The sequence below is a fragment of the Cheilinus undulatus genome, linkage group 10 (genome assembly GCF_018320785.1).
Source record: "Cheilinus undulatus linkage group 10, ASM1832078v1, whole genome shotgun sequence".
NCBI lineage: Eukaryota > Metazoa > Chordata > Actinopteri > Labriformes > Labridae > Cheilinus > Cheilinus undulatus.
Window position 1 is genome coordinate 47,376,163 of NC_054874.1, and position 242,517 is coordinate 47,618,679.

General features: G+C 41.0%; 15 protein-coding genes across 22 annotated transcripts; 7 read left to right on the top strand and 8 right to left on the bottom strand.

Moving 5' to 3' along the window:
* Positions 1–13,584: 13,584 nt before the first annotated feature.
* On the bottom strand, positions 13,585–21,869 carry thoc3 (THO complex 3). Of its 2 annotated transcripts, XM_041797023.1 has the most exons (7): positions 21,660–21,869; positions 18,971–19,127; positions 18,218–18,422; positions 15,728–15,757; positions 15,409–15,570; positions 15,186–15,286; positions 13,585–14,062 (listed from the first exon to the last, which is right to left on the bottom strand). In XM_041797023.1, the coding sequence occupies exons 1-7, from the start codon at positions 21,837–21,839 to the stop codon at positions 13,899–13,901; spliced, it is 999 nt and encodes a 332-aa protein (XP_041652957.1). In that variant the 5' UTR covers positions 21,840–21,869; the 3' UTR covers positions 13,585–13,898. The 2 variants fall into 2 exon arrangements, with proteins under 2 accessions (XP_041652957.1, XP_041652958.1); XM_041797024.1 differs by lacking the exon at positions 15,728–15,757 and having other exon boundaries at positions 21,660–21,867.
* Positions 21,870–23,800: 1,931 nt separating this feature from the next.
* LOC121516472 (probable pancreatic secretory proteinase inhibitor) lies at positions 23,801–31,428 on the top strand. Its single transcript, XM_041797772.1, has 4 exons — positions 23,801–26,932; positions 29,047–29,078; positions 29,199–29,311; positions 31,171–31,428. The coding sequence occupies exons 1-4, from the start codon at positions 26,857–26,859 to the stop codon at positions 31,214–31,216; spliced, it is 267 nt and encodes an 88-aa protein (XP_041653706.1). The 5' UTR covers positions 23,801–26,856; the 3' UTR covers positions 31,217–31,428.
* Positions 31,429–33,502: 2,074 nt separating this feature from the next.
* polr2b (RNA polymerase II subunit B) lies at positions 33,503–50,579 on the top strand. The gene is made up of 25 exons (XM_041797257.1): positions 33,503–33,627; positions 34,164–34,236; positions 36,261–36,411; positions 37,724–37,836; positions 37,964–38,183; positions 38,276–38,434; positions 39,098–39,262; positions 39,567–39,654; positions 42,034–42,154; positions 43,407–43,593; positions 44,085–44,228; positions 44,533–44,672; positions 45,334–45,445; positions 45,923–46,077; positions 46,483–46,681; positions 46,797–46,965; positions 47,446–47,542; positions 47,666–47,760; positions 47,859–48,109; positions 48,910–48,999; positions 49,088–49,195; positions 49,284–49,397; positions 49,510–49,670; positions 49,992–50,187; positions 50,362–50,579. The coding sequence occupies exons 1-25, from the start codon at positions 33,609–33,611 to the stop codon at positions 50,449–50,451; spliced, it is 3,417 nt and encodes a 1,138-aa protein (XP_041653191.1). The 5' UTR covers positions 33,503–33,608; the 3' UTR covers positions 50,452–50,579.
* A 1,972-nt stretch (positions 50,580–52,551) lies between these two features.
* On the bottom strand, positions 52,552–60,227 carry igfbp7 (insulin-like growth factor binding protein 7). The gene is made up of 5 exons (XM_041797486.1): positions 59,773–60,227; positions 55,243–55,352; positions 53,441–53,548; positions 53,237–53,363; positions 52,552–53,000 (listed from the first exon to the last, which is right to left on the bottom strand). The coding sequence occupies exons 1-5, from the start codon at positions 60,191–60,193 to the stop codon at positions 52,978–52,980; spliced, it is 789 nt and encodes a 262-aa protein (XP_041653420.1). The 5' UTR covers positions 60,194–60,227; the 3' UTR covers positions 52,552–52,977.
* An 869-nt stretch (positions 60,228–61,096) lies between these two features.
* Positions 61,097–71,016, bottom strand: LOC121516278 (cytochrome c oxidase assembly protein COX18, mitochondrial). The gene is made up of 7 exons (XM_041797485.1): positions 70,865–71,016; positions 67,388–67,846; positions 64,463–64,563; positions 64,063–64,217; positions 63,855–63,970; positions 63,670–63,777; positions 61,097–61,528 (listed from the first exon to the last, which is right to left on the bottom strand). The coding sequence occupies exons 2-7, from the start codon at positions 67,838–67,840 to the stop codon at positions 61,367–61,369; spliced, it is 1,095 nt and encodes a 364-aa protein (XP_041653419.1). The 5' UTR covers positions 67,841–67,846; positions 70,865–71,016; the 3' UTR covers positions 61,097–61,366.
* Positions 71,017–71,052: 36 nt separating this feature from the next.
* selenot2 (selenoprotein T, 2) lies at positions 71,053–74,409 on the top strand. Its single transcript, XM_041797487.1, has 6 exons — positions 71,053–71,326; positions 71,679–71,789; positions 72,858–72,984; positions 73,056–73,143; positions 73,329–73,461; positions 73,717–74,409. The coding sequence occupies exons 1-5, from the start codon at positions 71,112–71,114 to the stop codon at positions 73,448–73,450; spliced, it is 663 nt and encodes a 220-aa protein (XP_041653421.1). The 5' UTR covers positions 71,053–71,111; the 3' UTR covers positions 73,451–73,461; positions 73,717–74,409.
* A 5,751-nt stretch (positions 74,410–80,160) lies between these two features.
* Positions 80,161–86,723, top strand: rnf4 (ring finger protein 4). 2 transcript variants are annotated; one of them, XM_041796986.1, is made up of 8 exons: positions 80,161–80,364; positions 83,930–83,959; positions 84,346–84,559; positions 84,633–84,706; positions 85,300–85,312; positions 85,444–85,567; positions 86,258–86,309; positions 86,390–86,723. In XM_041796986.1, the coding sequence occupies exons 2-8, from the start codon at positions 83,948–83,950 to the stop codon at positions 86,537–86,539; spliced, it is 639 nt and encodes a 212-aa protein (XP_041652920.1). In that variant the 5' UTR covers positions 80,161–80,364; positions 83,930–83,947; the 3' UTR covers positions 86,540–86,723. The 2 variants fall into 2 exon arrangements, with proteins under 2 accessions (XP_041652920.1, XP_041652919.1); XM_041796985.1 differs by having other exon boundaries at positions 80,162–80,364; positions 84,633–84,712.
* A 2,984-nt stretch (positions 86,724–89,707) lies between these two features.
* sqstm1 (sequestosome 1) lies at positions 89,708–94,616 on the top strand. The gene is made up of 8 exons (XM_041797750.1): positions 89,708–90,055; positions 91,568–91,663; positions 92,252–92,538; positions 92,868–93,006; positions 93,105–93,173; positions 93,294–93,553; positions 93,768–93,927; positions 94,274–94,616. The coding sequence occupies exons 1-8, from the start codon at positions 89,887–89,889 to the stop codon at positions 94,435–94,437; spliced, it is 1,344 nt and encodes a 447-aa protein (XP_041653684.1). The 5' UTR covers positions 89,708–89,886; the 3' UTR covers positions 94,438–94,616.
* LOC121516455 (MRN complex interacting protein) lies at positions 94,547–98,889 on the bottom strand. Its single transcript, XM_041797751.1, has 7 exons — positions 98,707–98,889; positions 98,284–98,343; positions 97,387–97,493; positions 97,271–97,313; positions 96,811–96,935; positions 95,873–95,915; positions 94,547–95,398 (listed from the first exon to the last, which is right to left on the bottom strand). Exons 1-7 carry the CDS (start codon positions 98,764–98,766, stop codon positions 95,027–95,029), a joined length of 810 nt encoding a protein of 269 aa, XP_041653685.1. The 5' UTR covers positions 98,767–98,889; the 3' UTR covers positions 94,547–95,026.
* A 1,069-nt stretch (positions 98,890–99,958) lies between these two features.
* On the bottom strand, positions 99,959–121,198 carry LOC121516070 (TBC1 domain family member 9B). Of its 2 annotated transcripts, XM_041797134.1 has the most exons (23): positions 120,906–121,198; positions 119,100–119,210; positions 118,874–118,992; positions 118,570–118,801; positions 116,660–116,918; positions 116,311–116,518; positions 114,784–114,981; positions 114,557–114,679; positions 114,314–114,464; positions 113,956–114,170; positions 112,935–113,052; positions 111,754–111,956; positions 111,557–111,639; positions 110,619–110,748; positions 109,583–109,681; positions 109,413–109,481; positions 109,091–109,331; positions 107,694–107,759; positions 107,537–107,602; positions 107,027–107,080; positions 106,271–106,315; positions 106,086–106,189; positions 99,959–102,658 (listed from the first exon to the last, which is right to left on the bottom strand). In XM_041797134.1, the coding sequence occupies exons 1-23, from the start codon at positions 121,021–121,023 to the stop codon at positions 102,068–102,070; spliced, it is 3,603 nt and encodes a 1,200-aa protein (XP_041653068.1). In that variant the 5' UTR covers positions 121,024–121,198; the 3' UTR covers positions 99,959–102,067. The 2 variants fall into 2 exon arrangements, with proteins under 2 accessions (XP_041653068.1, XP_041653069.1); XM_041797135.1 differs by lacking the exon at positions 107,027–107,080.
* Positions 121,199–123,460: 2,262 nt separating this feature from the next.
* Positions 123,461–150,674, bottom strand: rnf130 (ring finger protein 130). The gene is made up of 9 exons (XM_041797334.1): positions 150,045–150,674; positions 147,759–148,044; positions 143,997–144,188; positions 141,982–142,232; positions 139,005–139,076; positions 138,710–138,792; positions 136,295–136,391; positions 136,028–136,214; positions 123,461–127,647 (listed from the first exon to the last, which is right to left on the bottom strand). The coding sequence occupies exons 2-9, from the start codon at positions 148,012–148,014 to the stop codon at positions 127,532–127,534; spliced, it is 1,254 nt and encodes a 417-aa protein (XP_041653268.1). The 5' UTR covers positions 148,015–148,044; positions 150,045–150,674; the 3' UTR covers positions 123,461–127,531.
* A 3,234-nt stretch (positions 150,675–153,908) lies between these two features.
* Positions 153,909–157,982, top strand: si:ch211-132p1.2 (proteinase-activated receptor 4). The gene is made up of 2 exons (XM_041797805.1): positions 153,909–154,258; positions 156,300–157,982. Exons 1-2 carry the CDS (start codon positions 154,153–154,155, stop codon positions 157,379–157,381), a joined length of 1,188 nt encoding a protein of 395 aa, XP_041653739.1. The 5' UTR covers positions 153,909–154,152; the 3' UTR covers positions 157,382–157,982.
* A 1,553-nt stretch (positions 157,983–159,535) lies between these two features.
* Positions 159,536–178,604, top strand: tbc1d2 (TBC1 domain family, member 2). 3 transcript variants are annotated; one of them, XM_041797746.1, is made up of 17 exons: positions 159,536–160,763; positions 161,331–163,632; positions 164,789–164,897; positions 164,975–165,095; positions 165,187–165,293; positions 167,706–167,926; positions 168,010–168,279; positions 170,014–170,133; positions 170,845–170,955; positions 171,037–171,209; positions 171,284–171,395; positions 171,717–171,917; positions 173,065–173,252; positions 173,414–173,534; positions 176,729–176,914; positions 177,088–177,209; positions 177,293–178,604. In XM_041797746.1, the coding sequence occupies exons 2-17, from the start codon at positions 161,335–161,337 to the stop codon at positions 177,489–177,491; spliced, it is 4,659 nt and encodes a 1,552-aa protein (XP_041653680.1). In that variant the 5' UTR covers positions 159,536–160,763; positions 161,331–161,334; the 3' UTR covers positions 177,492–178,604. The 3 variants fall into 3 exon arrangements, with proteins under 3 accessions (XP_041653680.1, XP_041653681.1, XP_041653682.1); XM_041797747.1 differs by having other exon boundaries at positions 159,536–163,632; XM_041797748.1 differs by lacking the exons at positions 159,536–160,763; positions 161,331–163,632 and having other exon boundaries at positions 164,803–164,897; positions 165,000–165,095.
* Positions 178,605–195,646: 17,042 nt separating this feature from the next.
* slc44a1b (solute carrier family 44 member 1b) lies at positions 195,647–230,817 on the bottom strand. 3 transcript variants are annotated; one of them, XM_041797491.1, is made up of 16 exons: positions 230,747–230,817; positions 224,366–224,455; positions 223,109–223,251; positions 220,292–220,428; positions 218,242–218,335; positions 217,991–218,160; positions 217,150–217,239; positions 216,913–217,070; positions 216,648–216,834; positions 209,135–209,303; positions 208,600–208,756; positions 208,226–208,309; positions 207,420–207,557; positions 204,666–204,902; positions 204,245–204,343; positions 195,647–196,034 (listed from the first exon to the last, which is right to left on the bottom strand). In XM_041797491.1, exons 1-16 carry the CDS (start codon positions 230,801–230,803, stop codon positions 196,011–196,013), a joined length of 2,034 nt encoding a protein of 677 aa, XP_041653425.1. In that variant the 5' UTR covers positions 230,804–230,817; the 3' UTR covers positions 195,647–196,010. The 3 variants fall into 3 exon arrangements, with proteins under 3 accessions (XP_041653425.1, XP_041653423.1, XP_041653424.1); XM_041797489.1 differs by lacking the exon at positions 195,647–196,034 and having other exon boundaries at positions 200,955–204,343; XM_041797490.1 differs by lacking the exons at positions 195,647–196,034; positions 230,747–230,817 and adding an exon at positions 227,094–228,218 and having other exon boundaries at positions 200,955–204,343.
* Positions 212,181–214,614, bottom strand: LOC121516282 (tripartite motif-containing protein 16-like). The gene has a single exon (XM_041797492.1). It carries the CDS (start codon positions 214,398–214,400, stop codon positions 212,730–212,732), a length of 1,671 nt encoding a protein of 556 aa, XP_041653426.1. The 5' UTR covers positions 214,401–214,614; the 3' UTR covers positions 212,181–212,729.
* Positions 230,818–242,517: the final 11,700 nt, after the last annotated feature.

Consider the following 242,517-nt stretch of genomic DNA (forward strand, 5'->3'; position numbering starts at 1 on the left):
TGGAGAGAGAGGGGGAAGAAAATCAGCAGCAGGGAAGGACAGAGACGGACGTATCTGTTGTGTTTAATTACTGTGTTACTAAATGGCTAAAAGGCCTTGTGGGGGCGGTCTGGGGGCGACCCAATCAGGAGATCCTGTTGTGATGACCTCATCAGTTTGCTCCATCAAAATCTCGTCTTGGGAAGATCTCGGAGAGATTCCCAACGAACCGTTTTGATCAGTTTACAGTCTAATTCCAAGATTACTGCCACGTGTGTTTATCTTGTGGTTCGAAAATTGGCATACATGAAGTATGGACACCCAACATTGTGACTTTGTATTTATGTTTTAAAAATCAGAAAAGTATAATACCCCCTCTTTAAAGTCAATGACAAAGAGCCAGATTGTTCCAGATTGTTGTATTTATTATCAATGGAAGCCCTGTGATTCCTCAACATTGAACAAAAGGAAGAAGATGTAGCTTTCCTGATGATTTATTATACCAACATTCATGTTTTTAAACTCAAGTGCAAATAGAAATAGTTTTCCATGAGATTTACACAGAACAAAATCAATTTCCAGCTGCTTTTTCAGTGCAGTGAGCATGATCCTTGCTTGGTATTTTACTCTCACATTTTCTACAAGTGCATTTAGTGATGCATGTAAAAGCTTTGACAGCAACAATGCACTGTATGCGCTAAGCTCTATGACGTATTTCCTTTTTTATATAATACCACCTATCCACTTCCGCTAGCTTCTTAGAGAGCCTGTGACATCATTTTTCGATCATCTGAAAATGAGTGTGAGAGAGAAATATATATATGTATATATATATATATATATATATATATATATGTATATATATGTATATATATGTTTATATGTATATATGTATATATATGTATATGTATATATATATATGTATATATATGTATGTGTATATATATGTGTATATATATGTATGTATATATATGTATATATGTATATATGTATATGTGTGTATGTATGTATGTATGTATATATATATATATGTCTATGTATATATGTGTAACAATTGTGCTCTTAGTTTTAAGCCCACTCAGAGCAATATGAATGTGCTTGTCAAATCATTTATCAGTGTATTCTGATCTGATTAATATTCTCTTATTCCAAACCAGCTCTGTAAAAAATAAATTGAGCACACTGTTATATTCAAATGATTTAATAAGACTGTCATTTCTTGAAGATTCAAGGTTTTGACTGTTAATTCACAGGAGTAAACAACAAATACATTACATTAAAAATCACAGCTCAAGATATAACCACAGAACTTGCAAATTTAACATGTCTCACATTTATTAAACAAAGTGCTACAATAACGTCTTAATACACATCTTTATTTTGAATATAAGGTAGCCAAAATATTAAATGCTTTGATACCCTGTGTTTCAAAGTGATACTTTTTAACTGATCACTAATCAAAACTTAAAAACGTCTAATTCATAAAGGAATGAGGGAGAGGAATGAGCCCATCAAAATCCTTAAGTTTTCAAAACGGGTATCAATTAACACAATTTTTCCATGCATCATATTATAGTTTAATATGGTGTTATGACTAACCCAGCTGTTGGTAGTTCCCACATGTTTCAAACATAGTGGCACATCTCCGGCTTTTAAATCTGAAATGACAAACTACATCATGCAACATTTACAACAAAGTCATAAAAACGTCTGAACAACTGCTGTACAGATAAAATCTCCTGTATCTTTTCTTAAATGTTTTTTTTTCACATGTAGATCACTTAATCACTTTCATAACCCACCCAAAACTTCCTTCCTGAATGCTTAGTAACACCATCTCTCCCCACAAACACAAATTAGCATAAATGCCCTTGATAACTTACATGACTTGATGTCAATGTGCAGTGTTGACCTGGAATAGTTTTGTGGCTAACAACATGAGCAGTTAATCCAAAACACCAACCATATATAAGACAACATTACACAAAAATGTTCACAGGTTATATCAGCAACCTTATACATCCAAAGGCTAGGCTGACAGTAGTACAATACTTGATGTTAGCTAGCTAGCATGAACTTTTTAGAAAACAAATGTTATCTTTCCTTCATAGTTGTATATGTAGGCATATAGTTTAAAACCTTTATCGAGTTTACTGCTGGGCCAAATCTGAGGAATATCCGTAATGTTCATCTTGGGGAGCGCTTGCAGACAGCGGGTGTAGAACGCAGCAGCCGTAACCCTAATATCCAGAAGTAATGAGTGCAAGTAGCGCACTGCAGCCAATAGAATCTTCATAAAAGCAAAAAGAATAAATAATGAAATCAATAAGATAACTGAAAAATAACTAAGGAATAAAATAAGAAAAATAATTGATTACGAAAAAATAAGAAATATAAATGAAAAGAAATATTGAAATAAAATACATTAAAATGTGAGGAATTTCAAATATTTAATGAAAAACAACTAAAAGTCAAACAAATAAAAACATTAAATGAATAAAAATTGAACAAATTTTTTCCTAGGGTTGATAATTTATTGGTTATTGATATTGACTTCAGGGCCGCATTGAATGAGGTGGAGGGCCGCCCGTGGCCCCCCGGCCACCAGTTGTCCAACCCTGCTTTAGAGTCAGATTTAGTTTTTGTGTGGAGTTGGAGCTAGAAGTCATCAGCATTACAGTGGTAAAGATATTGTGTGTGTGGATTATTGAAGTTGATGTGAAAATGTAAAGCTGAGAAGAGAACGGGGCTGAGCTTTGAGTTCTGAGGGACTCCACAACTTACTGTAGATTTGCTGGAGAAGAGGTGAAGTAGACCCCCTTTGTCTTTTCTCAACTATTTCCTTGTCTTTGGTCAGACCCTGATGATGTCCGGTTGGTGGGAGGATCCAGCACCTGCTCTGGTAGACTAGAGTGGAAACACCATGGAGAGTGGAGACCAGTGGATCCTTGGTACGTTCCCTTGAATCTAAGGGATGCAGCTGGGATTTGTAGAAGACTCGACTGTGGCTCTGCTGTTTCATATTGAGAGATAGAGGAATCCTCTGACAGACTTGTGTGGAAGATCCTCTCTAAATGTGTACCATTTAAATCTACATTAAAGGAATGTGTTATGCCATTCGATCTCCGGCCCAAATTTTCTGGGCTTGAAATCACCTGCTCAGGTATCAGTATTAACACATTTCTACCAAATCTTTTTGAATGTTTTTCATTCACATCACTATGTTAACAGAGTCTCATATGGACATGTCCTGCTTATTTTCTCTTCTACGTTCTGTTGTCCAGAAATTGACATTTGAATGAGTGGTAACTATTGTTGCCTTTAGACCTTGTGTCTGCCTCTGTAATGGTAAACTGTGAGTTAGAGTTGAAAAAGAGAAACATTATTCGAAGAGCTGTGCTCATTCAGAAACACTTTGATAACAGCAAATGTGAGAAAAAGACATTTGATCATCAAACAGGTGGTCTGGAGTCCATCATTGTGGAGCTGAAACAGCTTTTTTTAAGGAAATGAAACTAATTTAATGAAAATTGTTTTGAAATGATCTGCTCTGTTGTGATTCTTGTTCAGTGATGAACAGGATGCTTTTCCCAGCCTGTTACCATCCTCCTCCAGCTGAGCTTGGACAGGAGCCAGTGATCAGAAAGGACTGGGTTTAGATTATGATCAAGTTCTCTGTTCTCTCCTGAAATCTCCACAGACTCTGTCAGACTGGTGAATGGGACTGGTCTGTGTTCAGGCAGACTGGAGGTGAAGTCTGACCAGCGCTGGTCCCCAGTGTGTGAGGAGGACTTGGACCTGCAGGGTGCTCAGGTGGTCTGCAGGGAGCTGGGCTGTGGGGCTCCTTCAGTCTTTAAGGGGGGAATGTTTGGAGAGGTGGAGGCTCCGTTCTGGACCAGAGACTTCCAGTGTAAAGGTAACGAGTCTGCTCTCCTGGACTGTGGAGGATCTGGCTCAGGTAGAACCACCTGCTCACCTGGTAAAGCTGTTAAACTCTCCTGTGAAAGTAAGAGAGCAGACGTAGTTTTGATTTGACTCACTAGTTCACTTCCTTTAATAATTCTGTTCTTGTCTGTTTAGATCCACATATCAGGTTGGTAGGAGAGCCCAGCCGGTGTGCAGGAACACTGGAGATGAAACACATGGAAGAGTGGAAACCTTTGGATGATTGGGATTCTCTCTGGGACCAGAGGTCTGCAGCTGCAGCGTGTACAATTCTGAAATGTGGCTCGGCTGTTTCAACAAGAAGAGTGGAACATAAGAATAAAAGACCGGTGTGGGTGATCAGAGGTCCCTGTGTCCAGACAGCGTCTTCTCTGTTGGAGTGTGTACATTATGGATCTTATGGCAGCCACAGTGACATTGAGGTGATCTGCTCAGGTAATACACAACATCACATCTGAATTTAGTATCCTGAGTCCTATTATGAATGTAAATGATTAATAAATAATGATAAAATATTACTGAACCAGCAAAACACAGAAAAACTCTGAACACATAATCATGTAGATGTAATAATAAGGAGCAGACGTGCAGTAACAAAAACAATCAAAGCAGAATAACAAGAAGAAAAACCCTGAATGCATGAGGATTATGGGTACCTGTCTGTGGATGTTGCAGTGCGCAACATCAACCATTACATTACTACAAAATCCATCTAACATGGGGGGAATCACTTCAGAGCTCCAAGACATCAATGACCGCATCAGTTAAAGAACAGTAGGACAATTATAAATAGGCCTCTACTGTAACATTTACTGAGGAACACCTTTGTCAGGTAGACGTGAATATTCCAGAATTAGACTCCTGTAACATTTACAGAGGAACACCTTTGTCAGGTAGACGTGAATATTCCAGAATTAGACTCCTGTAACATTTACAGAGGAACACCTTTGTCAGGTAGACGTGAATATTCCAGAATTAGACTCCTGTAACATTTACAGAGGAACACCTTTGTCAGGTAGACGTGAATATTCCAGAATTAGACTCCTGTAACATTTACTGAGGAACACCTTTGTCAGGTAGACGTGAATATTCCAGAATTAGACTCCTGTAACATTTACAGAGGAACACCTTTGTCAGGTAGACGTGAATATTCCAGAATTAGACTCCTGTAACATTTACAGAGGAACACCTTTGTCAGGTAGACGTGAATATTCCAGAATTAGACTCCTGTAACATTTACAGAGGAACACCTTTGTCAGGTAGACGTGAATATTCCAGAATTAGACTCCTGTAACATTTACTGAGGAACACCTTTGTCAGGTAGACGTGAATATTCCAGAATTAGACTCCTGTAACATTTACAGAGGAACACCTTTGTCAGGTAGACGTGAATATTCCAGAATTAGACTCCTGTAGCATTTACAGAGGAACACCTTTGTCAGGTAGATGTGAATATTCCAGAATTAGGAGCCCATATATCACAATAAAACCTGACCTCAGCCTGTATCAAACATTGATGATCTGACGCCGACAGGCTAAGTGAGAATACACCTTTAAAATAATTCCTGAAGGATAATGGAATATTCTCTTCATTGAATGTATAATAAATAAAAAAACAGACTTGATAAATATTGATGTATGAAAGTGAAGAATCTGAGAGTGATGGGATGTTAGCATTAGCATTAGTGTGTTTGGAGGAGCAGAATTAAATCACGAGCCATGGGGTTAAAAACTATCTGATGTGAATCAATGAACGATGTTTACATCAGAGATCTGAGAGCATCGGCCTGTTGACTCTTGGAGCTGTAATAAAGTAACATGTCCTTTCATGTCCTCCCATTATGTCCGTTTGTTTCTCCAGATTTGCTTGAAAAGCCAAACATCACCTTCTCCTTCTCCACTGATGGGGCCTCCGAGGCCACGCCGTAGGGCTACCGGGCCCTCACTGGCACTAGCTTCAACATCACATGCTCCATCAAACCTCAGTATGAAGGAGGAGATTTCCAGCTCATCTACTCTGACTCCGTCACAACACAGAGCTACAGCCAGACAGCGGTCAACCATTCTGCCCATTTTCTGTTTCCTCCTTTAAACCAGAGCCACAGAGGGCAGTACAGCTGTGTTTATCACCTCCATGTTTTCTCCCATAACTTCTCCTCAGAGAGCCAGACTCTCTCTCTCGCTGTCGGAGGTAACTTCTCTGATTATCTGGTTCAAACAGACTATTTTAAAACGAGATCAGCACACCTTGGATTTCTGACTTAATCCAGCTTGATTTTAACACCAGCTGATCTTTTACTTTATTTTTAATGCGGCGAATTCTCACAGTACACTCTAAACTTTCTAAACTTTTTTAATTTACTGGTTTATTTGACAGGGACAGATGCAGTAAGCATAGAGAACTGAACAACAGTTTTCCATGTACTACACCACAGCATTTGTAGCTAATGTTTATCTTTGGTAGAGCTAGTGCTGCCTCAGATGTCACAACCTGATCCTTCTCTGTGTATGTCCTTTGTGGTATTCTATCCATAGAATATAAGAGTATCACTAAATATGTTGTTTCCATTACAGAGACCCCCAAGTCACCCCAGACAGCAGCTGACGGAGGTGGAGAGGATGTTTCTGGAGGCCCTGAGGACCAGTCTGACAGCAGCAGGAGGTGGAGAGGATGTCGCAGCTCCAGCTCCTCTCTCTGAGGATGAATTGTTCCTCGAAGGTCTGCTTCCTTCCCTGCAGAGATTGCCGCCTCAGATGAAATAATTTGTCTTCAAATTACATTGTCTTTTAATAACAATCATAGTTTGACTTTTTAAGGTACAGTCATGGACGAAAGTATTGGCACCCCTGGAATTTTTCCAGAAAATACACCATTTCTCCCAGAAATTGTTTCAACTACAAATGTTTTTGGTATACACATGTTTATTTCCTTCATGTGCAATGGAACAACACAAAAAATCCGAAGAAAAAAGACAAATTTGTCACAATTTTACACAAAACTCAAAAAATGGGCCGGACAAAATAATTGGCACCCTCAACTTAATATTTGGTTGCACACCCTTGGAAAAAAATAACTGAAACCAATCACTTCCTATAACCATCAACAAGCTTCTTACATCTCTCTACTGGAATTTTGGACCACTCTTCTTTTGCAAACTGCTCCAGGTCTCTCAGATTTGAAGGGTGCTTCTTGCAACAGCAATTTTGAGATCTCTCCATAGGTGTTCAATGGGATTTAGATCCGGACTCACTGCTGGCCACTTCAGAACTCTCCAGCTTCGTCTCCAACCATTTCTTGGTGCTTTTTCAGGTATGTTTGGGGTCATTGTCCTGCTGGAACACCTATGACCTCTGATGCAGACCCAGCTTTCTGACACTAGGCCCTACACTGTGGCCCATAATCTATTGATAGTCTCCATATTTCATGATTCCTTGCACACAGTCAAGGCACCCAGTGCCAGAGGCAGCAAAACAACCCCAAAACATCCTTGAACCTCCACCATGTTTTACTGTGTTCTTTTCGTTGTAGGCCTCATTCCGTTTTCTGTAAACAGTAGAATGACGTGCTTTTCCAAAAAGCTCTACCTTAGTCTCATCTGTCCACTAAATGTTCTTCCAGAAGGATTGAGGCTTACTCAGGAACATTTTTGCAAACTCCAGTCTGGCTTTTTTATGTCTCTTTGTCAGCAGTGAGGTTTTCCTAGGTCTCCTGCCATAGCGCTTCATCTCATTCAGATGACCACGTACGGTTCGAGCTGACACTTTTGCACCCTGAGTCTGCAGGACAGCCTGAATTTGTGTGGAAGTTGACTGAGGATGTTTATCCAGCATTCCAACTATCCTGCATTGCATTCTTTTGTCACTTTCTCTCTTCTGCCCATTTCCAGGGAGATTAGGGGGATTGTCAGACTGGTTAGCCACAGTTCCATGGGTTATAAACTTCTTGATTATATTACACACAGTGGACAAAGGAATTTAAAGATCTCTAGAGATGGTCTTGAAACCTTGAGAATGTTCATATTTTTCCAGAATTTTGCTTCTTAAGTCCTCAGACAATTCTGGGCTCTTCTTTCTCTTCTCCTTGCTTGGTGTGACACACACAGGCACACAACACAAAGGTTGAGTCAACTTTTAGACATTCTAACTGGCTTCAGGTGGGATTTCTCCCAGATATTGTTGCAATTACAAATGTTTTTGGTATACACGTTTATTTCCTTTATATGCATTGGAACAATACAAAAAAAAAGCCAAAAAGCGACATAATTTTACACAAAAATCAGAAATGGGCTGGACAGAAATGATTGGCTTCCCTTATAAACCGTGGGTAAATCATTTTATTTCATAACCTTGCAAGGCAGATGGATACAACTGTTTCCTTGTTTTTCATTGGCGAATCCATCTTGCAAAGCTCCCATATGAACCGTTTGGGCCCAATTAGAAAGTGACTAACCAATCAGCAGCAAGGGGCAGTACTTTCAGGCATGGCAGAGTTGTGACGTAAACAAGCAGCAGCGAGAGCTGGTGCAGTGATGGAGGAAGACATTAGCGTGGATGCTGCTAAAGCGCCAGTTTAATCAGAACTTGAAATTTCTTTGTTAAAAGAAGAACAAAGAACAGCAGTGAGTTGTTTTCAAAAACGACAAGTCGTGCACTGACCTGTCTATAGTCGCATGTTTCGCATTATTCCTCAGTAGATGCGCACGCACAGCTTGATAGCAGCTACGTCACGTTTTGTTGCTGTGACAGAACGTTCACCCAATCATACTCTGAGTTTTTTTTCAAAGTCTCTGCCTTTTCTCAAAAATTTTCTATTGAAGCTTTCGCAGATGGATGTGTGAAACAAATCAATCTGGCGTGTCAGGTTATTTATTTCAAGCATGTGATGCTCATTTAAACTCACCTGTGGCATTAAAGGCCCATTTATGCTCAACGTTGAATCCGGATCCAGATCCAGACGGAGCCTTCTGCCTGTGCTCTGCATTCATTTCGTCCATATTTCTGCATGCTTCCATTAAGCTTATGGATACAGGCCAAACGGCACAGTACCACTGGAAACCATGGGGCAGTGTTGCTGTCACTGCCCGATATGTAGCTCTAGTGAGACACGAAGAAGAAATAGCAATGGAAGAACTTTTTGAGGAAAAGTTGTGCGAGTTGGTTAGAAACTTTAAACAGCTCTATGTTACTTCGCAACGGGTACATTATCAATACCTCCTCCTCAGTCGTTATGTTTGTTTTTGAGTTTGTTGTTGTCATAAACTTTTGACTCTGGGTGGGCTGCCCCCCCGTGGATGTATTGGTTAACATCCATACCAACGTAAAGGACGCATGGAAGTATGTGAGCAGTGACAGTAACATCGTTTGAAAAGGGCGTATATATTTTCTTATGTAAAGGGAGTATAAATATGCCTAAACAGGTGCTGGCAATCTTTCATCCATGACTGTATAGCCTATATATATTTCTTTTCCCTCACTAGTGCTGCATATATTATCTTTTCCATATCCAAGCGTGCTCCAGTAAAGATATCTGGAGTTTACTGGTTGTAATAAAGAAAGAAAAGTTGACGGTTATGTAAAGGGATTTTTTTTTTTTTTATCTTGCAACTTCTAACAATATTCATAATACTAGAGAGGTTAATTACAATATTCTGCCTTTGCATCCACCATAGTGATGTTTAAAGAGGGGGTATTATACTTTTCCGATTTTCAAAAAACATAAATATAAAGTCACAATGTTGGGTGTCCGTACTTCACGTATGCAAATTTTTAAACTGCAAGGTAAACGTATGTGGCGGTAATCTTGGAATTAGAATGTAAACTGATGAAAAGCGGTTTGTTGGGAATCTCTCCTAGAGCTTCCTGAGACAAGATTTCAATGGAGCGAACTCATGAGGTCATCGCAATAAGATCTCCTGACTGGTTTGTCCATGCTGCTGGCAAAGCGGAACAGACCGCCCCCACAAGGCCGTTTAGCCATTTAGTAATACAGTAATTAAACACTTACCTAACAGATACGTCCTTCTCCGGGTCTAACATGTACAGATGTATATTAAAATTCGCCATATTTTACTCAGTCAGACCAGTTCATTCAAAGTTTTCAAGTACTAGCAGAGCAACATAGCCACATTGGAGGGGGCGGGCACAAAACATTGAGTCCTGCCGCCAGCCAGCCTCCGGAAAATCGGCCAATCGGAGGAAAGCAGGTCGGGGGGGGGGGGTTAAAGAGACAGCAGCAAAAACGAAGTGTTTCAGACAGACGTTAAACTGAGGGTCTTTCCGGATGCCAGTGTGAGAAACACGAGGAGTTTTCTGAACTGTAAATCATGTGAAGCTACTATGTGGGTATCAGAGAGATGGTGTAAAGCCTTGAAAAAAGGCATAATACCCCCTCTATAAAGACTCGCCTTCATTGGCTGAGATTAAGAGGGGCATCAAAATGCCAAACCTGCACTGATTTGTTGACCACTAGAGAGGTTCCTCCATGCAGAGCAGACCATTAACCGTGTTTACACAATGAGACAGGAGATCCCTTGGGCACCTGTGTTTGATTTATTGTCAGCTAATTACATTCATGGATACTGAACGGCCTCTTCACAATGTCTGGACTATGATGAATCATAGCTGGGATCAGCTCTGGGACAAATGGGATGATTCAGCTTCATCAGTGAGCAGCAATAACTTTAACAGAAGAGCTTTGACTCTAAGGTAAGTCATCTGAGAGAGGTTTGGCACGTTTGTTCTGCTCTCACGTGAAGATGAAGCAGATTAAAGCTAATTATGCAGGGACTGATGATAGCCTCTGAAAACTACAGGAAGCTGTGAGTTGAAACATCCTGCAGCCTGCTGGTCTCAGGCTCTAGACAAAGGGAGCGGCCACCTGTCACCAGGCCGGGCAGAGGGCCACGAGTGTCTGTTCACACTGTGCTGTCACGACAAAGAGATGAAGAGGTCCAGAGAAAACAGACGGGCAGACCCGCCTCCTGACAGGGAAGACTGTTTTAAGTTCATCTGTGACAGCAGGCCAGGCTCAATAGTTGCTATTGATTTACACACACTGCTCCACAAAGGAACAAAGACAACAAAATAACAGTGATGCTGTCCAGTGATAGTGTTAGGTTTAAATCTAACATGCATTTAGCATACAGACAGCTGTTAATGCTAGGGGGAGGCTCTCCCTTGACTGGGAGAGGTATAATAATCCTGCAGACAGAACAGACGAGAAAAAGACTGCAATGAGCCTCAAACGGGGCAGATCTTCCTCTCTGGATTGATAGGTTTGTAAGCATATTAAAACTATTAGAGCTATCAACATGACCATGCTAAATGCAATGAGACTGAGGCCCAAAAGTGATGCATTTATTTTTAAAATTGCTTTAACTGTGTTCAGTTTTATGCAGATGTGACTCACTGTAGCATCCTCCTGAGCTCTCAGTGATGAAAATCAAATCTCCTCTGAATTTCTCATTTGCATGAAAAAATCTTGTGGAGAAGTAATAAAGTAGCAAATAAGACAGTATAAATTAGTCATGCTCAATTATTTCAAAACTTATTTTACAAGATACTGATAGATGTACATCTTTGTTATAGTTAAAGATAACCTGACAGCAGATAGACTGTTTCATGTATCCATTGTAGGGATATTTCACATTCACTGCACCCTCAGGTACAGTGGGGGTCCCCAGTCTCTGGTACCTTTATTTTGGGGGTCATGGGCTGAAAAGGTTGAGAACCCCTGCTTTAGGGTGGCCCTTAAATTCCATTTGCTGCATGTAATTTTTATGCTGCAATTTACAAATCACAGAAGTTGCAATTTTTCCTTAACTTGAAATGTGTCAAAATAACTGTTTTATATATATATATATATTTTTTTTTTCAGTGGCAGATTTTATGCACATTTTGCAAAAATTCAAGTGTCATGTTTTTATAATGGTTGTCAAAAGTCCTCCTTTTTGTGTTTTTGTATGTTTTTCTTAATCAAAATGAGTGACATAAACCTCCTTTAACAAAGTAAATAACACCACATTTGCAATAGAAGCAAAAATAATTAGCTCATTCCATCTAAAACTAATGAAGTCTAGCAATCAGCTGGTAGCCGCCTCACTTCCTCCACCCCAGCCGCCTCCTTTATAGCTTAAAGCTTGTTGCACCCTCAAATTCAGATTCATGCAACAATAGATCAATTGCTTCTGAAATCATTTCATTGTTTTCAATATTCATGGTCTTATTTATGGAATTATTCATTGCTTGAATTTTGTCAGAAAAATACAGATCAACCCAAGAATAATCGCATATTAAATCGCAATTGCAATATTTGGAGGAAAAAAATCTCAATTTGATTATTTTTGCAAATCTTTCAGCCCTAATGTACATTATTTTAAAAATGACAGAGCAGACAGGGACCCATGTCCCCCTCTAAGAATGCCTTGACCCCAGGCTTGGAACCACTGGTCTGAGTCTTGGGCCCAACCCCCATGTCCACACTCACACACTCGCTGGCTTTGAGACCCGCTCCTGCCAAGTCTGTGAGGGTTTAGGGCTGTCCCACTGTCAAATCATAAAGTGCGTGAGGGATCTCCATGAGTGGGCATCTCTGCAGACTTAGCGTGAGGGAATTACCCATAGTTCATTGCATTGTGACATATGACAGGGATTCATGTGGAATGCTTCCCAGTAAACCCTATAAAAGTGAAGTGAAAAGAGCAAAATTGTAAACATAAAACATAGAAGGTGCAAAAAAGGGTGGACGTTGCAAAAAATAAGTATTTTTCCTGTAAGTTTATTATATAAAAAAGCCTTCATCCACTGAGAAAACAGGTCTGTAGGTGAGGCACGCTTGTTTTTAACTTTGTTTTAAGCTCTACAAGATGCTGTCAACCAAAAAAAACCAAAGGGCTGTCCCATTCCTGTGTCTACCACTTTGAGCCCTTGCAGTCTCACTCAGTCAATCACTTTCCAGGTGCAGTCAGTTAAGTCAATGAGGGCTCAGGGTTTAGGGAGGAGTTTGAGATTCAGCCACAGTCTCAGACCGCACTGGTGAAGCCCTCATTTAAATAATTCAGCCTCTTTGACTTTTACTCACAAATCTACAAACTGGGAAAGATTGCTTCGTCTTGTAAATATGGACTTAAATTTGTCTTAAAATGCCAGTTAATTGAATTTAAATGATAGTTTTATTTTCCAGCTCTGAACAGATGCATCTCTGCTTGGCCGTTATTTTGCAGAGGCTGTAAACACGTCTGTATGAAGGCTGTTTTTTCTCCTCCTATGTGTTCTGTATGTTAACCTCCCTTCACCGCTTCTTTTTATTACATGAAAACGCACTGAAAGCAGGCGGAGCGGGTTCAAGGTCCACAGTAATTAAATTCATGCTTTCCTTTTCTGGCTCTGCTGGGACCTCTGACATAAAACCAGCATGTGCTTTTAATACAGCTCTGCTTTAAACTCCACTAACGTAAATATAAGCATGCTATCTCTGTAACCATTTCATCATCTAGCATTAGAAACCAATGCACAGGTTTAACAGCTATAAATAAATGCTTTTTACAATAAAATTAGCCTGAATCTGAGTTTATTCTATTAACATAAATGTGCAGCATTTTAACCTTAATAGAAAATGTTTAAACAAAGATCAAGAGAAAGAGAGAGAAAATTAATAAACAGACCAATTTTAATATAAAAAACAATGCATATGTTACAAAAACAATATATTACAGCGATGGGGTTTTTTATGTGTGTATAAAAACGGGGAATGAAATCAGCTGTTGAAGGCAAAGTTAGAAGAACTGCGCCCTCTGCTGGTGGTTGAAGGTCACAGCTGCTTTACTGGCTGCAGCTTCAATGCAAAGATTCCTTGGGATGTTTTGGTTTCCTTACAATGCTTCCTTTATTTTATTTTTTTATTTAAGCACAACAAGACTGCATCAGAAGAATATACGCTCCCTAGCTACACCAGAGGCCCAAGATGATGATCCTTCTCAGGAGTCATTAGGGAGGCCGAACAGTTTGACGGTGCCCGCCTCACGGTTGTTGTCATATTTGCCCTCCTTGTCGTCGCAGGCGTAGGCGAGCAGCGGCCTCTTGGGGTGCCAGGCGACGGTGAAGGTCGGAGAATCACACTGGACCTCCCACAGCTTCTCTCCTGCATAAAACCACGGCAGAGGGAGCAAACACAGATCATTATTGTTCTTATTATCAGGGTTTTTTTTTCCTCTAGTAGTTTAGAGCAGTGGTTTTCTAACTTTTTTGACCAAGGCACACCACATTCATACTGATACAAAATAGACTCTTTTAATAATGTGACAGTCAAGGCTGCCCATAAGGGGGGATAATGGGTAGAGCTTTCTGGGGCCAAGGCAACTGAGGGATCATGGAGGACAGGAAAACCATGATCTTTTTGTAACATTTTTGGCTTGTGGTGTGCTCTAAATGAACTGTTGTGTTAAAGGGAATGATAGTATTTTTGTTTATATCATTTTGATGAAGACATCAACAAAAACATGAAAATATTATATTTTTGTAGATTATTTAAAACAAGACACCTCATCTCTGCTGCAAAAAAAAAAGTTTTAAACTGGTATTTTGTCCCACATTTCAGATTGAAGAAGTATTGCACCTTCTGCAGTTGAAAAAATTGCAGTTGCGATTCAATCTAAATATTGTTTATTTGCCCAGCCCTACTGAACAGAGATCCACACTGTTTCCTAGTCTGTGGATGCTGATATGTGGGCACAAATCAAGTTTCCTGATGTTTCTCTTCAGGCTGCAGCCTATTTTAAAACAAAATCAACACACCCAAGATTTCTGACAATCTAGTTTGATTTTAACACCAGCTGAACCTTTAGTTTATTTTCAGTGTGACGAATCCTCACAGTGTAGCTCTAAGCTATGACTCTAAACGTTTCTGTTCACCTATTCCATCAGCTGAAGATCTTTACTAACCGCAGTTAGCATAATTAAAATGTAGTTATGTTTTTCAAAAGCACTTAAAGCTGAAATAAAGCTGTTTACTCCTTATTTCCTACTGATTTCTGTCACTCATCCTTTCTATAATTCAGCGGCTGGACCAGCAGACTCATGCTGCATGTGACTTCACATTCATGCCTTTACAGCCTGCCCACCAAGTCGGTAAGGGTGTCTGTGGAAATGCAAGCTAGCGTTTAGCATAACGAACCAAACTAAATCAAACTGGACCACCTGGTGGAAACGCGGCGTAAAAGTCAGAGTTTGCTTTTATTCCTTTATGAAATGTCAGAGTTACTAACCCGTCTCCACCTCAGCGATGTCGATGAAGTGATCCTCAGAGGCTGAAGCTAACATCTTTCCATCATGGCTGAAACTCAGAGTCCTCACTGGCCAGTCCAACCTGAACATCAAAAATGGACAATTTAATAATGGAAAAGTAGCCGGGGTTGAGTCAGAGTGGCTGCATAAATTTAAGGTTTAATCTCATGAATAAGTCCTAAAATAAAATGTAGACAGGCCAACCTGGAGAAGCAGCGAACGCACACCAGTTCATCCACGTCCCACAGAGACACCAGAGCGTCTGCACTTCCTGTTGCGAAGTATTTCCCCGTGGGGTCGAACTTGATGCAGATGCAGTTAGACGGGTGAGCATTGATGGACTGGATGGGCTTCAGCTCTGGGTAACTGCAAACAAACACACAGTGTTTATTTCAGCTCAGATATGCACGTTTAGCTGTGGAGGCAGGGTGCCTAGCTATTTCTGACAACTTGCAGCGATAGTTTCACCCAGTGCAGAAGAAGTGTGGATTACCCATAACCTTGATAATGAAGCTCAGTTTACCTGGATGAGTTTTCCTTCGGAACCACGATGCTGTGTAACGAGTGACCAGAACATCCAGTAAAGCCCTAAAATCATGTTTCAGCTCATTTTTGTTCAACTTTATGATGCAAAATTTCCACATGGTAGAGGAGAGTCATAAATGTGTTTGTCTGCTCTTCTTTTTCATAAGAAATGTTGATCGGCTGAGGTAAAACTGCAGCTACAAGTGTAATAATAATAATAATAATAATAATAATAATGAAAATAATAATAGGTAATGGACATCTAGAATTATAAATCTGGATTTTTAAATTTTTTTTATCAATGAACCAAACCCGTGCTGAACCATACGGAAGAGGATTAGGGCCATTTTCGAAGGACAAAATATTTTTGGGCAAGTCGAGATTAAAGTCCAAACTTGCTATTACTAACATCAGATCTTAAACACTGTGTTTATGTGCTAATGAGAGGAGAGAGAATGTCTTTGTTGTTTAATCCAATAATGAGGTATAGCTTCACATATTCTCGTCTCGACTTGCCCAAAATTATTTCCTCCCTTGGCCCTAATCCTCTTCCATAGAACCGTGACCCCAAAACCAAGGTACAAACTGAACCGTGATCTCTGTGAGCCGTTACACCCCTAGTGTGTACAGATAACACAGAGGAGTTTTCCCCAGATGAAAAATCAGAGTAACCTCAGTATAAATCTGATTGGCATTACACCACATGATTATCCACAGAGAACCAGCTCACTTCTCTTTAATACCACACATCTTGGGATTTCAAAATACAACAAAACCAAAATTTTAACTTTAACATAGCAAGAATCAAGAATGTTTTGATGCAATGGGAAAAACAATGTCCTCAGAAATCAATATTGGATCATTTCTTAGTTTTACTGCACAAATATTGCATGCAAACTTGCACAAATAATGTGCCAGCATATTAGTGCAATTCTGACAGAGCTCTCACTTGTAGCAGCTTTGTGACCAAAGCTCTGTATTTCATTTAAATGCTAACTTTGCAAAGCAGATGGATACGCAAGCTTCTGTGTTTCTCGCTGGTAAATCCAACTTGCAAAGCTCCCATCTGAACCGTTTGGGCCCGGTTAGAAAGTGACGGGACCGATCATCGTTGAAGGGCAGTAATTTTGGGCATGGCGAAGTCGTGACGAAAAACAAACAGCAAGAAGAGGCCAGTGCAATAATGGCAGAAGAGATTAGCATGGATGCTGGCCAGTTTTATCAGAACTTGACGATATTTCTTGTTAAAAGAAGAACAAAGAACAGCAGTGAGGTGTTTTCTTTTCAAAAACGACAAAAGTCATGTACTGACATGTCTATAGTCGCCATGGTTCGCGTTATGTTCAGTAGGGGCGCAGGTGCAGCTCGTTAGCGGCTATATCACGGTTTTTGTTGCTCTGATTGGCCCGTAAAGATGTGACAGCCAGAATGTTCATCCAACAACCCTCCAAGTTTTTTTCAAAGCCACTTCCCTTTCCCAAACGCCGTCTATCGAAGGTTTTCCAGATGGATGTGTTTCACACATCCATCTGTCATGCCAGGCTACTGTGATGCTTCTGATAATTTAAATAACAGAGACTGTACCATTGTTAATTTTGTCAACTAAAACAGTTACTAAAAATGTGATAGCTATGACAGCCTTTTTTTCCATACAAAAACTAGACTAAGACTAACAAAAACAGATTTGTGATGACTAAAACTGACTAAGAGTAAGTTTAGTTTCCATCAAGATGACTAAAACTAGTCTAAAATGTAATTTAGTTTTTGTCGGACAAACAAATTCTGTGATATTTCTCCACTGTGGGTAATTCTGTCAAAAAAAAAAAAAAAAAAAATTAAGTAGCTCTTCTGTCCCTCAGCTGTAGAAAGCAGGGACCCTGGGGGATCACAGCTGAGACAGGATGCATAGAACACATTACTATGACTTGGCACCAGATTTAGGAAAGAGAATAAATGCTATTCTGCATCCTAATGCTTGGACTAAAAGTAAAGACTAAAATGTTTGTGACTTTTTATGGACTAAAACTAGAATATACTGTTTTTGAGTTTTCATCAACTAAAACTAGTCTAAAACTAAAAAGGGTAGAAATGACTCAAATGTGACTAAAAACTTAAAAACATTTATTGTAAAGACTAAAATCAAAAATAGCTGCCAAAATTAACACTGGATTGTACTCTTTAAACTAAAGTTGTATCTAAAAGGACCAAAAATCTTAATTTTAGTATCTGCTTGTGACATGATTCAGAAAAACCAAATTAAATGTTTCCTGCTGTAAAATAAAGTTCCAAAAAGTTCAAGTATTTAACACCACACCCTGGGATTGTGCTGGTTTCACACAGCAGCTGACGGGTGTTGAAGTGTGAGAAGTGACCGGGAGCACAGCACTCGCACAGCTTTTCATGAATAAATACAAGTCCAGAAAATAAATCAGAGTTCCTCTGCAGAGGCGACGAGTGCTAAATCAACTTTTCCCTGCTTGGTTCCTACCTCAGAATGTTGATGCAACCGTTGCCGTTTGTGAGGAAGAACATGTCGTTGTCGTTGTTCCAAGAGATCTCGTTCACTTCGAACTTGAACTGCTCCTCTGCTTTGGAGCGGTGCGTCTTTGCATCTATGAAGGTCACCACATCATCTTTGTTTCCTACAGCGATGGTTTGACCGTCCGGGCTCCAGCAGATGTTGATGTTTTCACCTTAAAACAGATTTGAGACATTAAAAAGCTCTTCTTAAAGTAGTTCACCACCCTTCATGCTGAAAAATATAGCAAAAAAAAGTCCCTTTCCATCATTTATTTACACTTTAATCACTATAAAATCACAAATTCAGCAATCCATAAATAACATCAGATACCAGCTAGAGGCCTTGTTTTCTATACATGAATTTATGAGAGAAACAAAGCAGCAGGGAGGACTCAGCATGTCTCCTCAGTTTGGTAAGTCGTAGGAGGTGTAATTCAAGATGTGTTACTGTGAAAACGAGCGTCTGGACTCCTGCTGTGAAGCCTCTGGCAAAAAGTTTGCACCCATGCTAACTTCCAAAGAAGTTCTCAGATATTTTACAGATTCTCTGACTGATTTCACGAAGTCAGGTGATCAATATTATATTTGTCCTTGAGAAGAACTTTAACAACTGTGGCATTTTCCTTTTGAATTAAGATTTAGAAAAACAACCTTATCTATATGCATTTTATAGTCCTTATTGACAAAATGAAAGCCAGCACATGAACTGTGAGGGTCTCACCTTTTGTGACGACGGTGGCGATGCATTTGGTGGTGCGGACGTCCCATATCCGAATGGTCTTGTCTCCAGAAGCTGTGACGAACAGATCTGGGTTTGTTGGATGCCAGCAGAGCTGATCAACACTGTCACTGTGACCTCTGTAGTTGTTCTCTTTCACCTGAGGAAACAGAAAAAGGTAACAGTGAATAACTTAAGTCTGCAAAGCCACAATCTTTAGCTGTTTGTATGAACTCAAAATGGCGTAATAAAAATCATGTGTTGATCAAATATATAAACATTAGAATGGTGTTTTTTCAGCATGATTTATCAAGGTGAATGGCAGCAACTACACATGGGAAATGCACACTGTGTGTGACTGCAGGGTGAAGTCCTCCACTCTGGACATGGACTTCACAGCATACTACGAGTTTCTTTACCTGTGCTGTTCACTGTTGTGCTGTCAGTATTAATACATTAACCATGATTTTAAAAATGTCCAAAAAGACACCATTAGTTAGTTTGTGGAAACAAGAACTGCACGAATAAAGAAGATGCATGGTACAATGGGTGATTTTTGTCTTTATTACCCCAAAAAAATAAAATTTTGTGGTTCAGATTAATCAATTAAACTTAAAACAAAAAGTAAGCCAATTTGTGTTTGGTGCATTATTTCTCTGTTGTAACAATGCTTCTTGGTAATAGATCTTATACTGCTGGAAAGCCTGTTTATTACCCTTTTCAATGATGCCACATTTGTAAGGATCATGCATTTGTGGGATGAGCAGCAGAGCTGAGTATGGGGGTTGCACCCATGAAAAATGTGCCAAATCTGCTCTGCCAATGCCAAACGGCTTACTTTGCTGTAGCTACTGACTCTTGTTTTGAGCTTCTGGTACCCACAGGTGCTGCCAATCAGGTGCCTGATTACAGTGGTCAGTAGATGTCTGCTTCAAGAATCGGCATGCCACGTTTGACTGATCTGGATAGGGCTCGTCGGTTGGGCAACTTCAAGCTGGTGTTCCGCAAAACCAAGTTACGATATTGTTTGGAGTGAACCCTAGTACCATCTCCACACTGAAGGCCAAGTTCCATATAACGGGGAACATCAGATACAGGCCACAAAGTGGGCGTCCCAAGAAGACAACTCCCCAAGAATACTGTTTTCTCACCCTGTCAGCAAGAACTCTATCCTCCAAGATGACAACACTCGCCCCCACAGAGCGGGCTTTATCAGAGACTACCTCCAGAATCTGGGAGTAGAGAGGACAGAATGTTCTGCCAGCAGTCCTGACCTTAACCCCATTGAACACTTGTGGGATCAGCTTGGGTGTGCTGTTCGTGCCAGAGTGACCAACACAACCACGGTGGCTGACTTGTGACAACTGCTGGTTGAAGAATGGGATGCCATCCCACAGCAGTGTGTGACCAGGCTGGTGACCAGCATTAGGAGGAGTAGCCAGGCTGTTGTGGCCGTGTATGGTTCTTCCACATGCTACTGAGGCTCCTGTTTGTTAAATGAATAAACTGTTAAATTGTCAAAATGTCTTGTTTCCTAAAACTTCAATCATCCAATCCATCAAAAACACCAAACAAGAGTCAATGGCAGAATCAGCTGTTTGGCACTGGCAGAGAAGATTTGGCACATTTTTCATGGGCGCAACCCACATACTCAGCTCTGCTGCTCATCCCACAGATGCATGATCCTTACAATTGTGGCATCATTTCAAAGGGAAATAAACAGGCTTTCCAACGGTATAAAATTTATTGCCAAGAAGCATTGTTACAACAAAGGAATAATGCACCAAACACAAATTGCCTTACATTTTGTTTGAAGTTTACTTTACTGAAAAAATGAAGTGTTCTTTGTGTAATGTATGATTTTTTTGTTAAACTTGAATTTTTTTGACTTATGGAAATATTTTTGTGGCTATAATGTGCCTAAAATTGATAGTTTACACATAGCTGTTTTTGTAAGAACCTATTACGTAAGTAGGCCTATTATAGTGGGATCTTTTAAAATGAAATTAAAATTATTTATTTCTTCTACAGTGGTTGGGGGGCTAAGCAAAAAAGTTGGGAACCACTGCCTTACATCTATAAAGGGAAAAAAGAAGGTGGATGTTTTAAATTCTAATGTCATAAATTTATATATATATATTTGTAATTGAGAACAGGTGAAAAAATAATTTAAATTTGGAGGAGTTAGTTATCTTTAGTTAACATATTGACCGTCTTTACATTAACTTTACTGGCACTTCTATTTTATTCCACTTTAATTTTTATTACTTTTTCATGATCCTAAACACTCACATGAATCTTTTTGATTTACTCATATTTATTTCCTGCTTTGTGCTTGATGTTAGGGTACTTTATGAGTAGAATAGGCTGTATTCAAAACCTTTAAAGACTAAAAATAGGAAATAAATAATGAATTAAATACTACTTTAATACGAGCTGAAGAAAAGTTTTCACACGTCTGTGCACTGTATTAATAGGATTGTTTTCAGCAGACAAAAAACGTCAGGAAATAGACATAAACACTAATATATATCTTAGACACGAACAGAACCCGCTGGTTAAAAACATGAGGCTACATGTTATCACAAAGACCGTGAATGTACCACGTTCAGCCGTTGACACATCCTCCGCATCCATTCATTCACTAAATGCTAACGTTAGCATGTTAGCCGAACACCACACATCGACTTACCAAACGGTCCTTTTCCAGAACAAAAACGCTGGCTGTTTTATCAAAAGAGCCCGAAGCGAGCCTCCTGCCATCACAGCTCCACGCCACCGAGTGAACTTTGGCTGTGTGAGCCGGGAATTCACGACTTTTGTTGTTATTCTTGAAGCTCTCCTGCATCTCTTGATAATACTGCGACGCCATCTTGGATTTCTACGTAATATCGACAGTCAATGGGACCGTTACCGCCATCTGCTGCTGTGGAGGGCGGAATAAACCTGACTTTTCTGATATTTTACTGGGTAAAAAATAATAAAATTACGTTTGAGCCATTCCGGTGTTGTCCTTCTCATGAACTGTAAAAGTAAAACCCTCATACATTTTTGTTTTATTCGCTAAATACCTTCCTAAGATGCTCGGTTGAAATTATTAAAGCTATTCACCAGACTGCTTCTGTGTCTCAGATGCTCAAAATTTTCAACAAATTTATTAGAGCACCTCTCATATTTGTCTCAGAGACCATCCAGCATCATGAAGTGCTTTAATGCAGACCCTTTATTTTCAGTGAGCTCTCCACGTTTTACCATTTTGGACAGGAATGAGGAATTTCAAACCAAATTCACCTTTTTATACCCAAATTTGAGCTGGCTCACTGGGCTTCCCTGAGAAGTCAGAAATGAATCAAGCATAATATTCAACCACTAAAACTAATTTTTCTCTTCAGGAATGCAAGTAAATAACTATAATTTGACATATTAATCAAGAAATATTAATGTGCTTTGCTATTTTTTCAGTTTTGTTGTTAATCAGTAAATTTGAAAATTCTTGGATAACAATAATAATTATATTTTAGCATTAAAAATATCATTTTGGTTAAAGAGCTTCTACATATTGGTGTATTACCATTGCAGAAACATAAAGAATGATTTTGGTAACTACCAATGCTGTTAATTTAGGACAGCTGTGGCATAAACCTTACTTTGGTTAGAGTTAGGGTGGTCTAATGCATTTGTTAAGCACTGTATATTTTTTAATTGTATCCCTTATTAATAAATCCCCTAAGACAAGAGCTTTTAAAAATACATTTTAGCTTAGGTCCTGATAAGTTCATCCTTGTCTTTCAAGGGTAACTAGTTTTGACGGTTGTCCTCCTGAAGGTCCTGTTTCTGGAAAATGCAGTGCTAGGTTTTTGGCTATTTGGGGATCTTCCATCTGTCTGGCATTGAAAAAGGTATGGTAGAGTCGTTTTTCATTATTTTGATGATGGACCACAAGGACTTGTTAAGGCCAAGCATGAACAGAATTTAAACTAAAATTCTAAAATGAATTTCTTGGATTTTTACAAAATCCCCACCAATTCCCTGAAAAATTCAAAGAAATTACGGTAAATTTCTGTGAAAATTCTTTAACATTTTCTTAAAGTATCCCATCAAAAGTACCCCAAAATTTCTTTGTAAAAATTCCCAAAATGTTTCAGTGAAACTTTATCATAAAGCCCAAACATTCCAGTCCACCTTATTCCCGGGGCTGCTACTGTAAATCTGAAAATGGGCGAATATTCAGGTGCTAGAGCAGAAGGACATTAAATACATCTATTCTAATACAGTAGCTAATGACAGATGCTAACAAAGAACGGCAGTTGCTTCGATAGGAATTCCCCTCAAATTTTTAAATATATAATATATTTTTTTAATCACATGTTCACATTGTTTGTATTGTAAGCTGTAAATAGGTAAACAAGGTGGATACCACATTATTCCTGGGGCGTCTTCTGTAGCTATGAATGTGGGTGGAACTTCCCGTACAGTAACAGTAATAGCAAAAACATGATTCTTCCAAAGGCTTACCAAAGTGATTTAGCCTCAACAGTGGTTGTTCTGAAATAAATAAATATTTGCTGCAATAAATACTGCTCCATTTTTGTTAAATCAGTTTGAGCTTGTAGCGCCACATTATGTAATAACGCCGCATTTTGTAAGCCACTAAGCGGTTAGGGTTAGGGCAAGGTAGTAGAGTATACCCTGGAGCCCACCTTAAGTCCTAGGGTTAAGGTTAGGTGTTTAGTCTAGAGCCCTGAAGGGGGGGGGGGGGTAGGTTTAGGCATAAGTCACTAAGCAGTTAGGGCACTAAGTCCTATGGTTAGGGTTATTACATAATGAGGCGTTATTACATAATGTGGCGCTACAGAGCTGAAAGTTTTAGATTATATTTTCTGTAATGCTCAGTACCTGTTGCTTTGTTCGTGATACTAATAACGTGACAAAGTTAAATATCTGGATTGTTTGGTTTTATGAATATATTCCCACATTTTAAGAGGTATTAGTTTGTGAAATGGACATTTCAGCAACCCCACAAACTAGAAATTTATCTGAAGGTGGTGTCCAAACTCCTTTTAACAAAACGTGATCGTCTCTTTCTGTAGTGATATGAAGCTCATAAAGTTAGCTAAATGTGCTTGTCTAGGTACTCTTTAGTAGAGGGTGGAGAAATAATAGCGTTATCCCGTTTGAGGTGAAGCAAATTTTACAGATTCTGGTATCAAAGTTGCTCTAATAATCACTTTCAGCATCTTGTTTCTATGTAAAGTCCCATTTAGATAGAACGGAGCGGAAGTTTCGCCCACATTTCATGCAGAGAATCATGGGGGATAGGAATAAGGTGGATAAAAATCCCTAAAATGTCAATGCACACTAATTCAAATTTTCAACAAATTCCCCAGGTTTTCTTGTCTTATTCCCAAACACCGAAAAAATACATTCCTCATTTGTCCATCAAACTGAAAAAAATCCCCCAAACATCCCAACAATTTCCAAAAGACCCCGTCCCAGAGTCCCCAAAAAAGTACAAATACATTACCCATAATTTGTTTTTTCATATACAGGAAGGATAGCTAACATTTTGACATCACAGACAATGAACTCCTAGGCCATGCAGTTGAGGAAGCACTTGGTGGAAATGGAGTTTAAAGCGCTGTAGCCTTTGGTGTGCAGGGTGGAGCACATCTCCCTGCCACAGCAGATGGCGACCAGTCATCGGAGCAAGGGAATTTGACACAGACCCCATGGTTGACCCTTCCTAGGACCGTCCAGGAGGGCAGTTGTGACATAGCCACAAAATTTAGGGTGGGGTTAGCTAATGTTTGATTTAGGGATTTATATGGGGAAAAAACCCTTGCAAGGTTAGATCCTTAGCTTTCCTACCTGAGTTTCTTTTTTTCTTTTTTGTTAAGCTTACAACAACCTACAGTATACAAAACAAAATTGACTTGGAGAATTTTTAAACCATCCATTCATCCGTTTTCTTCCGCTCGGGTCGGGTCGCGGTGGCAGCAGGTTAAGCAAGTCAACCCAGACATCTCTCTCCCCAGCAACATTTTCCAACTCATCCTGGGAGATTCCAAGGCATTCCCAGCCCAGATGAGATACACAATCCCTCCACCAAGTTCTGGGTCTACCCTGGGGTCTTCTTTCAGTTGAATGTGCCTGGAAGACCTCCACAGGGATGTGACCAGGGGGCATCCTGATCAGATCCTGAACCATCTCAACTGGGTCCTTTGAACGTGAAGGAGCAGCGGTTGTACTTCGAGATACTTCCGGATGTCTGAGCTCCTCACCCTACAGCTGAGCCCAGCCACCCTCCTGAGGAATCCCATTTCAATCCCTTGAACCTGCGATCTTGTTCTTTCCACCATTACCCAGAGTTCAAGACCACCGGTGAGGGTTGGAACAAAGATCGACCATTAAATTGAGAGTTTTGCCTGCTGGCTCAGCTCCCTCTTCACCACAACGGTGCGGTACTACGTCTGCAATACCACAGATGCTGCACCAATCGACTTTCAAACGAAGTGGACTTCAGTTTTGGTTCAGGGTGGATTAAGAGATTGGAATTGAAGATAGCTGCAACCCCACCACCTCATCTAGCGTCTCGTAGTATTTGAGTATCAGTATGACTGAGTTAATTCATTTAAAACTAGATCAAAATTACAATTTCAGCTGAAATTGCATGCGGATGCTGAGAGCTGAAGAGCTTGTGGAAGAACTGCTGAAAATAGCCAAAAGCACAAAATAGCTGAAAATAGCATAAAATAGCATAAAATGCCATAAAAGTAGCTGCAAATTGCATTCAGTAGATCAAAAAAGGATAAAATAGGTGAAAGTGCACTCAAAATAGCTTAAAATAGCATAAAAATAGCATAAAATAGAATAAAATGCCATAAAAATAGCTGAAAATAGCATAAAAATAGCTATATATTAAAAATGAGAAAAGTTAGAAATGAGAAAAGTCATAGCAGTCGAGTGATGAAGAAACTGAATTTTTTAAAGTTTAAATGGTGTTGATACGACAAAGTACGAGGGAGGAGATAGCCGGCACGGAAGAATAATAATAATCAAAATGGCTGACGCGAATATCAAAAATGTGGAGGCTCAGCATCAGCACTAATAACATTTCCATCCTGATGTTGCCACCATTTTCTGGTATCAGCTCATTTATTGTGACAGCCGGACCAGCCTCCACTTCCTGTTTGAAAGAAGTGGAGGCAGAAATGTAGACTGGAGACCAGTCTCTCATTCCTCTCCTGTTCCAGTTAAGTGTCCACTTTTCCATCTTTGCCATGTTGGAGTGTGATCCTTACAGCATCTCTCAGAAAAGGGCGAAAACAGGATGCAGAAGTTGAATGTGCGCATTTTCTACGAGGTTAAATTTGTTTTTTCTTTTGTTCAACCAAATTATGTAAGAGCTTGTTTTTCTGTTGGGGTGACTCGTCTTCCTGTTGGCTGAGTCAGCGATATTTCCGAGCTCTAGAATGTTGATCCCCGGATTAAAGAGCAGACAAAAGAGAGCGGCCCCCGTCACAGCAACAGCGGGTCGAATTGTTCCAGACAATAATACCACGTCCACCGTCTTTATCACTGGACAGAGCCATCAACACCGAGTCCATCAACACCGAGTCCATCTATTCCGAGCCCCTCCTCACTGTAATCACACCGAGACCATCAAAACAGAACCGTCAACATGGAGCCTGTCAAAACAGAGCCCCGCCCCTTGATGACAGCACAGTTTATCAACACTGGACCCCTCCTCTACGTGATGACAGAACTGAGCTCGTACTCTTAGCGATAACACAGCTCCACAACCATCAGAAGTTTAGCGGAGTCTCACATTAACCTACAGCTGACCAATCAGTGCTAAAGAACCGGACTTCCTGCGGTCTGTCGGTTTGATGGTCTTTGAGTTTCCTTCCACCATGATCCTGAAGACTCTCCTACTCTGCTTTGTCACCGTGCTCCTCTGTGCAGGTAAGACCAGGTCAGATCTGGAGTATCAACAAGATTCTGGAGTGTTTTTGTTGAAATTTTCATGAAGCTCCTGCTGCAGTTTTAGTGTTTACATTAATGCCTGCGGAAGTTCAGAACTATGGAATCAGCAGAAACCTGGAGACTTTTACCCATGAGCCTTAGCAGTCGTTGAGCCTGCTCTGTGATTTTATGTGGTCTTCTTCTTCATGGCTGAGTTGCTGTTGTTCCTAAACTCTTCCACTTTCTAATAATATCACTGACAGTTGTCTGTGGAATATCCAGCAGGGATGAAATTTCACCAACCGTCTTGTTCAAAGGTGTCATCATCACAGAACCACGCTGGAAGTGTCTGAGCTCTTCAGACACGTTTAGAATCACAGATGTTTGAGACATACACGCATTTAGTATTTATTATTAGTTATTTATTTATACTTTTTAATTTAATTTTATTGTTTTTATTATCAATCTCTAAAAACACAGAGAGAGCCTAATGTTTACCCTCAGTAATAACGAAATAGAAAGTCAACAGGATGGTGACACTGAGCTTCTTTATGGTTCAAGGTTCTCTTTACTATCACAATGAAGGGCAATTTATTTTGCAACCAAACAAACATCCAGAGCAGCAAAAAAAACAAACAAACAAACAAACAAAAAACACAGGGCTCAAAGACACAATAGGCAGTACAACAGTGAACATACATAGCAAGAAATAACACAGGAACACAGGGAATTATTCAAATCCAATGTCAGCAAGGACAAACATTTTTAACCTTTTTGTACTGCATGCTGAATCTGAGACCAGAGAGTAGCAGGTACTTAGTCTGCTCCTCTTTCTTCATACTGTTCTCTTTCCTCTTCTTCATCGTCCTCTTCGTCTTCTCCTCCCTTATCGTCTTCTAATTCTTTGTCTTCCTCTCCTTCTTCGTCGTCTTCTCCTTCTTTGTCTTCTTCTCTTTGTCTTCCTCTCCGCTGTCATCCTCTTCTCCTTCATGGTCTTCTTCTCCTCCATTCTTCTTCTATTCTGTAGTCGTCTCATCCTCTGTTATCGTCTTCTCCTTTTTCATTTTCTTCCCATTTGTTATCTTCTTTGTTCTCTTCTCTTTCTGCATTTACTTCATCTTTTCATTCCTAGCCCCTTCTCCTTGAACGTTTTCTTTTTTGGTCTTCTTCTCCTCCATTGTTTTTGTCTCCTTCGTCCTTTTTTTCTCCTCCATGGTCTTATTCTCCGTCGTCGTTTTCTCCTTCTTCTCTTTTGCCATCTTCTCCTCTGTCATCTTCTTCTCCACCGTTGTCGTTTTCTCCCTCTTTGTCTTCTTCTCTTTGTCGTCTTCTCCTTCATCGTCTTCTCCTCCGTTGACTTCTACTCCTTCTAAGCCTTCTTCGTCTTCCTCTCTTTCATTTTCTTCTCCTTCATCTTCTTCTCCTCCGTCGTCTTACTGGTAATGGTAAGACAACGGGAGTGTTACTGCCACTAGGACAGGACTGTTGATCCCACAGACAAACTAAACATAGACGCAGCATTAACAAACATATAACTAACATATTTCTGGTCTGCTCGTACTGGCAGACCAGTGATGATGATATCTAACCAGTAGATGTGGTGTCTATGTAAATTATTTCTATGGTGAATGCCCCCAAACTCAATTTGACACGTATGTGTAGAAACGTTTTGATTGAGTCTTGACAAGCTCAGGAAGCAGGAGTAATGATATTTCACAATAAAAGCCCCTGGGCAGAGATGGGCATTTTGGAAGGGCTGCTTAATAATTTCTCTAAAGCTCAAGAATCCATACGATCCATGATAACACGTTAGAGCAGTGATTGGACATCAGAGAATGATGACTCAGCTATATTTACAGTTAATGATGATTGGTCGGTACCTGGGTAAACATGCAGGTGTGACTTACATAAACTCAGGGACAAACTGGGAAGATTTGACAGTGTAAGCTCATTCTTTGTGGTGTAACATAATGTTACATTATTCTCTATCATTTTATTTTATTTTATATTGAATAACGTTACGTCATGTTCTATGATGTTCTCTAATGCAATGGAATTTTACTCTGTTCTGTTTATGATTGTCTAACCTGTCATATTTATTTATTTTTCATCAGATGCTGACGATCGATCCAGACTTTACAGGAAGGTAAGGCAGAAACATCAAAAATAATCTCTCAGAAATTAATCAGGATTAGTTCACTCTTTCTGATCAGATCAATTTTCTTAGACATTTTCTGATCAATAGCTGCCATCTCTGATTTTTCAGCCTTCCTGCGGGGGAGCGAGCGTGGCTGAGGCATGTCCTCTGAATTATTCCCCCGTGTGCGGCAGTGATGGCGTGACATATCCAAACGAGTGTTCTCTGTGTGTCCACAGACTGTGAGTACTTATTGATCAATAATCTGATTGATTTATTGATTTTTTTTTTTTAAGAAAGTGCCACAGTGACCCGCTGTGGACAGCCTCAGGGTTAGACAGAAGTCTTTCCTCTACAGGCTGGCTTTAGACTATGTGATTTTGACAATGCGTCACTCTACAAAACCGTTTGTCATTCCCGACACTCTAAATCAGGCCGAGTTTTGACGATGAGCCTAAATCTGGCTGAATTTGTGTAGTCTGAGCCGGCCTTTAGTGAGCTCCTTCCTGGGCTGGTAGAACAGGTACGTTGTGTCTTAAAGCTCAGGGTAGCCACAGACAGACTCCACAAGTTTTTCCAGTTACTGAGAATTTAAATCACTTGTTACCCATTGCTATTACAACCGACAACTCATTGATAAAGGTTAGAAAACCTCCATTTCAGCGGACGGCATGACGGGACTGAAAGCACAGCAGCATTCTTGGACGAAAAAGAACAGGGAAATAAACTTTTCCACCACCAAGGACAGTTATTCCAACCTCACAAAGTACCGAGTTAAACAACACGCTTCAGCTAAGCTAGTTTCCAGAGCGCCGGGCGCTACAAATACTGCTAACCTCGGTACAGCTCACGTTAGCACAGCAGACCAAGGAGGAGCCACTCCATGTAAACAACCAAGACTGGTTTTAAAATCCCCACCAGCTGACCAGTGTGTCACTAAGGAAGCACTGAACTGACTAATAGAGAGGTATGTTGTTAAAGACATACAGTACTTCTGATATAAGCTGTAGAGTTCGCTGCCTTCAGAGAAATAACGAGAATGAAACAGACGAGATTGGACCATCACAGAAAGACGTTTAGAGAGCAGCTGGGATTTAATACATGCACTGTTAACAGAGTACAGCTATTTCAGACTTCTTAAACAGTGTACAGATGCTTTAACAGGGCCAAAAGTTTAGAAACTTTTCTACTGTGTTCTATTGTTTCACCACTAATGATAATGACTACAATGTTATATAACATTAGAGTTATTTCCTCTCACACTGCCACAACAACACAGTTTAACGTGATGTGAGAAATAATGAAGATCCAAGCAAGAAAAATAAAAAAAGTAATGCCTGAGTTACTTTTCAAAGTAACTAGTTACTTCTGCCATGCACTAACTTAGCTACTAACTCAGTTACTAACTCAGTTACTAACATAGTAACTGAGTTAGTAACCCAGCCCCAGGGTAGTCCTTTAGAATCATCCCGTGGCATATATGAAAGATGTCATAGGTCAATTTCCATGCAGACTCGTGAGTAATTCGCTGGGGTCCGATTTTTCAACTCTCGCAAATAAGAGGCTGAAGTGAACAACACATTGAATGCATCGCAACTTCGCCTCTTTGAGCAGAATTGAACAGGTCATCGCAAAAAAGCAGGATCAGGCATGGTGCAGGTCTTAGATGGTGCAGGTCTTAGATGATGCAGGTAATGGAGCAGTGCAGGTCTTAGATGGTGCAAGTAACTAAGAACTAAACAGAGAAAAATATGATGACTGATATCAAACATGTTGTGGTCATTTTACCTCGTCATTGAACATGTTGGAGTTAAAGTTTTTATTCTGGTAGGAGAATATTCCAAACCTGTAGGAGGACTGGCCAAATATTTTTTTAACTTCGCTGGTTTCAGTCTCCTCTGCTTCTGTTGGTGGCTCCTGTACAGGAGTATTTTTTACTTCTCTGTTCAGCTGTGGAGAACAACCACTGGCACACCTGAAATTCAGTTTGATGAATTAGATGTTTATGAAGTTTTCAGTGAATTATACGACGTTGCCAGTTCAGTGTTTCTACAGCCGTGACTGTTTATCATTGACCATTGTTTGCTGATTCTCTGTACAGGGAGAAAAATGCTGACATCATGGTGGTGGCGGATGGACCCTGCTAAGGATGACATCATCAGCCCTTGTTTACCTGTGTACCTGTCAGCTCACCATAACTGCAGCCATGTTTGATAACGCTAACACAGTTATAAAGGAGCTTTATACAGAAATCTGATGGTTTAGAGACTTTTATATCCTAGGTGGGTTGTCGTTGTGGTTTCATTGTTGTTGCTGTGTTTTATATTTTGTAAAAACAAAACAAAAAAAAAAATAAATGTTGCAGAAATAAAGTTTTTTTGTCCAGTTTTTTAAAGTCAGTAAATCAGAGCAGTTCTCCCATCAGTTACCTGTTATGAGCATTTCAGTCACAGGATTTATTAGCTCCTTAGCTCCGAATGTTGAGATTAAACAGAGATGAGATTAGACTGAACAGCCCATCCTTTTAAAATAGGCCAAGGTCCTCTGACCAATTATAATTAAATGCAAAAAGACACTAAATATTGTAAGATACCCAAGGGGCAGAGATTAACTCATAGATTAGCTTTAAAAACTATCAAAACCATCAAAGACACTGCTTGGAGACAGTTCAGTATCAGGTTTTAAGACTGTGCTGTGGGGCCATGAAGTCCACTCCAATGCCAGCCTTACAGGTGGAATCAGGAGAAAAGCCTTTAGAAATGCAAAAGATAAGGCTTCAATTAACATACTGGGTAAAGGGGCAATCACCTGTGCCAGGTCACACCTGAACCATGTCAAGAAAAAACAAAAGGAGACACAAAGGTTTGGGTGGAAAACAGACAAAAGGGTCGGGAAGTTTGGGCTAACTAGGGTAAAGCAAGTCCACTGTCGTCCCACCATGGATCCTGGAGGAAACCAGTGCGGATATGTCAGTGTTAACTTTGACAGCACTTTTAATTTAGTTTTAGTTACAGTCTTTTGCCAAGAATATCTTTTAGTTTTAGTCATAATTTAGTCATCTAAATTGTTTTAGTTTTAGTCTAGATTTAGTTGACGAAACCTCCCAACATTTTAGTCGACGAAATTTACAGTAAATTTAGTCAACTGATTGGATTTCTCCCCAACTTACCCCGCCACCACGCTGCAAAAGCAGGTGTGATTTGACCTCCTCTGTATCTCATCCCACCTTTCCACACAGCCAAAGTAGCTGTGATTGGATATATGCCTAACTCTCCCCTACTTTCTATATGACGAAATTAAGTCTTATTGGATAAAGTCTCTGTCAAACATTTTTGTCTCGTTTTTATTTGTTGACTAAAGTGTCAGTTAATTTTGTTTTAGTTTTTGTCCGAGTGCACTTGTTTTTATTAGTTACTATCTCGTTTTCTTCAGGGGATAAAAGGCTATCAACGAAAACTATAACGAAAAAATAAGTCAACAAAATTAACACTGGGATACGTATCTGCCAGGGAAGGAAAGGGGGGAAACAGACAGGAAAGGTGAAGTTATTAGATTAAAAAAGCCATTTAGATGAGTTAAAATGTACACAAGTGCATCTAAAAAAGAGGAAAATAAAGTCAGAATGTCATTTGTAACTCCAGAAGGTAATGTTATGTTATGTGTTATGTTGCTCTAAGATGGATTGAAGATAAACAGCAGAGTTTTTATTGTTCTGACTCCAGCAGTGCACAGATAAACATACAAAATACACAACCAGACATAAGACAAGATTTTGGAAATAATGTAAATGATTAATAGAATAGAAAGAACAGGAGTAGAGGTCCAGTTTATATGGATTCCTGCACACTTTGGAGTGGAGGGAAATGATAAATTTGCAAAAAGAGCGACAAAAAAAGAGAAATATATAGAAATGATAGTGTGACGAAGCAAGGCTGAAATAAAATGTATAATCCAGTCAAAAAAGAAAAAAATGGCAGAAAACGTGGGGTGAAAGAGATAAGGGCAGGTACCACAGCATTCCAAGGAAAGTAGGTGAAATGAGGAAAATATACAGAAACAAAAAGGAAGTCATTCTTTTAAGAATTAGCTTGGTCAGACATGGCTACACAGTTCATTAAAACGTATACAGACAGGTAAACATGACACAGGAAACTGTAGAGCATGTCATTAAGGTGCACCATGGGAGAGAAACAGACACTGCGTAGCGTCAAATATAAAGGATTTGCTACACAGAAGGTTAGAAGTTAGAGGACTAAAGGACTTGTTTGGATTTTTTGAGCGAACATGTTTTAGTTTAATGTTAATATTCTGACCCACACTCCAGTCCAGAAGGTGGCGGTAGTGCACCTTCGAGTTATTTGCCAACCGCTATAAAGAAGGAGAGGGAAATTACCAGCAGGGGGCAGCAGCGCTTCAAGCCTCCGTCCATGAATCCGGAAGTGACATACATGTTCCGGGGCGCGCTGCCATCGCACCGTGGAGCCGGAGCTGTCTTTGTTTAACCTGATTAACCGATAAAATATCGATTTTTAAAGGAACATGTACGACCAGGACGAAGGTGAGGTGATCCCCGATTCACCTGTATGAACTTTATTAAGGCAGTTAGACTGAAAGTTTGATAACAGACGGTTTAATGACAACACGGAGCTAGCTGTTAGCTAAGGTTAGCTCCAGTCTTAGCTTAGATCAGCTAACACAAACAATTAATAATAATGATCAATAAATTGATCAGTAATCAACAATAATGATGATCAGTGGTATAAACTAACCTCTGTCAGCCTCAGATATCTGTGATAATAATTAGCAGTGAAAACATGCTAACTGAGGCTAATGCTAATAACAGTACTGTTAATGAGCTAATCAGAGAGCCAATGATTATTAAAATATTAATAATCAATAATACAGATGAGTGATAACATAAATAAACCTATCTGAACTTCAGATATATGTACTTACAGCTTTAGAAGTGATCACCAGCTAACTGAAGCTAATGCTAATAACAGTACTGTTTCAGTTAGCAGCTAATGAGCTAATCAGAAAGCTAATGATCAATAATGTTGATCAGTGATATAAATAAACCTCTTCTGTTGTCAGATAACCAGTACGATGAGGATGATGATGAAATCACTCCAGATCTGTGGCAGGAAGCGTGCTGGATCGTCATCAGGTAAACTCACCTGGATTATTTTATGACTGAAGGATTCAAAAAGCAGAAAATTAGAGAATAATTATTTATTCTCATGTGGGGGGGGGGGGGGGGGGTTTATTAACAGTAGTCTGAGTCAGTGGTTCTCAACCTTGGGGTCGGGACCCCATTGGGGGTCGCAAGACACTTAGAGGGGGTCTCCAGATGCCTTAAAAAAAACTAAGAATATTTTTTAAATTACACTGTTGCCACTTAACAATTTTACCAAATTTTAACCCTTTTTCACCACTTTTTAACTCCAGTTTTGCCAATTGCCACTTAAAACCCACTATTGTCCATTTTAAACCCTTTCCATAACTTTTTTCTGCCTGTTTTTGCCACATCTAAACCAATTTTGCCACTGTCTGCCTGTTTTTGCCTCTGTTGACCCATTATTGCCTCTATCAGGCCCTTTTTAAACCCCTTTTTGCCCATTCTAACCATAGTTAATGCATTTTCGCAAGTCTATATCCGCTTTTCATCCTGTTCCACTTTTTAATCCCATTTTTGCCACTTTATCCCATTTTTGGTTATTTTTTTTGCCACTTTAATTTTTGCAATTTTTTTTAAAGGTTTATTTTTGGGCATTTTGTGCCTTTATTTGATAGAGGAGAGGAGCGTGGATAGAGTCGGAAACAGGAAGAGAGCAGGGAGAGACATGTGGTATAGGGCCTCAGGCCGGATTCGAACCCGGGCCGCCCATGTACATGGGTTGCGTGCTTTATCCATTCTGCCACCTGCACCCCTTTGCCACTTTTAACCCATTTATGATCTTTACAGGTGACATATTTTACCCTTTTAAGACAAGTTTATATTGGTCTCAGAGGTCCCCAAAACATGCCTGTGAAGTTTATTGCTGAAAAAACACTCCAGTGTAGGATTTTTGTACATCTTAACCCTCTCTGTTTCAGCCCTTATCAGAATGAGCCGTTTCTGTGGCTTTAAATGGTAATTAGCTGTTTGACTCCGCCCCTGACCACACCCCTCTCAGGAGATGAATGCAGCACTCCTGGTGCTACAGACAAAGTTTAGGACCTGGCTGGGATTTTGAACCATCAACCTCCCAAACCATAGTCAGCAGGATAACCCACTGAGCTATCCAGCATCTCAGCTGCCATCTGAGAGGATCAGCAGAGGAGGGCAGAACTTTCCTCCAAGTGGGGGGAGCCAAACAAACTTGGGGGCGGATGCTTATGCTCCTGGTGAGGTCACCAGGTGTAAATCTGAGAACGGTTTGCTATAGCACACATTTTCTGTAAGGTGGCGAAAGAGAGGGAGAAAGGGAATTGATTTTTGTGGTATTTGAGGGGATTGTCAGACCAGGGGCACATATTTTTGTTAGAAAAGCCCGAAAAAGTGATTTTTGCATAATATGTCTCCTTTATAAATCCAATTTCACCAACATTTTATAATTTTTTTTGCCATTATTAACCAATTTTAGCCATTTTTAACCATTTTAATAATGTTTCTAACGAAAGATTTTTTTCATCTAAATTAATAAATAAAGATATTTGTTTCTTTCATAAGAGCGGTTATTATTCAGGTCAAACAATAAATATGGTTTTCATAGCTTAACTTCATAATGGACCGTGGTTTTGCTGACCTCCATGGGCCCCCAGTTTGGCTGGGTCCCAGAAACCCCCCCCTTTAACCCCCCTTATGGACAGCCTTGTCCCACATGACTGTTCTTGACTGTTCCTGGCTGTTCAACCATATTCAGATACAGAGGGGTCCCCAGTCTCTGGCACCTTTATTTTGGGGGCCACAGGCTGTAAAGGTTGAGAACCACTGGTCTAAGTAATTTGTTGCATTAAATTAAAGATGATGAATACAGAAAATAAAATTGTTTATAAATATGAATGATATTTAATTTATAGAAGATAATGTTGTTTTTAACATGAAAGACAGTAAATATAGAAATAAATCATGAATATGTAAAGGGGCCAGAGCAGAGCCTGAGACTGAGAAGGAGAGAAATTAATGGTCCGCTCTCTTTCCTGTTCCAGCTCTTATTTTGACGAGAAGGGTCTGGTCCGGCAGCAGCTGGACTCATTTGATGAGTTCATCCAGATGTCTGTCCAGAGGATCGTGGAGGACGCCCCACCCATAGACCTGCAGGCTGAAGCTCAGCACACGTCTGGAGAGGTGGAGGATCCGGTAAGAACCACATCTGGACCAGGACTGGATACCTGGGGCTGTGTGTAGGACCTATTAGTGATGCATAAGTATTTTTTGATAACCGATAATTTCCTACTCCTGATGGCCGATAACCGATAATAACCGATATATTTTTTTCAATTGTTGATTTAATAAAAGAAGCTTGTTTGATTTGTTTATGCACATCTGGGGGTAAGAAGGGGTTAATATGTAGTGAGCAAAGATATTTATGACTAATTTTAACTAATGTCACTCATGTTTTTCAAAAAACAAAGAAGTATTCTGACTTTATAACTGTTATTATAGTTAACTTTTTTAGTTAAACATTTGTGTACCAAGTACAACATACACAAATAACTGACATAGGTTTACCCCTATACAACCAAATGATAACAGGCTGTTATGCTTAACAAATGGAGATATTTGGGGGTCTGGGTGTTTTTTTTTTTGTTTTTTTTTTGTTTTTTGGGGGGGGTTGTTTTGTTTTGTTTTGTTTTTTTGCTTTTGCTTTTTCTTAAAGCGAGCTGATGTTTAACATAAAGATTAAAAATGTGTACTGACAGAAGTCATGTCAAAGATGGTTAAGAAGGTAAAGTCCACCGTGGTCTGTGGCTAAACTTCTGTTCCTAACGTCGATCAGACTGAATGAAACCACGTCAAACAGAGCAGGCAGGGATACGTCTATGAAAGCTGCAATGGATCAGGAGACTGTCAGACTGATTTTGTTATTATAACGTTGCGCCTTTTGGCTTTGGCAAATTTTCTGCAGTTTTCAGTGCCTGCTTACGATCAGCACTCTGCCTGGTATTAGCCTTTGACTCGGTCTTAATGCCCGTGGCTGAGGCTAGTGGTTGCTGCCGCTTTGTTTTAAAGTTGTTAGGAAGATGACTCTTAAGTGACTTCTAAGATCCATCGAGGACTTCTTTCTACTCTTTGCGACCTTTGCAGGGCAAATTCTACACACATGGTCGTGTTATCCTCCCCATAAACACTGAATAACGCCACCATGTTGTTAGCATTTTAGCACAGGGGCTGCTTCCTCTTCTTCTCTGGTGCTTAGGGTCGTGTACTGCCGTGCCACCTGCTGTTTCAGAATTTGTAGTCTCGTGAGAAAGGAAACAAACACCAGCACTGCCAAGCTGACAAAAATATATATGCTATCAGGGCTAGTTGTCATAATATCGGACTTATTGGAATGACGTAATAATTTCCTGTTATGGCCCGATAATTATCGGCCGATAGTTATTGACGCCATAGTTATCGTGCTTCCCTAGGATTTATAATGATGACATCACTCTGTCCTTGGTTTCAGCCTCGTTACCTCCTCAAGTTTGAGCAGATCTACCTGTCCAAGCCCACGCACTGGGAACGGGATGGAGCACCGTCCCCCATGATGCCCAATGAGGCCCGACTACGAAACCTCACGTAGGTCTCTCCTGGTCTGATCTGTCTCACTTGGCCTGGTCTATCTCTCCTGGTCTGATCTGTATCACCTGGCCCGGTCTTTCTCTCCTGGTCCAGTCTGTGTGACTTGGTCTGGTCTCTCCCATAGGTACTCAGCACCGTTGTATGTCGACATCACAAAGACGATCACAAAGGAGGGCGAGGACCAGCTCCAGACCCAGCATCAGAAGACTTTCATCGGGAAAATTCCCATCATGCTTCGCTCCACCTACTGTCTGCTGAGCGGGCTGACAGACAGAGACCTGTGTGAGCTGAACGAGTGTCCGCTGGACCCTGGAGGGTACTTCATTATCAATGGCTCAGAGAAGGTAGGCTGCAACACCTCTCTATGATGTCACCAGTGATGTCACAGTGACATCACAGATACCCAAGTCTTACCTGCCCCTCTCCTGGTCTCCAGGTCCTCATTGCTCAGGAAAAAATGGCCACTAACACAGTCTATGTGTTCGCCAAGAAGGACTCCAAGTACGCCTACACGGGAGAGTGCCGCTCCTGTTTGGAGAACTCTTCTCGTCCCACCAGCACCATCTGGGTCAGCATGATGGCCCGTGGAGGACAGGTGAGTCCACCTGGACCAGATCACATGACCTGTTTAGATCAATCAGAAGTCAGATCTAACATCGCCACATCCTTGGGTTAACTCCACCTTTACATATAAACTTTTAGCCAGTCAGATCCACACACACTTGTGATGTCATAGTTTAGACCCTGTTTAAACCTCAGGTTAACAGCTGGTATTCAGAGAACACATGGTAGTCCTAAATATGGACTCAAGTCAGCAAAAACGGTCTGGTATCTGATACAGAGGCAGTCTGGACCTCTTAATCCTGATTGGTCGGTAGACCTACCTGGTAGTAAACCAAAAGTAAAGTGGTTCTTTATTCTCTAACATCCTCATAGGAGACCAATACATTTTATGTTCCCTGCACCATTATTATTTATTAGCTGAAATGAGCTGAACCTGTTAGCCTCATTCAGGGTCACTATGTCTGCCACCCTGTGGTCACAAAATACATTACCATGATCACTGTCCATTCAAGTTCAAACGCTCCACAGCCGGACAGAGTTTCCTGATAATCAGCTCCTTCATTAAGGGTTAGAGGCCGGACAGAGAGTTCTCTCATTTAACCTTGTTAACACAACTCCTACCCTTCTTTATGGACCATTGAGGAGAAAGCAGTGGTAGATGACATCACTGATGATGTAAACATTTTGTCTCCAGGGCGTGAAGAAGAGTGCCATTGGTCAGAGGATCGTCTCAACGCTGCCATACATCAGACAGGAAGTTCCCATTATTATCGTGTTCAGAGCGCTGGGCTTCGTGTCTGACAGAGACATCCTGGAACACATCATCTACGACTTTGACGACCCTGAGATGATGGAGATGGTCATTATTGGTTATCTTTGTGTTTATATATCATCTCTGTTTTTAACAAAGTGATGAAGGTGGTCATTATTGAGTAGAATACTTGGCCTGTCAGCCCTTAATACTGCCACGTGAAGTCAGCACTTATGTCCCTGTTTACACAAACTTCATTCCAAAACAGAAGTGAAAGAGTACCTGTGAGACCAATGGCATACCAGTCAGTTATATACATGAGACTTCTCTGGTACACCATGTTCGTGATAGGAGCAGAACGTGAGAAACTTCATTGGCTCAGAGGAGCCAAACCAGTACATGTTATTGAATAAAATACGCCAAAGAAGTTTTACAGAAAGAAATGCTGCCTCACGTTGGAGTGAGCGACTTCTGTGAGACCAAGAAGGCATACTTCTCAGGTATGTATATGATAATAAGCGTTCATTAGGTGCACCAGGTACATTTGTGATTAGGATTAGAATAAAACAATAATGTGTTCTCAAATACATGTTAGTATAATAAGTTTGTTCGTGTTAGTGATGTTAATTGATACATAATGGTAATGGTGTGTTCTCAGGTACATGTTATTGATAATAATGGCGTGTTTGTTCTCAAATACATGTTAGTGATAATAATGGCATGTTCTCAGGTACATGTTATTGATGATGATGGCGGCGTGTTTGTTCTCAGGTACATGTTATTGAAAATAATGGCAGGTTTGTTCTCAGGTACATGTTATTGATAATAATGGCGTGTTTGTTCTCAGGTACATGTTATTGATAATAATGGCAGGTTTGTTCTCAGGTACATGTTATTGATAATAATGGCGTGTTTGTTCTCAGGTACATGTTATTGATAATAATGGCAGGTTTGTTCTCAGGTACATGTTATTGATAATAATGGCGTGTTTGTTCTCAGGTACATGTTATTGATAATAATGGCATGTTTGTTCTCAGGTACATGTGATTGATAATAATGGTGTGTTCTCAGGTACATGTTATTGAAAATAATGACGTGTTTGTTCTCAGGTACATGTTATTGATAATAATGGCGTGTTTGTTCTCAGGTACATGTTATTGATAATAATGGCGTGTTTGTTCTCAGGTACATGTTAGTGATAATAATGGCATGTTCTCAGGTACATGTTATTGATGATGATGGCGGCGTGTTTGTTCTAAGGTACATGTTATTGATAATAATGGTGTGTTCTCAGGTACATGTTATTGAAAATAATGACGTGTTTTTTTTTCAGGTACATGATATTGATAATAATGGCGTGTTTGTTCTCAGGTACATGTTATTGATAATAATGGCAGGTTTGTTCTCAGGTACATGTTATTGATAATAATGGCGTGTTTGTTCTCAGGTACATGTTATTGATAATAATGGTGTGTTCTCAGGTACATGTTATTGATAATAATGGCGTGTTTGTTCTCAGGTACATGTTATTGATAATAATGGTGTGTTCTCAGGTACATGTTATTGATAATAATGGCGTGTTTGTTCTCAGGTACATGTTATTGATAATAATGGCGTGTTTGTTCTCAGGTACATGTTATTGATAATAATGGTGTGTTCTCAGGTACATGTTATTGATAATAATGGCGTGTTTGTTCTCAGGTACATGTGATTGATAATAATGGTGTGTTCTCAGGTACATGTTATTGATAATAATGGCGTGTTTGTTCTCAAATACATGTTAGTGATAATAATGGCATGTTCTCAGGTACATGTTATTGATAATAATGGCGTGTTTGTTCTCAGGTACATGTTATTGATGATGATGGCGTGTTTTTTCTAAGGTACATGTTATTGATGATAATGGCGTGTTTTTTCTCAGGTACATGTTATTGATAATAATGGCGTGTTTGTTCTCAAATACATGTTAGTGATAATAATGGCGTGTTCTCAGGTACATGTTATTGATAATAATGGTGTGTTCTCAGGTACATGTTATTGATAATAATGGCGTGTTTGTTCTCAAATACATGTTAGTGATAATAATGGCATGTTCTCAGGTACATGTTATTGATAATAATGGCGGGTTTGTTCTCAGGTACATGTTATTGATAATAATGGCGGGTTCGTTCTCAGGTACATGTTATTGATAATAATGGCAGGTTTGTTCTCAGGTACATGTTATTGATAATAATGGCGGGTTCGTTCTCAGGTACATGCTATTGATGATAATGCAAGTTTGTTCTCAGGTACATGTTATTGATAATAATGGCGTGTTTTTGCTCAGGTACATGTTATTGATAATAATGGCGTATTTTTTCTCAGGTACATGTTATTGTTGATAATGGCGGGTTTGTTCTCAGGTACATGTTATTGATAATAATGGCGTATTTTTTCTCAGGTACATGTTATTGTTGATAATGGCGGGTTTGTTCTCAGGTACATGTTATTGATGATGATGGCGTGTTTTTTCTCAGGTACATGTTATTGATAATAATGGCGGGTTTGTTCTCAGGTACATGTTATTGATAATAATGGCGTGTTCTCAGGTACATGTTATTGATAATAATGGCGTGTTTGTTCTCAGGTACATGTTAGTGATAATAATGGCGTGTTCTCAGGTACATGTTATTGATAATAATGGCGTGTTTGTTCTCAGGTACATGTTAGTGATAATAATGGCGTGTTCTCAGGTACATGTTATTGATAATAATGGCGTGTTTGTTCTCAGGTACATGTTAGTGATAATAGTGGCGTGTTCTCAGGTACATGTTATTGATGATAATGGCATGTTCATTCTCAGCTACATGTTATTGATGATGATGGCGTGGTTGTTTTCAGGTACATGGTGCACAGGTTGCTGCTTGCCGCCCTCGGCAGACGGGAGCTCGACGACAGAGATCACTACGGCAACAAGAGACTTGACCTGGCAGGGCCACTGTTGGCCTTCCTGTTTAGGGGGTGTGTATTCTTTCTATTCTTTAAGAAACAGTCCACACACACTAAAAAAGTCACTTTAGGTACAAAATCTGCTTTAAAAATATGAGCTAAAAATCAATAAAATATGAACTCTATTATTCAAATGTTCTAAAAGTCTTAGTGTTAATACAGTTTCATTGTAGTTATTATACATGTGCAGGGATTCAGTGTTAATAGAGCGTTGATAAGGCAGTGATACTCAACGTGTGGCTCTTTTATGTCTTAACTTGAAACATTATTCCCATTCTTGCCACTTCTTTTTGACGCTTTTATCCTGCTTTGTGCATTTTTTTGCCTCTTTTAGCCCAATTAAGCTGCCTTTTACAATTAAATGCCACCTATTTCCAATTTTGCCACTGTGTAATGCGTTTTGCCTATTTTCTCACCTTTTTGCTGATTTTTGCCCATTTTAGTTACTTTTCACTCATTTTTGCCACAAGTTTGCTATGTTTGGACCATTTTTGCCACTTTCTACACTTTTTTTGCCATGGTTCTCCCAGTTTGCCGCTTTTATCCCAGTTTTTGCCACTTCTTTTTGTCACTTTTCACCTGTTTTTGACACTTTTATCCTGCTTTTTGCAATTTTTTTGCTCCCTTTTGCCTATTTTTGCCACCTCTCACCCATTAAGCTGGCTTTTGCAGTTAAATTCCACTTAATTCCTATTTTTCCACCTTTTTCTGATTTTTGCCCATTTTAGTCAGTTTTCACTAATTTTTTTGCGACGTTTTTGCCACTTTTGGACCATTTTTTCCACCTGTCACTCTTTTTTCCTTGCCATTTCTCCCCCATTTTTTCCACTTTCTGCTCTTTTTTGCCACATTACCCCCCAGTGTTTGCCCCTTTTTGCCTATTTAAGCTGCCTTTTGCAATTAAATGCCACTTTTTACCCATTTTCTCTCCTTTTTTTCAGATTTTTGCCACTTATTGACAATTTTTTGGCCTGCTTTAACTTATTTTTTGGCCAATTACCACCCATTTTTTCTACATTCTGTCCTTTTTTGCCAATTTTCTCTTAGTGGTTGATGCTTTTTGACCACTTTTGCCACCTTTAACTTATTTTAACTGCCACTTTTCACCACTTAGATTGTGGCTCTTGCAAATGTATTTTTCAACAATTTGGCTCTTTGGTTGAGCAGGATTGAGTAACACTGCGATAAGGTATGTAAGTATTTACAGGGTCTAAATGTTGATATATCTGAAAAGTGTAGAATAATGTGCTTTTCTCTGTTTTAGGATGTTCAAGAACCTTCTGAAGGAGATCAGGATTTACGCTCAGAAGTTCATTGACCGGGGGAAGGACTTCAACCTGGAGCTTGCCATCAAAACACGAATCATCTCCGATGGACTCAAATACTCACTCGCCACGGGGAACTGGGGCGACGTCAAAAAGGCCCACCAGGCCCGAGCAGGCGTGTCCCAGGTAAGAAAACTTTATTTTAGCCTGAAACTCTTTTATTTATTCATCTATTTGTTTATTTATGGTAACATTGTAGGTATATTATGTTTTACATAAAAGTATATTACACTTGTCTAATGGTTAGTTGTCCTCTCAAAGCCTTTGCCTCCTATTTTGGGAAATGATACTGAGACACTGCCAGTTATTGGAAACTTGGACTGAATGCAGGAACAGTCCGGGAAGAGTGTTTTGTTAGATACCAAGAAATGTGTGTGGTCAATATTGAGAAGTGTTTAGTTAGGCGCATGTAGACACAGATTACGTGCACACATGGACTGAGAGGTATAAAAGCGTATGATCAGAGAGGTTCGGGATCTCACTTGTGTACCATCGTTCTGCTTAAAATAAATTTAACATCAAGGCTGCATTCAACTCGTTCTTACCCCTGACTTGTCTTTTAATGTATTATTTCTTGCCACAACAACATCAAAGCGTCTGTCTCCTTCTGCTGTCAGGTGTTGAACCGTCTCACCTTTGCCTCCACGCTGTCTCACCTTCGTCGAGTCAACTCTCCTATCGGCAGAGATGGAAAACTGGCCAAGCCTCGGCAGCTACATAACACGCTGTGGGGGATGGTGTGCCCAGCCGAGACGCCTGAGGTGAAAACAGAACAAAACAAAATAAAACGTGTAGACATTTGATCCATTAAGGCATTAAAAATGTTGTACAGTGTCTATAAAAGTATTGCCCCCTTGGATGTTTTACCTTTTCATAGATTTTATAAGTCAATAGCGGTCAATAGAATTTGTCGTGCCCTCAAACGGTAGCTCAGTGGAAAAGTAAATCCCTGCCGCGCTGGGCTGCCATGCCAACTCAAACCAAGTAGAGCCATTCACTGTAAAGGAAAAGCCCCAATGATGTTGTTCTACATGGGAAATGTGGTATGTTGTTGACATGTTTCAGGGTCACGCTGTGGGTCTGGTGAAGAACCTGGCCCTCATGGCCTACATCTCTGTAGGCTCTCAGCCGTCCCCCATCCTGGAGTTTTTGGAAGAGTGGAGCATGGAGAACCTGGAGGAGATCTCACCGGCCGCCATCGCAGAGTCTGTCCACCATACATTTATTATTTTATCTGTTGAATAGAGTCACTTCCTTTATCCTCAAATTTAAATGTTTTTACCTTTAGGTCACATTTTTAATGAAAAAAGAAAGTACATTTCTTTAAAAGACCCCTTTATCTACCCCTTAGACCTACCTCTTTAATCAGAGTGGTAGGGGTAGGGATAAAAACATCCCCCTAAGAAACAAGACACCACTTGATTGTTGTTATGTCATCACATGTTGATAAATAGCTTCTACTTCAGAGGTGACACACATAAACATTATGCCCTTGTCAAATGTGGTACGGTCTATTTCCTGGGTCTTTGGCAAACCAAAGATCTACAATCTGATGCATTATCTTCCAAAACAAATAATTTACTTCAAAATAGATAGGTCGTCCATACATAGAGTATCCTGTAGCTCATTCCTCCTGTAGTAGCAGCACACCTGAAACTTCTTTTAACCTTTTCAAGACAGGCTTTAAGAACAGAGAGCAAACCTCAGTTTAGAGACAGAGTTTCAGAGTGAAGACTGCCACTTCCAGCATTTTATGACTGACGGACGTGTTTAATTGTCTGACTGATTGAATGTGTTTATTGATTTAGTGATTGATTGGACATGTTTATTTATTGATTAATGGGGCTGTGTGTATTTCCGTCTCAGTGCCACTAAGATTTTCGTGAATGGCTGCTGGGTGGGAATCCACAAAGATCCTGAGCAGCTCATGAACACTCTGAGGAAACTCCGCAGACAGATGGACATCATCGTGTCCGAGGTAACAAAACACTGATCAAACAGCGTAAAAATTAAAGAGGGGGTATTATGCTTTTCTGATTTTTAAAACATAAATATAAAGTCACAGTGTTGGGTGTCCATATGTCACGTATGCAAATTTTCAAACCACAAGATAAACGTATGTGGCAGAAATCTTGGAATTAGGGTGTAAACTGATAAAAACGGTTCGTTGGGAATCTCTCTGAGATCGGAGGAAAGCAGGTCCGTGGAGGCAGGGGGTGTTAAAGAGACAGCAGTGAAAATGAAGCGTTTCAGACAGACGTTAAAATAAGGGTTTTTCAGGATGCCAGTGTGAGAAACATGAGGAGTTTTTGAGCTGTAAACCATGTGAAGCTACTACGTGGGTATCAGAGAGATGGTGTAAAGCCTTGAAAAAAAAAGGCATAATACCCCCACTTTAAAGCTCTACCTAGACACACCTTGGCTCAGGTGGGCTGATGACCTATGTGCATTTCAGGTGTCAATGATCCGAGACATCAGAGAGCGAGAGATTAGAATCTACACGGACGCTGGCCGAATCTGTAGACCGCTGCTGATTGTGGAGAAACAAAAACTACTGCTGAAGAGGAGGCACATCGACCAGCTGAAGGAGCGCGAGTACAACAACTACAGGTGAGACACGCACAGGTGAGACAGGGTATGACTATAGGTGAGACAGGCACAGAGGTCACGCCACCAGAGGTTCCTCCAAAGAAGGGGGCTCTGAGAGCGTCCATGGAGGCATTTAATCTTGCGGCTTTATGGGCATTAGGGTGAAATGAGCAGCTCTTTGACCTCTGGTTGTAGACCTTTTACCTCAATCCTGGCCAATAACCAATGTGATACAAGTCATTTAGTGCCTTCTAGAGCGACAGGTATGTCTGTGAATCCTGCTAAACCACCTGTGCATGCAGCTTTGGTGTCATTGGTTACTAAAAACCCCACCTCTGGTCGCCATCCAGAAGAACCATGGTTACATAATGTGGTCAGTCAGGCGCCTTTTTTATGGCCCTATTTCTTGTTTTCTGTGGTGGTCAGCTGGCAGGACCTGGTGGCGAGTGGTGTGGTCGAGTACATTGACACTCTGGAGGAGGAAACAGTGATGCTCGCCATGACTCCTGATGACCTGCAGGAGAAGGGCGTCGCCTACTGCTCTACCTACACCCATTGTGAGATCCACCCATCAATGATCCTCGGAGTGTGTGCGTCAATCATCCCCTTCCCTGACCACAACCAGGTACGAACACAATATACCGGAATCATCTGGAAACTGATCAAACAAAATGATAACAACAATCAGTCAATTTTCTCTGTTTGCCTTTCCTTACCTGTACACACCTGGTGAATGTCAGTCTCCCAGGAACACGTACCAGTCTGCCATGGGCAAACAGGCCATGGGGGTCTACATCACAAACTTCCACGTTCGGATGGACACCCTGGCCCACGTGTTGTACTACCCTCAGAAACCGCTCGTCACCACCCGATCAATGGAGTACCTGCGCTTTAGAGAGCTGCCAGCAGGTAAGGCACACCCGTGCACACCATATACTATTTTTAGCCTCGTTTCCATCAGGTGGCCCTGTCTGAGTATGGTTCGGTAGGCTAAACCCCCGATAGGTAAGATTGGTACCCCTACAGAGGGATGCAAAAAAAGTAGGATGGTACTGGTCGGTTTCAAGAGACCCTTTCTAACTTTGATATATTGAAACGCAGTGCGTGCCGTGCCGAACTGAACCGGACTGCTTGGTGGAAACGACCTATTTTGATTCCATTTCCACGCATTAGGAATTTGGTTCTCTATGGTTTGGTATGGAAAGCCCTGGTGTGGCTTGTTTTTCTGCAGCCAACTGAAAACAAAGGTACATTGTGGTTAAAACTGAAGTGGTTCACATGTGCGGCACATGAAAACATCTTTTTTTCCAGTTCAGGTAGTCCCAGTTCATGAACATAAACAGACTTACCTGTTCCAGGTGTGCTCTCTAACTGAACTTTAAATTTCAGGTATCAACTCCATTGTCGCCATCGCCTCGTACACCGGCTACAACCAGGAGGACTCTGTGATTATGAACCGCTCAGCGGTGGATCGAGGATTCTTCAGGTAACAGGGCTCCTGGGGATTGACGCTGGGTGTAAACGATGAAACTGGTTAACGATGCGGCTCGTTAATCAATTATTTGATTAACAAGCTGCAGGTTACTGATTTGACCTCTGTTCTCTGCAGGTCCGTGTTTTATCGGTCATACAAAGAGCAAGAATCCAAGAAAGGATTCGATCAGGAGGAAATCTTTGAGAAGCCAACTCGGGAAACCTGTTCAGGTGAGAACTGATCTTCTTCTCAACTGAAGTCTTGTCAATCATCTGAGATAAAGAATTGTGTGGTGGTCAGACTGAGAACAAATTTAAATTTTACTCAGGTATGAGACATGCGATCTATGACAAGCTGGATGATGACGGGCTAATCGCACCTGGCGTAAGAGTCTCAGGTGAGGACGTGATCATCGGGAAGACGGTGACACTGCCCGAGAACGACGATGAGCTTGACAGCACCAACCGCCGTTACACCAAGAGAGACTGCAGCACCTTTCTTAGAACCAGCGAGACTGGAATCGTGGACCAGGTGATGGTGACTCTGAACCAGGAGGGCTACAAGTTCTGCAAGATCCGGGTAAGGACACGCCAAACCAGTGGCCATATGAGTACACGTACTACCCAAATAGAACCATTTAAAGTGATCGCCAGCACCTGGAGAATCTCTGCATTACCTGCAATTTCCACATACAGCTCCAGTCCGGCACCGGCGCATCCCTGAATTGCTGCGCTTTGTTGGGGATATGCTGCAGGTCTATTTTCGGCGCTGGCCGCTGCCAAACGGTGTCAGTTCCTGTCGATCAGAAAGCTCCAAACAGGAAGTGACAAGCGTAGAATATCTGGTTCTTTCAAAACACAGCAGAATGTACAGACTCCTGATTGTAAATCATCACTATATCAACATTACATCTCATCCTGTAGCGAGAGCAAAGGGTCACTGGGAAGTCAGCAGGTTCCAGAGCCACGACGGCACCACTGACGAGGAAAAGTTAACTTTTGAGGACATTTAGCCAAAAAATCTTACAAAAACCACAGATCCTTTAAGCAAATATGAACCTTCTATTTCCTAATATACTCAGGCAAGGTCGGTGCAAAACCATGGCACAGACATTTTGTGTGAAAATTGCAGGTCAGAAAACAAATTGCCAAATAGAGGACCACTACATAATCAGAGTTATTTTTAGAGCATGCCTAGATAACCAACCCCAGAGCACATTTAACGTAAAAAACAACATTTCAAGTTGACAGTACCAGGAGGAATAAGGAGATGCTCTTTAGTCCTGGAAAACCTCTTAAGAGAGTTCATCATGCCAGAATTATTGTCATCTGGTTTGTTTGTTTGTTTGTTTTGGTAATGAGATTTCTCTTGTTCTGCAGGTACGTTCTGTCCGGATCCCTCAGATTGGAGATAAATTTGCCAGCCGACACGGACAGAAAGGAACCTGTGGAATACAGTATAGACAGGAGGTAAACTGTTGTATTGATCAGAGATCAGAAACTATCAATAATATCAAAAACTATCAGTAGCGTTCTGATGGTCTTCTCTCTGCCGTAGGATATGCCGTTTACCTGTGAGGGAATCACACCTGACATTATCATCAACCCTCACGCCATCCCATCAAGAATGACGGTTGGCCATCTTATCGAGTGCCTGCAGGGCAAGGTCTTTCTTAATCTTTTTATTGATCTGTTTGTTTATTGATCGTTTATCTGGTGTTTATTTGAACTAAACTGGTTGTTGTGTGTTTCAGGTTTCGGCTAACAAAGGTGAGATCGGTGACGCCACACCGTTTAACGACGCCGTCAATGTGCAGAAAGTGTCGAACCTGCTGTCCGAGTACGGATACCACCTGAGAGGAAATGAGGTCACTAACCATTTCTGACTCTCATTACTCGCCATGAGCTTAAAATGTTTAGATTGTTGATTACTGATCATGTTATGAATTATAAACTTATTGGTTTTTGATTGTTCTTCAGGTGTTGTATAACGGCTTCACGGGGAGGAAACTGACGTCTCAGATCTTCATCGGACCAACATATTATCAGCGCCTGAAGCACATGGTGGATGACAAGATCCACTCCAGGGCCCGGGGCCCCGTCCAGATCCTCAACAGACAGCCTATGGAGGGCCGATCCCGGTGAGACACTGTCCTGATTTATCTCTACTGTCCTGGTTTAACTCTACTGTTGTGGTTTAACTCTACTGTCCTGGTGTAACTCTACTGTCCTGGTTTAACTCTACTGTCCTGGTTTAACTCTACTGTCCTGGTGTAACTCTACTGTCCTGGTGTAACTCTACTGTCCTGGATTAACTCTACTGTCCTGGATTAACTCTACTGTTCTGGTTTAACTCTACTGTCCTGGTGTAACTCTACTGTCCTGGTTTAACTCTACTGTCCTGGTTTAACTCTACTGTCTTGATGTCCTTCACCTTTCTGACCTGTCACCTGTCATTTCAGTGATGGCGGGCTGCGTTTTGGGGAGATGGAGCGTGATTGTCAGATTGCTCACGGAGCCGCTCAGTTCCTCAGAGAGCGTCTGTTTGAGGCGTCTGACCCCTACCAGGTTCACGTGTGCAACCTGTGCGGCCTCATGGCCATCGCCAACACACGGACCCACACCTACGAGTGTCGAGGCTGCCGCAACAAAACCCAGGTAACAACACCGGTAATCATTAATCAGTAGTATGTTAATCATTGTCATCAATTAGTATGGCATCATCATCATTAATAGACAACACCAGCAATCATTAATAAATCAATCGATCTCATCAATAGTCATTGGTCTGACACAAAGGTAACTCTCTCTCTCTCTCTCTCTCTCTCTCAGATCTCGCTCGTCAGGATGCCGTACGCCTGTAAGCTTCTTTTCCAGGAGTTGATGTCAATGAGCATTGCCCCTCGAATGATGACATCATAGTGTGTTTCAGCCAACCAGACGTCTCACACCTTCATAGTGACATCATCAACAGGAATTCAAAGAAGTTTGACGTTTTTAGTTTCATGTTTATTTTTTCTTACTGTCTAATAAAGTAGATTTCATTGTCACATGGTTCTTTTTCTGAACTCTTATTGGTTCTTAAACTAAAAGGTCACATGGTTCTTTCTCTGAGCTCTTGTTGGTTTAAAAACTAAAAGGTCACATGGTTCTTTCTCTGAGCTCTTATTGGTTCTTAAACTAAAAGGTCACATGGTTCTTTCTCTGAGATCTTATTGGTTCTTAAACTAAAAGGTCACATGGTTCTTTCTCTGAGAGCTTCCGTCCATCCATCCATCTTCTTCCACTTATCTGAGGTCAGGTCGCGGGGCAGCAGCCTAGGCAGGGAAGCCCAGACTTCCCTCTCCCCAGCCACTTTGTCCAGCTTTTCCTGAGGGATCCCAAGGCGTTTCCAGGCCAGCCAGGATACATAGTCTCTCCAGCGCGTCCTGGGTCTTCCCCGGGGCCTCCTCCCAGTGGGACCTGCCCTGGGACACCTTACCAGGGATGTCATCTGGCTCCTATCAACACGGAGGAGCAGCGGCTCTACTCCGAATCCCTCCCGGATGGCCAAGCTTCTCACCCTATCTCTAAGGGAGAGCCCAGACACCATGCAGAGGAAATTCATTTCAGCCGCCTGTATCCACGATCTCGATTTTTCGGTCACTACCTACAGCTTGTGACCACAGGTGAGGGTAAGAACGTAGATCGAGCGGTAAATCGAGAGCTTCAACTTTCGACTCAACTCTTTCTTCAGCACGATAGACCGATGCAGAGACCGCATCACTGCAGACGCCGTACTGATCCACCTTGTTGATCTCCCACTCCATTTTTCCCTCACTCAAGAACAAGACCCCAAGATACTTGAACACCTCCACTTGGGGCAGGATCTCATTCCCAACCTGGAGAAGGCATTCCAACCTTTTCTGACTGAGGCCCATGGCTTCAATTTTCGAGGTGCTGATTCATGATTGAAAAACTCATGTTTGTCTTGTATGTTTTATCCTTAACTTTAGAAGCCACTAAAGTTCCAGTGGAGCTAACAGCTACATCACGCTCATGCTGCAGGGAGAGCCTGCAGCCAGTTGGTGGGGCTGCTCTACCAAAGTTCACATCATAGTTCCATGGGCTATAGACTATTACTCATCAGCTCATGCACAGACAGACTGCAGACTTGGCACCACAGACCCAGGTCAGGAGGAGGAACTTGATTAAAGTGGCTTACTTTTAACAAAAAGCAGTCAAAGACACAACTTTATTATTTACATTGCTCTTCACAGAGTGTTAAGCCAGGGTCCGTCACTGACATAGTGGTTTGAATCAAAGAAGGGTGTTAAGTCTGGTGTGAAATCGACCTGAAATGCAGCACATACAAGTGATGATCCATAAATTAACACACTTATATGTGTGTGATGGCCACTGGGAAGAAAATAAGACATTCTGCCACATCTTCAGGTCCGCAAGATTCTCCATGGACCGGAAGAACTCTCAATGGTGGACTCAAAACTTGGTCCAGTACCTTTTGGTCCAGTGCTGTCCTATCAGTGCCCCCTAGAGGCTAATAGGAGTATTATACAACATTTAAATGCACAAGAATTCCCCCTGATGCCTGTTCAAGGCTACAGATTTTAAGCAGACTTTGATTTTACTCCTGATCACCAATGTTGCCTCCTTGAGAGTTAAAAGGTGTTTCACAAACTTTCTGAGGCTGAGAGTAGGGGACAGTCCAACAGTCATCGGTGGATCCAGGTTCAATAGTCAGGAGTGGCTGCCAGCGGGTTCAGGGAGGCTTACCATGTACGTGCTGAGCCTGCAGCTCAGTAAAGTTTTAGAAGCTGTCAAATGCATCAAACTTACCCCCTTATAAAAATTAGAACAAGCTCACAGTAAAAATGTGAATATTAATGAGGGTGGAGCTGCTGGGTTTAAAGGATTTGGGGGATATTTAGCTTGAAGGAAGCATCAGGATTAAAAAATAAAACCTTTAAACACTTAATTCATTTTTAAAGATTCAGTTTTGCATAAAAACACAGAGCCTCATTATTTATTTTATTAGTTAAGTTTATTTTTTATTAGGATGAAAAGAAGACATGTCAAACATTTAAAGTTAAAATTAATTCAGTGATTATTTTATTCTGAAATTTCTCAGAGGCCGCTCTTTTGCCTTCAGCTGTTTACCGCTGTTTTAGACTTAAACATATCAGAAGAGCTCATGAAGGCAGCACGATGTCTTCAGAGGGCACTGGCTTACAGCAGCCTGATTTAAACTACCAAAATACAAGCCAAAAGTATAAACACATAGAAATAGTAACGTTCAGTCATGAAGAAGAAAATCAAATGTTTCAATAAAAATAAAAATGTTCATTCAAGAAATGAACAATTTTAATAAAAATTTAAAAAAAAAACCTCAGCTGCTAAAATCAACTCCCCTTATCAGCTGATCACCTCCTCTGCTCTCTGATTGGCTGATCAGAGCTTATCTTCCTTTGTCACTGAAAAAAAAAGACATCATGAATTCAGAAAACTTCCTGTGATATAAACTAAATTTTCTTCCTTTTTATTAAAACTCATTTTACATGTTTGTAATTTAACTTCCTGTATTTTTCCTTCTATCAAAATTAAAGAGAGTAAACATTATACAACATTATTATTATTATTATATGATATTGCTGTTATTAATGTTCTGAATATTATCAATGTTATTAATTTCTTTTTTTTTCTTGATTACCCTTCTTAACAGTGATGTCATCAGTAGACTCGACCACATGAATGGTCCCGACAGCTGAAGCCTCTCCTTTAGCGTTGGTGGCGTGACACTCATAAGATCCTTCTTCTTCTTTGGTCAGAGGAGAGATCTAGAGAGAAAACAGAGAGCCTGTGTGCAATACCTGTCATCTCTATTCATTAATGTCCATATTTATATAAAACTAACCAGAACCCAGCCGGTCACTTCATGTTTCTCTGGTCCTCCTCTCGTCTGAATGGCCAGATTGTCTCGGTCTCCAGGAAGAAGAAGCATCCTCTTTCTCCCATTGAGGACCTGAGAGAAGACACCACCACAGTTATACTAAACGTTATGATGTTCAGATTCAACCATCTTTCTGTTAAAGGTCATTCAGTCAATCAATTTAAGTTTACATTATATTATATATTGATATATAACTTAAATATCAATAAGCTGATAATGAGATGTGATCTGTGATAAGACTGCTTTACTTCTGAACTTAAAAACTTAACTCCTCCCACTTCTTATTAACATACATGTTAACTGACTCCTCCCACTCCTCATTAACATACACATTAATGGACTCCTCCCACTCCTCATTAACATACATGTTAATTTACTCCTCCCACACCTCATTTACCTATTTATATCACTTATATTTACATACACAGTTTGGACCCCTCCCACTCCTAATTTACATACATATAAATGGACTCATCCCACTTCTTATTTATACATATACATTAATTGACTCCTCCCAATCCTCATTAACATACATGTTAATTGACCCCTCCCGCTCCTCATTTATATACAAATTAATGGACTCCTCCCACTCCTCATTAACACACACATTAATGGACCCTCCCACTCGTCATTAACATACATGTTAATTGGTTCCTCCCACTACTCATTTACGTACACATTATTGGACTCTTCCCCCTCCAATGACAGTGATGGGAATAACGTTGTGTCTTGTATGAGTCTTCCTTGTATGATAGAAGGATGGAACATTGGTTTCTTTATAAGCCTATTTTACATGAATTACCTTCTAATCTTTGTTCTCTGGCTCCTAAAGCTGCCAGTAGCTGTAATCTCCGTTCACATGGAGTGGTCACGCATGTGATTCCTGGAATTCTTTCTGTCTTTGGTCAAAGAACTTTTAATGTTTTTGCTCCGTCGTCCTGGTCAGAGTTACAGGGCAATCTTAAACTTGAGTGTTGTTTTAGTTTAGGAGATTTCAAAGCTAGAATTAAGGAACACTTGACCAGTCCAATGAGAGCAGAGGACAGGGGTCCAAAGAGTGTCCCGCTAACTCTGAATCCACCCTGAGGATGACCATGGTAACAGGATGGTCCAATGAGAGGACTTTTTCCTAACAAGGATCTTCAAGACATCTGGGTTCACAGAGTCCGTCTGTGGAAGGAGGTGGTTCAACCCCTCATTGTTTCTTCAAACACAGACAGGAAACAGGAAGTCAGACAGAGAGGAAGGAGCAGGGCTTGAGTCACTAGGACTCAGAAACCAGATCAGGATTTACAGTTTAACAACGACTCAAAAACTCCACCAGGCTCGACCAGGCTGATGTATTTATTCATTTATTTGGTCATGTAATTATTTGTGTCCTCATGTTCTGGGATTATGAGATCCACGACTTATCATCATACTGGTTCTGGTTCTGGTTTCTGCCTAATCCGCTTGTGGTCTTTCTCTAAATGTTTCCCTCTGCAGAGTTCATGTATGATCAGAGTCAGGTCTTTGTGGATCAGAGTCTAGTTTTAGTAGATCAGAGTCAGGTCTCTGTGGATCAGAGTCTAGTCTTTGTGGATCAGAGTCTAGTCTTTGTGGATCAGAGTCAGGTCTTTGTGGATCAGAGTCTAGTTTTTGTGGATCAGAGTCTAGTCTTTGTGGATCAGTCTAGTCTAGACCTAACCTCTTTGTCTGCAGATAACTTTAATGCTGGTTTTGACCCTAATCAATAACAACTGATTAATTATAATAAAAGGACCTACCTTCTTCCAGGTAAGCACAGGTGTGGGAACACCAACTGCTTCACAGCTCAGGTAAACCTGAGAACCGGTCACATTGTAGACCTCCCCTGGAGGAGTGACGATGACGGGAGCTGGAGAAAGAGAATCATGGATATTAAAATCACTGATAATTATTGATCTATATTAACCGAATAAATCAGAGATATTATTATCATCAATTATTCTATATTAGTTGAATAAATCAGAGATATTCATATCATCAATAATTCTATATTAACTGAATAAATCAGAGATCATAAAGCTGACGGGAGTTTCCACTCCGATGTGAGGCAGGATGGAACAGGACGCAGGAATCCATCAGAGGCAGAAAAACCTCGGTGACCTCAGTGGAATTTGGTCGAGTCTGAGCGCGCTCAGTCGAGGTTTTCATTTAGAAAGAATGGTGTGTTTTTTAGAGGGATTAAGGAGGATCATCATCAGTCAGAGAGAGTTAATGTCAGAGAAACGCACAGCTACATGCAGAAGTACAAATATATACACCAACACACTTTGTACACAGAATGCTGCTGAATGGGACCTATTTAAACTTGTTCTGCAGTTATTTTCTCTCATTTGTGCTTTCATTTCTAAGAAAACCTTATTAGAATGACTGAACAGTGTCTTTACCACTAAAATGATGAAATGTCAATAACAGAACAAAAAATAAGCCCTTTTCTTGCCCTGCTGTCAGAGAGGCACTTCAAAACATAGATTGCAGGAAAACAACTGGGCAAGATTAAATGGATCCTTTCATCTTAAAACAATAATTACGGAGCAAGTTGCACATTTGGTTAATCTTTCTGTTTCCACCGGGGTTTTCCCAAGGTCTGGAAGACTGCACATGTACTCCCACTGGGTGGGGATAAAACCGACCTTAATAACTATCGGCCCATTTCCAAACTATCCTGTCTAGCTAAAATCTTAGAATCATTAGTCAACAATCAAATCAAGTAATTCCTTTCCAGTAATCATGTATTAAATCCACATCAGTCAAGTTTTAAAAGAAATCGCAGTACAATCACTGCAGTCACATCAGTCAAAAATGATATAATTTCTCAGATAGACGAGAGGAAATACTTTACTGCATTATTTGTAGATTTAACAAAAGTCTTCGATACCGTTGACCATTTTCTGCTCCTTGAGAAGTTAAGAGAGATTGGTTTTGACTCTCTATCCTGTAAATGGTTCCAGGACTACCTTTCACAGAGAGATCAATGTGTGGTTCTAGGTCAGAGGTGTCAAACTTGAGGGAGGGGGGGTGGGCAAATCCAGCCTGAGGTACAGTTATACCAGGCCCGCAAGATCATAACATGTTCTTATTACAAGTGGCCCTAAAATATGAGGTCTGCAGATTTCCTCCAGAGTAAAAATGTTAACTTAATGTTGATGATATGAAATATCCTTAAGTCTTAAAATATGAGAAAAGTGAAAAGTAAAACAATGTGGGAAAACAAATTATTTTGTGTTTTCATTTCATATTTTCATTTTTGCATTTTACAATTATGACTTCAATCTATTATTTGGACTTTTATTTCATATTTTGACCATTTTGAATTGATTATTTTTTACTTTAGTATTATGGCGTTTTCAATTTAGAATTTTGACTTTTTATCTCACATTTTGACTTTGTCTATTTATTATTTTCACTTTTTATTTCTAATTTTGACCTTTTCAATTTATTATTTCCATCTATATATCATATTTTAATCTTTCAGGTGCACCAAATTCAATTTAATGCCATATTTTTGCCTCAAAAACAAGATTTTGACTTTCTTTTTTATATATTTGCCTATTAAAAGCATTTTTTTAACATCTAATTTTGTGTTTGACCTTTTGAACAAATAAGTTTGACTTTTTATCTCAGATTTTGAGCCTTAACTTATCATTTAGGCCTTTTAAATCTAAAAATCATTAATCGTAATTGCTCATTTTTTCCCCATAATGTATTACTGGCCAAAAAATGAAGTTGACGGTGTGGTTAAATGTGGACCCTGTTAGGCCCTCAGGTTAGACCTTAATTCAGAATCCGGCCCCTTCTAGGATTGAGTTTGACCCCCCTTTCCTAGGTAATTATTGTTCTGTGTTTGCCACTATCAAAAGGAGTACCGCAAGGTTCAATACTGGATCCTCTCTTATTTACAATATACATCAACAATACCACATCATCTATAATAGAATCTAACACACACCTTTATGCTGACAATACAGCTTTATATTGCTTTACCAAAACTGCCTATTCAGCAATTCAAACCCTTCAGTGAACTTTCAGTCTATTACAACATGCCCTCTTGAACACTGGCTCTCAATCCTAGCAAGACCAAATACATGGTATTCTCCAATGCCACTGACATCAACGACAGTAATTTTCACATCACCACTCAGACCACTCCACATCACTGAGTCTACATGACTGGTTCTACATCACTTAGTCTACATCACTGGTTCTACATCACTTAGTCTACATCACTGGTTCTACATCACTTAGTCTACATCACTGGTTCTACATCACTTAGTCTACATCACTGGTTCCACATCACTGAGTCTACATCACTGGTTCCACATCACTTAGTCTACATCACTGGTTCCACATCACTGGTTCTACATCGCTGGTCCTACAACACTGAGTCTACATTACTGGATCTATATCTCTGAGTCTTTATCACTGGTTCTGCATCACTTACTCTACATCACTTAGTCTACATCACTGGTTCCACATCAGTGGTTCCACATCAGTGGTTTCACATCACTGGTTTTACATCACTGGTTTTACATCACTGGTTCCACATAACTGGTTCTCCATCACTGGTTCTACATCACTGGTTTCACATCAATGGTTCTACATCACTGGTTTCACATCAATGGTTCTACATCACTTGTTCTCCGTCACTGGTTCCACATGACTGGTTCTCCATCACTGGTTCTCCATCACTGCTTCTACATCACTGGTATTCCATCACTGGTTCTCCATCACTGGATCCAGATCACTGGTTCTACACCACTGGATCCAGATCACTGGTTCTACACCACTGGTTCTACATCACTGAGTCTACATCACTGGTTCTGCATCACTTTCTCTACATCACTTAGTCTACATCACTGGTTCCGCATCAATGGTTCTCCATCACTGGATCCAGATCACTGGTTCTACACCACTGGATCCAGATCACTGGTTCTACACCACTGGTTCTACATCACTGAGTCTACATCACTGGTTCCACATTACTTAGTCTACATCACTGGTTCTACATCACTTACTCTACATCGCTGGTTCCACATCACTGATTCTACATCACTGGTTCTACATCACTTAGTCCACATCACTGGTTCCGCATCAATGGTTCTCCATCACTGGTTCTCCATCACTGGTTCTACATCACTGGTTCTACATCACTGGTTCTACATCACTGGTTCTCCATCACTGAGTCTACGTCACTGGTTCCACATTACTTAGTCTACATCACTGGTTCTACATCACTTACTCTACATCGCTGGTTCCACATCACTGATTCTACATCACTGGTTCTACATCACTTAGTCCACATCACTGAGTCTACATCACTGAGTCTACATTACTGGTTCTATATCTCTGTGTCTTTATCACTGGTTCTACATCACTTACTCTACATCACTTAGTCTACATCACTGGTTCCACATCAGTGGTTTCACATCACTGGTTCCACATCACTGGTTTCACATCAATGGTTCTACATCACTGGTTCTCCATCAATGGTTCCACATCACTGGTTCTCCATCACTGGTTCTCCATCACTGGTTCTGCATCACTGAGTCTACATCACTGGTTCCGCATCAATGGTTCTACATCACTGGTTCTCCATCACTGGTTCTCCATCACAGGGTCTACATCACTGCTGTTACTGAGCTGCACCTCTCAAGCTCAGTTTACTCTATCTAAAATGTCTATAATTGTCCTCATCATTAACATGTCTTATTAAAGCACACCTTGCTGCTGATGGAGAGCATTTTGGTAAGTCGCCAATTTCACAGGAAGTTTTCATAACCCTCATACAAAACATCAGATTTGCTTCAAATCTCACATGTATATTCAAATCTTTTTATAAATCAAAGTATTTAGAAATGCCAGTCCTGCTCAGATCAGTATCCTCCTTTGATATACTGCCTTCTTGTGTAGACAGCCAGTACTACCTCATATACAAAGTACAACATGTAATTATTTTTGATTAAATGCCAGTCCATTGAGGATGAGCATGACCTCTCTGACCAACATGACCTCCTTTGCCAACACCTAGCGGGGGCTTCAGACCCCGACATGCACTGTGGTCCGAGGGCCCTTCAGTGCTGTTATCAGCTCTATTTAATAATGTATTTTATTTATATAATTAAAACATAGATGTAGATGGACTATTCTGTGTTGTTCTGCACTCTCTAGGACTGATTTCAGATAAACACAGAGAAGCCCCATGTTTGTCTGTACCCAGGGCCCCCACATTTCTAAAACCGTCCCTGTCTCTGGGTTAGGTTCAGGGGTCTCACCTGTAGCACAGCGTCCTTTGTGCTGCACACTGATTGGTTGTTTGCCCTCTTTCTCTGCGGCCGCGCTGGCGCTCTTCAGTGCACAGCCGCTCTTGTAGGTCACGCCGTCGTTGCCACACACGTCATAGTTGCTCTTGCAGATGCAGACTCCCAGTTTGTTCTTCTTCTCATCCGGACTCTTCAAACACTCCAAACCGGCCCCACAGCGACGGGCTGCAGCACGCCGGCCACCGCACAGCTCACCCTCTGCGGCTGCACAGACAGAACAGCAGCCGCACGCATCCATCAGGGCGCCGGCGGGGCAGCCATCCACGGGGAGAGGAGCACACTGAGCCGGATCACATGGTCCACATCCCGGGGCCGCCGCCGAGAGGAGGGGGAGGAGAGGGAGGAGACAGATCAGCGTCTTCATCATCATCATGGTCTCTCTGATGGTCTCTCTGAGCTCTGGGTGCTCTGTGAGCTCTCTATATCTGACTCTGTTGTGCCGCCCCCAGCTCTCTGGCTCTGCCCCTCTGTTCCATCAGTCTGATGGGGGTTGGTCCATCTGAGCCAGTCTGTCTGCAGGGCAAGGAGACTTTAGAGATGCAGTATGACCCCGGAGGGATTGTTTTTGTAGGAGAGAGTTCAACAGACACAGAGTTAGGGGGCTGTAAGAGACTATTTTCTGTGTTGCATTCAGGATTTGTTAAAAAAATGTAAAAAATTATTAAAACAAGCTGAATATTTAATAATAATACATCTGATGATACTGTGATAAATATTCCTTCATTTCTTCATGATGGATTTAACTGAACTCTGGGGGATGTTCAGAGCCTTGGAAATTTTTTCATATCCATCCCCTGACTTAAGAGTTTTCCATAACCTTTTCTTTGTGTGTTCTTTTGTCTTTATAGTGCAATGGTAGCCAGGAACACTAATTAACTAGTGACTGGACCTTCCAGACACAGGTGTCTTTATCCTCCAATCACTGAGACACATTCACTGCACTCAGCTGATCCCCATTATACTAACTGTGAGACTACTAGCACCAATTGGCTGGACCTCTGTTGGATTAGGACAGTCCCTTTAAAGGGGGTGAGTATTTGTACAGTCACTTATTTTATATAACAGATTTCTATTTTACTTGGTAGAAATCTTTTTTCCCTTTGACATTAATGAAGTTTTTTTGTTCTAAAAGCCAAATTATATTGATCATGATTGATTTATAAAATCAAAGTGTAAAAAATCCAAGTGGGTCAATGCTTTTTTTAGGAGCTGTATGCGAATTGTATTTTTAGGAAGTTTGTTTTTCTCGGTGGGAAAAAAATGAAACAGGAAATACTTCACGTCAAAGGTCAAGTTTATTCTTCCTGTTTTTGTTCAAACAGCAGGAAGACACACATATACACACACACACACACACACTGAATGTTTTACATATTTACAGAAACTCAACATGACTTCAGTATCAACCAATCAGGTCAGATTTACAGGAAAACTGTCTACCCTGGCTAGAGGTTTGACAGCAGGTAGGTCAGGAAGGTGTGGGGCTGTGCAGACGGTGTGAGGTTGTGTAGAAGTTGTGTAGTTGTGTAGACGTTGTATTGTCATATTATTTGAAGTATTTGTTGACAAACGCCGTCAGCAGATCTCTGTATGGCGTGTCAGATCTCGCCGTTTTCAGTTGTAGGATTTTGTGGACGAACGGCGATCGGAGGACGAGATTGTGACTGAATCCAACAAGACTGGAGACAAACCAGTACAGCGCCATCGACTGGGAAAAGAAGGAAAAACAGGAGAGACGCCACTGATTGGATTAAACCAGCCCAGGGAAAAAAACATTTGCTAAACGTAAAACAACCTGGCTGATGATCCTAATGAGTGTAAAAATATCATTTGTTTGTTTAAAGGTATTATAATATGTTTATGTATGAGTTTCATTCTAAGGATTTCTGTATTTAAAAAAAGAAACACACTGCTGTACAGGTGAGGTTTGTGCACGTGGTAATGATTGGGGGTGGGGGGGGCAGGTAAACATGTCTGAATGTGTTTTATCTGATGAAAGAGCTCAGGAATGTCTGGCATACCTGAACATGTTACTGGAAATAAAATACACATGAACATGAACCAGATCTCCATCTGAACCACCTGGACCACAACAACTAGACCAGGAACAGGACCAACACCTGAGGAAAGGCCCCAGAAAGTCTTAAAATAAAGGGGTTTAAACACTGCTCTTATAGGGACCACCTGTGCAAAACTTGGGCTGTCAGACTGGCTGTTTCAAACGTTTTAATGCCTGCTTAACCAGCTGTTTAACCAGCTGTTTCCTGCCTGTTTTACTGGCCATTTACCAGCTGTTTTCTTTCTGAAAAATCAGCTGTGTTCTGCTGATTTACCACCTGTTTCATCCCTATTTTATTGACTGTTTTACCAGCTGTTTGCTGCCTGTTTAACCAGCTGTTTAAGACGTTTTAATGTATGTTTACCTGCTGTTTTACTAGCCGTTTCCTGCCTGTTTAACCAGCTGTTTAAGACTTTTTAATGTATGTTTACCTGCTGTTTTACCAGCCGTTTCCTGCCTGTTTAACCAGCTGTTTAAGACTTTTTAATGTATGTGTACCTGCTGTTTTACCAGCCGTTTCCTGCCTGTTTAACCAGCTGTTTAAGACTTTTTAATGTATGTTTACCTGCTGTTTTACCAGCCGTTTCCTGCCTGTTTAACCAGCTGTTTAAGACTTTTTAATGTATGTTTACCTGCTGTTTTACTAGCCGTTTCCTGCCTGTTTAACCAGCTGTTTAAGACTTTTTAATGTATGTTTACCTGCTGTTTTACCAGCCGTTTCCTGCCTGTTTAACCAGCTGTTTAAGCCTTTTTAATGTATGTTGACCTGCTGTTTTACCAGCTGTTTCCAGCCTGTTTTGGCAGCTGTTTAAGACTTTGTAAAGCATTTTTTTTCAGCTGTTTTACAAGCTGTTTGCTGCCTGTTTTACCAGCTGTTGAAGACTTTGAAGTGCATGTTACTTGCTGTTTGCTGCTTGTTGAACATGCTGTTTAAGACTTTTTAATGCATGTTTACCAGCTGTTTTACCAACTGTTTTATGCCTATTTATTGGCCATTTTACTAGCTGTTCTGATGATTATATCGGCTATTTCCAAGTGGATTGCTGCCTGTTTAACCAGCTGTTTAAGACTTTTTAATGCATGTTTACTAGCTGTTTTCTCCTTGTTAAACGTGCTAAATCTTTTTAATGCATCTTTACTGGCTGTTTGCTGCCGGTTTTACCAGCTGTTTAAGACTTTTTATTGCATGTTTACCAGCTGTTTGCTCCTTGTTAAACGCACTGTTTAAGACTTTTTAATGCATGTTACTGGCTGTTTTCTCCTTGTTAAACGCGCTAAATCTTTTTAATGCATCTCTACTGGCTGTTTGCTGCCGGTTTTACCAGCTGTTTAAGACTTTTTAATGCATGTTTACCAGCTGTTTGCTCCTTGTTAAACGCACTGTTTAAGACTTTTTAATGCATGTTACTGGCTGTTTTATGCCTATTTATTGGCTGTTTTACCAGCTGTTCTTCCAATTATATTGGCTATTTCCAAGCTGTTTGCTGCCTGTTTAACCAGCTGTTTAAGACTTTCTAATGCATGTTTACCGGCTGGTTGCTGTCTGTTCTACGAGCTATTTAATATTTTTTTATGCATATTTACCGGCTGTTTTACCAGCTGTTTACTGCCTGTTTAACACACTGTTTAAGACTTTTTAATGCATGTTTACTGGCTGTTTTATGCCTATTTATTGGCCGTTTTACCAGCTGTTCTGCCAGTTTTATTGGCTATTTACTAGCTGTTTTCTTCCTGTTTTACTGGCTGTTTGATGCCTGTTTAACCAGCTGTTTTTCCAGTTGTTGACTCACAGAGGGGACTGTGGCGGCGATCGGGATCATCAGGACAGAAAACATTCGGATGAAGTTTGTCACAGCCTTCTGGAACTTTGTGGACTGGAGTCTCTGCAGAGCAAACACCTGAAGAGGAAAGGGGGGCGGGGTCAGAGCAGGTAACATTATCACATGATGTTATGAGGTCATGTGATCAGACTGACCTCTACGATGAGTAGATTGATGAGTCCAAGGCAGACTGGGAGGATCCAGGTAGAGTCTGGTAACGTGAGGTCAGAAAACCAAAGAGCACCCCCTGTTGATAGGCTAGAACCAAGACCTGCAAGAAACAAAACTAAAGTTAGACCAGGACCAGGGTTAGATAAGGACCAGCTATGACCAGTATCAGGGTTACACAGGAGCCAGACTTACCGCTCTGGTCCAGACTAAGGTTCCTTATGGCCAGAGACAGACCTATCCAGAGGGGGATCTGGACCCAGATCAGCACACTGGCCTTGAACGGGTGACAGTTGTCCCTGATGTAGAGACCGGATACCAGCCGCGACAGATTCCTCTTGAACTGGATCCTGTACAGAGAAACACCTCAAAAAATCAGGACCAGGACTCCTCAGAGACCAAGAACATAAAGCTGACCTAATGTTAATTATTTAGATATTAACTTTGGGGTTCCTCAGAGATCGCTGCCCATTCCCGTCTTTTTAAAGTTAGCTTTTGTTGGGACATGGAAACATGGTTGTTACCATGGTGACTGAAACAGATCTAACAGGATCAAACCGAATCCTGACTGGTGTTTTGGTCCGAGTTTGTGTACCTGCACTGTTTCTCTGTCCAGCCTCTCTCTCTCGCTCGGACAGACACTTCATATCGGAGTCTTTTGGCGAGCTCTGAGATCTCCACCTGCAGCGCCTCCACCTGTAAACACCTGCAGGTTACCATGGTTACCAAAATGAAGACTACGGTTTTTGACAAAGTTTCAAAGAATCAAAGTTTGAAGAAGTAAAAACTGGAGAGAGGGATCAACATTAAAATGTTACCTTTAACAATGAATTATCATTAAAACAGGAGGTTTAACTTTAGGGTTCCTTAAGGGTCACTGCTGGATACCTGTTCAGACTAAGCCCCTCATTGTCTGTTACCATAGAGATAACAACCATCTGGTAGGTAGATTATGGAGCTATTATTGTTGCAAAAGTATTTGGAAATGCGTACAAAGATCTGCACAAAAATCCACAAATGTGTGCACAAATCCACAAATGTGTGTACAGATCTGCAAATCTGTGTAAAGATTTGCAAATGTGTGCAAAGTTTTGCAACTCTGTACAAAGATCCACAAATGTGTTCACTAATTTGCAAATATGTAGACCAATTTGTAATTGTGGACTTAGTTCATTTTGGTTCAGAATCTGCCTCTCAATTGGCTGTCATACACATGTGACTTTTGCAACACTTGTACCGTGCACGATTTGTACTCAGATCCATAAGCGTGTACTTAGATCTGTAAGCGTGAAGGCTGGGTCTGTTGCCCTCAGCGCAGGCTCACAGGCAAAGCTGCCTTTCTCATCACTTCGGCATCACACAGGAGGCAGCAGTTAAGACTTAGTAACGGCTCTATATAACGTCAATGTGGAAGGAGAAATGTTATCGTATTATACCGTTAATGTTATTATTCATATTTTGATTGAAAGAGTGAATAAAATAATGACTTCTTATCTCCAAAATCGTGTCAGAGTGGTGGTTGAATTGCCATCTCTACAAGACAGGATTTTATGTGTTGTATTTAACAGAAATCTCCATTATGACGGGGTATGAGCAATAAGATAGAGAGTGGTCTGTAATATTTCTATTTATATAAATAACAGGGGAAGAGAAAGATTGACGGCCATACACAGATCTGAACACCACCCACCAATGTTGAAATCTCCGTCAGCTGCCCTTAAAATAGAAAATCGCTCTGCAGTCCCGTGAGCAAAAGAATCCCAACATAAAAATGTAAAAGCTAAAGTTCTGCTGTGGCCACCTGAAAAACTCTGAAATTAGAGACCTCAGAGTCACCTAGCTCTGCCTAGTGTGGTGCTGCTGATCCTGCACCTGCAGCACAAACAGCGCCAGCGTGATGACTCTGTCCACGGCTGAAGACTTCCTCTACCTGTCATCTACTCATGCCCGCGCATGCGCGGATTATGGCCTGATGCTGATTCACTGAAAGCATCAAGCAAAACAAGCACTGCGTCTATTTCCGTGCCTGAGTGATTAAATTCATGATCGGTGTATAAAAGTTACCAGCAAAAAACAAACAGGTAATAAGAAATAAATGTATAGAATTTATATTGTAATATATTATATTGCAAAATTTGCCGTGATATTGCCACTCAGCCACTTATCAGCTGGATGACTACTGGACGGTTTCAGAGAATCAGCATCAGGCCAGAATCCGCGCATGCGCGGGCGGGAGTAGATGACAGGTAGAGGAAGTCTTCAGCCGTGGACAGAGTCATCACGCTGGAGCTGTTAGTGCTGCAGGTGCAGGATCAGCACCACATTGGGCAGAGCCAGGTGACTCTGAGGTCTCTAATTTCAGAGTTTTTCAGGTGGCCACAGCAGAACTTTAGCTTTTACATTTTTATGTTGGGATTCTTTTGCTCACGGGACTGCAGAGCGATTTTCTATTTTAAGGGCAGCTGACGGAACTATCGGTGTGATGTCAGAGCAAATGATCAAAATATTAAAATGACTGTGTAGTGCGAACTGTACTGGACTGAAATGAATATTTCGTCAGGCCGATCGTTTTCTCACACATTAAAGCAAATTATCAAGTCCTAGATGTTTCCTGGCCAGGTAATAAGAAATAAATATTTAGTATATTGCAAGATTCGAACCCACGACTGAGTAAATGAAAATCAGCGATGTTACCACTCAGCAGCCTGATCAACACGTTCTGTAACAGCAAAGTGAGTAAGATGTCAACATTAGTGGGTGGTGTTCAGCTCTGTGTATGGCCGTCAATCTTTCTCTTCCCCTGTTATTTATATAAATAGAAATATTACAGACCACTCTCGATCTTATTGCTCATACCCCGTCATAATGGGGATTTCTGTTAAATACAACACATAAAACCCTGTCTTGTAGAGATGGCAATTCAACCACCGCTCTGACACGATTTTGGAGATAAGAAGTCATTATTTTATTCACTCTTTCAATCAAAATATGAATAATAACATTAACGGTATAATACGATAACATTTGTCCCTCCATATTGACGTTACATAGAGACTAAGTCTTAACTGCTGCCTCCTGTGTGATGCCGATGTGATGAGAAAGGCAGCTTTGCCTGTGAGCCTGCGCTGAGGGCAACAGACCCAGCCTTCACGATTACAGATCTAAGTACACGCTTACGGATCTGAGTACAAATCGTGCGCGGTACAAGTGTTGCAAAAGTCACGTGAGTATGAACTAAGTCCACAATTACAAATTGGTCTACATATTTGCAAATTAGTGAACGCATTTGTGGATCTTTGTACAAAGTTGCAAAACTTTGCACAAATTTGCAAATCTTTACACGAATTTGCAGATCTGTACACACATTTGTGGATTTGTGCACACATTTCAGATCTGTACATGCATTTGTGGATTTGTGTGCAGATCTTTGTATGCATTTGCAAATACTTTTGCAACAATAATAGCTCCACAGTTGATGACCCTAGCCTGTCTGTTTCCATGGGGATAACCTGTCTGTTACCTTGGAGATGACAACCATCTGGTAAGCAGCCAGCGGGAGGGTGATGAGTGTTCTGACTGAAAATGTTGTCACGACGATGCTCAACCACCAGGGCAGTCCGCTGACCTGCTGCACGCCCACCAGCAGGTGTTCACAGAGGTGAACTGGAGCCGAGTCGGACAGGGTGCTGTACCAGCTGCTGCTGACATCATCACTGCCGCCACCAACCTCACCTGAGAAGTTCCTCACACCGGACAACGTCCACACACTGGATGGCGTCCACACCCCTGAGACCCCTCTGACCCTAGATAGTTTCCTGGCTATTGACTGGTTGAATGGTAAGTGTTGACAGCATAATGGCAGGGATCCAGCAGGGGGAGGTAGAGCAGTGGTGGGTCTAAGGGAAGGGGACACCCTGCTGAAGGCAGCAGAGCAGAGTCTTTGTGCTGACAGCTGGAGGACACGGGGCGGCATGGTAACCTGTCCAGAAACGAGAAAGAAAAACGAGACATTACATAAATGATGGCCATCCATTCAACTGTCATTTTAATTCTAATTATGATGAAGAATGGCACTAAAAAAAAGGGAGTATGACACCCCATTGACAGTTAATTATCACACATTACCATAGTAATGAGATTATCACACTTTACCAAGGTCATTTGATTATTACACATTACCCAAGTGAGTATATAATTACCCATTACTATAGTCACTGGATTATTACACATTACCATAGCCACTGAATTATTACACATTACCATAGCCAATGGATTATTACACATTACCATAGTCATTGAATTATTACACATTACCATAGGCACTGGATTATTACACATTACCATAGTGTTTGGATTATTACAAATTACCATAGCCACTGGATTATAACACATTACCATAGTCATTGGATTATTACACATTACCTTAGCCACTGGATTATTTCACATTACCATAGGCACTGAATTATTACACATTACCATAGGCACTGGATTATTACACATTACCATAGTGTTTGGATTATTACACATTACCATAGCCACTGGATTATAACACATTACCATAGTCATTGGATTATTACACATTACCTTAGCCACTGGATTATTTCACATTACCATAGGCACTGAATTATTACACATTACCATAGGCACTGAATTAATACACATTAACATAGCCACTGTATTATTTCACATTACCATAGTCATTGAATTATTTCACATTACCATAGTCATTGGATTATTACACATTACCATAGTCATTGAATTATTACACATTACCATAGCCACTGAATTATTACACATTAACATAGACACTGTATTATTTCACATTACCATAGGCACTGAATTATTACACATTAACATAGACACTGTATTATTTCACATTACCATAGTCATTGAATTATTACACATTACCATAGCCACTGGATTATTACACATTACCATAGTGTTTGGATTATTACACATTACCATAGCCACTGGATTATTACACATTACCATAGTGTTTGGATTATTACACATTACCAAAGCCACTGGATTATTACACATTACCATAACCACTGGATTATTTCACTTTACCATAGTCATCGGATTATTTCACATTACCATAGGCACTGAATTATTACACATTACCATAGCCACTGGATTATTTCACATTACCATAGGCACTGAATTATTACACATAACCATAGCCACTGTATTATTACACATTACCATAGCCACTGGAATATTACACATTACCATAGCCACTGGATTATTACACATTACCATAGTCATTGGATTATTTCACATTACCATAGGCACTGAATTTTTACACATTACCATAGCCACTGTATTATTTCACATTACCATAGGCACTGAATTATTACACATTACCATAGTCATTGGATTATTTCACATTACCATAGGCACTGAATTATTACACATTACCATAGCCACTGGATTATTTCACATTACCATAGGCACTGAATTATTACACATTACCATAGCCACTGGATTATTTCACATTACCATAGGCACTGAATTATTACACATTACCATAGGCACTGAATTATTACACATTACCATAGTCATTGGATTATTTCACATTACCATAGTCATTGGATTATTTCACATTACCATAGGCACTGGATTATTTCACATTACCATAGCCACTGGATTATTTCACATTACCATAGCCACTGGATTATTTCACATTACCATAGCCACTGGATTATTTCACATTACCATAGGCACTGAATTATTACACATAACCATAGCCACTGTATTATTACACATTACCATAGCCACTGGAATATTACACATTACCATAGCCACTGGATTATTACACATTACCATAGTCATTGGATTATTTCACATTACCATAGGCACTGAATTTTTACACATTACCATAGCCACTGTATTATTTCACATTACCATAGGCACTGAATTATTACACATTACCATAGTCATTGGAGTATTTCACATTACCATAGGCACTGAATTATTACACATTACCATAGCCACTGGATTATTTCACATTACCATAGGCACTGAATTATTACACATTACCATAGCCACTGGATTATTTCACATTACCATAGGCACTGAATTATTACACATTACCATAGGCACTGAATTATTACACATTACCATAGTCATTGGATTATTTCACATTACCATAGTCATTGGATTATTTCACATTACCATAGGCACTGGATTATTTCACATTACCATAGCCACTGGATTATTTCACATTACCATAGGCACTGAATTATTACACATTACCATAGTCATTGGATTATTTCACATTACCATAGGCACTGAATTATTTCACATTACCATAGGCACTGGATTATTTCACATTACCATAGCCACTGGATTATTTCACATTACCATAGCCACTGGATTATTTCACATTACCATAGCCACTGTATTATTACACATTAACATGGTCATTGGATCACAAACATATGTGGTACTGTTCAAAGCCTCATGAGGTGTGGCGTGCTGTGCCATTCGAAATATACATTACAAGCACATTCATGGCACAACCCTCTCCCGAATTCGTTTCCACTTTCCCTTTTGACCCTGCCATTATATCATAAAGACAGACGCCATATTATTAAGTTCATGATCATGTTTTGGCATCACAAACATCATTCAGCCAAATCTCCACACACCAAAGCCATGGTGTCATTATAATCACTCCGGCTGTTTTACAATAATTGTCCACTAGATGGATTAGCAGAGCAAATGAAGCTTCACTTGAAGTAAACTAGGGAGCCAATTCAATGGAAAGCTCCAATACCTCAAGAAAGCCTGATCTACCATGACTAAGAACAGGTGTTTGTACAGGTGTGCCTAGCATGATGAGTTCAGAGGGAACAGCATCCATTACTATAGCAGACTCTTTTAAATTTACCTGTAAACACCATTAGTATATAACAGCTTTGTGTAAAGGACAATCTTGTTTATGAATCATTTTTCATAACGTTAACCTGAGTGTAAGGGATTGTCAGCCTACCTGTGTGACGTCAGCCGTTCCCGTCGTTTCCCGGATGTGCTGTTAGAGGTTTAGAAAGCCTTAAAACAATCAGTGATCAGGGATCCATCAATCATCACTGATCAGTGAATTTACTCTTCATCCACCTCCAACCACGGGGAGCAAACAGTCCCACAATTGTGACGTCACATTGTGCGACGAGCCCGGCCGGAAATAGTGTAGTGGTTAATCTGGTCCCCAAACAGATTGGTGCTCCCGCTCAGCAGTCATGGCGGAGTACAGCCAGGCAGGGCTCCTGGCGGCTCTGCTCCTCTTCACGGCCCTCACGGTCCGGGATGTTTACCTGGGCAGGTCGAGCTCTGAGCCGGGACAGCAGCAGGACCACAGACCCGGACAATCCCCGGAACTGCTGTCCGACTCTGAGCCCGGGAAACCCGCCAAACACTCGATGTACACCGGGCCGGTGCTCCGCTTCCAGTACTGGTGAGTTAGCGAGGAGGCTAAAGGCTATCAGTTAGCATCATGGATAAACTGTACTGCACTGTGTAGGGAACCGTAGTTAGCAGTTAGCACAGAGGCTAATAGACTAGCAGTTAGCATGATGGCTAAAGGCTGACTACTTCTATTACAGAAAGGGGACAGTAGTATTTTATTATTTCAGAATATTATCATTAAATGAAACCTAGACGAACCGGGTAAAACGTGAACAAATGAACCACAGATCGAGGATTTGAGTAGTTGAAGTAAAATTAAAGAGGCTAAATAATGTCCAAAAATAGTCAAACATGTAAACAGATCCTCTAACTGACCCCGGTCCTGGTCTCTCCCTGTTTAGTATCTCCTGAGGATACAGCAAAGTGTTCCAGGAGTACTCCAGAGCCATCAGCCAGCTGTACCCGGACATCCGCATCGAGGGAGAAAACTACCCTCCAACCCCCCTCAACAGGTGAGCACTGACATCACTGAAACACCTTCAACAGGTGAGCACTGACATCACTGAAACACCTTCAACAGGTGAGCACTGACATCACTGAAACACCCTCAACAGGTGAGCACTGACATCACTGAAACACCTTCAACAGGTGAGCACTGACATCACTGAAACACCTTCAACAGGTGAGCACTGACATCACTGTAACACCTTCAACAGGTGAGCTCTGACATCACTGTAACACCTTCAACAGGTGAGCACTGACATCACTGAAACACCTTCAACAGGTGAGCTCTGACATCACTGTAACACCTTCAACAGGTGAGCTCTGACATCACTGAAACACCTTCAACAGGTGAGCTCTGACATCACTGTAACACCTTCAACAGGTGAGCTCTGACATCACTGTAACACCTTCAACAGGTGAGCTCTGACATCACTGAAACACCTTCAATAGGTGAGCTAAAGCTGCATTCCAGAAAAGTGGGAAGTCGGTGTTTTCCAACCTCCAACCAGGAAAAGTGCACTGGAATGCCACTCAAACTGGGAGGTCCTAGTCGAAGTTGGAGAAAAAATATCTACCCTGACTTCACAGAGTTGCTTCAATCTGACGTCACTGAATCTGACATTCAGCAAGAATGTAACTAAAGACAGCTGTTTACAGAGTGTTTATATACCTCATCCATCATTTTTCCTCCTCTATTTGACTGATCGCGAGAAGGCAGGTTTGCTGGAGGTCAAAATGTCTTTTGAGAAACAAAACAAAAAGCAGCTTATCGTGATCAGCTATCTTTGGTGTTTACATTCGTCTGGAATGCTTTGAGGTCGCAGCTGGTACAATCCGAGTGGGATAAGTCTGACTTCCCACTTTTCTGGAATGCAGCATTATATCACTGAAACACCTTCAACAGGGGAGCTCTGACATCACTGAAACCCCTTCAGTAGGTTAGCTAAGACACTTTCAACAGGTGAGCTCCAATATCACTGATACACCTTTAACAGGTGAGCTCCAACATCCCTGAACTGTGCTGTCAGAGCTTTTGTAAAACCAGTTTAACAAGCCCTGCCTTTTTCCATCTTCAGGTGTGTTGGGAACCTGTTCTCATATCTGAAGCTGCTCGCCATCCTGGTCATCGTTAGCGGTCAGAACCCCTTTGTGCTTCTGGGACTCGACACTCCGAGAGCCTGGGCCTGGACCCAGGACAACAAGGTATCTGTGACCAGTATAACTAGGTGAACCCAGACCTGGACCCAGGTTAACCCCGTTGTGGTCCTTTTCAGATCTTCTCTTGTCTGATGGCTTTCTTCCTCTGCAACATGATGGAGACACACTTCCTGTCTACGGGAGCCTTTGAGGTCACGCTTAATAGTAAGTTCTGTTTGGTCCATAGGTGACGTCACTGTGTGTGGTGGTTTCTCATTAAACCTCATTTCCTAAAAAGTTGGGACGTTGTTCAACTCAGAATGATGATTTTCTACAGCTGAAGCATGTTTCATTAAGAGGGAAAGATAGTAGAGTAGAGGTGTAACCGTGTGTTTGGTCTCTGTGCTCAGATGTGCCCCTCTGGTCCAAGCTTCAGTCTGGTTACGTTCCAAACATCCAGGAAATGTTCCAGATCCTCGACAACCAGCTGAAGATGAACCCGCTTGATCAGAGGAGCTTCACCACTGCCTAGAAGAACCCCAGGTAAACAAACAGGCAAACACAGGAATAAAAAACAAACTACACCAAGGTCTCTGTGCTGTATTGAAGCATATTCACGGAGGGTACGCTACAGAGGATGGTGAGCCATAATAACCAATAATGAAACAGAAAAGCCTTGAAATGTTCCCCTTTGTTTGATGAATCTGGAATTACTGGAGGTTTCAATTTTTGAATTAAATCACCTGTAAACTGTCAGCTGGTATTTTTAGTTACCACCTTTCTACTCTGTCTCTCCAGCCGTGCTGCATTCAGGTGACCCAGCTCAGTGGGACGTTCAGCCGCTGGCGTTCATGAAGGTTTGGCCCGAAAGCAGATTCTGCTGGGCCTGGCCGGATGTCCTCTGCCACGAAACGAGCACTCCCTCTGGGCCGGAACACATAGCAGCACTACACTACCCATGATGCACCTGTCGGCACTACAGTGAGCTGTAGTGGACTCTGGTGGACTGGACTCTCCTGGTCTCTTTTTTTAATTTATTGATTTAGTCTAGTTTGTTCATCAGAAACACCAAAAGTCTGTGTCCACTAAAGTCTGTCTACATTTGAGGCTTATTTAGAAGTCTGTGATAACAGTATCATCAGTAACTAAAACTAAAATTTTTAAATCATTGAAGTAAATCAATCTACATATCTAAAAAATAATCTAAATAACTAAAACTAAAATGTTAAAATCAGTTTTGTTAACTAAATCAACCTTAATAAGTAAAACTAACATGCTAAGAGGTTAGAGTAACCAATTTTGTGCTGAAAAAACTTTTAGTGGATACGGACCCTCAAAGTGCGGTACTGCTGTAGCTTAATTCTAGTTAGCTTGATGCTAGTTAGCATTTGTCTGTACAGGAAGTACCAGACAGGAAGCTGAAACAAAGTCATGTGAAAATGTTTTTTTGTGTGTGTTACATGTCTTAAGTAAAATAAAATTCAACAGTGACTGGAGTGACTTTAATTTTCACAAAAGGAAAAAAACATGAATTTGTCTTCAACAGAGCTCTTTACAATAAAATGTACTTCCTGTAACGACTACAGACGTCAATAACAGCCTTTCTTAAAGGTCACATGATGCAAAAAACACTTTCAGGCTTTTCTAGAAAAAATATGCACCCCTGGCTTGTCCACAATCCCCACAAGAATCAGAAAAATCCAGCCCCCCTCACTCTCCACGATTGAGAAAATCCTGAGAGGGACAGAGTCAGACAGCTCAGTAACATTTAAAGACACAGAAACAGCTCGTTCTTGGCAGTGCTGAGTTTTTTTTTTTTTTAAGATGATCTGGATGCAGACCTCTCAACTGGGGCGATGACGTATATTACCTAAGCCGAATTTGCAAGACTTGGTAGATTTTTTATATATATATATATATATATATATTTTTTTTTTTTTTTTTTTTTTTTTTTATAAAACTGTGCTGTTTTGTAAAACAGCCACTTACTGCTTTACTGCCCGAAACCACAGCTTATTCCCTACTTCTACTTCCTATCCACTATATAGTGAGCAGCATATAGTGGACTAAATAGTGGGCTCAACTGCAAAACACAAAAATGATTTTGGACACGACTCATCGCTGTCTCACAATGAAAACATCTAGCAACAATGGCTTGTAGATTTCCATGACAACGGCTGAGGATAGAAATTAACAGCAGAATTTCACTGAAAACTGATACTGAACGTATTTTCACAAAAAATAAAAATACCAGTAGATCAGTGATTCTCAACGTGTTGCTCTTATATGTCTTTCAAATATTCCCCTAGAACACCTTAAAAATGGAAACTTCTTTACCCCTTTTCACCATTTTTTGCCACTTTTCATCAATTTAAGCTACGTTTTGCCACTAAATACCACTATTTTCCTACTTTGTTGGCCACATTTCTTGCAAATTTTTACCTATTTTTTCCAATTTTTGCCACTCTTATCCAATTTTGCCTATTTCAGCTACATTTTGCCATTAAATACCACTTTTTCCTACTTTTTTGCCCCTTTTTGTCACATTTGTTGCAACTTTTTACCCATTTTTTGCTCCTTTTTTTCAATTTTTGCCACTTTTATCCCATTTTTGCCTGTTTAAGCTACCTTTTTGCCATTAATTACCACTTTTCCTACTTTATTGCCCATTTTTTACCCTTTTTTTGCAAATTTTTACCCCTTTTTTTTTTACCATTTTTATCCCATTTTTGCCCCTTTTCACCATTTTTATCCCCATTTTCACCCACTTATGCTACCTTTTTTCATAAAATACCAATTTTTCCTGGTTTTTGCCCATTTTAGCCACTTCTTTTTGCCACTTTTATTCAATTTTTGCCTTTTTTCACCAATTTTTTTCCCATCACCTTTTTAAGCTACCTTTTGCCATTAAATACCACTTGTTTCCTATTTTTTGCCACTCTTGACTGATTTTTGCCCATTTTCGCTCATATTTTTGCCACTTTATGACCATTTTTTGCTACCTGTCACTCACTTCTCACCCATTTTTGCTACTTTCTGAACCTTTTTCCATCTTTCCTCCCCAATTTTGCACATTTTCACCCATTTTTGTTGCTTTTAGACCATTTTTGCCACCTTTGACTTAATGTTATTGATACTTCAAGCTGTTTTTGCCACTTTTCACCACTTAGATTGTGGCTCTTGCAAAGGTATTTTTCAACAATTTGGGTCGTTGGTTGAGTTTGGTTGAGTAACACCACAATAGATAAAAGAAATTTGTGTCTTTAGTGGTAAAATAGTACACATTTTTGTGTGTATTATCACTTATTTTTGCAGAAAGATAATGGTCTCATGTCTTGTAATCCTCATAAGGGGAAAAAGTAACTCTGCTTTGAATCCCTAATATTTTCTTGCAGATTAAATACTTTGGTTAAAACCAACAAACAGAAAAGGTTTTTAAAAGTTTTTATATGTGTTCCTGTACTCCTCTCGTTCGTCCGTCATGTTTGAGAGCAGCAGCCGTCATCGCCCCAGTGTAGAGGTCTGCTGCCAGATGCCTCTCAGGATTTTTGGCTGCTGATTACAGAGGCATATAGAAACAGAGAGATCTCACAGTAGTCTCATGTTACTCCTCTAACCAATAGCTGTTTATGGTCATACAGACATTTGATCCAAATAGAATATTTCAAAAGTAGTATTTCTGCAAAAAGGTAACCAACTGCAGCTGTAAATACGTCACAAGCTGGAGGAAGCAGAAAAATGCAAACATCAGTCAGATAAATACTCAACGTTTCCCTCAGTAAAGAGACTTTATTCCTCACTGTCGTTTAACAATTTCAAATTATCAACCAATCAATAAACAAACAGATCAACAGCAAATGGCTCTAACATAAACTCACATTACATTAAATTATTTTCAAAATAAAAGCTGATTGATTCGTTTAAAAGGTAGCTATTAATAGAAAACCCTCAGTCTATATATTTGATTACTGATCATCAAAACAATGAATACTGATTAAAGACTCCAAGCCTATTACTGATTATTGATCAATACAATTAAGAATCATTGATTTAGACTTCAAGCCTATTGGTATTGATTACTGAGCATTAAAACTAAGAATCATTACTCCAAGTGATCGATGAATCAGTCCAGGTGATCATCTGATCGAGGTGAACACCTGTGGGGCAGGTAAGGTGTGGAGTCTCAGACTGACACATCAGAGGTGTAGATCGATGAACAGCGAGGGCAGAACACCTGTAACACAAACACAGGTGTCTGCTTTCATCCTGTTTAACTCTCATGTGAGAACACCTGGAATCACAAGAAAATACCTGAAACACAGAAACACCTGGAAGAACATCTGAAAACAGTTAAACCCAGAAACACGTGAAGAAATAAAAGGTGTGGTCCTCCTAAGACTGGGATGCAGGCTGATAGGAGTGTTTCAGGTGAAGTTTATAGTCTCACCTGATGGACAGGTGTGGTCCTCCATTGACTCAGACTGGGGTAAAGGCTGCAGCTCTGGCCCAGCTGTTGAGCTCCGTCTCTGGGTAAACTCAGCTGGAGGTGTCCTGTCTTCTGAGATGGCTGACTGTGATTGTCAGCGCTAGACGGAGACAAAGTTGGAAAATCTTCATCTGGAAAGAGTTCAGCCTCAAAGGGGGGAGCGCTGGGACACCTGGGACCAGGATAGAGAGAACGGATTGGTAATCTTCTTATCAATAAACCCAATCACCATCATAATTCTGAGCTTTTCTTACCTCAGACAGACACATGGAGTCAGGAAACAGTATCTCCACATGCTCAGATCCTCCCCCTCCTCCCCCTTTCCAAGTGTCCAGGCTGAGTTCTTGGGTCTGAAGATGACAGTCTCTGACAGCCTGATGCCAACCAAGCCTACAGAGTCCACCTGTTTATCTCCCTCCTCACCTCCATGACTCCATCCCTCCGTCTCCCCCCTTCTTCCTCTCTCTCCCCCCTCCTGTCTCATCAGGGTCTGTCCCTTTCTGAGGTTCTTGCTCCTCTGCAGAGCTTCCTCCACCCACATACGGGACAGGTTGGAGGAGGGGTAAGGGCTGCAGCGTCTCCCCCCGAGCAGAGGGGAGGAGGGCAGAGAGGAGGTGAGCCTGGCCCCCCCTCCTGGGTGAGGGGAGGAGGGGAGGGAGCAGGCGTCTTTCATCTTTGGTACAGGTCTCACAGGAAGTCCCCCAGATGATGCAGGACTGATGATGTCACAGCCTCCAACCCTGTTACCTGTCAGCGGCTTCACCTGGACAGGTGAGTCATGTGCTGCTGTGTCTACCAGCTGGTGGACTCCAGACACTTCCTGCACCTGTCGCCCACCTGCCTCAGAGATCTGCCTGGTAATAAAAGAGTTAAAAAAATAAATACAAGGAACACATACATAACTATATGAATAAATAAATAACTGCACAAATAAATGAATCTATAATTTAATTAATTCTATAATTGATTAATGTTGTGAATTCTCCCCATGCTGCCTAAATGGCGGCATCTGCTGGTCAGCAATGTACCTGCAGCTTCATCTCTGGAAGGTGTGATGATATATGGCCCTCTCCAATTGTGATTTAGCACCAATATTAGCTCATTTTTTGCACTTTTAACCCCTTTTTGATACTTTTTGCCCCTTTAACCAATTTATTGCCATTTTTAACCCCTTTTTAATCACTTTTCCTGCATGTTTAACCCCCTTTGTGTCACTCTTTATTCCATTTTTGACACTTTTCACCCATTTTACCACTATTCTACCCCTTTTTGCATCATTCCTGCCAGTTACTTCCACTCTTGAACACCTTTTCACTACTTATTTTAGCTTTTTTTTTGTTGTAACTTTTAACCAATTTTTGATACTTTTTCCCATTTTTGTTTCTTTAACCCAATTTTTGCTATTCATTAACCCCTTTTAAACCATTTTTCCTGCATGTTTTATCTCTTTTGTGGCAAGCTTTGATCATTTTCATCTTTTTGAACCCTTTTTTAATCACTTTTTGCATTTTTTTTTTGCCACTTTTAACCCATTTTTGTTACTCTTTTACCAATTTTTTGACACATTCCTGCACATTTTCCTGCAAAAGTAAGTCTGTTTATGTCTGAAAAATGAAAATTATCAGAATAAAACAAACAACAAATTAAAAGAAAAAAAAAAAAACAGTGGACCAAACCTTCAGACAAGACCACAAACCAAACAACAAAACCTTTGGGGGGTGGAGTATAGCGTCTCCATGACAACAGGTTCATTATCAGATGGTTGTGGCATCCTCTCACAGGTCAGAGGTTCAATCTTGAGCTTATTTTCTACTTCCTGTTTGAAGGAGAAATATTTTAATATTTCATTTTCAGTAATTTATCCATATTCTGCCATGTTTTTGAGCGGTAATAAAGAAGTACACTTTAATTGTTTATAATCATCAGACGGTCAGCTAGAGGGATTAATTTACAGGAAACAGACTTTATAACAGAACAGATGAGAGTACTGGACCACTCTAGTCCACTCCTAAAGAGAACGGTCTAGACAGCCCTCTCTTAGGGCAGTCTAAACCATCTACCTGTCTCTAACCTGATCTCTACTCTTAAAAAAAGTTTACATTTTTATCTACCAAACAAAAAAGAAAGAAAAGAAAACACCTGAAAACATTTTACCTTCTTTGGTTTGTTGAAGAATTTCCTGATTGTTTTCATCCCTGCTGAAATCTCTCCACATTTACCTGGACAGGTAAACAGGTGGTGGAGTCTCTGTGAGTGTACCTGGACAGGTAAACAGGTGGTGGAGTCTCTGTGAGTGTACCTGGACAGGTAAACAGGTGGTGGAGTCTCTGTGAGTGTACCTGGACAGGTAAACAGGTGGTGAAGTCTCTGTGAGTGTACCTAGAAAGTTAAACAGGTGGTCTCTGGAGAGGTAAAAAGTGATTTTCTCACCTTTGTGTCATCTGATTCCTGTAAGCTGATGCCTTCCTCTGGTTTATTGTTTGTGGCTGTGGCAGTGGCTGTGTTGTCCAGCAGAGGGCAGCAGAGACCAGACTGTGGCCTGTAACCATGGTAACATCTCTTGTTTAGAAGGATGAGACAGATTACTGACTAACCTAAAGAGCTAATGTTAAACTGGTTAAACCGGTTAAACTGGTTAACCGGTTGAACTGGTTCAATCATTGTCATATAAGATCAGGACTCTGCAATACTGCTGCTCTGAACGTTCGTCCAGTCCGGTAGGTGGCGGTAATGAGTCTAAAGGAGGTTTACTAACCTTCACAGAGATAACGAGGAAGAATTAGAGCTTTCCCATGAAATGATAGTGGAACTAACGTTGGTCAGAGCTATTGGCGGGAGTAAACCAGCTACTTAATTTACCGGGATAAACCGATTTAAGGTCTGAGGATAAACACAGATTTACGAAAGCCAACGGCTAATGCTAACGGCTAACAGCCAACGACACGACAAAACTACTGACGGTGAGTCAGCCCTGCTAACGGCTAATGCTAACTGTAGTCTCTGATTCTAATGCTGACGGCTAATGCTAACTGTAGTCTCTGATTCTAATGCTGACGGCTAATGCTAACTGTAGTCTCTGATTCTAATGCTGACGGCTAATGCTAACTGTAGTCTCTGATTCTAATGCTGACGGCTAATGCTAACTGTAGTCTCTGATTCTAATGCTGACGGCTAATGCTAACTGTAGTCTCTGATTCAGGCTGTTATCTAAGTCCTGGTCTGGTCCTAGCCCTGGTTTATTACAGAGAGAGGGGGGTTTAGAGGAGATGAGGGCTCAGGTTATCTTTTAATCATATTCATAATAGTAATGATAATCATACTATTATTGTAATTATTACTATCATGGTATTAGATGTTTCTGTTTTAAATCTGTCAGCTCTAACAGCCATTCAACAGGAAAAATAAAAATCTGTCTTTAATTAGGATTTATCTGTAATTTTAAGTATTAATCTGTACAGTAAAAAAAGTGTTACAATGGCGACTTAAATGCCAAGTACTAGAAACTCAAGCGAATAATCAAGAATTCAGGCAGATACCTGAACTTTGCTACAAGTAGAGTGACTCTGGTTTAAGTGAGCTGATCTACAAATCTCTTGTAAACATAGAGTGACTCTGGTTTCAGTGAACCGGCCTAGAAATATACTTCAGTTAAAGTGGAGTGACTCTGGTTTAAATGAACTGGTCTGTAAATCTACTCCATTTGAAGTAGAGTGACTCTGGTTTAAATAAACTGGTCTGTAAATCTACTCCAGTTAAAGTAGAGTGACTCTGGTTTAAATAAACTGGTCTGTAAATCTACTCCAGTTAAAGTAGAGTGACTCTGGTTTAAATGAACTGGTCTGGGAATCTACTCCAGTTAAAGTAGAGTGACTCTGGTTTAAATGAACTGGTCTGGGAATCTACTCCATTTGAAGTAGAGTGACTCTGGTTTAAATAAACTGGTCTATAAATCTACTCCATTTGAAGCAGAGTGACTCTAGTTTAAATAAACTGGTCTGTAAATCTACTCCAGTTAAAGTAGAGTGACTCTGGTTTAAATGAACTGGTCTGGGAATCTACTCCAGTTAAAGTAGAGTGACTCTGGTTTAAATGAACTTGTCTGGGAATCTACTCCAGTTAAAGTAGAGTGACTCTGGTTTAAATGAACTGGTCTGGGAATCTACTTCAGTTAAAGTAGAGTGACTCTGGTTTAAATGAACTGGTCTGGGAATCTACTTCAGTTAAAGTAGAGTGACTCTGGTTTAAATGAACTGGTCTGGGAATCTACTTCAGTTAAAGTAGAGTGACTCTGGTTTAAATTAACTGGTCTGGGAATCTACTCCAGTTAAAGTAGTGTGACTCTGGTTTAAATGAACTGGTCTGGGAATCTACTTCAGTTAAAGTAGAGTGACTCTGGTTTAAATTAACTGGTCTGGGAATCTACTCCAGTTAAAGTAGTGTGACTCTGGTTTAAAGTAACTGGTCTGGGAATCTACTCCAGTTAAAGTAGAGTGACTCTGGTTTAAATGAACTTGTCTGGGAATCTACTCCAGTAAAAGTAGAGTGACTCTGGTTTAAATGAAGTGGTCTGGGAATCTACTCCAGTTAAAGTAGTGTGACTCTGGTTTAAATGAACTGGTCTGGGAATCTACTCCAGTTAAAGTAGAGTGACTCTGGTTTAAATGAACTTGTCTGGGAATATACTCTAGTTCAAGCAGAGTGACTCCTGTTTTAAGTGAGCAGAGTTAGATCTGATTGTTAATAATAAAAACATGTTGTATTATATTAATCACCAGTGATCTGCTTGTAGCAGCTGACAATGGCCTCCTCAAGGTTCTTGTTCTCTTAGACCTCAGTGCTGCCTTTGACACAGTAGATCACAACATACTCATCCACCGCCTGCAGCACTGGGTTGGGGTTTCAGGACCCGCCCTAAACTGGTTTCAATCCTACCTCGCAAATAGAACTTTCTCCGTTTCACTCAACAACTCTTCCTCCACCTCCGCCCCTCTGTCATGTGGGGTTCCCCAAGGTTCGGTCCTAGGCCCCCTTCTGTTCTCCATCTACATACTTTCCTTAGGAAAAATCTTTCAGGAACACATTTCATTTCACTCCTATGCAGACGATACACAGTTATATCTCCCCCTTCAACCAAATGACCAAACCGGACCCACTTCCCTTACTGTCTGGAGGATATGAGGACATGGATGGCTGATAATTTCCTACAGTTAAAGGTGCAGTGTGTAATATTTAGCCTATTGCATATAATGCATTTAGCAAAACAAGCTTGGTTAAAATGAAACATAACATTTATAAGTAGATTGATCTAAATTAGTGTTGACATCTGATAACACATTTTTTTAAATTAACTCAGAACAAGCCTTTTATTCATACATAGGGAGGGTCCCCTCCAAGGACGCTGGCATCTTGGATTTTTGCATTTTGCCTGTTTCTATGGCACCATAGAAGGAACCAAATGACATTAAAGCATGTATTGATTTTTAAACTTCACTGGTTCCCACAGTTATCACCAAAGAAATGATCATCACACTCCAGAATTGACTGTTAGATGTTGATGGTCCTAAAAAACAAAACAGAGGTCATCATGTTCCATCCTTCCAGCTCCACTAAAATCACAGTACCGTCACTTGGTCAGCTATCAAATCACATCACATCCCACGCTAAAAACCTTGGAGTAATTTTTGACAGTCACCTGAAATTTGACATTATTTCGGCATCAATCAGTCCTCCATTCACCGTTTACAGCTTGTCCAAAATGCTGCTGCACGACTCCTCTGTAGATGTAAAAACGAGATCATATCACACCCATATTAGCATCCCTACATTGGTTACCAGTTCAGTACAGAATCCCATATAAAAGTCTGCTGTTTGTATATAAAGCCCTTCATGACCTCACCCCGAGCTACGTCAAAGAACTCTTAACACCCTACAGTACAGCTAGACCCCTCAGATCATCAGATCAAGGACTTTTAACCATCCCACGATCACACCGTAAACTTGGCGACAGGGCTTTTTGAGTAGCCGCTCCAACACTCTGGAATAACCTACCATCACATATACGATCAGCTGTTTCTGTGGACTGCTTCAACAAACACCTGAAGACTCACTTTTATTCTCTTGCTTTTTGTAATTGTAAATCCACCCTGGCTCTGTGTCCTTGTTTCTTCCTTGTTTTATGCTTGACCCATGTTGTGTGTGTGTGCGCATGTGTATGTGTGTTTTATCTGTCTAAGATCACTATTGTCCCCTGACCTATCACACCGTAAATGGGTGTGCAGGTGGTATACCAATATGTACTTGCATACTTATGGGTATGCCACTGTAATGTTGTCTATGTTTGTGTCTTAAATGTACTTGCAATGCCATGATCTGTTCTACTTGATGTTTTTAAATATACTCTTTTTAAATTTTCCTGTGGTACTGTGGTACAAACTTTGTTTTTTGAAAGTGCTCGATAAATAAAGTTGACCTTGACCTTGATAAATGTTAAAGTTGGCTAACCTGGCTGTGATTTCTGTGTTTTAGGTCATCAGGGTCTCTGATATGAGCAGCTCTGTAAGTTTTTTTTTTTCTTTCCAAAGTTTTCAGGAGGTTTATTGTTTACCACCATGTTTAACTCAGTAATAGAGCCGACAGGAAACAAGATCTTTTCATAAATTTAATAACCACAGTATAATAAAATATGGTTGTTTTTCAGGTCATGAATGGTAATTAGTCAAGTTATAATGAAATATGGTTATTTTTCTGTTTACAATAAAATGTTATAAAATACGGTTATTAGTCAGGTTGTAATAAAAAATGATTATTGAGGCTTAACTTTACCCCCCTGTTTAACCCTTGTTATGGATGGCCTTGGCGGTCATTTATCAACTTCACCTGCACAGGTATCTGAAGCCCCTCCCTCTGCTATGATTTCATCATGGTCTGTCATATCTCCTCAGGCTCCTAGGAAGAGGAGGGCAGCAGGAAGTCCTCTTGTGTCCCGACCTGGCGTTAAGACCTGCAGAGCGACTAGCACTAGGAGGAGGGCTAATGCTAACAGAGTAGCTAATGCTAACAGAATGGCTAACAGGATAGCTAATGCTAGCACAGCTCCTGATGGTGATTCGCCGCCCTCCACAGAGACCATTGATGTGATGGACAACACCGAGGACAGTGAGTACAATCAGTACTCAGGTATTGATGATCAACCTCAATCTGATCAATGACTCACTGTCTGTGCTCTCAGGTGTTGAGGAAGTGGTGGACCTGACCTGTGAGAGCTCAGAGACGACCGTGGTGGACCTGACCAACAACGACTCTGTACTGGTACCAGACACCATATTAGACCACAGAATACTCCTGTGGACCTGACCACCACAATAATACTGAACCAGGAGGGTCCAGTTGAGTTAGACCACCAAGGTGGACCTGACCACCACAATAATACTGAACCAGGAGGGTCCAGTTGAGTTAGACCACCAAGGTGGACCTGACCACCACAATAATACTGATTCAGGAGGGTCCAGTTGAGTTAGACCACCAAGGTGGACCTGACCACCACAATAATACTGAACCAGGAGAGTCCAGTAGAGTTAGACCACCAAGGTGGACCTGACCACCACTATGATACTGAACCAGGAGAGTCCAGTAGAGTGAAACCAGACCACTGTGGTCGACCTGACCATTTAATCCAGTCCCAGACAAACCATGACACCAGTGTGTTACATCAGCCAAATGAATGTTATAAAGGATACATAATTGATCTTGTAGATGTTTTAAGTTAATAATGAAGTTTAAAATCAAAGTTTCATCTATAATCAAAAACGCCCACTAATCCAGTCTTCTTCTGGCATTTCTCCTCCTCGGTGTCTCTGTTCCTGGGTTGTCTCTCCTCCTGTGCTGCCCTGGTCCAGCTGCTGGATGAAGGTGAAGTATTTTATATTTCCTTGTTTTATACTTTTCCTAGTTTTTCATTGTCAGATTTCTGGAGCTGTGTGTAGTGAACACTCAAAGAGCCCAGCAACCTCACATCTATGGCCCTGGCTGTTTTCATTCAGGTCCTCAGAACCAAAGAGTCTCCACAGGAGAAAGTTATGTAGTCAGCAGTGATGAAGATGAGGACACACCCCCTGTTCACAACGCCATGATTATGTCCTGTCTACACTCAAACAGCTCCTCCAGGTAATAGTCTGATCCCACCACACCAAATATTGTCCTTTCCTAGCCAGGTGATAGTCTGATCCCACCACAACGACATTTTATCTTGCTATCAGAGTAAGGTAATAGTCAGATCCCACCACACTGACATATTAAACTTCTGTCAGAGCCAGATAATAGTCCAATCCCACAGCACATACTTATTATACCTTCAGAGCCAAGCAAAAGTCTGATCCAACCACACCAAGATTTTATCCTTTCAGAGACAGAAAATAGTCAGATCCCAGATAAATGTTTGATACCAGTTAATAACTGATCCCAGGTTTTTGTCTTATCCCGGCTTATAGTCTGATCCTAGTAACAGCCTGATTTCTTGTAATAGTCTGATCCTGGGTTATAGTTTGATCCCAGGTAAAAGTCCCATCCGAGGTGAAAGTCTGATCCCTGGTAACAGCCAAATTCCTTGTTACAGTCTGCTCCCAGGTGAAAGTCTGATCCCATGTAAAAGTCCGAGCCCAGGTAATAGTCCCATCTGAGGTAATAGTCTGAAATCAGGTAATATCTGATCCTGGGTTATAGTCTGATACCTTGTTATAGTCTGCGCCAAGGTAATAGTCCCATCCCAGATAATAGTCTGGTCCCTGGTGATATCTGATTTCAGATAACAGTCTGAATTCAGGTCCCAGTCTAACCCCAGGTCTGTGTCTGTTCCAGGTCGACTCCAGGGACCATCAGCTGTCCTGTCTGTCTGGACTCGTACTCTGAGGTGAGCCCTACACACCTGATCCACAGGTGGCTGAGTCCATGTAGAATCCTGCGTTCTGAATGGCTTTTGTTTCTCCACAGATCGTCGAGAGCGGCCGATTGGTTGTTTCCACTAAATGTGGTCACGTGTTCTGTAGCCAGTGTCTCAGAGACTCTCTGACATCATCACACACCTGTCCTACCTGCAGAAAGAAACTAACCCACCGACAGTACCACCCCCTCTACATCTGATGACAGAGTAGTCCCTGCAGGAGCAGAGCTGTGTTAAAGTAATCCTTGATGGATTATTGGTGGATTATCGTTGGATTATTGATGATAAATTGATGTAAATAATGGATCTAGTTTTCTTGGTTCTGTGTTCTGTTTGTTTGTGTTTTCTATAAACTGACAAACCAATAAAAGTTCAGTAAATATATCTGAAATGTGGTCGTTTGTATGGGTTCCTAGAAGTTCATCAGAACCCACCATCAGGTGAGTTAGACCAGGTAATCCCAGACTTTTCAGACCACAACCCCCAAAATAACCGACCAGCCACACCATGGCTCATAAGTTCATCTCCCCTCTATGGCCCTGTTTTAGAATCTCCTTTAAGAAGGTTCCAGTTTACTAAATATACTAAAACCTTGACTTTAGGACCCTGCCAACCTCTGATTGGTCAGATTTCACTATCATCTCCATGTCCTCCAGGTCCATTATCACCTCCAAGTCCTCCAGGTCCATTCTCATCTCCAAGTCCTCCAGGTCCATTATCACCTCCAAGTCCTCCAGGTCCACTATCACCTCCAAGTCCTCCAGGTCCATTATCACCTCCAAGTCCTCCAGGTCCACTATCACCTCCAAGTCCTCCAGGTCCATTATCACCTTCAAGTCCTCCAGGTCCATTATCACCTCCAAGTCCTCAAGGTCCACTATCACCTCCAAGTCCTCCAGGTCCATTATCACCTTCAAGTCCTCCAGGTCCACTATCACCTCCAAGTCCTCCAGGTCCACTATCACCTCCAGGTCCTTCTAAGGTTAATCGTTATTTAACCTAATCATAATTCATTAATATCTACTGAGCAACTTCTGTGGGATGCAGATACCGCCTCATGCTAACACTAGTGGTGAGGGCACTGGAAAAAAATGCAAAAGTAACCAAAAAATTTTAAAAAATATTTTTCATTAATGTTTACTAATAATTCTTTCAGTAACAGGATAAATATCTGTTTTATTTTTCAGAAATATTTGTTGATAATTTTGATTATTAACAGGATAAATGTCTAGTTTATTTTCATTAATATTAACCAGTTATTTTAATTATTAACAGGACAAATTTCTGGTTTATTTTTCATTAATATTTGCTTATAATTCTGATAAACAGGATAAAAGTCTGATCTTTTTTGCATTAATATTTACAAAAAAAAAAATCATTATAAACAGGATAGATATCTGGTTTATTTTTCATTAATATTTACTAACAATTTGAATTATTAAAAGTAAAAATCAGGTTTATTTTTCATTCATATTTACTTATATTTCTGATTATTAACAGGATAAATATCTGGTCTTTTTCATTAATATTTACAAGAGGATTTCTTTATAAACAGGTTAGATATCTGGTTTATTTTTTCATTAATCTTTACCAACAATTTTTAATCATTAACAGGATAAATATCTGGTTTATTTTTCATCTATGTTTACTAATAATTTTAATTATAAACAGGATAAATATCCGTTTTAATTTTCTTGGGGTTTTTTAGGTCACCAGTTGTTGAAGGGTTAAACTAAAACCACGTTGGAGCTCCTGTTGTTTGTCTTCATATGATTCTGAGTCACCAAGCAGCAGGTCACAGGACTGATGAGTCACTGTCACATGACACCAGCTCTGCAGCTGATTGGTGGAGGTGCAGGACGATGACAGTGCTCAGCAACTTCTGGAAGAAAATAAGTAAATATTAAAAAAGTGATATAATAAGCATATTTCACAGATTTAAAGATGAAAATATGATAAATAATCTATGTCTATTCTATAAAAGATGTGTATCAATATGAAAATGTCTAATTTTGGCATCATATCTGTTGGGAGGAGATGAAATAATCAGAATATGAAGATAGAATTGACTACAGCTATAAGTGCTGGAAAAGCTTGAATTCAAAAAGGTTTTTAAACCCAGCTAACAAACAAACATCATTAAAAACAGCTCATAGGTAAAAATAATGGCATTTAATCAACTTTAGTCTGACATGGTTTTCACTAATTTAGCCTTAATTATTTTTTTTTTTTACTCTCATAAACAGACCATGGACTAGATAGATTGTTTATTTTTCAATTATATATTAAAAGGCAGAAACAATCTGCATCAATAAATAGCCATGCAAGGACAGAATCAGAGTTCATGGTTAGTGCTCTTGTTTAACACCCTAGAATTAGAAGAAAAAAAAAAACTTTTAGTATCATAATCTATTTTTCTTCTTTGCGTGGATAGGGTGTGGGTGGTACTGAATTGAACTGTACACATATTAAGGTTGTTTGTTTAAAAAAATATTATGAATTTACTATTTTGCTGTGTGTATCTAGTTCAATGAAGAAAATAAATGAAGAAAAAAATATATAAATTAAAAAAATGGGTATAAACTTTGATTTTATTCTATTAAATATGTATTTAAACTATAATTTTATTCTACTAAATATTTTAACTAATTTATTGTTAATAAATATCAAAACTGTTATTATATTAAATACTAAAACTGTAATTTTATTTTATTAGATATTAATACAAATTTTATTTGCCTTAAAATTTTAAACGTATTTAACGTTTAACTTACAAATATCAAAAACTTTAATTTGATAAAATTAAAAATTAAAACAACAAACATACCTTCAGAAAGGACACAAGCAACCTACAGGACAATCAATCATAAATAATCAGTTCAATATATAAAAGAAAAATTAACAAAAACATGTTTATGTTGCCCAGCTTACATTTCTGTGGTTTAAATTTTCGTATAATATTATTGAAATGATCAAACCGAAAATTTTACATGGTATATGTTTTATTAATACCATCAATAGTAATGAAAATGAAATGAATATTGATCAAAATAGTATGAATATAATAATGAAATAATATAATAGTAGAAAAATTGACTTTAATAAGTTTAATTGGAAAAAAATATTGATAACAATAACTTGTTTTTTGTCTGTCATGATGACGTCAGCATTCTTTGTACATCATGTGAACTTTATTCAGGTTGAACCTGATTGGTCAGGTCACTCCAGTGGGAAAATCCCTTCATTGGAAAGCGCTTAGTCATTCCTCGGCCTGTGATTGGTCTTTTTGGCGGGACCTCGTTTATCAGACCAATGGTGTGGCACGCCGATGTTTCACCCTGGTGGCGTCAGTGACGTTTGTGGCGGAAGTAAACATAAGAATAGCTGCAGGATTTAAAGCTGCGTCACAAAGTTTTAGAGGCAGAAAAGTTTGGGTCTGTTTTCGGCTGAGTTCGGTTCTCCCCGGTTTTCTTACGGAAATCCCTGAATACCTTGGTCTATTTTCATCTTCAGTCCGGCTTAGACAGGTCATTTTCCCGCTTTCAGCATGTCCGTGACGGTGAAAGCTTACCTGTTGGGTAAAGACGAGGCCGTGAAGGAAGTCCGGAGGTTCACCGTGGATCCAGGTGTGTCCACGAGCTTCGAATACCTGAGCAGGAAGACGGCAGGTGTGTTTACCTGTCTGAAGAACGATGGCTTCAATATGTTCTATAGAGGTAAATGTTTATTATTATTTTATTTTATTACAGAGGAAAGTATTTGATATTATTATAAATAAAAACTGTAATAAATCCGGTTGAACTACAGCCTCATCATGTTCTTTAGAGGTAAATATTGCTAAACTACAGAGGTAATGGGTTTTTTTCCTATTACCAAAAAGGGATTTCTTTTTCTTGTCCCACCCTCTAATTGGCCAGCTTAGAAATGCAACAGTTCGGATAGGTTTTAAAATCCACTTTTTTCACATTCTGTTAATATTTGTTTATTATTTAAAACAGCCTGCGTCCACTGAGAAAATAGGTCCATAGTGAGGCATGCTCGTTTTTATCATTGTTTTAATCCCTGCAAGATGCCAACTATCAACAAAAAAACAAAGGGCTGTCCCATTCCTGTTTCCACCACTTGCAGCCCTTGCAGCCTCACTCAGTCACATTCCAGGGGCAGTCAGTTAAGTCCAGAAGGGTTCAGGGTTTAGGGAGGAGATTGAGATTCAGCCCATCCTATCTGAACAGATTGAGCCCTGTAAGAAAGTGACAGGACCAATCAGGACTAAGAGGCTGTACTTTTGGGTGCAGCGAAGTCATGAGTAAGCAAGCAGCATGGCGGAAGAGATTAGCCTGGATGCTGCTAAAGCACCAGTTTTATCAGAACTTGACATTTCTTCCTTAAAAGAAGAACAAAGATCAGCATTGAGCATTCTTTGGTGGTTCTTTGGTGGTGATGGTTCATGTTATGCAAACTCTGAGTTTACTCTCGGTAGCAGCTACTTGGTCACATGCTTTGTTGCTCTGATTGCCCTGTAAAGATGTGACAGACAGAACGTCCATCCAATCACCCTCTAAGTTTTTTTTCAAAGGCTCTGCCCTTTTCCAAAAATTGTCTATGGGAAGTTTTCCAGATGGATGTGTGAACCAAATCCATCTGGCATGTCAGGTTCTGATTGCAACCCTGTAGCTCTGATTTCAGCTCCTTAACCCTGATTTCATCCCCTTAGCCCTGATTTCAGTCTGGTTACACTGATTTCAGCCCGTTTACTCTGATCGCATTCCCTTTTACCCTGATTTCAGTCCGGTTACACTGATTTAAGCCTGTTTACCCTGATTTCAGTCCCAGTAATCTGATTTCAGCTCCTTAACCCTGATTTCATCCCCTTAGCCCTGATTTCAGTCTGGTTACACTGATTTCAGCCCATTTACTCTGATTTCAGCCCATTTACTCTGATTTCATTCCCTTTTACCCTGATTTCAGTCCGGTAACACTGATTTAAGCCTGTTTACTCTTATTGAAGCCCTTAACCCTGATTTCAGCCCCTTATTTTATTTCAGCCCTTTTACCCTGATTTCAGCCTCACTAATCTGATTTCAGCACCCTAACCCATAGCAATATGATCATCATCAAAGTAATCATAGTTGTGATCATATTAATGATGATCATATTGATAGTTATATTGTTAATGGTCATGATGATGATGATGATGATATTAATGATGACGGTTTGGTGTCTTTCAGATGAAGATGGCGACCTGGTGGCGTTCTCCTCTGATGACGAGCTGATGATGGGTCTGGCCTGTATGAAGGACGCTACGTTCCGTATCTTCATCAAAGGTAAGAACTCCCATCCCCCATGACACTCACTTGTATCAGACCCCATTTACACCGCCATGACTGCAGCTGAAGATGCCGCCATGTTGTTTTGTTCATTTCCATGACAACAGCAACTTTTGAAAACAACACCATCACAATCATTTAGACCATAAACACAGACTAAAAAAAAACATGCCATCCTAGCTGTTGGAGATGTCTTTAAGGACATGTTTATCTATACTTATTTTATTTTTTTAAATATGACTTATTTACACCTTTATTTTGTTTTCTAAAAATCCTATGTACTTTTATTTTTTATAATAAACGTAGACATTTGTTTTTTTTAATAACTTTATTTAGATATTTAATGTTTACATTCATATAATTTAGACTTTTATTTCACTGTTTCTTTAAATAACCCGTATTTACACTTTTAATAGACTTTTTTGAAATAAACCCTATTTAGACTTTACTATTTTCTAATACAATTTCTTAAGACTTGTTTTTTGTTTAAATAAACTTTAGACTTGTTTTACTGTTTTTTAAAATAAACTTTAAGTCTTTTAAGGTCCTTTTTTTGTTTATAACCATTATTTTGAAATCTTCCAGAGAGGAAGGAGCACCGCAGAGACTTCCCTCTCCACGCCTTCCCACCTTTTGCCTTTGGTCACCCCCCTCCTCCTCTTCACCCCCTTGGACCCCATCAGGGGCCCCCCCCTCACATGACCCCACCCCCGGCCCTCCACCCCAACGTGACCTGTGATGGTTGTGAGGGCTCTGTGATCGGGACCCGCTTCAAGTGCACCGTGTGTCCCGACTACGACCTGTGCTCCACCTGCCAGGCTCAAGGGAAGCACACTGAGCATGCTCTGCTGCCCATTTGGCACCCACTGCAGGTGAGGGGACGTCTGACCACGCCCACCAGTAATGTCACAGTGTTGTCTGTGTGCTGCAGAGGGCGATCTTGACTTTAGAGGAGAAAATAACTAAAGGAATGTAGAAACGCAACAAACTGAGAACTGAAACTGAGACCTGACGACCAACAGTTTACAATTTATCAATGAAGAGATGATCAATGATATCAAATAGAATCAGTATTTATATCTGATATTGATAATCAATAATATTGATAATTGTCAGTCATAGATGAATCAGAACCTCTCTAACATCACCAATGTCTGATATTGATAATCAATAACCCTATCGGGTCTTGTTGCCATGGCAGTGGTTCCCTCGTGGCCGCTGGATGAAGAAGATGAGACACTGCATGTGGAACCAGAACCTGAACCAAAACCAGAACCGTCCTCAGGACCAGGACCAGGCTGGACCCAGCAAACCAGCCTCTGAAGCTGATGCCCCCTCAGGTCAGTTTGATTGATAGATCAGTAATCAATGAGAAAAACCTGACAGGTGTTACATGATCGATGACATCACTCATGACATCATCACTATCTGTCTTCAGCGTCTCAGGCAGGTGTGGACTTCCTGAAGAACATCGGAGAGGGCGTGGCCGCCATGTTGAGCCCACTGGGTGAGTGATGTCACCTAATGTCAGAGCTGCTCTCTGATTGGCTGTCTAGATCAGGAAGTGACCATGCCTTTTCATAGGAAAGCTGCAAATGTAACAAGAAGTGATATCATCTGTTTGCAGGTATTGACGTGGACATCGACGTGGAGCATGAAGGCCAGAGGACCAAAGTGACCCCGCCTACTCAGAGCGGTGCTGAGAGAGATGTGGAGATGACCGAGGCGAGCAGTGAGGGCGGGGCCAGCAAGGATGGCGGAACCAATGGCGAGGACAGGGCTAGCAAAGAGAGCAGGACCAACAGTGAGGGCGGAGCTACCTGCGAAGACGGGGCTAATCAGCAAGATGAATTGGGCGATGGTGATGGAGCCAGCGACAAGTCAAAGGTCAGTTTAACTGTGACTGTTGATTAGTAGTAAGAGTGGATGCTGGTATTGTGAGCAGGGCCAGCTTTTGGTGGAGGATTCTAGGGATGATGAAGTCAATAACTGGATCCAGGCCTAGTTCCCTGGCCCCCAGTGCTGTTCTTGTCCAGTGAAACCCTGATATGTGGATGTCTACAGTCTCAGTGTTGTTCCTGATCACCTGTCCTGTTTCCAGGGGAGCAAAGACTCTGATGAGGAGTGGACTCATCTGAGCCCCCGTGAGGTCGACCCGTCCACTGGAGAGCTGCAAGACCAGGGCCTCCCAGGGCCCCCACCAGGACCACCAGGACCAACAGGCCTGAGAGAGGCGGCTCTATACCCTCACCTGCCTCAAGGTAAGCCCCGCCCCCCAGTCTGTATGATCGAAACAGCTGATACTAAAAAGACAGGATCAGAAAACTGAGAAAAAGGCAGAGGAACTACACATCCCGTAATCCCATGTAGTTGCAGTATTTTGTTGTCAATAACCAATGATGGTTTAACTTGGTTTAAACACATACTCAGGTGTTCACTGGTCAGAGATAGTCTTTATAGTCCATTCCAATGAGGTTTCAGATGAACTCTGTCTCCTAAACCTAACCATCATTTACACTGGGGTCACTCATAGTCAGTCTACCGTGGATGGTTATGATGTCACGGAGTATAATGACCTGTGCTAACCCCTCCACTCTCCCCCCACAGAGGCCGACCCCCGTCTGGTGGAGTCTCTCTCTTCCATGCTGTCCATGGGTTTCACCGATGAGGGCGGCTGGCTCACTCGTCTCCTTCAGGCCAAAAACTTCGACATCGGCGCCGCCCTGGATGCCATCCAGTACGCCAAACAGCCCCGCCCACATCAACCGTGATGATGTCAGCGCTGATGTTCTCCTTCTTCACCATGATTCCTTTATCTGATATTTACCGACTTAATAATCAATCACCTGATTACTGTTATCAATCAATACGTCTCATTGATCACTGTTTCTACGTCTTTATTATCTCTGTCATGATGTTTATCTGATCAATAAAAGCATCAACAAACAAACAAGTTTTGACTCATCTGTAAAGCTCAACAGATCAATAAAATAACAGGTAACAAACTGATCAATAAATGAACAGATCAGTAAATGAACAGTAGGGCTGACAGGATGCAAGAGCAGATTAGGTCCAATTCAGGTGAAAGTCACTGAAGATTTCAGCTCCATAACAACAGCCCTAACTCTGAATATCACTGCAGACTCTTAGCTCAGCTTTAGCCTCACCAAATCTCATGGTATTTTGATCTCATCACACCCCTAAAAATAGCCGAAGACAGGATATGACTAATGATGATCAGGTTTCAGTAAACTGTACATCTAAATAAAATTAAACCATAAATATTTAAAACTAGAGGATTTAATAACCTGAGCTGATTGGTCTTTGGCCCATCAGTGGGCAGAGCTTAGCGGGTTAATTCTACAGGAAGTCATCAATCATAAAGTCCTCCCCACTATCAAATAGGGGGGAGAATGGACTTAGGAGACGGGGTCTGTGGACAGGTAGGGTCTGACCAATGACATCAGAGTCAGGCGAAACAGAAGCTCCGCCCACAGAAGGATCCAAGCCAATGCCCTGAGAATCCTCCCCCTCCCTCTGTTCAGAGCCAATGAAACGAGCCCACCTGGAGACGCACCCACTACCTGCAGAGGGAGGAGTCAGCCGTTTAGAGGGAGGGGGCAGGTGATCGGCGGGAGGGACCACCTGTCTGGTGGGAGGAGCCTTCTCTGTGTAGAGGCAGGACTGGTTCTGGCTGGCTATGCTGGTCCTGGTAGGAGGGGGCGTGTCCTCCTGTAGATAGAGGAATACTGGTCAGTGATTGGTCCAAAAAGGCCAGCTGAGAGGTTTCAGGGAATAAAGAGGAAATCTGAGAGGATGTAGATCTCAGTGAAACCATAGATGACAGTAGGTATTTATTTAAAGTAATCTTAGAGTAGTTTGATAATACCCCTGGACTCCATCATAACTGTGTGGAAAAACACCTCACCTCATATGCATGTCTCTACCAGTTAATCTATTAACCTACATACAACCAACCTACATCTAACCTACCAAACAACCTCCATCCTGACCAATCTACCAACCTATCCTATCTAAAACCAACCCACCTACCTACCTACCACCAGTATGCAAACTAACCTGTCTACCAACCAACGTACCTACCTACCTACAACCATCCTACCTGCCTTCCTTCCTTCCTCCCTACCCTGGACCTAAGGAAAGGTCCAACATCTTCAGAATAGCAGCAAAGTTTAACAGTCTTACCTGTTCAGGTGAGCAGCTGGGAGCCCCTCCTCTCTTCCTCTTCCTATCAGAGCACAGAATGATTAAAATGATTCACCTACAGTCAGCTTTAATGGCACACTAAAGAGCTCTAAAAGGACACTAAAGAGACCTACTGGGACACTAAAGAGCTCTAACTGGACACTAAGGATCCTTTAATGGCACACTAAAGAGCTCTAAAAGGACACTAAAGAGAACTACTGGGACACTAAAGAGCTCTAACTGGACACTAAGGATCCTTTAATGGCACACTAAAGAGCTCTAAAAGGACACTAAAAAGACTTAATGGGAGCCTAAAGAGCTCTAATGAGACTTTAAAGAGCCTTTAATGGGACCCTAAAAAGCCCCAATAGGACACTAAAGAGCTCTGAAAGGAGCCTAAAGAGCTCTAATAGGACACTAAAGAGCTCTAATAGGACCCTAAAGAGCTCTAATAGGATCCTAAAGAGCTCTAAAAGGACACTAAAGAGCTCTAATAGGACATTAAAGAGCTCTAATAGGACATTAAAGAGCTCTAATAGGACACTATAGAGATCTTGTAGGACACTAAAGAGCTCTAATAGGACACTAAAAAGCTCTAAAAGGACACTAAAGAGACTTAGTGGGACACTAAAGAGCTCTAAAAGGACATTAAAGGACATTTAATGGGATGCTAAAGAGCTCTAATAGGACACTAAAGAGATCTAGTAGGACACTAAAGAGCTCTAAAAGGACACTAAAGAGACCTAATGGGCCACTAAAGAGTTCTAATGGAACAATAAAGTGCTTTATTAGGACACTTAAGAGCTCTAATAGAACACTAATAAGCTCTGACAGAACATTTAGGAGCTTTAATGGGAAACGTTAGTGTAGCTCTTATAGGAGACTTTTTAAAATCAGGGTCAGGTGGGTGTGGCCTCTTTCAGAAGAAATATTCATACCTTTCATTCATGCCGTTGCCATGGAGCTGCTTCCTGTCAAACAAACCATCCTCATCTTCCTCAGCCTCCGCCTCCTCGGGGTTGGCAAGGTATTTACTCCAGCGGCTCACCTGAGTGTGACTCACCTGTAGAGGTAGGAAAAAGGGGCCAGAGAATAAAAGAACCCATTTTGGTTACATGTACCCTGGTCCTGCAGAAGGAATCAGCTGGGGCAGTCTATAATGATCTGGTCTGTATCTGCTACAGGAGACCATGAGGATCAGGTCTGGATCCTCTGTAAATTGGTAAAGGTAGACTGGTTTAAGAGGAAGACTTGTCAGGTTGATTGATCACCAATATTACTGATTGATCCTGATGAGTGGAGTTTCTTCAAAGCTACAGTTCAAACTGACCCGATGTCAGCAGGTGAGAGGAACAGAACTCCTGAGTGAGTGACTGGGTGGGTGGGTGAGTCGGTTACCTGCTGCTCCTCCTCAGGCTCCGCCTCCTCCTCTGCTTGCTCCCTGTAGGTAGAATGATTGGCAGGTGATTTTATGATTACTGAGGCATGAATAAATAGTGGGTATAGGCAGTTACCATAGTGACCAGGCTGCATGCTCCTGCTCCTCCAACACAGCTCCTCTCATGGCATTCAGCTTCTGAACATGGCGCCTGCAGTCAGCCCCAGAGCCCCGCCCAAACTCCTGCCAACCAATCAGCACCAATCAAATGGCACAGCAAAGAAACAGTTTGGCCCCAAACAGCTCTTTGTTTGGTACCACTGAAAAGTGTAGTGTAAAATTGTAGTTTATTGTCATATTGTAATACAGTGTAATATTGAAGTGCTGTATTGTAATGTTGTATTGCATTGTGGTGTAATGTTGTAGTGTAATATTGTGTTGAAACACAAGATTATGTAATGTGGATCTGGCTTTGCTTGGCTGATGAATGTGTGCTGCAGGAGATGTGTTTCGGTCGCTCTCTGCTCTGGAAATTTTGGCCAGACACTTCTTCACAAAGTGTGTGAATTCATCACTCCGGCTTCCTGAATGCCATTGTGTCTGTTAGTCACCCAGCAACTCTAAAATCTGTCAAGTTGGCGTGTCCCTCTGTGTTGAGGAGGATGTTTCCCGCCTCAATGTCTCGATGGATCTTCCTCAAGAAGTGAAGGTATTCAAGACCCCTCGGGATAGTGGCAATCTCATCCTCTGTCAACGCCGTGCTGCGTAGTCTGATGATGTTAGAGACTGGCCTGGCTCTGCAGTACTCCATAACAATCCACAGGTCTGTGTTCTTGAAGTATCTGCCATTATACTTCACTAAGTAAGGGCTGTCACATTGCATTTGTAATGTTTAATGGTAATGTTGTTGTGTAACGTTGAAGCTGTAGTGTAATATCGTACAATAAAGTTATGTTGTACTGTGCTCTATTGCATCATCTCCAGTTTTTGTCACCATTAATTGATGTTCTGATTGATTATTGATTTAACTGACCTTGACCAGCGTCTGTTTCTCTCCACATAGCTTACAGCTCCACTTCTTCACCTTCTTCACCTGCACACAAACAGAGGTACAGGTGTTGATCAGCAGGAAGTGACATCACATACTCAGCAGAAATAAACCCATGCCCAGGGCTGATTAGAAGAACTGTATTTGGGTTGAATGATTTTAAGGATAATTAGAATGATTAAACCTGTAAATCAAATCCAGTCTCAGTTCTCCTGAATCGACCAGTCAGAGTCCTGATTCATCGTCAATCAGCCTTATTGATCCCACATAAAGTCAGTTCTACAGACTCAGTCCAGCTGTCTGATTGGACGACTGATGTCATACTGTTTAAGCCAGTTAGCTCGTGTTTGAGCCAGTTAGCTTGTGTTAGGACAGTTAGCCCGTGTTTTAGCCCGTTAGCTTTGTTACCTGTTGAACCTGGAAGCTCTGACAGGAGAAACACCTGACGACGTGAAACACCTGGACCATGACCCCCTGTTTGGTTTCTGTTTTTCTCTTCGTCTTCTTCTTCTTGTTCAATTTCTGGCAGTTTTGTTTTTCTCGGAGATTTTCGCGGGGATTTTTGAGCGTAGTGTTACGTCATACTATACATCACTTCCTCTTCATCTTCTTGTTGATAGCGGAGCATTACCACCCCCTACTGTTCAGTCATCCCTTTAGTTATAATATTCTTCTTCTTCTTATTATTATTATTATTATATGTGTTGTAACAATAGCATTTAACAAAACTACATCAATTCAGTGCAAAAAATAAATGGTCCACATTATGTGTTAAGGTTTGGAACTGATTAAACAGGAAAAAGAAATTGATTATTACACGATTATAACAGTAAATGTATGAATGATCAAATGTTAAACTAGATTATTATTAAAAACAGATTTATTGTCAGACCACGACACTAAAAACCCTGGCTTTTTCCCTGTGATTTCCAGGTTCACATCTCATCTTACTGAGGTCCAGGCAAACTGGCAGTGAATGGAGGTTAGTAAAATCCTCGTTCACTGTGAAGTTGAGCTGTGATAACCATATTTCATTTTTAACCTGAATAAAAATTCTTATCAAAGCAACAAACCATGATTTTTATTCTGTAGTACAATCTAGCTTTTTTCTAAATGTAAACTCATTTCCTTTAAACAGAACTATACCACAGAATAAATAAATAAAATTCATTGTTTTTGTGCTATTGTTGCTTTTTTCAGAGTGGCTTTACTCAGGTGAAAAATATAATGTGGTAATCACAGCTTAATTTTACAACGGACCATGATTTTGCTCACCTCCATGGCCCTCACTTTGGCTGGGCTCCAGGGAGCTCTACCCTTTAACCCCATTATGGGTGGTCCTGAACAGGGGTCTAATAAATCTGCCATCATTCAACAGCAGAATATGATCTGTGGTCCGTAGTTCTCTTGGTCATCTTTCCATTCTGGAACATAAAATTCAGCACCTGTTTTTCCATCGTTAGGATGGAGAAAGCTACACAGAAATGGTTTAAAGACAACAAGGAGAATGTTCTGGATTGGCCAAGTCAAAGCGCAGACCTCAATCCAATAGAGAGTTAGTGTCTGGACTTGAAAAGGGCTGTTCACACCTGATCCCTGTACTCTGACTCTGGCTTCTTTTATTTTCAATAATCAATAAAGATGAAAGGAGAAAACCAAATTAAGATTTTTTTTACTTTATTAAACAGATCAATAATTGATCAATGACTGATCTTTGATCGATTCGGAGGAGACATCAAAGAGAAACAAACGATAAAACATCTTTGAACAGGACGTTGATGGGAATGATGTCACCAGAAATCATAGATATATATATATATATGAAGGTGCTGCTTTCTGAGTTATGACATGTGTCTATTTGGCTGCCATCTTGGAGAGGGGTAGCAGATGCAGGGAAACACCTTCCTGTCTTGTGGCGAGGTGTCCTAGCGAGGTAGGGTGAAGGGGTGAAGGTCACACTGAGGGTAATGTGAAATTTCCCAGAATGCCTTGTGAACCATCAGAACGAACTGTAACGGTACAGTAGAAAGGACGTTTATTCAGCTGACAGCTCTTCAAATGTACAGGAGCTGAAACATCATCATCAGTGTGTGGAGCTTTTACTGGGTCAGAGGTCTTTTACCATCATCATCCTGATTAATTATTATAAAAACAAATTTGTGACATAACAGCTTCACAATTCAGAGACTATGGATGATTTTAACTGAGGACAAACCTCCAGACCTCATGCTGTCATTGACTTACACTTTTCATAAGCTGTGGCTACCCCTCTCCAAGATGGTGCCTGAGTCAACATATGCCTCCAGTACATAGCAGCCAAGGTTTAAAACAGAAAGGCAGGAAACTGAGAAAAGAGGCTTCTGTGTTGTCAAAATGAAAGTTTGCAGGTATGGAACTGGTCTTAATACTTCAGGATGGACCTAGGGCTAATCACAATGAAAAACCTTAAGCTATTCAGTCTTATTTCAGTTAACCAGGGACAAAAACCTGGATCCCAATCAGCTGAACCCCAAAGTCCTAGTCCTCCTGGGGTCATAACATTAATCTTGTTAGCTGTACCCTAGAGTCCTAGTCCTCGTAGGGTCCAAACACGGATCCCAATCAGCTGTACCCCAGAGTCCTTGTCCTCCTGGGGTCCAAACATGGATCCCCCTTAGCTGTACCCTAGAGTCCAAGTCCTTCTTGGGTCCAAACCCTGATCCCCCTTATCTGTACCCTAAAGTCCAAGTCCTCCTAGGTCCAACCACTGATCCCCCTCAGCTGTACCCTAGTCCTCCTGGGGTCCAAACACGAATCCCCCTCAGCTGTACCCTGGAGTCCTAGTCCTCCTGGGGTCCAAACACTGATCCCCCTTAGCTGTACCCTAGAGTCCTGGTCCTCCTTGGGTCCAAACACCGATCCCCCTTAGCTGTACCCTTGAGTCCTGGTCCTCCTTGGGTCCAAACACTGATCCCCCTTAGCTGTTCCCTAGAGTCCTGGTCCTCCTGGGGTCCAAACACTGATCCCCCTTAGCTGTACCCTAGAGTCCTTGTCCTCCTGGGGTCCAAACACTGATCCCCCTTAGCTGTACCCTAGAGTCCTGGTCCTCCTTGGGTCCAAACACCGATCCCCTTTAGCTGTACCCTTGAGTCCTGGTCCTCCTTGGGTCCAAACACTGATCCCCCTTAGCTGTACCCTAGAGTCCTGGTCCTCCTGGGGTCCAAACACTGATCCCCCTTAGCTGTACCCTAGAGTCCTTGTCCTCCTGGGGTCCAAACACTGATCCCCCTTAGCTGTACCCTAGAGTCCTTGTCCTCCTGGGGTCCAAACACTGATCCCCCTTAGCTGTACCCTAGAGTCCTGGTCCTCCTGGGGTCCAAACACTGGTTCTCTGACAGTAAAATGAGGTTAAATCTGCTGTTTGAAATATAAAACCATGTTTTTAAATGAAACATCACAGCTGTGTCCCAGACAAGCTTCTCAAACACTTCGTAGGTTCTGAGTTCACATAATGAGATCTGATGGTATTAATCCATGGAACAGCATGCTAACCGGTAGCATAGTTAGCATGGTGTGATATCTGCAGTATAAATGTAGAGTACTGAATATTTAAGAAGGTTGAATGAGACACAGCTGATTGGTCTTTCAGCCAATTTCAGGTTGAAAACCAAATCTTTTGGACTCTGGGGCTTCTATACTTCTGCCAGGGGTTAGCCTGCCTGTTAGCCATTAGTGTCAGTGCAGGTGGGAGAGTTTATTTACATGACACCTGCACAGGTATAGCTCAGGGTCAGACGGAGTGCTGGGCAAGTTCGTGGTCGGATGTGGAGCTTGTCTGACGCTCCACGGCACGCTGGGCCTTACAGGCGGCCATCTTGCTCTGGATGTCCCTCTTCCTCTCAAAATAGTCGACCAGTGGCGGCTCTGTCAGCAGTGAGGCCAGAACCTGTTCGAAAGTGATGGACCAATCCACGTCAAGCACGCTGCCTCGCCTCTGCTCGCCGCTGCCCACCAGAACGGTGTCGTCGGCGATGTCCTCACACTGAAGCGAGCCGGAGCTGACCACCGAGTACGAGGACACTGATGTGTCATCCTTCCCCTCCTCGTCAGACGTCGGTGGGGCGGCCGGCTCCAGCTGAGCCTCCGCCAGAGCCCGGCACACCTGAGAATCACCTGAACACTCTTCCTCAGTGGCAGGTTCAGGAGGCTGGGCCTGTACAGGGTTGTCTGTTCTCCTGCTGCCATTATTGAATTTCTTCCCAACCTCTCCGATCCGGAGCAGCAGGCTGGCCACGGTGGCGATGGAGTGGTAGAGCTGCTGCTCGCCAGGCTCCTCACTGAACATGTTATAGAGTGTCTTACAGAGGTCGATGAACTGCTCCTGGAGAGAGAGAAAGAAGGCAGGGTTGAACAAGAGAAAGAGAATGGTTTAATCATGTCAAACAGACAGTGGCCTCTCACTGAACGTCTGTGTCTTACAGAGGTACATGAATTGCCTGTCGTCTTGAACTGAAAATTCCTGAAAACCCTGCAGTCCCTGAGCAGCCCCCAGTGTCCACCTACATACATGTAGGTACATGGTCAAACTCCTTCTTTGTGACACCATCATTGGAATACCAAGTCCAGCGCCATGAGACTGCTCTCTGAAACCACAATCCAGCAATCCTCAGGCTCTGACTGCTGGAAAAGTCAAAGTTCATTGAGGAGCTTTCATCTCGTTGTCCAGAGTTGTGTGGGCCAGTCCACGCCTTATAGCCCTCCCTGTCAGTGCCAGTGGTAGCATTGAAGTCACCAAGAACAGCCAAGGCATCACCCCTGGGGATCAGATCTACCCCTGAGGTGAGGTGGGTCTGGTGTAGAACGCTTCCTTTGCAGAGTTCACTCACCCCTGTTAGAGCGTAAACTGGGACGAACAAGACCGAGCCCAATGAATGGGCCGATCTAGCGTGAAGTTAATGCCAACCTCCTTTCAGCTTTGTCAGAAACTGCCGTAACCATACCGAACAATTCCCAATGTGGAATTAAGATAAATGATTATAGCAGATGATTAGAATCGGTATGGTGTAAAGCACAGGTGTCAAACTCAATCACAGAAGGCGCTGGATTCTGAATGAAGGTCTAACCTGAGGGCCTAAAAGGGTCCACATATTGCTAAACTGATAACCTCATTTTAGCCAGTAATAAACTATGGAGAAAAAATAGCACTGATGATAGATGATTTTGAGATTTAAAAAGTCAAAATGATTAGTTGAAAGGCTCAAAATCTGAGATAAAAAGTCAAAATTATCAGTTCAAAAGGTCAAACACAAATTAGATGTTAAAATAATACTTTCAAAAGGCAAATGTAAAAAAAAACAAACATTCACAATCATGTTTTTAAGGCATAATTATGTCTTTGAAATTTAAAATGGTGCACCTAAAAGGTCAAAATATGAAATAAAATGTCAAAATAATACATTGTAAAGGTCAAAATAGAAGTTAAAACGTTGAAATAATAAATTGAAAAGGTCAAAATACAGTCATGGACGAAAGTATTGGCACCCCTGGAATTTTTCCAGAAAATACAGCATTTCTCCCAGAAATTGTTGCAATTACAAATGTTTTTGGTATACACATGTTTATTGCCTTTATGTGCATTGGAACGACACAAAAAATTAGAAGAAAAAAGACAAAATTGACATAATTTTACACAATACTCAAAAAATGGGCCGGACAAAATTGTTGGCACCCTTTTTAAACTGTGGGTAAATCATTTTATTTCCAGCATGTGATGCTCATTTAAACTCACCTGTGGCAGTAACAGGTGCTGGCAATCTAGAAATCACACCTGAAGCCAGTTAGAATGTATAAAAGTTTACTCAACCTTTGTGTTGTGTGTCTGTGTGTGTCACACCAAGCAAGGAGAAGAGAAAGAAGAGCCCAGAATTGTCTGAGGACTTAAGAAGCAAAATTGTGAAAAAATATGAACAAAATATGAACAATCTCAAGGTTTCATCTCCAGAGATCTTGAGATTCCTTTGTCCACTGTGCGTAAAATAATCAAGAAGTTTATAACCCATGGAACTGTGACTAATCATCTTGGACGTGGACGGAAGAGAAAAACTGACAAAAGAATGCAACGCAGGATAGTTGGAATGGTGGATAAACATCCTCAGTCAACTTCCACACAGATTCAGGCTGTCCTGCAGACTCAGGGTGCAAAAGTGTCAGCTGGGACCATACGTGGTCATCTGAATGAGATGAAGCGCTATGGCAGGAGACCCAGGAGAACCCCATGACTGACAAAGAGACATAAAAAAGCCAGACTGGAGTTTGCAAAAATGGACCTGAGTAAGCCTCAATCCTTCTGGGAGAACATTTTGTGGACAGATGAGACTAAGGTAGAGCTTTCTGGAAAAGCACGTCATTCTACTGTTTACAGAAAACAGAATGAGCCCTACAAAGAAAAGAACACAGTACCTACAGTCAGACATGGTGGAGGTTCAAGGATGTTTTGGGGTTATTTTGTTGCCTCTGGCACTGGGTACCTTGACTGTGTGCAAGGAATCATGAAATCTGGAGACTATCAAAAAATTTTGGGCCGCAATGTAGGGCCTAGTGTCAGAAAGCTGGGTCTGCATCAGAGGTCATAGGTGTTCCAGCAGGACAACGACCCGAAACAAACCTCAAAAAGCACCAAGAAATGGTTGGAGACAAAGCTGGAGAGTTCTGAAGTGGCCAGCAATGAGTCCAGATCTAAATACCATTGAACACCTATGAAGAGATCTTACAACTGCTGTTGCAAGAAGCACCCTTCAAATCTGAGAGACCTGGAGCAGTTTGCAGAAGAAGAGTGGTCCAAAAATCCAGTTGAGAGATGTGAGAAGCTTGCTGATGGTTATAGGAAGTGATTTGTTTCAGTTATTTTTTTCCGAGGTTGTGCAACCAAATATTAAGTTGAGGGTGCCAATAATTTTGTACGGACCATTTCCTGAGTTTTGTGTAAAATTATGTTAATTTTGTCTTTTTTTCTTCTGATTTTTTGTGTTGCTCCAATGCACATAAAGGCAATAACCACACGTATACCAAAAACATTTGTAATTGCAACAATTTCTGGGAGAAATGCTGTATTTTCTGGAAAAAATTCCAGGGGTGCCAATACTTTCGTCCATGACTGTAGGAGATAAAAAGTCAAAATAATTAATTGAAGAGGTCAAAATATGAGTCAAAACGTTGAAATTATAAATTGAAAAGGTTAAAATAGGAGATCAAAAGTCAAAATATTTGAAAAGGTCAAAATATGAGATAAAGGTGAAAATAATACATTCACAAGGTTAAAATATGACACAAAAAGTCAAAATTATGAATTGAAAAGGTCAAATATGAGACAAAAAGTCTAAATAATAAATTGAGAATGGTCAAAATATGAGATAGTAAGTCAAAATAATAAATATGAAAGGTCAAAATATGAAATAAAAGTTCAAATAATAGATTGAAGTCATAAATGTGCAATGCCAAATTGGAAATAAGAAAGCAAAACACAAATTAATTTATTTCCCCACATTTCTTTTTGTTTAGTAATTTTTACTATTTTTTTTTCATATTTTTATGACTTAGGGATATTTGATATGATCAAGTTTAATTTTACATTTTTATACTGGAGGAAATCTGCAGACCTCATATTTTAGGGCCAGTTATAATAAGAATATGATATGATTTTGTGGGCTGGGTCTAACTGTGTCATGGGCCGGATTTGGCCCCCGGGCCTTGAGTTTGGCACCCCTAGTGTTGAGGAAAAGAGCCCTGATGGAGAGAGGGGGTCAGTTCACCTGGTTGATCCTGGGCAGGTCTTTGATGGTCTCTGTCTTTGGTTCTTTCTCTTTGGCCCACATCCTCAGGTAGTATCTGTAGTCCTTTGCACGCTCCTCACCAGCTAGGACACAAGGAACAACATGTCAGAGGTCACACACTACAGGTACATCACATGACCATTCTCCATAGGCAGAGCATTTACCTTTCCTTTCTTCGCCGTCCCCACCTCCTTCTTTAACCTCCTCACCTGCACAGACAGGAAACACAGTCATCATGGTTGTTGAAGAGATTTACCTCCCTTATGTCTGTCTCTAAACCGGACCCTGACCCTCTCACCTGTGCCCAGGAGTGAAACCCACTCTCATCACCTTTTGTGCCACTTTCACTTTTAACTAATTTTCACCAGATGGTTCAAACAAACGGGTCCTTTCTGGTGCCCAATTAGGAGACCTGGAGTTAACGCAGGACCACAGAGACCAACAACCAAACAGCAGGTAACTCTACCTGTCTGAGGTTGGATCCCTGTTCGTTCACTTCCTGTTTTGAAGAGGTGTTGCTTTGTTTGACGATCTGCAGGCTATATCTGCTGCTTCGTTTGAAATTGACCAGATGCTCTGCATTTCTGTTGGATTCAGCTTAATACCAGCTGGCAGAAGCTCTGTTGAAAAAAGACTCGTCTCTGATCTTGATAGGAGCAGATTAATGCGGTGCTTCTGGGACATGCTGGAGACAGCCTGTGTATGTGTGGATCTACAAAGATTGATGAGAGAGGTCTCTGATCTGGAGAGGAAACTAAACACCACAGAAGTGGACAACTTGGATATTACGAAAGAATCGATGAACCACAGCCTCAGGAAATCTGAGGAAGAGTGTCAGCTGAGACTCAACTAAGACAGAGCAGACTGTGAGCCTAGATCATCCAAAACTGAAGAAGAGAATGGCAGAGCAAGAAACAAACCTGAGATCACTTCCTGCTGCCCTGGAGTGTCCAAATCAGACGGGACAGAAGATTCTGGAAGGAAGTAGGACAGAGGAAAAGAAGCAAATCATGTAGCAGAAGAAGATGAGAAAAGAAACAGAAGAAGTAAAAAAGAAGTAGAGGAAGTCGGACAAAGAAGAAGAACAAGCAAAAGGAGAGAAAGAAGAAGCAGAAGATGGAGAAAAAGAATAAGAGGAAGAAGGACAGAGGAGAAGAAAATGCAAACGATGGAGAATTAAAGGAAGTAGGACAAAGAAGAAGAAAGAGGATGGAGAAGGAGATGTTAAGGAAGTAGGGCAGGGGAGAAAGAAGCAAAAGATGGAGGTGAGCAAAAGAAAGAGAAAATAAAGTCAGAGTGGAGGTTGGATGGACATAAACATGAAGACACCTTAACAACATCTCTCAGGTGTTAGTACCAGCTCACCTGTCAGCAGGTGAGAAGCTCCAGCCAACATTTATGAACATTAAAGAACAGAAACAGCTGTTTACCTCGACTGTCCTCAGTGAAGAAGTTTGTGGCTTCGAGGGCAGACTCAGCCTCCTCCGGACACAGAGCTGGAATAAAAACATCACCAGTCACCATGGCAACCATCATCCTGCTGATAGCCACTAACTTCGTTCTGTCAGAACATACAGGTAAGCTCACCTGGTGGAAGGTGGAGCTTATAAAGAAGCTTCAGTTTCTCCGTCATGTCTCCGTGATACATCCCACCTGTGGACACAGACAGGTGGAGCTGATCAGTACAGATCATCAGCTGATTATCCAGATATTGATCAGAGTGGAGATGGATCAGCTGAGGCAGAGGACAGGGGATTTCAGAGTGAGACGTAGTCCAGCTGCCTCCAGAGACCCCTGGGTCTCTAACCAAGCCCTCAGGGCCTCCTTCTTAAGCCAGGCAATGAGCTTTAGCAGCCGCTTCCACAACGTAGGTGTTGAACATGGACCACTCAGACCCATGTCCCAGCCTCCCACAGGATACACAAGAAGTTCTTCCAGAGGTGGAAGTTAAAGACTACATGGACAGGGGTCTCTGCCTGGCATTCATGTCTGTACTGCCTCAATTAGTTCTATCAAAGGATGACATCACCTCTAAAGGCAAGGATGGAATGTTTTATAAACTTTAAAGGAAGAAATCTTTAACAGTAAGGATGGAATGTTTTATAAACTTTAAAGGAAGACATCTTCAAAGCCAAGAATAGAATGTTTTATTAACATTGAAGGATGACATCACCTCTAAAGGTAAAGATGGAATGTTGAATAAACTTTAAGGGAAGACATCTTCAAAGCCAAGAATTGAATGTTTTATAAACATTAAAGGATGACATCTTCAAAGGTAAGGATGGAATGTTGTATAAACAATAAAGAATGGTGTCATCCTCAAAGGCAAGGATGGAATGTTTTATAAACATTAAAGATTGATATTATCTTTCAAGGCAAGGATGGAATGATTTATAAACTTTAAAGATTGATATTATCTTTCAAGGCAAGGATGGAATGTTTTATAAACATTAAAGGATATTATCTTTCAAGGCAAGGATGGAATGTTTTACAAACTTTAAAGGACATCATCTTTAAAGGTAAGGTTGAAAGTTTTTTAAACTTTAAAGAATGGCCTCTTCAAAGGTAAGGATGGAATGTTTTATAAACATTAAAGTATGGCATGATCCTCAAAGGCAAGGATGGAATGTTTTATAAACATTAAAAAATTGAATCATCTTCAAAAGCAAGGATGGAATGTTTTATAAACGTTATAGGATGACTTCACCTCTAAAGGCAAGGATGAAATGTTTTATAAACTTCAAAGGGTGATATCATCTTTAAAGGCAAGGATAGAATGTTTTCTAAACATTTAAGAATGGTATCTCCTTTACAGGCACAGATCGAATGTTTTATAAATTTTAAAAGATAACATGATCTTCAAAAGAAATGTTGGTGAAGGTGGGGTTGTTTAGGGCTTTAGGTAGACTGGAATGTTTTATTTGGAGTGTGTTATACATACTGACAGGACAGTGAGTGACAGGTGTGTGTGGGCTTGGCCTCACTCAGTCCCGTGATGAACTCTTTGAAGTTGATCAGTCCGTCCCCGTTCTGGTCCAGCAATCTGAAGAGGCGGGCGGACAGCATGGGGGTGTGGCCTCCACAGACCCAGGGTGCCAGCGCCGCAAACAGCTGACTGAACTGGGCGGGGTCTATGCGGTACTGCTCCAGGTAGGGCAGACTGGGGTCATGACGGTCAGCCGCTGAGCTGCTGGAGCCCCAGTAACAGCTGGTCATGTGTTTGGACTGGAACACAGAGATGACCTTGACATCACACGCTGAGCTTCAAACTGATTGGCTGTTGGTCTGAAGGCTGTCTGAGCATACCTTAAAGAGACAGTAGAGCTCCTCCAGCTCCTCGATACTAAAAGCAGACTCCGTCATCATAGCCCGGACCTGTAGGAGAACATGTGATCAGGGTGACCACAGGTCTCTGTTAACACATTAGCCAACGCTCCTCTGTTAGTATCAGCAAACAGTATCCTAACATCACTCACCACGCTCCTCTTAGCAGTGTCCTCCAGGGACTGGATGACCTTTAACCTCTGCTTGAACCTCATCTGCTCGATGACATCAGAGCGCAGGCTGCCGTATTTCTGAGAACAGAAAAAGAAACTGGAATTACCTCAAATACAGGTCCAGGAATAAGACTGAACCTTTTATGGAAATTTTATGTAGCCTTTGAGGTTTGGACCAAGCCTTCAGGAATTAGACCTAGCTTTTCAGTTATTAAAAATAGCCTTCAGGATCTCTAGACTGAGACCTTTAATTATTTAAAAATAGCATACAATAATTAGGCTGAGCCTTTCAGTCAGTAAATATAGTCTTCAGGAATTAGACCAAGCCATTCAGTCAGCCAATTTAGCCTTCAGGAATTAGACTGAGCCTTTCAGACATTTGAATTAGCCTTCAGGATTTAGACTGAACGCTCCAATTATTTAAAATAGCATTCAGGAATTAGACTGAGCCTTTCAGTCAGTAAATATAGCCTTCAGAAATTAGACTGAGCCTTCCAGACATTTGAATTAGCCTTCAGAGGGGGTACTAGGTTGTCACCGGCTACAGGGGCCTGGCTAGCTAGAGCTGAGAATAAAGGTTTGGATAAAGTGGTATGGAGCCACATTTCAAAAAGACTTACCCTGTCCTCCAGAGCTACAAATGAACTACAGTTAATATTATAATACATTTATCAATTATATTTATATATATATTATAATAGGATATAGTCTTTATTTTAATATTAATGATTTACACTGGTCTATTATAAAAGACCACAACAGAGAGTACGGTCTAGACCTGCCCTCTTTGTGGTGTCTTGAGATAACAATGGCTATGAAAAATAGCCTTCAGAAATTAGATCCAACCTTTCAGTGATTCAAAATAGCCTTTATGAATGAAACCAAGCCTTCGTCAGGAATTAGACTGAGCCTTTCAGTGTTCTGGAATCAGACTTAGCCTTCCTCATGAACCAGGTCACGCCTCTCATGAATTAAACTGGACCTTCCTCAGGAATTAGACAGGGCCGTGACTGACCTCATAGGAGGACTTGATGAGGTCAAAGACGTCGATCTCAGGTGGAGGTTCATCTCCACTTGTCAGCAGGGCATGCAGGTGAGGAATGGGCGGGGCCACAGTCTGTTTGTTGACCACGTTATCCAGGTACCTTCGCAAAGACAGGAAACAGTTAACCTAATCACACCTGTCTGATTTAGGCTCACCTGGATACAGGTGATACAGCTCATTTAGACCTCCTTCACTGTTTCATCCTGATGCTATAGTCGTTTAAATTCATTTTTATCCTCATTAATCTACAGTCAGTCCCCCATCATTACAAAGGGAAAACAGAAGTTTAGACATTTATTTAAAATTAAAACTAAAACATCAGAGTGACATCAGTATTCAGAGCCTTTACTCAGTACCCAACAAGCTTCGCACACCTCCACTGGGAGCTTTTCTGCTGAGCCCCTCTAGGACATTCAGAGTTGTTCCTAATCCACTACTGTGTTGGCTTGGCTGCGGTCTTAGGGTCATTGTCATGTTGGAAGATGAACCTTCAGCCCAGTCTGAGATCTTGAGCAGGTTGGAGAGCAGGTGTAACAGGTTTTTTTTTTTTTGACCAGTCTCCCAGTCCCTGCTGGGAAACACCCTGACTGCATAATGCTGCCACCACCATGCTTCACTGTTGGGATGGTATTAAGAGGGTGATGAGCGGTGCCTGTTTTCCTCCAGACACATTTAGAAATGAGATCAAACAGTTCAATCTTATTTCCATCTGACCAGAGAATCTGGTCTCTCACAGTCTCAGAGTCTTTCTGAGGTTTTTTTGTAAACTCCAATTAGGCTGTCATGTGTTTTTCGCAGGAGAGAGTCGTCTGTCTATCCACTCAAATGAATGAAGCAACTGTAGCATCAGGCTGAAACATTGAAGGAGGTTCTGAAAGTCTCACTCATTTCATACTAAGATGTCTTACCGTCCCAGGATGGTCATGGCCTCGCCCTCATCACTGCAGCCCAGCAAAGCGTTCATGTTATCACCGAGAACAGCGAGTGCCACCTGCAGGGGGAGTGACAAACGACAACAAAGATCAGTTTTGTTCACGATTATTAGGAACTCAGGCGGTCAATACACCACCAGGAAACAGGAAGTACGGAAAGCATACTGGCTCACCTGGAAGATGACCTTGATGCCCTCATAGAAGAAGCAGTCAACCAATAAGACGGCGCTGTCGAACGGCATCACAGAGAGGAAGAGAGTGAGGAACCAGGAGAGGCTGATGGTGGAGATCACGCCAAGCTCCTTCATACGTTCATACAGCAGCGGGAGGAAGGCCCGGGTGAGCTCCTCGAAGACACCCTGGTCAACCAGAGCTCCTACGGAGACAAAAACTTCCATTAAACCAGAAAAAAACTACAAGAACCACAAAAAAATTCAATAAACTATGACAAACTACAATAAACTATAACAAACTACGTCAGCCAAAGACCACGTGAACTTCTCAGAGATGTCCTGGTCCACCAACGCTCTTGCACAGACAAAGCCTTTCATTAAACCAGGAAAAACTACAAGAACTACAATAAACTACAATAAACTATGACAAATGACTGCAGGAACTCCACGAAGACGCCCTGGTCCACCAGACCTTCTGTAGAGACAAAAAAGGTTAAATTAAACTAAAGATAAATTACAATTAACTATGATAAACTACAATAAATTATGACAAACTACGCCAGCCAAAGACTACATGAACTCCTTGAAAACGCCTTGGTCCACCAGAGCTCTGAGAGAGGACAAACTACAAAAACCACATTAAACTATAATAAAGATGACAAACTATGTCAACCAAAGACCAAACGATCTCCTCTGAAGATGCCCTGGTCCACCAGACCTTCTGTAGAGACAATAAAGGTTAAATAAAACAAATTAAACAAAACTACATAAAAACATCTGGAGCTAATGAATAAAAATGGAAGGAAAAGCCCCAACATCCCCAGCTTCACCAACATTCCATTTCTTGCCTTTGATCATGTCATTCTTTGAAGCCTTTAAAAGGCTTTAGAAAGATTATCAAATCTTAATCATTCCACCCTTGCCTTCTTCATTCAGGCCAATCTGGCCCCCAGTCTTTATTCCAGTCTAACCAGTACTCCTATAGGTTTATTGTCTTAATAGTACATCAGTGTTTCCATTAAAGCAGGATTAGGATCAAAGAAGGGAGGAGAGCGAATAAAGATACTAACTTCACAACATTAACATTGATTCAGAATCTCCATCATCAGAACCATGAGACTGAAAACCTTTATATGATCTTCTACTCATCTGATATCACTGACTCGTGTGATGTCACTGACCTACAACCCTGGTGTTGTAGTAGTCAGGCAGCATGCGTTCACAGAGCGCCACCAACAGCCAGAAGGCTTCCTCCTCTGGACAGTAGAGCAGCAGCACTGAAGTCACAATGTTCATGGCCTAGACCAGAGACAAGGGGGGCGGGTTTACTGGGTTAAATATTGATTATTGCTACTGATCAATATGTTTACCATTTTGGGCCTGAAAAAAAAAAACTATACCCTCTAAAACCTGATAAATGATAACTATATTTACCCTTAATACCCGATCAATAATAACTATAGTTACCCTTTAATACCCAATCAATAATAACTATAGTTACCCTTTACTACCCGATCAATAATAACTATAGTTACCCTTCAATACCCTATCAATAATAACTATAGTTACCCTTTAATACCTGATCAATAATAACTATAGTAACCCCTGTAATACCTGATCAATAATAACTATATTTACCCTTTAATACCGATCAATAATAACTATATTTAGCTATTAATACCTGATCAATAATAACTATATTTACCCTTCATACCTGATCAATAATAACTATATCTACCCTTTAATTCCTGATCAATAATAACTATATTTACCCTTTAATACCTGATCAATAATAATTATATTTACCCTTAATAACTGATCAATAATAACTTTATTTACCCTTTAATTCCTGATCAATAATAACTATATTTACCCTTTAATACCTGATCAATAATAATTATATTTACCCTTAATAACTGATCAATAATAAATTTTTTTACCCTTTAATTCCTCGTAAATAAAAACTTCAGGTAACCTAACAGTACTGATGATTAGTTATTGATCAGTATTAATGTAACAGTATTAATGATTAGTTATTGATCAGTATTACCTGAGATTATTGACCATCAGTTATTGATCAGTATTAACTTAACAGTATTGATCATTAGTTATTGATCAGTATTAACCTAACAGTATTGATCATTAGTTATTGATCAGTATTAACTTAACAGTATTGATCATTAGTTATTGATCAGCATTTACCTGACAGTATCCAATGCCCGGGTTTCGGTGGGCGTAAGCAGTAAGGACGCGGCGCAGAGCAGCAATTCCAGTCTCGTTCTGGAAGGCTCGGTGCTCCGGCATGGAGCGGTGAAGGTCACGCTCGATCTCCTCAGTAGCCAATGAGCACAATCCCATGGCCTGCTCCACCAGGTCACCATAGTAACCAGGATGAGCTGCCATCTCATTCTGGGCACCTGGCGGGAGATGAAAACATGAATGATTAACTGATGATGAACGCGTAAGGGGGAGGAGATATCCGAGGCCAAAGTTGCTGAATGATTGGATTTATGAGTGAATAACTGAATGAATGGCAGGACGAATGAGTGAATAAACAGACCTGAGAACAGCATCCATAGCTCTCCTCTCAGACGTTCTGGAATGCCATTGAGGACGAGTTCTCGGGTTTTAGACGTTCTGTACATGCAGACTCCTCGTCCAAACTCAGAGAAGTGAATATTCCACGACTCCTCCTTCATCTTCTCCTTCATCTTAAGAACAGAGAACATCATTATCATCTTCATCATCGTTATTTTCATCTCTACTTTAAGACAAGACAGAGGAATAGACTACCAGTACTTACAGCTTTGGGCCCCAGGTCCTCAGGGGCATCCCGGTGGTAGAGCTGCAGCAGGCCCTGAGTGGCTGTTGGCAGGCCAGGGTGGAAGTGCTGACCCTTGTGGTTAGAGTTAGCTGCTGCAGATGCCTGTGGAGTCAAAGTCACAAACTCAGAGTCGTCTCTGTGACGTCCTACTGTTGAAACCACCCAGACCGTAGGGCGCAGCATCACTGCATGCCTTGGTTACATACCGAGTTACCAAGCAGAGACAGCGGGTTCGTGTCACCCCATGAGCTGTCTGGAGTTCGCTGCAGGAAATCTGAGATTCGCTGAACCAGGAAGTCCCGGTCCTTGAGGTTGGCGAACAGGAAGTTCATCTTGTTCTTGGTGCTGATAGAGACGGGGCACGGCAGGACACTGCTGCTGTCCGCCTTCTCCACGATGGACACCTGGAGAGCAAAGGATGATGGGAAAACAAAGGTGTTAGTAGTTTGGAGATGGATGGGGTTAACATGAACAATCCAGAGCTGAGAGGGTGAATGAATGTCAAGACTGTGAGTGGGGAAAAATAACCACTGCCTTGTTAAACTAGTGGGAATTTGAGCAACTAACCCAGTGGGGAAAAGATTGCCTCATTAAACCAGCGGGAAAATTAGTGCCTCATTAAAACAGCAGGAAAATGAGGGCCTTGTTAAACCAGCAGGAAAATGAGGGCCTCATTAAACCAGCAAGAAAATGAGGGCCTCGTTAAACCAGCAAGAAATTGAGTGCCTCGTTAAACAGGTGGGAAACTGAGTGCCTTGTTAAACCAGCAAGAAAATGAGGCCTCATTAAAATAGCAGCAGAATGAAGGCCTCGTCAAACCAGAGGGAAAATGAGTCTTTTGTTAAACCAGAGGCAAAATGAGGGCTTTGTTAAACCAGCAGGAAAATTAGGGCCTAGGGAATATAACTATCTTGTTTACCTCTTTTAACAGGATGACAGTGACCCGTTAACCTACTAACAGGCGGATTAGCAGTTTGTTTATCTCTCTTAATAGGATGATTAACAGTCAGTTAACTCTCTTAACTGGGTGATAAGCGATTCATTTACCTTGCTTAACGGGATCTCTCTTATAGGAATGGTTAGCAGTTGGTTTACCTCTCTTAATGGGGTAATTAGCAGTTTGTTTACCTTTATTAACAGTGTGATAAGTGGCTCGTTGACCTCTCTGAACCATAGACTGTAGAAAGAATTGGACAAACCCTGTGTGACGTCAGCCATCTGCTTACAATAGGCGGACTCAAACGGCTCTCGAAGCCAATCCGTGGAGGCTTCCATATTGTAATTGCGGTCTCAACCGAACTTTGGATCAACCTAACGGCCCGCCCACTAAGCGCGACTTACTGTCAGCCTGCTAGCTAGCATTCTGGTTGACAGAAACGGAGCCTCTGCCTGCCGAGCTATCTGTCAATCAAATGAGATGCGCCAATCAGCTTTCATCCAAAATATAATCCAAACTCACCCAAAATTCAAAAACAAAATTCCCACAGTGGGAGCACAATAAGACACTAGCTAATGAGACATGTTTGGTGTTTTGAACCAGGCTGTAAACCAGTTTATTTTGTGTGTCAAAACCGGCTGTTTACAGGTGTCCAGACGGGACTTCCGGTGTTGCTGCAGCCAGCCTCAAGTGGACACTCAAGGTATAGCAACTTTTTGCACATCTGCATTGGCTTCATTTTGCAGGACCGGAGGCTGCCGCTTGCTCTGAACAGAGTGATTAGTGGCTTGCTTACCTCTCTTAATGGAATGATGAGTTGACACAGATCCTCCTCTCTGCTGTTAAAACAGATATAGTTGTTGGAGATGAACAGCTGTCCCACCACATGCATCTTAGCGAACGGTGTCCACAGCGTGCAGTCTGTGTGTCCATCTAAACGCTCATCCTGTGTCAGCCGGAACATTGTCCGATAGCGTTCATTCTTTGCCCTTGCATCCAAATCCCTGCAACAGTAAACAGCTGAGTAGGTCAAAGGTCAGAGATAAAGAAAGTCCCAACCTTTTTTTTAATGCTATTATTAGATATTTATATTAGACTGGATAACCCAGCCCAGCTCAAGAGCTTATGATATGATAGAGTCAGACCTCTTCAAAGCAGAGACGTTCTTCAGCGTCTTAGCTGGTTTGGGGAGCGAGCGGTCTGCAGCGAATGCCTCGTTGTCGAGCAGCTGACGCATGGCTATGTTAGCAAGCTGCTCCATGAGTTTAAAGGTATCGTTAATGTTCAGGAACATGGAGAAGAAATGTTCAGTGTGACGTGTGCTGACTCGAACGCTTTCTGGGAACACCAGAGTGGCATTTTTCTCTAGCTGGGTCACCTCCATCCACGGTACCACCAGGGTCACTGTATAGGGCAACATAAGGGTCAAAATGAAGCCATATTGACTGAAAAATTCAAAATGAACATAAAACCTCAAGAGGAACGTACAGTATAACAAAGTAAATAAACTGACTAGACCAGTATCTTTAATGACTACAAAGTATCCTAAAAGAATACACCTGTAGCCTTAATGACAACAAAGTATTCTACATAACTACATCTGTAGTCGTAATGACTCCAAAGTATCCTAAATGAATACACCTGTAGCCTTAATGACTACAAACTATCCTAAATAGATACACCTGTAGTCATAATGACTCAAAAGTATCCTAAATGAATACACCTGTAGCCTTAATGACAACAAAGTATTCTAAACAAATACAACTTTAGTCATAATGACTACAAACTATTTTAAATTAATTCACCTCTGGTCTAAGTGACTACAAAGTATCCTAAATAAATACGCCTGTAGTCGTAATGCCTCCAAAGTGTCCTAAATAAATACACCTTTAGTCGTAATGACTACAAAGTATCCTAAATAACTACACCTCTGGTCTTAGTGACTACAAAGTATCCTAAATGAATACACCTGTAGCCGTAATGACTACAAACTATCCTAAATAAATACACCTTTAGTCATAATGACTACAGAGTATCCTAAATAAATTCACCTCTAGTCTTAGTGACTACAAAGTATCCTAAATGAATACACTTGTAGCCTTAATGACAACAAAGTATTCTAAACAAATACAACTGAAGTCATAATGACTCCAAAGTGTCCTAAATAAATTCACCTCTGGTCTTAGTGACTACAAGTATCCTAAATGAATACACCTGTAGCCTTAATGACAACAAAGTATTCTAAACAAATACACCTGTAGTCGTAATGACTACAAGTATCCTAAATAAATAAACCTCTGGTCTTAGTGACTACAAAGTATCCTTAATAAATATGCCTGAAGTCGTTATGACTACAAAGTATCCTAAATAAATACACCTGTAGTCTTAATGACTACAAAGTATCCTAAATGAATACACTTGTAGTCGTTATGACAACAAACTATCCTAAATAAATACACCTTTAGTCATAATGACTACAAAGTATCCTAAATAAATTCACCTCTGGTCTTAGTGACTACAAAGTATCCTAAATAAATATACCTGTAGTCGTAATGACTACAAAGTATTCTAAATAAATACGCCTGTAGTCTTAATGGCTACAAAGTATCCTAAATAGATACACCTGTAGTCGTAATGGCTACAAAGTATCCTAAATAAATACACCTGTAGTCATAATGACTATAAAGTATCCTAAATAAATATACCTGTAGTCGTAATGACTACAAAGTATCCTACATAAATTCACCTGTAGTCGTAATGACTACAAAGAATCCTAAATAAACACACCTGTAGTCTTTATGACTTCAAAGATCCTTAATAACTAAACCAGTAGCCTTAATTACCATAAAGTATTCTAATTTTCTACACCTGTAGCCTTTATGGCTACAAAGTATCCTAAACAACTACAATTTTAGCCTTACTATCTACATAAGTATTCTTTTTAAGGATAGAAGTGTCGGTTATGATAAGAACTTCTTTATTTAATTGAGCTGTAATAAGGATGAAAGCCTCCAGTGACATCATTATTCCCTGCTATCTGATTGGCCTGTCATACCCTCCTTGCCCAGCAGAAAGGAGTAGAAGCACAGGTGGTTGACGGACAGGTAAACCCAGCCTTGCCGTGGCACTCTGCCCTTCCAGTAGCTGCAGGAGTAATAGTTCACCAGCTTCTCTTCATCAGGCATTCCAAACAGCTTCCTCATCTTCAGCTCTGCCTCCCTAAACTTCCCACAATCCTCCTCCTGTTCATCCGTCTGATTGAGCCGGCTCTCCTCAGCAATGATTCCCTGCAGGAAGTCACATCACTGAGTGGTAGCCTCACAAAGGATGAAAGAAGTGTTAAACATGGCTTAACGTACAGAGATTTTTCCTTTGACGAACGTGGTCACATCCTCATCGTTGTCAAAAATGGAGATGGTCTGCAGCAGGTTGCTCTCCAGCCAATCCCAGTGCTCCGTGATCTCTTTCCTGGAGGAGCCTGTAAGACGACAGCAAAGGTCAATAAAAAACATGAGTCAGCCAAACACAGAGCTCTACTCCACACTTGATCAGCCAGTCACAGCGCTCCCTTTCCACCTGACTCACCACAGGCAATGTTCCAGTACACCTGAGAGTCAGCCGTCTGCAGCAGGATCCTGTAAGGTGCAACTCTAGCACTGGAGTCCAGAACAACGTCCAGAGTCCCCACTAAGAGACCTAAGGACACAAGGACACATGGATATGAGGACATGGGGACTCAGGGACAGGGGGACAGGGGACACAAGGACATGTAGTCTTCTGTAGTGTTCTAAAAGAATATAGGAGTCCTATATTGATCTGTAGTGTTCTATATTGATCTGTTGTGTCCTAGATTGAACTGCAGTGTCCTATATTGATCTGCAGTGTCTTATATTGATCTGTAGTGTCCTATAATAATCTGTAGTGTCCTAGATTAATCTGTAGTGTCCTATATTGATCTGTAGTGTCCTATAATAATCTGTAGTGTCCTAGATTAATCTGTAGTGTCCTATATTGATCTGTAGTGTCCTATAATAATCTGTAGTGTCCTATATTGGTCTGTAGTGTCTTATATTGATCTGTAGTGTCCTAAAATTATCTGTAGTGTCCTATATTGATCTGTAGTGTCCTATAATAATCTGTAGTGTCCTAGATTAATCTGTAGTGTCCTATATTGATCTGTAGTGTCCTATAATAATCTGTAGTGTCCTATATTGGTCTGTAGTGTCTTATATTGATCTGTAGTGTCCTATAATAATCTGTAGTGTCCTAGATTAATCTGTAGTGTCCTATATTGATCTGTAGTGTCCTATAATAATCTGTAGTGTCTTATATTGATCTGTAGTGTCCTATAATAATCTGTAGTGTCTTATATTGATCTGTAGTGTCCTAAAATTATCTGTAGTGTCCTATATTAATCTGTAGTGTCCTAGATTGATCTGCAGTGTCCTATATTGATCTGCAGTGTCCGATATTGATCTGTAGTTTCTTATATTAATCTGTATTGTCCTATATTGATCTGTAGTGTCATATATTAATCTGTAGTGTCCTAGATTGATCTGCAATTTCCTATTTTGATCTGCAGTGTCCTATATTGATCTGCAGTGTCCTATATTGATTTGTAGTGTTCTATATTGATCTGTAATAAATTCTAAAGCCTGTAATAAACTATGATGATCTGTATAAATGACTTGGACTGTTTTTTATAAAAAGCCATTTGAGACTGTCATTATCTGTAATGTACTCTCTGTCCATATTTCTAAGTGCTTTACATAATAATATAATTATAATCATAATCATCATTATTATGATCTGGGCTGCATGGTGGCGCAGGGGTTAGTGCTATTGCCTCACTGCAGGAAGGTTGCTGGTTCGCTTCCCAGTCAGGGTTTTCTATGAGGAGTTTGCATGTTCTCCCTGTGTATGCCCAGGTACTCCGGCTTCCTCCCACCACCAAAGACATGCTCATTAGGTTAATTGATCACTCTAAATGATGAGCTTTATTATTATCATTGTGATAACTATCATTGTTATTACCACTACTATTATTTCATTTTACCATTATTAGTAGTGTAAGTACTTGTATTTGTAATATTTATATTCCTCTCATTGTTGTCATTGTTATCTGTGGTATATAAACATAACTTAGTTTGTACTATAATGAAGTGTAATGTTCTTTCATAATCTGTATTGCATGATGCACATATAACGGTCTGTTATAGACTATGAAGGTATGTATTTTCTACATTATTTTCATATTTCAAAAAATATTTTATATTAAATGGCTGATATAACGGTCTGTTATAGACTATGAGGGTCTGTGTTTTCTAGATAATCATAATTATTTTAAATACAGAACATCTGCTGTAATAAAAGTGTATTTTAAGGACCCACCGGACAGGCCTCCACCCCGGCCGTGGCCCTTCCTCCTCTGCAGGATGAAGAACGGGTTGGCCCGCTCAGAGACCCACAGAGCTCCGGCCAGCAGAACCTCCTCGGGATGGATCCACATCTCTGGCCGCCTCCTGAGCACCGTGAGCCGCGGAAGCTCTGAGAGAGAGGTCGGTGATTCCGGGGAGCTCCGTGATCAGCTGACGGAGGGATGGTGGTTTAGTGTTTTCTTCTTTTTTTTTCTTCTTCTTCGTGGAAAGCTGATGTTGTTGTTTTCAGTCAGTCTGCTGACTGCACATCACTTCCGGGTCTGACGACATGGGGCACGCTGCATGCGCACGCTGCGTCATTACGTCACTCATCCATGCGCGTGCACGCTTAATATTACGGTACTGTGTTTTTGGTGCTTTCAATAACATCCTGTAAATTCTATTTCTTTGGCAAGGACTAATGCGACAAATCCATAATAACAAATCAGATCTTTTCTGAGGTAAACCTGTCTGAGAATTGACACACAAGTTCCTTGGAATATCTTTCACAATGCTCTGTTAATAAATTTTGTCTGGTTTAAACAAAATTTAACAACTGCATTTATATGAATTCGTTTTTTTAAACAAAAGTTTTAACCGTCAAAATTAAATCAAAATACAGTGGACTTACTTGGAAATCATTGCACATGATCTTTAAAATGGATTCAGACACAAAGCCATCATGGATTTGTCAAATAAGTCATTTGCCAAAAGAATCAGAATTTACAGCATGCCACTGAAAGCACCACAAAACGGCGCCGTAAAATGTTGTGCAGAGGTGCAGAGACCATCATGTGACTGCTGTCTGTGTTTCCCTTTTATTCATTCTTAAAGAATTCTTTGGTAATTATCCCTGAAAATGTCCAAGGTAACTTTTATAGGGATTTTTTGGGATTTTTTTGTGTAAAATGAATCATGTAGGATTAAGGGTTCCATACAGGTATGTATTGTCTTCAGCATAAAAATTCAGAATAAAAAAATTACAAAATAATGTTAGATTTTAATAAACAAAAATTCATTCAATACTAAAAAAAACCCTGCCATTAAAAAAAGAAATCATCTGTACATTTAAACCTTTTATCTTCTCATTCAACTTAACACTGTACCTGGTTGCACCACCTGACATTAGGATTACACCACCTGACATTTGAGTTGCACCTCCTGACATGTGAGTTGCACCACCTGACACTTGAGTTGCACTTCCTGGCATTTCAGTTGCACCACCTGACATTTGAGTTGCATCACCTGACATTTGAGTTGCACCACCTGACATTTGAGTTGCACCTCCTGGCATTTCAGTTGCACCACCTGACATTTGAGTTGCACCTCCTGAAATTTCAGTTGCATCTCCTGACATGTGAGTTGCACTTCCTGGCATTTCAGTTGCACCACCTGACATTTGAGTTGCACCTCCTGACATTTCAGTTGCACCTCCTGACATTTCAGTTGCACTGCCTAATATTTCAGTTGCATTTCCTGACATTTGAGTTGCACCTCCTGAAATTTCAGTTGCACCACCTGACACTTGAGTTGCACCTCCTGACATTTGAGTTGCATCACCTGACATTTGAGTTGCACCACCTGACATTTGAGTTGCACCTCCTGAAATTTCAGTTTCATCTCCTGACATGTGAGTTGCACTACCTAATATTTGAGTTGCACTTCCTAACATTTGAGTTGCACCTCCTGACATTTGAGTTGCACCTCCTGACATTTCAGTTGCATCTCCTGACATTTGAGTTGCACCTCCTGGCATTTCAGTTGCACCACCTGACATTTGAGTTGCACCTCCTGACATTTCAGTTGCATCTCCTGACATTTCAGTTGCATCTCCTGACATGTGAGTTGCACTGCCTAATATTTCAGTTGCACTTCCTGACATTTGAGTTGCACCTCCTGACATGTGAGTTGCACCACCTGACACTTGAGTTGCACTTCCTGACATTTGAGTTGCATCACCTGACACTTGAGTTGCACTTCCTGACATTTGAGTTGCATCACCTGACATTTGAGTTGCACCTCCTGGCATTTCAGTTGCACCTCCTGGCATTTCAGTTGCACCACCTGACACTTGATTTGCACTTCCTGACATTTCAGTTGCACCTCCTGACATTTGAGTTGCACCACCTGACACTTGATTTGCACCTCCTGACATTTGAGTTGCATCACCTGACATTTTGGTTGCACCTCCTTACATTTGGGTTTCACCTACTGACATTTCAGTTGCAGCACCTGACATTTGGTTTACACCATCTGACTTTTTGGGTCACACCACATGACCTTCATGTTGCACCACCTGACATTTTGGGTAAAAGGATACTTGTAAAATCAGACTCTAAGGGAATTGACTGTCAAAAACTGGGTACTTGCAGAACCTGTTTTTTTATGAAGTAAGGTACATAGAACCAGGTACAACTGAAGACAGGCACTTCTGGAGCTGGGTACATTTTGACCAGGTATGGTACCAGAACATTAAGAAACACCAGATATTTACTGTAAGTGCAGTAAAAATAATGAGTCTGAACCATGTTAGAGGCAATAATGACACTTTAATGCTGAGGCAGTCAGAGACACAGTGATCTAAAGCAGCACACGCCCACACACACTCGCTCACACTCAGACTGGATCAGCAGGCCACTTAGAATATAATGATCAGGTAATAGATTGTATAATGCTGTTATATACTGAGCCTCACACTGAGGCTGATTATTAACACGCTGAGTCATCACAAACTGTTTATAAACACGCTGGGTCATCATAAGTACTCATATACGCTGAGTCTTCACCAGTGCTTATAAACACGCTGAGTCATCACAGGTTGTTTATAAACATGCTGAGTCATTACAAACTGTTTATAAACACGCCAAGTCATTAAAGGTTTATAAACACGCAGAGTTGTCACAAACTGTTTATAAACACACTGAGTCATCACAAAGTTTATTTAACACACTTAGTCATCTCAAAATGTTTATAAACACCCTGAGTCATCACAAGCGTTAATAAACAAGCTGAGTCAACAAGTTTATAAACGCACTGAGTCAGCAAGTGTTAATAAACACGCTGAGCCATCAAAAGTTTATAAACGCGCTGAGCCAACTATAGTGTTTTATTAAACGTGCTGTCAACATAAGTGTTTATAATTGCGCTGAGTCAACAAAAGTTTCTAAATACGTTGACTCATCACAAGTGTTCATAAACACGCTGAGCCATCACAAGAGTCATCAAAAGTGTTTATAAACCTGCTGAGTCATCAAAAGTTTATAAACGCGCTGAGTCATCACAAGTGTTTTTTAACACGCCGAGTCATCAAAAGTGTTTCTAAATGCGCTCAGCACAGGCTGTTAAATTACATGCTATGTCGTATCAAGCGATGTTCAGGCTGTTTAACCTGCTGAGTCATCATTAACGGTTTATAAACACAGTCATTATTTATAAACACACTGATTACTAGCCTTTTATAAATGTACTTAGTTGTCATCTACGAACATCCTCAGCCATAACTACCAGTTCATAAAAATGCTGAGTCATCACTAAGGTTTATTGACTGGTCAAGTCAACATTTATAACACGCTGAGTCATCAATAGCTTTTAAAAACACACTAAGTCATCATGTTTCTAAACACGCTGAGTCAATATAAGGTGTTTATAAATATGCTGAGTCATTATCAGCGGTTAATAAACAGGCTGAGACACTTCAAGCGGTTTATAAATATGCTGAGTCATCACAAGGTGTTTATAAACAGGCTGAGTCATTGTAAGCAGTTTATACACTTTAAAGGAGCAGTCTGTTACTTCAGAAAACCACTGATAGGCCATTCCCCCAATCCAGAGGTTTCCTGAAGGTGTGAGCTGATGCAGTTTTATTCTACAGGAAGGTAACACTGTTAGGGATCACATCAGTCCAGGCGATCCTGTTTTCTAGGAGCTCCTCAGATTCATGTGTTACTGTGGTCCAGGTGCTCCTTTGGTCCAGGTGTTCCTAAGATCAAGGTGCTCCTCTGGTCCCAGTGTGACAGCGGTACTTAGTTCTGACTCCCGAGTCCAAGTTTCTGTGCTCCTTCAGCAACCCTTGAGAACTAAGGAACTTCATCAGGGACATAAAATCCATGAAAGACTGAACTGTTTTCACAAAGTGCTCCAAGGAATCAAAGAACTTTGAATTTATCACAAAAGGTGTTGTTTGGGCCCCAGGAACTTCATCAGATCATCTTTAGACCTTGGGGCTGTTTCTAGAACATCTGTAGACCTCGGGGCCATTTCTAGAACATCTTTAGACCTTGGGGTTGTTCTAAAACATCTTTAGACCTCGGGGCTGTTCTGGAACATCTTTAGACCTCGGGGCTGTTCAAGAACATCTTTAGACCTCGGGGCTGTTCTGGAACATCTTTAGACCTCGGGGCTGTTCAAGAACATCTTTAGACCTCGGGGCTGTTCAAGAACATCTTTAGACCTTGGGGCTGTTCTGGAACATCTTTAGACCTCAGGGCTGTTCTGGAACATCTTTAGACCTCGGAGCTATTCTGGAACATCTTTAGACCTTGGATCTGTTCTAAAACATCTTTAGATATTGGGGTTGCTTCTAGAACATCTTTAGATCTCGTGGCTGTTTCCTAGAACATCTTTAGACCTCAGGGCTGTTCTAGAACTTCTTTTGACCTCAGGGCTGTTCTAAAACATCTTTAGACACTGGGGCTGTTCTAAAACATCTTTAGACCTTGGGGCTGCTTCTAGAACATCTTTAGATCTCGTGGCTGTTTCCTAGAACATCTTTAGACCTCGGGGCTGTTTCTAGGACATCTTTAGACTTTGGGGCTGTTCTAGAACATCTTTAGACCTTTGAGGGCTGCTTCTAGAACATCTTTAGACCTTGGGGGCTGTTGTAGAACATCTTTGGACCTCAGGGCTGTTCAAAAACATCTTTAGACATTGGGGCTGTTCTAGAACATCTTTAGACCTTGAGGCTGTTTCTAGAACATCTTTAGATCTCAGGGCTGTTCTAGAACATCTTTAAATCCCAGGGCTATTTCTAGAACATCTTTAGACCTTGGGGCTGTTCAAGAACATATTTAGACCTCAGGGCTGTTCTAGAACATCTTTAGACATTGGGGCTGTTCAAGAACATCTTAAGACCTTGGGAGGCTGCTTCTAGAACATCTTTAGACCTCGGGGCTATTTCTAGAACATCTTTAGACCTTGGGGCTGTTCAAGAACATATTTAGGCCTCAGGGCTGTTCTAGAACATCTTTAGACATTGGGGCTGTTCAAGAACATCTTAAGACCTTGGGAGGCTGCTTCTAGAACATCTTTAGACCTCGGGGCTATTTCTATAACATCTTTATATGTTGGGGCTGTTCTAGAACATCTTTAGACCTCAGGGATTTTTCTAGAACATCTTCAGAATGTGGGGGCGTTTCTTGAACATCTTTAGACACTGGGGCTGTTCTAGAACATCTTTAGACCTTGGGGCTGTTCTAGAACATCTTTAGACCTTGGGGGCTGTTGTAGAACATCTTTAGACCTTGGGGCTGTTTCTTGAACATCTTTAGACCTGAGGGCTTTTCCTTGAACTCTTTAGACCTCTAGGCTGTTCTAAAACAGTTAAAACCACAGAGCTGTTTCTAGAGATTTTTTTAGATCCACTTTGAAACTCAGGAAACTTCAGTGAATGATTCCTGACAACAGTCCTAGGTTGTTTTCAAACTAAAGATATGCCTTTGGACCTCAGGAACATTTGTAGACATTTGGAGATTTTCTTTACCCCTCAAAAATGTTTCTAGAACTCCCTTAAACCACAGGATTTTATCTAGATGACCTTTGGGAACTTTTATATCTAATGTTTCTGGAGCCCCACTGGACTTAATCGACATTTTTAGTACATCTCAATAACCCAGGAACTGTTCAGACTTTAGACCTAAGGAACTTCTCTGATAATGTTTCTAGATTGTCATTAGAATTTAGGAACATCTTTAGATCATCTCAAAGGATCCAAGGAACTTTGCAGAGCCCTTTCTGGGTAGTGTTTCCAGATCCTCTTTAGGCATCAGGACCTTTTTTAAAGAATGTCTCTAGATCCCCTATAGTCACTAGAACCATGTTTAGATTGTCTTTAGACCTCAGGAACTTTAACACAGACCATGGAGCCTTTAGAGAACTTAAACAGACAATGTTCCATGAACTTTTTCAGGCTTTGAGAGTCTCAAGGGACAGAGGAACTTAATTTATGTTCAGGGACTGCTGTCGATTTTTCCTTGACCACCAAGAATCAGGGGTACTTTTGGGCCCTCAGAACCAACAACCATTTGAGAACTTAACCAAAAGAACCATTTGAGAACTTAACCGAAGGAACCAAAGAACCTGAATGGTAATCAGGAACCTTTGATCAGGACCATCTGGGAACCTTTAGAGTCCAGAACCATCCAACAGTCTGGTTTATCTATAAAGATCTGCTTTTGGCTGCAAGTCCCCCAACACCATCCTCTTCACCCACTCTTGAAAATAAAACCTAAACTGAGACCAGGACCCCCACTGCCCCCCCTCAAAAGGTTGCCCGTCCATCAGCAGGGGGGTGGGATGGTGGGGCAGTAACCATGGTGATGGGCCTCAGGACTTATTGTCGTCGTAGAGATCCAGAGATGGATGGACATCAGGAAGCTCCATCTCACAGACGACGCTACGAGGAGACATCGAGTTCCTGTTGAAGAAGTGACCGCCGCCACCTGAGGATTAAAAACAGAAAACAATAATTATTACTATTATTATTAGCTTATTTATTATTATATTTAATAACAGGATTAATAAATTAATAAAGGTCTTTATGTTATTGCTGACGTTACAATCATCTTAGGGCGCATTCACACCAGGCTGTTTGGTCCGCTTTAAATTAACTCTGGTCCATTTTCCCAGATAGTCTGGTTTCTTTGGAGTGGTGTGAAAGCTCACACGAACTCTGGTGTGGACCAAACAAGCGGACTCTGGTCTGCTTCCAAATGAATCCTGATGCAGTTCGTTTGAGGTGTGAAAGCACAGCAGACCAACTTGTGAACCAAAGGCAGGGAGTGGTGTAAAGTGTTACGGATTTGTATATGTGATTTAATACAGTCAAGTACATGTCATTACCTTGCTTGCCATCTGTATAACCAGAGCAACACGTCGTTGTCTCTTACTCACATGTAAGTTCATGTTTTTCTTCGGTGCTGATTTGTTCGTCTCATGTGAAGAACTACAGCAAAAATTCAGTGTTTTTTCATTGTTTATGTGGAGAAAAAAAAAAAAAAAGACCAGCAGGAGGAGATGTATTTCCGGTTTCATCTTCTTCTACGTCTCCTTTCCTCCTCACCGCTCTTTGTTTGGTATGTGTCCCCCAGACTATCAGGTGTGAAAACAACCTTTGTCTGCTTTAGGATTTATTAATTAATGAATAAAGGTCATTATGGTTAATGTTGATATCATTTTAGTCTGCTTTAGGATTTATTTAAATTATCTTTGTTGTTGTTGTCATCAACAAAAAGATTAGGCAGTAAAACATGGCCAGAGAGACGCCAGTGTTTGAAGGTGCTCTGATGGCATCATCCCTGTTCTATGACTCACTGGCTCCATCTAGTGGACACTCTGGGACTCACTAACACTAACACAAAGACTAAGGGCCAGATCTACTAAAGGTTTGCGTGTATAAAAATGTGTGCAAACTCATTGCACACGCAAAAAAATGTGCAAACTGATTTACTAACATTGCACTAAGGGTTGTGTCACGTTTCTGCAAGTCGCATGACGTGAAGGACAGGGGTCATGGACAGGGAAAGTAACAAAAAGAAAATCTGCACCTTTATACAAAACAAAAATAAGGCCTTTGGGGTCTAAAAGATGGAGTGGAGTTATGCTTCTCCACAGCCACCCACTAATTTTGCCAAAAGTTGGCAAACTAAAGTAAAAAGGCCTCAAACAGAGGTAGAGTCGCTTGGTGGGGAGAAAACACTAAGTGCAGAAATCTCCTTAGAGATCAACCCTCACAAAAACTCTAGAATTTACCCTCTTTCCCTCAAAACACATAACCACTCTCACACACTCAAAAACACTCATCACACAAACCAAAAGAAACCAGCTGAAGGTGTTGGCTCTTTGGTGTCACACACCAAACTGAGGGAAAGAACCTCCTTTTATAGACTACCCAGGCTGATGAGCACCAGCTGAGTGCAATGAGGACAGGTGAGCTGAGTAAGAGGCTCGTTAGGAGTGCTGGAGGTCACAGACTACCTCCACCTGTAACAGTTGCATCTTTCAAAGGTGCAAAATAGCACGGCTGCATCCAGTTAGTACGTTTGTCGCAATGAATACGCAATATGGGGCGTTTACATGCAATTGTGCATGTGCTGGGAGGAGAAAGTGTAAATATATTATTTTAGCGCACGCAAAGTGATTTATCAAACCTAAAAGCAATTTTGCTCATAGAAACTGCGTCTATATTCAACACGTCTTGAAGGGAGGAGCAAACTTCTTGTATGCGTAATTGCGCACATATGGCTGCGGTTATTGTGGCAAGAAGGAGACATTGAAATACTGAAAAAAGATGCAGAGAACACATTTTTCACCCTCGTGTGAACATTTTTGGAATAAATGAGTAAACAGTCATTAAAACATATCGCCTATCCAGCCTTGCCATTTTGGAGCTGTAGGAGGAACTGAGAGCGGATTTGGAGCCAGCCACGAGGAGGAGTCACGCAATACCTTGTGACAGTGTCACCAAAAAAGTAAATTAAAATGAGTTTTTTTGTGCTTATGGTAATGAATGAAATGTTTCAAAATGGCAGGTTTTCTTTATACAGTTCAAAAGAAAATATTCTCTGTATATTTAATGGTATGATATGTGGGTACCCGCTTTCATTCTGGTATGTTGATGTCATTTTTGTGTATTGATATGTGGTTAAAATAATGTATAAAATAAGATGAGATAATATAAAGAGGATGTGTCATGGAGGAAGAGGCGGAGGAGAGAACCAGGAAATGGAGCAGATGGACCTAGAAAATTAGGGCCTGAAAATAAAATAAAATAAAAAGGAAACAAGATGAACACATTGAAAACGAGACTGAAAAGTAAAAGTAAGCAGCAGTTATGACAGAAGACAGTAAATAGTGTACTGGTTGGATTCTCTGCGCGGAGGCTGGAGCGTACATCAGGGAGCAGGAAAAGGATAACTTCCCTGGTGGATTTACGCTGTGGACCTTGGTGAGATCGTCTCTTTTTTTTGTTACTTTTTACCTGGTATACCAGTAATAAGCGATCGATCGCATATTTTTGTTTTGGGGGTTTTTGCTGTGTGGATTTATTGTGTTTTTCCTTCGTTTCCTTGTGGATTATAGACTATATTGAGTTTACATGCATCACTGACTTTAAAAGACTAGAAAAAACACTTAAAAGTGCTTGGAGAGGGACAAGGTTGCTTTTTTCATTAGATTGGGACTTTAAGTTTATGTTGAATTCATAAAGACTGTGATCAAATCATTATTTTTGTTGTGATCTACTTTTGATTTAACTTTATGCGCGACGTGTGCATTCGTTCTGGTGGTGGTGTAACTAAATATGTAACGCTTTGACTTTATTACGGTCTCTGGAGCACTTTATTGATTGTGTTCATTCAGAATTCTTGTTTATTGCATTTTGATATATTCTTTACTTTAAAAGGTTTTCTATTGTCCTTAAAAGTCCTCCTTTGTGTGTATTAACGCTAGCTTGAGAAAAGTTACCTGTTACAACCTGAAATGACAAAACGCACACTGGATGGCTGAGTTTATAAGGTTTCCACACACTCAGGACTCCTTGAATGAGACCAAACAAAGCTTCTTTGCTGTAGCTCATTTAAGTGTTTATTGGTTTCATCCGCCAAATACCTCTAATTCTGTAAGGTCGAATTTCATTTTGCGTATTCAGCTCTCATGCTGCTAACCATGAAACACGCAAAACCCTCATTTAAATAGGCGTGTCTCCAACACCTTTGCACCTCTTCTCATTTGCGCATTCACTCTTAGTAAATCACCCGCAAACCGCGGTCCAACACCAAACGCAAAATTCTAGATTGCGCATGCAAATCAAGATTTTAGTAGTAAAATTGAGATTTTAGTAGATCTGGCCCTAAAGGCAGTCTCTGATCACATTCCTTTTACAATATCTGAACCACTGTAGTTGCTGAATAAGCATAAAAGCTGCTGTAGAGGGATATAAAGGTTGCTGAATAACAACTATAGTTGCTGAAAAAGCATAAAAGTTGCTGTAGAGGTAAATAAAAGTTGCTGAATAATCATTATTGTTGCTGATTAAGCATAAAAGCTATAAAAATATATTAAAGTTGCTGAATAAGCATAAAAGCTGCTGTAGAGGGATATAAAGGTTGCTGAATAACAACTATAGTTGCTAAATAAGCATAAAAGTTGCTGTAGAGGTAAACAAAAGTTGCTAAATAATTAGGGCCCGAGCACTGAGTGGTGCGAGGACCTAATTGTATCTGCTAGGATTATTCAACATATCATTTGCCGTCATTGCATGGCATTTTGAGGCCCTTAACATGAATTCGCAGGAAACTTTGCATGTACATCCAGTCTTGGGAAAATTTCGATATTTTTTGGGTCTCCAACATGAAAATTCAGAATTGCAAAAACAGCGCCCCCTAACAGTTTTCAAAGTTAAAGCCCCCTCCTTTGACTTTGTCATAGATTCATCAAATTTTGTGTGCAGGTGCGGCTTGGGGAGATCTACAAAAAAGACTCTTGGGCCGACACTCTATCTCCGACAGGAAATCCGCCATTTTAAAAAAATAAGCAAAAAAGGGGCTGTTTTTGGCCTTTTCCAGGGGTCATAACTGAACGAACTTGTTCGAGGGATTTCATCCGATCGACTTGTACTTTGGCACAGAGCTACATGAGACATGGCTGATGAAAAGTTATTCAGGGTTTTCTCATTAGTCAAAAGGCGTAGCCATGGCGAGCCCTCAAATTTGCATAAGATTCTGGTAAACAGGAAGTAGTTTATTACTCAGCCGTGCATTGCCTGATTGGACTCATATTGCTCAGGTATATTGATGGTCATGGCCTGCACCCATTTATATGGTCAGATTTTATACAGATCAAAGCGCCACCTAGTGGTGACAGGAAATGTTTAGGTTTATGGTGCAAGCTACAGTTTAAAAACTATCCAAGATATCCACTTCAAATTTGTGTCAGGATGGACTAAAGAAGTGGATTTAGCTTTGTGAAAAATAAAATTGACTTTTCGTCAGAGGGCGTGGCCTCGGCAGGGCGACAAAGTCAAGTGTCGCCATTTTGTCTCAAAAATATTTAAACAGTCAGAAATCTAGTATACATGGTCATATCTGAGACAGATTTCATGTGCTTGATAACAGTCCAGGCCAGAACACATCCATACTTGAAATTTTGAAAAATTGTACTGCGCCACCCTCTGGCAACAGAAAGTCACTATTCCTGAATTTCACATCGCAGAACCTACATGGTTGGGCAGATCATTCTGAAAATTCACTCAGGCTGTTCCCATGGAGTTGGCCTTACACATATAAAATGGTCAAAGATCTACGTTAAAGGGCGGGGCCATGGCGATTTTTTGTTCGCCATAAAAGAGGAAGTAGATTTTTCAAATGGTTATAAGACACCTAGAGCAATGAAACAGGCCAAAAAAATCTCATTGGATTGCTAAGAAGATTAATATTCATTTTGTAGGTGGGCGTGGCCTATTGGCTCAATGGCACCCACTACAAATTTTCAAAAATTCAGCCACCCCAGCTGATTTAACCCAGGCCTTTGAATTTTGGTGTGCATATAGGTCATCATCAGTCCTACAAAAAAGCTTTTGGACCCATGCCGAAATCTCAACAGGAAGTTCACTAGCTTCATTGGATGAAACAGGAAGTAGAATTCTCAGGGGCTTGTGATATGTGTAGAGCAATAAAACTTGGCAATAACATTCTCATTAGCATGCTGAGATAATTGAAGTGATGTTTTTAGGGTGGGCATGGGCAGTAGGCTCAATGGCGCCCCCTACAAAATTTCAAAAATTCAGCCCCCCCAGCAGGTTTGACGTAGGATTTCAAAACGTGTGGGCAGATGCGTCATGTCAGGACGCACAAAAAATCCTCTTGGACCCATATCGTGAGTCAAACAGGAAGTAGGCCAATTTTGAATTTTTTGGTAAAACGAGGCATATTTTAGGGGTTGTATTTGAACGAACTTGTCCTAGGGCGTTCATCCAAACTACTTCATCTTTGGTGTAGAGCAAGAAGAGATGTCTTAGGTCAAAAGTTATTCAGGGATTTCTCATTAGTCCAAAGGCATGGCCATGGAGGCCCCTTGGATTTAAATGCCTCATCATGTGACAAAAGTGGCTGGTGCTCACTAAAAAATTTCCATTTATTACAAGATTGGCCAAATCCTGCTGAAATTAGTCCAGAGACATCCTTCAAGGTTGTTATTACTCAGATTTGAAGGTTAAGAGTCTTTACCTAAAATGGTGTGGTGGTGACAATTTTTCTTTCACCATGTAACAGGAAGTAGAATTATCTAGGGCTTACAAAACTTGTAAAACCATGAAACTTGGCAGGAAAATACTCAGTAGCAACATGAGATGATTGATAATATAAATGTTGGTGGGTGTGGCTTTTATGCTCAGTGGCGCCCCCTACAATTTTTTGAAAATTCAGCCCCTGCAGCAGGTTTAACCTAGGATTTTGAAAATTCTTGAGCTTATACATGTCAGAGTTGAAAATTTCCTTAGAAATTTTACTCAAAGGGGCGTGGCCATGGAGAATTTTTCTTCCCCATGAAAAGGAATTAGAATTATCCTAGGCTTACAGAACTTACAAAACCATGAAACTCGGCAGAAAAACACCAAAATTAGGAAACGAGAAGATTGATAGGACAATATTTCAAAAAATCAGCCCCTGCAGTTCATATTACCTAGGTGTTTGAAAATGCTTCAGCATATCTGTCATCTCAGGATCTCTTGGACCCAAATTGTAAAACAAAAGCAAGTCTATTTTTGTCATTTTCCATGTTGAAATGTTCAAAACTCTGTCCTCTCTTAATGGAACTGAAATTAAGGCTTTGCTGCCATCTTTTCATGATACACAGCATTGCACCATATTTAAGGACAGGGTCCAAACAGCAAACAGCACATTACAAAGTATACATCTGTCTATCTATCCATGAATATAAGGTAAATTGCTAAAATGAGATAAGATATAAAAACACTGGATAAAATAATGAAACAAACATGTACGAATCTGTACCTCTTTATTTTATGCATCTATATCTGTTTATTTTACACATCTGTCGCCGTGGCAAAACATTAAAAGTCATGAAAAAAAAGGTGGGGGGAACTAAAAGAACTGGGAAAATATCTTCAAAAATGAAAGGTTTAGAGAGAGCAACAGTCTGGATATAAAAGAATTAGGTTTATTATGAAGTGTCTGTAGTCAAGATCTTTTAGACTGTGATCAATAGTTCCATATATGCATAGACAATTCTGAATCCTGCGTTTCAATCGTGTCATCATGTCAATCCAAACCCTCTTTTTACAGCTACAGGATTGTATAATAGGAAGGTCAAAACCTTCAGTGACACACCAGATGGCAGCAAAGACCACGTTTTTGTAGCTGTGAGGCTCTGAAGGGTCAAAGTGATGGGAAGACATTGGGGTATCAGCTACAGGTGGATTTATTTGACTGGGACAACCTTTAATTAAAGAAACTTTAAACTTAGGATGAAATTTATTGTTCTGATTATCAAATGGGATTTTTGCTTGGTCTGGTTGTCTGCTGTATACTCCTTGAGTTTTGATCATAGAGTGACAAGAAGGGTACTGTTGGAATCTGAGGAGTCTCGGCTTGTGTCGCAGGCATGAAATATAAAATACTGAGGGTGCTTGATTTACAGTAAAGTACTGTTTGTATCTGTCTGTTTATCCATAAATACATGGAAAAAAAAATCTGAGAGGAGATATCAAAGCATTGAAGATAATAATGAAACAAACTTGTACACATCTGTATCTCTGTATTTTCTCCTCTATCTTCCACACTGATGATTGCAACAATCTGAGAACAGTTAATGCTTTCAGCCACTCAGTCATTTTTCTCCTGTGGAGTGAGCGTGAACAAGAGGAAGAGGGAGTGAGGCTGCAAGCATGCAAAAGAGAAAGAGAGAGAGAGTAACTGAGCCAAGCAGAGCAGAAAGAGGAGCTGTGAGCTGACAATCCAGTGATTTGTTCATTTTTTGGAGCTGCTTTCCAAACTTTCAGGGCTCATGCCTCACGCTCATTTGGTTTTACTGCCAAGGTAATGGCAAGCTCTGGAAATTAATGAGGGGGATAACCCTCTGTTTCTGTGAAACTGTGAGTGTTGCAAACCCACAAACCCCATGGGGTAGCACGCTCTGTTGCTGGCACTCGACGGTTGCCATACACCCGTGGTCACAGCACATCCCGACATGCAACGGGTTGCGAGGGCCCGTCATCGCTGCTTGCAACTTTGTTATTGTTGCTGATTACCCATAAAAGCTGTAAAAACATATTAAAGTTGCTGCATTAGCATAAAAGTTGCTGTAGAGGGATATAAAGGTTGTTGAATAACAATTACAGTTGCTGAATAAGCAGAAAAGTTGCTGTAGAGGTAAATAAAAGTGGCTGAGTAACCATTCAAGTGGCTGAATAAGCATAAAAGTTGCTGTATAGGTTTTCAAAAGTTGCTAAATAACCATTATAGTTGCTGAATAAACATAGAGGTTGCTACAGAGGTCTTTAAAAGTTACTGAGTAACCATTCAAGTGGCTGAATAAGCATAAATGTGTTGTAGAGGTATATGAAAGTTGCCAAATAACCATTATAGTCGCTGAGTAAGCATAGAGGTTGCTACAGAGGTCTATAAAAGTTGCTGAGTAACCATTTAAGTTGCTTAATAAGCATAAAAGTTGCTGTATGGGTATATAAAAGTTGCTAAATAACCATTCTAGTTGCTGAATAAGCATAAATGTGTTGTAGAGGTATATAAAAGTTGCCCTGTACTGTCTGGTCTGTTGCCTGTCGTGTCTCAGCTGCTGTGTTCTTACTGGTCACAGCGATGGTGATGTCGGCAGGTGTTCTTGGCGTTCCCTCCGAGTGGGGGGGGCTAAGTGGCTCCAGGCTGATGGAGGGCTGGCTGCTGTCATTCAAGGGCGCCCTCTGACTGCTGGAAGTCTGACCAACACCAAGGCGATCCACATCCAACACCACGCTGTCCACGCAGGGAAGACTTGTCTGTAGACAGAGAGACCACACCCTCACAGTGTTGGTCCAATCACAGCAGAGCTCGTTGTGTGATGTCAGCGCTTACTCACCATGATGCCCAACGCTTTGAGGATGTTCAGCTTACACATCGGACACGTGCAGTGCTCGTTTAGCCACGGGTCCACGCACACCTTATGGAAGACATGTCTGCAAATGAGAAGCAAAGAGACACTGTCAGGGAACAAAAAACATGAAACAAGGCGAGGTTAAAACCTCATATAGTGCTGACCGCAGCAACCGATGCCTGTTGAAATGCCTGACTGAACTGAGTATTCTGGCAGAGTGAATTTTCTTTGGGGTGTGTAATTGTGCTGTCCCTAATGTCTGTGGGTTGGGGATTGAAGTCCTCTAAGAGTTTAAAACAAAAAAGCCTATTGGCAGGAAACAGCAACCCTGACACACCAGATGGACTCAGATCCATTGCATGAATATATTTGACATACGTTTTGGAAAGCTCCCATAAAAAATGTCTGGGAAGGGCAGGCAATCAGAGCGAGAAATTCTGTGGTACACATGGACTACTCTTGTGCAGGCTACCGCTGCCTTAGATTGTTCACGACGGAGCTTCATCTAAAACAGATGCCAAGGCTGGTCAGGAGACTAGTGATGGGAATTCCGTCTCTTATCAGAGAACCGAATCATTCCGCTCAGTTAAACAAGAAGAGCTCGACTCCCAAACAGCTCATCATTCTGTACCACTTTGGCTTTTAAATTAAACAAATTTAGCATTTTTTTTACCCATGATTGGTATAACTGCATGTTTTTTTTCCCCAAAAAACTGTTAGACTAAATCCTTTTATTCTCAGAAAAGCAAAAATTTTACATAATACTTAACATAAAGTTATTATTTGTAGACAATAAAGCACCACTTCTTTAACTTGTTTTATTATGTTAAATGCTGTAAGTTATTTGTTTCTTTACATTAAACATAAAACACTGCAAGTAGTCTTCTGTGATTTCCAGTAAAATATAATTAATAATAATAATAATAATAAAATAAATAACACTGCTTTGTCAAAATATTTCTCAAATATATAAAACTTTAAATGGAGCATGGAGACAAAAAATAAACCATAAAACTCAAATTACTAAATTTTACATAATGTTTGGTATAAAAGCTATGTTACACGACCAAGTACCAGTCCTCATTTAGTCCTCATATCATCCTCCCCACCCCTCCTGCTCTTCTTTTATCACATCTGATTGGTTAAAAGTCCTACACACATACAAATGCACGTGTCTACATGATGTTGGCTGTGGCAGAACAATGAGGAGAAAATACCCTCCCTTTATTCTGTCCTCTTTTGTGCATCACTACAGGAGACACACAAACACATCTTCTCCGCCAAGATAAGCTTTCGGTGTGACTCTCTGCTCTGGGTTTAAAAACAATTTTGGTCCACTTCCGATTAAACCGCCGCTCTCCTACAGCTACATCTGAGCTAATAGCTACTGCGACAGCAGCCTCTAGATGCACTGAAAAACCCCACTGTAATGATCACAAACCCATGCTGAAGCAGGCCGGTAGTAGAGCGAAAACATACGTTCTGTCATGGAAAGCTTTCAGTGTCGCTCTCTGCACTTGCTTTCATAAAGAAATGCCCAGTTCTGACAAAAGTGCCGCTGTGGCTACATCTGAGGTAATCACTCCACTAGCAGCCATGGTATACAAGCATTCACACAAGAAGGTACCCTTTCCCTGTAACTATCACATAGTCATGCCAAAACAGGTCAGCAGAAGAGCAGAAAGCTTTTTGGGTTGTTTTGATTCTTTATCTCATACAGAGACGTGGTCCAGTTCTAGTAAAATGGACTGCTGAAGTTATATCTGAGGTATTTGCAGCAGTGGAGACAGCCATTACCAATGGCTTTCAGTACAACTACACCCCGCCCATAATGCAACTTTGTATGTACAGCTCTCAAAGTATCATCACTCACACAGCCAGTCAGTCAGACACATACAGACCCATATGTAGGGCTGACCTCAGCGGTCAGCCTAAAACAGAAAGACATACAACAATAAAAACACAATAGAATCAATGAGAAATAAACATTAAAAAAAGATAATACATAAATATAAAAAGACTACATAATCAGCCAAAAAAAAAAATATATACATAACAATAAAAAAACAATATATAATCAAAATAAAATATGTACATAACAATGAAAAAAGATTATGGATAAAAGAAAAAAACAGTATATTTACAACAATAAAAATTATATATATACATATATATATATTTATATAAATATTTATACATACACATACATATGCATCGTGTGTGATCAGCTGTGATCAGGAAAGCTCACATGTGATCAGGTGTGTTCAGCTGTGCTCAGGTGTGTTCAGCTGTGCTCAGGTGTGTTCAGTATGCTCAGGTGTGTTCAGTATGCTCAGGTGTGTTCAGTATGCTCAGGCATAATCAGATGTGGTCTGGTGTGATCAAGTGTATCAGACTTACTTGCAGGGCAGTATTCGGACTACGTCATTCAGCTGGTACGCTTCGATACAGACGGCGCAGTGGTTGAAGTCTGGATCAGTCTCCTGAAACACAGACAGCAGTGTGTTTAAACAATAAGGGGAGATCCTCACCCACTGCACCACCATAAAGCCCCGCAGAGGAATGTAGAGAAGTACAAGGAAATAAATACTGACTGAAAATCACTGATGTATGTTAATATTCATGTAAGGGTGTTATTAATCCCACACTCCACAGGGGGGCGGTGCTGTACTTTAGGACAACAAGAGTCTGTTACCTTGTCTCCTTTCTTCACCGTCCTCGTGGTCAGTTTCCCAATGGCCTTCTTCGCTGCATCACCAAGACGACGCTGTGTGGCCAACACATGAAACAACATTAAAAGCATATGAAAAAACATATTTATAAAAATAGTTATAATCATTAATATCAATTTAAAAAACCCTGTCATTGAAATTGAGTCATCATTATTATTATTTTTAATTATTATTGTTACCTCCACCAAGGAGGTTGCGTGATCGGGAGGGTTAGTTTGTTAGTTAGTTTGTTTGTTAGTTAGTTTCCTTGTTAGCAACATAACTCAAAAAGTTGTGTGAAATGTCAAAAATGGCATAAGGAAGAACTGATTAGATTTTGGGAGTGATCTGGATCATCGCCTGGACCCAGGATTTTTTTTAAGGATTCTTCACTATTGGAAAATAGGGCTAATGGTGGGGGCCTGTGCTCTCCGGGTGCTGTTCTAGTTATTATTATTATTATTATACTAAATAGTAATATATCAGAGACATTTCAATTGTCATACACACATGGATACAGATGTAACTATAATCATTGTAATCTTTGTTTTCATTATGATTATAATAAAATGAGTCAGTCGATTATCATACAACTGAATAAACAGATTTTTAAAGCTGAAATTTACAGCTGAAATAGACTGATATTTAGAGTTGATATAGACTGATATTTACAGCTGATAGAAAATGATATCAACAGATGATATAGACTGATATTTACAGCTTAAATAGACTGGTATTTACAGCTGAAATAGACTGATATTTACAGCTGATATAGACTGATATTTACAGCTGATAGAAAATGATATCAACAGATGATATAGACTGATATTTACAGCTTAAATAGACTGGTATTTACAGCTGAAATAGACTGATATTTACAGCTGAAATCGACTGGTATTTACAGCTAAAATAGACTGATATTTACAACTTAAATAGACTGGTATTTACAGCTGAAATAGACTGATATTTACAGCTGATATAGACTGATATTTACAGCTGATCTTGACTGATATTTACAGCTGAAATGGACTGATATTTACAGCTGAAATAGACTGGTATTAACAGCTGAAATAGACTGATATTTACAGATGAAATAGACTGATATTCACAGCTTAAATAGACTGGTATTTACAGCTGAAATAGACTGATATTTACGGCAGATATAGACTGATATTCACAGCTAAAATAGGCTGATATTTGCAGCTGATAAAGACTGATATTTACAACTGAAATAGACTGATATTACAGCTTAAATAGACTGATATTTACAGCTGAAATAGACCGATATTTACAGCTTAAAGACTGATATTTACAGCTTAAATAGACTGATATTTACAGCTGAAATAGACTGATATTTACAGCAGATATAGACTGATATTTACAGCTCAATAGACTGATATTACAGCTGAAATAGACTGATATTTACAGCTGAAATAGACTGATATTTACAGTTGAAATAGACTGATATTAACAGCTGATATAGACTGATATTCACAGCTGAAATAGACTGGTATTTACAGCTGATATTGACTGATATTTGCAGCTTAAATAGACTGATATTTACAGCTGAAATAGACTGATATTTACAGCTGAAATAGACTGGTATTTACAGCTGAAATAGACTGATATTTACAGCTGAAATAGACTGATATTTACAGCTGAAATAGACTGATATTTACAGCTGAAATAGACTGGTATTTACAGCTGATATTGACTGATATTTGCAGCTTAAATAGACTGGTATTTACAGCTGAAATAGACTGATATTTACAGCTGAAATAGACTGATATTTACAGCAGATACAGACTGATATTTACAGCTTAATAGACTGATATTTACAGCTGAAATAGACTGGTATTTACAGCTGAAATAGACTGATATTTACAGCTGAAATAGACTGGTATTTTCAGCTGAAATAGACTGATATTTGCAACTTAAATAGACTGGTATTTACAGCTTAAATAGACTGGTATTTACAGCTGAAATAGACTGATATTTACAGCTGATATTGACTGATATTTGCAGCTTAAATAGACTGGTATTTACAGCTTAGATAGACTGATATTTACAGTTGATTAAGACTGATATTTGCAGCTTAAATAGACTGATATTTACAGCTGATCAAGATTTATATTTACAGCTGATCTGGACTGATATTTACAGCTGACAGCCAATGGAGATTTCATGGTGACTCTGTGTCTTCATTTAATGACATGAGAATGAATAGTTTAAACATTTCAATGCAGCTATGGGCGGTGTGTTCTAGATATATAAAAGCCATAACAAGAATAAAGTTAGAGAATTGCTCTGGAATGCTGGATGTGTAGTTCCTTAACCCTCTGTAGTCTTATAGTCGTTGTCTCTGTCTTTTTCTTGTCCCTTTTTTCTATCTTAATCTGATGTTTTATCGCCCCTTGTTTTCTGGTCGATGCTCTGCCTGGTTCACGATTAAAAATATTAACCTTGAATTTTCTGAAATGCAGTAGGAGGTTTTGACATGAGACGTACATTCAGAGCTACAGAAAAAGAGGGTGGGAACAGTTGAGCTGTTTTACAGTAATCTGAATAGTTTGCACTGAGGACATGACCGTCTGCAGATATCCCATCATCCTTGGCTGCTCTCTGTACTTACTGCAGTCAGGTGAAGTCAAGGTTGATGTGCAGTAGATGGGGGGAGGGGGTGGTGTCCATAGAAGAGGGTCAGATTACACTAGGGGAGGGGGAGGGGACAAACTGTTCCATTAGCACAGATTGACTTCATTAAATATTAACGAGTCATCAGACAGGACCACCCCCTCCCCCTGTTTTCTTCTTCTGTGGTTATTTCTAGGGATGTGCGAAGTTAAATTTTGCTGATATTTCCAAGCTCATTTTAGCTGATATACTGATGTAGCCACACCTTTTATAGTAGAAATGTACAGTAAATGTTTGTTAGCCTTTAATGTGCCGTGACTGTCTTACCTGGCTACGGTCACGGGCGTTGCTATAGCGGATTTTCTGGATGAAGTAGAAGACTAGCCAGGCTGAGGAGATGATGAGGAGGACGATGAAGGAGATGGAGACAAAGACCAGAGAGCCTCGGTTCATGTTCTTAGATGAGCCACGATCCCCGACCAGAATAGACACCACTACCGTCAGGTTCCTCTCCAAGTGAGCCAGGATCTCCTTACCGTAGGCCTCCGTGATCATCACCGCCACCATGTCACCTGTACCTGTACACGAAGGGGGGAATTAAGGACCAGGTAACCTCTAGAGAGACGGGCTCCGGATTCACCTACATCATGCAGTGGGCGGTCTGAAGTCGAACAGATCTACCAAAATAAACAGCTTCCTGCCAACACTGGTACTGTAGATCTACCACATAAAACACACCTTCCTGCAGAAAGTGCGGAGACGTAAGTACTGCAGAAACAGCAATATGTACGGCTTCCTGCAGACTTTATTACTGCAGATTTACCAATAATAACAACTCCCTGCAGAATTTAATACTGCAGATTTACCGATAATAACAACTTCCTGCGGACTTTAATACTGCAGATTTACCAATAATAACAACTTCCTGCAGACTTTAATACTGCAGATTTACCAACAATAACAACTTCCTGCAGACATAAGCATGTAGTTTACTAATACAAACAACTTCTTGCTGACATGAGCAATCTAGATTTACCTAATCAAATAGCTTCCTGCATACAGAAGTACTGTAGGTTTATTCAGGAGTCAGAAGTAGAAGAATGTTACACGAGAGTGATCTATCACTAGTCAGCAAAAAAAAGGATACATATAAGATTATGTGATGAGTCACGAGTCAGTGGAAGAATGTTACATTTGAGACAATTTGAATGTCTAGTCAGTAGAAAAATGATACATATAAGATTATGTGGTGAGTCACGAGTCAGTGGAAGAATGTTACATATAAGATAATTTGACAAGTAACTACTTAGTAGAAGAATATTTGACATTATTTGATGAGTCACAGGACAATAGAAGAATGTTACCAAGTAGTAAGTAGAAGAATGTTAAATAAAAGATAATTCTATAAGTCACTAGTCAGGAGAAAAATGTGTAAAATGAATTTTTTTGACAAATCTCTAGTAAGTAGAAGAATGTTACATGAGATAATTTGCTTAATTAGTCAGAAGTCTTATTTTGATTGTTCAATTAATTAGTCAGCTGAAGAAGGCTCTAAATGATATAATTATAATAACAATAAAATAAATAATAAAATAAGTCAACAGAATAATGTTATATATATGATTATTTGATAAATTAATCGGTGCTATAATGTTATAAATGAGATTATTTGATAAATTAATCAGTGGTAGAATGCTACAAGTGAGATTATTTGATAAATTACTCCGCATTTGAATGTTATAAATAATATCATCCAAAACATTAATCAGTAGTAGAATGTTGAGGTTTATAAGAAATTAGTCTTTAAAATAATGTTATACATAAGATTATTTGATAAATTAAGTAGTGCTAGAATTTTATAAATGAGATTATTTGATAAATTTATCAGTAGTCGAATGTAACAAATGAGATTATATGATACATTAAACAGTGCCTGAAGTTAAACGAGATTATTCGATAAATTAATCAGCATTTGAATGCCATAAATGAGATCATATGATACACTAATCAGTAGTAGAATGTTATGAGATTTATCGCAAAAACTTTATTAGAATAATGTTACACATGAGATTATTTGATGAATTTATCAGTGCTAGAATGTTATAAATGAGATTATTCAATAAATTAATCAGTTCTAGAATGTTATAAATGAGATTATATGATAAAGTATGTATGCCAAACTAATCTCAGCTCCCTCCCGTGGTGGGTTCTTCATGTAGATATCAGTTTATATCTAAATCAAATAAATATAAACAGAGATTTTGGTCATGTGACTTTAGCCCTTATCTGCTCCATTAAACACAGTGTCTGTCTGCATTATAATCCCTGCTGTGTTCACTGACCCTCGTGGCCCATCTTCACCGTCTTGTTGGTGGAGTTGTTGTATATTAGCACCGCTGTGGCGTTGTATGCCGCTGCTTTCAGGATCTTCTCCTTAAACGTGCAGTTTCCTCTTTGCAGCAGCGCCACCCAGTGGACGTTTCGAGGAGGGACCAGGAAGCGAGTGTTTGGGTCACAGCCCTGCCGATCGACCACTGAAACACAGACAGATGATTCAAAGGCACGTTTAATTAGAACAATTAAACTTTATTTACACGAAAATCCTTTGCTGCAGCTTCAAATCAAATGTGAATCTGTCGGTGAAGAAACAACCAACATGAGAACAAGAGAGAAAGTATTCAAAGAGAGAAAGATATACCGTATACTGATTTTATAAATCAATCATGGTCAATATAATTTGGCTCTGTTTTTTGCAAAAAAAAAAAAAAAAAAAAAAAAAGAAAACAAAGACAAAAAAAATCCCTTTAACGTCTAAGTGAAAACAGATTTCTACAAAGTCATGTCAATTTAAGAAATATATATATATCTATACATCATATAGATAGATATATATATATCTATCTATATGATGTATAGATATATATAGAGAGAGATAAAAATGTTGAATATTAAAACCTTGATTGTGATCCCTCTGGTGTTGGTTCAGGATAAATGTGTCTGTGTGTTTTAGTCTCTGCAGTGTCCTCTAACGTCTGACTGTAACCTGACACCTCAGAAATGCTCGACCTTCATCATCCTGAAGGCCGCCTCAAAACCTCTGCAGTGCTTCACTGCCACACAATACATAATAGACACACAACATCATTCATCCATCATCCATCCATCCATCCATCATCCATCTGTCCATCATCCATCCATCAGTCCTGTGGATCCCCGTCAGGGTCAGAAGGGGCTGGAGCCAATCCCAGCAGTCATTCCTTAGGAGGAAGGGCCACACCTGAGCAGGTGGCCAATAAACCGCAGAGCTGACGCGCCAAGAACATGAATACAAGCCACAATTACAGACAAAGGCAGAATCTTTGGATGGCTGTTTCCTGCTGATCAAAAAAAAAAAAAGTAAAGTCTGAAATCATGTGTTTGTTTTGTCTCCATCATCATGTAAATAGGTGAAAAAGATTTAACTTTAAAAAACAGAGACATTCTGCACATGCTCAGCAAAGTTCCAGGCAGTATCCAGGTGTGAGAAGGAGGCCTCCTGAGTAGTAGAAAGACTACAACAACAATGGAGGCCTCCTGAGTCAGTAGGTGGACTACAACAACAATGAGGGCCTCCTAAGTCAGTAGCTGGACTACAACAACAATGGAGGCCTCCTGAGTCAGTAGGTGGACTACAACAACAATGAGGGCCTCCTAAGTCAGTAGCTGGACTACAACAACAATGGAGGCCTCCTGAGTCAGTAGGTGGACTGCAACACATTGTAGGCCTCCTGAATCAGTGGGTGGACTACAACAACAATGGAGGCCTCCTGAGTAGTAGTTGGACTACAACAACAATGGAGGCCTCCTGAGTAGTAGTTGGACTACAACAACAATGGAGGCCTCCTGAGTCAGTAGGTGGACTACAACAACAATGGAGGCCTCCTGAATCAGTGGGTGGACTACAACAACAATGGAGGCCTCCTGGGTCCATAGGTGGACTACAACAACAATGGAGGCCTCCTGGGTCCATAGGTGGACTACAACAACAGTGGAGGCCTCCTGGGTCCATAGGTGGACTACAACAACAATGGAGGCCTCCTGGGTCCACAGGTGGACTACAACAACAGTGGAGGCCTCCTGAGTCAGTAGGGGGGCTGCAACAACAATGGAGGCCTCCTGAGTCAAGAGGTGGACTACATCAACAACTGAGACCTCCTGAGTCAGTAGATGGACTACACCATCAGTGGAGGCCTACTGAGTCAGTAGAAGGACTACAACAACAAGGGAGGCCTCCTGAGTCAAGAGGTGGACTAAAACAATAATAAAGGCCTCTTGAGTGGGGGCTACAAAACCAACAATGGAGGCCTCCTGAGGAGAAAGGTTGACTACAAACACAATGGAAGTCTCCTGAGTCAGGAGATGGACTACAACAACAGTGGAAGCCTCCTGAGAAAGTACGGGGGGCAACAAAAAGAACAATGAAGGCCTCCTGAGTCAAGAGGTGGACTATAACAACAATGGAGAACTCCTGAGTCAAGAGGTGGCTACATCAACAATGGAGGCCTCCTGAGTCAAGAGGTGGACTACAACAACAATGGAGGCCTCCTGAGTCAAGAGGTGGAGTACACCATCAATGGAGGTCTACTGAGTCAGTAGAAGGACTACAACAACAGAGGGGCCTCCTGAGTCAAGAGGTGGACTACAACAACAATTGAGGCTTCCTGGGTCAGTAGATGGACTACAACAGCAATGGAGAACTCCTGAGTGAGGAGGTGGACTGCAACAACAATGGAGGCCTCTTGAGTCAAGAGGTGGACTACAACAACAATGAAGGTCTCCTGGGTCAGTAGGGTGACTACAACAACAATGGAGGCCTCCTGAGTCAAGAGGTGGACTACAACAACAATGGAGGCCTCCTGAGTCAAGAGGTGGACTACCTCAAAAATGGAGGCCTCCTGAGTCAAGAGGTGGACTGCAACAACAATGGAGGCCTCTTGAGTCAAGAGGTGGACTACAACAACAATAGAGGCCTCCTGAGTCAAGAGGTGGACTACAACAACAATAAAGGCCTCTTGAGTGGGGGCTACAAAACCAACAATTGAAGGTCTCCTGAGGCAAGAGGTGGACTACAACCACAATGGAAGTCTCCTGAGTCAGGAGGTGGACTACAACAACGATGGAGGCCTCTTGAGAAAGTAGGGGGGCAACAAAAAGAACAATGGAGGCCTCCTGAATCAAGAGGTGGACTACAACAACAATGGAGGCCTCCTGGGTCAGTAGGTGGACTACAACAACAATGAAGGCCTCCTGAGGAGAGAGGTGGACTACAACAGCAATGGAGGCCTCCTGAGTCAAGAGGTGGACTACCTCAAAAATGGATTCATCCTGAGTCAAGAGGTGGACTACAACAACAATGGAGGCCTCCTGAGTCAAGAGGTGGACTACATTAACAATGGAGGCCTCCTGAGTCAAGAGGTGGACTGCAACAACAATGGAGGCCTCCTGAGTCAAGAGGTGGACTGCAACAACAATGGAGGCCTCCTGAGTCAAGAGGTGGACTACAACAACAATGGAGGCCTCCTGAGTCAAGAGGTGGACTGCAACAACAATGGAGGCCTCCTGAGTCAAGAGGTGGACTGCACAACAATGGAGGCCTCCTGAGTCAAGAGGTGGACTACAACAACAATGGAGGCCTCCTGAGTCAAGAGGTGGACTACAACAACAACGGAGGCCTCCTGAGTCAAGAGGTGGACTACATTAACAATGGAGCCCTCCTGAGTCAAGAGGTGGACTACAACAACAATGGAGGCCTCCTGAGTCAAGAGGTGGACTGCAACAACATTAACAATGGAGCCCTCCTGAGTCAAGAGGTGGACTACATTAACAATGGAGCCCTCCTGAGTCAAGAGGTGGACTACAACAACAATGGAGGCCCCCGGAGTCAAGAGGTGGACTACCTCAAAAATTGAGGCGTCCTGAGTCATTAGGTGGACTAATCTTAATCTTGATCCACTCACTGATAGGGTAATAGTAATCTTAATCCAGTTTAATCATCAAACAGGTGAAGACCTGCCCCCTCTAGTAGGCCTCTTCCTGGTCCCGACAGTAGAGCTGGAATGTCTTACCTCCGTGATGTGGCGCTGGTGAGATGACGACTCCCCGGGTGTCCACTTTCGGGGAGTTCTGTCCATATGTCCCCTCATCACTGCTCATCATGTGGATCGTGTTTCCTCGGCTGTCAAGGACTGTGGCGTTCACTGTGGCACAGACATATTCCTCAAATGGCGGGTTCCTGTCCGAGCGAGCCGCCATGATGGAACGAGACAAAACCAGGATAAGGACTGACAGGACTGGGAGACGAGTCCAAACCAGGGACGTCATGGCGTCCTTGGGGTCCGTCTTACATCCAAACTGGAAGGAGACACATAGAGACTCAATCAGCCAAAATCAGACTTTGTAAGACCTTCAAATCGGTGTGCAAGGAAACTCTAATTATCATTGATGTTTGTCCATTGTCTCTAAATGTTCTCTTCGTTGTCTAATATACTCGTTAACATCCCTCTCTAATAATTATTGAAAATGCTTGTCCATCGTCTCTAAATGTCCTCATCATTGTCTTATATACTCTTTAATGTCCCTCTCTAATTATTATTGACAATGTTTGTCCATAGTCTCTAAATGTCCTCAACGTTGTCTAATATACTCATTAACATCCCTCTCTTATGATTCTTGAAAATGTTTCTCCATGTTCTCTAAATGTCCTCATCTTTGTCTGATACATCGTTAACGTCCCTCTCTAATTATAATATATAATGTTTGTCCATCGTCTCTAAATGTCCTCGAGTTTGTCTAAAACACACTTGTTAACGTGCCTATTGAATTATTACTTATAATGGTTGTCCATTGTCTCTAAATGTAGTCCTCATCTTTGTCTAACACACTCATTAACGTCCCTCTTTAATTATTACTGATAATGGTTGTCCATCATCTCTAAATATCCTCGTTGTTGTCTAATATACTCGTTAATGTCCCTCTCTAAGTATTATTAATAATGGTTGTCCATCGTCTCTAAATGTCCTCGTTGTTGTCTAATATACTCATCAACGTCCCTCTCTTATAATTAATGATAGTGTTTGTCCATGTTCTCTAAATGTCTTCATCTTTGTCTAATACACTCATTAACGTCCCTCTCTGATTATAACTGATGTTTGTCCAATGTCTCTAAATGTATTTGTCTTTGTCAAATATACTCGTCAATGCCCCTCTCTAATTTTAATTTATAATGTTTGTCCATTGTCTTCAAATGTCCTCAACATTTTCTAATATACTTGTTAAAGTCACTCTCTAATTATTATTGATAATGGTTGTCTCTAAATGTTCTCGTTGTTGTCTAATATACTGGTTTACGTCCCTCTCTGATTATTATTAATAACGGTTGTCCATCGTCTCTACATGTCCTCGTTGTCTAATATACTTGTTAATGTCCCTCTCTAATAATAATTGAAAGTGCTTGTCCATCGTCTCTAAATGTCCTCGTCATTGTCTTATGTACTCTTTAACGTCCCTCTCTAATTATTGATGATAATGGTTGTCCATAGCTCTAAATGTCCTGGTCTTTGTCTAATATACTCCTTAACATCCCTCTTTAATTATTATTGATGATGTTTGTCCAGCGTCTCTAAATGTCCTCGTCATTGTCTAGTATATTCCTTAACATCCCTCTCTAATTATAACTGATGTTTGTCCATTGTCTTTAAATGTCATCTACGTTTTTGTCTAATATACTCGTTAATGTCCCTCTCTAATTATTATTGATAATGTTTGTCCATCGTCTCTAAATATCCCCGTCGTTGTCTTATATACTCTTTAATGTCCCACTCTAATTATTAATGATAATGGTTGTCCATTGTCTCTAAATGTAGTCTTTGTCTAATATACTCGTTAATGGCCCTCTCTAATTATTATTGATAATGGTTGTCCATCGTCTCTAATTGTCCTCATTGTTGTCTTATATACTCGTTAACGTCCCTCTTTAATTATTATTGATAATGTTTGTCCATCATCTCGAAATGTCCTCATTGCTGTCTAATATACTCGTTAATGTCCCTCTCTGATTATTATTGATAATGTTTGTCCATCGTCTCTGAATGTCCCCGTCTTTGTCTAATATACTCGTTAATGTCTCTTTCTAATTATTGATAATGTTTGTCCATCATCTCTAAATGTCCTTATCGTTGTCTAATATACTCGTTAATGTCTCTTTCTAATTATTGATAATGTTTGTCCATCGTCTCTAAATGTCCTTATCATTGCCTAATATACTTGTTAATGTCCCTCTCTGATTATTATTATTGATAATGTTTGTCCATCGTCTCTGAATGTCTTTGTGTGTCTCTAATTTTTGTCCTCACCTGGTTACGTCCCCTCAGTTCTTCTTTGTGTCCTCTCAGTCAGTCCCTCAGTCCTCCACAGATCTTCTTGTGTCCTCTATGTCAGTTCTTTAGTCCTCCACAGGTATTCTTCGTGTCCTCTGGAGTCAGTCCTTCAGTCCTCCACAGGTCTTCTTCGTGTCCCAGCATGTGTCTGGTGTCCTCGAAGTGTCCGATCATGGAGCATCGTCATCAGGCCAACATCTGGAGCTGCTCCCGGCGGTCACCGGGGCTGGTTCTGTGCTGGTTCCTGGCTGGTTGTCCGCCGGTTAAACAGTCCCAGTTGGACGGTAACCCTGTAGCCGTTATCTCCTCTTATCTCCCGTTATTACCGTCTCGTTCTGATCCCCGTGGCTGTCTCCCTCTTTAAAGGCCGTGTACAGCTCCTCTCCTCCCCGCTTCGTCTCACCGTGTTCGGGCAGACAGACAGGCGGGCTCCCGGTGCTCGGGGCCCGGCCTGCCCTCGCTCTGTCCCCCGCTGGATGTCCGCGGGTCTGGGTGTCTCCGGATTCCGGAGCTGCTCGGTGTTTTGATCCGGTTCTGTTGGGTTGAGCACAAACCGAGCTCCGTCTCCCTCTGTCAGTAACTGCTGCACTGCGCAGGCGTGGAGGCAAAGGCACGGGCACGCGGCAGACGGGGCGCGTGTACGACACCTTCATGTGTTCTGGTACCTGAGATTTAGATCAACTATCGCGATACCTGCGAGAGAGAAACAGAGAGAGGCAGAGAGAGCGAGATATGGAGCTGTTCTCTTACATTAACATTAGATGTGTGTTTAAGATGTAAATAAAGAGCCAATAAAGAACAAAAACATTCTGTTCATTGGAATAAAAATCACCCATACAGTACATCTGGACCCCTGGACCCAACATCAAGGCCCAGTTCCCCCCAAGAGCCCCCAAATGTCTTCATATCAATCTAATGATAGTACTGAAACTATAACCTGGTGGATGACTGTGTGGAAAATGGATCAGTAAATCCACATGTCTGATGAGACCTGGACTAGAGATATGAGCAGATATTAGGATGCAGGAGTCTGAGACCTGGACTAGAGATACACTCAGATGTTAAGATAAAGGACTCCGACACCTGGACTAGAGGCACGCCCAGATATTAGGATGGAGGAGTCTGATGAGACCTGGACTAGAGACATGTTCAGACCTGGTCTACTGGTGTTTCTGTGTTCTAGTAGGAACAAAATAAGGGCATAAAGTCCTTCATAATTTGTGGTGTTTGAGTTCTGATGAAGAATTGTTGTGTTGAATATTTCACCTGCTATGGCTGATTTTTGCTAAATAGTGGCGGCTCATATTGACCTTTGACCAGTGGCCTCTAGTTCTCTATAATGGCCCCTGCTGTGCCGTTTTCGGGGTTTGGATGAATGTCTTAAATAACATCATCACTGCTAAGAGTGTTGTTCGAAACGGACCAGCCCAAACTTATCAGACAGGATGAGTGTTTATCAGACAGGAAGGAGAGAGAAGGGACAAACTGACAGCTGATCCACCATACCAAACATTCATGAAAACAGAGAAGAAGAGCTGAAATGGAACCCTTTCTGACTGTAGTATAGGGACTACCACGCTAGATCCACTTTACAACCAGAACCAAACTCCTGAAAACTTCCAGAGGCTGCATATATGAGAGAAAACAAACTTTCCACTCTCCTCTGATTCTTTATCCTCGTAGTTAAAGTTCTCCATGAAGTCAGGGAGAGCTGATGTGAGAACAGGAACATTCAGGAACATTCAAAGATCAGGAGGATGATACATGTAATCTAAAGCTTCTCTTTGTTTCTCTTCTCTGGTATGTTCTTTCTGTTCTATGGAATGTTCTCTCTGTTCTTCGTGATGTTTTCTGATCACAAGTATGTTCTTTTGTTCCTCAATGGTTCTATGTAGTGTTCTTTCCTTTCTCTGGCATGTTCTTTCTGTTCTTCGATATGTTCTTTCTGTTTTTTGGTATGTTCTGTTCTGTTTTTTGGTATGTTCTGTTTTCTGGCATGTTCTGTTCTGTTTTCTGGTATGTTCTGTTCTGTTCTCTGGCATGTTCTTTCTGTTCTCCGATATGTTCTTTTGTTCCCTGGCATGTTCCTTCTCTCCTATGAAATGTTCTTTCTGTTCTCCAATATGTTCTTTCTGTTTTCTGGTATGTTCTGTTCTGTTCTCTGGAATGTACTTTCTTTCCTCTGATATGTTCTCTCTGTTCTCTGGATTGTTCTGTTCTGTTCTCTGGAATGTTCTTTCTGTTCTCTGGAATGTCCTTTTCTTTTCTCTGGAATGTTCTTCCTGTTACCTGGAATAGTCTTCATGTTCTCTGGAATGCTATGTATGCTCTCCAGTATGTTCTTTCTGTTCTCTGTTATGTTCTTTTTTTCCGCTGTGTTCTTTTTGCTCTCTGATATGTTGTCTCTGTTCTATGTTCTATTCTCTATATGTTCTATGAAAGGTTTTTTCTGTACCCTTGATTAGTCTACTCATTCTCTGGAATCTATATGAATCATCTCTATATGTTATTATGTTCTTTCTGTTCCCTGTGAATGTTCTCCTGTTTGGGAATGTTTGTATGTTCTCTGGGATGTTCGTTCCTTTTTTTTTTTGGAATGTCATTGCTGTTCTCCAGTATGTTCTGTATGTTTTCTGGAATGTCATTTCTGTTCTCCGGAATGTTCCTTCTGTTCTCTGGAATGTTCTTCATGTTCTTGAGAATAATCTACCTGTTCTGCAGAATGTTTATGTATCTTGTCAAGTATTTTATTTCTAGACCCTGGAATGTTCCTTCTGTTCTCTGGAATGTCCCTTCTGTTCTCTGGAATGTTCTTCATGTTCTTGAGAATAATCTACCTGTTCTGCAGAATGTTTATGTATTTTGTCAAGTATTTGTCAAGAAATAAGTGTTATTTCTAGACCCTGGAATGTTCTTTCTGATCCTTATTTTGTTCTATCCGTTCTCCGGTATGTTTTTTCTGTTCTCTTGAATGATCCTTCACAACCACAGAGCTGTCACACTTACATCCTTAGTTTTATTTATTTATCTATTTATTTTACAGTGGTTTATGTTTTTCCGTCCAACATCTGTTTCCCTTTTTGTTGTTGTTTTTTCCTTCTGTGGAACATCTAGAACATTCCAGGGTAGGAAGGTTAATCAATGCTCAGTCGTCTTGGTCAATAGACTGACCTGCAAGCAAAAGCAAAGGATGGAATGTTTTAAAAGCTTTAGAGGCTGACACCATCTTCACCGGCAAGGATGGAATGTTGAAAAAGCTCCAATAGACAACATCATCTTCAAGGTCAAGGACAGACTGTTAGTGAAGCTGGGGATGTTGGGGGCTTTTTCATCCATTTTTGCCAAATAGTAGACCAAAGTTGGCAACTTTTGGAAATGTTTGCAGAACCCCTCACTCCTCATCAGTTCCACACAAAAGATTATTGGCAGATCTGTGCTCTAATAATGATATAGAGATGTAGTATGCTGAAGTTTTTTTAAGAATTCTTCTGTTTTGTGGAGGTTTCTCAGGCTCGTCCAACAGGGAGGAGACCCCAGGGCAGACTCAGAACTCACTCATTAGCCATCTGTTCCTCAACCACCTCAGGATCAGTCAGGAGGAAGTAGAAAAATGTCGCTGGGGAGGGGGATGTCTGGGTTGGCTGTTTTCCACAGTGACCTGGCCTCAGAAAAGAGAAGGAAAATGGACAGAAGTGGCCACTTCCTGTGGTACCCTCAAATGTTATTGTTTTATTTACTGACTTTTGGTTCTACTCCCTCCCAAACAGACTGTTCATGTTCGCTAACACTAGTCCATACAAGACTCCCTCTCTCTCTCTCTCCCCCACTCTGTCTGTCTGTCACACATCTGGGTTCAATCAGCAGGCGAGGAGTCAGAAAACAGACCACAGACTCACAGTTCAGACCGGAGCCTGATCCTGGAGTTACTGCTGGGACTGATACTGCAGAACTATTACTACCATTACTGCAGAACTATCACTGCCAATACTGCAGTAGCCAAGGGCAGGATCTGCGTTAACCACAGGACAGTTAAAGGAACAGGAAGCTGCTTCGTAGAGATCACACTGCTGAAAAGGAGACAAACATGGGGATGGTTCTCTGGGTCCTGTTGTTTGTCTCTCTGCTGTCTTCTGTCTCCAGCGTCTCGCCGTCTGCTCGCCCTCCAGATGAATGCTCTGGCATGTCCGTCCGTAAGTCCTCCTCTACTTCCTCTTGTTTTTGTTCTCCTCTGCACACCTGGGCATGAAAGGACAGGTCTGTCTCAAAGCTTCTGTTTCACATTAGGACATGTTTTAATTGGCTGATATCTGACGTAAGAGTTCAGGCTGTTCCAGCTCTTAAATTGTTTTAATATCAGAGGAACACCCTGGGGCTTTAACTCAGGATGTCTACACTTTAAAGTTGTCTGTCCCTCCACCAGGATCTCTAACTGGACCTCAGTCCCTGTCCCAGTAAACAGTCACATCTGGATTATTATTGACAAAGGAATGTCAACCTCTACTACACTAGGGGTCAGTGTGACCCATTTCAGCTAGTAACTGTTGGATTACTTTTCCAAACTGAGGAAACACTTCACTAGTTTTAAGTTTAACAGTTAAAAACATAAAAAAGGTCACAGCTCTGAACGTACCAGATATGTCATACCATAACAAAACATACAAAACCATACAAAAGAAAAGCAAGGAGAGGACAGGAAAGGGTAGAATCTGATACGATACGAAATGATGCAATACGATACAACACAATACGATATGATACGATGTGATACGATATGATGTGATGCAATGTATGATGTATGACATATGATATGACATGATACATTATATGAGGTTATGTGATACAAGGATACGATATGATACAATATGATATATGATATGATATATGTAATTATATGATATGAAATTAAACGATACAACGGTATAATACGATATTGTATCGTATGATATGGCATCTATAGTACATACACATATCGTGTCATATCGTATGATACAATAAGATACGATACAATATGATATGATATATGATATGTGATATGTTATAATACGATACAATATGATGTAATGCAATGTGATATGATACAATACGATACCATATGATACCATACGGTATGATATGATATGATATGACACGAAACAATACGATTCATTAAGATACAAAACTATACGATACAATATGATACAAAACAATACAATGAGATATTATATGATACAATAAGATATATGAAATGATACGATAAGGTATGATACAGTATGATAAATAATATGATATGATACAATATAATACAATAAAATAAGATATGATACAATACAATAAATGATACAATATGATATGAAATGATATGATATGATACGATATATGATACAATACAATACAATATAATGTGATACAATACGATATGATATGATAAAATATGATACAATTCAATAAGCTATGATACGATACAATAAGATATGATACAATATGATAAGATACGATATGATACAATATATGATATGATACGATACGATACGACATGACACGATACGATACAATACGATACAATACGATACAATACGATACAATACGATACGATATGATACGATATGATAGGATACGATACAATACAATGTGATACGATACAATATGATATGATACAATTTGATACAATACAAAAAGATATCATATTATACAATAGGATATGATATAATACAGTATGATATGACACAATAAGATACGATACAACACGACACAATGTTACAATGTTACAATGTCATTTAGCAGACGCTTTTATCCAAAGCGACGTACATTCGATACAATACAATATAATACAATACAATATGATATATGCTACGATACGATGCGATATGATATGTTACGATAAGTCGCAATGCAATGTGATTTGATATGATATGATACGATACGATACAATACTATACGATACGATATGATATGATATGACGTGATAACATACGATTTGATATGGTATGATATGATACTATATGATATATTCATTATTTAGTCCAGGATGAAAGTATTTGATATGATTTTATATGACATGATATGTTGTTATATGAGACGATAAGATCCAAAATGATAACAGTCCAGTATAAGACAATGTTGGGATATACCACGTGGACCGTTGTTAGATGAATCCACTGCTACATGACCTACATGCTGGCTGTCTGTGGGTTGTTTGGGCCATATCTCTGGTAAATCCACCATTGTGACGTTCTCCTCTCCCACTCCCTGCAGGTCTGCGGGCATTCCGTCTCCGGACTTCCTGTAACTTTACAACCCTGAAGGAGAAGCAGCTGAAGGAGATCCAGGCACCGACCACTGTCCTCTACTTGCCCGTGCTCTACCTGCTGGCCTTCGCTGTGGGTCTGCCCTCTAATCTATTGGCTCTCTGGATTCTGTTGTTCCGGACCAAAGCGGCGCCGTCCACCACGCTGCTCATCAACCTGACGGTGGCGGACTGCCTGCTGCTGCTGGTGCTGCCATTTCGAATCGTGTACCACTTCAGAGGCAACCACTGGGAGCTGGGCGAGGCGTCCTGCCGTGTGGTCATGGCAGTGTTTTATGGGAACATGTACGGCTCAGTGCTTTGTCTGGCGCTGGTGGCTCTGGACCGCTACATTGCTCTGGTTCACCCGTTTGGCGCGAAGACTCTGCGAAGCCGCCGTACGTCTCTGTACATGACGGCGGCGGTGTGGTCGGCGGTCCTGGCCGCCATGCTTCCCCTGTTGGTGAGCCAGCAGACCTACTTCCTGGATGAGCTGCAGATCACCACTTGCCACGATGCGCTGCCGGAGGAGGAGCAGGAGAACTACTTCCTGCCATACTTCGCCGTCCTGTTCTCTCTCTGCTTCCTGGTGCCTTTACTGGTCGTCCTGTTTTGCCACGGCGCCGTGCTGCGCACTCTGCTGGCTGAGGGGAAGCGCTATAGCCATGCCATCAGGGTGACAGTTCTGGTGCTGGTGGTCTTCATTGTCTGCCTGTTGCCTAGCAACATCCTCCTGCTCCTGACGTATGCGGACAGCTCATCTGACGGAGACGGCGAGGACGTCTACGTCCCATACATGGTTAGCTTAGCCATTAGCACCTTCAACAGCTGCATTGACCCGTTTATCTTCTACTTTGTCTCCGTGGAGTTCAGAGAGAAGGCTAGGGGCGCGGTCTGCTGCCAAGGCAATGCCAAACCGTCCAACCACGTGTCCTACTCTTCATCATCGTCATCGTCAGGACAGAGGTCAAAGGTCACTGTCCTGTCCAGGACCAGCCAGAGCGCTGAGTCACAGAGGGAACAGCCTCCACCTGAGGACATGACAGACTGACCACAAGATCACATGACCACATTATCACATGAGATCACAGTTTACCACATGATCGCATGACATCACAAACATGTGACATATGACATCACAACGGTCAGACGTTTGATATGAAGGAAGAACTGATGGATTTTGATAATTGATTAAAGAGTGAATGTTCTGATGGGGTTAAAATTAAATAAAGATGATCAATTATGTGACATTTATTGATAAATACAGTAATGTATGACATGGGGGAGACTGGGAGCCAATGTAACTCACAAGGCTGCCCATTAGTGGGGATAAAGAGGTGAGCTTTCTGGGGCCCAGCCAAACTGGGGGTCACGGAGGTCAGCAACGCGTGGTTCATGATAAAGTTAATCTGTGATAAATATATTTAATTTTAACCTGCACTCTCATCAAAGCAACATAACATGACTTTTATTTATTCTGCAGTATAATCTAGCCTTTATAAATGTAAACCCCTTCTCTTCAAAGAGAATGACCCTTTCATTGGTAACAATGTGGATGGACACACTGAACTAATGATCAGGAAAGTAATGTTAGACCTCAGAGCTAAGCTTTTACCTTTAAAACTCGAGATTTTGACATTCTATCTCATATATTTGCCTTTTAAAAACATTATTTTGCCTCTAAGTTTCATGTTTTGACCTTTTGAACTCATTAGTTTGATTTTTTATCTCGGTCTTTGAGCCAAAAACTTATCATTTTGACTTTTTGAATCTCAGAATGATTTATTATCAGTGTTATTTGTATTTCTTTCACATTTTACAAATGGTGAAAATGAGGTTAACAGTTTATGTTTAGATGTTGACCTTGTTCAGCTTTTAGGTTAGGCCTAAATTCAGAATCTGTGATTGACTTTTACACTGCTGGCCTAAAAAGTCCTGCCCTCAGGACTTCTCATCGGAGCAAATCTGGCCCCGGACCCAATCTGAGTTTGACACCCCTGATCTAAACCCAGCAATAGCTTCACACACTTTCCAGCTCCAAAATGAGGAACTGTTAGCCAGGATGAATGTTAGCACAAATGCTAATGATCCAACACAAGAAAGGATATCATCAATAATTAAAACTGGAGAGGGGCCATTCTCTGGGTTTACCAGAGGCCATTCTCTGGGTGATCAGGGGCCATTCTCTGGGTTATCAGGGGCCATTCCCTGGGTTATCAGGGGTCATTCTCTGGGTGATCAGGGGCCATTCTCTGGGTTATCAGGGGCCATTCTCTGGGTTATCAGGGGCCAATCTCTAGGTTTGTCAGGGGCCAATCTCTGGGTTATCAGGGGCCATTCTCTGGGATATCAGGGGCCATTCTCTGGGTTATCAGGGGCCATTCTCTGGGTTATCAGGGGCCATTCTCTGGGTTATCAGGGGCCAATCTTTAGGTTTGTCAGGGGCCAATCTCTGGGTTATCAGGGGCCATTCTCTGGGTTATCAGGGGCCATTCTCTGGGTTATCAGGGGCCATTCTCTGGGTTATCAGGGGCCAATCTCTAGGTTTGTCAGGGGCCAATCTCTGGGTTATCAGGGGCCAATCTCTGGGATATCAGGGGCCAATCTCTGGGTTATCAGGGGCCAATTTCTGGGTTATCAGGGGCCATTCTCTGGGTTATCAGGGGCCATTCTCTGGGTTTACCAGAGGCCATTCTCTGGGTTATCAGGGGCCATTCTCTGGGTTTACCAGAGGCCATTCTCTGGGTTATCAGGGGCCATTCTCTGGGTTATAAGGGGCCATTCTCTGGGTTATAAGGGGCCATTCTCTGGGTTATCAGGGGACAATCTCTAGGTTTGTCAGGGGCCAATCTCTGGGTTATCAGGGGCCATTCTCTGGGATATCAGGGGCCATTCTCTGGGTTATCAGGGGCCAATCTCTGGGTTATCAGGGGCCATTCTCTGGGTTATCAGGGGCCATTCTCTGGGTTATCAGGGGCCAATCTCTAGGTTTGTCAGGGGCCAGTCTCTGGGTTATCAGGGGCCATTCTCTGGGATATCAGGGGCCATTCTCTGGGTTATCAGGGGCCATTCTCTAGGTTTGTCAGGGGCCAATCTCTGGGTTATCAGGGGCCATTCTCTGGGTTATCAGGGGCCATTCTCTGGGTTATCAGGGGCCATTCTCTGGGTTATCAGGGGCCATTCTCTGGGTTATCAGGGGCCATTCTCTGGGTTATCAGGGGCCATTCTCTGGGTTATCAGGGGCCAATCTCTGGGATATCAGGGGCCATTCTCTGGGTTATCAGGGGCCATTCTCTGGGTTATCAGGGCCCATTCCCTGTCAGATTTAACATGATCAGGGGTGATTTGTGGTATAGATTATACATAAACATTGCGATTAGGGGTTCAGATTATACATGTTCAGAGGACATTAGGGGTTATATTATAAATGATAACAGTGTTTAGGAGTCAGAATATACATCTTCTAGGATCATATGGGGTTCAGATTATACATGATCAAAGTGATTAGGAGTCATATCATACATTATCAGAGATCATTAGGGGTTATATTATTCATAATTAGGTGAATTAGGGGTCAGATATAACATGGGTCTAGTCATAAATGATCAGGGGTTAGTACGTATCAGATTATATGTGATCAGGGGTTATTAAGGGTCAGATTATCTCAGGTTTGGAGTTATTAGGGGTCTGGAGTAAAAACAATTATTCTGACAAAGACAATTAAATAATCCACTCAAAGTTGATATAATAATTCCGACACTGTTTAAAATAATCCTGACAAAGTAGATTCTGTAATCCTGACATCATTGGTTAGAATAATCTTGACAATTTTTGTTTAATAATCCTGAAAAGATTAGATAATCTTGACAAAATAATTGTGACAAAGGAGATTCAATAATCCAGACAAAGAAAATAAATAATCCTGACTAAATTGATTAGATAATCATGACAAAATAGATTAAAATGATGGATTAATTATAAATAAATATTAAATCAACAGAAGGTAAGAGGAGATTAAATGTGGTTAGAAACTCTCCTTTGATGTCAAAGATCAATAAAAGGATCAGTTCTGTTGAACTCTGAAGATCGTTCTGTACTCTGGTTTTATTTTGAAAAGGAATTATTACAGACATACTCTTATCTTGAAAGGAAGGAGAGGAAATGCCATGTTAGGTGACAAGGTGAGCTGAAAGAATGCAGCCGGCTGAAAGGAAGGATCAGGAAGAAAAAGAGGCAGAAAAACAGGATTAGAGAGGGAAAACACCAACGAAGAAGAAGGAGGGAGAAAACAAACAAGGAGAGGAGACGAACATGTAAACAATACAACAAGGAGGTGTAAATAACAACAACAACAGAGAGGACAGGGTCTGGGTCTGCTGCTGCTGTCTGTCAAACAGGATCCACAGAGGTGTGCTCAGGCCACGCCCCTTCAGGTAAGCACTGAGGTGTGTCTGTGTACAGGTCAGGACATGCTAAGGTACAGCTGAGAGGATCTGTGTGGAACATTTAGACCAGAAATACAATAAAGAACATGAACCACAGAAATAGAGCTGTCAGCAAGATCATGTTCTCACGAGCAAACATTATGACTTAAAACATCTATATCAGTCTAATCCATCACATGTCTAACATATGTCCTGTCCAATGTTCTCGCTGTCTTCAAGGGGCCAGAAATGAACCAAGAAAAAAAAACTAAGACAATTTTGATAGAAAATAAATAAATAAATCATTGTGAAAAGAGGAAGAGCCAATATAACTCTGTGAGCAGACCTGCATCAGAAACTTAATCTTTTGTTGTTCCTCTTACAGGGTGATTTATCATAACGTAATGTGAGTCGTTTTAGGGGTTTTAGAATTATAAAACAGACTGTCATGAAAGAGGAGTGGGTGGGCTCCTAGGCTGGACCAGTAAAGGCCCCCTGGCTGATGGGAAATGTTTTGAATTAAGAATCTGAAGGAGCTGAAACATCTGAACCATTTCCTCCTCTCTCTGGTTTTAGTAAGATGGTGGGTCCAACAGGAAATCCCAACGCTGCCCCGTCTAAACAGCTTCCTGCTCGCCCTGATGACACACTTCAACCCCACAGTCAGACCACAGCTCCCAAGGACAACATGGAGGCAGAGACCTACAACAAACAGACTCCCAAAGAGAGCCAGGAGACTGCAGAGTGTCCAGAGAGGCCAGGATCTACTAAAACCATCACCAAGAAGGAGCCTAAACCAGGATCAAAGAAAACCCAATCACAAAGAAGACCAGATCAGCAAAAACAGGATCCTTCTTCAAAAAAGCAACAAAGACAAAGACATAAAGGGTCTCCTTCAGTGGACCAGAAAATAGCAAGTGGAGCAGAAAAACTGAGAGACAAAACAAAGGAAGTCCTACTTCCTCAGTCTGAACCAAAAACAGTCCCGTCCCCTGCATCCAAATTTAAAGAGGTCCCGTCTCCTACATCTGAACCAAAAGAAGTCCTGTCTCCTACATCTGAACCAAATGAAGTCCAGTCTCCTACATCTGTACCAAAAGAGGTCCTGTCTCCTACATCTGAACTAAAAGAAGTCCTGTCTCCTACATCTGAACCAAAAGGGGTCCCATCTCCTACATCTGAACCAGAAGAGGTCCTGTCTCCTACATCTGAACCAAAAGGGGTCCCATCTCCTACATCTGAGCCAGAAGAGGTCCCGTCTCCTACATCTGAACCAAAAGAAGTCCCGTCTCCTACATCTGAACCAAAAGAAGTCCCGTCTCCTACATCTGAACCAGAAGAGGTCCCATCTCCTACATCTGAACCAAAAGGGGTCCCGTCTCCTACATCTGAACCAAAAGAGGTCCTGTCTCCTACATCTGAACCAAAAGGGGTACCGTCTCCTACATCTGAACCAAATGAAGTCCCCTCTCCTACATCTGAACCAAAAGGGGTCCCGTCTCCTACATCTGAACCAAATGAAGTCCCGTCTCCTACATCTGAACCAAAAGAAGTCCCAGCTCCTACATCTGAACTAAAAGAGGTCCAGTCCCCTACATGGAAACCAAAAGCAGGCTTGTCTCCTACATCTGAACCAAAAGAGGTCCTGTCTCTTAGATCTGAACCAAAAGAGGTCCCGTCTCCTACATCTGAACCAAACAAAGTCCTGTCTCCTACATCTGAACCAAAAGAAGTCCCGATTCCTATATCTGAACCAAACGAAGTCCCGTCTCCTACATCTGAACCAAAAGGGGTCCAATCTCCTACATCTGAACCAAAAGAAGTCCCGGCTCCTACATCTGAACTAAAAGAGGTCCAGTCCCCTAAATGGAAACCAAAAGCAGGCCTGTCTCCTACATCTGAACCAAAAGAACTCCTGTCCCCCACATCTGAACCAAAAGAAGTCCCGGCTCCTACATCTGAACTCAAAGAGGTCCAGTCCCCTACATGGAAACCAAAAGCAGGCCTGTCTCCTACATCTGAACCAAAAGAGGTCCTGTCTCTTAGATCTGAACCAAAAGAGGTCCAGTTTCCTAGACCTGAACCAAAAGAAGTCCAGTTTCCTCTATCTGAACCAAAAGAACTCCTGTCCCCCACATCTGAACCAAAAGAAGTCCCGTCTCCTACATCTGAACTCAAAGAGGTCCAGTCCCCTACATGGAAACCAAAAGCAGGCCTGTCTCCTACATCTGAACCAAAAGAGGTCCTGTCTCTTAGACCTGAACCAAAAGAGGTCCAGTTTCCTTCATCTGAACCAAAAGAAGTCCAGTCTCCTAAACCTGAACCAAAAGAAGTCCTGTCTCCTACATCTGAACCAAAAGAGGTCCTGTCTCTTAGACCTGAACCAAAAGAAGTCCAGTTTCCTTCATCTGAACCAAAAGAGGTCCTGTCTCTTAGATCTGAACCAAAAGAAGTCCAGTTTCCTACATCTGAACTAAAAGAGGTCCCGTCCTCTAGAAATAAAGAAGACATGCCTCCTTCCGTATCCTCGTCAAACTTTGTAGTCCATCCTTCTAAGGATCTGACCTCAGCTCCTCCCACTCCACCCATCAGCACTGAAGTGTTCAGTGACCATGTGAGGCCCTGCCCCCTGGGTCCTATCTCAGGTGAACCGAAGCTGTGCGGTTACCTGGAGAAGCAGGGTGGGCCACTGAGGGCGTGGAAGCAGCGCTGGTTTACCTATGAGGAGAGGAAGAACCAGCTGTTCTACTATCGCACGCCGCAGGATGTGACGCCACTGGGTCGGGTGGAACTTTGTAGTGCCATCTTCACCTACCCTCTGGACGCTGAGAGAGGAACCTTCCACATCACAACACCTGAACGCACTTTCATACTCAAGGTAAGAAACCACGGTCCTGTAGAGGGTAGGTGACCTCCATCGTCTGTACAGGCAGTATTATTCAATTCAGTTCAATTCAAAAAGAACAGAACTCCAGCAAAGCAAACTATCACAATTGTAAGAATATGTATTAAAAGAGGAGATTTCAAAAATATAAAGAATATAAAGGTAGGCAACCACCATCATCTCTAGAGACAGTCCTATAGAAGGAAAGTGACCATCATCATCTGTAAAGACGGTCCTGTAGAAGGTTAGAGACTACCATCATCTGTTGAGACGGTCCTTTAGAAGTTAAGTGGCCACCATCATCTGTAGAGACGGTCCTATAGAGGTTTACTGCACACCATCATATGTAGAGACGGTCCTGTAGAAGGTTAGAGACCACCATCATCTCTAGAAATTGTCCTAAGGAAGGAAAGTGACCACCATCATCTGTAGAGATGGTCCTGTAGAAGGATAGTGACCACCATCATCTGTAGAGATGGTCCTGTAGAAGGATAGTGACCACCATCATCTGTAGAGATGGTCCTGTAGAAGGATAGTGACCACCATCATCTGTAGAGATGGTCCTGTAGAAGGATAGTGACCACCATCATCTGTTGAGACGGTCCTGTAGAAGGTTAGTGACCACCATCATCTGTTGAGACGGTCCTGTAGAAGTTTAGTGACCACCATCATCTCTAGGGACGGTCTTCTAGGAGGTTAGAGACCACCATCATCTATGGGGACGACCCTATAGAAGGTTAGAGACCACCATGGTCTGTAGTGAAGGTCCTGTAGAAGGGCAGTGATCACCATCGTCCCTAGAGACAGTCCTATAGAAAGTTAGAGACCACCATGGTCTGTAGAGACGGTCCTACGGAAGCGTAGTGACCATTATCATCTCTAGGGACGGTCTTCTATGAGGTTAGAGACTACCATCTTCTATGGGGACAACCCTATAGAAGGTTAGAGACCACCATGCTCTGTAGGGACTGTCCTTTAGATACTTAGAGACCACCATGTGGTCTGTTGGGACAGTCATTTGGAGGTTAGAGACCACAGTGGTCTGTAGAGATGGTCACATAGAACAGGAATCAGGCCATGCACCCTCAGTTGTAGGGGTTGTGGTGTGTCTCCCACAGCATTAACGTCCAAAAATCCTTTTCTTTGTCAGGCCTTGACCCAGGAGGTCATGCTTTATTGGCTACAGCAGCTGCAGCTCAGACGGTGGACGCACCGAGAGATGACTGCCATGCCAGACACCATCAACAACAACACTCCAGGTAAAAAACAAACAAAAAACCACAGATATATACACTGATCGATCATGAATCAATCAGAAACCAAATCATTCCTGTAGATAATTTCCTGCCTGTGTTGAGAAGCCCGCTGGGTCTGGTTGGGGAGGATGCAGCGAATGCATCATCACATCGAACATCCCTCTCCAACATGTCGATCAAACACCCGTTCATTGAGCTCCAGTGAGTAACAGGGACAGAGATTCCATCTTCTATCAGCCCTGGTGCTTCATGTCATTGTTATCTTAAATCTAAATACGCAACCTTTCCACAGAAATACAGTCTACAGTCTGCGTAAGAGGTCATCTCAGGAGTGGACTCAGAGCGTGTTTCATGTGGAGACGCCATCACAGGCTCCACTGAGCTCCAACAACAGTACAGGTATGACACCAACTACAAAAAATGAATCACAGATGGACGTCCATCCTCTGTTCGTTAATATGCCCACATTTAAATAACGACCATCTCAGTTAAACACTGAACACAGCATCATCTTTATTTCCAACAGTTCAGATCACAGTGTTCTGATCACAGCCACTGTCACACAGATCTTAGAAATCAACTTAAACCCTGCAGCAACAATTCCTGTACAACACTTTTATTTTGAAAATCAGAGACAATCATGGCTGCTGGGTAGTCAGGCCTTTCCTGGTGAGGAATTATGCCTGATGATGAGGATAAGGTTTAGTTCTGGTTCAGTTCCTGATCCTGGATCTGTTATAGAGTATTGAAAAAGCTCTGGACTAGGGCTGGGTAACACAGAACAAAAATATGGACAGATTTGTAGGTAAAAGTGATACATGATATGTACATGTAAATGTTTCTGTAATTAAATTACGGTTGTCATGGCAACAGAGTGATTACATTTTATAATGATTCTAAAATCAAACCATACAGAAACCTGTTTAAGATCTGGTTCATTTCACTATCAGACCTGATTAAGATCAAAATGTTATGATCAAAAAAAAAAAAAATGTGTGAGGCATGGAGTCAGTGTGCAGGCAGAACCCTTTCTGTTTTTACTAGGACTTTTAAAAAGCCTGCCACCTGGGTGATGGGCATGAAATTCCCCTTCCTCTTACTCAAAAAGGACCAAATCAATATTAATTTAATGAACAGTAATATCAACGATGGAAAAAATCAGCCGCTATTGCCATCTTCAAAGGCAAGCATGAACATTTTATAACCTTTACAGGATGACATCATGCTCGATAAAGGACAAAATGTCCTATAAACTTTACAGGCTGACATCATCTTCAAAGGAAATCATGGAATGTTTTAAAAACTTCACAGGACGACATCATCTTCAAAGGAAATCATGGAATGTTTTAAAAACTTCACAGGACGACATCATCTTCAAAGGAAATCATGGAATGTTTTAAAAACTTCACAGGACGACATCATCTTCAAAGGAAATCATGGAATGTTAACAAACTTTGCAGGATGACATCATGCTCGATAAAGGACAAAATGTTTTATAAACTTTACAGGCTGACATCATCTTCAAAGGAAATCATGGAATTTTTTTAAACTTTACAGAATGACATCATCTTCAAAGGAAATCATGGAATTTTTTTAAACTTTACAGGATGACATCATCTTTAAAGGAAATCATGGAATGTTTTTAAACTTTACAGGATGACATCATCTTTAAAGGAAATCATGGAATGTTTTTAAACTTTACAGGATGACATCATTTTCAAAGGAAATCATTGAATGTTTTATAAACTTTACAGGATGACATCATCTTCAAAGGAAATCATTGAATGTTTTATAAACTTTACAGGATGACATCATCTTCAAAAGAAATCATGGAATGTTTTTAAACTTTACAGGAAGACATCATCTTCAAAGGAAATCATGGAATGTTTTTAAACTTTACAGGATGACATCATTTTCAAAGGAAATCACTGAATATTTTATAAACTTTACAGGATGACATCATGCTTGAAGGAAAACATGTAATGTTTTATAAACTTTACAGGATGGCATCATCTTCAAAGGAAATCATGGTGTGTTTTATAAACTTTACTGGATGGCATCATCTTCAAAGGAAATCATCGGTGTGTTTTATAAACTTTACAGGATGACATCATTTTCAAAGGCCAAGATTGAAGCTTGGTGAAGCCGGGGATGTTGGAGGATTTTTTGCTTTAGTATGCCAAAAAGAAGACCATAGTTGGAAACTTTTCCAAAATTTGTCAACATTACAGCGATTGAGATTGCTGTAGTATCCATGCCAGACCGGAGGGTGGGCGTGTGGTAATAAACCAGCATTTAAGTGTGATATTGAGGTGGGGTGTTACTCCAAGTGAGTTTAACCTAAGAAAACAAGCTCCACAAAAGTAATTCAGAGGCCTTCTTTGTGACTCACTGACTGACTCAGGGGTTCTCCTTAGTTTTTGTAGTCCATCTTCTGGCCCTAGACCCCTCCATTGTTGTTGTAGACTACCTACTCCCACATGTGTACTGACTGGAACTGTACTGGGCATGTGAAGAAAGTATCTGTTTCCAAAGGAACCTCATATAACTGTTTTTTTTTTCAGACAATAAATGCAGTGCCGTCTTTGTAGGTGTTCACACTGGATCCTGTTTTTAAACCTGTCCACATTAGGCCCATAAAATGTTGTTACTGTGTCTAAAACAACAATGGTCACTGATATCAGCCGCTTTTGTTGTCCTGCTGGCATGGCCATTGACTTTGGGCTGGTGCTCTTCTATTTGGATCATGAATTATTTAATGTAATGTAACAAGTATTTATCATAAACTTTAACCCTCTGGTCCTCTTCAAGTCCCTGCAGCCAATAGAAATCCCAGTGAACCTCAGACTCCACCCCCTGCCCTCTCATTGGCTGAGCCAGCTGGTCAACCGACTGCAGTGGAGCGTCGGAGGAAAAAGAGTCGCGGCTCCACCTCCATGTTGCTTCTCCGTAGGGACACGGGATCTTCAGATCGAATGAGTCGCCTCCTTCAGGACAAACAGATGTTGCAGGAGGAAGTGAAGGCTCAGAAGGTAAAACGCCTGCTCTGCTTTTCAAAATAAAACAAACAAACAAACAAAAATACTTACAGCTGAGGGGTCATGGTCTTCTCCAGGAGCACGTCTGGATCCTCCATAAAGCTCTGGAGGCCTCTCAGCTGGAGAAACGGACCTGTGCTGAGTTTCTGGCAGCCACAGAGGAGCAGGAGCGTTTGGAGATTCTACGTCACCGCGAGCGTCACATACACAACCTGAGAGAACAGGTGGAAAAGACCAGGGAGGAAGCAGAGTCAGCCAGGAGGAGTCAGGCTCAGAGTGAGGCCAGGGTGGTTGAACTGCAGGAGGACGTCAGACAGCTGGAGGAGAAAAACAATGCACGGCAGGAGGTGAGTCACACAGGGGAGTATGAGGGTCTATACTACAGTATGCCCATACAATAATAAGGTACGATACTAAGGTACGATACTAAGGTATAATACTAAGGTACGATACTAAGGTATGCTACTATGGCATGATACTACAATACGCCCATACGATACTAAGGTAGGATACTAAGGTACAATACTATGGTATGATGCTACAATACGCCCATACGATACTAAGGTAGGATACTAAGGTACAATATTATGGTATGATGCTACAATACGCCCATACGATACTATGGTAAGATACTAAGGTACGATACTAAGGTATGACACTATGGTATGATGCTTCAATACGCCCATATGATGCTATGGTACAATACTATGGTATGATGCTTCAATACGCCCATATGATGCTATGGTACAATACTATGGTATGATACAAGGATACGGTACTACGGTACAATACAAGGATATGATACTATGGTACGATACAAGGATACAATACTACAACACGATACTACAACTATTAGATACTACGGTGTGATACAATGATACAGTACTAGGATACTACAATACGCCAGTACCATACAACGGTAAGAGACTACAGTACGATACTACAGTACGATACTATAATATGATACAAGGATATGATACTACAATACAACAATACGATACTATGATACTACGATACAACAAAACAATACTAGGATACTATGATACTACAATACAATACTACTGTACGATATGCCACAATATGATACTACTACTACAGTATGATTCTACGATAGGAAATTCAACAGTACGATACTATAATACGATACAAGGATACGATACTACAATACTACAACAATACTACACTATGATACTACGATACAACAAAACAATACTAGGATACTATGATACTACAATACAATACTACAGTACGATATGCCACAATATGATACTACGATACTACAGTATGATTCCATGATAGGATATTCAACAATATGATACTACAGTACGATACTATGATACTACGGTGTCATACTACAATACAACAACATGATACTACAATACTATACTACGATACTACGGTACAATATTGGATACAACAATATGATACTGCGGTACGATACTACGGTTCAATACTATGGTACGATACCATGGTGCGATACTACGGGACAATACTATGATACGACAATATGATACTACTGTATGATACAACGATATGACAACAAGATACTAGATACGATATTACGGTATGATGCTATGGTACAATACAACCATACGACAATATGATACTACGGTACGATACTACAATATGATACTACAGTCCAATTCTACGGTATGATACTATGGTAAGATACTACAATATGATAATATTATACCATAGTATGATACTATGATATCATACTACAGTTTGATTCTACAGTATGATACTACGGTATGATACTACGATACGACGATACAATACTATGGTATGACACTACAATATGATACTAGAGTACAATTCTAAGGTATGGTACTATGGTACGATACTACGATATGACGATACAATACTATGGTATGATAATACGATACAATAATATGATACGAAAATACGATACTATGGTAAGATACTACGGTACTGGTACTCTGGCAGGATTGTGTTTGCTGTCTGTACCTGTCGTCAACCAGACTTTGGGGTCAGGTGGACTTGGACCCTGGCCTAGGCCCCTGATATGAAACCAGCCTGAAAACATGTTTATTGACTGATGTCCATCTGTTTCCTGTCAGGTGATCGTTAAACTGTCAAATCAGCTGACAGCCTGCATGGCAGAAAAACCTATAGTCGGTGGAGGAGGTTTGGACTCTCAGGCACTCAGCCAGCTCCGCCAGCAGATCGAGGACCTGAAAGTAAACACAACAGAAACAATCTGATTTAATAATTTTTGTTTGTTGCTAACTGCTAACCACAGTTTTGGTGAGGAACCAGGGGTTTCACCTGAGAAACAATCTTGGGGAAGGGAACTACAATACCCACAATCTTGTAGAGGTCCTAAAAAGATGGGACAGGGGTAAAAAAATAAAAATAAAAATAAACTGAGAAAGTTGTGGAATGCTGAATAACACCTTGAACATTCCACAGGTGACAGGATTAACTCATGTGTGATTTTCATACTCATTTTTCAGCAAGGCAACACCCAGACACATTCTGAATAAGTTACAACAGCATGGCTTCACAGTCAAAGAGGGTGGGAACTAGACTGGCCGGTGTGCAAAAGGCAAGAAAGGAATGTTTATAGGCTTTCTACAAAAGAAAAGATGGACTGTTTTATAGGCTTCACAGGATATCTTCAAAGGCAAGGATGTAATGATTTATAGATGTCACTGGATGACATAATCAAAGGCTGAGGGTGGAGTTTTAGTGAAGCTGGGGATGTTGGGGCCTTTTTCCCTCCATTTTTGCCTAATAGTAGGCCATAGTTGGCAACTTTTGGAATAGTGGAAGTGGCAAAGAATTATCAGGGGCTTCAGAACCCCTCCCCCCAGCCTCCTGTATTACCCACCCCACAACATAGCTTTCATGGTCAGAGTTACCTGTCTGTTTCTTACCTGTCTTTTCAGGATGACCTGGCGGCCTATAAGACTCAGAACCGTTACCTGAACTCAGAGATCCAACATCTGACTCGTCTGTGGAGGCGGAGCTCAGAGCAGGAGAAGACTCTGATGGTGAAGGTCAGTCGCACTCAGACCAGTTCTGTTCCTCAGGCGTTTCCGTATGTTAACCTGTGCCTTCTGCATTCTCATTGGCAACAGTGTGCTCACTTGGAGGCAGGTAATTGTCAGGTGGAGAGCAGGTACCTGAATGTCCTTCGACAGCTGCAGGAGGTCAAGGCTCTGGATCCAGTGCAGCAGGCAGCCGTCCAGCAGATGATCAAGGATGCTCTAAAGGGAGAGATGAAGACTGCCCTGAAGCCGACCAGGGCCAGGTAAGAGGCTCTGCTACCTGGGGAGGGGCGGGGTCTCCTGGAACACTTGACTTACAGGTTGTGTCTGTCCTCAGAGAATATGATGAATACGGCTTTAAGATCATCCCTGACTATGAAGTCGAGGACATGAAGCTGCTCGCCAAAATTCAGGCACTGGAGATCCGCTCACACAACCTGCTGCACCAGGTAAAACCCAAACCCAGACCCAGACAAGGCCCCTCACCCTGGGACTAAGTGATGAATATAACTCCAGTTTGGGGGGTTTCTACTTGACAACTTCAGGGATGTTCTAGCTATAGCCACCTGCTGGTCTTCGGGTTGGGGCCTGTGAGGACCCTTGGTAGGGTAGGAGGTGTCAGTGGTTTTGGTGTCTGGACCTCAGGTCTGAAGGTGGTTATGCTCTGGCATCTGAAGGCCTCGTGGTAGTTTGTGAAAATGATCAGTCGTGTATCTCTGAACTCCTTCTACCATGTCCCTTCACCACGTCTGTGTTAATTTCAAATACAGGAAGGAGAAGAGCACCCCCTGGTGGCACGGTGGGCTCAGTACCTGGCTGGTCGGTCGGGCCATGACCTCGTCCCCTCACCTGAGCTCAAAACTCTGCTGAGAGCCGGAGTCCCCCAGGTGTATAGGCAGCAGGTGTGGAGCTGGTTAGTCCGAACCCGAACCAGGACTATTAGGGAGCACCACCCACAGCGCTACAACCAGGTAAAGACTAGAACTACACCTAAATACACCCAAACACTATCACAGCGCTACAACCAGGTAAAGACTAGAACTACACCTCAAATATACCCAAACCCCATCAGAGCGCCACACCCAGGTAAGGACCAGAACTACAACTCAAATACACCCAAACCCCATCAGAGAGCTACACCCAGGTAAGGACCAGAACTACAACTCAAATACACCCAAACCCCATCAGAGAGCTACACCCAGGTAAGGACCAGAACTACACCTAAAATACACCCAAACCCCATCAGAGCGCCATCACCATGTTAGGACAGGAATTACACACAAGGTACACCCAAACCTCATCAGAGCGCCATCACCAGGTAAGGACAGGAACTACACCTCAAATACACCCAAACACTATCACAGCGCTACAACCATGTAAGGACAGGAATTACACCTAAAATACACCCAAACCCCATCAGAGCGCCACACCCAGGTAAGGACGGGAACGACACCTCAAATACATCCAAACACCATCACAGCGCCACCACCATGTAAGGACTAGAACTACACCTCAAATACATCCAAACCCCATCAGAGCACCACCACCAGGTAAGGACCAGAACTACACCTAAATACACTTTAACACCGGCACAGCGTCTCCACCAGGTAAGGAAAGGAACTACACCTAAAATACATCCAAACACCATCAGAGCACCTCTACCAGGTAAGTACCAGAACTACACCTAAATACACTTGAACACCATCACAGCATCACCACCAGGTAAGGACCAGAACTACACATAAATACACTTTAACACCAGCACAGCGTCTCCACCAGGTAAGGAAAGGAACTACACATAAAATACATCCAAACACTATCACAGCACTACTAACAGGTCAGCACTGGAACTCCACCTTAAACAGGCCTACACAGCATCACAGCAAAAGCATATTTGTTTGTTTTTGTACATTCATGAGTTTTTATGTTCTGCATATTCATTTTTAGGGGTTTTAATATTTTATGTACATATTTCTATGGTTTTATTTGTTAATTTCAATCGTTTTTTGTTTTTATTCATATTTAAGTTTTGTTTTTTATGATGTTGCTCTTTGACATCTTTAATTATTGTTTTTGTATATAAATGAGTTTTTATAGTTTTTGGTGTCTGTGTTCCAGCTGTGTGAGAAGAGTCGGTTGTCTCCCCACTCAGCCAGCAGACAGATCCAGCTTGACCTTCACCGCACCCTGGTCACCAATCAGCACTTTTCCTCACCTTCTAGCTCCTCCCTCCAGCAGCTCAGACGCATCCTCTTGGCCTTTTCCTGGCAGAACCCCCTGATTGGCTACTGCCAGGGTCTCAACAGGTTATCACATATTTTTCTCTGTTGTATCACCGTGAAACAGGATGACTAAAAAACCACGGACCAAACCAAGACCAGAGATGACGTGTTTTTATGTGTAATCATGTGACGCACCATGTGACATGTCAGGTAACGTGTCCCATGGTCACCTGTGTGTCCATCAGGTTGGCAGCCCTTGCTCTGCTTGTCCTTCAAAATGAAGAGGATGCCTTCTGGTGTCTGGTGGCCGTGGTGGAGAACATCATGCCTCAAGACTACTACACCAAGACACTGCTGGGCTCCCAGGTAGGAGCTCACAAACACTTCGGAGTCAGCGGGAACACCACAAAAACAGGGACCTCTGATTAACGAGACCATGGCACTTATACACAGAGGGTTAGGGTTATAAGCCCTTATACACATTTACACAGAGGGATGAGGGTAAGGGTCATTATGACAGAGTAGGCCATAGATGACTGCAAATGCTTAATATGCTTTAAAGGATGACATCATCTTACAATGTAAGGATGGAATGTTGTATCAGCTTTAAGGAGGGCATTATCTTTAAAAGCAAAGATGGAATGTTTTATCAGCTTTAGAGGTGTCATTATTTTCAGTGACAAGCATGGAATGTCTTGGCTATCACACTAGGGGCCCGGTCCCGGATTCGAGTGCACTTGAGGCCAAAGTCCGGTTCATTTTGGTAGTGTGAATGCAAACGAACCGCGCCAGAGCACCGGGCCCAGGCCCACTTGGGCAGGTGGTCTCGGGCGCGATTCAAGTGGACTCTGGCACGGTTCGGATAAGATGTGAATGCAACCGCGCTCGGATATGGGACAAAGCGTCATATCAGCTTAATGACGTCATCGTAAAAACTAAACTTCTTTAAACAGCGCGGCAGTTTTTTCACATTTTTCCTCAATAAAGGACGGAAATCATCAGAATCTAGTCAATAAATGGTCTGCTGTGACTCACCTTACAGATGAACACAGGTTGGAGTCAGTTAGACGAGGTGCAAAGGCAGTTAAAATTCTCCTGTCACCTCAAAAACTGCTGTATCTTTGCAGCGCGAGCTCATTTAATCCTCTGAGCTGCATGTAGATGTGCAGATACGAAGAGCGAAGTTGCTGGAATCTTAAAAGTGATTTTAATCAACCATGGATACAGGATGGACTTTTTGACTGTAGAAAGAATTGGACAAACCCCGTGTGACATCAGTCAGCTGCTTACAATAGGCGGAGTAAAACGGCTCTTGAAGCCAATCCGTGGATGCTTCCATATTGAAATGGCGGTCTCAACCGAACTTTGGATCAACCTAACAGCCCGCCCACTAAGCGCGACTTCCTGTCAGCCTGCTAGCTAGCACCTGGGTTGACAGGAACAGAGCCTCTGCCTGCCGAGCTATCTGTCAATCAAATGAGACATGCCAATCACCGTGAAGTGAGGTTTATCCTAAATATAATCCAAACGATCGTGGTACAAAAAAATTCACCCCCCGTACAGTGGGAGCACAATAAGACACCAGCTAATGAGACACGTTTGGTGTTTTGAACCAGGCTGTAAACCAGTTTATTTTGTGTGTCAAAACCGGCTGTTTAACATGTGTGCAGACGGAATTTCCGGTGTTCCAACAGCCAGCCTCAAGTGGACAATCGCAGTATAGCAATTTTTTGCACTTCCGCATTGGCTTCATTTTTTAGGACCGGAGGTTGCCGCTTGGTCAAAACAAAAACAATCTTCTTCTTCTTTCTCCTCCTTTGCATGGTTGTAAACCAGCTATGTGCATACCGCCACCTGTTGTTTCAGACTGAGTAAATACGCAAGTGCACCCTGGCATGGTTCGATATTGCTAGTGTGAAAGCAAGCCTGCGGGGGGAGGGGGAGGAATCGCACCGCGGCGCGGTTCGAATCAACTGGGCCTAGTGTGAAAGCACCCTTAAAGGCTTTAAAGGATGACATCATCTTCAGATGCAAGGATGGAATGTTTTATCTGCTTTAAAGGGGGCACTATCTTCAAAGGCAAAGATGAAATGTTTTATCCACTTTAGAGGTGTCATTATTTTCAATGGCAAGGATGGAATGTTTTATCAGTTTTAAAGAGGGCATAATCTTCAAGGGCAGGGATGGAATATTTTTTCAACTTTAAAGGGTGACATTATTTTCAAATGCAAGGATGGAATGTTTTATTAACTTAAAGGGTGACATTATCTTCGATGGCAAGGATGGAATGTTTTATCAACTTAAAGGGTAACATCTTCAAATGCAAGGATGGAATGTTTTATCGGCTTTAAAGGTAGCATTATTCTCAAAGGCAAAAATAGAATGTTTTATCAGCTAAAGAGAAGGCATTTTTCTCATTGCAAGGATGGAATGTCTTAAAGGCTTTAAAGGATGACATCATCTGCAAATGCAAGGATGACATCTATTTCAAATGCAAGGATGGAATGTTTTATCGGCTTTAAAGGTGATATTATCCTCAAAGGCAAAGATGGAATGTTTTATCAGCTAAAGAGGGGGCATTGTTCTCAATGGCAAGGATGGAATGTCTTACAGGCTTAAAAGGATGACACCATATTTAAATGCAAGGATGACATCTATTTTAAATGCAAGGATGGAATCTTTTATTGGCTTGAAAGTTGGCATTATCCTCAAGGCAAAGATGGAATGTTTTTTCAGCTAAAAAGGGGACATTGTTCTCATTGCAAGGATGGAATGTCTTAATAGCTTGAAAGGATGACATCATCTGCAAATGCAAGGATGACATCGTCTTTAAATGCAAGAATGGAATCTTTTATTGGCTTGAAAGTTGGCATTATTCTCAAGGCAAAGATGGAATGTTTTTTCAGCTAAAGAGGGGGCATTATGCTCATTGGCAAGGATGGAATGTCTTACAGGCTTAAAAGGATGACACCATATTTAAATGCAAGGATGACATCTATTTTAAATGCAAGGATTGAATGTTTTATCAGCTTTAAAGGGGGTATTATTTTTAAAGGCAAAGATTAAATGTTTTATTGACTTTTAAGGGTGATTTTATCTTTAATGGCAAGGATGAAATGTTTTATGAGCTCAAAAGAGGGCATAATCTTCATAGCCAATGATGGAATGTTTTATCAATTTTAAAGGGAGGGAGAAATTATCTTTAAAGGCGGGATGGAATGTTTTATAGACTTTGAAGAGAGGGTGACATTATCTTCAAAGGCAGGGTTGGATGTTTTATTAGCTATAAAGGGGGCATTATTTTCAATGGCAAGGATGGAATGTCTTTCAGGCTTGAAAGGATGACCTCATCTGCAAATGCAAAGATGGAATGTTTATCAACTTTAAAGAGTGACATCATCAAAGGAAGAGGGTGAAATGTTGGTGAAGCTGGGGAAGTTGGTGGCTTTTTTCCTCCATTTTTGTCAGATAGTTGACCATAGTTGGCAAGGAGCAAGGGTTTCTTTCTGCTGTTTGTATTCCTGATGTTTCCTGCTGACATAACCCCATCCTCTGTCCAGGCTGACCAGCGTGTACTAAAGGACTTGCTTTCAGAAAAGCTCCCTCGACTGTCAGCTCACTTTGACTCCCATGGCGTGGACGTGTCTCTGATCACTTTTAACTGGTTCCTCTGTGTGTTTGTGGAGAGTCTGCCCAGTGACATCCTGCTGCCACTGTGGGACGCCTTCCTGTATGAGGGCACCAAGGTAACGCAGCAATACGCCAACAAACAGCCATACGAGCCCCCTCAGTCAAAGTATTTTATCTAAAAGCAATTAGTCAGAAAGGCATCTGGATCTGATCTTATCTAATCTTATCTGCTCTTATCTTATCTGAGCTTAATTTCATCTGTTAAGTCATCACTTGTGTGGGTTTTCAGGTGATTTTCAGGTACACTTTGGCTCTTTTCAAATATAAAGAAGATGCCATCCTGAAGATCCATGACGGCGTGGAGCTCTACCAGTACCTACGATTCTTTACCAAGACCATCTCTGACAGCAGGTATTCTCACCTGTCTAGTCTGGGCAGGGCTTTTCCAGGCAGGTGTTTAAACCTGAGGTGACGTTGGTGTTTTATTCCTGCAGGAAGCTGATCAACATCGCCTTCAGCAACATGAACCCATTCCCTGGTCGCATGCTGAGGAACAGACGAGGGTTTCACCTGGATCGCCTGCAAGGGGAGCTGCGAGAGTTGGAAGAGCAGCAGAGAGAATTTGTGATGGAGAGCGGTGAGCATAAAGACAAAGAGCTGGACGCTGGTGTGAGCGAGGATGAGGACCTTTGACACCACTATGTTTGCTGACCTGTTTCTGGACATTAAATTTGATAGAAACAGGGAGGTTAAAGCCCTCAAAAAAGGACATTAAAACAACATACAGGCCACAATTCACTATTTAAGCTGAAAAAAATCAACTATATTTAAAATATAAAAATGAACGATAAGAAATGAGTACTACAACCTCCATTATTAGAACACAGATATACCAACAATCTTTTTGTTACTACTGCTGTTGTTGTGTTTACTACTGCTGGAAATGTGTTTACTACTGCTGTAAAAATGTTTACTACTGCTATAAAAATGTTTACTACTGCTATAAATATGTTTACTACTGCTATAAATATGTTTACTACTGCTGTAAATGTGTTCACTGCTGCTGTAAATATGTTTACTACTGCTGCAAATGTGTTTACTTCTGCTGTAAAGGTTACAGCCATTGTAAAGGTACAGTTGTGTTGTTAGAGAGCCACTGTGATGGACACAAGACTTTTATCATTGCCATGGAAACAGTGGATATGAGGCCAGAGACTACTACAGAAAAATTCATGAATACTGGAAGCTGCTGTCCTGTTGCTGTACCTTTGTCATGGTTTGTGCTGCTGACTCTTGTGGACCAGGATCATGATGAAACTTCATATCCGACTCAGCACTTCTGCTTTATGAGGAGAGTTAAAGAGTGTGAGAGACTTAAAGGATTGTTGAAAATTCTATTTACATTCATAGCCACTGTTACAACCTTTGTTAGACTTTGTTTGACTTTTACAGCAGAGCTGTACTGTGGTTATCCAGACACAAAGAACACACTTAAGTGCATCCAACTATCCATCCTCAGTGATGACCTGAAATCAGAACTCACTGTCCCACCTTATGCTTATAACAATGTGTGAAAGAGAAACTGTTAGATAGCGCTAACTTTCATCTCATAGATGATGAATTATACAAAATCATTATTAGATCAAAATATACGACAACCTTTCCCTCATGTTTACAGTCCTTTGATTGGAAAAGTGGGTGGAACTGGTGAGAAGCTCTACCTACTTTTCCACAAGTTCCCAACTACGCCATTGCAATGTCATCCTTTGATAAAAGATCTTTAAAAATAATAAACATTCAATCCTCTGGCTTTGATGATGTCATCCTTTAAACACTTTAAAGCTTCTAACCCCCTAGAGCCCTGGGTTTACATGTAATCCTCTGTATCTGTGTATTAAGTAGTTCTGTTGATTCCCACAGTAGCGATCTGTCTATAGTGAATAAAGTAATCTGTCTATAGTGACTATAGTGATCTGTCTACAGTTACTATAGTGATCTGTCTATAGTGCCTATAGTGATCTGTCTATAGTGACTAAAGTGATCTGTCTACAGTTACTATAGTGATCTGTCTATAGTGCCTATAGTGATCTGTCTATAGTGACTAAAGTGATCTGTCTACAGTTACTATAGTGATCTGTCTATAGTGCCTATAGTGATCTGTCTATAGTGAATAAAGTGATCTGTCTATAGTGACTATAGTGATCTGTCTATAGTGACTATAGTGATCTGTCTATAGTGACTATAGTGATCCGCCTATAGTGACTATGGCGATCTGTCTATAGTGACTAAAGTGATCTGTCTATAGTGACTAAAGTGATCTGTCTATAGTGACTATAGTGATCTGTCTACAGTGAATAAATTGATCAGTCTATAGTGACTATGGTGATCTGACTATAGTGAAAAAAGTGATCCATCTATAGTAACCAAAGTGATCTATCTGTAGTGATCTGCCAATAGTGACTATTGTGATCTGTCTATACTGGCTAAAGTGATCTGTCTATAGTGACTATAGTGATCTGTCTATAGTGACTATAGTGATCCGCCTATAGTGACTATGGCGATCTGTCTATAGTGACTAAAGTGATCTGTCTATAGTGACTAAAGTGATCTGTCTATAGTGACTAAAGTGATCTGTCTATAGTGACTATAGTGATCTGTCTACAGTGACTAAATTGATCTCTCTATAGTGACTTTAGTGATCTGACTATAGTGAAAAAGTGATCCATCTATAGTAACCAAAGTTATCTATTTATAGTGATCTGCCAATAGTGAATATTGTGATCTGGCTAAAGTGATCTGTCTACAGTAACTAAAGTGATCTGTCTGTAGTGACTAAAGTGATTCACCTATAGTGACAATAGTTATCTGTCTTTAGTGGCTATAGTGATCTGTCTATAGTGACTGCAGTTATCTGTCTATAGTGACTGAAGTGATTTGTCTATAGTGGCAATAGTGATCTGTCTAAAGTGACTAAAGTGATCTGTCTATAGTGACTATAGTGATCCATTTATAGTGACAAAAGTGATCTGTCTTTAGTGACTATAGTGATTGTAGTGATCCCTTTATAGTGATTAAAGTCATCTGTCTATAGTGACTATAGCAATCTGTTTTTAGTGACTAAAGTGATCTGTCTATAGTGACAATAGTGATCTGTCTATAGTGACAATAGTGATCTGTCTATAGTGATTATAGTGATCTGTCTATATTGACTATAATGATCTGTCTGTAGGACTGTAGTGATCTGTCTATAGTGACTATAGTGATCTGTCTATAGTGACTATAGTGATCCATTTATAGTGACAAAAGTGATCTGTCTTTAGTGACTATAGTGATTGTAGTGATCCCTTTATAGTGATTAAAGTCATCTGTCTATAGTGACTATAGCAATCTGTTTTTAGTGACTAAAGTGATCTGTCTATAGTGACAATAGTAATCTGTCTATAGTGACTGTAGTGATCCGTCCATAGTGACTAAAGTGATTTGTCTAAAGTGGCAATAGTGATCTGTCTATAGTGACTATAGCGATCTGTCTACAGGGAATAAATTGATCGTCTATAGTGAAAAAAGTGATCCATCTATTGTGACCAAAGTGATCTATCCATAGTGATCTGCCAATAGTGACTACTGTGATCTGTCTATACTGGCTAAAGTGATCTGTCTATAGTTACTATAGTGATCCGTCTATAGTGACTATAGCAATCTGTCTATAGTGACTAAAGTGATCTGTCTATTGTGACTAAAGTGATCTGTCTATAGTGACTATAGTGATCTGTCTACAGTGAATAAATTGATCTGTCTTTGTGACTATAGTGATCTGACTATAGTGAAAAAGTGATCCATCTATAGTAACCAAAGTGATCTATCTATAGTGATCTGCCAATAGTGACTTTGGCAATCTGTCTATAGTGACTAAAGTGATCTGTCTATAGTGACTATAGTGATCTGTCTATAGTGACTATAGTGGTCTGTCTATAGTGACTAAAGTGATCTGTCTGTAGTGACTAAAGTGATCCATCTATAGTGACAATAGTAATCTGTCTATAGTGATTATAGTGATCTGTCTATAGTGACTATAATGATCTGTCTGTAGTGACTAAAGTGATCCACCTATAGTGACAATAGTTATCTGTCTTTAGTGGCTATAGTGATCTGTCTATAGTGACTGCAGTTATCTGTCTATAGTGACTGTAGTGATCCATCTATAGTGACAAAAGTGATCTGTCTTTAGTGACTATAATGATCTGTCTATAGTGACTATAATGATCTGTCTGTAGTGACTAAAGTGATCCACCTATAGTGACAATAGTTATCTGTCTTTAGTGGCTATAGTGATCTGTCCATAGTGACTGTAGTTATCTGTCTATAGTGACTGAAGTGATTTGTCTATAGTGGCAATAGTGATCTGTCTAAAGTGACTAAAGTGATCTGTCTATAGTGACTATAGTGATCCATTTATAGTGACAAAAGTGATCTGTCTTTAGTGACTATAGTGATCCATCTATAGTGACTATAGTGATTGTAGTGATCCCTTTATAGTGATTATGTCATGGTTACTTTGAAAGTTAATTTTATTGTTATGGACTTCCGGTTTCCGGGTTCCGGGAACCGGCCTTGTTGCTGGTAACTTGTCACTGCTTTCCCTGAGGTTCACCATCCCCCCACGGCGCTGCGGAGAGTTCTCACACCTGCGATTAATCACTCATCACTACTCACCTTCAAGAGACGCCTGGAAACTCTCTGCAGTGCCAGAGTTTCGCTCTTTACTCCCCGTGGTAAAGCTCCAGCGCTCGGCTCAGTATCTCCTGTGATTCTTTGATTGATTTCTGTACTTACCTGTGGATTCTCCTACTAACGTGTCTCTCCTCTTTTCCAGTGCCTCACTCTCCGCTCACCAGCAGCTCGGCTCCAGCACTCTCACCCACGAAGATTTCCCCTCACTCTCCGGACATTTGGATTCCCCCCCCTTTTTCCTGTGCACAATAAATCTCTTAAAACTGCTCCCGACTCCGCATCTGGGTTCATCCACCACGCACGCACACAACAGATTAAAGTCATCTGTCTATAGTGACTATAGCGATCTGTTTTTAGTGACTAAAGTGATCTGTCTATAGTGATCTGCCAATAGTGAATATTGTGATCTGGCTAAAGTGATCTGTCTATAGTAACTAAAGTGATCTGTCTGTAGTGACTAAAGTGATCCACCTATAGTGACAATAGTTATCTGTCTTTAGTGGCTATAGTGATCTGTCTGTAGTGACTAAAGTGATCCACCTATAGTGACAATAGTTATCTGTCTTTAGTGGCTATAGTGATCGGTCTATAGTGACTGCAGTTATCTGTCTATAGTGACTGAAGTGATTTGTCTATAGTGGCAATAGTGATCTGTCTAAACTGACTAAAGTGATCTGTCTATAGTGACTAAAGTGATCCATCTATAGTGACAATAGTAATCTGTCTATAGTGATTATAGTGATCTGTCTATAGTGACTATAATGATCTGTCTGTAGTGACTAAAGTGATCCACCTATAGTGACAATAGTTATCTGTCTTTAGTGGCTATAGTGATCTGTCTATAGTGACTGCAGTTATCTGTCTATAGTGACTGAAGTGATTTGTCTATAGTGGCAATAGTGATCTGTCTAAAGTGACTAAAGTGATCTGTCTATAGTGACTGTAGTGATCCATCTATAGTGACAAAAGTGATCTGTCTTTAGTGACTATAATGATCTGTCTATAGTGACTATAATGATCTGTCTGTAGTGACTAAAGTGATCCACCTATAGTGACAATAGTTATCTGTCTTTAGTGGCTATAGTGATCTGTCCATAGTGACTGTAGTTATCTGTCTATAGTGACTGAAACTATAGTGATCCATCTATAGTGACTATAGTGATTGTAGTGATCCCTTTATAGTGATTATGTCATGGTTACTTTGAAAGTTAATTTTATTGTTACGGACTTCCGGTTTCCGGGTTCCGGGAACCGGCCTTGTTGCTGGTAACTTGTCACTGCTTTCCCTGAGGTTCACCATCCCCCCACGGCGCTGCGGAGAGTTCTCACACCTGAGATTAATCACTCATCACTACTCACCTTCAAGAGACGCCTGGAAACTCTCTGCAGTGCCAGAGTTTCGCTCTTTACTCCCCGTGGTAAAGCTCCAGCGCTCGGCTCAGTATCTCCTGTGATTCTTTGATTGATTTCTGTACTTACCTGTGGATTCTCCTACTAACGTGTCTCTCCTCTTTTCCAGTGCCTCACTCTCCGCTCACCAGCAGCTCGGCTCCAGCACTCTCACCCACGAAGATTTCCCCTCACTCTCCGGACATTTGGATTCCCCCCCCTTTTTCCTGTGCACAATAAATCTCCTAAAACTGCTCCCGACTCCGCATCTGGGTTCATCCACCACGCACGCACACAACAGATTAAAGTCATCTGTCTATAGTGACTATAGCGATCTGTCTTTAGTGACTAAAGTGATCTGTCTATAGTGATCTGCCAATAGTGAATATTGTGATCTGGCTAAAGTGATCTGTCTATAGTAACTAAAGTGATCTGTCTGTAGTGACTAAAGTGATCCACCTATAGTGACAATAGTTATCTGTCTTTAGTGGCTATAGTGATCTGTCTATAGTGACTGCAGTTATCTGTCTATAGTGACTGAAGTGATTTGTCTATAGTGGCAATAGTGATCTGTCTAAATTGACTAAAGTGATCTGTCTATAGTGACTATAGTGATCCATTTATAGTGACAAAAGTGATCTGTCTTTAGTGACTATAGTGATTGTAGTGATCCCTTTATAGTGATTAAAGTCATCTGTCTATAGTGACTATAGCAATCTGTTTTTAGTGACTAAAGTGATCTGTCTATAGTGACAATAGTGATCTGTCTATAGTGACAATAGTGATCTGTCTATAGTGATTATAGTGATCTGTCTATATTGACTATAATGATCTGTCTGTAGGACTGTAGTGATCTGTCTATAGTGACTATAGTGATCTGTCTATAGCGGCTATAGTAATCTGTCTATAGTGACTGTAGTGATCCGTCCATAGTGACTAAAGTAATTTGTCTAAAGTGGCAATAGTGATCTGTCTATAGTGACTATAGCGATCTGTCTACAGGGAATAAATTGATTGTCTATAGTGAAAAAAGTGATCCATCTATTGTGACCAAAGTGATTTATCCATAGTGATCTGCCAATAGTGACTATTGTGATCTGTCTATACTGGCTAAAGTGATCTGTCTATAGTTACTATAGTGATCCGTCTATAGTGACTATAGCAATCTGTCTATAGTGACTAAAGTGATCTGTCTATTGTGACTAAAGTGATCTGTCTATAGTGACTATAGTGATCTGTCTACAGTGAATAAATTGATCTGTCTATAGTGACTATAGTGATCTGACTATAGTGAAAAAGTGATCCATCTATAGTAACCAAAGTGATCTATCTATAGTGATCTGCCAATAGTGACTATGGCGATCTGTCTATAGTGACTTAAGTGATCTGTCTATAGTGACTATAATGATCTGTCTATAGTGACTATAATGATCTGTCTGTAGTGACTAAAGTGATCCACCTATAGTGACAATAGTTATCTGTCTTTAGTGGCTATAGTGATCTGTCCATAGTGACTGTAGTTATCTGTCTATAGTGACTGAAGTGATTTGTCTATAGTGGCAATAGTGATCTGTCTAAAGTGACTAAAGTGATCTGTCTATAGTGACTATAGTGATCCATTTATAGTGACAAAAGTGATCTGTCTTTAGTGACTATAGTGATCCATCTATAGTGACTATAGTGATTGTAGTGATCCCTTTATAGTGATTAAAGTCATCTGTCTATAGTGACTATAGCGATCTGTCTGTAGTGACTGAAGTGATCCATCTATAGTGACAATAGTAATCTGTCTATAGTGATTATAGTGATCTGTCTATAGTGACTATAATGATCTGTCTGTAGTGACTAAAGTGATCCACCTATAGTGACAATAGTTATCTGTCTTTAGTGGCTATAGTGATCTGTCTATAGAGACTGCAGTTATCTGTCTATAGTGACTGAAGTGATTTGTCTATAGTGGCAATAGTGATCTGTCTAAAGTGACTAAAGTGATCTGTCTATAGTGACTATAGTGATCCATCTATAGTGACAAAAGTGATCTGTCTTTAGTGACTATAGTGATCCATCTATAGTGACTATAGTGATTGTAGTGATCCCTTTATAGTGATTAAAGTCATCTGTCTATAGTGACTATAGCGATCTGTTTTTAGTGACTAAAGTGATCTGTCTATAGTGACAATAGTGATCTGTCTATAGTGATTATAGTGATCTGTCTATATTGACTATAATGATCTGTCTGTAGGACTGTAGTTATCTGTCTATAGTGACTGAAGTGATTTGTCTATAGTGGCAATAGTGATCTGTCTAAAGTGACTAAAGTGATCTGTCTATAGTGACTATAGTGATCCATCTATAGTGACAAAAGTGATCTGTCTTTAGTGACTATAGTGATCCATCTATTGTGACTATAGTGATTGTAGTGATCCATTTATAGTGATTAAAGTCAACTGTTTATAGTGACAATAGTGATCTGTCTATAGTGATTATAGTGATCTGTCTATAGTGACTATAATGATCTGTCTGTAGGACTGTGGTGATCTGTCTATAGTGACTATAGTGATCCGTCTATAGCGGCTATAGTAATCTGTCTATAGGGACTATAGTGATACGTCCATAGTGACTAAAGTGATTTGTCTATAGTGGCAATAGTGATCTGTCTATAGTGACTAAAGTGATCTGTCTATAGGGACTATAGCGATCTGTCTACAGTGAATAAATTGATCGTCTATAGTGAAAAAAGTGATCCATCTATAGTAACCAAAGTGATCTATCTATAGTGATCTGCCAATAGTGACTATTGTGATCTGTCTATACTGGCTAAAGTGATCTATCTATAGTGACTATAGTGATCTGTCTATACTGACTATAGTGATCCGTCTAGAGTGACTATAGTGATCTGCCTATAGTGACTAAAGTGATCTGTCTGTAGTGACTAAAGTGATCCATTATAGTGACAATAGTGATCTGTCTATAGTGACTATAGTGATCTGTCTATAGTGACTATAATGATCTGTCTGTAGTGACTAAAGTGATCCACCTATAGTGACAATAGTTGTCTGTCTATAGTGGCTATAGTGATCTGTCTATAGTGACTGTAGTTATCTGTCTATAGTGACTGAAGTGATTTGTCTATAGTGGCAATAGTGATCTGTCTAAAGTGACTAAAGTGATCTATCTATAGTGACTATAGTGATCCATCTATAGTGACTAAAGTGATCTATCCGTAGTGACTATAGTGATCTGTCAATAGTTACTATAGTGGTCCGTCAATAGTAAATAGTGTTCTGTCTATAGTGACTGTAGTGATCTGTCTCTAGTAAATATAGTGATCTGTCTATAGTGACTATAGTGATGTCTGTTGTGAGTAAAATGATCCATCTATAGTGGCTATAGTGATTTATCTAAAGTGACTTTGGTGCTCTGTCTATAGTGACTTAGACATTCAAAATTCATTAGTCAGTTTTATAGTAAAAAAAACATGACACGTGAATAAAATTTTCCTTTTTATTATTTTTCTTAAAAAACAAATATACATAAGAAATGATAAATATAAAAAGTCAACCAAGAAGAAAGAAAAACTCTTCAATGTTACAAAGAAGTTCTGACTGCAGAGAAAACCTAAAGACTAGAGTTAACACTGACTCGTAGAGCTACCAACGTTAATACCGACTCATAAAGCTACAAGTTAACGCTGACTCATAGTGCTACAAGTTAACGCAAACTCATAGAGCTACAAGTTAACGCAAACATATAGAGCTACAAGTTAACGCAAACTCATAGAGCTACAAGAAAATGCAGACTCATAGAGCTACAAGTTAACGGCAACCTATAGAGCTACAAGTTAACGACGACTAATAGAGCTACAAGTTAACGCAGACTCAGAGCTACACGTTAACGCTAACTTGTAGAGATACAGGTCAACGCCGACTCATAGAGCTACAAGTTAATGCAGACTCATAGAGCTACAAGTTAACGCCAACTCATAGAGCTACAAGTTCACATGGACTCATAGAGCTACCAGCGTATATAGACTCAGAGCTATGAGGGTTAACGTGGACTCATAGAGCTTCTCGCGTTAACCTGGACTCATAGAGCTATGAGGGTTAATGCTGACTCGTAGAGCTTACAGAGTCAACGTTGACATGTAGCGCTACAATGATTAGCGCCAACTTGTAGAGCTACGAGAGTTAACGCTGACTCACAGAGCTACGAGGGTTAACGCAGACTTGAACAGCTACCAAAGTCAACTTTGACATGTAGCGCTACGAAGGCTAACGTTGACGGGTAGAGCTACGAGTCAGTCTGAGCTTGTTTCGGTGACCTCCAGTGAAAACCGGCTCAAACTAGTTCAGTCCAGTTAAAAACCAGTTAGATGGGGTTAAAATGTGAAGAGACAAGTCGTTTAAATCCTAACAGCTGATTATTCACACGGTGATTCAGAGCTAACACACGGACATGCAACAGCTTCTCTATGAACAACAGTCTCACCTGGCAGGGGTTTTCTTTTTGGATCGCTGTTGCCATGACAACCACAGCTACAGGTGGGGATGCTCCAGCTATGAGCTGGCATGGTTATGAAAAAAATACTGACTGGCTAACTTGTTAGCATTTAGCTCTGGAGGTCAATTAGCACAGCAGCTGAATAGCTCTTTTAAAAACTAATGAGAGGCGGCTCCATGTGTCTGCTCTTTAAAGTGAATGATGAGATGTGGCTCCATGGTTCTGCTCTTTTCAAGAACGATGAGAGCCAGCTCAATGGTTCTGCTCTTTTAAGTGACCAATGAGAGCCAGCTCCATGTCACTGCTATTTTAAGTGACCAATGAGAGTCGGCTCTATGTGTCTGGTCTTTTAAGTGACCACTGAGAGCCAGCTCCATGTGTCTGCTCTTTTCATGAATGATGAGAGCCAGCTCCATGTGTCTGCTCTTTTCATGAATGATGAGAGCCAGCTCCATGTGTCTGCTCTTTTCATGAATGATGAGAGCCAGCTCCATGTGTCTGCTCTTTTCATGAATGATGAGAGCCAGCTCCATGTGTCTGCTCTTGTAAGTGACAGATAAGAGCTGTCTCCATGTGTCTGCTCTTTTCAAGAATGATGAGAGCCAGATCTATGTGTCTGCTCTTTTCAGTGACCAATGAGAGCCAGCTCCATGTGTCTGCTCTTTTTAGTGATCGATGAGAGCTGGCTCCATGTGTCTGCTCTTTTAAGTGACTGATGAGAGCCAGCTCCATATGTCTGCTCTTTTCAAGAACGATGAGAGCCAGATCCATGGTTCTGCTCTTTTAAGTGACCAGTGAGAGCCAGCTTTTTTTGTCTGATCTTTTGAGTAACCAATGAGAGCCAGCTCCATGTATCTGCTCTTTTAAGTGAATGATGAGGCCAGGCTCTGTTTTCTGCTCCTTTAAGTGACCTGATGAGAGCCAGCTCCATGCGTCTGCTCTTATAAGTGAATCGCTTTTCTTTCTTACTCCTGCAAAATGTAAGAGTATACCCCTCACTGTATATCTATTCTTATCTAAGAAGTTGGCTCCAGCTTAATCACCAGGACAGCTTAAATGCCAGGGTGACTTATGTACACGTATAAAGTGCTGAGTCATGTGATGTCATTATCGTAGCTGCACAAACTTCCTGTGCTTGTAAATTCCTCTCTATTAATTGTGTATCACAAATGGCCGCTCCACTGTTCAGCCCTTTGGAATACTTAGCCACACAGATCACACCATCAGGGGTCAGCACCTCTTTTTAACCGCTTTTCCTCCTCATTAGGCCATAACATTGCATTTAACACTACTGCAGGAAGTACTGATCAGTAATTGGATCAGATGGATATTATGATCAACAATGATTCTGACTGGAGCATCCCTTGCCCACCGCTCACCTGTCCTCCATGAGAGGGCTCAGCGTGATCTCTGTGTGCTGATTGGTCGGATCGTTGGTCAGCAGAACTGAACAGTGTTATCCCAACAGACTTAGGTGTTAAATGTTACAGATTAATCATCAATATGTAATCAATCAATCAGAGATGTTCTTTAAGTCTAATAAAGTTTAACCTTATAAGTCCCTGCATGTACATATGTTAGAATTTACATTATTGTAGTCCTGAATATCCTTTAATACTTAAGTAATTTTTAAAAAATGTTTGGAAAATAAGCCATGAATTTTTTTTTGACATTTTTCAGTTTGGATATTTGGGAGAATTAGTACTTTTTGTAGGATATTTAAAAAAAAATTTCAGAATTTTCACATAAATTTTAGTTAATTTGTTAATTTTAGTGAATTTGTGTGGGTTTTAAAGGACATTTCCACTAAATTAAGCCCTTTTATTGTAAATATAGTTGATGCTTGTCCTCAAACAGTCCTTGTAGTCCCACATCCCTCTCTCAATGACTGAAGACCCCCAACATACTCGGCCTGAACATCTGCTCTAAAGCTGTTCCAGGTCTGGATTTTCTGCCAAAGCAGGACCTTCCGGAAATTTGGGGACATTATTTTTGGTCTAAACTACCTCCTGTTCAAAGACAAGCCTAAGCTTTTAACCTATCAGGTCTTACTGATCCCAAAGAAGAGGGAGAAACTGAAACACATCCAGACTAAAGCTCGGTAGGCAATAGTTGACAACTTTTGGAGAAGTGGAACTGGCACGCCTCACCAATTCCACTTTTCCAAAAGTTGTCCAACATAAAAGAAAGGCTGTTGGGATAGTGATTCAATGAAAGTCTGGGTTTAAAAAGTTGTACCAGAAACAAATGAAATAAAAGCCCTGATTCAGAAAATAATCAAAACAGTAGAAATATTCCATTAGCACCGAGTTCAGTCTGAGTGAAAGAAGTTGGAATGAAGCTGTCTGCAGGTTTGGATCACTACAGACCAGGTGATTCAAAGGCAAGTGTCAAGGCCTGGTCCCACTAATTCAGGGCCTGTCATGATCCATTGTTATTTATCTAAATGGTCCTTGAGTGTGTGGTGTTGTGATATCTGGAGATTTTTTTTGTCAGATCTAAAGAATTTCTGTGAGATCTGGAGAGTTTCATTCAGATCTGAAGAGATTCTGTCAGATCTGGAGAGTCTCTGTCAGATCTGGAGAGTTTTTTCAGATCTGGAGAGTTGTTTTCAGATCTGGAGAGTCTCTGTCACATCTGGAGAGTTTCTGTGAGATCCAGAGAGTTTCTGTGAGATCTAGAGAGTTTCTGTTAGATCTAGAGAGTTTCTTTCAGATCTAGAGAGTTTCTGTCAGATCAAGAGAGTTTCTTTCAGATCTAGAGTTTCTGTCAGATCTAGAGAGTTTTTGTGAGATCTAGAGTTTCTGTCAGATCTGGAGTTTCTGTGAGATCTAGAGAGTTTCTGTGAGATCTAGAGTTTCTGTCGCACTTAGAGTGTTTCTCAGATCTAGAGTGTATCTGTCAGATCTAGAGAGTGTCTGTCAGATCTATAGAGTTTCTGTCAGATCTAGAGAGTTTCTGTGAGATCTAGAGAGTTTTTGTGAGATCTACAGTTTCTGTCAGACCTAGAGTGTATGTCAGATCTAGAGAGTATCTGTCAGATCTAGAGTTTCTGTCAGATCTAGAGTTTCTGTGAGATCTAGAGAGTTTCTGTCAGATCTAGAGTTTCTGTCAGATCTAGAGAGTTTCTGTGAGATCTAGAGTTTCGGTGAGATTTAGAAAGTTTCTGTGAGATCTGGAGTTTCTGTCAGATCTGGAGTTACTGTCGGACTTAGAGTGTTTCACAGATCTAGAGTGTGTCTGTCAGATCTAGAGAGTTTCTGTGAGATCCTAAGAGTTTCTGTGAGATCTAGAGAGTTTCTGTGAGATCAAGAGTTTCTGTGGGATCTAGTTAGTTTTTGTGAAATCTAGAGTTTCGGTGAGGTCTAGAGATTCTGTGAGATCTAGAGTTTCTGTCGGACTTCGAGTGTATCTCAGATCTTGAGTGTATCTGTCAGATCTAGAGAGTGTCTGTCAGATCTAGAGAGTTTCTGTCTGATCTAGAGTTTTGTGAGATCTAGAGAGTTTCTTTCAGATCTAGAGTTTCTGTGAGATCTAGAGAGTTTCTGTCAGATCTAGAGTTTTTGTCAGATCTAGAGAATTTCTGTGAGATCTAGAGTTTCGGTGAGATTTAGAAAGTTTCTGTGAGATCTACAGTTTCTGTCAGATTGGGAGTTTCTGTGAGATCTAGTAAGTTTCTGTTAGATCTAGAGTTTCTGTGAGATCTTGAATTTCTGTCAGATTTGGAGTTTCTGTGAGATCTAGAAAGTTTCTGTGAGATCTAGTAAGTTTCTGTGAGATATAGAGTTTCTGTGAGACCTAGTAAGTTTCTGTGAGATCTACAGTTTCGGCGAGATATAGAGTTTCCGTCAGATCTGGAGTATCTGTGAGATCTAGAGAGTTTCTATGAGATCTAGAGAGTTTCTATGAGATCTACAGTTTCTGTTGGACCTAGAGTGTCTGTCAGATCTAGAGAGTTTCGGTGAGATCTAGAGGGTTTCGGTGAGATCTAGAGGGTTTCGGTCAGATCTAGAGAGTTTCTTTGAGATCCAGAGCTTCTGTCAGATCTGGAGTTTCTGTGAGATCTAGAAAGTTTCTGTGAGATCAAGAGTGTCTGTGAGATCTAAAGAGTTTTTGTGAGATCTAGTATGGTTCTGTTGGACCTAGAGTGTCTGTCAGATCTAGAGAGTATTTGTCAGATCTGGAGTTTCTGTGATATCTAGAAAGTTTCTGTGAGACCTAGAGTGTCTGTGAGATCTAGAAAGTTTCTGTGAGATCTAGAAAGTTTCTGTCGGACCTAGAGTTTCTGTCAGATATAGAGAGTATCTTTCAACTCTAGAGAGTTTCTGTGAGATCCAGAGAGTTTCTGTCAGATCTAGAGAGTTTCTGTCAGATCTAGAGTTTCTGTCACATCTAGAGAGTTTCTGTGAGATCTAGAGAGTTTCTGTCAGATCTAGAGAGTTTCTGTGAGATCTAGAATTTCTGTCAGATTTGGAGATTCTGTGAGATCTAGAAAGTTTCTGTGAGATCTAGAGTTTTTGTCAGATCGGGAGTTGTTGTGAGATCTAGTAAGTTTCTGTGAGATCTAGAGTTTCTGTGAGATATAGAGTTTCTGTGAGACCTAGTAAGTTTCTGTGAGATCTACAGTTTCGGTGAGATATAGAGTTTCTGTCAGATCTGGAGTATCTGTGAGATCTAGAGAGTTTCTATGAGATCTACAGTTTCTGTTGGACCTAGAGTGTCTGTCAGATCTAGAGAGTTTCTGTGAGATCTAGATGATTTCGATGAGATCTAGAGGGTTTCGGTCAGATCTAGAGAGTTTCTTTGAGATCCAGAGTTTCTGTCAGATCTGGAGTTTCTATTAGATCTAGTAAGTTTCTGTGAGATCTAGAGTTTCTGTGAGATATAGAGTTTCTGTGAGACCTAGTTAGTTTCTGTGAGATCTAGATTTTCCGTCAGATATAGAGTTTCTGGCAGATCTGGAGTATCTGTAAGACCTAGAGTGTGTCTGTCAGACCTAGAGAGTGTCCGTCAGATCTAGAGAGTTTCTGTGAGATCTAGAGAGTTTCTGTGAGATCTATATTTCTGTCAGATCCAGAGAGTTTCTGTAAGATCTATAGTTTATGTCAGATCTAGAGCGTTTTGGTGAGGTCTAGAGTTTCTGTCAGATCTAGAGAGTTTCTGTCAGATCTAGAGTTTCTGTCAGATCTAGAAAGTTTCTGTGAGTTATAGAGTTTCTGTCAGATCTGGGGTTTCTGTGAGACCTAGAGAGTTTCTGTCAGATGTAGAGAGTTTCTGTCGGACCTTGAGTGTCTGTCAGATCTTGAGAGTTTCTGTGAGATCTAGAGTTTCTGTGAGATCTATAGAGTTTCTGTGAGATCTAGAGAGCGTCTGTCAGATCTTGAGTGTCTGTAAGATCTAGAAAGTTTCTGTGAGATCTAGAGTTCCTGTCAGATCTAGAGAGTTTCTGTGAGATCTAGTAAGTTTCTGTCGGACCTAGAGTGTCTGTCAGATCTAGAGAGTGTCTGTCAGATCTAGAGAGTTTCTGTCAGATCTAGAGTTTCTGTCAGATCTAGAAAGTTTGTGTGAGATCTAGAGTTTCTGTCGATCTGGAGATTCTGTGAGATCTAGTAAGATTCTGTGAGATCTAGAGTTTCTGTGAGTTATAGAGTTTCTGTCAGATCTGGAGATTCTGTGAGATCTAGTAAGATTCTGTGAGATCTAGAGTTTCTGTGAGATCTAGTTAGTTTCTGTGAGATCTAGATTTTCTTTAAGATATAAAGTTTCTGTCAGATCTGGAGTTTTTGTGAGACCTAGAGAGTGTCAGTCTGATCTAGAGAGTGTCTGTCAGATCTAGAGTTTCTGTCAGATCTAGAGAGTTTCTGTGAGATCTAGTAAGTTTCTGTCGGACCTAGAGAGTGTCAGTCAGATCTAGAGAGTATCTTTCAGATCTAGAGAGTTTCTGTGAGATCCAGAGAGTTTCTGTCAGATCTAGAGAGTTTCTGTCAGATCTAGAGTTTCTGTCAGATCTAGAAAGTTTGTGTGAGATCCAGAGTTTCTGTGATATCAAGAGTTTCTGTGAGATCTAGAAAGTTTCTGTGAGATCTAGAGTTTCTGTGAGATCTAGAAAGTGTCTGTCAGATCTGGAGAGTGTCTGTCAGATCTAGAGAGTCTGTCAGATTTGGACAGTTTGTCTGATCTGTAAATTTTCTGTGAGATTGGTTGTCTGTTGAACGGTTCCTTTAACATCAGTAATGACTTAAAAACCCTCTCACGGGTAGCTAGCTCTAATCTACCCAGCAACAATGGTCATATGATCTTTTACTAAAGTATGAATTAATGTTTGAACCAGGACAAAAGATTTTCAGTGATGCTTTTCCTGTTGGGGGCATCTGAGAGTGTGCCTTAACAGACTGCTACCTTAAACTGACCAATCAACTCCATCTGTAGTGCAATTGGTTACTATGGTTACATACTCAAAGCACAATATGACCTGCTGCTTTAAGACACACATGCTCCAATCACCTCCACTCTGTCACACGGGAGCAGAAAACAAACATCAAACGCTGTCTGGTCATGATAAAGGATAAGCTGGGGTGGAGTAGGGTTGCAGAGGGAGCAGCGGAGAGTAGGTGGGCTGAGTCTGAGGATGGATCCATTATAGAGCTGATTATGGATTATTGGAACAATTGCATTTTGGAGACGAGGGTCTGATGAGTGGGTTGAACTGAAGTCTTCAGCTCCATGTTTGGATCCATCCTGACAACTCAACCTGCAAACAATGGAGGAACTTGTTGGGCGACCAGAGCAGGCAACAGAGACCCCAACTCCATTACACAAACATTACATCAACTTTTAGCCAGAGAGTCAATTTGAAACACTGCTGAGACCTTTGCCAAAACTAAACCAGAGAGAGGGCACCTGATTGGTTCTTCACTTGGGACTGACAGCTAACAGTTAGCTACAAGCTAACAGTTAACTGTAAACCTGTCCTGTAATTTCCACAGTGTCTGCAGCATTCTGTCCATGCCATCTTTTTTTTTTTTTTTTTTCCGGACTGACAGCAAGTACACTCCCCCCACTCGGATTGTTCTGAGGCACAGTGCAGATGGATCACCAGATCAAGTTCACGTGATAAGAGTGATCCATCCAAGTACTTTGCCCTAATAATGCTGGTCACACATCTATCTGGATGGAAATGTTCCATCTTCCTGAAAAACATAGTGCTTAAGGAACACAGTGCAAAAGGAACCTGGTGCTAAAGGACACCGCAGAACGAACAGGGTCAAGAAACCAAGTGCAAAAGGAAACGCGGTCTAGAAGGTACATGGCGCAAAACAAACACGATGCTGAAAGAATGCTGTGCTAAAGGATCGTGGTCCTGAAGGAACATGGCATTAAAGGATATTATGCAAAAGTAACTTGGTGCTAAGGGACATGGCACACATGGTGCAAAAAGAAACATTGTGCAAATGGATTGCTGTCCTAAAAGTACACGGTGCAAAAGAAACAAAGCACTAAAGGAATATGGTGCTGAAGAAATGCTGTGCTAAAAGATCACGGTCCTGCAGGAACAGGGTGCAAAAGAAAAAAATGGTGCTAAAGGGCCATGGTACAAAAGGAACATAATGCTGAAAGAACACAGCTAAAAAGAAACATGGTCCTGAAGTAACGCTGTGCTACAGGATTGCAGTGCCGAAGTAACACATCACAAAAGAACTGTGGTCCTGATGGAACCCCGTGCAAAAGGAACTCAGTGCAGGAGGAACACTACACGGACAGATTGCAGCACAAACAAAATGTGGTCAAGATGGGACGCTGCGTGGACAGACTCTGTGGAAATGTGCAGGACAGCTGTTGGACGGCTGACAGACAGCAGAAACAGGAAGACTGGCTGTTGTCATGTAGATCACATGGTACATTTTGTTTAATTACTGAGTGTCAGCTGTACAGGAAGCTGCGCACACACAGACCTATTCTTCTTCTCTGGTTTTAGACTCATATGCATGACGGGAGGAAGACACAACCTGGCTGTCAACCATCTTCATCACAGATCAGCGGACACTCCAACACCAGCAGGGGGTGACAGGTGAGACCGCAGTGAGGGTCATGTGACTAACAGCAGGTTCTAGTTCAGTGTCTTTGTTGGTCACATGATCCTCACCTGGCAGGTAGGAGCAGTCTGCAGAGCCCCACACCCCATGAGTCCTCAAATGTGTGATATGTTAGCGAGGCTCCGCCCCCACGATGACTCATCCAGCATGGCGTCTGAAACAGGCCGTCATCAGCTGACTGACAGCAGCCAATCAGATCCCTGTTCCTGCTCGTTTCTGATGATGTCACAGCACGGTGATCCAATATGGGTGTGGTTTATGAAGAAAGCTGCAGAGTGGGTGTGGCCATGGTGGCGTTTATAAAAGGGACATCACTAGAAAAGAAGAGAAGTCTGCAGCGGCGGCGGTATAAAGTGCTGATTACAGAGTTATCATCCAGTCAGTAGAGGAGTTATTAAAATATCGTCTTCCCTGGAGTAAACCATAGTAAACATGTTACACCTGGTAAAAATAAACTTCTGGAATGTCTCTAACTAGTCCACACGGGGCCGCCATCGCGTCAAGCCGAGCTCGTCCCCGGAGCCTGAAACAGGAAACCAGGACATGGGTTAGACCTACATCAACACAGCAGGAAGATGGCCGGGTTAGTGAGGGCCAAAGTGAAGCGTCATGGGTAATTAGAGGAGCTTTAGAACCACTGAGGTCAAGAGTGGAGAACTAACCAGAACAGTGGGATTATTAAATATCTACGTGAAAAAGACCAGAGGTCCACAGGTAAGACTGAGCCTGTCCAGCAGGGCTGGTGTAGGTCTGCTGTTCTCCACCAGACATTTGATCTAATATTCTATCACATACACGCTCATGGTAAGAGTCTGGTGCCAAAAATCCTCATCAAACTTTAACAGTAATTATTAAACATCTGTTAAAGATATAAATAAAGTGAATCCAGCATAAACAACTGAATAATTTAACTACTTTTTAAAGTCTAAACAAAGTCTGTGGGAGGAGCTGAGGTGGAGTTAAAGGGCTCAGAAGTGGACTGAGATGATGTGTGTGTGTATGTAATAGAATGTTGGGATTTGGTTTGAAAGAACCAGCCAATAGGAAACAGGTAGAGGATGTACCAATCATGTTAGCTCTGACTGTTGTTGCTATGCAGAGACATTTGATTTAATGTCACTAAGAGAGTCCCAACATTCTGTCACATACACACATTTTCCTTGGTGATAGAATGTTGGGACTCTCTTAGTGAAGAACTAAAACGATTGGTCCATCCTCTACCTGTTTCCTGTTGGTTGGTTCAGAGAAAAATCCTAGAGCAGAAATAAGTTAGAGCTCAGAAAAAGTTTTGTACGCCAGAGAGAAAAATCAGAGTTTCAGAAAATCCAAGGGGGAGGCTAACCCGAACAGTTAGAGCACAAAGGCAGGTTAAAATGTGACGTTTGAATAAAAATCTGAGCCCAGAATTAATAAGGCTGAATCCCAATTCTCCCCTGAACCCTCAATCTTACTCTCAAGCCAAACCCTAAGTCTTAACTCGCCCCTCAAAACCAAGTGTAAGGGCCATCCCGTGACTTAGAAATGGGACACCCCATAATAGCAGTTGCGATTTTAGACTGTAGAGGGCAGTAATGTGCCAAAACTGCGTAGTCTGTCGATTCAGAGGAAGAAGAAGAACGAGAATGTTTTAATATTCAACCAAATAACATGTACAAACACCACAATCACGGACATAGTCAGCTGAAAGTCACCGTATAACACGGCCATTAGCTAACGCCAAACATCAGTTGTAACTCGTAGGCTTGTCCGCAACAGCATGGTTACCGGCTTACAATCGTAAAAATAAAAGTAGTGGTTTTTGTAATTTTTGGAATTATTAACAAAGAAATTTACATTTGTAGCTCAATTTCTTCCCCACAGTTGCTGCCATCTTTCTTCGAGTGACAACCCTCAATACCAAGGGAGCTCCAGGAACATCTCAAAATTGAGGGACATAAAGCCCTGAAACTCGGCCCTCAACTCAACTCTCGGGAGAATTAGGACAGCCCTCGCACTTCGCAGGAATGTGCATTTTGAGAGTGAGGTTAGGATTGAGGGTTAAGGGGAGAATTAGGATTCAGCCAAGGTCATGCTCCGAGAATGTTAAAACATGCTCTTGAGTTTTGGAACCATAATGACTCCATAGCTATTTAATTTCTTGACATCAGTGAGTCCAAACTTTGATCAGATGTGTTTGGTAAAACCTGCAAACGTATTAACCTCAAACATTCATAAATAAATTCACCACAAATGCAATAGCAGCTGCCTACTGCAGGAATTTATTACGTTTGTGGAATGGAAGGAATCACAGTTTCTCAAAAATGTATTATTATAATTATTATAATTATTATTATAAACATGAAAAATAAAAGTTGTCATTGTCACATCAAAAATCATAGTCATGGCGATTTTTCTCTTCCCTATGGAACAGGAAGTTTCTTTTCCCTGGGAGTCTTAAAACACTGGTAGAGCCATGAATCTCAGCACATTTTAAATGAGAAAAAGAGGATTGATTATAATTTTGTAAAATTTCTGCCGAAGCCAAGGGGTCCTTCTAGAATCAAGGCCTCAGAGGGGGTTTATCTGATCCAAATAAAAGTAATTTTACTGTTCACAGTGTTAACAAAAGCATAACTTTAATCCTTTGTCCTGAAACTAAAAACATTTGAGTAAACTGGGATTTTAAGATGTAAAACTGGCTGGGTGAACAGCATTTCCACATTATTTTCCTTAGAGTGCTCTTTTGACACATTTTAATCCACTCTGTTAATATTTATGGCTCTGAAAAAAACTACTTCCTGTTTCATGGCAAAACTACAAACTTAATGGATCCATGCAAATGTAATAGTTATTACATTTATGTGGATTTAAGTTCACAGTAGGACATTTATTATGTTTTAGTGCTGTTAATACATTTGCAGGTGTTTAATGAAGAGAAGATGAAAAATGAATGAAGCGGTTTATTTCTCATCAGAAGTTTTTTTTTGTGGTTTCTGATTGGTGGATCCGTCACACAAAGATGAAATGGTGAGTTGAACAGAAAGAGACGTTTTAATGGACAAACAACAGCTTTGGTTCAGGACGTCAGAAAGTTCAAATGTAAAGGATTAGGGATGCACAATATCCTCAGCATGATATCGGTTTATGAACATTTCTGTCCATATTTACAGCTGATACATCAGTCGTTCATATCAGCAGAATCAAATATTTGTTAGCCTCAAATATCAGGAAAATGTCCAACTGTACTATCAGGTAGAGGTGGGTGTCTACACAGCAAAAACTGGGCGTTGGTTTAACTCCTTCAGTGCTGGAGTTGTATGACGCATCAGAGTCAGAGAGTCGACAGATCTAAGCTTCTCCCACTGCCATTTCGAATCTGCGGAGGTGTGGTTTTCCCATCATGCCCTTGGGCAGGGTGTTCATTGATCCCTGTCCTTTGGCATGATGTTTCTCCATGCCAAAGGACACCACACCTGTCACAGGTGTTCCATATGTCGTGGCAAACTGGGTTAAGCATGTTACACTAGTAAAGTTCAGATGTGGTGAATCCTTCAATAAGGTTCAAGTAAAAGAATGTTGTTAAAGGTACACTTACAAACAGTATGTTATAAAATAATACTGAGGGTGTTAAAATTAACACTACAAAAGAATTACAACACTAAAGGGGACATATTTTACCCGTTTAAGGCAAGTTTATTTTGGTCTCAGAGGACCCCAAAACATGCCTGTGAGGTATGTTGCTGAAAAAAACACCCCAGTATTGGATTTTTGCATGTCTAAAAACCCCTCTGTTTCAGCCCTGCACAGAACGAGCTGTTTCTCTGTCTGTGGCTGTACATGTTACTGAGCTGTCTGACTCCGCCCCTGGCTCCACCCCTCTCAGGAAATGGATTTGGCTTCATGGATGTGGCTTGATCAGGAGAGGAGGGTGGAACTTTCTTCCAAGTGGGGAGGGCCAACTAAACCTGGGGGCAGGACTAACTCCCCATGTGACATCATAAGGGAACAATCTGAGATTGGCTTGTTTCAGCACATATTTTCTGAAAGGTGGAGGAAGAGACGGAGGGAGGAAATTGATTTTTTTGGTACTTGAGGGGATTGTGGACAGGCCAGGGGTACATACTTTTGTTAGAAAAGCCTGAAAATAGGATTTTTGCGTAAAATGTCCCCTTTAACAAGTTTAATTCAAAGTTATGGGAGTTGATTTACCACTCACGTTGTTGCTGTGTAGGGCCCCACGAACTCAAGGATGCCCCCTAGTGTTCTTTACAGTATAAAAGTGTGTATATATTGGTATTTGCTTAAATAAGTGTGAGAGCATACATATATTACATCCCTAGTGTGGATGGTTTCATTTGTGCGTACTAACACACATCAGCTCAATCTCATTAATATTTCATAGAATTTGAGTCATTTACAAACTCTTAGTGGTTTTACTCACTCTTGAAGCAGATTAATAATCTAAATAAAAACCGTATCTGGCGACATTTCAGTACCTTAACCCTTTGGTGCAATTATGACAATGTGTAAGATATTCCTACAGAATATTAGATTAATTCCTTTCCTGTACATCTGTCCTAAACATCTTGTTTAAACATTCTAAATTGCTCAAATTTGTTGGCAACTGTAGTACAAAAGAATCTGTCTAAAAATTGGCAACATTTTAAAGCTGTTTGGAAAACTCTCTATGAAAAATTACAATCATGGCTCAAAAGGGTGATGAATGCTTCAAATATTTAAGAAAACTCATAAACAATGTCTGTCTCAATGTTTCAGACTCTTTTGGTGCGATTTAAATGATGTGTGGGATTTTCTGACAGCGTAGATTGAAACCAAGCTGAGAAAAAGCTGTCAGAGCCGTCAGTCCTTGTCCATGTCAACAGAAAGACAAGAGGCTGATTCCCTCAGTCCTGTGGATGATTTTCAGACACGCCGTTACTATGACGGTCCCTCCTGGCACTCAGAGTGACCCTCATGTTGGAACGGTTTGTGGATCAGACCCAGCAGAAGGTCTGTTCGGAGACTCTCTGAGCTCCAGATAAAAGTCTCTGCACACCAAGTCCGTTACTCTCTGATTACATAAAGAAACCTGACCAACCGAGTTGCTTATTTTTCTCTTCCTTGTTTAGATCTGTGGTTTCTCAAGTGATGCCAGGGTACAAAGGGGGGTGGGGGGGGGATGGGGGGTGGGAGAGTTTAGCTACTGAGAGGGCCACATTAAATTGATTCTCATTGCTGAAGAGATACTGGGACAGTCTCAATCAAGCGTATGGCGTCAGTCCCGGCAGGCCACTATAACTGAGATCAGCTGATCTTACTCAAACCCTCATCAGCTGACAGCCAGCTGATTCACTCTAGGTACGCTATTGGCTAATCTCACTCATGCTGCCATATTTAAACTGCTCTAACCTGCCTACTCTTTTCTTCTCCCTCCTCCACCCCAGCTACAGTTGACTTCATCAATGTCATTCTGTTGTCATTGATGCCTGCTCTACTCTGGGTTTATTGCTGCTTTTCTCCCTGCCTCAGGCTTTCCTTGTAGGCACAGGCAAGGCAGGAATGTTCCTAGTTAATGCCTTCTACACAGAGTCATGGAAGGGCAGGAGGGGATCCCAGAACGGCCACACCTCCTAATATAAATAACAGCAACTATCAGTCATTCCATCATTTACATTCTTAAATGGAAAGGTTTAATTTTAATCAGTTTCTTATGCATTTAAAAGAGTTTGACTAAACCTATGAGATTTATGTACTATGGTCCTTTCTTTGCATGAAATTAGAAATCTAAGTTTTTATTATAGGACATTTTTTCATGTTTTTATGGCAGATTTTTGGTCAGGTTTTCCTCATGTTTACGTTTTTTAATTCTACAATGGACTGAAGGAGATACTGCCCTGAAAAAAAAAACAGAATTAGAGTAGAGATAAGCCAACTATCTTTCCTTGTGTTGACCATCCTCACTGGTTCTACCAACAAATTATCTAAATTCCACTTTCTTTCTTAAAACAAGGTTGAGGTAGTATCTTTGACATCTCTTCGTTACTCAGTTTGACCATCTTTGTTGAGAAATTACCTTTGAATTAGCTTCTAGTGCAGGGGTGTACAAACTTTTTCCAATGGGGGCCACATACAGAAATATATAAGGATGGTGGGGCCACTTTTATACATCTCATCTTGATGTTAAAGTTAATAAAAACAATCTAATGTTGGTTAAGATCTGCTAGATGACTGTTTAAGGACTTTGGGGAGTCCAATCAGATTTCAGACTACCCCTGACCCCACCCCTGGAACATCACTGGTGCGGCTATTTGCTGCTGTAACCATTAGGGTGTTGTAAATCAAGATATCTTTATTATTTTGGTTGCCAATATTTTTACTATTTATAGTGCCGTCACAATTTAGTTCTGAAAAAAACCCCAGCTATAAATCCTTGTCAAAATGTTTGTTTACAGAATTAGCATGGTAGCCCTGCCTTGTGCTGATACTAAGAAGAATAAAACAGTGTAGCACAAGCTTCATGCTCAGTTGAGGGTCATATTTAATCTAATGTAAAGAACTTTCAGGGGCCAATAAAAAAAAGGGCCACAGGCCATATTTGGCCCCCGGGCCATAGTTTGGACACCCCTGTTCTAGTGAGACAACTGGATTGAATGGGGAAGTTTCCCACCTAAAGGCAGGTTCAGACAATCAAAGATGTCACTATGATATTCTAGGATTGTGGGTACTGTAGTACTGTTGGCTGAGATCAACATAAGGCTAATTCCATTCTAAACAGAGTCTCCTCCATGTCCATCTCTCCTGGTTTCTACCTCAGCTAGTGCCAGGTAAGTCTACCTTAGATGGTTCTGACTTTATAGCTAATAATCTAATCTAATAATCAGCATGATGTTGCTGATAAGGGACAGTAGGAAGGCCTAAATCAGTGGTTCTCAACTGGTTTAGCCTTGGGACCCACCACATGTTCCATAAAATGAATGGTGACCCAAATTTCTGATGAATTTGTCAATTCTTTGGAATTTGTTTCACAAAAGACGCTGTTTGAACCCTACAAATGAATGACACTGAGCAAAATGAGACAAAGAATTCTTAAGAGAAATCCCTGATAAAATACACAAAACTGTAACTGAAAATTCCCTAAATCTTTAAAAATCCTGAAATACTACTAGAGGAGATTGCTGAACGTTCCTTGGAAAAGTCCTGAAAGTCTCTTATTCCTTGTGAAACTTTCTTTAAAAGTCTGGGGTGAAATGCCCAAAGAAAACTTTCCAAAAATGTAGGAAAAATCCTTAAACCTTTTGGGAAAATCACCATAACTTTCCTTAAAAATCAAGGAGAAAAAATACTATGAGTTTGGGTAAATACACAACGTCAATTCTTTAATGATTTAGGGTAAAATTATGCAAATCTAATCATATCCTTCACTGTAAAACGCTTGAACAATGGAACAAAAGCACTTAAACTCGCGACCCACTGAAAACAGCCCCGCCACCCACTTTTGGGTCCCGGGCCACCAGTTGAGAACCAATTGCCTCAATGAGGAAAAAACGCTGAAAATCACTGATCCTCCTTCACTCTTCTCCTCAGATTTTTCCTAAAGGGATATTTTGGTATTTTTGAAGTTGAGTTGTATTAGGGACATAGCAGCAGTAGTGGCTTTAGCCTCCAGTGATTTTAGTGAGCACTGCTCCTTTAAGAAAACTGGCTGGTTTTAGGATGCTAAGCTATACAGCCTAACAGATAGGATCAGGCTTTGGGTACCACTAACGTGCTCTTACATTGTGATATAGAGACAAGAGCACAGAGGCTTTCTGGGTAAAAAACAAAATGCTTTAAAAATCTTCAATAGTGTGTAAGTTTGAGCCAACATTGTTTCGTGGCTCTTTATATACCAAAAACTGGCTAAATTCCACAGAGAAACTGTACCCATCTGATAGCAATAGAAAGGGGCAACAAATTCACCTTGGAATTATCGGCATTTTGGCGCCGTTTACTGGCGTCATCCTTACTGTGTGAAGGTCTTTAGAGTGCAGAGACTTTTCCTCCTCATCTTCAGCTTCTAGAATCTTCAAACTTAAACTCAGTTCTATTCATTTACATTAACGTGTCATTAAAGCTTAAACAGACCGACTGATGTAAACAGGAAGGAAGCTGCATGGTCTGAGTCTGTAGGGCACGGCGGTGACCATATAAGGCCAAACAGGAAACACAAACAGCTGCAGAATAAAAACAATAGAAAAGTATAAAAACAGACATGGACAGAGGGATGAGAGGGTCAGTGATGGAGATGATGATGATGATGATGAAGAACAAGGCGGTCTGCATGCTATTGTCCAATCACCTTTAAGACAGTCAGTGTTAGCATGCAGCAGTTAGCTCTGGTCCCTCAGCATGCATATGGCATTGTTAGTACGTGTCTGTTAGCACAGGGGTCAGGGGTCATCTCTTGGCGGCGGCAGCGGCGGTCTGTCTGAAGGGGGCGTGGCTGGGCGTGTGCAGCATGCTGACGAACAGGAAGAGGGTGGAGGTGGGGAGGTAGACACAGAGGAACAGGACCAGGTCTTCGCTCAGACACAGGACCAGGTCTCTCTGCTCCATAAGGACCCAGTCCACCAGGACCCCTACCAGCAGGTAGTACACCTGGAACTCCTGGAGCTCCTCCCATTCCCCTCCTCCCCCGTCCAGACCCAGACCCTCCTCCTCCTCCGGCGAGCTCTTCTGTCCGGCCACACCCCCTTCGCCACAGCTGTCACTCACCATGGGCTTAATCTCCGCCCCCTCAGACACCACCTCCTTCACCCGGCTCCGCCCACGTTCCACCGCTCGCTCCAACCGCCGACTGCTCTCCACAAACTCCTGAGGGTGGGGGGTAGATAAGAAGTTTTAGCACGGATAGAAACAATTCTCAAAAAACCTGGGACAGACAGGAATCATCTAAAAACTGAGACCAGAGACTGGTCATCCATCCATCATCCAACCATCATCCAACCATCATCCAATCATCATCCATCCTCCTGTGGTCCCCCTAGAGCAGGTAAGTCCATCATCTTTAACCTGATCTGTTTTTCTATGAGTTGTCCTGAGAGGACAGATAGATTCAGACTCAGGAGGATGTGATGAATGTTTGGATGTCTGATGCACTCATTTGTTGGGTGTGGTGTACTATGGCGTCCCTCACCATCAGAGCCTTGTCCATGAAGAACTCCTTCCCTGGTGTGCCGTCGTTGTACTTGGTGTCGATGGCGAAGCACAGGAAGAGGACGTCCACCACGATCTCAAAGATGGACAGGAAGCAGTGAGCCACCAGGAAGGAGAAGAGACACACGATGATCAGGGGCAGCAGCCACTCGGCGTAGTCCCTCTGGTAGTTCAGGAGGAGGACGCCGGCGAACGCCGTCGACGTCACGATCAGGATCTGAGCGGAGACGGGGGACAGGGAGAGGTCTGAACAACAGTTTCATCAGGAAGTTGACTTTTTAAAGTTGATTAAAAAAGGGAAATGGCATCATAGCTGGAGAAGAACAATTTAATTTGAACAGCATGGCTTCACAGTAGAAGAGGGTGGGGCCTAGACTGGCCTGCATGCAAGATGCAAGGATGGAATGTTGGCTGGGAATGTTGGGGCTTTTTCATAGTTGGTAACTCGAGGAAAAGTGGGGGGAGGGTTCCCCTGCTGGACAGAAGGACAGTCATCATGCTGTAAAGACTGTTGGTGTTTCTGTGTTCTAATAGTGATAGAGAGATGAGGTATGTTTGATTTTGTTTTTGTCTGTTCCAGCCTAAAGAAGAGTACCACCTCTGTAATATCAGGCTGATAGGACTATAAGCCACACTGCAACTTATTTGGTGCTTACCAAGATTAACCCTTTACCTACTGAGCCTAGCATTAGATAGTGGCATTTGTGCATGTCTGTCATGTGCAATAACAATATGTTACTTGAGAATGTTGTGAATGCATTTTTTCACCTTTATTTGCACTAATTGTGGCCTATGTATATAGTTATCTTTTGCACAGTGTTTTACACACCCAGAGTCCTAGACAAAAAATGACTGGTGATTGTTCTAAACATGTATAGGTTCACATTTCAAATGTCAAATCAAAACTTCATGAGCAATAACAAAATTTCTTCTCATAAAATCCATGAAAAACAAATCAGTTTTTGTGGTTTTCTTCTTTTAAACTGCTGACAATTCCATATAATGTGCAATAATCATTAACCAGATGTTGAAAAGTCAAGTTCAGGTAGTCCTGGGAAAAGGGACCAAAGCTCTCAGACTTAGGGCATTTCCTGACTATTTTACAGCCAGAATAACAAAATATGTCCAAATCGCCATTTCTAGACTCAGTAGGTGAAGGTTTTAATAAACTTAGATTAAGAAGTGTTAGATAATTTAACTCGTTTTCAAAGTTAATTTCTTATTTTAAGTGTGTAACTGTAAAATATAATCTTAAATCAAGCATGATCATGTCTTTTGTCTCAATTAGTCAGGAAGTCTTTAAACCAAGTAAACAACTGTTAAAATAAGCTACATTAGTTCTCTCACCCACAGTGTCATCAAATAGATCTTGTTTCAAGATTCAGTAACAAACTCAAGTTGCTTGATTAAAGAATCACACAAAAAGCATTCAGGGAGTACCCCGCCTTACTTGCTATTTCACGTTTTTCTGTGATATTTGCTTGAATCACTCGCCGGGTTGATCTTGGGTCTAATTTTTACTTTACAGAGGCCTAAATTTCAAAAGACACTTTAATTGAAAAATGTTGATGTAGAACTGAGATGGTTGAGAGAAAACAGAGCATTATTTTAATTTTAATTCTTCCTTTCTTTCTTTTGGATTGTCTTGTCTTCCTTTGGCATTAAGCACATATTTTTTGTGATGATGACTGCCATCTGTTAAAATGTCTTTGAGCCATAAAAAGGTCTTGAATGTTGTCAGACTGATTTTGAGAATGTGAAGAAACTCTGACTCACTGTGCTGACAGCTTAATATATGGTGACAGTTATCATACTTGTCATCCTGGTTGTGATTTCAGTAAAAACATTAAGATGTATGGTCTAAAAATATGGACTGATTTTAAGTTTTACGGTTTAGTTTTAACCTGGATTTAGACTGGGCCTGCACGGTGGTGCAGGGGCTAGCACTGTTGCCTCATAGCTAGAAGGTCCCTGGTTCACCTCCTGGTCAGGGCCTTTCTGTATGGAGTTTGGCCTCCCCTTGCACGTGTGGGTTCTCTCCAAGCACTCCAAGTTCCTCCCATCACCAAAAACAAGCTTGTTAGGTTGAAATGTTAGAAATAAATTTGCTTATATTGAGTATATTTCACTCATTTTTAGGCTGTAGGATGTTCAGTTTTAAGCAATCTCAGCTTAAAACCAGCATTTTCTGCTTATTTTAAGCCTTTTGAAGGGTTCTGCCAACTTATTTCCAGATTTAACAATCTTATTTCAAGATATCTTATCAAGTCAAATTATCTTGTTGCATGGACAGAAAATTTCACTTGATTTGAGAAGATTCAGATTAGAATCAATTTTTTTTTTCTTCATCAAGACAGATCATTTTTGCAGTGCAGAATGTTGTAGCTGTTTGTTAGGAGGGTTCAGACCTATCTAAGCTCGGTCTCTGTGTCATATTTCACTCAGATATAAAGACAAACATTCAGCTGACTATTAAGCTCTGAGCCACTGCTATGTCACATCCTTCCCACGTGATCAAACGATGCTTTAGAGACGTGTTCTTCCTGATTTGACCATAGGCTGTCCTCTGATCCTTGCTAATGTTGGGTTTCATTATTTTATGCTCTTAGAATCAGAAAATTTACCCTTGGACCAATAAAGGTTTAATTCATTCAAAGAGCAGGAGTCACATGATAAAGAGGAAGCCTAACATCGCTTTAACTTTCAAAATAAAAGCCTCTTGTTTCTGTCTCACCTTCCCCAGGAAGAGCACAAAGTCTCCGATGGCGTTGATTGTAGCGACGCGCAGAGCGTTTTCCACCAGGATCACGAAGGCGTCGCGAGCAGACGTGCAGAAACTTGTGCTGTTGATGGCTGTGGCTGCATATGCATTCTGGGTAATAAAAACAAAGATAAAGGTGAGACTAGCCAATTAAAATGCTTGATAGGTGTTTAACTGGGTTTTCGATCATTCGCTGTGGAGCATCACGTTACTGCTGGTGTCTTCATTTCATCTGTTCCACGATGATGGAACATTTTTACATCAGACATGATCGTTTCAATCTATACCCAAGTGTGATTCCTCTCCTCTCCTTCCCTCCTCTCCTCCTCTCTTCTACCCCCCCCCCCCCCTCCTCTCCTCTGGACCGAATATTTGTGAGGAGGGTGGTTGGGGGCTTTTTCCCTCCATTTTTGAAGAATTAGTCGGCAACTTCAGAAAAGTGGGCAACCAGTTTTACCAACTTTTCAAAAGTTGCCAACAGAGGAAGTCAACTAAGGGAGGGATTGTTTGCATATCTGTGTTCTTATAATGAAAGAAAGATGAAAAATCAAAGTTGGATTGTAAATCTACTAAGAAGACGACCATGGCAACCACTCAGGTCAACATTAGCATCCAGGCCTGACCACGGGCCAGCATCTGAGGATCTACTGGTCTTCTGGGTAAGATGAACCAAAAGAAGGCACCCCTCTAGTCAGAAACGAGCTCGTCTGCAGCTAGGGTCTAGTGTTTTTACAAGCCAACTACAGACAGAAGGTACACAGGTCTCAGGTGAGTCTTACCTGATTGAGATAGTTGAGGCACTTCTCCAAACACCACAGACAGCAGATACACGTTTTCAGCAGGCAGCGAGCACACGCGTTCTCCTGGTGAACACAAACAGCATCGCAGTGGAAACTTTGTTGACTAAAACTAAAAATGTTAATCGTTTACCTTTGTTCCAAAAAAGACCAGTCAAAGAAAAACACTTCAAATATGTAGTTGCTTGCTGTTGTTTATAGAACAGGCTTATTCAGAATCGCCACTGGTCTTCACTTCCTGACCTCCATCTGGACTTCACTGGGATCACATGACTGAAAACCAGCTGTACTGTACTACAGTGCAAGTATTATCTTATCATAATTACAGAGTAGTAGACATAGATGTAGATTTGTACCTTTCCTTTGAGCTGGTTGTGGATGTACATGAGGATGAGTCTGGGGATTTTGACCAGAGTGATGATGAAAGATCCTTTGGCAACAGTGCCAAGGTGATACCGGACCAGCCTCAGGACGGAGGACAGGATGGGGGTCACTGGGAGGCGGTTTTTATCCCTGAAACACAAAGAAGTCAGTGATGATGGGTTACTGCAGGGTTTCATGTTGGATGCTTTGTTCCCAGTAAGTTCAGAGGTGATAGCCGATGGTTTTAGGAGATATCCCCCGATGGCTCTGTCACTGTAAAGGTACGTGGCTGTGTGCACCACGGTTTAGACTTTTTCTGTTATGAGTTTGTTTAAATAGAAAGAACCGTCATTTAAACACAAACCACACCAGAGACACTGATCTGCAGTCATTTTATCAGAGCATTTAGATTTACTGTTTGACCACCATACTCACTGTTATTGACCTTTTTCTGACTTTTACTGTTAACTGACCAGGCTGGTCTGACTTTAAGACCAGATATAGAACAGGTGTGTAGGTGTTACTCACCTGGTGAAGTAGTATGTTACCACAGCGCCCGCCACAGTCATCTGCTGACAGGCCAGGATGAACTCTGTGATCCAGATCAGACCGACAGCATGATACCAGGTCAGGTACTGCAGAGGACCTGTCAGCCTGAACTCGGTGAGGCCTGTCTCTTCGTTCTGCACCGGGTTACCTGTGGACATGCCCACTTTAGTGTTGAATTAATGTAAAAGAAAAACTCTACTACAGCTCCCACAATGCACTGGGTGATATTAACAAAACAGGTTTAATTAAGGCTTATATGTAAGAGTTAATGTTTTCATAAAGATAAAAACTGTATTTATAACTAGGGTGCTGTGAAAAAGTTGCTTTGTACGAACAATCTTTCCCTTATGTTAGTTAGGGTTCCTTGTGTTGACTGTCCTTTGCTGGAAACTTTTTTAAAAAGTGGGTAGAACTGTTGATGAGCAAGGGAACCTCAATCCTCGCCAGTTTTACCCACTTTTCCCAAAGTTGCCAAATATGGTCTACTATTTGGCTAAAATGGACGGAAAATGCCCCCAACGTCCCCAGCTTTACCAACATTCAGTCCTCTTCCTTCCTGTTCTGTCCCCTCCTCCTTCATTTGATGATAGCTGTATATTCACCAGCATCAGACCGTCTCCTGTAGGGACTGCACAGTCTTTGACACTCTTGCATAATCTTGATTTATTGTTTTTCTTAATTTGGCATTTATCTACAGTCCCAGTCGATTGTTTTAGTGCATAAGACGCATAATTTCCCCATTTCTGAGCAATATTTTTACTATGGTTAAACTGAATTTACTTACATTATTTTGCAGCGCTGGACTATACCATGTGGACACTTTAAGGGAGGGGCAGAAGCCCCCCAGTATATATATTACTCTATTTCAGGGGTGTCAATCTCAATCACAGAAGGGGCCAGATTCTGCATTAAGGTCTGACCTGAGGGCCTAACAGGGTCCACATTTCACTGTCAAGTTGACACTGTCAACCTTATTTTTCACCAGTAATAAATTATGAGGAAAAAGTTAGCAATGATGATAAGTGATTTTGAGATTTAAAAAGTCAAAATGATAAGTTAAAGTGCTCAAAATCTGAGCTAAAAAGTGATTTGTTCAAAAGGTCAAAACACGAAATTAGATGTTAAAATGAACAAATGAATTACAATCATGTTTTTAAGGCAAAAATATGGCTTAAAATTGAAAGTGGTGCACCTAAAAGGTCAGAAAATGATATCAAGAAAAAAAAATTGAAAAGGTCAAAATATGAGATAAAAAGTCAAAATAATCAATTGAAAAGGTCAAAATTTGATATAAAAAGTGAAAATAATACATTGACAGTTTAAAATATCAGATAAAAAGTCAAAATCCTAAATTGAAAAGGTCAAAATATTAGATAGTGTAAAATTATAAGCTATAAATGGTCAAAATATGAAATAAAAATCCCAAAATAGTAGAATGAAGCCATAATTGTAAAAGGAAAAATTGAAAATATGAAATGAAAACACAAATTAATTAGCTGCCCCAGATTTCTTTTGGTCTAGTTATTTTTACTCTTCAAGTTTACATTTTTATACTGAAGGAAATCTACAGACCTCAAATTTTAGGGCCAGTTATAACAAAATATGATATGATCTTGCGGGCCGGGTGTGACTGTGCCACGGGCCAAATCTGGCCCCTGGGCCTTGAGTTTCACACCCCTGCTCTATTTGATACAAATTTCAGTCTGTTGACCGATTTAATTTTTTCACTTTTGATTCAATGACACTAGGAAAAAATAGATAAAAACAAACTTATCATTGCAGGCTCCTTAAGGGCCCCTCACTACTGTAGGCCTGGGCAATTAGTAACCCCCCCCTTGCTACGCCCCTGCCTAGGAGAATGCAAACTTTACCCTTGTTACTTATTAGCTCCACAGTAGAAGAAAAAACATCATTAAACATTTTAACATCAGTATCAGGAAGGTCTATAAATGCAGACAATTATTATGTTTTATTCCACTGAAAATACTCACAGATGGTATTTCAATAAAAAGAGATTCAACATTAATTTTCTCTAAGCCATTGCTCAGATCTGGCCTCTCACTAAACTGGAAACTGCTCTCAACAAAGATTGGAGCTCCCCCCCTTTTTGGTTTATTCTACATGTGTGGACAGCATTATATTGGGGTAGTGAATAAAAGGGCACCATGTCATCATGGAGCCATGTTTCTGACAGAAGTAGCACTGAAAATGTAGGATTTATTTGGGCATGTTTTGCTACTTATTTTGCTACTTTTGATATAAATTTCCCTCCATTTTCTGCACCTTCTTGCCACTGTAAACCGATTTTGTCACAAACTGCCGATGTAAACCCCCTTCTGTGAGTTTTAACTAATTTAAGCCCATTTCTGCAATTTTTAACCTTCTGTTGCTACTTATTTTGCCATTTCTAATCCACTTTTTGCAACGTTTTATCCATTTCTGCCCAGTTCTTGACACACTCGTCCTACACTCTGCTTCCTGGTTCCCTCCCCTTTAGAGGATGAGCGTTACCAACATGTGGTGAACTGACAGCCCCGTCTCAGTGAAGGGAGTTTCAGCTCTGTTTGCTGATCTGGATCATTTGGACTGACTCAACTTTAGAACGGCTCTTCAAACCATTTCAGCTTTATTTAACCAACCAGTGAAGCAGTTTTTGACCAATCATATCTACTTATTTTATACCCAGAAGGCCTCTGTGTTTTTGTCATGTTTACGCAGTTCAAGAGCACGTAGCTGAAGCCTGCACTGCAAAATAGTGAGAAAGACACAGAGGCATTCTGTTTTGGCCAGTCAGTGGACTGCATTGTGTCAAGCCCCACCCTCTAGGGTCAGATAGGTACCCCAACAGACAGATCCCAAAACATTAGAATGGGAGGGATCCCGTTTTTGTACTTTTCCCAACTTTGAACAGTGGAAACACAAATACTGCACATGAGTGATCTGAACCAGAGCAGGAGGTGAAAACAGCTCCAGACGATGAAGAAACACTGGGAGCACAGAAATGTGTTCTTTGTTCTGTCTTTAATGCTGTCTTGGCTGAACATAGACAGGAGCAAGAAACATCAGACATATCAGACATTTTCATTTGGATTCTCTCTTATTTGCTTTTAAATCCATAACAAGTTCATTTTTCTGTGCTTAGGTTTCATTCATGATCTCATAAAAGTAGGCCTGCATCCAAAGACAGCAGCAACATCCAACAGAACACAAAAACAGTTTCAAATGCAAAACAGTGGAATTTAAAATACAACAAAAGGATTTAATACAAATTATAATAATTGTAGCTTTAAAGTATAAATATATCACCCAGACTGGGACACTCCCAGGTTTTGTTAACTAGCCTTTTATATTTGATGGGATTATGCAAACAATCAAAGGCCTTTTCATTCCTATACAGCCCCCTGCACTGAAGCACAGCTCCACCCAAAGCTGATGCTAATCATCCACGTATCATAAAAGAGTCAAAAAGAGAGAGCAAATGGAAGCAAAGCATTATTGTTATGAAAATGAAAGGTATAAAATATGCATCCCCTGTATAAAATCATCATTTTGTTCATCTTTGCTCTTTGATTTTCTACTTGAGTTTACAGAACTCAGCATTGTCTCCATAAGCCCACCAAAACAAAAGTCCAGCATATAGAGGCTGAGTGAACGTGGTCTGGACTTTGTGGAGAAGAGTCATAGTCTCAGAGACGCTGTAGAAGGACAGAATACCTGCTCTGTGATCCACGTACACACCCACTCTGTTAGACCGAGGACCTGAGACTGGAGTACTGACACTGTTGTGCACAAATGTATAACTGCTGTTGTAGCAATCTAACATCCAGGATTTGTCATTTTGTCCAAATAGACACACATCATCACTCCCTGATCTGCTGATATTCTTGTATGAAACTGCCACACGAGCCCCAGAACCAGCCCAGTCCACCTCCCAGTAACAACGCCGAGGCAGACTCTCTCTGCTCAGAACCTGCCACCTTTGAGTGAATCTATCTGGGTGATTGGAATAACACTGGATAGATTCTGTTAATGTTGCTTTTCTGTTCCCATCAGACAGTGAGACCTGATTGTGTGCTGTGTTTGGATCCAGAGTGATGTCACATGAAAATCTTAAGAACTGAGCTCTGGTCTTGGGCTCTGCAGACAGTAAAACGTCCACATCATTCATCGCCTGTGTGATTTTGGTCCACTTATTTCTCAGAACTTCTTGTAGTTGATCTCTGACTTCTGTTACAGCCGCTGTCACGTCCTCAAAGTAGCTCAGAGGATGAAGGTCAGAGCTGAATGAGTCTACAGATTGACTGATTTGTGACAGTGAGGGGTAGCTGTGTAGAAAGTGGTTGTTGTCCTCCATGTGTGACAGCGTCTCCAGCTCAGCGTCTTTCCTCTCCAGCTCAGCGATCTCCTTCTCCAGCTTCTCCTGAAGCTCTTTGACTCGACTCACCTCAGCGTCCTGCTGGGATCGGACCTGCTGCTTCAGATCAGATCGTCTTTGCGCCATGAGACGGATCAGCTGGGTGAAGATCTCCTCACCGTCCTCCACTGCTTTATCAGCAGAGCGATTGATAGCCTCCGCTTCCTGCTGGAGCAGCTTCACATCTTTCTGTCTGTCCTGGATTCTCTGCTGGATGTTGAGTCGACTCCCCTGAAGCTCTCTCTGCCTCTCGGCCCTCTCTGCTGCCGCTGTGACGGTGTCATGGCCTTTGTGTTCATCCAGAGAGCAGACATAACAGATGGAGCGCTGATCAGTGCGACAGAACATCTTCATCACCTCGTGGTGATGAGAGCAGACATTCTCCTCAAGATTCCTGATGGGCTCCACCAGCTTGTGCTTTTCATAGGCCGAAGATTTATGAAGCGGAAGGTGTTTCTCACAAAATGAGACCACACACACCAGACAGGACTTTTGGGCTTTCAGTTTCCTCCCGGTGCAGATGTCACAGGCCACATCTTCAGCTCCAGCATAGCAGTGATCATCAGGAGCAGGTGGGAGTCCACTCTTCTTCATTACCTCCATTAAATCTGCTATCATGATGTTTTCCACCAGCACAGGCCTGGGTGTGAAGGTCTGCCTACACTGAAGGCAGCTGTAGCTCTTATTCTCCCCCTCTGTATCCCAGTGGCTATTAATACAGGTCATGCAGTAGCTGTGTCCACAGGGAATAGTCACTGGCTCCTTCAGTAGATCCAAACAGATGGAACAAGAGAAAGAGTCCCGGTCCAGCTGAACTCCTATCTGCGCCATTTCAGCCCTCGATGAGTTACGCTTTCTCTAAAGTGAAACTACTCAGAGCTCTGATCTCAACAATATTACAGTCCTTCGGACTTTCTTTGTTTCTAACTTGTTAAAGACAACTCAGAAAAATCTGAGGAAGACTCACAGAGAAGCGTCCAGAGCTGCAGATTATTATTTACAAATAAGAGCACAAAGTTCAGACGTACAGCGCTGCTCCTCTTCCTGGGACGTGGATCAGCTTGATAACCCTCCCCCTTTGCTCACAGAGTGCCTGACACTCTGCTTCCTGGTTCCCTCCCCTTTAGAGGATGAGCGTAACCAACATGTGGTGAACTGACAGCCCCATCTCTGCGAAGGGAGTTTTAGCTCTGTTTGCTGATCTGGATCATTTGGCCTGACTTAGCTTTAGAACGGCTCTTCAAACCATTTTAGCTTTAATTAACCAACCAGTGAAGCAGTTTTTGACCAATCATATCTACTTATTTTACACCCAGCAGGCCTCTGTGTTTTTGTCACGTTTTATGCAGTGCAAGAGCACATAGCTGAAGCCTGCATTGCAAAATAGTGACATAAACACAGAGGCATTCTGGGTAAAAATAAAATGCTAAATGAAAAATTGATAGTGCATGAGCCAACACTGTTTTGTGGCCCAGTTTTTCTTCTGACTCCCTAAACTCCAGAGAAACTGTACCCATCTGTTAGGCTGTATGGCCAAGCTTCCTGGCCGGTACAACCACAGAGTCTTTCTTAAAGGAGCACTGCTCACTGAAATCACAGGAGGGTAACACCACTACTACTGCTAGATGTTGATGTAGCTCTTCGTTTGATGATGTCATCTTTAAAATGTATTAAACATTCTGTCATCTGCCTTTGATGACATCATTTTCAAAATCCATAAAACATTCTGTCCTCTGCCTTTGATGACATCATTTTCAAAATTCATAAAACATTCTGTCATCTGCCTTTGATGACATCATCTTAAAATTTATTAAACATTCTGTCTTCTACCTTTGATGACATCATCTTTAAAATGTATTAAACATTCTGTCCTCTACCTTTGATGACATCATCTTCAAAATTTATAAAACATTCTGTCCTCTGGGTTTGATGATGTCATCTTTAAAATTTATAAAACATTCTGTCCTCTGGGTTTGATGATGTCATCTTTAAAATTTATAAAACATTCTGTCATCTGCCTTTGATGACGTCATCTTTAAAATGTATTAAACATTCTGTCATCTGCCTTTGATGACATCATTTTCAAAATCCATAAAACATTCTGTCCTCTGCCTTTGATGACATCATCTTTAAAATTTACGAAACATTCTGTCATCTGCCTTTGATGACGTCATCTTTAAAATGTATTAAACATTCTGTCATCTGCCTTTGATGACATCATTTTCAAAATCCATAAAACATTCTGTCCTCTGCCTTTGATGACATCATTTTCAAAATTCATAAAACATTCTGTCATCTGCCTTTGATGACATCATCTTAAAATTTATTAAACATTCTGTCTTCTACCTTTGATGACATCATCTTTAAAATGTATTAAACATTCTGTCCTCTACCTTTGATGACATCATCTTCAAAATTTATAAAACATTCTGTCCTCTGCCTTTGATGACGTCATCTTTAAAATGTATTAAACATTCTGTCATCTGCCTTTGATGACATCATTTTCAAAATCCATAAAACATTCTGTCCTCTGCCTTTGATGATGTCATCTTTAAAAATGTAAAAAACATTCTGTCCTCCGTCTTTTATGATTTTTATCCTGAACAGTCTTAAAAACATTCCATCCAGGGAGCACAGATGGTCGAGTGGTTTAGGGCGCTACCCAAGTATGTGGGTGGCCCGAGTTCGAATCCAGCTCTTGGCCCTTTACCGCAGGTCTCTCCTACCTCTATCAAATAAAGGCATGAAAAGGCCCAAAAGTAAGTCTTAATAAATAAATAAATAAATAAAACATTCCATCCCAGTCTTTGAGGATGATGTCCTGGGTCAATGCTGTTTCATACAGCAGTACCAAGACACAATGTTGCCCCCCAGTGGCGGCTGTTTTTGTATGAGAGCCAGTTCAGGCTGGTAGGACAACAAAATGTTTTTGTTTTTTTATGTGGATGAAGACATTTCTGAGAATTTAGTGTGTGTTGACAGGACCTTAAATAACAGAAGAGGAAAACCTCAATTTGAAAAATTCCTGCCTATATGTGGACTAGGCCTCTATATAGGCAAGGTCAAGGTTAAACTGACCTGTGGTCCCCAGGAAAAGCAGTACCAGGACCCAATAGATCCAGAAGATGAGAAGAGCAAGGAAGGTGACGAACGGCTGCAGGGTGAGGAGGGGAAGGTGGAGGAAGACTTTCCCCGCCACGTGGAACAGAGCGATGGTCAGAGACACACGCCTCCTCATGAAGAGCATCAGCAGGAAGAGGATGATCTGAGGACAGAGATGGAACCATGAGTACCACAGGACCCATTTTTTTAGATTTTAGTGTGTAATAGCTGGTTGTCTTACAGTGAAGACGGTGGCCGCTGCGGCGTAGACAAGCAGCGCCTGTCCACTGTCCTTCCTGCCTTCCTCGTCTTCCTTGGACTCCTTGGTCACTTTAGAGGTCGTGTCGTTTCCGTACAGCCGGTGGTCGATGTACAGCCACCACAGGACGCTGGTCCCCGCTGAGGACGGATGCACACAAGGCATTAATTTCTCTCCATCAACTAGACTAACACTAGATCAGACAGGAAGTGAGCTCACCAAGGGATCCAAGAACGACCAGCGCAGTGAGGATCCAGACGAGGACGGCGGAGATGTACCGAATGATGACCATAAGGATCATGGAGAGGACTAAAGACACATGGGGGAGAAGAAGTCAGTGAGAAAACGCCAAATATGCAATTAACCACTAAATAATCACTCAGCAGCAGCAGCTTGGTTCCTGAAGTAAAACACTGTTCATTTTCAGGTTTCTACTGTCTCAGACTCAGTTTTACTTTCTTGGACTCATTTTCTGAAACATAAACAGAGGATTTTAACTGAGAAATTAAGGTCTTTACACACTGGGTCTGTTATTTTTGGATGATATTTTTCTGATCTTGCACACTGAGTCTGTTGCATTTTTATTTGCCTTCAGAAGAAAAAATCCATAGAATGTGTCAAACTGTTTGGTACTGTCCTTTAAATTCCCTCTGATCAGAGCTTTGTACAGCACACACTCACAGAGCTCTGGCCCTGAGCCAAGCTGAAAAGATGGAGAACGACTTTATAATTCAGTCTCTGTTCTGAACTGTGGGAAGCTACAAACCTGTGCCCCCATCTGTTATATTTCCATGGTTGGTATCCACATAATACACAAGAAAATCCAGCTGTTTAAAGTGAGGGTTCAGTGAGAGAGAGAGAGAGAGAGAGAGAGAGAGAGGAGGGCGAGCGGGCAGAGGAAGTAGTAGGCGGTGATCTGAATCATCAGTCACCATAAATGACTGGAGGAAAAAAACACTGAGTGTGCAAGGACCTTAACTTCAGAGACCAGAGCTGCTGAGAGACTGGAAGGATACTGTAGAGCTAAGACATGAGCCAGTCTCCTTCAGGTGAGTCTCACCTAGAGCCAGCACACACAGGCCGATGATGATCTCTTTGCTAGCTGCGACGCCGGCGATCAGGCGGTGCAGGACGCTGTTATCACCCACAAACGTTGCCACAGCCTCAGCGAACTTAGCATAGCATGAAACATCCAGTGGCGTGCAACGGTTAAACACGGGAAGAGGTTTACTGAGGAGCAAAGGGAAAGGTCAGGGGTCAGAGGTATCAGTAACATGGCTACTGAGGTAATTAGGATGAGGCGAGGCTTACCTGGGTGGAACAGGAAGTTTGGGGCATTTGGAGAACCTCTCAGGTAGACCTGGATATTTATGACCTGCCAACTCGTAAGAACACAACTCAGACCCTGAGAGAGGAACACAGAGACAACAGGTGACTTTATCATCATCATCATCATCATCATCAACATCATCATCACCATCACCATCATCACCATCACCATCATCATCATAATCTTCAACACCACAATCATCATAACTATCATCACAATCATTACCATCAACAGCATCAACTTGGTCATCATCATCATCATCAAAGTCACCATCATCATCAACACCATCACCATCACACCATCCCCATCATCATCATCATCACAACCATCACCATCACCATCATCATAATCACCACTATCATCATCATCATCATCACCTTCACTATCACCATCATCATCATTATAATCGCCACCTTCATCATCACATCATCACCATCATTACCACCATCATCACCATCCTCATCATCATCACCACCATCATCACCACCATACCATCATCATCACCATCATTACCACCATCATCACCATCCTCATCACCACCATCATCACCACCATACCATCATCATCACCACCACACCATCACCATCATCATCATCATCATCACAACCATCACATCATCATTATCATAATCACCACTATCATCATCATCATAGCCATCATCATCACCTTCACTACCACCATCACCATCATCATCATAATCCCCGCCTTCTTCATGACCATCATCACTAACATTACCATCACCATCACCACCACTATCATCATCATCACCACCACCACTATCATCATCATCATCATCATCATCACCACTCTCATCATCATCACCACCACCATCACCATAAACATCACCAGCATCATCACCATTAGCTTCATCACCATCACCACCATGATCACCATTAGCTTCATCATCATCATCACCAACATCACATCATCATAATTATCACCATCATCATCATCAACATCACAGCATCATCACCATTAGCTTCATCACCATCATCACCATCATCACCTTCAGCTTCATCATCATCACCATCATCATTACCATCACTCTCATCATCATCACCAGCATCTTCATCACCATCATCACCATCATCATCATAATCTTCAACATCACCATCATCATCATCACCATCACCATCATCACCATTACCATCATCACCATTACCATCACCATCATCACCATCATCATCATCACCTGCATCATCATCAGCACCACCACCATCATCATCATCATCATCCCCATCAACAATCATCATCCCCATCATCAGCATTTTCATCATCAGCATTTTCATCATCACCATCATCATAACCATCAGCTTCATCACCATCATCACCGTCATCATCACCATCACCATCACCATCATCATCATCATAGACAGAGCTTGTCCATCTTTACTGATCCCTTTCCTTCCCACCTCATCCTGTTAGACCTGTGGTATTTTACCCACAGTAAACTCTTTTACAGCCAACATGGCTGCCAGAGGAGCTGTGAGGTCACCTGATGAAGCATCCGTCACGTTTAACAGTGACCACAGTGACAGCGGCCATGATGGAGGACAAACGGCGCACAGTGGCACCAAGACACAACTCACAACCACTGCCATTGTTACTGTACACAGCCTGTGTTAGTGCAGCGCTGCCAACGTGGCTGCAGACAATAAGTCATCATCATTACGTGACTGCATGCATCCGTAGGCCTGATGACATCACTGCTTCCCTTGGGGCACACACTCAGAGGAGCAGAGGCCACATAAAGGTGCATTTAAAAAAACTAGAATGTCACAAAAATGTTTATTTTTTCCCTTAGAATTTACCACAAAATTAAACTTCCATTTATTCTAGATTTATTTCAAACAAAGTAAAATATTTAAAGACTTTGTTTTAATTTTGTTATAAAGCCTGTGGTTGTTTTGTTCAGACCCCCTGCAGGTCCAGACTACATTTCCCATCAGCCCCAGTGATAAAGCCAGAGGAGGAGAATGTGCATGTCTGGTCCAGATGATTAACATGTGATGGAGCAGCGTGCTGACTCACCATTGACCATGGCGAACCTCTTCAGGTCCTGGTAGGTGTGCATGGTTTCAGGGGGGCACAGAGACACACAGAGGGCCAGAGACTTGATCTTCCTCTGCACAATGTCGATATTACAAGGGTCCAAGAAGAAGACGAACCTGCAGGACAAAAACAGCACGGGACATCACTGCATGGCATACACCTGGACTCTGTAGACGGCATCATTTACTGATTAAATAGGAACGCTGTTTTAAAGCAGACAATGGTAGCCATATGTGTCATTGGTTTCAGGTAGCTTCAGGGAAATTCAGCAAAGGTAACAGGTTTGACCAATCATTTGAAGGTCCTACGAAAGGAAGGAAAGAAAATGAGGATGGGTGACGGGAGGGAGGGGTGGGAAACAACACCATAGGGGATAAAAAGAAAAACAGACAGGGAAAGTATATGATGGAGTCCTGCTGCTGAAATTCTGCTCAAAAGCACAGGTTAATTTAGAAGTCTAAAACTCTGATTAAAAATGTGACTGGACTACTTTCCTTATCCATGAGGAAGACTAGACTAAGACTAGCTAAACATAGATCTCTGATGATAGAAACTCTGATGAAAAGTGAGTTTACTTTTTATCCAGGAGGCTTAAATGTTATTGCTGGACTGGTGGATATTCAAATTTACTTATATTTTTTTGGGTATATCTGTTTTTTCATCAGTGTTTTAATATCACTCAAAGAATAGATAGTACATTAATATGACTGTTTGATATTTAGATTAAGATTATCTGACAATTTGGCCGAGTACATTGGTTCAAGTTAATATGTTCCTAATATGAACATTTTATTCTAAAAACTGAGACTAGATTTAGAATAGTTGCCAAAGTTGACACTGCTATATTATCACATTATTACACTTCATTTAGAGATTATCAGAGCAGGTAACAGATTAAAGTTTAACAGTGAAAGGTTTGAATGTTTTCAATATCTAAATCTGGAAAATTTTGAGAATGTGAATGTGGGAGAGGAACAAACAAAGAGTCAAAATAAAACCTCCAAATTCATCCTACACATCCAGGAATCTGATCCCGTTATCACTCGGGCTGATGAAACACACAACCTCAGAAACAACAAGGTTGTTCCTCGGTTATACAGATAGAACAGCTGACCACAAATAACTCCACAAAGGCTGAAGAACATTAGAGAACTAAAGGTCAATCAATATTTACTAGTTAGGACATTTAAGAGCTGAATTAAGACTGAGGGAAGGAGAAGAAAAGACTAAAAAGAGACTGAATAAAGCTGAACTAAAGCTGAAGAAAAGCTGTAGGATGACTGAACTAAGACTGAATAAAGACAGAATAGAGACTAACTAGAGATTGAATCAAGACTGAAAAAAGGCAGAATAGAGACTGAAAGAAATAAAGACTGAATAAAAGCAGAACAAAGACTAAAGAGAGACTCAATAAAAACTGGATGAAGAAAGTGACAAACATAAATAACAATTCCACATCATTTTTTAATTCTTGTTGATAACAGCTGTCTATGTCAGCCAAAAAACAAAAAAAATGGTGTAGTATTTACACCAGGCCAGAAGGTGGCACTGTCACTTTGTTATGACATTCATGCTCACATCCTGTTCCTCTGACAGATCGATAAGGTGTAAACAGTAACAGCTGACTGACACACCAACGTTAGTGAAGACAAATGAGGAGGTGGAATGCATGCAAAAGGCAAGGATGAAATGTTTCATCAACTAAAAAGGATGATATTGTCTTCAAAAGCAAGGATGGAATGTTTCGTCATCTTTAAAGAATGACATTATCTTCAAAGGCAAGGATGGAATGTTTTCTAAATTAAAAAGGAAAGGATGACATTATCTTCAAAGGCAAGGATGGAATGTTTTATCATCTTTAAAGGATGACATTATCCCAAAGGCAAGGATGGAATGTTTCATCAACCATGAAGTATGATTTTGTCTTCAACGCAAGGATGAAATGTTTCATCAACTATAAAGGATGGTACTGTCTTCAAAGGCAAGGATGGATTGTTTTATAAACTAAAAAAGGAAAGGATGACATTATCTTCAAAGGCAAGGATGGAATGTTTTATAAACTTTGAAAGATTGTTATGCTGGGGGGTTTCTCCCTTTCTTTTTGCTAATTACTGGCCATAGTTGGCAACTTTTGGAAAATTGGGTGGAACTGGCAAAGCTCCTAAACAGTGCCAACCACTTTTCCAGGAAATTGGATTTGTTGGTATATTGTTTAGTTTCCCTTGGGATTAACAAAGCATCTATCCATCCATCCATCCATCCATCCATGTTCTGATAGTGACAGAGAGATGATGTATGCTGATTTAGATCACTCAGGTACTGGGGATTATGGTTTAGGTACTGGGGTGTAAAGTTAGGTAGCTGGGGGTTGTGGTTAGGGTACTGGGAGTTTTGGTTAGGGTACTGAGGTTATGGTTAGGGTGCTGGGGGTTACAGTTCAGGCACTGGGGGTTATGGTTAGGGTACTAAGGTTGTGGTTAGGGTGCTACGGGTTATGGTTAGGATGCTGGTGGTTAGGAATAGGGTGCTGGGGGTTATGGTTCAGGCACTGGGGGTTTTGGTTAGGGTACTGGGGGTTATGGTTCAGGTATTAGAGGTTATGGTTAGGGTGCTGGGGGTCAGGGAGCTGGGGGTTAGGATTAGGGTGCCAAGGGTTAGGGTGCTTAGGGTTGGGAGGGTTCTAGCACTGCCAGATTTTACCATCCTGGCATCATATCCTTGCTGTGTTTAACAGCAGCTGACTTTGTGGTCCTGACCAAAGCCACATGGCAAACTGTGTGTCTCAATCAGACTTACCTTCTGTCTGTGTGGTCAAGCCCGCTGAGCCGGACTCCTTCGATCTGCTCATTGCGTTGACCACAGGTATTACCATAGCTGTCATATCCATACACAAGGCGTGCAGCGCCCCCGGTGGCAACAGTGAACCCACAGATGCTGCCCTGAAAGGAACGAAAATCAATAATATTCTGAGTGAATGTTGTAGTTCAGACCAAAGACATGAACACATGAAAGATCTTAGCTCTCATCTCTGCTCTGATCTTTGTTCTCATATCTGTTCTCATCTCTGCTCTACTGATGATGGTGTTTGGGAGGGTCAGAACCTTTCATAAAAAAACTTAGAAGGTGACTGGACAAACGTTCTGTCCGTCAATTTCATCATAGACCAATCAGAGCAACTAGATAAGTAAACTCTATCAGGATATCTCTACAGTCAGCTGAAACCACGTCCTTAAAGGATTTTTTACCATCAGTGGAGGCAGTTTAAACTGTAATCTGTCTGAAGGCAATGAGAGGAAATGTCTTCAAAACCAATAAAATATTTAACATAGTTTAAATGATAACATCATCCTCAAAGGCAAGGTTAGAATGTTTTACCAACATTAAATGATGACATCATCTTCAAAGGCAAGGTTGGTCTGTTTAACCAACATTAAATGATGACATCATCTTCAAAGGCAAGGTTGGTCTGTTTAACCAACATTAAATGATGACATCATCTTCAAAGGCAAGGTTGGTATGTTCTATAAACATTAAAGGATAACAATGTCTTCAAGGATGGAATGTTGGTCAAGCTGGGGATGTTGGGGGCTTTGGCTCTCCATTTTTGCCACAGTTGGCAACTTTTCTAAAAGTTGCCAACACAGGAGAGTCAATGTGAGTGAATGATCATTCATATATCTGTTCCTATACAATGTAAACATCTTCTCCACCTGTAAAATCTTCCAGCGTGGTTCTATGCTACATCCACGCTTATCTCTTCACCAGCCTCCATTGTTTACAGACTTGGAGTCACTTCAACTAAACCACGCCTCTTTCTCCTCCACTAATGGCCCACTCATTCTCTGACTGATTATCTTTAACATAGCTGCTTAGAGCTCATGGTGATTAATGCTGGGTCTTTCCAAAAGAACATGGGACACTCTGGACCTGCCCTCTTTGAAAGGGTCTACAGGTCTACCTGGAGAAAAACAAAGGTTGATTGATTGACTGATATAAACAGAGCAATAGGGTCACACAGGTGTCAGTGAAGGTTAATGAGTCCCAGGTGGTTACCATGCCAACGCAGAAGACGGTGAAGAGCAGGAACCAGGGCAGGTCTGTGCAGCTCCGGTCCTCCAGTGGCCTCCATTCTCTCTTTGTCCTCTGCAGAACACAGGCACAGTTTTACTATTAGGAACAGGACGGCAATCACCTGGGTCCCAGGGCTCCTAGGGGCCTCAAGAAACAGTCATTATAGTAGAACATCAAATATGAAATATGTCTAAAATTAGCTACAACAAATAATTTAGGTTGTAAACAAGGGGCCAAGACTGAATACAATAGTTTAAAAAAGATTTAAATGACCCATAAAGTCCCAGTGGAGAACCCCTGGCCCAACATCAAGGTCCAGTTCCCTTCAAGAGCCCCCAAATGTCTTCATATTAGTCTTTTAACAGTACAGTAGATCCCTATAGACAGACTGAAACTGTGACCTGGTGGATTACTGTGTGATAGAATAGATCAGTAAATCGAATATTTCATTAATAGGATGGAAGGAGTCCGAGTTCTGACCTGGACTAGAGACACATTCCATTCATAGGATGGAAGTAGTCTGAGTTACGATGCTCTTCTAGACTGGTCTGCATGAAAAAGATGAGGATGGAATGTTTTATAAGCTTTGACCTTCAAAGGCAGAGGACAGGATTTTGGTGAAGCTGGGGATGTTGGGGGCTCTTTCCTTAATTTTTGCCAAATAAAAGGCCCTAGCTGGCAGCATTAGGAAAAGTAGAAGAGTTCCCTCTCTCTCTGGCAATTCCAACCACTTTCCAAATGTTGCCCTACATATTTTTGCAATTTAGACATTTCAATCTATCTTGGTCAAAAGTATGAAGGAAAATCATGAAGGTTGTTAATTTTTTATGCCACACGTCAATCAAAAGATGGAGATTTGCTAGTTTGAAAACAAATTATTTGGATCAAATTTAAAATTTAATGACAGCATCTTCAAAGGTAAGGATAGAATGTTTTATAAGCTCTGATGACAGCACCTTCAAATGCAAGGATGACATTTTTTATAAACTTTGATGACAGCCCCTCCAATTCCAAGGATGGAATGTTTTATAAATTTTGACACAATCTTCAAAGGCAAGGATGGAATGTTTTATAAGCTTTGATGACATCCCCTTCAATTCAAAGGACTGAATAATGTATAAACTTTGACAGCATCGTCAAACGCAAGGATGGAATGTTTTATAACCTTTGTTGACAGCCCCTCCAATTCCAAGGATGAAATATTGTATAAACTTTGACAGCACCTTCAAATGCAAGGATGGAAAGTTTTAGAACATTCTACGACAGCACTTTCAATTGAAAGAATGGAATGTTTTATATGCTTTGATGACAGCATCTTCAATTGCAAGGATAGAATGTTTGATTAGCTTGGATGACAGCACCTTAAAAAGGCAATGATGGAATGTTTTAAACTCTAATGCCAGCACCGTCAAATGCAAGAATTGAATTTTTGTAAGCTCTGATGACAGCACCTTCAAATGCAAGGGTTGAATGTTTTATAAACTTTGATGACAGCCCCTTCAATTCAAAGGATTGAATATTGTATTAACTTTGACAGCACCTTCAAATGCAAGGATGGAAAGTTTTAGAACCTTCTATGACAGCACTTTCAATTGAAAGGATGGAATGTTTGATTAGCTTGGATGACAGCACCGTCAAAGGAAAGGATGGAATGTTTTTAACTCTGAATACAGCACCATCAAATGCAAGAATTGAATGTTTCATTAGCTGTGATGACAGCACCTTCAAATACAAGATGTAATGTTTAGAACCCCTGCTGACAGCACCTTTAATTTCAAGGATGGAATGCTTCATAAGCTTTACTGAAATGATCAAAAGGATCTTGAGGGCTTTTCCCCTCCTTTGTCAAATAGTAGGCCATTGTTGACAACTATTCCAAAAGTTGCAAACAAAGGAGAGTCACCATAAAGAAAGGACGGTTGGTATATCTTAGGAAGGATCCCAGATCTTTATAATTAAGGGTGTCTGAGTTCCAGTGACTTGAATCTCCTTCTGAATTATCAAAGTATTTCTGTATGTGATGCTGATCTCAGAGCTGCTGAAGGACTGTTGGATATTTGAGGATTCAGATTTACCATGTGGATCTCTCCTGAAGCTCTCTGGTACCTGCAGACAGATGCCTCCTAATATTTGGCCCTTTCTCTCTGATTTATTTTCAGATAAATAGTGACGGACCACATCTCGGTCTTGGCCCGGGGCCTCAACACCACTAAAACCGGCCCTGGTCACACAGCTAGTCCGGGCCTGTTAGCTCGGCTCGGCTCGGTTTCCATTAAATCACACGGAGCTGTTAGCAGGCCCCGGTGTTATGCTTTAAGGAGCGACCGTGTTATCTGGTGACTCTGAGCCGAATGTGTCGGTGGATGTCATTACAGTGGCTTTGATAATGAAGACGTCACGTGTCCCACAGATGCTGTTTTCATCGATTTATTACAAACTGGCTCGTCAGATGTTTACTAATGAAGCACAGAGACTTCCGTTAGAGCTTTTCCCGCCAATGAGACCCGCTGAAGCCAAAAATCACAGCTGAAGTCGCCAGATAGCACGGTCGCCGGTTACACCCGTACACCGTCACCCGGCTGGCTCTGAGTGGATTACAGCCGCTGGCTCGGGTCCCGGCCAGGCTCTCCGCTCTCTCTCGGTCACAGGACAAACAGCCACCGGGAGGAGGACGGCGGTACCGAACCGAGCTGGGCCGAGCCGTTCTTACCTCCGTGCTGCCACAGCATCCCATCGCCGTCAGGGTGACCGAGCCCGGCCTCACGGAGCCTCACAAAGCTTCACGGAGCTTCACCGAGCCTCACGGAGATTGGCGGAGCCTCAGTTCTGCAGGAGAGGGGGATGGAGCCGAGCAGCGGGGGCAGCAGACGGACGGCCCGGTGGTCCCGGTGGTCCTCACAGCTGTTTGCCCGGAGCAGAGAGCTGCTGTCGGTCACGGTGAGCGCTCCGCTCCGCTGATCATGGTAGTGTCGGTACCGAGCGGATTAACGGCCGAGGATTTGTCCGCCACACTTCCTGGTGGCCCGTCAGCTGCAGCGGCCATTCATCTCATTGCGCATGCGCAATTGGCGTCCGTGCCGGAGCGGTGGAGCTGAATAACGCAGGTGCAGGTGTAATACGGCGAGTGGCCGCTGAATGGAAGTTAGAGGCAGAGTGGCGCTGTTTTCTCTGCCGAAAACATTTTAAAGCACCCGTATCAGGACATCATCAGTGGGTTCTTTATTTTAGACAAAGGAACATTTAATAGGAACATTTTAAATGAATGTTATGAGGAACATCAGTGGGTTCTCTATGTTAGATAAGGAAACACTTTGAAGGAACATTTTAAATGAGTATTATGAGGAAAGTCAGTGGGTTCTTTATATTAGAAAAAAAAAACATTTTAAATTAACATTTTAAGTGGATATTAAGCTTATGAAACACTCCAGCCTTGCCTTTGTAGACGGCCATATAAAGGTTATTAAAAAACATTTCATCCTCTGCCTTTGAAAAATTCCATTAAAGCTTGAAAAGAATTACATCTATTGTCTTTGAAATAACATCATCAAAGCTCATAATGCATTCCACTGTCTGCCTTTGAAGATGATCTTATCAAAGCTTATAAACATTCCATCTTCTGCCTTTCAAAATGATCTTTTCAAAGCTTATGAAAGATTCCCTCCTTGCCTTTGAAGATCTTATCAAAGTTTATAAAATAAATCATTCCCTCCTTGCCTTTGAAGATAATGTTCAAAAGGTTATAAAACATTCCCTCTTTGCCCTTGAAGATGATATTCTCAAAACTGACACAACATTCCATCCTTTGCCTTTGAAGATGGTGTTCTCAGCGCATATAAAACATTTAATCCTTTTCACGGAAGATGCTGTTATCAAAGCAAATAAAACATTACAAACTTGCCTTTGAAGATGATTTTCTCAAAGCAAATAAAACATTACATCCTTACCTCTGAAGATGATGTAATCAAAGCTTATGAAACATTCCCTCCTCTGCCTTTGAAATAATGTAATCAAATCTAATAAAACATTCAACCCTTGCCTTTGATGATGATCTTATTACAGCTTATAAAACATTCCACCTGCTTGATGTTGAATTAATGTCATCAAAGCTTATAAAACATTCCACCCTTGCCTATGAAGCCAGGTCTTGGAGGCCCAAGCAAAGATCAACATGAGGCCCCTCTCCTTTATGTTAACCCTTTGATGCATCAATTATGAAATCTTCAGTCAGGATTTTCCACCCATGTTGTTTTACTGTTCCTAAGGAATGAAAAACAAGATCTGTCATGTTCTCCCTCTGTGGGGAAAGTGTGAGTTTGTTTCCATCTGTAGAGATGCTGTAACACTATAACAGTAAATACACAATAATACTATGTCTTCTAATGAATGAATTGATATAAAATTATAAACTGTAAAACAACCATTAAAACTGCAACAGAGGAGAACTCTTCTAAACATATAGGGGAGAGAACACATGTTGGTTAAAAAGATCCATTATATCCTGTGAACTGAGGGTAGGATAACGTTAAACACCAGATCCTTTAATTTCCAGACTACAGGTTTGATGTTAGTTTTTTTTATATTTACTGTAATGGTAGAACAGTATTCCTCGTTCAGACACCGAATTCACAAGTCATAGGAGCTCTTTATTTATTAATTAATTAACATCTTTGTTTTATCTAGATTTATGAATCGTCCCTGGCATGCTTGTTGGCTTCCAGCATGCTTGTCTCATCATTGCTCTCTTCAGAAGAAACAACAATCTGATATGAAGACTGGAAGTGCAACCAGGACACAAGGTTTACTTTGTTTGTGGGGTGCATGCAGCATCAGGGTACCTGGCTACCCTAGCTCCATCATCCTCAGCTCTCTTTTTCTCAACTCTCTCATCCTCAGCTCTCGCATCCTTATCATTGTCATTGCTACCCTAACCCTAACCCTGACTCAGATTTGCTCCACTATATTGTAGGCCTTCCTAAACACACCTCACCGTAACCAGGGCTACACCTAACTACGCCTACAATTAACCATGCCTATCTCTAGCCATAGTTAACCCTAACCACATTTAGCTCTAACCATGCCAGACCCTAACCACGCTAAACCTTAACCACATCTAAACTTACCCAGACCTAGCTCTAAATACAACTAACCCTAACCACACATAGCTCTAACCAAGCTAAACCTTAACCACACCTACAAATAACCAGACCTTGCTTTAACTACGCCTAACCCTGACCACACCGAGCTTTTACCACACTTCACCCTGACCATATCTAAATCTAACCGTGCCTAGCTCTATACACACCTCACCCTAACAACAGCTCACCCCAACCTTGCCTCACCTTAACCAGGGCTAAACCTAACCTTGCCTACAATTAACCATGCCTATCTCTGACCATAGCTAACCCTAACAGCATCTAGCTCTGACCATGCCGGACCCTACCCAAGCTAAACCTTAACCACACATAGCTCTAACCAAGCTAAACCTTAACCACACCTAACCCTGGCGACACCGAGCTTTTACCATACCTCATCCCAACCCTGCCTCACCTTAACCATGTCCAAACCTAACCATGCCTAAAATTAACCATGCCTATCTCTAACCAGGGCTAACTGTAACCATGGCTACCTCTAAGCATGCCAAACCTAACCACGCTTTCTCCTAACCGTGCTGGTCCCTAACCACGCCTAGCTCTAACCCTGCCTTGCCCTAACCCCCCCAGCTCTTATCACACTTAAACCTAACCAAACCAAGCTCTAACCACGCATAGGCCTCACAACGCCAAACCCTAACCCTGACCCTCTTACTTTAACCCCTTACCTTTACCCCACCAATCCTGCCTTACCCTAACTCTATCTAACCCTGGTTCCAGTTTGATTTCTCGTAACTGTCAAAGATGTCTGACTTTTAAAGTTTGAATTTTTTGACTTTATTATTTTTTAAGTCAAAATTTATAAGACTTTTTTCCAATTTAAAGTCCTCTTTTTCTGGTAAATTTGTGACTTATAATCTCAAATATTGTGAATTTGGTTTGTCGTAAATTTATGATTTGTAATCTAAAAAAATCTGAGTTGTTTTCTCAGAAATCTCAAGTGTTTTTTTCTTGGAATATTATCAGATTTTCTGTTTAATTTCATTTTTATTGCAGTGTCTCTAATACACCGTCATAAGATAAATTTATTCTAAGAAAATCAAAAACACACGTAGGCTGTCATTGTGGAGTAAAGCATTCTGGGTATTGAAGTCAAACAGCTTTATTTTTCTTTCATTAGAGAGTTGCCTTTGAATGTGGTTTTACTGATCAGGAGTATTTCTAACTGCTCTGATGTTGTAATCTCCTGTAAATAAAGTTAATGTTCTCTCACCTTTATCCTGTAGCGAACCTGCTGCTGATAGGGCGATGACAGACGCTTGGGGTCCATGATCCTAGAGGGGCCTGGAGGGCTCCTAGATAATCCTGGACAGTCCTGGAAAGCCCTTGGGAGATCCCTGAAAGTCCTTGAAGGTGCTGGAAAATCCTGGAAAGTCCTGTAGGCTCCTGGAAAGTCCTGGGAAATCCTCTAGAGTCCAGGACGGTGGTGATGCTGCAGTGAAGCTGAGGACAGGAACACTGTGGGTCTGAGCGTCCAGCAGAGCACAGAGAGCTTTTGTCTCATTGTTTACTGTTGTACCAGGGCGTGAGAGAGAGAGGGAGAGAGAGAGGGAGACTTTCTTAAAGAAGAAAACAGATTTTTAGCTTTCAGTCTACTAACGTTGTCTCATTAAAGACTTCAGATGAGTTTTACTTAAACGACTTGATACTTGTTTGTTGTTCAGGTCACATGTTCATGTCTTCTTTCCTTTAAGTCTCCAGATTAAGATTTGTTGAACTTAACTTCCACACAAAGTGAAGTTTTATTTTCAGCAATGAACTTTGACCCCTTTTACACCACAGAACTGAGGACCAGAATGAAGACAAACAACTGCATCTCAAACACAGAAGTTTGGATCAGTTCTGTAGACCAGGGGTTCTCAACCTTGGGGTCGGGATCCCATTTTGGGTCACGAGACACTGAGAGGGGGGTCTCCAGATGCCTTTTAAAAAACTAAGAACATTTTTGAATTACACTTGTACCACCAGTTTTGCCTGATTGTAACCCATTGTTTTTATCTTTTTTTTTACCACCAATTTTGCTTGATTTCAACCGATTTTATCACTTTTAGCACCAATTTTGTCTAATTTTAACACATTTTTGCAACTTAAAACCCATTTTTTGGCAAATTTAAACCCTGTCCACCACCTTTTTCTGCCTGTTTTGCTACTTCTAAACCAAATCTTGCAATTCTCTGCTTATTGTTGGCTCTGTTGACACATTATTGCTACTATTGAACCCTTTTTACACACAACTTTCCCATTTTAACCAGATGTCACCATTTAATATACCCAATTTTAGTTGTTGAACCAATTTCTGCCAATATTGGCCTATTTTTTTCTTTCAGTTAACCCTTTTATGCCAGTTTATAGCAATTTTTCATCCCATTTCACGAAATTTTCACCCATTTTGACAATTTAAAGCCATTTCAGCCCCGTTTTAACTCCCTTTACCATTATGTATGCCCGTTTTTGCCACTTAAACCCATTTTTGCCATTTCTATCTAATTCTTGCCAGAAAGCTCCCCCCTTATGGGCGGCCCTGTCTGCACATGACTACTCTGAATTGTGCATGGCTGTGTTCAAACACCTAGGTTGTTTTGGGGGTCACAAGCTGAAAAGGTTGAGAGCCCCTGCCATAAACAACACATCATGAGATTCACGACTCCCTCATGACTTCTGGTCTTGAGTTGAGTCTTCACTTCAGTCTAACTGGAACTTCACCTCTCATTATTAGAATTATACCAACAATCTTTCCCTCATGTTGACTTTTCTTATATAGCAACTTTTGGAAAAACGGGTGGAACTGGCGAGGAACCATCAGCTTTTCAAAAAGTTGCAGACTATGGCCTACTAATTGGCAAAAATGGAGGGAAAAACTCCCAATTTCACAAACATTCCATCCTTTTCCCCTGATGATCACAGGTCTTTAACTGGCTTTAGAAATATGATGTCATCAAAAACGTTTCCATTCCTGCCTTAAAGTTGATGTCATATGGGTTATAAACATTCCATACTTGCCTTTGAAAGATTTTTTTCACCCTTTAAAATGCATAATTCCATTCTTACCTTTACAGATGATGTCATCAAACATGGCATTCATAGCCACCCTAAGTCCCCAGTCCTCATCCCAGTCCCACCAGTACCCCACTGGTTCTATTGTCTAAGTAGTATATCAGCGTGTCTTTAATAGCATGTTTATGACAACATGAGGGGGAAAAGCTGTTAAAGAGGCTCCTCTAGTCTCTCAGCTGGGTCACAGTTAAACTCTTCTGTTAAAGAGAGACTCCTGAGAGATAACTAGGCTCCTGATGACATCCACTAGAGGGCAGTATAAGATAGGGAATGAATGGAGTCCCTGCAGGTCAGCCACCACACCAACACTGAATAATAATACATCAAATTGAACATGGAACCAGCAGTCTGAAGAGGCAGAACAAGAGACAGAACCAACACAGGAACCAGATACAGAACTAGAGACATAATCAAAATCTTAGCCAAAAACAGAACAAACACTAGAAACAAAAGAGAACAAAGAAAAGAAAAGAAAAAAAAAAAACAGAACCAACAACAGAACCAGAGACAGAACTAACAACCAAAAAAAAAAAAGAAAAAACCCCACCCGAACCAGTCAAAGAACCAGAGACTGAGCTTGCAACCAAACAAACAACAGAAACAGCAACAAACAACAAATGAAGAAAACAACAGAACTCGGGACAGGACCTTAAAAGAATCTTTACAAGTTTTGGAACATTTTAAGCAACTCTTTGAAAAAAGAGAATTTTGCTGAAACTTTATATGAAAAACATCAAAGAACATCAGCGAACCACAGAAAACGTCCAAGAGACTTGAGGGAACACTTTTAAGACTATTTGGAGAACATCAGGGAACCTTTTGAAAACCTTTATAGGACTGTTATGAGAATATCTGAGAGCCATTACAGAACATCAAAGAACCTTTTAACAATCTTTTTAAGAATGTTAAGACAACACAAGAGAGACTTTAGAGAACATCAAATAACATCAGAGAGCCTTTAGATAACATCAGAGAGCCTTCAGAGAACATCAGAGAACATTAGAGAACAATAGAGAACATCAAAGAGCCTTCATAGAACATCAGAAAACAACAGAGAGCCTTCAGAGAACATCAGAGAACATTAAAAAACGATAGAGAACATCAAAGAGCCTTCAGAAAACATCAGAAAACAACAGAGAGCCTTCAGAGAAAATCAGAGAGCCTTCAAAGAACATCAGAGAACATCAGAGAGTCTTCAGAGAACATCAGAGAACACCAGAGAGCCTTCAGAGAACAATAGAGGACATTAGAGAGCCTTCCGAGAACATCAGAGAACATCATAGAACATTAAAAAACACCAGAGAGCCTTCAGAGAACATCAGAGAACATTAGAGAACATCAGAGTGCCTTCAAAAACATCAGAGAACACGAGAAAGCCTTCAGAGAACATTAGAGAGCCTTCAGAGAACATCAGAGAACAATAGAGAACATCAGAGAGCCTTCAGAGAACATCAGAGAACATTAGAGAACATCAGAAAACACCAGAGAGCCTTCAGAGAACAAAAGAAAGCCTTCAGAGAACATCAGAAAACATCAGAGAACACCAGAGAGCCTTCAAAGAACAACAGAAAGCCTTCAGAAAACATCTGAGAACATCAGAGAACATCAGAGAACACCAGAGAGCCTTCGGAGAATAACAGAAAGCCTTCAGAGAAAATCAGAGAACATCCGAGAACAACAGAGAGCCTTCAAAGAACAACAGAGAGCCTTCAGAAAACATCTAAGAACATTAGAGAACACCAGAGAGCCTTCAGAGAACATCAGAGAACATTAGAGAACATCAGAGTGCCTTCAAAAAACATCAGAGAACACCAGAGAGCCTTCAGAGAACAATAGAGAACATCAGAGAGCCTTCAGAGAACATCAGAGAACTGCAGAGGGCCTTCAGAGAACAATAGAGAACATCAGAGAGCCTTCTGAGAACACCAGAGAGCCTTCATAGAACTTTAGAAAACATCAGAGAACACCAGAGAGCCTTCAGAGAAAAATAGAGGACTTTAGAGAGCCGTCCGAGAACATCAGAGAACATTAGAGAACATCAGAAAACACCAGAGAGCCTTCAGAGAACAACAGAAAGCCTTCAGAGAACATCAGAAAACATCAGAGAACACCAGAGAGCCTTCAAAGAACAACAGAAAGCCTTCAGAAAACATCTGAGAACATCAGAGAACATCAGAGAACACCAGAGAGCCTTCGGAGAATAACAGAAAGCCTTCAGAGAAAATCAGAGAACATCCGAGAACAACAGAGAGCCTTCAAAGAACAACAGAGAGCCTTCAGAAAACATCAGAGAACATTAGAGAACATCAGAGTGCCTTCAAAAAACATCAGAGAACACCAGAGAGCCTTCAGAGAACAATAGAGAACATCAGAGAGCCTTCAGAGAACATCAGAGAACACCAGAGAGCCTTCAGAGAACAATAGAGAACATCAGAGAGCCTTCTGAGAACACCAGAGAGCCTTCAGAGAACTTTAGAAAACATCAGAGAACACCAGAGAGCCTTCAGAGAACAATAGAGGACTTTAGAGAGCCGTCCGAGAACATCAGAGAACATCATAGAACATTAGAGAACACCAGAGAGCCTTCAGAGAACATCAGAGAACATTAGAGAACATCAGAGTGCCTTCAAAAAACAACAGAGAACACCAGAAAGCCTTCAGAGAACATCAGAGAGCCTTCAGAGGAAATCAGAGAACACCAGAGAGCAATTAGAGAACATCAAAGAACATCAGAGAGCCTTCAGAGAACATCAGAGAACATCAGAGAGCCTTCAGAGAACATCAGAAAACACCAGAGAGCCTTCAGAGAACAATAGAGAACATCAGAGAGCCTTCTGAGAACACCAGAGCCTTCAGAGAACATCAGAGAACAATAGAGAACATCAGAGAGCCTTCAGAGAACATCAGAGAACATTTGAGAAAATCAGTGAACATCAGAGAGCCTTCAGAGAACAACAGAAAGCCTTCAGAGAACATCAGAGAACATCAGAGAACATCAGAGAACACCAGAGAGCCTCCAGAAAACATCTGAGAACATCAGAGATCATCAGAGAAAACCAGAGAGCCTTCAGAGAATATCAGAAAGCCTTCAGAGAAAATCAGAGAACATCAGAGAACAGCAGAGAGCCTTCAAAGAACAACATAGAGCCTTCAGAAAACATCTAAGAACATCAGAAAACACCAGAGAGCCTTCAGAAAACATCAGAGAACACCAGAGAGCCTTAAAAGAACAATAGAGAACATCAGAGAGCCTTCAGAGAACATCAGAGAACACCAGAGAGCCTTCAGAGAACAATAGAGAACATCAGAGAGCCTTCTGAGAACACCAGAGAGCCTTCAGAGAACATCAGAGAACATTAGAGAACACCAGAGAGCCTTCAGAGAACATCAGAGAACAATAGAGAACATCAGAGAGCCTTCAGAGAACATCAGAGAACATCAGAGAGCCTTCAGAGAACATCAGAGAACATTGGAGAACATCAGAGAACACCAGAGAGCCTTCATAGAATAACAGAAAGCCTTCAGAGAACATCAGAGAACACCAGAGAGCCTTCAAAGAACAACAGAGAGCCTTCAGAAAACATCTGAGAACATCAGAGAACACCAGAGAGCCTTCAGAGAACATCAGAAAACAATAGAGAACATCAGAGAGCCTTCAGAGAACATCAGAAAACACCAGAGAGCCTTAAGAGAACAATAAAGAACATCAGAGAGCCTTCTGAGAACACCAGAGAGCCTTCAGAGAACATTAGAGAACACCAGAGAGCCTTCAGAGAACATCAGAGAACAATAGAGAACATCAGAGAGCCTTCAGAGAACATCAGAGAACATCAGAGAGCCTTCAGAGAACATTAGAGAACATTAGAGAACATCAGAGAACAACAGAGAGCAATTAGAGAACATCAAAGAACATCAGAGGGCCTTCAGAGAACATCAGAGAACATCAGAGAGCCTTCAGAGAACATCAGAAAACACCAGAGAGCCTTCAGAGAACAATAGAGAACATCAGAGAGCCTTCTGAGAACACCAGAGCCTTCAGAGAACATCAGAGAACAATAGAGAACATCAGAGAGCCTTCAGAGAACATCAGAGAACATTAGAGAAAATCAGTGAACACCAGAGAGCCTTCAGAGAACAACAGAAAGCCTTCAGAGAACATCAGAGAACATCAGAGAACACCAGAGAGCCTCCAGAAAACATCTGAGAACATCAGAGAACATCAGAGAACATCAGAGAAAACCAGAGAGCCTTCAGAGAATATCAGAAAGCCTTCAGAGAAAATCAGAGAACAGCAGAGAGCCTTCAAAGAACAACATAGAGCCTTCAGAAAACATCTAAGAACATCAGAAAACACCAGAGAGCCTTCAGAGAACATCAGAGAACACCAGAGAGCCTTAAAAGAACAATAGAGAACATCAGAGAGCCTTCTGAGAACACCAGAGAGCCTTCAGAGAACATCAGAGAACATTAGAGAACACCAGAGAGCCTTCAGAGAACATCAGAGAACAATAGAGAACATCAGAGAGCCTTCAGAGAACATCAGAGAACATCAGAGAGCCTTCAGAGAACATCAGAGAACATTGGAGAACATCAGAGAACACCAGAGAGCCTTCATAGAATAACAGAAAGCCTTCAGAGAACATCAGAGAACACCAGAGAGCCTTCAAAGAACACCAGAGAGCCTTCAGAAAACATCTGAGAACATTAGAGAACATCAGAAAACACCAGAGAGCCTTCAGAGAATAACAGAAAGCCTTCAGAAAACATCTGAGAACATTAGAGAACACCAGAGAGCCTTCAGAGAACATCAGAAAACACCAGAGAGCCTTAAGTGAACAATAAAGAACATCAGAGAGCCTTCTGAGAACACCAGAGAGCCTTCAGAGAACATCAGAGAACACCAGAGAGCCTTCAGAGAACATCAGAGATCAATAGAGAACATCAGAGAGCCTTCAGAGAACATCAGAGAACATAAGAGAGCCTTCAGAGAACATTAGAGAACATTAGAGAACATCAGAGAGCCTTCAGAGAATAACAGAAAGCCTTCAGGGAACATCAGAGAGCCTTCAGAGAACACCAGAGAACCTTCAAAGAACAACAGATAGCCTTCAGAAAACATCTGAGAACATTAGAGAACACCAGAAAGCCTTCAGAGAATATCAGAGAACAATAGAGAACATCAGAGAGCCTTCAGAGAACATCAGAGAACATCAGAGAGCCTTCAGAGAACAACAGAAAGCCTTCAGAGAACATCAGAGAACACCAGAGAGCCTTCAAAGAACAAAAGAGAGCCTTCAGAAAACATCTGAGAACATCAGAGAACACCAGAGAGCCTTCAGAGAATAACAGAAAGCCTTCAGAGAACATCAGAGAACATCAGAGAACACCAGAGAGCCTTCAAAGAACAACAGAGAACAATAAAGAACATCAGAGAGCCTTCAGAGAACATTAGAGAACATCAGAGAGCCTTCAGAGAACATCAGAGAACATTAGAGAACATTAGAGAACATCAGAGAACATCAGAGAACAACTGAGAACATGGAAGAACATTAGAGAACACCAGAGGACATTAGAGAACATCAGAGAACATCTGAGAACATCAAAGAACATCAACGAACATCAAAGAGCCTTTGGAAAACATCAGAGAACATTAGAGGACATCCAAGAACATCAGAGGGCCTTCAGAAAATATCTGAGAACATTAGAGAAGATCAGAGAGCCTTCAGAGAAGACCAGAGAGCCTTCAGAGAACAATGGAAAGCCTTCAGAGAACATCAGAGAACATTAGAGAACACCGGAGAACCTCAGAGAACAACAGAGAATATCAAAGAACATTAGAGAACATCATAGAGGATAAGAGGACTGAGAGAACATCAGAGAACATTAAAGGACATCAAAGAACATCAGAGAGCCTTCAGAGAACATCAGAAAACATCAGAGAACATTAGAGAACATCAGAGAACATCAGAGAACATTAGAGAACATTGGAGGACATCAAAGAACATCAGAGAGCCATTAGAGAACATCGGAGAACATCAGAGAACATCAGAGAGCCTTCAGAGAACATCACAGAACAGCAAAAAACATTAGAGAGCCTTTAGAGAACACCAGAGAGCCCTTAGAGAACATCAGAGAACATCAGAGAGCCTTCAGAGAACATCAGAAAACACCAGAGAGCCCTAAAAAACCTCAGAGAGCCTCCAGAAAACATCTGAGAACATTAGAGAACAACAGAGAGCCTTCAGAGAACATCAGAGAACACCAGAGAGCCTTCAGAGAACAATGGAGAACATCATAGAGCCTTCTGAGAACACCAGAGAGCCTTCAGAGAATAACAGAAAGCCTCCAGAGAACAGCAGAGAACACCAAAGAGCCTTCAAATAACAACAGAGAGCCTTTTAGAAAACATCTGAGAACATAAGAGAACACCAGAGAGCCTTCAGAGAACATCAGAGAACAATAGAGAACATCAGAGAGCCTTCAGAAAACATCAGAGAACACCAATAGGCCTTCAGAGAACAACAGAAAGCCTTCAGAGAACATCATAGAACATTAGAGAACACCAGAGAGCCTCCAGAGAACTATGGAGAACATGGAAGAAAATTAGAGAACACCAGAGAGCATTAGAGGACATCAGAGAACATTAAAGGACATCATAGAACATCAAAGAGCCTTTGGAAAACATCAGAGAACATCAGAGAACATTAGAGGACATCCAAGAACATCAGAGAGCCTTCAGAAAACATCAGAGAACATTAGAGAAGATCAAAGAGCCTTCAAAGAACAATGGAAAGCCTTCAGAGAACATCAGAGAACATTAGAGAACACCAGAGAACCTTCAGAGAACAACAGAGAGCCTTCAGAGAACATCAGAGAGCCCTCAGAGATCATTAGAGAACATCAGAGAACATCAGAGAACATTAGAGAACATTAGAGGACATCAAGGAACATCAGAGAGCCTTTAGAGAACATCGGAGAACATCACAGAACACTAAAGACCATAAGAGAACATCACAGAACAGCAACAAACATTAGAGAGCCTTCAGAGAACACCAGAGACTCCCCTTAGAGAACATCAGAGAACATCAGAGAGCCTTCAGAGAACATCAGAGAACATCAGAGAGCCTTCAGAGAACATCAGAGAGCCCTCAGAGAACAATAGAGAACATTAGAGGACATCAAAGAACATCAGAGAGCCTTCAGAAAACATCAGAGAACATTAGAGAAGATCAGAGAGCCTTCAGAGAACACCAGAGAGCCTTCAGAGAACAATAGAAAGCCTTCAGAGAACATCAGAGAACATTAGAGAACACCAGAGAACCTTCAGAGAACAACAGAGATTATCATAAAAACATTAGAGAAAATAAGAGAGAGGATTAGAGGACTGAGAGAACATCAGAGAATGTTTGAGGACATCAAGGAACAACAGAGAGCCTTCAGAAAACATCTGAGAACATTAGCAAAAAACATTAGAGAGCCTTCAGAGAACACCAGAGAGCCCTTAGAGAACATCAGAGAACATCAGAGAGCCTTCAGAGAACATCAGAGAGCCTTCAGAGAACATCAGAAAACACCAGAGAGCCTTCAAAGAACAACAGAGAGCCTTCAGAAAACATCTGAGAACATTAGCAAAAAACATTAGAGAGCCTTCAGAGAACACCAGAGAGCCCTTAGAGAACATCAGAGAACATTAGAGAACTTCAGAGAACATCAGAGAACATCAGAGAGCCTTCAGAGAACAAAAGAGAACATCAGAGAGCCTTCTGAGAACATCAGAAAGCCTTCAGAGAACATCAGAGAACATTACGGAACATCAGAGAACATTAGAGAACACCAGAAAGCCTTCAGGGAACATCTGAGAACATCAGAGAACACCAGAGAGCCTTCAAAGAACAACCAGAGAGCCTTCAGAAAACATCTGAGAACATTAGAGAACATCAGAGAGCATTAGAGGACATCAAAATCCATCAGAGAGCCTTCAGAGAACATCACAGAACATCAGAGAGCATTAGAGAACATCACAGAACAGCAAAAAACATTAGAGAACATCCGACAATATTAGAGAACTTTAGAGGACATCAAAGAACATCAGAGAGCCTTCAGAGAACATCAGAGAACATTAGAGAACTTTAGAGAACATCAAAGAACATCAGAGAGCCTTCAGAGAACATCAGAGAACATCAGAGAACATTAGAGAACATTAGAGAATTTAGAGAACATCAAAGAACATTAGAGAACTTTAGAGGACATCAAAGAACATCAGAAAGCCTTTAGAGAGCATCAGAGAACATCAGAGAGCATTAGAGAACATCACAGAACATCAAAGAACATTAGATGGCATCAAGGAACATCAGAGAGCCTTAAGAGAACATCAGAGAACATTAGAGGACATCAGAGAGCATTAGAGAACATCAGAGAACATCAGAGAACATCAGAGAACATCAGAGAACATTAGAGAACATCAGAGAACATCGGAGAGCATCAGAGAACATTAGAGAACTTTAGAGAACATCAGAGAACATCAGAGAGCATTAGAGGACATCAGAGAACATTAGAGGACATCAGAGAGCATTAGAGAACATCAGAGAACATCAGAGAACATTAGAGGACATCAAGGAACATCAGAGAGCCTTTAGAGAACCTCAGAGAACATTTAAAGAAAAAGTAGTGAGAGGAATGCTTTGACTAGTCAGAACCGGATTGTTCTCTTATCTAAATCATTTTGTAGATAATATAATTTAGAGTACAGTGATTAAAATTATTAAATTTATAACTTTTTTTAAAAAATCAGTTTTCTTATATTCCTCAAATATTCTTTTTTGATTTTCTCCAATTATAAATGTTTAATTTCAGGAGCTCTACAAAAAAGTTGTTTTGTTTCTGCTGACAGGCCAAATACTTCACACTGACGGGGCTTTTACTGTGAAGCGTCTGAGTCACTTCTGCTCACTGAGGCTTATAAAAGAAGATGATGAGGTCTATAAAAATGAGGCCTATAAAATAAGAAATAAGGTCAGCAAAGTGCCCTAAGGAGGAGTTAATCAATTAAAAACAATAACTGGTCAAAGGTAGAGCCAGGTATAAACAATTGAGGTCTAATTTTAGAACAGAGATGATGGAGACAATATCTATGATGACTGAAAATCACTCTCTCTGTATTTATGTCTGATTTAAACCAAATAAAGGACTCTAGAATATCTGGAATAATAAAATGAAGATAACTCTGTTCTACAGTCACTAATATTCTTTCATTGATTTTTGTCTGACCTTGTCTGGAAATTTAAATGTTGTTATTTTCATAATTTTATTCCACTGGTGTTCTCCATACAAGTTTATTTTCTTTTTATGTAATTTTTCTCCTTGTCTTGTTATGTTAATTTAATATTAATTAAAATAATAATTATAATTAAAAGAAAAATGCAAACCAATGAAAACATAAAGGTAAATGATGAAATAAAAAGAAATTGATTAATTAACTTAAAAAAAATAAGACGAATTAAGATAAAGTATTATTCCAGAATAAATCAGACTAAAATGAAATGAAATATATTAAAATAAAAACATAACAAAATAGAATAGAATAGAACAACACAATACAAAATAAAATGAAATGAAATAAAACAATTAGAATGAAATATATGTGAAGTCCCACAGCTGTAGCGCTTAGTGTATTTTATTTTGAAAGGTTCGGCGAAAGCCTCGTGTCTCCGGTGTAGTCCTACTGCTGTAGCTCTAAGTGTATTTTATTTTGAAAGGTTTGACGAAAGCCCCGTGTCTCCGGTGTAGTCCTACTGCTGTGGCTCTAAGTGTATTTTATTTTGAAAGGTTTGACGAAAGCCCCGTGTCTCCGGTGTAGTCCTACTGCTGTAGCTCTAAGTGTATTTTATTTTGAAAGGTTTGACGGAAGCCCTGTGTCTCCAAAGTAGTCCC

Bases quoted from the DNA above. Each gene is read 5' to 3' on its own strand.
- thoc3 (XM_041797023.1), bottom strand. From the start codon at position 21,839: ATGGCGTCGCAGTATTATCAAGAGATGCAGGAGAGCTTCAAGAATAAC. The intron at 18,423-18,970 runs GTGAGACCCTCA...ATCTGTTTTAAG, and splicing joins CGCCACCGTCGTCACAAAAG to GTGAAAACATCAACATCTGC. The intron at 14,063-15,185 runs GTTAGTAACTCT...GGTTTTATGCAG, and splicing joins CATCGCTGAGGTGGAGACGG to GAGAGAAGCTGTGGGAGGTC.
- LOC121516472 (XM_041797772.1), top strand. From the start codon at position 26,857: ATGGTCTTTGAGTTTCCTTCCACCATGATCCTGAAGACTCTCCTACTC. The intron at 29,079-29,198 runs GTAAGGCAGAAA...CTGATTTTTCAG, and splicing joins GATCCAGACTTTACAGGAAG to CCTTCCTGCGGGGGAGCGAG. The intron at 29,312-31,170 runs GTGAGTACTTAT...TTCTCTGTACAG, and splicing joins TCTCTGTGTGTCCACAGACT to GGAGAAAAATGCTGACATCA.
- polr2b (XM_041797257.1), top strand. The intron at 38,184-38,275 runs GTAGGCTGCAAC...CCTGGTCTCCAG, and splicing joins TTATCAATGGCTCAGAGAAG to GTCCTCATTGCTCAGGAAAA. The intron at 49,000-49,087 runs GTAAACTGTTGT...TCTCTGCCGTAG, and splicing joins GAATACAGTATAGACAGGAG to GATATGCCGTTTACCTGTGA.
- igfbp7 (XM_041797486.1), bottom strand. From the start codon at position 60,193: ATGATGATGATGAAGACGCTGATCTGTCTCCTCCCTCTCCTCCCCCTC. The intron at 53,364-53,440 runs GTTAGTTTTATA...TTTTCTCTCTAG, and splicing joins AAGTGACCGGCTGGGTTCTG to ATCTCTCCTCTGACCAAAGA. The intron at 53,001-53,236 runs GTAATCAAGAAA...TTTTTTTTTCAG, and splicing joins TGACATCACTGTTAAGAAGG to TGACAAAGGAAGATAAGCTC.
- LOC121516278 (XM_041797485.1), bottom strand. From the start codon at position 67,840: ATGCCGCCCCGTGTCCTCCAGCTGTCAGCACAAAGACTCTGCTCTGCT. The intron at 64,218-64,462 runs GTACACAAACTC...TTCTCTGTACAG, and splicing joins TGGACAGAGAAACAGTGCAG to GATCCAGTTCAAGAGGAATC. The intron at 61,529-63,669 runs GTGAGTCAACAA...TTCTTTTCCCAG, and splicing joins TCGCCGCCACAGTCCCCTCT to TCGATGGCGCTGTACTGGTT.
- rnf4 (XM_041796985.1), top strand. The intron at 84,560-84,632 runs GTGAGTACAATC...CTGTGCTCTCAG, and splicing joins GATGGACAACACCGAGGACA to GTGTTGAGGAAGTGGTGGAC. The intron at 86,310-86,389 runs GTGAGCCCTACA...GTTTCTCCACAG, and splicing joins GTCTGGACTCGTACTCTGAG to ATCGTCGAGAGCGGCCGATT.
- sqstm1 (XM_041797750.1), top strand. From the start codon at position 89,887: ATGTCCGTGACGGTGAAAGCTTACCTGTTGGGTAAAGACGAGGCCGTG. The intron at 91,664-92,251 runs GTAAGAACTCCC...GAAATCTTCCAG, and splicing joins GTTCCGTATCTTCATCAAAG to AGAGGAAGGAGCACCGCAGA. The intron at 93,007-93,104 runs GTCAGTTTGATT...ATCTGTCTTCAG, and splicing joins TGAAGCTGATGCCCCCTCAG to CGTCTCAGGCAGGTGTGGAC.
- LOC121516455 (XM_041797751.1), bottom strand. From the start codon at position 98,766: ATGGTCCAGGTGTTTCACGTCGTCAGGTGTTTCTCCTGTCAGAGCTTC. The intron at 97,494-98,283 runs GTCAGTTAAATC...ATTGGTTGGCAG, and splicing joins AGAAACAGACGCTGGTCAAG to GAGTTTGGGCGGGGCTCTGG. The intron at 95,399-95,872 runs GTAAGACTGTTA...CTCTATCTACAG, and splicing joins CCAGCTGCTCACCTGAACAG to GAGGACACGCCCCCTCCTAC.
- LOC121516070 (XM_041797134.1), bottom strand. From the start codon at position 121,023: ATGTGGATCCATCCCGAGGAGGTTCTGCTGGCCGGAGCTCTGTGGGTC. The intron at 114,982-116,310 runs GTAAGCAAGCCA...TTTGCTCTCCAG, and splicing joins TCATCATTCCATTAAGAGAG to GTGTCCATCGTGGAGAAGGC. The intron at 111,957-112,934 runs GTCAGTGACATC...TTGTCTCCGTAG, and splicing joins CTACAACACCAGGGTTGTAG to GAGCTCTGGTTGACCAGGGT.
- rnf130 (XM_041797334.1), bottom strand. From the start codon at position 148,014: ATGACGTCCCTGGTTTGGACTCGTCTCCCAGTCCTGTCAGTCCTTATC. The intron at 144,189-147,758 runs GTAAGACATTCC...TCTGTGTTTCAG, and splicing joins ACCAGCGCCACATCACGGAG to TGGTCGATCGGCAGGGCTGT. The intron at 139,077-141,981 runs GTAAGACAGTCA...TTGGCCACACAG, and splicing joins ACGCCCGTGACCGTAGCCAG to CGTCGTCTTGGTGATGCAGC.
- si:ch211-132p1.2 (XM_041797805.1), top strand. From the start codon at position 154,153: ATGGGGATGGTTCTCTGGGTCCTGTTGTTTGTCTCTCTGCTGTCTTCT. The intron at 154,259-156,299 runs GTAAGTCCTCCT...CACTCCCTGCAG, and splicing joins ATGCTCTGGCATGTCCGTCC to GTCTGCGGGCATTCCGTCTC.
- tbc1d2 (XM_041797747.1), top strand. From the start codon at position 161,335: ATGGTGGGTCCAACAGGAAATCCCAACGCTGCCCCGTCTAAACAGCTT. The intron at 171,210-171,283 runs GTAAGAGGCTCT...GTCTGTCCTCAG, and splicing joins CTGAAGCCGACCAGGGCCAG to AGAATATGATGAATACGGCT. The intron at 173,535-176,728 runs GTAGGAGCTCAC...TCCTCTGTCCAG, and splicing joins AGACACTGCTGGGCTCCCAG to GCTGACCAGCGTGTACTAAA.
- LOC121516282 (XM_041797492.1), bottom strand. From the start codon at position 214,400: ATGGCGCAGATAGGAGTTCAGCTGGACCGGGACTCTTTCTCTTGTTCC.
- slc44a1b (XM_041797489.1), bottom strand. From the start codon at position 230,803: ATGGACCCCAAGCGTCTGTCATCGCCCTATCAGCAGCAGGTTCGCTAC. The intron at 218,161-218,241 runs GTAAGCCTCGCC...TTTGCTCCTCAG, and splicing joins AAACTTCCTGTTCCACCCAG to TAAACCTCTTCCCGTGTTTA. The intron at 207,558-208,225 runs GTAAGACTCACC...TTTATTACCCAG, and splicing joins GCCTCAACTATCTCAATCAG to AATGCATATGCAGCCACAGC.